This window comes from Denticeps clupeoides, chromosome 4 (genome assembly GCF_900700375.1).
Source record: "Denticeps clupeoides chromosome 4, fDenClu1.1, whole genome shotgun sequence".
Classification (NCBI taxonomy): Eukaryota; Metazoa; Chordata; class Actinopteri; order Clupeiformes; family Denticipitidae; genus Denticeps; species Denticeps clupeoides.
Genome location: NC_041710.1, coordinates 28,985,087 through 29,268,071, shown reverse-complemented (window position 1 = coordinate 29,268,071; position 282,985 = coordinate 28,985,087). Strand labels below are relative to the sequence as shown.

Sequence of the window (282,985 nt, the reverse complement as noted above, 5' to 3'; positions counted from 1 at the left end):
ATATATTGTATTTTTATATTTCATTTTTATTTAACTGCTATAGCTATGCTATGCTAATTCCAACACGTGTTGAGGTTGCTGAAGAAGTTCGGGTAAAGACTGAATTGAACTGAATTGAGTATATCTGGGCGCTCCATGCTTTTATTTCGATCGGGTTCAGGCACCTGTTTTTACCTGTTTCCACCATTGCATACGGCTCACAGCTAAATCCCACTAATAGCGTCTCTAGCTGGTTGCTATGGCGCCGGGCACTTCCTCTGTAATCTGCCTTCCTGGTGAGATGAGTGATAAGCATCAGTTTTGCTGAGACACAGCCGCTCCAGGCTGAGCACATGACCAGCGTGACTTCCTGTTCATTACCTCTCCCCCGGGAAAACAACACGCACCGGCTGGACGCGTTGTACCTGACGCTTACACCGGCCAATCGAGCTGGGCCGCGGCCACGGCACTTCGGCCGCTGCATCGCCGCTCCTCACTCTCTCCAAAGACCGTCCAAAACAAGCCGCACCGGACAGGTTCACGCGCAATAATAACCCTGCGCTCATGATGCGCCATTAGGATGCAGGTCTCACGAGCTGACAGGGAATAAAGATTGCTTTATTGATACATGCTGTTGCCATGACGGGCTCTTTAGCCTTTCCACTCTGTGCAACCTGAACAAACACACGAATCAGACGTTGGCCTGTGGTCTCCACGACACTTCCCTCGAATGTCCATCACCCGCATTTATTATACAGGCTGATGAGAACATTCATGAAGAATGGAACTCGTTTTTAATCCAGCAGTGTTGAGAAACCATTTGTGGGGAAAGTAGTCATGATTTCCAACCAAGGATGTGATGTTTCTAAAGTCAATTTATAAAAATATGAAGCCGGCGTAACATTCTTGAGTCATTTTTAGGTCTGACAAGTGATGGGCATTCCTCGATCACAGAACTCCAGGCCGGGATTTAGATTCAACCGCGCCTTTGAGCTGCGGCTCCATTGCTGAATTCAGCTGGTTGGCTGACTCAAAATCCTGGTCTGGATTCATGGTTCCTGGTCCCTAAATACCCGTCGCTGCTTACTGTTCACTGTTCTTGGACTCAGTTGAACGCGGGTTGTAAGATTTATCAAATTATAACAGCACTATTAACAATGCTTGTATCCTTTGGTTTAAAGAACAACAGTTGTAGTGATTCAGGGGCTGATAAGCAGCACATAAGTACCTTTATCTTCTTCTTCTTCTTCTAATGTCAAGTGATTTAAAGGGTGTTGGTAGCCTAGCGGGTAACACACTGGCCTATGAACCTGAAGACCCGGGTTCAAGTCCCACTTACTACCATTGTGTCCCTGAGCAAGACACTTAACCCTAAAACATTTGCTCCAGTTGTAAGTCACTCTGGATAAGGGCATCTGATAAATGTTGTAAATGTAAAGCAATATCTCTTAAATGAATAGAACAATGAAGTGCGGTATATCGATTTGTTTTATCTTTGAGATATTTGAGTGCTTTTTTTATCCCCACACAACTCCCTGGAAAGTGCAGCAGGGCCCGGCCCAACGCGCCTGGGGACGTACAGTGGCGAAGCTCACTTGTTTGTGGACTTTTTCTTCCCTTCTTCTCGTCACAATGGTGCAGCTGTTCCTCGTTTACTCTGGGGTCATATATTCGAGACGTCCCTCCTTCCTCTCGGCCTTGTTTGCCGAGGGCAGAGCTGGCCTGGGCCGGGAACGGTCCTCCTCGGCGCGGGGGCGGCCCATTCACGAGTGGCCCCCCCCCCGCCCGACTACAAAACTAGAGCCGCGGCGCTGCTCCTCGCGGACTCGAGTCGCGCTCGGTTTTGGGAAGTCAAGCAGGCTGCTATAGATGTTCCTTTAAGCAGAAAAAAAAAACGAGAAGTCTGCCATCTGGCTAATGTTTGCGCTGACATACTGTAAACGAGGCTACTGCAGAAAGTGCGAGCGACTCCGGCGCTTATCAAAATAATGGATCTTGTGTAATTTTGGTGTTGACAGACTCATTTGCACTAAATCAGGGACAGCGCTGGAGCGCATATAATATTTCTGAAAGTGCCATCTGGGAAATGCATTTTAGATACGAAAAAGAAAAAGAGGCGCGTGAGCCCATGGTTCATTAGGGGAAAGAACGTCCCATGATTTTGTAATGAAATGGTTGGGGGGGAAAGTTGATCATGTATAGGGGGGGGGGGTCGTGTATAGGTTTCGCGTTATTTCGCATCGAGTTAGCGCGGCGACCACGAACTAGTGAGCGTCTTTCATTCTAACGAGCGATTGGTTTGGATGCCATCCTCACATGGCTTTTTAAAAAACGTCCTTTGATGGGAGAGCCGCGTTGGAGGTACAACTAACGCGAAGCGGCTGACTTTCCGCTGGCTTCCCATTGAAACGTGCACCTTGTTCCCACCATCTGCTGCCTTTCATTTCCAGGCCCTTATCCCGAGCTTTCCTCGCGAATAAATGTCAGTCTCTTTAAAACCACGGGCCCGTCTTTGTTGTCCGACGCAGGCACTTGTCATGTAGTGCCTAATTGCCCGGTTCCATGGCATACGCGACTTAATCAGCAACATTTCTGCAACCCAGAGACGCACAAAAAGCGCATTAATAAATCTGTCGGTGATGCGTCAGTGTGGGTTAATGAAATTTAAAGGTGAGATTCGATTTGGGGACGGTTATGCCGTCTGAATGCACAACGTGGGACGTCCGTCGGGCTGGCTTCAAAGCATTTTTTTGCAAATCTGTGAACAAGAGCTGAAGGGCAGCTTCTGTTAAAGTCAAAATGTTCAATTATGCTTTTAAACCCTCCAATTCTGGCTCACACTTAAGCTCAAACACAGCTGTTTGTGGACCACACCGAGACAAAAAAAAAAAGCACCAATGTGCCATCAGTACGTGCTGCACCAACTCATCTGCTGCTCGGCGGGCTCTGATTTCATCCAGTGATAAAGAGGAGAGGCCATTTCGCTGATTGTATTCCGCTACAGAGAGGTGTTGTGGTCCACCTGTTGGATGTGCAGGTAAACCGATCTCCCCGGCCGCGAGGGGGGGGGTGGGGGGAGTCGCACAATTGTGTCCAAGCAACTTCGAGTGAAACTCCCCACCCCCGACCCCGCCCTTTAGCTGGCATCAAAATGCCTGACAGGTGCCACTTATTCACTCAGAGGCTGTGTGTAAGAGGACAGGCATCGGGCCCATTAGTCAACTTGAGGCAGAGCGGGCGTGGTGGCTCCTTCACAAAGCACCAGTGTTGTCTGAAGTGTGTTTCTAGAGACTGCTCTACAATGTAAGCAACATCCGATATACCCGTAAGGCCATCTCATGTGCTCATGAACATTCGTAAGATTGTTATGTCGCGATATTAAATCATATCCTTGGTTTTATTACGTACAGAGCATAAATACCGCTTTAAAATGGAACGCCTGTAAAGAATAATGTAATCAAACCCAAATGTTTTGTTCTTTTAGTCCCAAAATATCTGGAATATCAGTTCAATTTTTGGTTTAAAAAAAAAAAAAAAAAACGTGGAGTAATCTGGAGGGAAAATGCTCCTTTATGTGAAAATGATTGCAATATGTTTCATACCGAGTTTAAACCAAACAATTAAGCTATTCTGGATGCGTTTTCCAGGAGCCATCTGTTTGGATGTTACCTCAAACTGAGAGACTAATCAGCCATTCATGTGTAGACTGTCGTTTGGGCAAAGCGAACCAAAAAATGAGATGCCTCGGTTGAGTTGCAATCTCAGATTTGTGCCAGAGTTGCCCGACGCACATATCGGGGCGGACACACACAAAGAGGAAATGTTCGCTGCCTGAGCCAAAAAGGAAGAACACATCCAGATTTTATGATCATTATGTTCAGCTACTTAATGAGTTGATCTCTTGGCATTTTTTTCCACTGCACTACAAATTTTTGCAGATACGGCCGGGCGGAGATGGAAAGCTAATTATATTGAGAAAATAATCTTATTCTCCGACAAAAAAAACCCCACCAATGCTGTGTCGCGTCGGTTTAAATCTTACAGGAGCAAAGGGAACTGAAAACCGTGTGCCGACTGCGGCTGTAAACACATCTGGTTGTGTGTCCGTGTGTGTGTGTGTGTGTGTTTTTGTCCCTATTTGTGTGTCTTCTACATTACCTGTCTCTCTCCTTCCACTACAGCCTAATGATCATTTTGGATTCTGCTTAGTGCCTCCACACTCCACCATGCTGCGGCTCTGATTGCCACTTTTCTCTCTTAACCCAGATGCTGCCTTCTTTCCAGCCGCTTCTCACCCAGCAACACCAGCCGCATTTACATAAACCATTATGTGCTCCAACCTCCACTTGCAGCGCGACGGAGGACTAAACTTTGACAGCCTGCGTTAGGGCCCGGAAGTTTGCATTCCCCAACGCACAGGCCATTAACACGTCACTAGCTGTGGTGCTGTTACCGCGACGGTCAGCTTTGTATCGCATAATGCTCGAAAAGAAACAGCGTCTCTGTCCTCGGCATGGCGCCGTGCTTCGCATTTTTCCATGTGTGTCCATGTATGTAGTTTAGTGAGCATTACTACATTAACGGAGCACGGGCGCGGTGTTTTATGGCGTCCCGAGAGCCGCGGCTGCGCCGAGCTCAACAGTAGCCCCTCTATCGATACACGCTCGCGATAGGCAATTAAAAAGTCCATTCACGAAGCACTGAGGTCATCAGTCAGACCCAAATGCTTTATGACAGCAGCCAGTGAACCATGTTTGCCGGCCAGTGAACAGGAACTCCAACACTAATGCCTTTTGTTACCAGAAAGACCAGAAATCTGCCACAATTAGGCGGCCGCATCAGCAATCGGCGCGCAGCACTCTACCGAATTAAACCAAACGTAAATATTTCTTGTACGCCCAACATGCCGTGTTCTTAAGAGATTAAGTTTCAACCTATTAACTACAACCTGCTCGCTGAAAATGAAACTGACTGCCTCACGGCCCGGGCTGCCATTTTGAGGGCTGGGATCTAGTTTCTTCCTAAAATAAGATTTGATTAGATTATTTCATTATACTTAATGAAATTATACCAATTCCAAATAAATATCTAGGATTGTGCTAAATAGCAGGCTGTTATATAGAATTCATTTACTCTTTAATGGACAAAAATAATGAAAAAAAAGTCCGGGGTCAAATAAAATCTGAATAAACTGAATGAAGACAACAGAAATTTAGACCATTTAAACAGGGCTCACACTGAACTACGGAAATGCACAGGGCCAAAATCATAATGCGAGCCACCTCTTAAAGCACCATGGTATAATAATCTGTGATTTCGGTATAGCATGACCTAGACTCTGTATGGGCAAAGATCGGTGCGAAAGCAAACATCTCACATTTATGACAGTCCACCTATGTGTAGCTCCTAAGTGCAATGTTTGCTTTAGCTATTGACTCAGGGAGAAAAGGGCCAGATATCCTTGTGCGGAAGGTCATCATAAAGGGTACTTTCTGTGAGCAGGTTTATTTTTATGGTTATTTAAAAAGTAGCTGCTTCAGCGCCAAGCGAATAAAAGTCCCAACCTGCACTTGCTGAACGGCTCTATAGCGATTTGACCTTCTAGATGGAACTTCTACTGCCTTCTATCCAGAGACAGGACGGTGTGGTTGAGTAATTTCTTTACTCCCTGTTTAATGCAATTAAAGAGGCAATTTCTCTCAGTAAATCAGGCAAAAAACGTCAATAACGTTTCACTGGCTACTGAATCGGCCAATCAGCTGATTCCTCAGTGTGGTACATGCAACTACTTTCTGCTTTGTGATACACAATTTTTCCTGTGATGCAGACAACAATATGCATGTTTAAATGATAACACGTATATGCACTCTTTAACTTTAAAAAACGTTTTGTGGCGGAGAGTTTAAAGACAAAGGGGGGAATAAAGGTCGATGCTGGTTTAAAAAGCACAGATATACACAAACACACACACAGAGATCAGCATATTATGTCAGGGTTGACATCCTGAGACCTTCTATCCAGGACCACCAAAGACTTCAGTAATTTCCCTTTAATTGAAAATGCCTGAGGCAAGCATACACACACACAAACACACACAGCGCTCTTTATGTTACAGAGTCCATGTCAGGAATACATAACCAACATATCTGATTTCTCATCCGTTTTTAATGCAATCCACTCAGATCCAATAACCATATTTTCAATCTGACATGCTTGTAGGTATCATACAATCGTTGTGCTTTTAGGCCTTTATTACATTTATTATTACCCCCCCCCCCCCCCCCCCCTCCAGCTCACCATCATGGAAACACACGTCACTCCACAGGCAGTGGGAGAAGTGGAGAGGTGGGATAATGAGGCACTAATCGTATGGACAGTGTGTCTAATGATCATTATGAAGTGTGTGGGGTAAAGAGTCTGCTGAGCATTGCATTATCCAGATGTACAACAGGCAATTATAGTAATATTATATTATATTATATTATATTATATTGATTAAGAAATAGATTTTGTGAGGCAGGCAAGACAGCCTATTATAACAGCCTCTCATCTTTTAGCCTCTATGGTCAGTCTCCTGTTGATGGACCTTCTCCAAGACTAACAGTAAAGTTCTCCCTTCAAAAAAGCTTCAGGACTAGGCCTAATACAGCCAACCAGGAAACTGATCCCTGTCGATGGAACTAGTCTACAAACATGCCATTTGTATGTGTACTGAAGATTGCTATCAGATCGCTGCCACTGTGATTGGCTACGACGGCGACGAGTCTTCATTAAGAGCTGCGATGGTGCAACATCTGAAACGCATTAGGCCAAATCGCCGCTCGATGTCCGTTTTAACGGATCTGGGTTCAATCATGTCGTAAATACAACGTCTAAAAATCCACCGTCCCGTGCAGAGTGTCAAAAAGATACACGTCTGTGGAAAACGATGGCGACGTGAATGACATGAGTGAATGAACGACTCCATACAGAAGCTATTGTAGGGGAGATATGAAACAGATACACCATGTTCTGGAGCAGAAATCACACTCTAAAGCCACGTAAACTTTGACAAAAATGCACAAAAAGTATTTTCAGGCCGAAGCGCATTTACAGAGAGCCTGGCTTCGGTTCGGTTTTGTTCAGCACACACGCAGCACCTTGTCAGTGAACGACTGTTCCACGATGGACCCCGAGTGACGGACCCTGGAACCCTCAACCCGACAGGACGACCCCCGGTTGGGCCACATACCACCAATTTCTGTCTGTTTGCTCTGGAGATGCCACACACCACTGACACAATCACACTTGTTTGCTCGGCTACATTTCCCCCCCCCTCCCTCTCTCTCTCTCTCTCCCTCTCTCTCTCTCTCATCCACCCCCTCCTTTTTCAGCTCTGAATTGCTAAGAAGATGAAAAATCTAGAGTGCAGTTGATATACTCTGACTTGCCTCTGCAGTAAAATTACACTGTATAGATTATATCTGACAGCCCCCCTCTCCTTCCCCCAGCCAGCTCTCTCTCTCTCCCTCTCCTTCTCTCTCCCTCTCTTCCACTCACTGTTTTTTGTAAATATTCTGTGTGTGTGTGTGTGTGTGTGTGTGTGTCTGAGGAACAACAGACACCAGCACCTATTGCTCACCGTGCGCCCCACCAGCGTGACGAGTAGTGCGCGAGTAACACAGTAGTAGTTAACGTCGGGGTGTAACGTTGCGATGCTTGCCGCACTCCGGCCCTCAACATTCGGGGGATATCGAGAGGCATTGGGGGGAAAATAATAGCCCCAACCCCCACTCCATCCCCCCACAGTAACCCTACCCCCTCCTCCTTTACTCACACACACACACACACACACACACACACAGAAACAACACCATCATTATGAGAAATAGACAGGCTGATACAGCGCCGCTGCTCCCCGGGGAGAAGGAGAATCTGGCAACCTTACACAAGAGGGAGGCCGTCATAATACGCACAAGGCGCCGATCAATTACCAATTACTCTTAATTACCCATTAATAAGAGAAGTTCTCTCGGAAAACGAATCATGAATTCTTCTTATTACAATTATTATGAACATTTTGAGTAGTTTCTGCTGCTTCCAGCGTGAGGTGCTGACTCTGCGTGACTACACGACCCCGCGGCCGTGAAGTAGATTTAAATGGCCGCGTTCTCCCCGCACTTGTAACTTTTCCGCCGGTAAGTACCCCAACTCGACCCTCCGGGGGTCCGAGGGCGCCTTACCTTGCCGCAGTACGCGGGGTCGGAGTAGTGCAGCTGTCCCAGTCGCGCAGGGTCCGTCGCCGGCTGCGGCCGAGGCGGAGATGGATAAAATCTTACGTCCATTTCAGTCCGATCATCAATGAGCTCGACTCCCGCTGCCGGTGCGAAAAGCTTTGAGATGTTTTATATCTATTAAAAAAAAAGTGCGAACTAAAGGGAGTCGAGGGATGCGCGCTTCTTCCTCACATCCGTCCGCGGTTTTCACCAGCAACAAAAAAAAAGCAGGAAAGAAAACTTTTAGGCAAAGAAAAGCGCAGCTTTCTTTTTAAAAAGCCCCGTGGCGACGAACCGGCGGCGTTTCACTGGCGAGTTATCGGTCGCGGAGCTGCACGGGGAGCAAGTGAGGCGGGCTGCTGAGCTGCTGCTGGTGCCGCTTCTGCCGCCGCCGCCGCCGCTGCTGCTGCACTCCGCCTCACACAAAGACTCGCGGGGGGAACCGCGGCTGCAGCGCCTGCCGCGGCCACAGGGGGCGCTGCGGCGCCCGCCCTCAGAACTTCGCCGGCCCGAGTCCGCCGGACCCCGCGTGAGACGGGAGCTGTTTAGGCCACACGTCGTCGTGTTTACGCCGAAGGTCAGATTTCACAAGTTATTCCCCGAATTCACACACACACACACACACACACACACACACATTCTCACATCATGTTGTCATAACAGGGCTCATCGGATTCTGCTGAAGCTGCAGAGAACGCACACGCTCGAATAAAGGAAAGCCATTTCCGAAAGCCTTTTTTATGGCTCAACAATCCGTAACAACGTGTCTAATGCATTTGCGTGTTTTTTTTTTCCTGACACGTGGTCCCAGCTGTGCGACTGATGCCGAAAAACAACCACAGTTTACCTGGTGGACCTCTGCACCAGTTTGACTTCGTCACTCACCGTGGCCTTTCTTTGTCTGAACAAAAGGCATGGGCGGAATAGACAGCGTTTCCTGTTTTCTGTTTTATTTTTTTCCCTTGCATGCTACTTCACTTTACGCTCTCTGGTTGGAAAAAAATGATAGTGATGTTTTAAAATATTGATCCGTTATCAGTGCATTATGGTGCCCGTATCGTATTATGGAGATGCTGTCGATATCCAGCATTGATCCGAGCTATAACTTGTGTAGAAGCTGAAAAAAAAAGTCTACACGGCTGTTGTTTCCTGGCATTGTTTCCTGAAAGCTATATATACAGTACGTTATATAACAACTGTTGGCAGATTTGGCTGAACTGGCACAGAAACCCGAACTGTAACTGCGTTACTATAAAAAAGACAGCGATTGCTTATGAGAGCCTGAGTCCGTCTGGACGGGGATCTGCAAAGGACTCGGTCTTCTGTTTATACCTGGAAAGGTGAGGGTATAATACAGGTGGCGATGCACTGCACTGCCATGTGTACACAGCTAAGCTGCTGTGAATAAATTAAAATCTCCATGTGTGTGTAGTTTATGTGCAGCGTTTAGCACGGTACTGCATGTTGCATGCACCGTCCACACTGATAAAATCTGTAATGCTACATGTGATGACAGTATCTTCTGAAGCCCTCCTCATTGTAATAAAAGACGTTATTGATTTTGGGTGGATATGATCCTTATTACATGGCCCTTGGAAAAAGAAAATTGCATTTCTATGGCTGCAATGGCCGCAATAGTATTTTCTTTTTTATTTTCCTGGAGCTGTGATATAAGAAATAATGTGAACCTGTCACCTGACCACCTGACCCCGGCGCAGGTGCTTAAACACAACCATTTTGTTTAAACTGGACAAACAAACCAGCGGGGCTCTACTTGGGGCAAATGGAAGTGGAAACGGGAAAAGGAAAGGTTACACTCACTTTCATTCTCTCGCCCGCACACTCCACCTACACGCACCGGACCCCAGAGTCCCACAGACGATTCTGACATGACCAGCCCACCGACCACACTGCAGGGTCCACATTCCTATAGAGGACGCTGGATGCCGGGGTACAGGACTATATATATATTCTAGGACCATAGGACCATATATATATTCTACAGGACCATATATATATTCTAGTTCGCATCATACGGATACTATATAATGTTGTGTGTCCGGAAAAGGCAGCGAAATGCACATTTCAAATGTGTGCAGCACCAACCGTCTGGCCACCTTGAACATGATTGAAAGAGACATCCTTCTACAACCTTTCAAGCTTTAATGCACGCCACCTTGAACCTGCAGTGATTATAAGGACAAAGGCACACCGACCCTACATCCATTAACCAATTATATTCCAAATGGGTCTTTGTGCAGTATCTTCCAACCTGGAATCACGAAGACTAAAGTCGAAGAGGCCAAAAACTGCAAAGATCTCTCACTATTCACTCACTTTTAGCATTCGTCCTTCTCTACTTACACCCTTTTCGCTTCTCGACGTCAACACCCGTCTGAATAAGCACATATGCACATTGCAAATCAATTGTGTTTATGGTACAACCGCGAGGTGAGTGCTTTTGACGAGTGATTTTTCTAACCTTTCCACACACCCAGCAGCAGCTTTAGTGAGCCAGGATCAAGGCGGAGATCTCGATACACGACGCCTTCTCACACTTAGTTCTTTAAAAGAGAAGCAAGTGTAACAAAACGTTGTGCCACCTCTAGATTATGGGTTCATGTTCCAGTTGGCAGTCAGCAGTGTTTGTGTGTGAAACACAATTGGGCTGTTGACTTGGTGTATTAAGGCACACTGAGCGGCCGCAGTATAATTTGTTTTTCGAGTGGGAGATTTCAGTTCAGTTTTTAGTTTGTCGGTAGAAAGTGTTGCTGGATTTCAAGAACACCGGAGGAGTGCTGACAAGCAACATCGGAAAAGAAGGAGCTGACGTTTCAGTGAAAGCCTTGGCCAGCAAATTAGGAGCAACATCAGAGGCTGGTATTAATGTTTTTTCGCTCTAATACGTTCAATTTCCAACATGCTGTGCCTAAAAGCAAAATACTGCCTTTCACAAACCTCTCCAGGTTCAAAATGCTCCTTTTCCATTTTCCTCTGTAATAGACTGATGCCTCGTTCAGATCTGCTCCGACCTCCCTTCCTATTTTTCATTTAAACCGGCTATGGAAATTCAGAGCAGGCTTATGCATTCTGGCATGTTCTGCCGGCACAATTACGAAAGAACACAAGCCGCTCACGTTCACACGAGTCGTCTAAGAGCAGAACGTAAGGAGGTCAGACGCCATTCGGGGTTGTCGTACTTCCTCAGACGCAGGAAAGTCTTCTCTCCTGGAATCGGAGCCTGCTGGCCGCGCTCGGGTATGGTCCCTCTGAATGCTAGTGCACACAACAGCGAGCTTTTACGCGGCCCAAGTCATGTCAGCACTTTTTTTTCACTGGCGGCTAATCTCCGCACAATGTCGGCCTGGCAGGCCTTAGAACAACTGCCGCGGTTCTCAGACGCGTCCCTTTTACATTACAGATGAGCGCCGCTGCTCAGATATTACGGCATAGTTGTAATTACATCCTAAACGACCACGTCCCAAACGAAACCAGAGACATTTCTGTCTGCAGGCTCGCGCATTTGCATCTCGCAACGTACACAGTTGCACAGAAACACACAGGCAAGCGTCACGTGCAGTGAGCAGAATGCGGAGTGGAAGGAGATTCGAAAATCATTTGCAGCCCCGGTGACATTTTGTTAAAGAACAATGCGATGCACACATCGCGCGTGCGGATGCACAGAGAGGTTCTTATTCCATTAACCTTTGAATATCAATTTGCATTCGAGCCTTTGTGTGGCAGACGAACACTACTTGATTCGATGCTACAAGCCAACGTAGGAAAGAGGGGTATTTTAGCCCGACGCGGAGTTAATTAATCATTCGTGTGACAAGATGTGAACAATGCGAAGAGGAAATGCGTTAGCAAAGGAATTCTTCGTGGACCCAGGTGTGTGGAGTGGTACAAGAAAGGCCGCACACAATAGGACGAAATGTATGTAGTCTTTGGCCTCTTGCTTTACCAGATCTGACGTCACAACCCCTGGACGAGGTCTGTTCCAGTACAAACTCAAAAGGTTCCCTCTCACCTCATCCTCAGCCCCCCTTTTCCCCCATATTGATTATATTGGCAGCTGTGCACATGCCATAATAACCAATGGATCCCTTAGCACAGGGACACACACACACCATCCTTTTCTGGCTCATAATCTGCCAAATGTGCACAGAAAAACAGGAATGCACAGAAGCACTTGTGTTGCCCCTCTTACTCCGGTGCGTTCGGCATATGTACACAATTTGGTTTTTCCACAGACACGCTGTGCGAAATTCAATCTGCTTTTGAATGATCAGTAACAACACTGTGGCAGCGTATTAAAAATTCATAGCTACTCCAGTGGAAAAAAAATTCTTGGGAACCGGTGCATTCTCTGCAACCTTTAATGGCACATGATACGTTTCTATAACAAAACACAGGATCATTTCACTCTAAATGGAACTCAGGAAAACATCACAATGCCTGATCACTTCCACGACACGCAGTGCCGCAACGCTTCAGATTAAAATCTGCTTCAGGAAAAAAAATTAATCGAATATTTAAATGATATAAGACGCAAACGGCACAAGACGCATCACAGTGTTTTTTGCCGAAGGTGTCCGGCTGTGTTTAAATTCCACAATCGCTTGTTTGCAAATTTTATTCTCCACCGTGGACTTCATGTTGCAGTGAAAATGTATTCAGTTGTGACTGAATATGCACCCCCACTCAACCCCAAACACCCAACCCCCACCCACACACTCACACACACAGACACACACTCACACACACACACAGAGACACACAGACACACTTAATGACCTGACTGCCTCCCCATAGATGAATGTCAAGTAGTGTACATTGAATGCATTTTCATTCTTTTCTCTCTTTTTTTTTTTTTTGCCAACGGGCCATGTATCATTCAAAACTACTTTCCCTTAGTTCTCATCACAGATCTCATCATTATTTAATGCAGGGCTATTTATTAGTATGAAAAAAGGGGAGACCCATTTGCATCTGATTGATCCGAGGTCATGGTTGTACATGGACGGCAACTTTATGTTCGTCATAAAATGCGTTGTAAAAAATGTCTCATCGTTGACAGTATTTCATTTACACTCTAGATTCTTTCTTATTTATTAATAGTAGCAAAAAAAATGCACATTGGCCTCATAAGAAAAACAACAAACATGTGCACATAATAAAAATGTCATTAAAACTCCATTTGCACAGAAATGCAGTGTTCTGACTGCAAAGCTATTATGCTGAAGGCTGCTGTTACGGTGGTCATGTTGGGAATGCACTGTGTCTCCTGCAGTTGAAAAGTCCAAACTAGTGTTTAAGGGAGAAAGAAATGCATGTTTTTTCCTATTCTGTCCTTCTAGCGTGTGTTCAGTGTGACAGAGAGAAATTGATTCAGCCCGGAATGACAGCCTGTCTGCTTCCCCTGTTGATATCAACACGTTTTGACTCTAGTGCTTCATTTTTTTCCCCCTTTCTCCACATCCGTCACCAAGACAACCGGATTATTTTGAATCTATCAGATCAAATTCAATTTTGCTTTTGATTTTCGATCGGCCGGGACCCTGGCTTGTCGCAGAGGGGCGAGTTAGAGATCCCACACTGGAGCCTAAAGAACCTGACAGGAGGAGACCTCCATGTTCTACACACCAGAAGAAGAAACACCACCGTCCACAGAAACAAGGAATGCATCGTTTTATTTGGTATTTTCCTGTACCGCAGCCTGGGCCCTCCACCCTGTTTTCCGTGTTGCATTACACTCTGTATTAATAGGCGATACCCAGATGCCACTCTAAAGGCACACAAGTCTTATTTTGTCAGTGTGACATTATGTCACTGAAATGCTCTAGCCGGTGGCTCATGTGTATTCAGCTGTCTGGATAAATAACACTGATCCATTGTTTTTGTTTCACTCAGTGTGTGTGTGTATTTAAGTTCATGTGTGTGAGGGGAAGTACATGTAAGGATGCTTCTGATAACCAACGAAAGCTTAAGACGTGATTAATAAAGGGCAAATTGCATGCATTGTGTGTTCTATTCGTATGCAGTGAGCCTGGGAAATGCGATATCTGACTAACTTTGCCATCACTTTAGTAACCCCTCACTGGTTGCGTTGAGTAATGGCTCTATCTGTCAGTGCCAGCCAATTGTTCGCTTAGAAAAGAATGTGTCGCTCTCCTTAAACTGCTTTAGACGCACACTCCAGCTGGTTCCAGCCACAGGAGACTGAGAGATATCCGACAACCTCAAATCTCTCTAATGCTCTGAATGGGTGTAGTCAGACCCAGCTGATGTAGCCAGACCCACTGGACAGCCGCAGAAGAGCAGACAGATTTGTGTGTGTGTGTGTGTGTGTGTGTGTGTGTGTGTGTGTGTGTGTGTGTGTGTGAAGGAGTCTTCATCAGCAGTTTGTTCCACTAGGTCTCATTCTATCTCCTCCATTCTGATCTGACCCCATTTTTACACACAGACACAGAGGACGGAACAGACACACACACAGGCACACAATGCACAACACACACATACACACACTCACAACGCTTGAACGCTCTAACACAATGACACAATGAGATTGATTCAGCCTCTTAAAGCAGGCACATCATCATTAAATTAAATAATGTCACAGGGACTCATGGAAAATAGATTCTCTCTGGCATGCTTTCTTCATCACTCACGGTCTTACAGCCAATGAATTTCATTCCTCACCTTTCTGCTCTCCTTTAGCCAGAAGTAATGAAGTTCACGGCTTGGTCATTGTTTTTCACTTAACCAAAAAAAGGAATTTAAATGCATGTGTGTCTTTGCCAATGATAAAGAAAAATGAAAGTTCTGAAGCAGACTGAATATCAGACCTTTACTTGGCCTTAAAAGTGAAGATGCATACCAAAGCAGAACACTTCACATAAAAAAGAAAATGTCAATGTTGGTGCAGTGTAATATTTTACATGAGGATGTTTTAGAGGTACACTCTTAATATTTGGTGCGCTTGTCCATTCCATGTCTCAATGAATAACCGAGGACAGTCGGTGGACGAGTGGGTGGAAGCCTGTGGAAGGAAAAAGAAAGATGCAGCTAAATAAGAAAAACAAGAGACATACCCACTAGTTCTAAGATACATCTTAAAAAAGCACGACCCTGAGTTGATCATTGGAATCCTGCCATATTTTACACTCTTTATTTATTACATTTTCTATTGGGATGAATACACACTATTTGTCATTCAACTGTTCTTAAGTAATGTCATGCAGGCAGCAGCTGTTAGATATAATAGCTAGATATTCTTCAGAGATGGAGAGAAGTTTCCTCTCTGATAATCAACATTTTTATTGTATCTCCAGAATGTGTCTCTGTTGCGGATTCCAGAATAAAGAATAAAGATATGGAAGGACCCTTCCATCAGTCTGTTTCCATTTTAACCCGCTAAGCCAACAAGGTTCAAAATAACACATGACCTCACACAACTGCTATTCATTAATGTACATTATTGCATTCACTTTGCTAAGACGCACAAGTGTGCAGTCCAGCTCCACCTCCACCACGTCATGACAAGTAAATTCAAACTGTGATTCTGAGGAGAATCATAACCACATTTACAAGACATAGACCATAGTCTAAAAAAATGGTGGGCTATACAGTATCATACATCACCTTACCATACAATACCATAGAACAATAATTATATAAAATATGTTTGTTGTTAATATTAAATAGTATATATTGGGGATTTTGCCATCATGAAAGATCATCACAATAGATTTCATGGTCAATATCATAAAATATACTTCCTTAATCAAGATAACAGAATGCAACAAGCTGTGCATGGAAACAAATGTTTGTTTTACCCAAAGAGTATGTAAACCGAAAATGCAGAATGTTATAACATCCAGAGAACTTGGTTATTTCCCTTGCAGCAGCATCTCATAAACTATTCTGACAGACTAATAAACTATATAAAGCCGCACCAGGAGAGTGGGGGGGGCAGGATTTGGGTCTTACATCCATTCAAAAAGGGCGAATGCAAAAGAAAACATCAATTATGGGGATTATTATTTCAGTTGCCAGGGAAACATCCTTCCAACCTCAATATCTCCATGTCTCTACTGCTTATTATCATCTCTTTTGATTGTACATCATTGAAACTGTAGTGATTACACTCAGCAGAATGGAAAAAAATGCTGCTGTCATGGCAACAAAGTACAGTGTTCTTATTCATTTCACCTCTTCAGTCTGAAATGTAATATACATTTAGCAGTAATGGCTTATGGAAGAGGCTTCAGAAAAATCGTTGCCATCTTTCAGGATTCCAGTTTTATTTATTTATTTGTTCTATGCTGGGGCGTGTGCATATGAGGTATTTCTGGGTTTTATTTTTGCACAAAGGCGTCTCCACAAAGGAGTTCTTTGCTGTTGTTTCCTGGCACGGCAACACAAGGCGTTACTGTGATGTTTACTACTGTGATATTTATAGGTTATTAAAAGCTTTCTGTCTCAGTTGTGTCCATATACAAGACGTGCCATATGCTATATGTTGCAATGCTTCCATATGAAATGCACATGTGCACATCTGTAGCACATTACTTATGTACCCTGTTTTGATGTTTAAATGAATCCTTCTAAAAAACGTGTCATCTATGATTGTGCATGGATTTATTTGGGCATCTTTTTTGATGGGCATCTTTTATCAGGAACAATATCAGTCAGCATGTTATGTTTTTCTGCGGAGGAGAAATGTGTGAATTTCACTGCACAATTTGACACTTGTAACTCAAATATCGAAATTGAGAAACACCTTTTTGATCTATCTGAAAGATACATCTGACAGTTGCTGCATAGATCTACAGCATTTATAGCATTTATCAGAAGCCTTTATCCAGAGCGACAGTCCCTCTGGAGACACTCAGGGTTAAGTGTCTTGCTCAGGGACACAATGGTAGTAAGTGGAGTTTGAACCTGGGTCTTTTTGGCCCACCATATGACATGAAATATTATTATTTGTAAAAAATGCATAGATACAAAACAACCACAGAAATGCTTGCTTACTGAGAGCAAGTGTAACATACTGTATACGAACAATGCAATTTTAAAAAGAGCATCAGCGATGTAATCAATACATGAAATCTGAAATGGCAATCTTCCACATTTTCTTTTCAAACGCAAACCACAAAATTGGATTTCAGATATGCACAAATGGCTGCTTCATTACTTACACAGGATTTATTCTGCCTGTGTTTTTTCTTTCTAACCTTTTGATGTGATTTCTGTCTTTTATGAGGATATTATTTTCAGTAATCATAGCATGGCTCAAAATTATAGCCAGCTCATGGAAACTGTCAAATTATGTATGCATTTTGTCGTCCCTTAAGCCAAGATCTATGTAAACCTATTAAGAAAGCAGCATTGAGAAATAATAATGGTGCTTTCACCTCTAGCCATATATATGCAGAATTACATTATGGTGCATAAAATATAATCCACTGATACTAATGGTAATTTATCAGACTGATCATATTGGAGAGGCATCCAAAACAGTCTCCATACATGCCATTTTTAATGTTCGGTCTGATATCTGTCTGATGGCCTGTGGAGTTGAGCCGAGTAGTAACTGTTTATTTCTTCAGTGCACCATTTACCAATTTGCCATCTTAAGATTTTAGAACATGACATTACAGATTTAAGACAAAAGCAAATATCAGTAAAATAACATGGTTAAATAAAAAAAATGCCTCAGGCATTCCTCCCCAGAATGCATTACTTCAGCAATGCCCAAACTCAAGCCACTGAAATTTGAGACATGTATTTATTTATTTGATTTTTTTTTACACTTCCTGATATTTTGACAGTTATTTGGAATTTTTTACCTCAACAATATTAGGACACCACATTTGTTTACATGCTTTAGTTGGACATATTGGGCTCGGTGAACGAGTGAGTTGCTTTGTTCTATGATCACCAGCACTAACCTCCTCCTCACTGCCTCCAGGTGTGTTGAAATGAGCCAAGCTGGCCCTGATTCTCTGAATAAAGAACAATCCTTTCACAGTCATTCAGTGGACTGCACTCTAGCATTAAAAGAGAATATTCAGTCTTGTATCTAGCACGGGATGCAAGGAATCAAGATGAAAACTTCCAAAATGTGTTGATGTTTTATTAATGTAGCTTCTGTCAGTGTGATGAAACATTCAGATTTTTCTTTTCTGCATTTCTTTCTTTCGAAGGACCAGCGTGGAAAGAATTTGAATTGATAAATTATTGATGAACTTTAAGGGTAATGAGCACGCGTTGTCACTTCTGTGTCTTCTGTAGAGTTCTTCATTTTAAGGGTTAACCCGCCATGTATTCAGTGCACATAGATGAGGCTGTATATAGAACATTTAGATGCAGAGCTGCACAGAGATTTTAATCGTGTTCCATCATCTATGATGTTCCAGTTGATGTGTCATAACTAAATGTGTTTTCCTCTTTTCACAGGCTGCTTAAGTTGAACTGTACTGAGCAATGCACGCTTTTGAGATGCAAGAAACCTAAAAATCCACCCTGGACTTCACTCAATTTAATCTGGAGCCTCATAAACAATCATTTGGTTTTCAGTGGGCATAGCTCAAATATATTCCAGAAATAGTCACAAATTCCTCCCTGAATCCTTCAATTACCAAAGATTAATACATGACTTCATCCCGTCTTATGTTTCTTTGTATGTCTGGGACCAATGCCAAAGCGCAGATCATTCTTTTCATTCAAGACATTCAGAATCTCTCATTACTCTTATTTTAGAAAGGCGACAGGCATTGGAAATAGATTTTTTCGTGTACATTTTCCCTAGAATAATTGGAAAAGTAATCTGCCATTGAAATGGAATTGCATCAGCTACAGAAAGCAATTCAATGTCAGTCAAAATGACCTGTGTAGGCAGGTCAAATTATTCTTGACTTTTAAACAAAATATTAATTAAATAGATACATGCCATAGTTACTGTGGAGATCAACATGGGACTGTAAACTAGCTGCATTTTTTCTCATGTGCAAGTTAAAATCTAACACAGTTGTGCACAGTCCTTTAATTATTGAGATTTACCAGTTTTGCTTTTAGAATCTATTTATTGATTCTATTTCATATGTGGGTTTTTTTTTTCTTTTATTATATTCAGTTTAGGCTGAATATTAATTGCTGTTGATGACCCATGAAGCTGGTCTATAAAATCATTATTTCACTTAGATTTCACTTAGACACAACATTATTTTATATGGCATCAATTTAAACATAATTATTGTGACCCGTTTTGTAAAGAATTGGCAAAGAATTCATATTTTTGAGGATCAAAAACCTTTTGGAGAATACTAATAGTAAATATAATGCTGTATACTCATGTCAGATTCATAAGCCAAGTCATAAATAAACAGTCGTCAGGTTTGAGTAATTCCAAGTAGTTTTCCGTAATTCCCCGAAGTGTGTTTTTTTAATTGTGTTGAAAATTCCTTCCCTGTAACACTCAATTTTTGTCATGTAAAGGATCCAGTCTGATGCATGATGGGGCAAATCCTTAATTCAACTGTTCAACCACAGTCAATAAAACATCAAATGGCTGCATGGTGAGGAAATTGCTTAAAGAAGATACTACCCACAAAGCCCAAAAAGACAAGTTTCTCATCAGATCATGGTGAAAAATGTCTCTTTCTTGTCTGCGTTCATTCCTTCAGCAGCTTACATCCAAAATAAATAGCGTAAGAAGGTCCTTTCATTTGCACAGATGTGACACAGAGCAGTCCTTTGCTGTCATGGAAATATGTAGCAGTCCATTTGAACCAGAGCAAAAAATGTTTGGTCTGCAATTATTTTTTGCAATTATTGCTCTGAAGCAATCACAGAGGAAATAACAGAGCGGAAATGGATTTTAGTTTAAACTATTGCACCAAGATATTACATGAAGTGGATTAACAATATATACATGGAAAATGGAGGCAAATCTGGAAACTGGCATGTTCCAATCAAATGACTTGGACTGAACTAAAGAGATTTGTGCAAAAGACTCAGGTTCTGGTGTGCTGCTTTGATAGAGAACCTATTAAGACTTACTGCTGGAGTCACAGTAGATGGCATTTCATAAAGTATTAGTTAAAGGTTGTGACTCAATGCTAAATATATTCTCCGAGTCAACAGAGTTTTAGGGACTGAACAGCACTGCATCTACTACAGAGCATTTTACAGGACAAGAGCTTCCTTCTGCAAATATGCACTCAGTGGGATAAAAATGTATATTTTATGCTCTTGTCTAATCATGTCTCCCAACCCGAAAAAGGAAGCATGTCAACTTTTCATCTGCTGTCAAAAAGAACATTTTCTTTTTGCATTTAAATTGTGTTACTCAACTGTGCTAGTGCGCGAAAATACAGTAACGCACTGTTGAAAAGTAGCCGTAGAAGCTGATGGTGTAGAGGAACCATGTCGGTTGTAGGGTGTTTATTGGCTTTTCAGTGCTCTGCTGCCTGGGGATAATGACTGTCCCCCCGGTCAGTTTGAGTGCCACACTAAAACCTGCAGTCGCTATGTTGGCAATCTGGATCATGGCTGCATTTTCAAAATGTGCAGCTTAAACGCCACCATCTCTGTATTGTGTGGAAGGCACATAATGCCACTGTGACACCCTTAGGAAATCACAAGAAATAGGAAATAGTGTGCACACCACGCACATAAGGAAATAAAAGATCACTTGAATAAAAAAACTGATGAAGCAAATCTGCATTAAAATTTCATAACTGCATTAAAACGGCATTTTACCACAAAATGATATTTCCTGACAACCCATTACACTAAGGTCATAAAGTGGTAGGTAATCGATAATAAAATCCTTAACCAGTGTTGCTTATATGTCGTTCTAAGCCATACACACACACACACACACACACAAAATCAATGCATCGCTACTGAAAACATCCTGAAAACTTGATATGGGTGAACATGCTTGCAGGCTCCAGGTATAAAAACCAGCCGAGTGCTGTTTCTTTTTCAAATATTTGTCCTCGGTGGTGAAGCAAAAGTACTGTATGTGATTCAAGCTTAACTCCCAATATTCTGGCAATGCCAACATCTGCCATGTTATTGTAAAACTGACTCCAGGATGGTTTATAGGCCGTAGAGTCCTGAATAAGCAAGCTGTGTTTTCCACAGTCATTTTCTGATGTATTGCTGAGCAGAGAGTCTGCGCTCAAGACACAAGCAAGACAGGTTGCCGATCGATGTATTAATGACAGAATAAAAAAGTGTGATGGTATAGAATCATTTAAATTAAGGATGCCAATGGCTGGCAATAGGTTTAACTGCACAGTGTGTGCTGCTTGTCTTGGCATATTCTCTGTAGTGTGGCATGTGGTCTGGAGTACATGGGGAAGACTTTTTTTTTTTTTTTTTATAAAGACCAGCTGTGATTACATTCCCGCTCCTTATAAACCTGAAACGGAATACACGCAAGCAAAATTTACAGCCCTTACACAAGGTGTGAAATACCACAAAAGGTATTTTGCCCTCACCAAGGAAAATGTGAGAGGTTTGCTGACTTTTCGAAATGGTAAAAAAGGGGACACCTTATCCACACATGTTTACTGTGTGTGTGTGTGTGTGTGTGTGTGTGTGTGTGTGTGTTCTACAAACCAAGTGGGTGGTTTTCTCAAAATTGATGCAATCTGTGAAATAAGCTTTAAAACAGATTCTCTGCTTTCTGCATGATTCCTCTGCCACTGCAGAACTAGAATTCCTCGTTTCTGCTGTAGAAGGTATTGACCTCCTCAGGCTTCATTTTAATGGTGCACACACACACAACACTTAGTCTGTTGACTAATATCTAGTCAATCCACTGCATTTATAGTCATGCAGGACACAATATTCTCACCTGAATAAAATGGTCATTGTATGAATTTAAAGAACTTGAATAAAAAAAAAGAGGAGAGCATCAGTAATTGGAAAGACTTTGAGGTTTAACAACCTTTAAAACAAAAAAAATGTTTAGACTGGGATGAAATTCCAAACAGCAGTGGCTCACTGAAGCAAATTCCATCTTTCTTTCTTTCTTTCTCTCTTTCTTTTTTCTGGTTAGAGTCCACCCCTTCTCCCTTTTCAGATTTCATCATCAGCTCTTGTTTGAATAGGACACTGTCCTCCCCTCCCCAAGCCCAGTCTCAATAACTGGCCTTTTTCTGGGTCTCTGCCCTCACACAATCACGTATCAACTCCAATCTGTTCACATAATGCTCTGCTGCTTGCCAGGAATGGCTGCTCAAACTTTTAGGGCTGTTCGTTTTGCATCCAGAGTTTCTGGGGCTGTGGTGACTTAAAACGACCACAAACAGGGCGAGAAGCCGCGATGGCTCAGCAGCTGAAAGAAATCTGGACAGAAAGTCACGTTTAATGGACCCCTTCATTAAAGAAGAGAGCTCATTGGTGTCAGGGTGCATCAGAATAAACACGCATCTTTGAAAGGATCCAAGGCCGGCAGAAGTTCTGCATATCACCCCGGTGCATTCTGATATTTTCATACACTCGCCACCGTGTAACACCTAGGCTGAGCTTTCTAATATTGCTCCATAAAAGACATGTTTCAGATGAAAGTAGAAGGCAGAAGGGGGCAAAAAATCCAATCAAATATTTTCCCATCACTTTCTTCAACAATCATACGATTACAATTCCAACTCGAGGTGAGGGGTGTGCTTCGAATCTCAATCGTCCACTGAGTCTGAGGTAAATGGAGTTTTTGTGAGCTTCTCCTCAGCTGTGCGGATGACTGGTGACCTACAGTTTTACATATAAAATGGTGCATTCAGATGTGTTCACTCCCTCCATCACTTAGCACCAAGCCTTATTTGAAAGCTGTATGCCTTGTGTATGCTGAGCTACTTCCATAGGCTACTTCACTTCCACATTTTCACAGGAAAAGCGGTGTAGTGTGAATTTTTTTTAATTGGATGCAATGATATCATTGGGCACAACATTTTTTTTTTACGTGACAGATTACATGGTGTTGCCTATTGTCCCTCTCCCACGTCAGCCCTCCATCCATATTTCATTTGTATAAAGATTTTGCCAATCAGCACATGAACAGTGGACAATCAATACATTTTCACATTTGTTCTAGGCAGACAGCTCAACTGGCATTTCTGAGACCCCAATATGTTGGATTAGGATAATTATCACATCATTCTTTCAGTTGTCAGAAAAAGAAACTAAACTAACTTCATGTGTATGTTTTAAATTACTTGCAAAAATGGGTCAGAGATGCACCCGAACTGCACATGTTAACTATATTAGCTGCTGTACAGACAAAGAAATTTCAAGCAAACAGTTTCGCAGTGTAATACAAGGACAGTTGCCAGGCATCCCACACTTTTTATTGGGTGAAGATGTCATGGGCCTTTTTCTATAAGATATACGATATAAAATTATACAACATGAAAAAAACTCTCTTGAAAAAATGTGCATTTTCATAGTAGGGTTCAAAGGGGTACATGTGGTCTATTAGAGCACGTGCCTAATTACAAATATCTCTCAAGAGCTTATACTCCACCAAATCAAATCAAAGTCAGACAGATTGTGTAGAAAAGGAGGAAATTCAAGGAGCAGTCCGCCAACAAACATCACTTTGAGTCTGAGAGGCAACAAAGGTAACAAAAGGGGCTTTTTGGAAAACCTCAACTGGAATGACTAGATGAAGAAAAATACTCATCATAGCTGAAAAGGTCGATGCCAAATGGCCATAATCAATATTCTGTCCAGCCCTCTGGTCCCCATTGTGCCTCCCATCTTTCCTGGTTGTAAAGATATCTCTGTTATGCCAACTCGAACCTCACTGGCTGAGAATTGTAGTTATTTTTAGACTTGCTTGATGGAACACTAATAATGGCATTCTCCTGCATGGTAATACTGACAGAACCCAAAGGTCTGTCTGACTGCATAATGATGCATACAGTTAAAGTTATTTTTAATACAACATATGCATATGATCATTCAAACAACTGTGTATAACATCTCACTAAAAGAGGATTTACAGAGGTACTGGCATCCTTATAAAAAAAGCAAGTGAATTAATCATCAATAAATTATGTCTGTTTTTGTATACAGTATGTTAGTGTGAACAGCTCAACCATCCTGCCTGCTTGTCTGCCTGAATATCATGAAAAAGGTAGATTTATATTGTAACCTTCAATTGCACATTAAGTTAAATATTCTTGTTTTACTTTATATGGTTCAGAAATTACCTGTAAGATAAGATAAACCTTTATTAGTCCCACAAGTGGGAAATTGCATGAGTATTTATATTGCACTGTATCGTAGTACCATTTAGTACCATAATTGGCAGAAGTGCATTGCAGGATCATAAAATCCTTAACAATAAAAAAATCACTGTTCAATAGGAAATGTACATTTTACCTTAATCTGTTAAGTCTTTTCTCTTTTGCCTTTTCTCACAATAAAAGGAATGTCTGTGTGTACTTTTACTGGAGACTTAAATTGCAGTGGAATCAAATCTTGACTTGAAGTACCAATGACTTTTATGTCAAAATACTCATAATTACTCATATTCCAACAGCTTCCAAATGGAGTTTCATTCCAGTTGAAGAGAACTGCTCTCGTTATGCTGAACTTCAGTGCAGCACAGCACACAGTGACACTTCCTTAAACACTAGGTCACCACTGCCCCTGTAGTAGAGTACATAGAGCCATAGAACTTTTTTTTCAGACCATAGAACTTGATTACCATTTTCTTGTAATATTTTGCAGGAGTCCAGGTGTTTACATATGTGGAAAACATAATTTAAAATGTTTTATCATTCTCTTGTAAGGCAGGTATCTATTTCTTAAAATCATGACTTAAAAGAGCCAGCTCGCCTCTCCTTCATGTGGGTTGTGTTTTCTCTTATCTTTTCTATAATGATGGATGACTAGGCAAACGTGGCCTCTGCATCACCTCATATTTGTACCGCAGTTTATCAGGAAGTCATAGATTGCAGCCTGAACTAAAATGTTCATTTTAAATAGGAAACATGTTTTAGCTATGTATTTACTTAATAATTATGGCACATGTGCTTTCGTTGAAAATATGCATTCTTTTGAAGGCCTGGTTTTCTCTGAACACATTTGTTTCAGTCAAAAGAGTGAGTTGAAGCTACTTCACCTTAAAGGAGGAATTTCGCGACCCCTTTTTACTAATATTTACAAAGTGGGCCAATAATTGTGGAGGGCACTGAATGTTTGAACATAAAGCACATATTTAAGTTGTTAATGCTATGACAGTAACAGTATCAGGTATTTAAACACACAGCCCAGTCTGTCCATTCAATGTCCACTTTCAGCACCGTAGCAGCCCATTGTATATAAGTCGTACATTGTCAGGGTAATGCATGTGCATGGATGTATATTTCAATTTTTGATTGTAAATAAGAAAGCGGATCATTTTTCAGTTTTGACTTTTCAAATGGAGCAAGTGAATTAAGGATCATTTTTCATGCGGAGTAAAAAGGCCTCATTGTTTTCATTAGGTCTTGTGGGAGTGGCTCATAACTTATAGGCCTGTCATTGGGGAAACCTGATCAGATTGTTCAAATCTCCCTCAGTGCAAGTTACAGATTTATAAGGGTCATAGCCTCAGAAATGCAGCCTACTGACTCAGGAACAGTAGTTTGTAGTTTAACATGTAGTTTATATGTTGCATAAATACAGGCAACGCTAATGCTTGACACAGCTCTGCATTAAACATAATTATTTTGCTTTACTCTTTGGCACTGATCTAGAGATATTGTGCAAAATGGTTGTAGTTTGAACAATTAACTATTAGCATCAATCACACAAACTAAACCATTTGCTAGTCAGAGAAAGGTTATAGAAATAGCCAGCTATAGAATACTACAACTGCAATACATTTTTTTCCCTCTGAAACAAATATCTGGTATTGCAACGTCAAAATCATTTTTCCCTTGCATTTATCAGATGCCCCTTATCCAGAGCGATTTACAGTCAGTAGTTACAGGGACAGTTCCCCCCTGGAGACACTCAGGGTTAAGTATCTTGCTCAGGGACATGATGGTAGAAAGTGGGGTTTGATCCTGTGATCCTGTGGGAACATTACACATGACTAACGTGAAAGTAACCCCTTTCGGACCGGATCATGATAGTACCCCTCCTCCTAGGCACGACACCCGGTGGGCCCACCAAAGCAGTCCACGATGGAGGGAAGGAAGTCCATACACTGAGTCTTTATGAATCAAGTAGGAGATGAGATGAGTCGAGAAGAATCGATTCGAGACGAGATGAGAAGAGATGAACAGCTGAGATGCAAGAAAAATTTATGAAGACTGGTCCGGTATTCACGATGGACGAGCGGCGGTAGTCCAGCTTCAGGCCAGTGTGGTACCGGCACCTCATCCGCTGTCGGCAGGCGCCCGTTGCTCACGGTCAATTTCCGTCTCACCCCAGTGAATGGCCGCTCCTCACCTTCAACACCACCAGACATGGGAATGAGAGCCAGGGGTCGGGAAAATGAAGCCAACGACAAGGAAGCTGGAGGCATCCTCCACGCGAGGTTTATACATTCGACACAGGTGAAAACGATTAGGGAACATTACAGATCAGACAGTGCTCATCTGGTTCAGGTGGACAGTGTGTTACACACTAGGCTATAACCACCCCACATACCTCCTGTGGCGCCTAGTTGCCCACAGCACCGAGTCACAGACCTGAATGGTCAAAACTGGGGGCAGCATAGGGTGTTGTGCATTGTTTGTGTGTTTCTATTTTTTCTTCTGTTAATTAAAACACGTATAGTTAGTTAGTGTTTGTGCTTTGTCTTCCTTTTCACCCGGTGGCATTACACCTTCAATACATACATATAAAAGCCTTTTTCTTGCTGTTTAATATATTCCACCCTTGACAGGTGTGGCTTTGACAAGTCATCAGTGCACTTCACCTGTCAGTGATTTTAATGTTGTGGCTGTTTGAATGAAATATACAGCAGTTTGATAACTGTGAGTTCATAACTGTGTCGCTTTGTCTCCTGATAATCACCTCCATGTGTCTGTCTGGTTCAAACTGGCCTTTGTTTTCACGGGGTGGGGAGGTTCTCTGGTGTCATAATAATGCCCAGCTAATGTTCCAGCCAGATAAGGGAATCGAATAGCAAGTAGTGATCTGTATTCTCCTGTTTATATACACAGTATTGGGGAATCTTCCCATTCGAAGTGGATTTCGGCAAGGTTCAAGGTTCACTCTTTGTGTCTTATATGCACTAGTCTTGGATCTTGAACCTGGACCCAGTTGGCATGCACATGTCTGAGACCATGAACATTCTGTGTAATGAAAACACCACACTATTAAAAACAGTGTTCAGGCAGATATTTAGTAGAGGAAATAAACTGTCCTGACAAAAGAGAATAAGTTACCACCTGGATTTAAGTGGATTTAAAATGCATTGATTGGTAAATTACTGCAGTGAATAATATTTTTGGAATGGCTAAATGTTATTTATTCGTAACTGATTCAGCGAATACTGCCTCATTTCAGAAACAACCATGTCTGAAGGACCACATATCTTTCCTTGCCAGAATTTAATCAAAAAGTTCTATTGTCATTGCACCAAGTAGTACAACAAAATCTGATTGACAAAGTTCTGTGGATGCAGAACTTTTCAAAATAAAAAAAAAACATACACATTTCAAAACATAATACCAGATTAAATATACAGTGTGCAATAGCAGTGTTAGAAAATATAGCAATATATGGCAAAATTTTATGTGGTGATATTGTATCAATACAGGGATGTCAAATATTGATATTTTTGTATAGTGGGGTCAGCATTGATGAGAATCAGCATGCGACTACAACCTCCACTCCTGTAGGTGGCGCTGTACAGCTGGGCACTTTGAATTACTGCCTGGCATTTCAGGCAGAGTGAAATCCCAAAACATGACAGATGTATCACAGCATCTTGTATTTCAGCTCGGTTTTTACATTTTCAGTGAACTGTAGAATACCGCAATATGTACAATATCAAAAGATATTGTTATATAATCGTATAAACCAGGTGTGATACGTATCGTAGCATGAGATCCTTGCCCCTAGTACGAAATATTGAGCATAATGTCCCATTTTTGATTTTACACCTGAACTAAATTGCAAGTCTTCCAGACCTGAGATCTGAATTCAGAGCTCAATTTAATGGTGAAAGCAAAAGAATTTCCCTACATACTATGATTTCTGCTTTCAGGAAGACCAACAAGGTGACCCTACAAACAACAAGGGCCATACTGTCTTGAGCCATTAGAGCAGCAATGCTTGGACATGGGAAGAAAATCCACAGCCACTTCTAGGATGCTCAGAAAATGTGCAGACATCTCACTGCCATCTTCAACATCTCACTGATGACCGCCATCATTCCAATGTGTGTCAAGGCCACCACCATTGTGCCCGTGCCTAAGAAATGTTCAGTGTCGTATTTATCATCCTGTTACACATACACCCATCGTGATGAAGTGCTTTGAGAGGCTGGACATGAAACACCTGCCTCTGCAACTGGATCTTGGACTTCCTGACTAAGAGACCTCAGTCTGTTGTGGAACAGCATCTCCAGCACCACCTCACTGAGCACTGGAGTTCCTCAGGGATGTGTGCTCAGTCCAATGCTGTTCACCCTGCTGACTTATGACTGTCACTTCGAACTGAAACATACACACACACACACTACCTTTGATGAGAATGACTATTGTTGCACTGTTCAATTTTGCACAGCAGTATTTGCACTATTTTTACTTTGTACCTACATCATTAATTTCACTAGTTGAGTGCCGTCTGTCTCATTGTTGTCTACGTGTTTTAGTTAAATGTTACTCTTGCACTGCCTTATGTAGCCCAGTTTGTCTGTGTCACACACGTCCACTTTATGTCAGTTTGTAACGTTGTTTAAATGTTACATGTAGCACCAGGTTCCGGAGAAACGTTGTTTCTTTTCACAATGTACTGTCTAGCATGCATGTAGCTGATATGACAATAAAGCTCAACTTGAAGTTGGACTTGAACCTGAGATGATGCAATGCAGCTATCATGCATGGTCCCTACTGTGCAAGCTTATGCAGGCAGTGCTGCAGTCTTGGGTTGGTTCAGATTGTCATGGCTGAGTCTTGCTGCATTAAAATTAACTTTTCAATGAGTGGATTTTTATTTCCAAGATGACAGGATTGATTAGGCTCCAATTTTGATAGTGGATGTGCTGGAGAAGACTCAGCAGAAGAATTCAGCTGAAATAAATGCTACAATGTTGCATAAGATTATTACAACAATGCCACAATGAGAGCATGCTGTAGTCTAAGCAAAGGTAGCCAAAATGTGTTTGTAAGCCAGTGCATTTACATTGTAGAATTTGCATTGTAGATTTGAATTGTAGAATACATTTTAGCTGTGCATTTGATATTATTTGAAAGATGGAAGTTTATTAAGCTCACTGGATTCTAAGCAGTCATTGACCAGAATGTAGACAATTCCTGCATTCGTCTCCATCTATCATACTGAACTGACTGCGCTAATGCTGCATCACTTTACCAGTGGCTTACGTTTATTAACTGTACGCCTCCTCCACACAACACATAGTCTTTTTCTCCTGTCTGTAGGACATTTTCACAGCTCACTTGTCAGTCTGTTAAATGTGGTGTATGGGCATCTCATTTTCTTCCCTCTGTCATTAAATATCTCTCTTCATATCATTCCTGCATCTCAAAGCACTTTGTGGAAATGGATCAGCCTGGGGCACAGGGAACCTCTGAGATTTATGCCTCCATTGGAAGAATTCCTGTCATTTTTCCTCAAGCACGACTATTCACAAAGAGAAAAAAAACAGCACAACATCAGCAGAAAATTAAAGCTCCCGACAGAAAATTAAAGATGGCTGAGGCGCAGTAAGTTTGTCACCTTCAGACCCAAGAACCTGCCATCTGTTTTGGCAGTGAGCTCCATTGTTGAAGGTAATGGTGGTATAAGGTCACCTGAAACTACATCAGTACGCTTCTGAATATATGCAAAATAATAGGTGAAAATGATACTTTTACATTTTCTCTGTCAAACCCCCTGTATCCTCATAATCTCTTGCTGTGGAAAAAAATCATTTAGAGGTGCACTTATTATCCCCCTATGAATAATGAAAGTCTTTGGTGCACATTATTTGAATGTTACAGGTTTTAATGCAATAGTCATTTATGCAGTAGCCACGGGAGCTTAGGGAGAACACATCCAGGGCAAATGTTCTGCGCTCAGCTCACGCAAATCCAAAAACACTGCGCTGTTTCAGATGTCTTGTTTTGAGCTTTTAAATATTGTGCTCACTCAAGAAAAAAAAGCCCTCCACGTCTCTTCAACAAATGTTAACCCTTTTTGTGGTTAGAAAAAAAGAGCCAAATTAATAGAAATGTCAAATGAGATGGTCCCTTGTCACTGTTATTTTCCACCCAACCATGAAAAGCCATGTCTGATCAGTCAATTAGATGCCCCGTGGCCCGTAACATTAACCCCACCCCGCCCCCAGCGCACAACCCTGAGCGCACGCGCCTTTACATGCTCAGAGCTCCTCCTGCTGCTCAAGTGGTGGAAACGGCGTTTCTGTCCCTGCTGTGCACAAATGATATGGCCGTGTAAGTACTGTAGCTTGAACCTGTATCATATGTGAACATATTTTAACAACCATATTGAAGGCTCTAGAGATACGCTGACAAATTTAGTGTAATATAAACCTGGTTTCAAAAAGATCAATGTTGAATGCCTTAGCTTGCCATACATGGGACTTGTCAATGGCTCAGCATCTGGTTTCTACCACAGGTGGCAAGAACAGCTTCCGTGCTCCCTTGGTCAGGTGGAAAGTGCTTATGGGACAACACACCTCATTGTGTCTCTTGTTAGCTCGATGTTACCTCGGGGCATTTGGCTAAGACAGGTTTGGCTGGCTTCAGGACAATGAGGTGAACGATGAACAGGATCTACTGTTTGGAGCTTCTGTTGATGTTTATCCCTGAATATACATGGATTTACATACACACACACACACACACACACACACACACACTTAAATCATTATGTGGGCCTTTCCCAAAATGGAGAAGTTTGGCAATTATTTTCACACTATATAATGAAAGACCAGTAAAGAGGGCTACAATCACATTTGAGGTGAAAAACATTTATTAAAATGTTATAAAATATATATATAATTTGGAAGCTGTCGGAGTGTATAGGCGTAACCAGGGTCACCATATGAGGTGACAGAAACCAAATTCTATGTTCTATTTTTTTCTTTTTTATAATTTCTCTTTTTTGTGTGTGTGTGGGGGGGGGGGGGGGGGGGGGGGGGGGGGGGGGGGTTGATTAATGTAATCTGCCTTTTCTGTTGCCTTGGGAGAGCTATTAACACATTAACATCTGTAGCTTGTTTATTTGGCATGCTGTAATTTCCCCCTAATCAACACTTATTAACTCTAAAGGATTGAGGAATTAGCTGTCTGACGAGCGCTGTTAGAATCACCGGGCTGATTATTGGAATGAAACACTTCATTTAACATAATACACTGTGTTGACTATACAAATCAGCCAGCGCAAAACTTCTCAGCAAGATAGTTGGAGGAATAAATTCTGTCAATGTTGTCCCCACAGAGGGTAACATGGCCACTAAAAGATTTATATTATGGCATACACAATTGCCATGACCAGTTAAATGCACGAAGTGCGTGGTGGCCGTTAACTCACGGCGCCTGCATTCATTTACTGAATGTTTGGGTAGGTGCGGCTAAGATTACCCAGTCAGTACCCAAAAAGTCCCATGGTGCCTGGGTGCTGAGTAGAACCCTGTTATTTATCACACAGACAGCTGAGGGCACTGTGCGGCCTTTTTGTTCTTTGTAGTTTTTGTGGCTTTAAGAATGAGCAGAAGTATAATAATTACAAACCAATAGAAAATCTGCATTTTTTTTGACTGGCCTTCTCCTTATTCACTTTGAATTCCATTGTACAACAAGGAAGGTCTTCTCAAAGGAAAACAGGAAGAATGGGTTCTGTTTGATGGCTCTAGGCCTTGAAGCAGCTCTGTTGTTGTTGGCTCCAGAGGGGAGATAAGCACTGTCTATAGGCCAAATGGGAGGGTCATCTCCATTACACCGTCAACCCAAAAATTTGAGAAGTTCTCTTTACTCATACAGAGTCGACATAGCAAACACAAACAAATATTTGTCTCTCTATTTTAATTCCATGTTTATTAGATAATGCGTTTATGTTTATTACAGCAAAATGCATACTATGTTAAATGTAAAGTATTTTTCTTTTCCAAAATGTACACCAACGTTACATAAATGCTCAGTTTCAGCTTAACATTGTTGTACTTCAGACAAGCCATGTAAATAATTAAAAAATAAATATATCAGCTATGGACTATGTGCTCTACATTTTCTTTGAACCAGCCTACCTGCTCTGTCACATTTTAACATTAGCACGAGGGTCGGAAACAAACTTGAATAAATAATTAGAAATGCTGTGCTTGAGGTAAGTATGAACAATGTTTTTTCTATAATTCAGTCTTTTTGTTTAATGCAGTATCACAACAAGACCACAGACACATCTACTTACTGCTACTGCTACAGTCACTCGGATATGTTAAATTCTCAGTGCCATTGGTCCACTTGGCTTACGTGACAAATGGATTACTGGACCTCGGTTCATATTTAAATCCATTTGCAGCACGGCGCCAGCTCTACGTTCATCACCGCACACTCTGGGCTCCATTCTTCTCTTCACTAAATCTTTTTTTCCTAGCTTTGTTTTTCTCCTCTGGAAAAAAAGAAGAAGAACGGCATAAAAACAAATACCAAATTCCTGTGTTTAAGTGTTCAAAATCAAGACAAATTGATTTTTCTCATCTCAACATTTTCAGGCCTTCAGAACGCTAGCTCTTGGCACCTCTCTACTGGCCACATGACTATTTAGATATCAATTTCAGAAGAAACAAAGCATCTTTATTCCTGCCTCAGTCCCAAAGGTATTTCTTCCCCCCGGTGTTCAAGGTATTTCTCATGTGTCCGTTTGAACAACAGCGGCTTTGTGTGACACTGAAAATGTTCGATTTGGCAAAGTTGGCTGTGCTTACTGTGTTGACTGTGTTACACTATGTCAGCACCCACTGGTAGCGATGGCTCTGTATCGCTGTGCTCTAAATCGTGTACAGTCAAACTCCCTCACTTCAAAATGAGCAATACGCAGCCAAGCTCAGGTGTTCCCACGAGAGAACCAAAATAGCTATTCTTCTACATAACCGCACAGCTAGTCCTAGATTAGAGAGAACTGGGTTATTCCATTACTCCAGATCTGGCGCTACGCCATTGTTTAGTGGTCTCCATGAGCAGCGGGAGTGCATGGCCTATTTTCATTGCGGCTTCTAGAACGTGCCAGGAAGGCCTCTGACATAATGTTGTAATAACGTGTTCTGTGAGAAAGCTTTGCTCATGGTGGTGGACAAGTGGATCCATAACTCATTAGGTCAAGTTCCCAGCTCTCAGCTACCCCGCTAAAGCTACTGTGAACTTCTTTTCAGTGTAGGACACTTCACCTTGAATCAGAGGTCCACTCTCATCCTACATTACATTCTGAAGGTGCTCTTCCATGTTACAACACCAATGAGGGACAAGAGCTTGCAGCATCTGCACTGCACTGGTATACCAATCAGTCGTTTTTATTCACCCCGGCTGCTTGGTGCTCAGTGGTGCCGCAGTGGGGACTCTACTGGAAGGCAGCTCTGACCACCCTGTCGCTCAGCGGTTGGGTGGGCCTGAAGTTGTCTCCCAGCATCCCGTCATTGCCCTCTGGCAGCTCCGCACCCTTTATGTGTGACCTGAGCCTTCGAAACTCCTCTATCTGTGGGATAGAGAAACACAACTCCCGAATAAATATTTGCTCTCTGGACTCACATGGTAATACATATTGAGGTAACTCCTTCCTCTTCAGCCCATGCCAATTATGAGCTTTTAGACCAATTTATTGCATTGCTGCTATTGTTGTTGATTTTGACTATGATTATTGTTGTTTTTAAAAAACGAATACTCATGAATATATGGTTTATATGGCCAATTGATGGTATAAATGTAACACTGAGCATAACATTCTGTTTAGTTAACAACCAAACCTGGCTTCTTATACTTGTACAAATAATACGAATTTTCAAGACCCAAGAACAATGCACAATAAAGCAAAGTTATTTAGTATAAATGTAACAATAATATACTAAAATGAAATTAATAGAATAAAATCTAAAATAATATATATTTTATGCAATAAAGTGTAACAATATTCAGAGCATTAGTCATGAACTGTGAGATGGAAGAGATTATATGCCAAATTATGCGTGAATAACATGGAGGAAATGGAACGGTTGCTTAGATAGTTCTGTGGACTTTGGTTATATGGTGTTGAATGCAGTGGTGCTCCAGGTGCCAGCTGCTGTAGTCTGATACCAATATTTGCAGATTGCAACAAGTTATTAGAGTTTATATCTAATGTCGAGATTATACCCAATGATAACATAAGTAAATGTTGTGGTGAGACGGCTTCATTTACACATTTGCTTGCACCCATTGTCACCAACATTAATTTTGCCTCAGAAATTGTGGAAAGTAATGTGCACCTGCCACAGCTTTCATTTTGACCTTTGTGTAGTCTTCAAAGCTTTACCACTGCCCTTTAGTTAAAAGCCCGAGAATGATCAAAGCTACCATAAAATGTCTGCTTACTCACACTCTAGGTGTAGTTAGACGTAAATCCTCAGATGACTTTGGAGGTCATATATTGTCCCCATATAGGTTGCAAAAGCTAGATGTCAGTAGCAGAAATTCATGCACACATAGACAAGTACATTTTACACTTAGACTTCATGGTGGACAAGATTTGGAATGGTATTATTTATTGGTTAGTTGCAGAAGCTCAGATTAAACTAACAGTGAGCAGGTTAGTTTAGAGCAGATATAGTGTGTGTCATTCCAAAATTCGGGAATCACCACAATCAGCAAAACACTGTAAAACATGGCTGTAACCAGTTATTGAAAATGTGGACTGCATGGCCTTACCTGAATCTGTGAAATGGTTAGTGGATAGCGAAACAGGATCCAGGTAACGTTCTCGCTGCAGGGAGGTGTGGTCAGGGAACCTTCATATACCCAGTAGTCTCTCAACAAAGGATCTGGAGAAATTACAAAATACCTCAATTATCATTCATTTAATAATCTATGTGAAATTTTAAGGAAAAAACGTTATATTAAACGTTCCACCCAAAAATGTTTGCAAAAGCATTACACTGTTCAAACGTCCGCCCTTGACAAAAGAACAACAGTCACCAATGGCTTAAAAATGCATTTCTTGAACAAAAGATTTTGTGTGATTATGTTCTTTAAGAAGCAATGTTAATACTCTTCAGTGTAAACTGTGTGTAAAGGACAGTGTAAAGGACAAATGCTTTACCTGGAAGCAATGTGTTTGGATTAAAGCAGGGAATTATCTTAGTTTTCCCCTGGGAGACATATAAAAGAATTGATTAAGACATATATAAATACTGTAGGAGTTATCGGTAATTCAGTTCTATCCTGTTTACCTTATACTGCAAGTCCTGAAGAACTTCAGTTATTGCCTTCAGCCCTAGATGCTCCTTCCCTATCTGTGGACAAAAAAGGGCTTTGAAATTATGTTCAAGGAATAATAAACAAGAGGGATAAACATACAAAACGATAAATCTGATAATATCATAATTAAGGAGATTTCCTGTTCTCTCAGCCAATCAAAATGCCAAGTCGACTTGCCTTACCTGCACAAACAGGGAAATGATGAGAATCCCATTTTTCTTTCCCAGTGCATCCTCTACACTGTTGAACAGTGTTGAGTTCCAGTGGATAAGATGAAGCTGAAATTGAAATTAATTAGTGTAAATGAACATCCACGCTTGGTTTTGTGAGTCTTGGTACACTCAGGAGTATAGTCGACTTCAGTGTTCACTATACGTATAGGTATAAGGGGACAGGTGTGTGCTTGAATGGATTTAAATAGATCAGCCTTACTAATGAACTGGCTTTAAGGTTGGTCAACATGGGAGAGATACACTCTCCTCGGTCATGTTACTTTTTATAAAACTGGGTTTGGCTTCTTTGTTCCAGTTTTCTAAAATTATTAACTCTACCGCCTGCTATGACTGAGCTTGAACACAATGTGGAAACAACCACTGCGTATTGAACATTGTATGCTCTGGTTAGTTGTGGTTTAACTTTTGGTTTTTGATTAAACAACAATTATTTCTAGAATCATGGAACAATTGCATGACTGTGACACTTACCTCCATTGGAAAGGCCTTGAAGTTGACAGTGTGCTCAGAGCCACGCTGGTTCTCTTTTCCCCAGTGGAAGCGAACTTCATGCAGCTCATACTCATGGTTGCTGGGGAGCGGGCCTCCAGTCACCACTGAGCCAAGAATGCCAGGGTACAGGAAGAGGAAAGGGCACAGGAAGTCAAGGCTCCTGAAGAAAACATGTTCAGCATGGGCCTGCTCTGCACTTGTGTTGTGTTCACAGTAAGGTACTAGATACATATAGCGTATAAAGCATTCACAACGCTGAACCCAAATTACATATTTAAACACTGGGTACAGTACAGTGCATAGTGAAATGTTAGTGAAATTTCAGCCATATACATGTTACCTAGACAGTACATAGCGAAATGAAACAACGTCGTGTAACATTTAAACAATGAAAAAGTTTAAAGTTACATACTGACATGTGTGTGACCGAGACAAACTGAGCTGTATAAAGTGCAAACTGGGGACACAGGCAATGCAAGAGTGACGTTGAACAAAAAAAATGTCAAGACATTGTTGTGACTTGACTACACAAGGGCAGAACATTATATAGCAATATATCACACTGCTGTAGATTTTTACTGAACGTTTGAATTGAATTCAGCAGTTTGTATCTATTGGTAAATAGAGGAGTGCTGCAGTCCCCTTTCTTCATAGAAGAACCTGCCTAATGAGTGCTGTTAAATAAGCTGTTAATGTAATGGCGAGCAACTGGTGTTTCTTGTTACATAGGTGTGTCATAAAGGATTTAGGAGCCCTGAATATCTGCTCTCGGTTTCATTATTTCAAAAGGCATGTCCTAAAAAAAGAAGTAAACCAGTGGAGTTGGAAAACCACAGCAACTCATTACAGACAAATAGTGAGAGTAGTGAGAGCAGGGAGATCACAGTCCCCTGAAACAGTGGCAGCTGAATAAAACCCGTAATTGTGATAAAGTGATAAAGTGAAGTGATTGTCACATGTGATACACAGCAGCACAGCACACGGTGCACACAGTGAAATTTGTCCTCAGCATTTAACCCATCACCCTGAGTGAGCAGTGGGCAGCCATGGCACCCGGGGAGCAGTGTGTGGGGACGGTGCTTTGCTCAGTGGCACCTCAGTGGCACCTTGGTGGCTCGGGATTCGAACCAGCAACCTTCTGATACAGGGCCGCTTCCTTAACCGCTAGGCCACCACTGCCCCACATTGATTACTGAAACTGCAAACCTATCCAAACTCAAGAATAATTGCTCAAAATCTGCTCAAAAAGACTGATGACTTTTGACCAGAAGTGTATACAAATGTTCTGCTAGCTACGGTTTTCCTAACATTGTTTCTACTGTGTTTATTATTTGGTCACGTTAAGTGAAGGAATACGTGCACAATGAGTGTGAACCTTCATTGGTTTCATGACTCATGTCAGCGATTTGGTTTTCTGCACTTCTCTTCACAAGACTGCCTCAGCCTGGATTGGTTTCTTCCTTTCCTCAGATTTGGGTGGTATTGTGGACAGTGTCACATAAATTCTTGTCTGTGCTGTGCTGTGTGGTTGCTGCACTGCACCTGTACTCAGATCAGGCAGCCACAGTCACCACCAGCACTACTTTCAAACTAGAATTTTATGGCGCCACCAGAAAATCACCCAGCAATTATGTATTGCACTGCATCAATGCAACTTTGTCCACGTCTGCATTGTGATGCACTGAATATGACATTCCTTTCAATACCCTGTGTATACTTGCTTATGTTGAACCATATGAAATAATAGTTTTTGTTATGTCACATTGATTTGAAAAATGTATGGATGCTTCATCATCCTGTATTAATTTTTATAGAGAGACATGAAATAGATTATATAGATAATCGGTTTTCTGTAATTCACTCCATCCACTCCAATCACACTCCATCCTGAATCTACTGCAAACTGCTGACATCTGTACCTGATTTGGACTTGAGCATGATGCGTACAGTGTGCCCATCGTTGATGACCTCACAGTCTCTGCAGACAACGTAGTTGGGGGTCAGGCCCACCTCCAGAAGTCTGGGATCGTAGTGTGCCTCTCTTGAGTTCAGGTTTATGGGGGACTGGTACTCACCGTTGGCTTCAGGGAACTGGAGGCCCCATTCTACGCCTGGAGGCAAATCACGAAAAACAGAGGGCTACTTCATTCATTGTGGAGAATCTAACCCAAAGACACATTCTCCTTATAGACGATCACTACACATAACAGGTCCTCTGATAATAAGCCATGGTGAATTTAGGGCTTCTGGTGCACCAGTATCCCAATGTCATTACGTTTGTAGCCCAAAAGGAATAGCACACGCTGGGGAATATAGGACGTGCTATTTTTCTGTGCTTCCTATTTTCTCTTCTCCAGCACCTCTCTGCTGGAGAAGAGTTTACTGGCTCTCTTATTACTAATTACGTCCAGATCGAGACGTGTTGACTATCTGTCTGGACCGTCAGAAGACTGCAGTGACACCCTGAATTTCTATCGAGATGCAGGATAAAAAACGACTTTGTGGCAGAGAACTGTTTTTTTTCCCAGCATGTTCCCCTGAGATTTATACTTTGTTTTTCAGACCTTATCGCTCTGTGAAGGCCACCCCCAAATGTCTTTACCTTCTCGGGTCGCTTAACAAGTGTGAGGCATAAATTCACTTAACTCAAAGTTAACATCCAGCACAACCTGACAAAGAAACGCTTACGAGTGAGCACAGTTCAGAATGTTAAAACCCTCTGCTTGAATGAAAAACATCATGTTTCATTTAAGGCAAGGCTACAACATTCCAACAATAGCCAGTAAAATGTACCACAAAGTGGTAAGATTTTATTGCGTAGTTTGCACATTTTTGGCATTACATTACTTCTTTTGAAAGTTAAATAGTGATTGAATTCCTGAAAGAAAAAAGAAACTAAATAGTGCAAACTAGACAGGTCTCTTACCTTCCTCATAACCCCAGGCTACCTCATCCTTCCCAGGATAGTAATCTGACTCCTCAATCACATTGTCAGCCATTGCAAAAAAAATTGTTTCAACCTTTTCTCCCAAATTCAATTCTTATTCTTATTGTTGCTTCATCCCAGTTTGTAGTCTTCTTCTGGAGCGACAGCTACTGTAGATATTCTGTATATAAATTATTAGTCTGGATTCTCCTCCAAAAAGGCTTCAAAATAGACTATACATGTTAAAATGTATTATTTTTATCCCTCAAGTGTACTTTGCTACTGCTCCTATCTCCCTTTCCCCCTCACTGAAATGTTTCTCTTGGAGAAGTCTCCAGACCTTTGCCAACCAAAACTCTCTCTCTCTCTCTCCCTCCCTCCCTCCAGCTCCTCTCTCGCTCTCTACGCTGAAACCTGCATTTATGCTCCAGGATTGGCTGCGTAAAGTGGCTGTCAAAGCCTCACTCTGAGATGGGTAAATACTTTGGCCGTGGTTAAGCTGCCAAGAGGGAAAACAGCTGGTGGGAAGGCAAAGAAAAGATGTTCTTGCCACAAAGTAGGAAATAGGCGTGTTCATCAATAAAAAGAAGAAGGCCAGTTGTGAACAACTTTTATTTTAATATATGTGGTAATTTTCACTAGAACATATTTTTTAACCTCCAAAACAAAAATTCAGCTACCTCCCCAATCAGCGAGTTCTCTCTAGGGTGCCACACCATATCAGTACTGTATGAAACAGTCATTTTTACCTTTATCTTGGTTTTTTTTTTTTAGATGAAGAGATTGTCATTGTGAATAATGCATTTAACCATCACCCTTGGTGAGCAGAGGGCAGCCATGTCAGGCGCCCGGGGAACAGTGTGTGGGGACGGTGCTTTGCTCAGTGGCACTTTGGCTTTTCGAACCGACAACCTTCTGATTGCGAGTCTGCTTCCTTACCTGCTAGGCCACCACTGCCTGACTAGGCCAAATACTGCCCCACAACAATAAGGGACGTTTGAGTAAAGAATGATTTGCAATATCTGATTAGTAAGAATGCATGAAGGTTCTTTCATTCCGAAGTAGTACAGGAGTAGTAAATAGTATTCCGTCACATCATCTGGGGAAGAGCGCATGAAGCAGGTTTTCTAATGTGTAGCAGTAGCGCCCTCTGCCGGCCAGAGTGAGGTGGTGCAGATCGCAGAACCTTCTCCGATCTGCTCGACTGTGTCAGCAGTCTTCAGGCAGCAAAAGTTACAGCGAATATAAACGTCCTTTAATCGAGCGCATGGCCCTCTCACAGGACGGTCCTGGCCATTGCAGAAACCTCGGGTCGACAGTGATGGTTTTGTAATGTCAGGTGCGAGCGACCAGTGTTCAACACAGGCAGACACGGCACACAAGATACACGCGTGGCTCTCACCCGCGGGTTCACGCGTAAAACCCGGACAGGACGCGGGATTCCGATTCGTATTCTGCGCTTCCGGTCGGGGCCGGAGGAGCGTTTCTGCGTGCGTGGCGGCCGAAGGCGGGACGTGTGACGTCGGCGGACGAGGCTCGGACGTGTTTATTGTTCCTTGTCGCCGTCGACGGGAGGAAGGGCTGGCTTAGCGGAGGGCAGAAATAAAACGCATCCATCCTCGCACGGCGTCAGGGAGCGCGATCGTGGTTGACGCGGCCGAGACAGGTTGACATCAGACCGGCTGGCCATGGCTTACGCGTATCTCTTCAAGTACATTATAATCGGGGACACGGGTAAGCAGCCGCTGCGTGTGGAGAAAACGGGGGGCTAGCGCGGCTAGCGCGGGCTAGCTCTTATTTCCGCAGTGTTGGAGTCCATGACGTGGTCCGATCCTGGACGGTATGGGTGGGATGACCGGCTGGTTTTTTTTTTTTTTTTTATTAGCCGCCTGCTAACTGGTTAGCATCTGCTAACTAGCCGGCTTGGCCTGACAGCGACGGTTCGTGGGAATTTGGCGCAGTGGCGGGACGCGTGTGGCGCAGGAAAACGTTGGCCGCCTGCGAGACGCGTGGACCGTGTGCGGCGCAAGCCGCGTCGTCTCCGGAGGCGCCGTGTTTTGCGTGGGGGGGCGGAAATATGCTAGCAGAACGGCGGCTAGCGTTAGCATCGCGGCTACTCCGCGGCCGATTACGTACGCGCCGTGACCGGTTCGTCGCCGGCCTGACGGGCTCCGGTGTGGACCGGGTCGCACGGAAGTGTTTAAACAGCCATGCGCCCACTACCCGTCCTAGGGGACTGGGTCGAGGTTGGCTAAACAGCCAGCAGCATCGGGGCACAACACGGAAAGCGAGGCCTGAACCGCGACAACAAATGGCGTTTCTGGCGGAGGGATACGCGTCGTTTACTCCAAGCAGAAGAAACGTGATGTTTATAGATCGTAACGCGTTGTTGTGATATAGACGAACCGTTAGTTAATTTACATGTTCTATTTTGTACTATGTTAGTATACGTCTTCTTTTTTTTCCTCCACACAGTATTTAAGATATCTCTCCGGCTCAGGAACTGCACCTGATTTCGTTGTACCTGTTACAATGATTCTGTTTGACATTCCCAGTTTAATTCCGTCTGACGTCAGCAAAATATGAATAGGCACAAAGTTGTGACATGAAGTATCCTTTACACCAATCCTTAAACACAACCACGGTCACGTTACTTCATCAGATTAACCGCTGTCTGTGGTGTTTTGTCACGTGATTATTATTGTTTTATTTTATTTTTTTAACTTACTTATTAGTGTGATTGGTCATAGTAAAGAATTTGTTAAACACATTTGACTTCATAGTCACAGATGTCTCCAGATTTAGACCACTGACATTAGACTTTCTGAAACGTAAACTACATGGAACTCTCGCAGTGATACGCTAGAACCAGGTTTTCTCTTGCAAGTGAAGCAAAAATAACAAAACTACAGAAAAACAAAAATGAACTGAATAAAGCCCATCCTGTTATTGTTTATTACATGTGGTGTAATGATTTATTAAACTCCACTCTGCTTCTCACAGTTGGTCTGTTTTGCAAATATTAATCAAATGCATATTAAAAAATTATATTGGGTATTGTCATTTTACAATGACATTGATGACTAATTTTGCACATTACAGGTGTCAACTATTTTCCATTTTTATGTATAAAGTGTCAGTTGGTATGAAAGCACGTTGTTATAAAAGTCAATTTGTCAGAAAATTCAGCAGTGTTGAATATTTTTGGCTTTAAGGTGTTTATTGTTTCCCCTGCTCTTTAACATTATTGTCCTGATGATCTATAGGTTTTGTTGGTACGGATGTATATGTTGTCATCTCTGCCCCGTGCCCCTTCGGTTCCGCTCCTGCTTAGCAACAGCTGTTGCTCTTGGAAACGCCTACTCCGCTCTTCCTAGAGCTTCACCTGTTTGTTTTAGAGGCCTTTGTTGGTGGCTCTAACCCGCCTGCGGCTGCATATATTACACCTTTTCACTTCTGCTTTTCGAAGGCTGAAAAAGTGAACAGGCTGTGTCAAATCTCTCTCCAACAGCGCCTTAGAAAAGTAGGGTTTCCTTTTGTGAATAAAGTCAATTCTTACTACTGAGGTGTGCCTCAGAAATCCTTCCAAGATTATTATTTATTTTCTTTAAGTAGGTTATGAGATATAACACATTTTATGTTACATAAAAGATGCGACCGTTTCTGAATTTTCAGAGCTCCAAACAAATCACAACCTAAAACTACCCCATAATAAATGCTACTGATGACCTTGATAAAACTGCTTGTCTTTTGGAGGAGGGGGTTATATTGATGGCTATAGCGATTGCTTGGTTATCAATGGAACCAGTATTGGTAGAAATCATTTTGAAAATTATTATGGTCACGCTTTTTGCTTTTTTTGTGTGTGTGTGTGTGTGTGCGCAATGAGTTTGTCTAGTATACCATGTTGTTTGCTTACGGTGACTTATGTGTCACTTGAAGCCGCCCAGCCATGGTATGTGTGCATATTTCCGACTGCCCCTTTTCTTTTGTAGGTGTGGGGAAATCATGCCTACTTTTACAGTTCACAGATAAACGCTTTCAGCCTGTGCATGACCTCACTATTGGTAAGTCTTACACTAGATTGCCTTTTCAGCTAGAACATGTCAACACTATATTATAGATCATCATCAGTTAATGTATGATTTCACCGTGGTCTTATGTTTTTACCCCCCTTTGGCAGGTGTTGAATTTGGAGCACGAATGATCACTATAGATGGTAAACAGATAAAGCTCCAAATCTGGGATACGGTAAGCTAGTTCCACATGTTCTATGCAGAAATGCATCACAATAGTTTGTGCTTGGGCTGGACATCACCAGCTAGAACACCATATGATGACTTTATGATAAACATTAATTAAAAATAGTAAATGGAAGAAGCTGTAAAAAAAGTTTAGTAGTCACATGAAGCAAAGCAAATAGGTAGCAACCATTGATGTGATACATACACAGTTCTTATTCAGATCATTAGTACTATGTAGTGCTGAGTATTAGCAGTAAAGTATAGGACATATTCCAATACACAACTCTGGTCTGGCATTATTGTAGTAGGAACCGATTTCTACCTGCTAGACAATGTTAGACATTTTTCTGGGTCTTTTAGCTCAGCATGTCTTCATGATTTGGTGTAACCATGTTCTAGATATGTGTTCTATTTAACTGTTCATTTTGAGAATATGTGTGTTTTTAAGTTCTCTTCTCTGTTTTTCTACAGTATTTAAACATTAACCAGTTCTTCAGATTTGTGGGATTTCTTTTGTCTTTAATCCTGTAGTTTAAAGTAACACTGGTTTGAAATATCAATGGGTGTGGGGCACTCATAATCCAGTTGTGTTTAGATCATTTTCACCTTCTCTAATATCACACAGGTCTAGTTGCTCTTCATCCTTTTAATTATGGTAAAAAGGACCAACAATATGACACCATTGTTTTTACGACCGGTCTGGTTCAGGTGGATAACAATGCAAACACCAGGTTACCAGAATATCTTCCACCAGTCATTGATTCCTGTTTTAATGAATGCAGAGGATGTTGTCTTAAAAAAAATCAATCGATCAATCTTTATTTATATGGTGCTTTTTACTATGTACATTGTCACAAAGTGCCCTACAAATAGAACGGTGCTCAAAGCCTCAGGTGAGCAAGCCAGAGGCAACAGTGGCAAGAAAAAAATCTCCTAACAGGAAGAAAACCTTGAGCGATACCTAGACTCAGCAAGGGGAACCCATCCTCCTCTGGTCAGCACTGGGTTACAATGAAATACATTCGTGATGGCATATGAAGGCTATTGCAGTCCACTAGCGTATAATGAATTAGCGTCCAGGTAAGAGTCCCAGCAGGTGACTATGAGATGGGGTCAGCAGAGGACCAAGTTGGACAGTTCATGGAGGTTGGTCACATGAAATATAATCTTGTAGTTTTTAATAAATGTATGTGGTTTTTAAGGGGGAAAGCATTAAATGAATCGCACTGATAAATTTCAAATGTTTATGTGATACCTCCCTTACATTTACCCTTTCTATTAAACTTTAACGTGGTTCACTTGCCTATTTAACATGATGATTAATCCATTACAACATAAAGCCTTCACACATCATCATCTCCATTCGCTATACAGACAGCCTGCACTTGAGTTGAAAGCTTCCTCCAATCTTTCTTCACAGATGAGGAGGTGTTATGCCAGTCTGATAAGAGCAACCCTTTTTGTGCTTATCACCAGCACGTTGGTGCTGAGAAATCGCTTTGTCAGTCTTGTTTTGTGAATTGAACTTTGCAGGTTTATCTGTAACTGCCTAAAAATGTCACATCATTGGCTTTTGGTCATTATTTAATTTAAAATATAAATTCCAAATGTTGCCAGATTACAGGAAAATGTCTTGACCCCGCTTTTGGAGGCTTCCCGTTTCAGGCCGTCATGCTGTTTCATTCTTCATTTCCCTCATTATTACCAATTCTGGCTGCTTTGTGTCGTACGGCCGCATTTGTATTCTCTAGATGTGCACTGTAAATGCGTTTAAAATCAAATACCATCGATCCGGAGCGAATGGCCGCTGCGTATAGAATGCGGATGATGGTTTAAATGATCCAGCAGAGGGAGACAGAACTCTGGTATTAAGGATCCTCCTGTTCCTGGAGGACCCCCTGCCAGAAAGCGTGCATTCCAGCTCGCACCTTAACAAGCACACATTCATTTCAGGCCGCTTAAGAAACACCCGGGTATAATTATGGGCCTGTAGGGTTCGAGTCAAAGCATTCTACAAGAGCAGAGTTAGGAAGCATCGCTCTAAACAGCGACATAATGTTCCGTGCGTTACACGGTACAGATTTTTTTTTTTTTTTTTTTTATATAGGATGACCGTTCTAATCTTGTACAGTGTTCTGTTGAAGGAAATAATGCCCGGGGGCCAGAGTCTAGGATTATATTTTCATGATCCATTGAAGTCCAGCTAGAGGTGGTGAATGGGATGCAACCTGAAAGCCGTTTCAACGGGAGAAATCCACACCTCTGGCCTTCCTGTAACCTTTCGCTCCGGCAGATGGCAGGCATAAAAGTGTCATTCATCATTTATTCACAATGGGCTCCATTAACTCTAATGTTAACAGCTGCCTGGGGGGATGTGTTATTGAATTCAAATGTGTGCTGCTGGGCCGGCTCGCCTGCTGGCCACAGAGCCGAGGGGGAGGCCATTTTCTGCCTCCACCATCATGCTGTTGAATGGGAGATGGGCCAGAGTTGTGTCTGAGGAGGAAGGTGATTGGCCTGCTCCCTGGTATGGAGGAAAGGGAGGGGTCGACAGTGGCTCCTCTGTGTGTGTGTGAGAGAGGGAGTGGGGGATTGGTGGGCATGTCCTGCCCTCATGTGCTCACCAGCTCTGGAGGCGGAGCCTGTTGAAATAGCAGCAGCACTGGTGGCCTTACGAAGGTCAGTTTAGACAAAATGAGGTGCGTACACACTTTAGGAATTGGTGGCCTGGAGATCTTCCTGAAGAAGGATGGACAGCGAGCATTGGGTGGCGTCAGATTTATCTATTTTAGTGCGAGAGAACCTCTTGAGCATTTGTTTTGTCTCACAGTGGGGTGAGAAAGTAGCAGGAAACCCAACTTTTTAAAATATACTTTTTATATTGAATGTTCCTGCTGACCCCGGCTGTTTGTCTGTGTGTTCCAGGCTGGGCAGGAGTCTTTCCGCTCCATCACCAGGTCTTACTACAGAGGAGCAGCGGGTGCTCTGCTAGTGTATGACATCACAAGGTGAGAGAGAGGAGGACTTGAATTGCTTTACTAGCAGATATTTACGTTGGCAGCATTTATCAAACGTCCTTTTCCAGAACGACTTGCTATAAGTAGATACAGGGAAAAGCCCCCTGGAGCAGGGAGACAATGGTTGGATGTGGGGTCTGAACCAGTTCATAGGCGAGTGTGTTACCCACTAAGCTACCACCACCATTTAAACCTGTTATGGAATAGCAGCTGCACTGAACCCAGCTTTCCTCTTTCGCTCAGTGAAATGTATATATAACAGAGTGTTTTATTAGAAGCTGCAACTGCATTTTGGTAAAGTAAGTAATAACTTCGTGTTCTTGCTTTTACAGAAGGGACACCTTTAACCACCTGACAACTTGGTTAGAAGATGCTCGTCAACATTCCAACTCCAATATGGTTATCATGCTAATTGGAAACAAAAGGTAGTGTTCCCTTTATTGTGTTTTATTCCATGCACCACACAACATTCATTATGCTCGGATTCAGCACAACCAAAAACACAATCTCAGTCACATCTGTGGTTTCGCCCCTTTTTGCAATGGCTCTGACCACCAACCACAGTGTTAGACGTGTTGCGCGGTGTAAAGCTGAGTTACTATAATGCTGTGAATTCTGTTGAGTAGGATGAGACTGTGATAAGATTGTTGCTGAATAAATTAGTTGGTCTCAACAACTTATTACTTAATACCATTCAGAATGTTCTATGACATTCTATAACAGTGCATCATAATGCTTTGAGAAAATTAGGTGTTATCATTGCCAAATATTGTCATATTTCCTGGAGGGGGAAATCAAAAATGGTGTTTCTTTTTCATGCAGTGACTTGGAGTCACGAAGAGAGGTCAAGAAGGAGGAAGGAGAAGCCTTTGCCAGAGAGCACGGCTTAATCTTCATGGAAACCTCTGCGAAGACTGCATCAAATGTAGAAGAGGTAATGGCTTGCGCTGTGTGTGAGAGACAGAGAATGTGTGAGCATATTCTCTTCAGTAGGAGCTGTGTTTTAGGGGGGGGGCACATCAAACAGGGAGGGGGCGTTCAATTGTGGAAACCCCTTCCCAATCTCATACTCCCACCAGAAAGCCTTTCTATGATTAATTTGTCTCATTAGTGTCGTGTGAATTCTCTTGACCTGCCCCCATCCCCTCATGACGTTTCAATCTACTCAGAGCTCATGCATATTCCTACACCCCCCTCTATTTGTTCATACGCACACAGAACTCATTCTCTCTCTCTCTCACACACACTCTCACTCTCCCTCTTATGCTCTCTCTCCCTCACTATGTTGTAATTGAGCCACTGAGGAATATTACTCAAGAGAACGAGTAGGAGGCAGAGGATGGCCACGCTGTAACTCCTCTGTTAATTAGGCTCTGGTGTCTTTTGCACGTTTAATCGAGTTTTAGTGAATCTTTGTCCTCTGTCACATTTATTTATTCTGTTGACCAATGGACATTTCTCTCCTAAGACAAATGTGCATGCCAGGTGGGGGCGCCATACTGCAACTTCTGTATTGCATGACCTTTCCGCTGTTTGTAGTTTCTGTTGGATCTTATCTGTCCTGCACAATATTAGATTATCAGATTGCTCAGTTTTTTTTTTTTTTTTTTTTTTTCTATTTTAATAAACTCTGTGTTCTTTATGGGACTGACTGAGTTCCATGACGTGGCACGTTTTATGCAAAGCATCACTTGTAGCTACTGAAACATGCTTCTACTGTTGTTTTACAGGCTTTCATCAATACAGCCAAGGAGATTTACGAGAAGATCCAGGAGGGTGTTTTTGATATAAATAACGAGGTAAAAGTTATTTTTGTTTTTTTAACCCAACAAAACTACACATAGAACATGGTGCATAGAGGCGCCATCCTTGAATATGTTGCTGCACTTCTGATGTTGATGAAAATGTTAAAGGTTCAGGTTAGGGATCAGAGAGGTGAATGTAATATCATCTTTTTATATAGGAATTCTCCCACCGCTATAATTAAAGATGACTGATTAAAAAACAGTGGCCAGAGCTTGAGAAGACTGGAGGTTACCATGTTGTTTTTTTTTAAATCCCCTCCCATCACTGTTTTCGGTACATAAACTAAATAGTGGTACCGTACCACAGCGCGTGGAGAAACTTCTCCCGTCCAACGCTGGCTGCTAGCCACGGCATAAATCCAGTACAGCTACAGCCAGTCGGATGGAGGCGAGCCCACTGCAGTAGTAGGCTACTGCTACCGCTACAAAAGGGAAAGAAAATAAAAGCACACGGTCCAAACCACATCAGCTGATTGGGAACCTGGCCAGAAGTGCTGAGGCCGGCGTGTGGGAGGGGGGGGGAAAAATGCTCCCAAAACACAATAAATCAGATTTAGCGTGAGGCAGAGTTTCTTTAAGAACTTGAGAATGCCACAACTGTGTGACCTCTCAACACAGGGCTGCGTTGGAGCTGGAAGCCACTTAGGGGAGAGTCTGGCGGGATGGATGGCTGTTGTGTGATGAATGGAAGTGCCACTGGCAGCGGCTACCGTGTGTGTGTGTGTGTGTGTGTGTGCGCGTGTGAGTGAGTGAGTGTAAAACCTCTGGCAGAATTCCCTGGCATTGCGTTTTACTGCTGGAATAATGCTCCTTCGGATTTCCGTGCTCACTGTGTTGACAAAATCAGGACATTTATGTGGAGCACTGAGACACCAGTATTCCCTCTGTTTTTTTTTTTTTGTGGTATATTCTTTTCATATCTATGTCATATCTTAACTTTTACTACAGTTACTCACATACAGGTGGTGCTGTGTGCATGTGTGTGTAAACAGGCAAACGGAATCAAGATTGGGCCCCAGCATGCCGCCACCAACTCCACACTCCCCGGCAGCCAGGGAGGGCCGCAGACTGGAGGGGGCTGTTGCTGAACACTACCCCATACGTCCAGCACCTCCCCTACCACCCCACACGTTTCTACTGGACTGGTCGGGCTCACTAACGTTTTCTTAACCTCCCTCAACCCCCCCCCCCCCCCCCCCCCCCCCCCCCCCCCCCAGCCGAACTCAAATGGTATACTAGATGGCTATTAAACATGAACAAGGCAAAAAATAGAGCCTCAGTCCTCAGCAGATCATCCTGTTCAGACTCCTGGAGCCTCTGCCGAGGCTGCAGCAGATATTATATGGTTACGTGTCACACAAAGAGACCGATGCTTTCAAATAATACTCATATATATATATATATGGTGGAAAAAAATATAGACATTTGTATTGTTTATTTTTTCCCCTCAAACCGGTTGTGCTTTTTTTTGTGCCCTTTTGACTTCAAGCTGAATCATATTAAACACTACAAAGTCATCAATAGTATTTTAATTGGTTCGTCAGTGCATTCTCTGAATCTGTGGTAACCTCTGAAGTCAAAATAAAATTGAGGAGACCTGTACACAGTGCGGGTCCTGAGGTGGACGTGGTCAAATGTTTAAAAATGAAGAAACCAAGCAGGACTGTCTTAATACATTCTGTATTTATCATTTATCAGATTCTGTAAATATCGTCACTATTTCTTGCTTTGGTGTACGTTGAACAGGCTAGAATTCTGTATTGAATTTTGCTGAAATCCTATACTGTACGAATAGAGCTTGAAACTGCAACAGTATTGCTACGATTCCACACCTGCTTCAACCAACGTTTTAAGGTAACGTTTTAATTAAGTTGTTTTTAATTATTTGGTCCTGCCTTCTGCCCTTTTCTGTGTTTTTCCCCAGCCCTGTTCTGTGTATAGAAACTTTGGCTCAATAGTCTGCATTTTAATGCCAAATTTGTGTTTACTTGTGTTCTATTATCACAACTCCAGAAGTGGATCACCTCTTCTCCAGAATCAGATCTGTTGTTTGCCTTAAATAAATCAAAGGTTTGCGTTGGTGAAAGCGAACATATTCATGTACACAGAGGATTCACCCAAGTATCTACACACAAAGTTACTCATGAATCTCGCCGACCACGACATACAGAATCAGCCATGTGTACGTAGAAGGACTTTTTACCCCGGTACATTCAGTAATGTACACCGGCACACATGCCTATACTTACATTCTCATAGGAGTCCACGTATATGCATGCGTCTTTGTATGCATATATGTTTTTTTTTTTTTTTTTTTTTTTTGCTGTTAAGTCTGCTGTGTAACGTCAGTGCAGATCGAGATTAATTTAGGTGTCTGAGTGATTGTGTAAAGACTTGCTTTATTTGGCACTATGTCATGTTAATAGGTATATGGTGAACATCCGTCTGTATTGAAAGGGGTGTGATTAAAAGCCAAACCTGGAGTAAATTTGTGACCCTCAACCTTATTTGCTGTGTTCTCAAAATGAAATGCTATCACAATAAAGTAAAAATTCTAAAAAGTATATATATAATAAAACCTTCTAAACTCACCTGCGCATACGCTGGTCTGTGTGCTCGTATGAACTACAGCGACAAGGTTTTCCACTAGTGACCACCGATCCCAGAACAGTTGGACGACCGGACGTCTCGCCGTTTGAGGGGTGGAATTACCGGAAGCTGCACGGTAATGTACGGTGTGTGAGTGCATATGCTGCTTTATAACCCTGTACGTGCAAGTTCAAGATGAGCAAATGATGGTCTTGCGCCGACATCCGGGTAACGCGACTAGTTTTACTGTTCCGCGTTGGCGGCCAACAAGGATCGTGTCCACATTTCAGGCCTTTTTTTGTTTGTTTGTTGTACCTAGACGCGAATGTGGGGGGAAAAAACTTTCTGAACAAAAAAACCAAATCTCAATTAAAGGGAAAGTTTGCGACTGTGTAGTTTTCATAATTAACAATTAACTTGTCGGCAGACAAGTGCTTTGGGCGCGGGTGGCAAGGTGAATTAAAAGATCTACGTTTATCTTTAAGTGCCATCGTCCTTATCGTGCGACGACAGGTCCGGCTGATCGATGATCGATTCTCCACGCAGATACGCGCGGGTAAGGCGGCCCGGCGTCCATCTTACGTGGAAACGGGCAGGACCGTGCGGACGGCCTTCAGCGTGCACGTGCGTCACGGCCCGGCGGGGTCACTCGTCACGCGCGCGCGCGCATGTTTATGTGGCGAGCGCCGTGAACGCGCCCCCTGTCTGTGGACGGCGAGCGGGCGCGCGCGCGGCGGCGGCGGAGGAGGAGAGAGCGAGCGAGCGAGCGCCGGGACCGATCGGATTAAACTCGAATTGAGTGAAATTAACACAAAGGAGAGCGCAGCGCTCGCGCCGGCCAGGACCGCGACCCCGATCGGGAGGAATCCGAGTTTTGAATATATATATATATTAACCCCCCCACCACCATCATCATCGTCGTCCGTCTTAACGCACTAAAAGGGATTTCATTTCCTCTGGAAATACTAACGGGAGTTAAATTTGTCGGAGCCCGCAAAGTGACCCGCGGACCGGGTGAGTACGCGCCTCTTCTCTCCACCGTGGTAACTTGCTCCAGACCGGCACTTGGTTTTACTGGGGCAGCCTTCTCGCGTTTTCCCCTCCCGAGTCGCTTCAAAATGTACACAAAAGTGCGTAAAAAGTGGCGCTGTCCGCCCCCACTCGTGTGAAAAAGCCGCGCAGTTTTCGCGGCGACGTCGCGAAGTTGGTTTTGCCCTGGAAAACAGTCCGCGACTTTCCGCGGACGGAGACGCTCCGTCTTCTCCCTCTTATTCATTTCGCGGCGAACCAGCCGCGTCCACATGCTAACAAGCTAACAGGCTACTTTAGCCCACGCCAGCGCCGCGCCGCCGCATTGTACGGGGCGCGCACTCCCGGCCACTCCGCCGAGGGATCCAGCGCCGGCGCCTTCCGTTTTATTCGCCGGGACGACGTGCGCGGCACCGGGACGTCGCGCAATGAGTGAGCGAGTTTTCTTTTTTTATTATTATCATCATCATTATTTCCGCTCAGTTCGTATGTTTCCCGGGAGTTGAACAGCGCGAACTTTTGCGCTCGGGGCGCCGCTTAGCAGGCTAATTGTGTCGGAACACGCGGTGGCGGCTGGACGCAGAGGTGAGTCACCGGCCGGGCGGGGAGATCCCCGACCTTCCCCGCCGACGCGGGCTCCGGAGTCCACGGGGCACCTCGAGGCGGCTCCGCGGGGTCGGGACGCTTTTATTTTGGGAAGTTCGCCCGGCCGACGGACGACACGCACCGGCGGCGGGGTGGGGGGGTTGCTTGGGGCCAGATGGTAAGTCCGCCCGGCTAGTTTTGGTTTGTTTTGTTGTTTTTTTCCTCGGTTATTATTTCGCAAATAAAGTTGCTGGCGGCTGAATCGAAGCACCGCGCCGACTTCGGTAAGTTGAAAGTAACAGACGGCGGGATGGACCCGGCGGAGAGAAGGTCCCCGCCGACCCGTAATTAGCCCAAAGTGCCCCACCGACGGCCGCGTCGTCCTCATTGTCTACCGACTAGCAGGCCGGCTAGCCGGCCAAGCCACCGGGACAACTCGCTCCCGCAGCGGGCCACCTGGACATAGCCGAGGCGGGCGGCCCCCGTTTTCAATGAAAAGACGTCCCGTTTCCGTATTTTCCGGGCCGAGGGGGGGAGGGCAGGAAAAGTTTATGGCTTTGTTTTTTTTGTCCGGAAAGTGGAGTCAAATCGGACCTTTTTTTATTTATTATGTGGATAGAAACACCTGCCGTCGACCGCCGGCTCTTCATTCGCCGAACTTTCCCCGTCTAGCGCGGGCATCGTGGGGCGGCTAACAAAGTTAGACCCCGAAACACCCCCTCTCTACCGCAGGCGGCCGGGGGTGGGGGGCCCGCGGCCCGAATTCACTCGGCGACGTCGGCGGAGCCGATTCCGCCCTTCTGCCGTGCCCTTTCCTGTGTTAATCTGCGGCTTCGGCGAGCCGCCTTTAACCCAAGATGGCAGCTTCTCCTGCGAGCTGAGCCGATAAGGGCCGGTGTGGCGCGGCAGATGTCCGTCTGCCTGCCTGCCTGTCGGCCCTCCTCCTCCGCGACACTGGATTCCCGGTGTCGCTTCGACTTGGCCCAAGTTTTCCGCGGAAAACGTTTTGATTTTTTTTTTGTTTGTTTTTATAAAAATAAAACTTCTATATGTTAATCTAAAGGCGTTTTCTCCCCGATGGGCCTTTTTTTCCCGAAGGGAATCGTCTCATGGTTCGTATCGAAGTGGTCTTTGGTAACAATAGCGATGAAACACGTTCGTTTTGCTTTTTTCCTCTGTATTGTTTTAAAATACACGCCCCTGTTGAAACGTGTAACTTTTTTTTTTTTTATTTGGTTATACAACAGCTCACAAAATGGGGACGGGGTGGTATGCCATGTTGGTTTATGGAAACAAAAGTTTTTTTTTTTCTCTCCCTCTTTTTTTGGGGGAGGGGGTGACTGCAGAAGTCCTTACCAACAAAAAAGAAAATTCTCAAACCTGCAAAATTGGACCTTATAAACTAGACAAGCGTCAGCTGTAAAATATTTTAAACTCTGGTTGAGGCGAGTTTGGGAGTTGGACGACTTTTTACAGCAGAACCTCGTGTGGATGCCCTTGACTCTGAGCTCCAACCACCTCCATCTTTACACCACAAATAACTCCTAAGTTGGTCAAGAGGTCCAAGTAGAAATGTAATAAGCAGTATGTTTTTTTTTTTTTTTTACACTGATCGTGTTGGACCTGTGCAAGTTTTACTCTCCGTTTTTGGACCTTTTGATACGTTTGGTCCGCCGTGCGTTGGGCGTTGGTGGTTGGAGCTCTAGTTCAGGCCTAGTTCCGTTGTCGGTGGCCATCTCTCTGTCTCTCTCCCTTCTTCCCTCCCCCTCCTTACCTCCCCCATCAGCTCCCCCTCCCAGCTGCAGTGGCCTGTTGTGCTGCAAAACAAGCAGGCCTTTTTTTTTTTTTTTTTTTTTTTCCTTTGCTGACCATCCCCCTTCTCTAATTCCCTCCTAGAGACGAAATTACGGCCAGTGTTTCGTTCAAATTAACTCTTGCACTTCCGTCTGCAGCCATGTGAGTCGTGGTCGTTATTTGGGAATTAATAGCCCCCAGTCTCCCCAATGCCACCTGTGGTTCGGGATAGTGTCACCAGAACCAGCCTCCTCTCAGTAAATTGTCACTGGGGTCGAAAAAGCGTTCTCTGGCCTCTGTCGTGATTAGGTTAGTTTGCTACAGTGAAGGTTTAGTGAAAACACAGATGGTTGCAGGAAGGAGGAACGATCCTGGTGCGTAAACCGTATCTGATGGTGAACGCCTCTTCTCATATGATTTGGTTAGATGTCGGTCAAGCAGCCTTTACTACTTCATTTATCTTTTTAAATAACCCTCTGAACCTTCCTCTAGTGCTTTCTCCTCTCCTCTGGATCTTCACTAGTTTCAGCTAGTTGAAGTTTAGTTTTTTTTTTCCTTCGTCCAGCCAGACCCTCAGAAGGTAAAACCGCTGCACTAAACTGCTCACCTTCAGCGCAAAGATTTAGGAAAAAAAATGATGCAAATGTGGCGCAAGACTCCTCACACCTCCTCCTTGAATGGCAGTCTTCCTATTGAGCCTGACATCCTTGAGGAAGTGGAGCGGTTAACCCCCCTCACAGGCCATATTATTTCAATGTCATGCCCCTCCCTTCCATACGTGACTGGAGGTCCCTGAGGGCCGTGGGCCTTTTGAAATTCAGCGTACACCCCACCCCTTGCTGAAGGATGAGCCCATGCCTCACGTGGCTCTTCGGTCCCGACTGAACATACCTGTGTGGAGACGATTTGGACGTCCGGTTTTCACTCTGCCGGCCCGTTTGGTTAGATTTTTTTCGTCCTCCGCTGCTGATGTACCCGGTGACGTGGTCATGCAGCCTGGGGTTTTGACGTCGGTGTGGCCGTCTTACTGACCACCAAATGGCGCTGGACGGGGGTGGTGTCAAGTCTCGTCCATTAGCAGGTCCTCCATGTAAACAGGGCTGCCACCTCTTCCCACTCCTCACTTCCTGTGTGCAGCACAAAGGCCGCGCGAGCGGCAATGGCGTCTCCGTCGCAGACCCCCACCTCAGCCCAGCCACGCATACAATCTGCGCTCCCTCCCAGCGTGGGCCGTGGATATAAATTATGGCCAGCTGCAGCCACGGCCGCGTTTTGGGGCGTTGGGGGTGAGAACGGGGGGGGGGTGGAATAAAAGGAATGCTGCCACTGGTGCTGCAGGTCTGTGAGCTTTCGGAAACGAGCCCTCGAAGAACGGGGGCCGTGTGCCTCCCGCGCCGGGAGGAGGGGCGGCACGGCGGCGCAACCACAGGTGGCCGCGGTGACGCCCTCTCCTGAAGAGCCGCGCTCGAAATGGGAAAATTGGGGAGGCCGGATTGGTTAATCAGTGACTTGCTGGCGGAGTGCATTAAAGAGCCTGATGGTGTTAATGACGGCAATCGCATGCACTCGGCGGCCCTCTCTGGCTCCATCTGCTCGCGGCCGGCCCCCTCCTCTGTCTTTTCCCTGTCGTGACCCCACCCCCTCCTCCCGTGCTGTCACACTGTGCTGCTCTTTTGGCAACACCACGCTGGTTTGGTTTCGAGGGGGCAAACGCGGGTTGGTGCGCGGGCAGATGGTATTAACTTTACGCCGGGGTGCCCCGTTTGTATGAAGATTAAAGATGTTTTTTCTTTTTAAATCGACGTTTCGGTGGCACGTTGCGTTTTTGAAAGTGATTGGTGCCGCTCCGGTCTCTGACAGAGGTGGAGTAATGGCCGCCCTGCAGCAGTTTGAGCCTAATTACTCGCTACGCACGGCTTATTTATGCTTGGTGGGCGGCCCAGGCATCAAATCCCACTGCGTCCGTTTTTCTTGCGGCCCCGGGTTTGTACAGTAGCTGGCCCGCTCCCCCGTCTTAACCGTACGGAGCCAAGAAATCGGCGCTCGTAAATTCAGCTCGACACTTCTGGTGTGTTTTAAACGCAGACCGAGCAACGCACAAGCGACTGTTTCGTATCACCTTACGTTCCCAATTAATGGAGGTCCCAGAAAAGCAGGCGCCGCGTTAGTGGGGCTACTGTCCAGGACGCTAGTCCAGTGTGTTTATTCGTTCACTAAATGCGTTCAGACAGCACGGGACTCTTAATGTGAACGCAACGTGACAGTCAGATGACCCATAACCTTTAAATGAAAGCTTATATATAACCATTTGCATACATAGCATGTAGCATAGCGCGCGCTAAACAGTTGAGCAAGTTAGCCGGCGAAGAACGTCCGCTACATTTGTTTTATTATAAAAAAAAAAAAAAACAATACGTAGAATTCAGCCGTGGTGCTTAACCAGCCCCAACAGACCACCTCCTTCCGCAAGACGCGGCGTTCTGTCTGCTGTGGGCGGGGCTTGCTTTCTGCAGGTCCTTTCTTTATTGTTTTGAAAAATGAAACCGGAATGTCGAGTTGGAAATTGTGCGGACTCGCTGCTCCCTTCTGCATGCTTGTCGGGGGGAAATGAACGTTTGGGGGGTTTCCTCATGCAAGTTTGCATCTCCTTGGCTTTTTAATTTAGTTTTATTTCATGCCTTGTAGGTCTCTCCTGCTTTTTATTATCTGCGTCGGGCTCATATATGATCTTCTCTTTAATGTGTATGGAAGGGGCTGAAAATGTCTTTTTCTGATGGTGAGAATAAGGTACAATGCAAACTCACCTTTCGGTTTGGAAAAGCTCCAGTGTACTTTGCATAATGCAGTTTCGGTTGGTGTAAACGTGCGGCTCGTGCGGCGGTGCTTCAGAAGGGTTCACTTCCTGAGCGGCTCTGCCGGTTCGAGTTTGGATCAGACGGCGTAACTCCAGTCTGCCCCAGTTCCCCTTCCGCCTCCCATTATGTGTCGCTGCCCTGGGCACCTGTGAGCAGCCTCCCTCGATCGCTTCCCCGGGCCGCCGCCGCCGTGGAGCCCGCCGGCTGGCCTGGCCACGCGCCAGACCCGTCACTCTCCGGAGAGAATTGGGTGAACGGTCAGGCCTCGCCGGCTTACGCGCCAAATCTCATCACAGCGATGCATTAAAAAAGTGGGGTTTTGGCTCCACTGATACTTGCCGTTTTTTTTCCTGTTACGACCCGTTGGAGGGGGGGCGCTGCTTCTGAATTTATGACTGGCCCATGGGGGGGGTGAGACTGGAGGGGAGCTCCTTCCTTCAACTGCTCCCTACCCTCCCTCTTCTCTACGATGCCATGGTTTTTTTTCCCTGCGTGTCCGTTGCGCCTCTGGCTTCTTGACCTTGGCTCGGCTGAAGGGATATGGTGGCGCTTCGGTCGCTGGCCTAATGGCTGTGTATACCGCAGCAACATTGGCGCTCTGAACGGGAGCGGCCATGGCAGTAGGAGCTGCTGTCCTGAATATAAACGGCCTAGTTTGCGAGTGTGTGTATGCGAGGGACTGAGAAACGTCCCGAGTGAGGTGGAAATTGCGTTGGGGGTGGCGTTGGGCACAGAGGTGACCTGCGGAGGAGGTGCGGTGGATTGGTCGTGGGGGGTTAGGGGAGGGTTAAGAAGTTGGAGCAAAACATTCCTCAACCCCACCCCCTAAACAGCGTTGCACACCCGGAGTGTCTCTCACAGGGACATTTACGTGTGTGTCGCACACAAGGCTGAAATTCCCAACCCCCTCCGCGCCTGCTTTATCTCACATCTCCATAATTCCCTCAGCTCATCTGATTACACTACTCAAGGGACAGTCAGGTTAAGGACACACACACACACACACACACACACAGCTATCCTCATAGATAAAGAGTTAAACTCCACCCCCGCTTGTGTGCAACACGGGCAGAACTCGCACACTCCGTCGGTGTGGCGTCTCTTTAGCCCCAACTCGCACACACACACACCCAGGGTCAGTTTCAGAGCCCGGCTTCAGCAGGTGGGCTGCCTGCTTGTGTTCCCACATCTGCCCGCCTGGTCTGGCAGCTGCTGCTGTTTAACTGCTGCTTCCCTCCCGGTGGCTTTGTTCTTCACCAACCAGCAGCCCGATTGTAAAGAATGAATGAATTTGGGCTCGGTGCCTCGGTGTGTTGAGACTCACCCTTTTGTTTGAAAAGAAAATGGGCAGTGTTTGGGTGGGGGGAGGAGGTTGAAGTGACAAAAAAAAGTTGGGAGACTTTGCTAACTTTGTCTCTTACGCTCTCTCTCTCTCTCTCTCTCTCTCTCTCTCTCTCTCCAGGTCCTGTAACTTGACTTTGCCTGACGCTGCGTTCTTTGAGCGAATTAAGGAAATATGGAGTGACATGCTGCAGATTAGTTAGCGGATTATTGGCTTTGAGGACACCCACCCCTGTGTGAGCGTATACGCCCCCCTCCCCTTTCTCCTGTCCCGCTTTTCAAGATCGGCCCAGTGCCACGTCCCGATAAGGGTCATGGCTGACCCGGGCATGATGAGCCTCTTCGGGGAAGATGGGAATATCTTCTCCGATGGGTTGGAGGGCTTGAGCGACTGTGGCTACCCTCCTCAAGGCCAGGGTAACGCTATGGGCCACGAGCACCAGGGCTATGGGCAGCTTTCCTCTGGCCTCCATCTCCCCTCAGCGGGGCAGCCCAAAATTGCTCCTCCTCCCTCCCACCACTATGACCCCTTCGGCCAGTATGACCAGCCCAAGATGCACCCCATCGACCCGCAGCAGGGCAGCCGCATGATTGCGAATGGACCGGTCAACGGTATGTCATCTCCACAGTCACGATACCACCAGGCTCCATCTGGTCACAACGCCAGTGGACCTGCCGGGAGTGGACACCATGTCTATCCTGGCACTCAGGGGGATGCAAGGGCCCAGTCTTTCCCTGATGGAAGTGGTGGCGCCTGGGGTCCTCCTCAGGTGGTGCAGGTTGCTGAACAGACCAGACCTCCTTTCCAGCAACAGCAGCCCCCTCAGCATGGTGGCCCCGGACCGCAGGGTCACGCTTCTCACCAAATGGCTGGATACATGGGTCACGGCGACTACACGATGCAAGGCCACGGCCAAACGCAGACCCCTCCTCGGATGAACCACTTTCCCCAGGGAATGGGCCAGGAGCAGACCCCTTTCATGGGCCACGTCGCCCTCCAGCAGGGCCCCAACATGGGAAGCGCTAGCGGTCCCCCCATGAGACACCCATCTCAGCAGCCTGCGGCACAACGCCAGCAGCAGGCCCCCCAGCAGTTCCTCCAACGGCCCGGCATGGGTCCGCACCACCAGGAGACCCCTTTTCCAGCCAGCCCTTCCCGGCAGCAGCAGCAGCAGCAACCGCAGCAGCCGGTCATGGGCGGAAGAGCTCATCAGAACATGGGCTACAACATGCACAGCCAGCCAGTGGCTCCTAACACTGTAAGCAGCTCAGGGCAGTACCCGCCATACCCTCCATACGGCAACCTTAATCAGGGATTAGCCAACCCTTCAGGGATGAGCCCCGGCATGAGCCTTAGCACCAGCAGCAACAGCAACCCCGGCCCGCAGGTGCAGCGGTACCCCAACCAGGGCGGCCCCCAGCAGCGGTATCCCGCCCCCGGCCCCCAGCAGGCGCCGTTACACCAGCAGCAGAATCCCCTTCACCAAATGAACGCCCAGCCTATGCACCCGGGTCAGCCCCAAGCCGTAGGGCAGCAGCAGCACCTACAGCCTCCACAGGGTTCTTACGGCTCGCCCTCGTCCATGTCACCGATGAGGAGCCTGGGTACCCCTGCCAGCACGCCCCCTCCACCCCAGCATTGCCGCCCCCCTAGTGCAGGCCTGGGTCCTGAAGTGGGCAGCGGGGTCTACACCGGCGTCCCTCACCAGCCCGGAACGGGTGGCATGAGAGCGATGGGGCAGCCGCTGCACCAACAGCACCAGCCCTCGCCCCAGATGTACGCCGCCCTTTCCCCGAACCACAGGGCCCAGACCCGAGCCCTGAACCACGAGCAGCCACAGCAGCAGGGGCTGCCCCTCTCCCAGCAGACCCAGCGACCGGGACCAGGGCAGCCGGCACAGCTGCAGTCACCGTCGATGCCTTTCCAGCAGCAGCAGCCGCCGCCACAGGTGCACAACCAGTCAGCCGCGCAGCACGCACACCTGGTTACGCACCACCAGAGCTCGACGCCCATACAGCAGCCGTGGGCTCCGCCGCACCACTCGCCTCCACCCAGCCAGAAAGTGCCTCACATACAGGTGGGTGGTTGGGCCGCTCCTTCACGCAAACACCGAACCACACCAGCCCTCGTTTCCACGTTCACTCTACACGCGCTCCCGCCGTCGAGCTTGTTCGCGCCGCGTTTTCGGAATCTAGTGTTACTCACACTGGGTGTGTGGGGAAATGAATTTTTACAGCCATTTGTTTCCTCTTCAGCGCATATCCTGGCCCTCCCCAAGATCCAGGCGCCACCGTGCTAATCTCCCAACCCCCATCCCCCCATACCCCTCTCTCTGAAGGGGAAACGCTCCTTTCCTGCTCTTTCTAAGCATCCCTCTCCTCCCCGTCTGCTGCCCTTCCGGCTTCTCTCTCTCTCTCTCTCTCTCTCTCGCACGCCCTCTCTCTCCCCCCCTCCTCCTCTTCCTATTCCCTCCCCGCCCCGCTCTGTTTGCCCTGTCTGTCTCGGAGGGCTCATGCGTGAGTTAATGGTGTACAGCAGGATGCGTCCTGTAGGGAGGTGGTGCTCGTGGAGGAGGGGGAGCCAGTGGGGAAGGGAAGTTGGCGGCTCTCAGTCACTGTGTGTGTGTGTGTGTGTGTGTGTGTGTGTGCGCACGCACACTTATCACGTGCTCCTGGTGCCATTAGCTTGTTTTGCACTGAAAGCCTCTTTCTCTAGTGACCCATTCATACATGGTTGCACAGTTGTCGCCCTTATTCCATCCAGTGTGTGCCTTTTTCTGTTTTTTTTTTTTTTTATATATATATATATATATATATATATATAAATAAATGGTGCCACTTGGTCTCCTCGCTGCTATTGTGCACTCACAAATGTTACCAGCCTCTCCTTTGTTGATTTAATAGGTTTTAGGTGAAACTTTATTTCTCCAAATTGGTTATCACCCATGAATTATCAGTAATCTCTAATTAGGCAAGAACTGTGTTAGCAAAACAGGATTACAGGCTGCTGGGGCGGTGGTTGACCTGGCGGGTAAGGAAATGGACCCGTAATCAGAAGGTTGCTGGTTGGAATCCCAAACAGCCAAGGTGCCACTGAGCAAAGCAACGTCCCCACACACTGCTGCTCACCAAGGGTGATGGTTAAAAGCAGGGGACACATTTCGTTGTGTCACCGTGTGCTGTACTGCAGTGTTTCACAATGACAGTCACTTCACTTTTAAAGATCACTAAAGTAAAATAGGAAAAATTTATTTAAATCTACATGTCTATTTGCCCACGCTTCATTAATGAGTGAGTCGAGTGTGGTGTTTGATCTACAAGTTTCGTATCTTCTGAAACAGCTGGGCCCGGGCGTAATCATCCTGGCTGCTAAGCAGGCAAGATGGTTGGGAAAATATTTGTACAGTTTAAACTTTACAAATGCTTAATTGCATGTTCTATCCCAAATTTTTATTTATTTTTTTTTTAGTAGATTTAAATTGGTATTTAAAGGTGTAACTTAGTCAACGTTTCTAATGTATTTATTAAAATGTCTTGTAGCTAGGATTGCATAATCTATCTCTGAACCACGTGACGACCAGAATACCGATCTGGTAGAATCCACTCCTGTCTCCCAAAATGGGATGCATATAATTATCTAGACGTTCCCAAATGTCTTCCTGGAGGCTAGTACCCCTTCTCATTCCAGCCTTCTGTGCTGTCAACTTATCATACATTATATATACATCATACACATCTTATGAAACGATCATGTGGTGAACAGGTCCAAAGATTTGTATTTTGATCATTCAAATAATGCTCAACCATGAGTCTTCTAGATGAGCTGATTACATCCATTTATAATCAAATAAATCATCTCCTCTTTCAGCCCCTCACGACATCATTATAGAGCCAGCCTTCAGACTTGATGAAGGGTGGCCAGCAGCAGGTCAGTGTTGACCAGTGCAGTGCTGTTCTAAAAGAGGGAGATGCATGAGAGAAGGCCCAGCTGGTTTGAATTCCTTTCACTCCACTTGCATTCCAGGCTAAATCCCCACTGTAGTCCAGCCCGTTCTAGGCTGGGTAGGTTTGGACTCTCAGGAGCCCGTGATCTTTGACACCCTAATACAACTAGTTCTGTAGTCTCAATTTGTAGTTACCATGCCGGGATACGGTCTCAAGGTACTTTTGGAAGAATTAACGGAACTTTTATTCGGGTCCGTAATGTGGCAGAGTTGAGCTCCTCAGCAATGCCTGCGGCGGCTCTCTGCAACTATTGGGATCGCGGCGCTAGCCAATACACGTGCAGCATTTTCCCCACGGCTGTAAGCGCTTACAAGCGCTGAACTGCAGAACATCAGAAGAAATGTATGCCAGTCAATGACGTTTGGATTGTCAAAGGGTGCCCTGCAGCAGGACCACGAGCACGGGTCCTTTTATTTCCTTATTTTTTATCAGATAATGAAGATGTTTGTCTCTAGACTAACGCGCCTTTTTTGCAAGGTGGAGGTAGAAAGCCCCCCACCCCCCCTTTTTTGGGGGGCTATTTAGCTCACAGAGTGAGCACTTTGCCTGTTAGATTAACTGACACGTCAGTTTTGCCTCCTCGGAGGGATGAAACCTTATATTGACCATATCGTATTCTGGACCGCTGCTGTCAAATTAGAAATGCAGAGAGCGTGTGTGCTAGGCCCCATTGTCATTCATGCAATTGATTATTGCAGGGGCTTGGCAAGAGACGAGACATTTATCCGTTAAAGGAGCACCCAACCACCCACCCACCCCCACGCCCCCCCGTAATGCCCCCTCCCAATCCAACTGCTCTAATGCTCTCTCGCTCCCTCTCTCACCCCCCACCTTCCTGACCTTGCTGTTGTTTGGCATGCACACAGCACCCAGTTTGTTTTTGAGTTTGTGTTTACAGGAAATTTGCATTTTTCTGGAACCTTTTCTTTCTTTCTTTCTTTTTTTTCTTCTCCTTTTTGTTCTTTCTTTCTTTTCTTAAATGCCTGGCACAGAAACAGTTTCACATATGTTCACATTTGAGGTTTTGTTTTCATCTCTTTCGGTTTTGTGCAAAATGGTGCATCCTACCTGCCCTTGACATTTTCCCAGTATTTTCATCTTTTCAAGATCTGCATGTCTTCCGAGAGTTGGAACATATTGCTTTAAATTTGCTGATGTCTTAAAAATGCACCGCTCAGCCCTCCCCTTTAAATGTATAGATATAATTTATTAGTGTCATAATGCCTGCGGCCCATCTGCTGCTGGGATTTTGGGCAGCTGGATGCTCACCACATCTGCCAGTGTGTTTCCTGTCAGCCTGTCTCATGGACTGGGCGAGCGGGAGGGGAGGGGAGGAGAGGAAGAGCTCTCTCTGCAAATACCGTATGAGCGGGGTTGAGTCCTGGGCTTTGGCTTTGTGTGCGAGATGCTGATAGAAAGTGGGGGGAGAGCGGAGCAGCAGCCGGGGGTGTGGTGTTCAGCTGAATGCTGTGGAGGAAGTGCAGCTGAGACCACAGAGGTTTATGGGAAGTACCTGCAAGAATTGAGCAGCAGCAAAGAGTGTTTATATTTGCAGCGAAATCAAATGCTGCGTTGGACGTCTCAACGTGAACCTCGCTCTGCTTCTGGCTCAGGCCAGCATCATAATCACCACCACTAGCACTTGGCCATAAAATTCCAGCCAACGGCATTTTTATTTACTTAATTGCACCATCTGTACTATTCCTGTCAAATGCAGGTCTTACATCAAAACATGGAATTAAACCCATTTGTTAATTTTATTTCCCTGACAGCATTCCCCGTCAGATCCTTCAGCTGACATGATGTTCAACAAGACCCCGGGTTCAGGCCTCAGTCCCCAGCCAGCCAACTGTGACCAGCATCCCACTGAGACCGACCAAAAGCCAAAAAAGAAGAAGAAGAAGAAAGTTAAAGCTGGTGAGGAGGACATGCGGGAGGCTGGTGGCCTGGGCCTTGGCCTGGAGGCTGGAGACGTCCAAGAGAACCTGGTCGAGGGAATGTTGAGCCCCAGCCTGGACCAGTCTCCCACGGAGAAAAAGAGCAAAAAGAAACCAAAGGAAAAAGAGCCCAAGGAGCCCAAGACTCCTAAAACTCCGAAAACACCCAAGACCCCCAAAGAGCCCAAAGAGAAAAAGCCTAAGAGCACCACCACCACCCCGAAGACAAAGAGCGCCAAGAAGCCCAGGTATTCAAAACACAACATGCGCACGTGTAATTACATCATCCGCATATAGGAACATCTCCCATTTATTACCATTAACTCAAACCCAGATCCTGGTGTAGCAGACCTGAGTCCAGATTCTCACAAACATTTTTATTCTTTATTGGGTTTTTTTTTTTTTGGTCTGAGTACTGAGGTGAAATGGCCTGTGGTGACTTTTAAATTCTATGGAATCAAAGAGGACACGGGCAGAATTTTTTTAATTTGGGAAACAAAAATGTGCGGCATTAGGTCTCACCATCTTTTTTTTACTCCCCCTTCCTTTTCACCTCCTCCCCCTGTGGATAAAGTAACATGAGCTGGCTTAGGAATGCCCCACCCCCCTCTCCATTTCTTCTCCCCGGCCTGATTTTTCTGGTACACAGGAAGCCGGCTGCAGCAGGACCTCGGCAGTGTGTCACCGAGGGCCAGAGCACTAGGTCACCGGGAGGGGGTGGGGCATGTGTTTGTGTTTGCGTGCTAGGCGTGGGACATCTCTATTTAAAGTGGTAGCTAACAGCACTGGGGCAACAAAGCACCCTCATGAATCATGGCCAGGGCCCTGCATTTCTCTTTCTCTTTACTGACCGACTGAAATGTAAAGGCCTCCTTGAAATAATGCAACTTCCCAGCCTACGTTGACTTCAGACGAGCGCGGCGCGCTGAATGCTGGGTAAATGCTTGCGACTAAAGCCCATCTGACGACCCTGGACAGAATTTCCCCCCACCTGCGCCTGTAATTGCTGCTATCTAGCTTGAAAGCAGTACTATTCGTATTTTTGTCTGTCTTCCTGTCTTCTGACCACACCCAAGGGCAAGTGTTTACACTTCAACCGGCATCAAAGCTGTGCACGGCAGTCCTTCCTCGGCTTGTGTGGTTTGTGCACGCGCTGTGTAAATGACCGTTTTGCATGCCAAATAGTCACCCATGCCTGCACCGTCTCGCCGTCCGTACCCCGACTTCCTGATGAGCCCGTTTACCATTTTTCTTTTTCTTTAATTCCGTTTGAATAAGCCTTTTAAAAAAAAAATGTATTTTTCTCCTCATACAAATGAATCTGCCTACTTTCATCAATTTCTCCTCCAACACCTTCCTGCCAGAGAGCCGTCCCCAAAACAAACTAGGCCCTGTGTACCTAAGGCCACCAGACCTTTCGGTTCCTGTCCCCTTGTGGTCTGCGGACATCAGTTCTCAGGAAGCATTACGTCAGGCCATATCTGTGTCCTTCCTCTCTGTGAGTTTGCGGTTGTGTGAGGCAGCTCGAAACCGGTGGTGTAAACAGGCTTAAAGGCCTCGTCCACGCTTCCTCTCGCGGTGGACCTGTTCTGGACCACCTACTCCGCCTGAGACCCCGTCATGCTGCGGCTGACCTTGCTTTCGCGACAGAGGTGTGGCGCCACGTGCTCACGCACCAAAATGACGGCCTCCTGACGACGCGGGCGGTCCACCCCTGGCCCCTCCGCGGCTGAATCGCTTCCTTCTCCTCCACCGGAGACTGGGAGGGCGGCAGCGGGTGGAGAACCTGCTCCGAGCACCTCCACGCCTCACCTCGGCGTACCCGCTGTGGCATGTGTGTGCTTGTCGGTGTTGCCTCCCCGTACGTTTTCCTTTGTTTGCCCTGCCAGTATGTTTATGTTTGTGTGTGTGTGTGTGTGTGTGTGTGTGTGAGCAGCTGCTGTTGGAGAGCGCGCTGTGGGGGGAGTGGGGGTCCAGCTGAAGATGACTCATCTTGCTGGTGATGGCAGGTGTCCCATTAACCCTGCCCCCCCGCCTCGCCTCCCTCTTCCTCCCTCTCTCTCTCTCCCTCGCTCGCTCGCTCGCTACTCACCGCCCACAAAACCACGCCACAGCACGCCCCGGCGTCGCCCTCTTCCACTCCTTCTGCCTCCTTAATCATGTGGTGAAGCCGGGGAGGGGCGCCGGCTTTTTATTTGCGGCGGTTGCGGAGGAGCTTGGCCTTTGAAGGAGACGGCGCACGCTCTGAAGCGCCTGCCCTCTGCGCTTCAGAAAGGTCAGCCTTGGAAAGCACAACCCTGTCATCTTCCCTCCCCCCTCCGCCCAGCCCACAAGTGCTCTTCCTACCCCTGCCGTCCTCCCGGCCCTTTCCCCCTTTCCCCTCGCCGCCCCTTTGTGCGCCTCTCTCTTCCCTCCCCCTCTTCGGATGAAACGCTGGCTATCTGAAACCCAAAGCCGCAGAAACGGTGCGGCTGCAGGTGCTTTGAGAAGCGCCGGGGAGGGAGGGAGGGAGAGGAAGAGAGCGGGGGACTCTGAGAGACTCGGAGGCAAGCAGATGGCTTTAGCCAGTGGCGTCCAGCCAGAGGAACAGGTGCAGGTCACGTGACCACCGGTTACCAGGGCGATTTGATTGCTCTTGGCGTGCGAATGAAAGGCGAGGGGGGCCCCCAGAGCGGGCGAGTGAGGGAGAGCGAGCGAGCCTCCAGGGCATTGTGTAATCTGTGGCCGGGACGAGAGCGGCGGAGTGGAGTCTCGCTCCCTCGGTGGCATTTAAAAACTGCCTGGAACGGCTCCGTTTCTTCCACTTCCGCTTGACCTGCCGAAGAAGGATAATAAATATATACGCACCCTCATTCCCGCGTTTAATCTTCCTTAATCTGTTTTCAACTTTTCCCTCTGCCGGAAATTAAGACGTGTACAAAAACATGGAGAGAATTTTGGCTTCTCTCCCCCTCCTCCAATCCTTTGTACTGAATGCCATGAATAAGTTGCTCTGTAAATGTTAAGTCTTCATCTGGTCCTCCGTTCGGACTAAAAATCCATACGTCCCGGAATCCAGAGTGGAATTCAATGTTCTGTCTCTGTCGCTCACAGCACTAAGAAATTAGACACTGAGAACAGCAGCAAGAAGGACTTCAAGCGGAAGAGGGAATCTTCTGTAGGCTCTGATGTGGAAAAGACTCCCCCTCCCTCGCCAGAGGAGGATGAGGACGATGGTGTTCAGGTGAATAAAGTGTGTTCTTTAATTCCCTTGTGCAAAGTTAAGACTTTCGAGTCCGACGTACGGGTTCTGTCTGCAGAAGAGGCGCTCCAGTCGGCAGGTTAAGAGAAAACGCTACACAGAAGACCTCGAGTTCCGGATCTCAGAAGAGGATGACGATGGAGACGACTCTCCTGCACCAAAGTCCCCGTCCAATACCTCCGAGCACCAGGTCTGATGTGTGGTCATGGCTGTTTTGTTCTCTGTTAAACTCTGTGCCCCAAGAGAACCTGCTAAGCTTGTCTTGTCTGTGTGATAGGAGGTGCCTGATGCTGAGGGACCAGTGGTGGAGAAGATCATGGGTATGCGTATGACCAAGAAAAAGGTACGTGAGCGTAGCAACAATGACGTGATGTTAATAAAACCCCATCAAACCGCTACACAAGGCCTGCCCAGGCCCGGCCGGGAGAGCAGCAGGCGGTCGAGTAGTATTAATCTGAACATCCGACAACTGGTGAGCGAGGAACCCGGATCACCTTTCCGAGAGCATTCATCTCCGTCCCCGAAGAGTCTGTGAGCCGGGGCAGCGGCAGCGGCGGTGGTGGTATGAAGCACTACGGGGTTTGAGTGAGTGGCGAGGAGAGGAAGGAGAGCTCCTCCAAGGGCACGCGGCCCAAAATAAATCCGTGGCTTGTGCGCGCACACTGCTCCTTCTCTTCTCTCGCTCGCTCGCTGAGCGGCGGAGCCGCGAACGGGCGCCCGCCCAAGTAAATGGTAGGTTTGGCGTCTGCCGTAGCGCTGTGGTTTTGGCAGGAAGCCAGGTGCGGGTCGGCTTGCTGTGAATGGGGCCGTGTGTGGCGCAGGAGCTGATGTGATTCATGACTCAGCCCGGCCCTGCCGAGCAGCTCCCGGCGTAGCAGCGGGACTGACCTTTTGTTTACAGACTGGTTATTATGAAATAATGCTTCATTTAATAATGATTGTGCGTTATAACTTTCGCCTTCCTCCCCCTGTTTCTAATAGTTGGACTCTGGAGAGGAAGTTGACGTTGAAGAGTTTTACGTCAAATTCAAAAGCTTGTAAGTCACCATGTGCTTCTTTTAGAGCAAGAAAAAAATTCGAGCTATTCAAAAACCCTCAGATAATGCTGGTTATGCATGTTATACATGACATTGTGGCTTTTTAAATAACCTCATGTTTACCCAGGCTAGGCGCCAGTAGATTAATCCCAAATCATATCTTCTTTTTTTTTTTTTTTTTTTTTTCCCTCTATAACCTTTTTGAATCACCGTATGCACTTTACCTCCAAGTGTTGACTTGTCTAGACTAGGAGGTGGAGACTCATGGAAGTGTCCTCGCCATGTGCTTATTAAGGAAATATATGTTTTTATTAATTTTTCTGCATCTGTGATTTAAAATGTCACCCTACTTTACTCCTTTCTAGCTCCTATCTGCATTGTCGGTGGTCTGATGTGGAGGATCTGGAAAAGGATAAACGAATTCACCAGAAAATCAAGAGGTTTAAAGCCAAACAGGCACTTAATAACTTCATTACTGAGGTCAGTGTTTATTTGAATTTTAGTTTTTGAAATGGAATCGTGGAATGTGAGGGAATGGCACCTGTGGGGTTTCTCATGGCGTGTGTGTCGTAAATTGTCAATCTTTCATACTGTAATTTCTTGTATAAATATGAGTATGTATTTATCTAAATTCACTTCACTGATTCAAGTAGGATAACACTTCTCTATAATGAAAAATTGTTTTGGGTTTTATATCAGTCTTAGTGGTCTCCTAATACTGACTGCTAATCTGAAGTCTCTTCCCGAAATTCAGCCTTGGTGCAGAATTACAGCCACTTTTTGCCAGTCCCACAATGACTTTTTCCCCAGGATGTGTTTCGGTGTCTGTAGCTTTAAATGATGAGGAGAGCAACCTATAAAAGTGAGCTGGCATTCACGGAAATGACGACATGAACACGTCCTGTTTGGTGCAAACGGGAAGTAGTGAACCTTCTGGTTCTTCAGAGTCGCTCGCGTCTAAACTAGAAAAATCACCGAGCATCATACCGAAGGGGCAGTGGCCCCAGAGGGCTGTCACTCTCTGAACAGTGAAGCAGAATGGCCAAAGCACATGAATCACCATTTCTAGCCACTGCAGGACCACAGACAGACTTGGGGAATTATACGTAACATATAAAGTAACTGGCTTGTTTCCCTTTGGGGTCTGATCCGGGTTCATGATGATATTTCAGATGGATGACGAGCCTTTCAACCCGGACTATGTGGAAGTGGACAGGGTCCTGGATGTGTCTGAGAGCACTGATGAAAATGGAGACGTGAGCATCATTTAATACAGTAGTGTGTGAGCTGCATTTTATAGTCAAACTGCTGCCTCATGGGCTAAAGGAAAAATGTCTTTGCCCTCCTGCAGGCGGTGTTTCTGTATCTTGTGAAGTGGTGTTCCCTGCCTTATGAAGACAGCACATGGGAACTGAAAGCTGATATTGACCAGGCCAAGATAGAGGAGTTTGAGCGTGTGATGGCCCGTGAGCCACAGCTCAAGCGTGTGGTGAGTTCAAGGACCGTTGAACCGAATGCTGTGTAAAAGGTTAAAATTCATAGTTTTTTTTTTTTGGGGGGGGGTTTGCCTCAACATCTGCTTAGAGACATAGGTTTTCCATGCATTGTGGGGTTTTAAAATAGAACATTACTTAAATGTAGAGAATTCGCCTTGAGTTCTCTACAGTCTGACATGCCATTTCTTTTCTTTTTTCATTACAAAAAGAAAAAAACGCCGTGTGGGTTAAGAAGGGGGAGATATGGCCACGTTCCTGTGGTTGCCCAGAAAACCACTAACGGGAATTGTTTTATTTGAAACAGGAGCGACCTCCTGCTAGTGACTGGCAGAAATCCGAGAGTTCCAGGGAATATAAAAACAGCAACACACTCAGGGAATACCAGCTAGAGGGAGTCAACTGGCTGCTCTTCAACTGGTACAACAAGTATGTATGCAATTACCTCACTGCGCAGTAGCTACAAATGCCCCCCCAATGCTTATTCACAGACATCACCGCAAAATATGTAAAATTATAGTTTTTTCTCACTTCTACATAAATTGTTAACATGCCTCCAATGTCCCCTTCCTTCCTCCAGACGAAATTGCATACTAGCAGATGAAATGGGTCTGGGCAAGACCATTCAGTCTATCACATTCCTTTACGAGATCTTCTTAAAGGATATACAAGGGCCATACTTGGTGATCGCACCGCTTTCAACCATTCCAAACTGGGAGCGTGAGTTTCGTACTTGGACTGAGCTGAATGTGGTCGTGTACCATGGCAGCCAGGCCAGCCGACGCACCATTCAAGCTTATGAGATGTACTTCAGGGACACACAGGTAAGAACCACGTCCCCACCCTTACTTTTCCTTCCCCACAGGTTTAAGTACTGATTTGTTATCATTATTAAATAGGTATTGCAGACCAATGCCTTTTTAGAGTGAACAGTATCCTCTGTGTTTTCAAGTTGTGGCAAAATCACTTAACATTTCTTCACAGAACAACATTTACTTATTTTATTGCTAGTGGTCATAGACATCTTAACTGTTCTATGAAATGGTTTGCTAGGTTGGTGTATTTACCTGTAATGTTCATGCTGTTGACCATACTGTTGACCTCCCCTCGGGGAGCACACTTTGAAAGGCATGGCATTCATGTTTGGCTCTGTGGTGACAACCTCTTGCCCTTTGTTCTTTCCCACAGGGTCGTGTAATAAAGGGAGCCTACAAATTCCATGCGGTTATCACCACATTTGAAATGATCTTGACTGACTGCCCAGAGTTGCGCAACGTGCCCTGGCGCTGTGTCATCATCGATGAGGCACACCGTCTGAAGAATCGCAACTGCAAACTACTCGAGGGCCTGAAACTGATGGATATGGTCGGTTCACGCCTTATTCTTATTGTGGCTCGCATGCATTGTTACAGCTGCCTTTTGTTCCTCATTCTTAGTCTTTATTTCTTACAGGAACACAAGGTCCTCCTGACGGGAACACCACTACAGAACACTGTGGAGGAGCTTTTTAGTCTCCTCAATTTCTTAGAACCTGATCGCTTTCCTTCTGAGAACACGTTTATGCAGGAATTTGGAGATCTCAAAACAGAAGAACAGGTGATGTGCAAAGGACTAATGTCTTATACACTAGTTTAAATACTGGAGTACCAGGGAAGTAAGTCTGACTGACTGTCCTCTTATGTCCACGTTCCACTCAACAGGTTCAGAAGCTGCAGGGCATCCTGAAGCCCATGATGCTCAGGCGACTGAAGGAGGATGTGGAGAAGAACTTGGCTCCCAAAGAGGAAACCATCATTGAGGTCGAGCTCACCAATATACAGAAGAAATACTACCGAGCCATTCTGGAGAAGAACTTCGCTTTCTTGTCTAAGAGTGGAGGAGGAGGTGGAGGCGGTGGGGGATCTAATGTACCCAACCTGCTGAATACTATGATGGAGCTGCGGAAATGCTGCAACCATCCCTACCTCATCAATGGTCAGTTCAGACACAGATGTACAAAAAAAAAATGTGTGTGTGTGTGTGTCTCACTTTTTCTACTTTTTTTTTTTTTTTACCTTATAGGAGCTGAGGAGAAGATTTTAGAAGAATTTAGGGAAGCTCACCCCTTAGATCCCCCAGATTTCCACCTCCAGGCCATGGTTCAGGCAGCAGGCAAACTGGTCCTGATAGACAAACTACTACCCAAACTGAAGGCCGGCGGTCATCGTGTACTTATCTTCTCCCAGATGGTGCGCTGCCTGGACATCCTGGAGGACTATCTCATCCAGAGAAGGTATGTAAATTAGCCCCTGAGTACCTGTCATGGTTGGGCATGATGATGATTACACTATATGGAAGCAGGTTGAAAGATTGTTAATCCACCCCAGGTATCCATATGAGCGCATTGATGGTCGGGTGAGGGGGAACCTTCGTCAGGCAGCTATTGATCGCTTTTCCCGCCCCGACTCGGACCGTTTTGTGTTCCTGCTGTGCACTCGGGCTGGTGGCCTGGGTATCAACCTGACTGCTGCAGATACCTGTATTATTTTTGACTCTGATTGGAACCCTCAAAATGACCTCCAGGTAGGATTTTTCTAGATCCCCATTGGTCGTGTTTTATGATCACAGATTTTTTTTTTTCAGATGTTTTATTTTATTCTTATCTCTCCAGGCTCAAGCTCGATGTCATAGAATTGGACAGAGTAAGGCTGTGAAGATCTATCGCCTGATCACCAGGAACTCCTATGAGAGGGAGATGTTTGACAAGGCCAGTCTTAAGCTGGGCCTGGACAAAGCTGTACTGCAGTCCATGAGTGGCAGAGAGAATGCAGCCAATGGGGTACGGCTTCCTGTATTCTGGGTGCTTGCTGGGCGCTTGTGTGAAGGGTCAGGGCTTTTGTGCTCAATTTAATGTACAATTTCAGGTGCAGCAGCTTTCCAAGAAGGAGGTAGAGGACCTATTGCGTAAAGGAGCATACGGTGCGCTCATGGACGAGGAGGATGAGGGCTCCAAATTCTGTGAAGAGGATATTGACCAGATTTTACAGAGACGCACTCAGACCATCACCATAGAGTCAGAGGGCAAAGGCTCCACTTTTGCCAAAGTAAGTTAAAAAACGAGCATGCTTACATGGAATGTGCTGCATGACAAAAACACTGATTTATCCCTCCGTGTATACCTTGCTTTCCCACACTTTAGGCCAGCTTTGTTGCTTCTGGAAATAGAACAGACATTTCACTGGAGGACCCAGATTTCTGGCAGAAGTGGGCAAAGAAGGCTGAGCTGGACTTTGAAGTGATTAATGGAAGGGTGAGTCCCCTGCTTAGGCAGAGATAAAATGGGAAGACTAGCAGTGGGTGAGGTGAAGTCTCATGACTGGTGTTATTTATATGGTGGCTTAATCTACAGCAAGCTGCTTTTCTCATTGGTCCAGGGTGTGTGGTCATGATTGGTTGTTTTTTTGACTGATCATGGTGGGGCGGGTGGGGGTGGATTTAATCCAGGTTGCATAGCAGCCGCTCTACTAGTGTCACTTCTCATAAATATGCTAACAGAGTCTAATTAATGACACTTATTTCCTGGGGCTAATGGTGCATGGAATGTAATCATAATTTGGCTAAAGACAAGAATTGTTTAAACTTGGGTGGTATTAAATAATTACTACTAGAGCCTCATACTCAGGAGTGGAAAACATTTAATCTGCTTAAATGTGCTGAAAAGGAGGAGCTCTTCAGATTTACGCAAACTCTTTTTCTACAAGAAACTCTCAGCTTGGCTCTTTATCTTGTCTTGAAAAGGAGGAATTAGGGCATTCAGACATACCTTCTCTTTTTCTCTTTTCAGAATAACCTGGTGATTGACACGCCTCGTGTACGGAAGCAGACCCGGCACTACAGCTCCATCAAGGAGGAGGAGATGATGGAGTATTCTGAACTGGAGAGCGACTCTGAGGAAAAGCCAGTAGTCAAACCACGCAGGCCCCAGGACCGTGCCCAGGGGTACCCACGTAGCGAGTGCTTTCGTGTGGAAAAGAACCTGCTTGTCTATGGGTGAGGACTGATTTTCCTACGTTTTTGCATTGACCAATTTCGCTTTCATTTAAATTAACACCATAATAATATATGCAATTTTATATTTAGTCCCTTTTATATATTTTTTTGCTTTTGTGGCCGGGACTCTCCTGGCCCTGGTATAGAGCTTCTGTGTGTCAGCCTGGCCTGTCCCAGGGCGGTGGCAGGCATGCCGATAAGTAACGCGCACAGTTAATTAAGCACCAGGCTTCACTGCACACTGCACTAATCATGGCTGGCTACACACACCATGACCTTTTTTCCCCCCTCTCCTTTTTACCGTCAGACGAGTCTAGACCCTAAGGCTGAACAGCAAATTAGATCAATCATGTCTGAGAGGTGCTGTGTCTCATCTGATGCTTTTATGAGAGCAAAAGTCCAGTGTATAAGCGGGGAATCAGATCTGTCCCCCTACCGCTCTCAATGTGCCCTCCAGGGCATTGCTACTTCTATGTCAGGGAGAGAGGAAGTGGACTCTAGCTCCAGTGAAATAACAAGGGCGTCGGTGTCCCTGTCTGGTAACTAGTCCTGTTTTTCTCTTGGCTGTCTTCTTCGTCTTCTGTTCCTAACGGTTAACTCTGATGGTGCAAGTGTGTGCATGTTTGTCTGCTTACTCAGACTTTTCCACGCTGTAGTAGTTACTGCTCACAGACCTGTGAAGGTTGCCACTGCTCTGACAGGAAAGATTACTTGTTATATATGACACATACCACCTACCCTTGTACCCTCAGGCCTGGTTTGTAGGCTAATGATTCTCCTCTGTCTCCCTCTTGGTCCGATTCTGCCCTCCTACTTTTAGCTGGGGCCGCTGGGGCGACATCCTGTCCCACGGGCGTTTCAAGCGGCCGCTGCGGGAGCGAGACGTGGAGACCATCTGTCGTGCTCTGCTGGCGTACTGCCTCCTGCACTACCGCGGCGACGAGAACATCAAGAGCTTCATCTGGGACCTGATCACCCCCACGCAGGATGGCCAGAGCCGCACGCTTTCAAACCACTCCGGTAAGGCACCAGCTCGCTCCGGTCAGCTCTCCGGCTCTCACCCTACGTGAAATCCATTAAGGATTATCATTTTAATTTGCGTTTATCAGATCTTGTTTATCCAGTAGAATGCAGTGCGGTGTGTATTTTTAGCTCCTAGTGGGTGTCCAGCTCATCTTTAGGGAAAACACTGATTTTGGTCTGTTTAGCAGGAATTGGGTGCAGCTAAACTGTCTGAATGGCTGAAATACATTCTACCTGTTTTATGGTCTAATATTGATGTAGTTGCATAGCAACATGTCCCTATGTGGCGCATGCCATAGATCATCATGGACACTGTGTTATGTCATGTGTGTGTTCCCTAGTGTTCTTAAAGGAACAGTTTACCAGCAGATCGATTGATCCAAAGTAATCTTTTAAAATAGTTTGTCTCCTCAGATTAAATGTTCAGTTGGCGTTTTTTATATATTTATTTATTTTTTGTATGCATGTGAGCACAGTCTTGCTTGAATGCCTTAAACGTTTTCCTTTTTAAAATGAATAAATAAATCTAGATCTTCAGTTTAATATTTAGTTCTCCAGCGCAGCAAAACATGACTTCTGCAAATATTGACATCACAGGTACACCGTGTGCCTTTAGAGTTGCACTGAATGCACTTGTGTTTGCAGTTGTAGTTGAGTGTCATGTGTAGCGAGTCTAATACCAACCCTCTACCCGGTCAGGTCTCTCTGCACCAGTTCCTCGGGGTCGAAAGGGCAAGAAGGGAAAACTGCAGACCCAGCAGCCTCATGCCCCACAGGCTGACTGGCTCTCCGACTGCAACCCTGATGTCCTCCTCCAGGAGGACAGCTACAAGAGACACCTCAAACATCACTGCAACAAGTCAGTCTTTTTTTTTCTTCCTTTGGGTTTTACAACTCTGCTTTTGTGTGGTTAAGGTGGGGGTGAAAAAAAAAAAAATAACTTGATTAATTTAGTTTGAGTGCCTGTCACCCCACTGGGGAGCCACATATCCACACACGAGGCGGGAGGAAGAACCCTCCCACTGCCCCTGACTTTCAGAGATCTCTGGTTTCATTTGATAAATAAGTAATTCCTTTGGCCCGGTCAGCATTGTGTCGCAGCGACGGCTGGTTAAGTGAATGGGTGGTGGGGTGAGAGTTGCACCTTTATAAGTCTCGTTTGGAGAAATGTTAGATGAGGCAGTAAATATGAAGCCATCCCTTTTTCTTTTTTTTTTTCACCTCCCCTGACAGTCAACCATCTGTTTTACCCCGTCTATAAAGTTTTACCTGCGTGTGTGTGCACATCATTAATCTCATTCTGATATCAACCTCACTCTCTCCTTCTCCCAATCCTGAGGGGGGTGGATGGATGTGCATTAGGCAGGAAATGAAAATGAAAAAGGCAGTCGCAAGGAGATGGGGGTTTGGGTACAGGGTTGTAGGCGAGGGCTGCAGCGGCGTGCCAGGCCAGGTGCCAGGCAGACCTGTTGGAAACGGGTGAAAGGCAGCACACACCGAGGTGATTATGGGCGCCATCTGTCAGGCACGAGAGAGGGGGAGAGAGAGAGAGAGGAGGAGGAGGAGGGGGTAGATATGGAGAAGGAGGGGAGGGAGGGAGGCGCAGCGTGGCTAATCAGCCCTGGCAGCATGATGGATGAGCCGTGGCACATGCCAAAGAGCTGCTGCTGCCGCGGCCGCCACCGCTGCTGCTGCTACTGCTGCTGGCACAGCTCAACTTACTCTTTTGTTTTGCCCCATTTTTTGTTCCCCCGTCTCCCATTTCTTTTGTTGACCTTTTTTTTTTCCCCCTTATTGTGTTTTAAACATTTTCTCCCTAACTGTTCCAGAGTTCTGCTGCGTGTCCGCATGCTGTACTATCTGCGACAGGAAGTCATCGGAGATCAGGCCGAGCGCATCCTGGAGGGAGCTGATTCCAGGTTGGCATCCCTTTTCCTTCGGTCCACGCTGTCCTCCCTCTCTCTCTCTCTCTCTCACACACACACACACACACACACACACACACACACACACACAGCTTCTGCCAGCTGCCTTATCTGGTCTCTCCTTCCTTCACCTTCTCCTCTCCCTCCCCCCACATCCCTCTGTGCTCTCCTCTGCCCCTCCCTTCCCACCCTCCTTACCCAGATGTGCATGCATGTATAATGTGGAGACGTGCTCTCCATGTTTAAGCGCCTGCGGGACTTGTCTGAAGTTCTGAAATGAGGCTGCTGGCTGCGTGATGAGCAGGCAGCGTACACACACGTCTCCTACCTGTAATAAGATTGGCCTTGCATAAAGTAGCTCCATGGTGCTAATGATGGCACTTCCGTCCCAGATGTCTGCGGATAGACGCTCCGCAGTCACCCTAATCTCGTGAATGTCCCTGTTGTAATTTAAACCGTCTGTCCTTTTATTTTTTGCTTTGTCCTGCTCATTTAGTTTCTTTTCCTTTTGTTACAGTGAGTTGGACATTTGGCTTCCTCATCAGTTCCATGCAGAGGTCCCTACTGATTGGTGGAACATTGAAGCTGACAGATCTCTTCTCATTGGTGTCTTCAAGCATGGTGAGACCACACCCCTGTGTTGAATATTTATGTCCTTTCTGAGCGCTCTGCCCACAAATGGTCTTTTTCCATCGCTGTAAAAAAGCAAATAAATGAACTAATCGGGTCGCCTGGTTCAAAGTCCCCTTACTACCATCGTGTCTTAACCAGGGGGACTGTCCCTGTAACTTGGTGTAATGGTCTTCCTCCTGAAGAGGGATTTTAGACAGGTTTCCCATAGTCCCATGCCCCTCTGTGTGTGCAGTTTTTCATCCTGCCTCTTTAAGCCGCAGGGCGTTTTCATATTTGTGTTTAATCATAATCCCAGTACAGCAGCGAGGTCTTTGGAGAAGGTAACTGATTGTCCATAAACCACCTCATGATTACGGGTTGGCTCAGGCCCTGCCAGCCGTTAGGAACAATGTGTCACCGCATAAATCCTAATTGAAATTTGATGTTCCGGCCAGGGAGGAGGGAAATGGGAGCGTTTGCTCCTTCGCTGACTCTCAGCTGAAGTGCGTCCAGCCTGCCGCTCGGCTTCTTCCCCCCGCGGTGCGCCGCCTGCATCAGCGGCCTTAAATCCTTTCTGCTTGGACTGGTCTCTCGCTCGCTCTTAAGTCCATTTGAGGCTGAAGTTAGCGTCGATGCTGGCCTGTCTTTTATTCTAATTAAGTGGGGACGCTATTGAGACACAGCAGCTTTACCACGTTCCTTTCCTCCATTTTTTTTTTTTGTTGACTTCTCCATTGTTTGTCCTTATTTAAAATTGGAGCCTGAGTGGTAGCTGTTGTTTCCCGTCCCTCTCAGGCTACGAGAAGTACAACTCCATGCGCGCCGACCCCGCCCTGTGTTTCCTGGAGCGGGTGGGCATGCCCGATGCCAAAGCCATCGCCGCCGAGCAGAGGGGAACGGACGTGATGGCAGATGGTGGCGATGGGTAAGTTTGTTCCAGAGAGGGCAAAGCTAAAAAGCCCCAACATCCCCACCCCCCCTCCTGGAGCTAGTTTCTGATTAGGTCTCGGTCTTTTTCCATTGAACAGAGAGGACGAAGATCCAGAGTATAAGCCTTTGCGCATGCCCTTCAAAGATGATATGGACGTAAGTTTACAACGATTTGAACGTTTCTAAAATACTGTGAATTTAAGAAGGTAAAAATAAAAAAATGTCTCTCTTTGTCTTCAGGATTTCACCAACTCTCCTCTAGATGATAAAGAAGAGGCGATGGACATAGACCGTGAAGGTACACCTCTTACTCTGAAATGAATTGTGTTTTTTTTTTTTTTTTTTTTTTTTTTTTTTTTTGTACTTTCTGCTGATTGTGATTGGGAAATATTGTCTATGGTGCCCTGATGTTCTTTCTTTTTTGTAGTTTCAGTAAAAGAGGGAGAGAACGGTAAAAGTGGGAACCTGTACTGGCCCCCAGCCTCTGCCCTCACCGCTCGTCTCCGGCGGCTCATCACCGCCTACCAGCGCACCCACAAGAGAGAGCAGCTCCGGCAGGAGGCCATGAACAAGCCCGACCGCCGCCGGCGACGCTTCCGAGAAGATCTGCTAGCGATGGGCACCGAAGGCGTGGCCTACACGCCCCCAGATGCTGCCGTCTTACTGGCCGAGGCGGGGCCCTTTTTGGGAAAGGGTTCTCCGTTCATCCCTGAGAGCACTGCGCTGATCGCCGATACGAGTGCCTTCTTCAAGGAGAGGCGACAGAGGTGGGTTGCCATGATTTAATGTTGGACAATTCTGTGCATTGAGGATTTTGAAAGATGGCTTCCATTTTCGCCGTCCAGGTGGACTCGTCGCGAGGAAGCTGACTTTTACCGCGTGGTGTCGACGTTTGGGGTCATCTACGATACCCCAAGTCAGCGGTTCGACTGGAGCCAGTTCCGCGCCTTTGCGCGACTCGACAAGAAGACTGATGAGAGCTTGGAAAAGTACTATTACTCCTTTGTGGCCATGTGCAAGCGGGTGTGCCGAATGCAAGTGAAATCCGACACAGGTAATAGCAGAGGTAGGGATTCGAACCCTGACCCTATGACTCCCACTCACCCCCATGTTATTTCATGCTTGGCCTCTCATTGCAATTTTAGTTTGTGAATTTCCACGTACTGTTTCCTGGACGTTTCTTGCCTGACCTTCCAGTAGTTCTTCAGGCACTTGAGGTTTTACAGAAATAAGCAGACACAACGAAGAAAGGACCGCTTGCTAGGTATCATCTGTATTTTGGAAAGTAATAACTAACTACGCTCTTGGGCCTTTTTGTCAGTGGTTCTTTTATTTAACAGTAGTAGCTGTTCTTATAATGATGAGTTTATATCGGGGCGAGTGCCGTAGGGATTATGGCTCCCATGCATCCCCATTTAAACCCCCTTCTGTCAACACTGCCAAACCAAACCTGCATGTATCTTATAAGCAATTTAATAAGTTCCTGCTAAATTTACAATTTGCAGACGCTCCCTGTAATGCCACCAGAATATTCCCATTAGAGTTTTATGTGGTGGTGGGTAGTGTGTTGTACAGTCTGATTTCATGCGTAAGAGTTTTGAGGGTTTTATTTTTTTTCCCCTTTTAACAGCAGGTCGATCTTTGAAATTTAAATCACTGGGCGGTTGTAACTTGTTTGACCCAATTCCTCCCCCCAGTCCTCGTTCCTGCTGTCACCCTTTCCCCGTCTCTGCCTTCCATTTTTTTCCCCTCTCCTCTCACTCCTGCTGTTTTTGTCTCCACTCTTCCTGCTGTTGCACAACCCGCTTTCTCTTCTTTCTTTTCAGGCCCCTCACTCATTCCCTCCCTCCCTCCTCCTTTTGATCTCCCTCATTCCATCATATTCACTCTAGTTCAGTCACTGTGATGCCACTCATGTTTTTTTTTTTTGTTTTTTTTGTTCTTCCCTGATTAGATTTGGCAGACCCCACCCTCATCATAGACCCAATCACAGAGGAGCGGGCTTCTCGCACCCTGTACCGCATCGAGCTGCTCCGCCGAATCAGAGAGCAGGCTCTTGTGCACCCGCAGCTGGAGGAACGGCTGCGCCTGTGCCAGCCCAGCCCCGAGCTGCCTCCCTGGTGGGAGCCTGGTCGCCATGACCACGACCTCCTGCGCGGCGCCGCCAAGCACGGAGTGAGCCGCACCGACTACCACATCCTGAACGACCCCGAGCTCAGCTTCCTGGAGGCGCACCGTCGCTTCGCACAGAGCCAGCAGCCTGGCAACCCCGGCGCCGAGCAGCTTCCCCCGCTCAGCCCCTCTCCGCAGGGCACGCCCTCACACCTCCCCAAGGAGGAGCAGCCAGAGGTGGCGAAGGACGAGGACGATTGTGACTCTTCGCTGGCCGTCAGTCAGACAGACAAGTGCAGTGGGGACCTTGAATCCCTCCCAGAAGAGGAGAAGCCCAGCACTGTCTCTCCTAAAGAGGAGGAAGAGGAAGCGAAGGAGCTGAAAGAAGAAAAAGACGAGGTGGTGGTGAAGGCTGAGGAAGAGGAGAGTGATGAGGAGCCAAAGACCCTGGAGACCTCTGACCACCCTGTGTGTGAGGAGCAGGAGGCCATCAGTGAAAAGGAAGCCAAGGCAGACAAGGCTTCTGAGGAAGATGAGGAGGAAAAGATGTATGATGATGACAAATCTGAGAAATCCTTGCAGGCTGAAGGTTTGTCCAACATGTTGTGAACATTTTGACCTGATGCTCTTTTTTTAATGTTTTTTTTTTTTTTTTTAAGATGAATAATGGGATTTTTTTTTTTTTTTTTTTACCCAGTGGTTATGCTATTCATAATCGTTTTAATGAAACTTTGGTTTTCTCCTCATATTACAAGCTGGTCCTCTGTGGCGGCCTGCCATTTTGAAGGGGTGGTCTGGCCATTTTAGATGCGTGTAACATGCATGTCACTGTTTATGGTGTTTGCTGTAGAGTTGAGCTCTCCCCCTGCTGGATATGTTCAGTGACTGGTCTAAAAATAACAGCAAAATATCACCATTTTATTTATTTATTTTAATATTGTGAACTTTTTATTAATCCAAGGTTGGTGTGGTTTGACTGGTAAAAACTGGTTTTCCCGTTTAGGTGGAGCTGCCTCCGACAGGAAGAATTTTGATGAAGAAAGCAACGCCTCCCTGAGCACAGTGCGGGAAGAGACACGAGATGGCTTCGGTGCAGACGACGGGGAAACGTCCTCTGCCCAGATGTTCAATGATCGGTCCTTCATCTTCTCATTCTGGCCCAAGGTTAGCGTCGCAGTAAATACTCTCATCAGGGTAACTAGAATCCGGCTCAAGGGCACAGATGTGACTTTTTGCCTGTGCGTCAATTCGTTTTTGCTCATTTACATTCTCAGGACCGGGTAATGATCAATCGGATGGACTACGTATGTGAGGCCATCATCAAGGGCAAGTGGCCCACCAACAGGAGGCAGTTCTTTGATTTCCCCGGCCTGCTTCCTGGTTATTCCTCTGTGAACGTGGACAGCCCTCTGCAGAGGCGGAGTCTGGGTGATCTGTCTGTGGCCGGACAGGCCAGCTTCAGTGGCAGCGAGGATCTCACCATGTCCCCGCAGGTCAACAAGGTAAGTTCAGCACTGTCATCCTGCTGCATTTAAAGGTCTCATGACAAGATTTTTCTTGGTGCAGAATTACGGCCACTTTGATCCAGTCCTACAATTCTCCAGGGCGCGCCGTTTCGGTGTTTTTAGCTTTAAATGCTAATGAGGAGGAGAGAGGTGGGACGTGGAGGAGAACAGCCTATGGAAGTGGAAGCGCATTTGCGGAAATAACGTCAACACCACCATTCACAAACCACAATGTTTGCCGCAGACAGGAATTAGTGTTTGGTTAATACAATTAACCCACTGGTTCTTTAGAGGCTCTAAAAATATGTTTGTGCTCATTTTTACAATCGGCGAGCAACTGCAGTGCTATGCGCGTTTACAAGCCATGATTGTTAGTGGAGATGGGAAGTTCTCTGGGCAGGCAAAGCATGAAAAAGGGGAGGTATCGCTCAGACGCTCTAATCTGAAATTTGTCCCCTTATGTCATCATAAGGGGACAAATTTCAGATTAGAGCGTCTGAGCTTCCGGCAAAGCAGAATGGCCAACACACTCTTTATACAGATCACCATTTCTAGCCACTGCAGGACCATAGACAGGCTAGGAGAACTCGTATTCATGTTAAATCTCACAAAGTGAGAATTTCATGTCATGGGACCTTTTTAACGGGTTCTATGTGTTTATAACAGTATGTTTACTGTTGTGGTGCTCTGTCCTACTTCCCAACATGTGATGGGCACTCGAATGAATACAACTATTACATTTTATGGCATTTATCAGACCCTCTTGTCCAAAGTGACTTGCATTCAATCCTAAAGCTGCTCTCTCCATCTCTGTGATGCCAGGATGAGGCCCTGAGCCTCTCGGTGCCACGGCAGCGCCGTCGGCGTCGCAGGAAGGTGGAAATTGAGGCAGAGCGTGCTGCCAAGCGACGTAACCTGATGGAGATGGTGGCTCAGCTGCGCGAGTCCCACGCCGCTGACAGCCAAGCGCACCCCATGGACCTGACTAAAGCACTGCACGGCCTCGCGCCTTCCTCCTCCACCTCCTCCTCTGCTTTCCCCGGGGCCCTGGCCTCCTCCACTGCCCTGAAAGCCCAGATGGAGCTGCTGCAGGCGGGCACTCCATCTCGACTCCGCGCCAACGGCTCACTGCTGGACGCCGAGCTGCCCACGCGTCGCAGGAGAGGGCGCAGGAAAAACGTGGAGGGCCTGGAACTGCTCTTCATGAATAACAAGAGAAGCACGCTCAACGCCGTACGTTATTAGCTTCCGTTTGAAATTTGTCATTCCGTTTCTTTCTTAAACGTTCATGAACCGTACTGAACCCCTGTCATTCTCGTCTTGGTACAGGAGGAATCTGAGGGTGCAAAAACATTTGCAGAAGGAGCATCTCTCCCGGCACGAGCAGACAGACACTTACCATCTGCTGGCCAGAAGGGCCCTGGCGGTGGGGTGGAGGAAGGAGATGGCCCCAGCACCAAGGACTTGAGGGAGTGGTTCAGACAAAACCCCACATTCACCATGGATATGCCTGGATATGTACCAGTGAGTGATCCCACTGATAATACTGGACCGGGTGTCCCCGACCCACGGATGGTCTTCAGGTAGACCACTAGAACGATTAGTCGAAAGTTTATACGTTTCTTTTCTTATTGCTTGCTACAGAAGAGCGAGGATCTCTCGCAGTTCCCCAAACCCAAGCAGAAGAGACACCGCTGTCGCAACCCCAACAAAATTGACATTAACACACTAACTGGTGAAGAACGGGTTCCGGTGGTAAACCGGAGAAACGGGCGAAAGGTGAGGCTTTTTATTTATTTATTTTCCCCCTCTCTCCCTCACTCTCTCTGTTTCTGGAACCTTTTCTTATGCTTTCTTGTTCTTCAGATGGGAGGTGCTATGGCTCCACCTATGAAGGACTTACCCAGATGGCTGGTTGAAAATCCCGAATTTGCGGTTGCTCCTGACTGGACGGACATAGTCAAACAGTCGGTACGTGAAATTTTACCCTCCGCCTATGACATTGATTTGTTGGCCTTTACGTTGCCTAGACTCATTTTTCCTCTCTCTCACTCTCTCCTCTTAAGGGCTTCCTCCCAGAGTCCATGTTCGATCGTCTCTTGACTGGACCTGTGGTTCGCGAGGAGGGCGTCCGTCGCAGGGGGCGACGGCCTAAATCTGAAATCGCCAAGGCAACCGCCGCTGCCCAGGCGGCAGCCGTGGCGGCGGCGGCGGCCTCCACGGCGGGTGTGAGCCCGCTGCTGATGAACGGCCTGTTTGGAGGCATGGACCTCACCAGCCTGCAGGGTCTTCAGAACCTGCAGAATCTCCAGCTGGCTGCAGGGCTGATGGGCCTACCCCCGGCACTAGGGGGCGCTGCTGATGGCAAGCATTCGGCCTCAGCAATGTTGCCGCTCATGTTGCCTGGCATGGGTGGGCTGCCCAACATGTTTAGCCTTGGTGGTCTTTTTGGAGGGAACCTGGCTGCCTCCACTTCAGCTGCGACTACTTCAAATGGCACCACGTCATCGAAAGACCAGGGTGAGGGGGGGGACAAAACCAAACCCAAGAAGGAGGACGAGGCCAAGGACGAAGGGGACCAGCAGCAGGAGGAGGAGGAGTCTGAAGAGAAGGAGAAAGGAGGGGAGAAGAGCAGCGGCCTGGTCGACGAGTCGAGCGAGGGGAGTGGAGACGCCCTGAACGCGGCAGCCGCCGCCGCTGCCGCCACCGCGGCTGGCATGTCTACTAACCCACTGGCCTTTAACCCCTTCCTACTGTCCACCATGGCCCCTGGACTCTTCTACCCCTCCATGTTCCTGCCTCCGGGCCTGGGAGGGCTGGCTCTATCGGGATTCCCTGCGGCCTCGCTTGCCGACCTGCAGGGCGGCGTTGCAGGGGCCTTGGGGGCCGCGGATGCAAGCAAGGAGCCCGAGAAAAGACACAACCGCGACGATGAAAAGCCTGCTGCCGCCGCGTCGTCAGTCAACACCGCAGACAACGCGGGCGACGACAGCGATTCCGACGAGAGGCAGAACAAGACTGCCGGATCCTCCGTACTCGATGAGGACATGGCTGGTCCAGCCGAGGAGCTGGACTCTCTAGAGGGGGGAGAGGATGAGGATGATGACGACGAAGACGATGATGATGACGACGAAGACGACGATGATGTGGACGAGGAGGACGAGGACAAAAGTGACTAAGAAAGCCTGGCTTGGCCTGATCTGGGGCATTTGACCGTTCACTCGTTCTGAAGCTTTTCTCCTGTTGAATGGTTAGACCAGTTGTTTACATGCCAACCCAAATCCAAACCTGTCATTTTCTTTTTTTTTTTTTTTGTTTTGTTGTTGACCAGTATAATTAAATCTGTGGGGAGGGCCTGAAAAACGATAAGCTGTCTCTATAACCATTAGCATAGCCAGGGAAAGGCAAACGAAGTAGAGATGTTCAGATGTGAAAAGGATTCTTTTTTTTTTTTTTTTTTTTCTTCCTACTTTATTTTATTTCATATTGGGCACTGTGGTGCTTTCTAGAAGATGTCCAATTTCCTCCAATATTATAGGAAGTAATCGTTCCAATAGTGCTATGCTGCTTTTTTGTTTTTCCTTCTGTCGATGTAACAATAAGTAGCCGATTGTTTAAAGTTCAGTGGCGTACAATTTAAACGGCATTAAACAAATTTTTGCTGCTGAATTATTATTATTTTTTTTATTTTTTTTTCCTCCTCCATTGTACTTTTGAGCTGTGAGGAGCAGGATAAAGTTCTCACATATCATAGCTTATACTGTTCTGACTGTTCCAAGTCTCTCACACTGACAATCCCAACAGGGGTGAGGAGACCTCTCAATCCTGTGGAGACAGCAATAACGAAGGCAGCTTTTGAATGTTCGATTTTACTCTAAATAAGCAAAGTGTGTGTGTTTTGGGGGGGGGGGGAGATGACGTGAAAAATTACTGCAGTCAATTTCTCATTCTATCCATGTTAATGCACTGGTATTAAGAATAAAAAATGAAATCAGGTACCTTTTATCTATTGAATGGACTTTTGTTACTTTAACCACAAAGCTGAACAGCATTACCTCAATTCTAACTAGCCTTGAAGTTTACAGACCTAAAAGTTGTAAATGTTGTTTTTTTTTTTTTTTTTTTTTTTCCCCTCTTTGTCGCTTGTTCAATGTTTTTTTTTTTTTTCTTTTTTTTCTTTCTTTTTTTTTTTTTTTTTTGAAAACATCATGTATGATGATCTGTAAATGGCTGCCAACTGTAGTAATGATGCTTTTAATAAAAGTGACTCACAATATTCGCCTAGGAAACCAAAACCACGTGTGATTTTTCTCTGTGCGATCGCATATTCGTGCAGTGATGTAGTGTCTGCTAACGGTAAGCCTATTGTTCTGCTGAAAGGACGAACTTCCCCTCGTGGCCGGAACTGCGCGGAATTCCTAGCTGCTGCTTTTTTTTCCCCAATTGTTATTTGGGGGATGCATGGGAATAAATAGTTGTGTGATTATTTGAAAATTAGAATCTACTGGTGGATTTAAACCCATTCTGATGCTTTAGTGCCTCTGGTTCTCTGTTTAGAAGTACAGATAAATAAGACCCTGGAATTAATTTATTTTTCCTTTTCTTTTGTCTTAAACCTCCACATTGTAGGTTTTTTGTTTTTTTTTTCCTCTGGTGTAGCCGTGGCCGAATGAAGAGACCGTCCTGTTTACTGTGGTCGTTCTAAACACCACTCCTGTGGCGAGGCTGACGTGACGAGCTCTGACAGGACGAGAGGACGTGGCAGGGGCTCTGTGTCCGCTCCAGTGACCACCCATTATAAACCTAACGCCTGGAACAAGAGGACCCCCCCCCCCCACACTGTCCCTCCTCTTCCCCTTCCAACAGACTACTCTCATAATTGTGCTTTCTGATGAAGTGGCTTGTGAAAAGTGCGGGTTTCGCATGCTTTTCTTTCCGCTGTAGAGGCCGGAGCGCCGCGTCCCGGGGAGGGGCCGTCGTTGGTCTCCGCAGGGTCCTCGACGCTCAGATACGAGATGCATTTTCATACGGCAACTGAGACTTCTAGACCCCCCCCCATCCGCAGCCGCCCGTCGCCGTGCAGAGTGCCGCGTGGCCAGGATTGCTCTGTTTGGCCCAGCTTGTGAAGGCAAAGTGCACCTTCCACCTAATGACCTCTTAACTGCAAAGCTTTGTTGGTGTGACTCCGAACCAAATTAGTAGGATTTAACAAAACCTAATATTTCCAGTAGCCTTTGGCCGGGTTCGTGCAGCATGTAGCTTCTGATCCGCAATGCATGCGTTTCTCCTCCGAGGTCGTGGGCTTAGGAGGTCCCGGTGAAATTCGGACTCCTGTTCGGGTCAACTTATATTCAGGTCGCTGATCTGCATGTCGGTGACGAAGTGTGTGACCGATCACGATGAACTGTGCTGGTGACTCCGCCACCAAGATGTCGTCCTCGTCCTCTCTGCTGTGGGGATCTGAAGCTGTCACATACTCTCTCTTTCTCACGCGCTGCCTGGCTCCCCCGAGACGGATGTGTCATTCGTGACATTGAGGGTGAGAGGCAGCGCGTCCGTCGCTGACTGGGTGACGAGTGGCGCCCCGTCCGCCCCCCAGCCGCCCCGTTTCTCCACCGCCAGCACTGGGCCAGTCGGTCCTTCTTAGCCCGAAGGAAATCAGGCAGGAAAATGATGCTTCTGCTCATTACTGCTTTTTGGAAGTTTATTCCTCAAAAATTTATCTAATTTTACATTGTTTTCGACTAAGGTGAAATGTATACAGCAGCGTGCAAAGGTTTTAGGCAGTAGCAAATCTAAATTAAAGTCTTTTCATCTTCACAATCACACAGAAAGCATGAATAATAATGATGAAGTGAAGCAAATGTCTACAAATGAAGAACAATAGGATAACAGTCTCTACACACATAGTACGATTGTCTTGTTTAATTTAAATTTAAAAGGTTCATCAATGAATAGGCATGACTGTCCACTTAGAGGACATTCAATCAGGACAAACAGTAGACACCTATCTGTCTAATTTAAAATTTTCCACTCATGGGGCTAATAAAGGATCATCTTGGTCACCACAAATCCAAATTCTCCTTCAACACTGCCCCTCATAGGCTATGAAGAACCACATGAGGATACAATAAAATAAATAGGAGACATTTTCCCGATGCTCTATAAGACAAACACTATCTGTCTGCATCTTGGAGAGGAATAACTAACTACCACCAACAACAACATTTACTTCTTATTTAGCCCCAAATCACAAGAGGTTTGTCTCAATGGGCTTTGACAGGCCCTGCAGTTGACCCCATCCACACTTTGACCCTTTCTACACACGATGAAAAAGTTCTGGAGAAGCCTTGACCCCCTTCCAGGGTAGAGTGAGTGTGCAGTAGGTGTATGAGGGGGTTGGTGTCGGTTTGGAGGAGTGCAACCAACATGTGTAAGAGCAAGCTTGGTATTAAAATATTCCAACATGGTGCATCAGAGAAAGGATCTGTCTGGACAGTGCCGACTGGGTTTCAAATAGTCCAGTGCCATGGACACACGCCACATGTTTTGGCAGTTGTGGCCTAGCAGGTTAGGAAGAGAATGGGTTGCAGGTTCCAATCATGTCCTCTTAAGAGGGCCAGTGGTGGCCTAGAGGTTAAGGTGCCACTGAGGTGCCACTGAACAAAGCACCGTCCCCACACACTGCTCGCCGGGCGCCTGTCATGGCTGCCCACTGCTCACCAAGGGTGATGGTTAGATGTGCTGTGCTTGCTGTGTATCATGACCAAAACAATGAGAAAACAATCACTTTCAGTACATGTCCATTATGATGGACATACAATGGTGCGTAATTATTTCTGCCAGCCAAAATATGAACTTTTAATGAAGTTTTTATCAAATAAAATAATCGCATCTGGGAATGACTGAGCCAGATGACATGGAGTGTCAGCAAGGAAAAACGCCCGCAAACACTGATCCTGAACAGTAGCAACAGACCACACACAACATCAAGTGTTTCTTTCTTTTACACACGTATTGAAATGCATGAAGCTGAGGCGAGAAGATTGTTCATTTACTGTTCCAGGACTTCCCTGTCTTGCATTTACATTTACAGCATTTATCAGACGCCCTTAACCAGAGCGACTTACAATTTACAGGGACAGTCCCCCCCTGGAGACACTCAGGGTTAAGTGTCTTGCTCAGGGACACAATGGTAGTAAGTGGGGTTTGAACCCGGGTCTTCTGGTTCACAGGCGAGTGTGTTACCCGCTAGGCTACTGCCACCCCTTATCTTGCATAGCACTGGGAAACTATAGATGTAGAAATCAGAGTTATTGACTGTGCATAAAATATCTCTTCTATTTTGGTGCTTCACAAACCTTAATACCTGATAAGATCCGAATCCTGAAATTGATCTGGAAACTGTACTTCGGTCAGATGCTGAACGTGATACGTTAATGGCAGCAATCGTTAGAGCCGCTCACAGCCAAGTGCGACGCGCGGCCGTCCGAGATCTGAGCTGGCCTGTAAATACGGCCCTACGGGGCCGTGCCTCATCCCGCTGTCAGCCGCGCTGATGAAGAAAGAGATATTTCATCGCCAGAGGTGACTCATTCGCCACGTGGCCCGAAGGTGCGCACACACACACACACACACCTACCTGCTGAGAAGATGGGGGAGGGAGGAGGCCATATTTCAGAGTGAAACGTCCTGGTGCTGCACAAGCACTCCTATTTTTGGCCAGATTACCCGGGGAGATTTGTTGTCATGAACGATGGATTTAAAGATCCTCTGCCTGCCTTGGCTTTCGTCAGAAATGGCCAGTAATGCCCTCTTGCCGTTTCTTTTGGTAACACTTCACACCAAGAATACCTGGTCATTTTTACGCAAAAAAAAACAGAATAAACCAGAACCGGTTTTAGTGAAGAAGAAGTGAGGATGACTCTTTACTGGGCGCAGTCCTGTCGGTCGCCGCCTGGCGCCTCCATGTGTTTGGCCAGGAAGCCACCAGCGCTGGTCCGGCTCCAGGACGGCCTTCTTATCAGTGACGCACAAACCCGGCGGCCTGCGACTGGAGGCCGGATTAGTCTCCCGTGCCCACAGCGCTCCCTCGCCCGACTCCGCCCGAGTGTGTGTGGTGGTGGTGGCGGTGCGGCCGTTTAGCGGGGAGGGCGCTGTGAAGGGGTTAAGCGGCCCTGAACAGCAGGTGTCTGTTGCTGAGGTCTCACGCGGTGAATTAAAGGTCAGCGCTTGATGGGGCGGGGCGCAGAAATAAAGCAGCACCCAGGCGCCCACACACACTCGCCGAGGTGATGCGCTCGTCTCAGGACATCACACAGGAAACGGTCCCTGAATGTCGGATTCTTCCCCCTTTTTTTTCCTTCACCTGCCCAACACCCGTAATTAGCATTTGCAGCCGCATCACAAAAGGCCGAAGCCCCTAAAAGAGATTTAAAGTTAAAAACGAACCCCGGGCCAGTCACTGCGGCCAGGAGAGGACAATGAAGGCGCCCGAGGGGCCGTAAAGTGTGGCAGTGCATCCTGCTGCTCCCTTTATCTTCCCTCACCGCTGACTAATGACCTTACCGCCCCCCCTCCCCCCCAGCCACCCTCTCTCACGCCATCCCTCGTCCCATCCCCCACGCTTCCAGCCTGGCCCACGCACTGACGAGGAGACATCGATCACAGGTCTTCAGATTAGCCGCATCGCCACCCAGGACAAAAGACCCCCCCCAATACACACACACACACACAGACATCAGCCACCACCCTGCCCCCCGCCCTCTCGGCCTCGCCACCCCCTCCCCTCCATTCTCTCGTAGCGAGTGAGTAATGCTGGTTGGGGGTTGTTGCATGGCGTCATGGAAAAGGAGAAGATGTGCCGGGGAGAGGCCAGAGCGGAGCTGCGTTCTACATCAGGAGGAGCAGGCCAGACTCTTCCCACTGCCCTCTCCGTCATGGTGGAGACCAGAAAAGACCTCACGTTGCGGTGTTCATACGTTATATTCTCATACGTTCCTTTTTTACCGTGCACCAAACTCGGTCTTACTGCACGCGCACAGCGGAAGAAAAGATTTCTTTTTTCTCCTGTTTCTTCAAAATGAGAGTAAGAGCTTTGGTCACCGTGCACCGGTCGTGTTTACAGGTCCGTTTCATTTACACAAGCCCGCAAGAGGCCATCTAGACAAACATCCAACCCGTCTTATCTGTATAAAATAAAAAATCCTAATCTTCTAAACTCCGGCCTTTAACCAATAAAACTTGCCATCCACGCCCTCGAATGTCAGGATGGCGCCGCGGATCCGCCAACTGTGCGACGTGGGCGACCTCTGCTGGTCAGATGCGGAAGTGAAACGTCCATTTTCATCGTGACATTTCCACGACAAGACCCACTGCATGACAGAAACAATAATGATAAACATAGCACTTAGGCCAATTAATCTGCAGAATAAATTTAATCCCGTTTTTGAGTTGACTCAGTTATGGACCTGCTGACCACTTCTTGGCTGAATGAAAATTCAAGCCTGGATTGGTAACCTCATCACTGCAGATCGTTTTTTAGAATATGTTTTTTCATTGGCTATGAAGAACCACATGAGAATATAATAAAATATATATGAGCCACATATGATGCCACCATCAAACTTTTAACACCAATATCCAAACTGCTAGTATGTCTCTGAAAACTAAGTAATTGATTGATAGTTTGCCGGGTCACGGCAGTCTTTTATGGGGCAGTGGTGGCCTAGTGGTTAAGGAAGCGGCCCCGTAATTGGAAGGTTGCCGGTTTGAATCCCAATCCACCAAGGTGCCAATGAGCAAAGCACCGTCCCCACACACTGCTCCCCGGCTGCCTGTCATGGTGATGGTTAAAATGCAGAGGACACATTTCGTTGTATCACAATGATAATTGCTTCACTTTAAGATCTCTGTCATTGTAAAGACACTGCTTATAAAGTACATATGTAAATGCAGCAAATTTTGAGTGCTGTGTACAAATATTGACTTTCACTTTCATTCTCCCTCTCTCAGCCATGTGATCTATCAGGAGGAGCTGATGGAAACTGGCACGACTGGCTGAGATTGTTGAGGAGGAGCTGCAGAGAGCAGCCCGGTGATTCTATTACACACCAATGCACATGCGGAACAGGCCAGGCAACATTCGCGTTTGACGTTAGCTCATGACATTTTTAATCTCCCTTTGTTCTCTATACTTCACACACCATGTCCACCTTTTCATACCTGGCATTTTCATAAGATCGTTCATTTAGAGATTTGCTTGGACAGTTGGCCAGTTTCCCTAGTAGACATTGTCATCTGTCCATCACCCTAAACCAGTTCTCTGTTTCGTTCTTCCCAACCAAGCAAGAGTTTTGTTTGTGGCAAATAGAAAAGAGCAGCAATGCAGGGATTTGCAAGGACTAAAATCAGAATTAGTTTTGGACAGGAAAATTACCCGACACTGAAATGGGACCATCTAACTGAGCAGATAATGCACCAGGAGACCAAAGGGGACACCACAACATCACTGAATACTCGGGTATATCAGCAAGGGCATGGTGGTTAGCCTGCTCTCCCCATGTTGGTGAGGGTTTCCTCAGGGTTCTCCAGGTTTCTTATCTCTCTCAAGGTACATTGCTGACTCTGATCTGTCAGTCGGAATGATTTGTAGGGATCTCGGAGCATGTGGGAAAAGTGCTGTTGCAAGTAATGCATTTTAATAATGTCTGTGCTGTGGTTCTTGTCCTTCAGGAACACATGGCTACTGAATGTTCAGAATGTACATGTAGATAGAATAAGGTTCGAATCAATCATAAAACAGCCATGGAAACAAAAACAAGAACAACAAAAATGGGAGGAGGAGAAAAGGTTTGGAAAAAAAGGAGTGGCAAGACATTTACATTACATTTACATTATATTTACATTTACATTATATTTACATTTACATTACAAGACGTACATGGGCACAAGGGACACACTGGACAAAGCACAAAAACATCAGCCTTGCAGGTAAGGAAGGCATTATGACCGCAGATTTCATATAAACAAAATGGGAAAAAAATCATAGAAATAAGAAGATAATGTTTCTGTTTATGTATATGTGTGTATGTATTTACACAATTACTTGTCATATAGTCAATTTACTGAATAAGTTTGGATTGATTTAAATTTTTACTCATTTACACTTACTTACTGAGAGTAGAAGGGATGAGATGGAAATGACAGACTTCATCGACCTGCTGAGTTTACTAAAGATCAAACTTCCCGACGGAGTGCTCAGTGATGAAGTTGTTGGACTCTCTGACAACTATGTTGAAGATGCCAGGAAAATAGTAAGTGATCTAGAAACATTGAAGTTGCAGTTCATTCCACATCCTCGTCTGGGCTGCCGGGAGGTGAAGCGGGCAATCGCCCTACAGGAGCAAGGAAATGTCAGAGAGGTGACAAAGATGATCTTCTTCAAGAAAAACAGATGCCCAGTCAAACAAACACAGAGAGAGTGGGAACAGAAAACTAGATTTAGACTGAGACAACCGTACAGGCAAATCTACATCCCTGTCCCCGACATCAACAGACGAGTGCAATATAAACACCAGAGCCCAGAAAGGATATTGACAAATGGTAAAGGTGTGGGACTTAAGGAGGAACTACAGAGAGCATATGTGAACGAGAAAACCTTCAATATTAGGAATCCTAGAGAAGAACCTGAATGTCTCAAGTATTTTCTTGAATCCGCAATGGCCAATGTGAACAACATCACCAAGGTGACCAAAGGCAACAAGGTGGAATTTGGCTTCATCACAGGAAATGTGGACTTCTTAATCGAAAGAACAGAAGGAAGACAAGTGATTGAATGTAAATTCACCAGCAAGAACAGGGAGGCCTACATGATAAAACAAAGGGTCAACTTTCAGTTCCAAGTGAAGTCCTACATGTACCTCGTGGGTTCGCAGAACCAGGCTGTTCTGGTGATCAGACAGTATCACAAGGACAGAAATAACCAGCAAGATATCATGTTGGAAATGATCGAAATGGATGCTGAAGACATGAACAACATGGATCAGCTGAGGTTGTGGTGCCAGAGGGAAGTGCTGGCCTGTTTCCTGGCAGTGCTGAAACTGGTTTTTCAAAAACAGCCAAACAGTAGATGCCCTCCAAAAAAAAAGGTGTACTTAAAGTTTTAAAATATTTAAACATAATTATATTTATCTTGAACAATAAAGTTAATCGTTAGTTGAGGAGTTTTAATGGATCCAACTATTTTTACCTGAACATTATGAATTAAGCACAAATTGTTGAATTCTGATGCAGAAATAATGCTTGTATTAACCATTTGAGAGTCAGTCTGTTCTGAAAGTGATATGCATTGTAATATACTTTAATTAATTATATGCACTGTAATGAATGTATTTAGACTTGTTGGCAATCAAATCATGTGAAGAAGACAACTAGTTCAGCCAGTTCTCAATGCAGCTAAATGCACTTTTGTTAATGCTGATTTTATTCTAATACAAGTGTATTTTTATTCTGATTCTGGGGTTTTGGAAATGTTATTATTTATTTTTTAAACACACTGTTTAGCACCCCTAAACAGTGAGGATAAGTGTCTATGGATCATGGGTTTACATTAACTACTACATATCTGGTATTTTTACTCTTAATACCTTATTGTCCGGTACATTATGGGAAGGGGGAGCTGGTTGTGTAAAAGTCCTGTTCAAATGTGAACAATAAAAAGATTATTTGAAGGTGTGCAATGTATTTCCCTTAAAAATGTGCATCTTACCTATGGCTTAAGAATGTAATACCATTGTAAATGTAATACCATGTTACCTCATTGATTTCATGGATAAAAGCAGACAGATATTAGAGAGGAGTATTGGTGACAAGACTTCCAGATATTAACTGTGGAAAAAATGGTAATACATGATCAATGATACAATAATACGATAAATAGTAAAGGTAGTCATTTTTATAGAAGAGAAAATAAGATTGTTTTTTAATTCTGCATATCAATTTCTGTATATTTTCAGAATACATACAATTATAAACAAATTATTGTTTATTTACATTTTACCCAATTTACATTTAAACTCAGCAACACTCTTTCTACAGAGTAGAAACATTGTGAATGAAATGGAAGACTTGGTAAATCTGCTGACCTCACAGAAGATCATAGTGCCCAATGTTGTTGAACTGTGTGACAGTGGTGGCCTCAGGGGCAGTGGTGGCCTAGTGGTTAAGGAAGCGGCCCCGTAATCAGAAGGTTCCCGACCCGCCAAGGTGCCACTGAGCAAAGCACCGTCCCCACCTACTGCTCCTCGGGCGCCTTCATGGCTGCCCACTGCTCACTCAGGGTGATGGTTAAAAGCAGAGGACACATTTCACCAGTACAAAACCTTCATTCAGTTGTTTATTTAGCTGCAGGGAAGTAAAGTGAGCAAATCACCTTAATGGAAAAAGAAAATATCACAGAGGCAATAAATGATCATCTTTAAGAAAAAGAACCACCACCAGAGGCATGGCGCTGTTAATGAACAAACATATGGAAATTTTTTCTCTCCAGGCAAAGGCCTACATGCACATTCTGACGTCTGCTGAGGTTCAGAATGAGGCTGTTCTGGTGGTCAGATAGCATCACAAGGACTGTAATACCAAAAAAAGGACTAATTACATTGAATGATAAAGACTGAAGAAAAGACCTGAGGTTATGGTGCTGAACGAATGAATGCATGAATAAATAAATAATTGGCCACCGTTACACAATGAACCCAATGTCCACCCCCAAAAAGTTGTTAGTGCAGAAGTTACTTTTATGTATACGCATATTTGAAAATAAACATGAGACGTAAATTACAACATTATGGACTTAAGTACCAAGTATAATAAAGAATTTTCATTTCGGATTTTCCTTGTTTAAATCATATGGGGGCACACTGATATACTGCCTGCTGAACATCCTTTTTAGATGTTATATGTTTGCAATCTTGTTTATTAAATTTCATGCTTAGTCTACTGACCGTATTTAGTCTTCTCTTCAATAAAATAAACAGCATAAATAGCAAGTGAATTATTAAAACACAAACCTAGCTACCAACAGTTTAGCGCAACTAAACTGAGTATGTATAGACCATAGGTTTACATTAACAACTAAAAATATGAAATATTCACCAAAAATAATGAGACAAAACATTATATTCCCAAACCTTTATTACAGCACTTCAGCAGAACATTTACAATAGTGTTGTTGATGTTATTTCATAATAACTTATTGTCCGGTACAATGTAGAGTCTGTAAACCTCTTGTAAGGCGGGAGCTAATGGTGTAAAAATCCTGTTCAAATGTGAACTGCAATGAAAAGTCTATTTTCAGGTGTGCAATGTCTCTCTCTTGAAATATGGTGCACCGTAAACACTCACGTCTTACCTATGGCTTAAGAAAATGGAAACCACTTTCTAAAAAAGGTCTAAAAAAAGTTAAACCTCTTAAAGTTAGAATTTTGTAAATGTAATACCATGTTAAAAATTCACATTGACTTCAAAAAATTTAAGCAGAAAAAAAATCTAAGTGTTATAGAAAGAAAGAAAGAAAGAAAGAAAGAAAGAAAGGGAAAAAAATTCATAAAAATGAAACAGCTTGCTGAACACCACAGACCTCTGAAAGAATTACAGCATTTCCTAAAATTGATCACAATGGCATTATTTTAGTAGGCTTCTGCACAACACTATGGGAAAAAGGGGTAGGTAAATGAACACATGCATTTGAATGCTATAAAGTAGTGGATAAGGGTGTTCAAACAGTCAGAACTAATAAAAAAAGGCAGGCCCACAGCCCACATTTGCTTTACACAGACAAGGGTACAAATAAAAGCAAATTTGACCAATAGAACAGCAAATGTCCTTTAAGATGTAACTGTGGTAAAATAAATTCACACTTTAGTTCTAGGGGTGCACATGTACCACGCACATAAGAGTAAATGTGACATGCTTCACGTTAAGAAGCAAATTTTTATATATATATATAAAAAAAAAAAAAAAAAAAATGTTCACACATTTTTTTCCATCTAGTTGTATGAACTTCAAGGGACAACCAAAATTTAGACCCCTCCCCTTCACTGATGCGGGCACATAAAATTTCCCTTTGGAAAAAGAAAAGTACTGGTCATCTCACACTCACACACACACACACACAGACTTTTGAGCCTCATGATCTATGAGGTACAGGAGGAAGAGGCTCAACCATCATTTATCAGAATAGTGGCATAATAAAGAATTTAACAAAGAAAAAAAAATTACTGAGAAGCAAAACCCAACAATGACGCACACAAAGCATGGGTTTGGATAACCCTGAGACGAAGCAACATATCCCTTTCAACAATAAGACATTACAACTGAATTCCTTACTCTTGCTGATCTACTGTAATACAAACCCTACAGTACTGAAGATGCTTGAAGGAGAAACTAGCAGGCAGCAATCAGAATAAAATTAAATTGCGGCTGGAAAGGAATATTCGGTTGTTCCATGATGACACTCTTGTATGTAAAATGTACACAGGCTGGAAATAAAATGTAATGAAACCTGCCTGCCTGCATGAACGTGATACGCTGTACAGCACCTCAGGTCACTGCTGAAGATCAGTGCAGCTTTGCATAGTACCATCATGTACATACTAACAAGCAAAATTCGTTCCCCACCACAGATCAACATTGATACTTCACATGTTCTAAAGAGTTGAAAATTGTGAGCCTTTCCAGCACAGAAATGTCTGAGAACAGAAACGGAACACAGGAAATAAAAACCAAAAGGAACCACGTTACTACATAAAAAACCAAGACCAACCCCCCATCTCCCACCCACAAGTATCTGTACAAGTGGTCCAGAACCCAGCCCTGAGGAACCCAAACCAGTCCATGTGCTCGTTCCGCTCTAGCTCTTAACATTCGGGGCCGCATGATGAACATCTGTGGAGCAGCGATCTGCTGGGAACCAGTTTAAGGACTGACAGAACAGAGTTGTGAGCCACTCATTTAGATAACATGACACACACACAAAAGAAAAGACAGAACAACAGTTTCTTCCTCCTCTGTACACTCCTGGGTGGGAAATGCAGTCGCTCAGAGGAAATCATTCTAGCCTCGTGGCTTCTGAACGGACATCAAATTTTACGTTTCTGGAAAAAACAAAATGTTACATCCCATGTTAAAATATGGAAAATTACATTGTCAAATTTTCACAGTTTATTTACAGCTCAAAAACAAAAACATCATATTTGCACACATTAAATTTCTACCTGTAGGCTCATCTTGGAAATGTTCCTCAGGCTCAATCTCTTCTGTTAAGACTGAATTGAATCGAAACACACCAAATTCAGTAAATTTACATTAAAATCCAAATTAAAACCAAAAGACCAGCAGGGATCATGTTACGAAGAAATGATCCTGATTATGACCAGCAGAACTCATAAGTTTGCTTCAGATGTAATTAAAGCTGCGATGAACCGATTTAGCATTCTAAAAGTAAACTGGTGTAGCAGAACTTTAATAAATGCCTGATATTTACTGGAACGATGACTACAATTTGGTTTAATACTGCAGGCCTGTGACAATTCTGCGTGACATGCATGTAATACCAGGAGATATGGAAATACTCGCTTGTAACCATGCTCACCTGCTGCTTCTTGCTCATCTTCTTCTGCATCCTCTACTAATGGCTCTTCACTTTCAGCATAGTCAGTGTGCACAGACTCCACCTCAGATGGTTCCTCAAGAGCCTCTTTAACTGCTGTTTGCTCCTCATCTGCTGCTTCACCTCTCTCAAGTGGGGGAGTGTCATTTGTGAACAGGTCTTCTTCAGTGGCTTCCTCCACAGGAGCAGCCTCCTCTTCCTCCTCCTCCTCAACGGCCTCTTCAACAGGAGCAGCCTCCTCTTCCTCCTCAATGGCTTCTTCAACAGGAGCAGCCTCCTCTTCCTCCTCCTCCTCAATGGCTTCTTCAACAGGAGCAGCCTCCTCTTCCTCCTCCTCCTCAATGGCTTCTTCAACAGGAGCAGCCTCCTCTTCCTCCTCCTCAACGGCCTCTTCCACAGGAGCAGCCTCCTCTTCCTCCTCCTCAGCGGCCTCTTCCACAGGAGCAGCCTCCTCATCAACGGCCTCTTCTACAGGAGCAGCCTCCTCTTCCTCCTCATCAACGGCCTCTTCTACAGGAGCAGCCTCCTCTTCCTCCTCATCAACGGCCTCTTCTACAGGAGCAGCCTCCTCTTCCTCCTCCTCAACGGCCTCTTCCATAGGAGCAGCCGCCTCTTCCTCCTCCTCAACGGCCTCTTCCACAGGAGCAGCCGCCTCTTCCTCCTCCTCAACGGCCTCTTCTACAGGAGCAGCCGCCTCTTCCTCAACGGCCTCCTCCACAGGAGCAGCATCCTCAACGACCTCCTCAACAGCCTCTTCTACAGGAGCAGCCTCCTCCTCCGCAGGCTCAGCTTCCTCCTCAAAAGCCTCTAAAACTGCTGGGTCCTCTTTATTAAGTTCCTCATGTGTTTCTTCCACAGCATCATTAACAGACTCATTTTCTGATTGAGTTTCATGTTCCTCCTCAAACGCTGGTTCAATAATTTCAGGCTCAGGCTCCTCCTCAACTTCTTCATCTTCAGGTTCAATGGCTTCAACATCTTCTACATCAGGGTCAGACTCTTCAACCTCCTTGGGTTCAGCCTCTTCATCAACAGCTTCAGGCTCAGATTCCTCCTCAACATCAGGCTCTATTGAAGCCAAAAAGAGAATATAATCTGAGGGTGAACAACTGAAAACATGAACAGTTCTTCAAAAAACCCTTTCAAAGATTTATTAATAAAACAAACCAGTACTTACATAAAGTAAATTGAATATAATTATACCCTTAATGTAATTTCAAATCTGAATGACAAACAGTTGACACTGACCGGGCTGCAGACCTGGGTAACATCTTAAACTGTGGTTGGTTCATCTTATAAACACTTAATAAATGAAATGCTTTAAGAAAGTGAAAGTGAAGTGATTGTGAAACACTGCAGCACAGCACACAGTGACACAATGAAATGTGTCCTCTGCTTTTAACTCAGGGTGGTGGTGAGCAGTGGGCAGCCATGACAGGCGCCCGGGGAGCAGTGTGTGGGGACGGTGCTTTGCTCAGTGGCACCTTGGTGGATCGGGATTCGAACCGGCAACCTTCTTATTATGGGAAACCACTGCCACCACCGCCCTTTAAAATGACAATCTACAAAAACCCACCAGATTGAGGAGCAGCAGCATCCTGCTCTGCTTTTGTTGCTTGAATCACTTCTTCCACAGGTTCAGGTTCAACCACTGGTGCTGATGGAGGAAAGTACCACAATTACTGTTATTAGTACTCATCTGACATTATATTAAATTGAAAATATATTAAATTATGCTAACTGAAATTACTTATTTCTGTTCATTTAAATGCTGAGGGCATAAAATGTTGAAAGGAATCCCTACGATTGGAAAATGTACGATTCTGAGTTAAAATAGACCTGTCGCAATAAACAATAAATCAATTAATTGAACGATCATTTAAAATAAGTAAATTTTTCCAGCCGCCATCATTTTAATTTGCATGCTTGCTTGCTTGATTTCCTCATGTCTAACATATGGGAATATGGATCTTCTTCACAAAACCACTCACCAAGAAGAGCCAAACCTTTGGGGTCCTAAACCGATCTTTCTAGCAATAAATAAATAATAATTTTTAAAAAACGTTTCCCATGTAATCTAGCGCATCAAATAGTGGAGCTGCTGAGCGATACCAGGTGGGGCGCGTGTGACCCTCGGGAACATTTTTTGGCTGCAGGGAGTAGTGAATTTTCTGCACATTAAAAGACGACTCAGGATATATAATGTGCACCGAACAAACCACATGTCTTAATATGAAAAGAACAAGCCCACATTCATTTAACTGTGTAGCAAAGCCTATTAAGTAGTAGTAGTAGTAATTATTATTATTATTATTGTTATAATAGTATGGAAATTTCCTATGAGGTCACCACGTTCTGAATTGTGTTTGGGTTTTTATTGAAGTGCATTTTTGTTAAGAGGCTTGAGTCCATTTTATTTATTGATTTTGGTTGTTTTGTTTATTTTGGACATTAAAAATATCAAGCCGATCCTGGACTGGGCTGACCAGCCATCTCCAGATGATCTGGCCATCACCATGGGTGACCGTTCACTCGACATGGACAGAATGGTGGACAGCAGATGGGCCCACATGCCCCCTGTGGAGGCCTCCCTGGCAAAACACCTGGAACCAAAGAGTGATGTGGCCAGAGTGGTAGTAGCCTAGTGGGTAAGACACTCGCCTATGGACAAGAAGACCCAGGTTCAAACCCCACTTACTACCATTGTGTCCCCAAGCAAGACACTTAACCCACCATGCAGAGTTGGAGGACGACGACATGTCTGCAGCCCTGCATAATGGCAGCGCAGTGTACGCAATCTGGACAGAGAGCCACACGTCCACCAAATTCCTGAGACTTTAATTTCAAGCTAGCTCATAAAATGTGTGGAAACAGCGTCATCTCCACTGAGGGACAGGGGAATACGTGTGATGGCGTACAAAGACTATCAGCTGATCTGTGCCAACTCACGATTGCAAGCCGCGGCTCACACAGCGCTGCTTATATCCCACCTTCACAGTCTGGGTTTCTGCCTTTAACCATCACCCTTGGTGAGCAGGCGCCCGGGGAGCAGTGTGTGGGGACGGTGCTTTGCTCAGTGGCACATCGGGATTCGAACCCGATTACGGGGCTGCTTCCTTAACCGCTAGGCCACCACTTAATGCAATGCAGTAACAACTCATGTGACACTGTAGTCACCGCAGAGCAGTCAGCAGCCATTTTTCCTTGCACCTCCAAGGAAATCACGCTCTGATCAGGACCGACAACCCCACAGTGAATGTGAATAGTCAGGGTGGGTTGCGGTCACTCAGGCTGCACCTGCTTTCATTACGTGCTTCTCACATACCGGGCCTGCTGAACTCTGGTGCCGAGGTCCAGAGGTCACCCACATTCCGACACTTCTTAAAATGTAACCAGATCTTTACACCGCATCTGATCTAATGAACTTAATGATCTCATGTAGTGGTTCTCAAGCTCAGAAAATCCTTTTAGCTCATCAGCATACCTATGAGAACAGCATACTTTTGGCTAATGAGCATGCGTCGCGTGATCAGCCGTATTTCGGTCATGTCCATCATACCACCAAATAAAGTAAATAAATAAAGTAAAATAAATATGATACCACAGGTCTATTATCTATATGCATATTTAGCAGGAGATAATTTTATTCCTAATATTATTTATTATTAAGCCTCACCTGCTGTAAATTCTGCAGATGGAACAAACATCAAAAGGGGATGTCAACTATACTACCCAATAACTTCACATTAACACAAAGCCAATACAAAAGTAATAATAACTCAAAAAAAACTCAATAGAAAGAAGTCAAAAAATGTCAAAACCATAGCTTTGCAGTATTTTATAAACTTAAATTACATAAAAGATTAAGGTTTAAAATCAACACTTCTTTTAAATTTAGAGGGTCAGTTCATAAATTATCTATTCCAAATCAAAAAGCCTTTTTTTTTTTTTTTTTTTTAAGTTCTCATTCATATCAGACTAGTCTTAGTTTAAACATTAAAGGACACAGATTACACTTGGTATTTTTCATCTAGGAATATATGAAGCTAGGCATTTGTTTTTAAGGGGTTTTTGGCTATAATTTAAGTTTGTCAATGTACTATATCAGAGTATATGCCATTATCAGGATGAAAGTATCTTAACCAAAATTTGGTATGTAAACACATACCAACACATGATAAAAAATTCCACACAAAACCACCACAAATGAAACCTATAAGAGATATAAGAAACCTTTACCTTCATGCGCAGCGACTGGTGGGGGAGTCTCCTGTGCTGGTTCCACCACGGCCGTGAGTTTATCTTTGAGTCCTAGGTGTTTTACAGGTGACTGTGAGCTTATAAATCAGGCAGAACACATTGGGAACACAGATCTGCTTCAAGATGCTAGAAAGTTCTAAAGGAGGCACAGAGGGTCTCTTACATATGACTGGAATACAGACTTGGTTTACTTTTGCTCGTGTTTGAAGCTTTTTAACCGCTGTGAGTAAGTGATGTGGATTCACAAAGACAAAGATAGTGAAAAAGAAGGGAAAGCAAAGAGGAGGAGAGACATTCATTAGCTGAGATATTTAAAAAAAAAAAAAAAAAAACGGCCTAAAATTGCACGATACAAAAATTTCCACTGAAAGGCAACAGCAGAATACTGAGCAAGTTTATTGACATGTTACATCTTTTAGGTACACCCATCACATTTCTTGAACCAAACCAACATGGGTACCATCTCAGTCTTCCCCTAAATAACTGCATGCGGTGTGACAAAAGGCTCAGAAACCTATGAGATTTCAGCCCAAAGTGCACTTTTTTTGATCGAGTACAGCAGCCAACACACTCCTGCCAGGTATTCTGTCCTGTGGTCCTTGATTATCTGACTTGCTGCGTTGGAAGCTGGGCCAGAACAAACAAAAGGGCAGACGATGTGGCCCCAAGCAGCGTGTTGACATGAGCAAATGAATCACCTTTACGGGCTGAATACTTAACCGTTGCAGAGTATGCTGGACTCTTCTAACAGAGGCATATAGTGACCATTGGTGCATATGGTATGCAAGCATGGGGCTTGCCTCTTGGTCTAAGGCCACAGGGGTCCTCAGTAGATAAAACAAGACAGAAGCAGAAACTTTAACGGAAGTTGCATGTCTGGTGTATTGACATGCATGGGTTTAAAATAATCCAGAATGAGGAAGTAGTGTGCATTTGTATTCTGGGTGACAAACATTTACACGCCCTACAAAAACGGTATCTTAGTTCCTTTCTTCGACATACAGAAAACTACAGAGTGGTGAGGACGCCTTCGGCCCTGCAGTAGAGAACCACCAGGCAGCACCGTGTGCCACGGTGAAAACCGTGCCCACTTCTCTTATAGGCTCCTATTACTTCTAATTTTTCAATTTTCTTTTAAATCTACATCGATACATTTAGAGTATTTTACAGTCTTACTGTAACGCACATTCATATCAGGGTACAGTTTGTAATGCACAATTTAGATTGTGATTTAGATTTAGTCAGATTGTGGGAGATCCAAAAAGTGTGTTTATCTGCTGATCAAATCACTGCTCATTGGCCTTACTCAGCTTCTTGCTGGACTTCGTTTGCTCTTTGTTCGCCGGATCTTTGGAGCTTTTCGCCTCTTTCTTGACGTTCTTCGCTTCTGGATCCACGCTTTTGCCAGGTTTATTTTCTCGCTCAAACTTTTCCTTCGCTTCACTTTTCCCTTCTCCCTTTGCGTTCCTCTCTTCTTCCTTCTCCACCCTCTTCACATCCTCCTGCTTGGCCTTGATCAATTTGTCCATGGCTTTCTCCACTTCCTCCCTCTCGATCTTCTCTTCCTCTTCTTTTAGCCGCGCTGATGCTATAGCCCAGGCCTTCACCTGCACCTCTTCCCTCTTCTGATCCAGAAACTTCTCTTCCTCTTCTTTGGCCAGGATGTTCCTCACCTCTGCCAGCGCCATCTTGGCTATTTTTCTGGCCTCCACTCGCTCATGAATAAGGGTCAGCTGCATTTTCAGCGCCTCCCTCAATGTTGCGCCCACATCTTTAGCCAGAGGCTTTTCTACGGGGTGTAAGAACTAGGATTGGAATTTATCTGGCAAATTTTAAGACTCAAGACAGTGAGTTAACAAACCAAATGCCCCATTAGAATGTGTCAGGTATGCCAAAGCATGGCTGGAAGCAAACTTGTTTAGATCCTTTTAGGTTTTATTCAAACTTGATAAAGGACCAGGCCTCATGGTTACAAGATGCTGTAGTTTTGCAGGGCAGCACTACGGACTATGACGAGTGCAGCAGCACCACCACGTGCTTCATTAGTCATTATTACATAACCAAATCCCGATAAATCACCTCATCATTGCAGAAGGGCTTAAATGTAACATGGTCCATGCCCATTGCAAAGACACAGCCGATCAGAATGATAATATTGCATTAGTCTGTAGTATCACACAATGACCATGTTAATAAGGAGTAGTAGTACAATAAGCATGTTCCAAAAAAAAAAAAAAAAAAAAGAAAACTGGATACCTCTTTTGCCCTGTTTCTTGCAAATATCCTTCGGCTCATCTGATGTTAAAAGAGCACAAAAATATTACCACCAAAATGGTAGCAGTCATCTACGTAACGATGGAGCTCGACAATCGGAAACATCCTGCCATATTCTCAATTCAACAGAATTGCATATCAAAATGTCTTCAACTTACCATGCTTTAACCAGGTTAAACAAGCTGTTGCAGACTAATCATACTGTCTGAGTTACATGTAATGTTATGTAGATGGCTTGTAGATGGTAATTTACTGTGGATTGCTGGCCATTATCGATTAAAATGGTGCTGAGGTGGCAACAGTGTTGGCATGCATAAAAATACTGCCACCAGCAGGTGTTGTAGAACAGTTATTTTTACCTAAAATAGAGCAAAACACAACTACAGGTGTTCTGCCACAAACCTTTGCTTTAAGGAACAATATAATACAATTGTATAAATAAATGTTAAATATATAAATTACAAGTTGTACATATGCACACCCCCCCATCTCATCCGATTGAGAAGCATTTCCTAACGCTCATCTATCAAGTGTTCCATCTGAATCCAGTAAAATCACAACTTTTACAACTTTCAACAAGCCAGGAGAGCCCCAATAGTTAATCTAAAAGATTACCAAATCTGAACAGGAAAGAAAAAAAAAAAAAAAAAAAAAAAAACTATGGAACATTTTTGTAGTAGAAATTAATACTGCCTATGACACTAATTCATAAATCCACAAAAAAAAGTCCTTTCAGAGAAAAGCAACAGAGCAAGTTTTATCGCTTTTTGGAAGTAAAATAAAAATATATATCCACAAAGGAATAAAGTTTTGGTTAACATTTGACAAAGAATATGTACATAAGTAAATAAGCCCGGACCACATAGTGCAACCAAACCAGTTCTGTAACAGCAACGAGTTATCTGGCCCATTTGGAGTTGAAGTGATGAACCAGCGGACTTTAAGTCCAGTCTGAACTTCTGCAGTCTTTTGTCTACAGTTTCACGAGCAGCTTAATTAAAACATATGCAGTCAGTAAAAAAAGAAGCACAGACAGACATGGTTTTTTTGGATCGGTGGATATCTAAAACTGCCTTGGTCAAGTTTCTGTCCATGCTCTCAACAAAACCAGAAGATCTACAGGGCCACCTCCCATCAGCTGTGCCATCCTGCAGGCAGGAGGGGAAACGGGAGAACGTGGCTACTGGTTTTGAAGGCCTAAAATGACGCACGTCTTTTGACCCTGAACCCCGTCAGTCTGTGACGTGCCAGCAACGTCCTCCACCGTCGCCTCAGCTTCTTCATCCTCTAGCGCCTCAAAGGGACTCATTAAGTCATAAAGAAACGTGAAGAAGCCTTGAAACCAATCAGAGCCCTCTTCCACTAAAATATCGAGGACCTCCTCAAGGGAGTCCGAGTTTTCTTTGCTGCCATCTTTGGTCAGCCCTATACACACACAAAGAGGAAAGGGGGGCGGGGGGGTGGGGGGTGGAAGAGGAACAGGGGGAGAGAGAAAAAGAGAAAAGGTGCAAAAAAAAAAAAAAAAAAAGAAAGAAACAGGAAAGAGGAAAAACGGAAAGGGAGAAGGTGGAAAGTTGTAAGCAAGGTTAGGGAGACAAGGAAACTAGTGCTTCCTAATAAGGACACATTAATCTATCACGCAGCAAATGCTGCAAAGTGGAGACGGGAGAAGCAGCATGCCAAGCTAGCGCTGTTGATGCATTCTTCTGGTAACTTAACATACCACCACACTCCACCGCCATGCAACATGTTTAATACACTGGGACACGTGGAGTCATAACTGCGCTCGCTAGTATTCCTCAGATCATGCAGAATTAACAGTTATTTCACTTAAAACGTACTCGATGGGAACAAAAAGTAAACCAAAGTCAGTCATGCAAAAACAAAACCCTGTTGTAAATTGGTCATACCAATATTAATAATAAAAATTATAATTAGACTTGCCTAACAAAACTTTCGCATCCTCCACATCGAAGTCACCATCACCGTCTGCGTCATAGGACGAAAGTTTACCTAGAAGTTCATAAAAGAAAAAAAAAAAAAAAAAAAGGAAGATTAATATCCTGAAATGAAACACATTTTCTAAATTTTGTTAAGTCATTTTATTGTTTCTCATTATGCATATAGATACAGAGTTATTTTAACATGAAAATCATTATTCAATGACTTGAAATATTTACATTCTCTCTGTACTTCTGTTTTGTTGGAGGTAGCATACAGTTTATTTTTTTCTAAAAACTTTAATACGGTTCTTGATCCATGTATTCATAGATCAAGGGTTCTCACAAACACAATAATAACAATGTCCCTGTCCACTGACATTGATGAGCTTTAAAACTACACTGTGGCTTAATCTACTAGAACAAGACAGAAAGATGGAAAATGTTGTCAACTATCGTGACATCATACCTTGCAAAACCTCGGAAAGATTAAAGCGCAAGTCCTGTGCCTTTGCTGCATGCATGATTAAGACCAGAAATACATAAAAATTACATGGTTTTAAATGCACAATTTCATGGTTGATTTGAAATTCTGGGGGAAACATGCATACATAAAACCGCCCTTTTCCACTGTGGCACAGTATGGTACAGATTAATGGGACTAGAGGACTAGGCAATTTCCAACATTTAATTTTTGCATTATAATCATTAGTGGATCCTTCTGTTTCCTGATTTATAAGCTAGAGCCACGCCAGAAGCAGGAACCAAGAAATATTCGGAGAAATAATTTGCAACCATGATGAGAGGCTTAAAAAAAAGTCCCATTCAGTACCAGGCAGTGGAGAGGGGCTGAACATATTCATTACTGATGACCTGCGTGCGAAGCAAACAGAGCAAAGGCCACGGAGACTTACCGATGACACCTTGATAGTCAACTACTTCAAAGTACACGACAGCTACTGAGGTCCAGACCCCGAGAAGGGCCAACACCATGAACCAGGTGAAGAAGGACGTGCCTCCAGCGACCTCCGGCTTCTTCCCATTCTTGTTGGCCAGCTGCTGCTTGTGATCTGCACGGTGAATTGAGAAGAGGGAGAGGTGGGTGGGACAATGTCTCTAGGACGCTACATCGCCCACGTACCAGGTACTTTGCATGCGATTATTGAAATTGCGGATCAAACAGGCGCACGCACATTTGAGAACACGTCAGACAGGTTATGACTATTCCAAAGAAAAAAAAAAAATCTAATAGGTGGAGCTAAAGAAGTGCTCACTGCTACTAGTGTCCACACTGGAGCAGCAGTGAATGTTCAAATGTTCAACTCAAAATAAAAAGCAGGTCAACGAGGTCAAGTTAACCCGCCAGGCTACATTTTAAACGATGCTTTACCAGAGTGAGAGTGAAGTGAGTGTCGTTGTGAAGCACAGCCCTCCGTGTCCTCTGCTTTTAACCATCACCCTTGGTGAGCAGTGGGCAGCCATGACAGGCGGCCGGGGAGCAGCGTGTGGGGACGGTGCTTTGCTCAGTGGCACCTTGCGGATCGGGGTTCAAACCGGCAACCTTCCGGTTACGGGTCCGCTTCCTTGACCTCTAGGCCACCACTGCTAGAGGTCAAATCTCTGATGCCACAAACGTCCCGCCACAGTCCAGCCTCGTGCTGCTGCATCCCAGCTCACTGAAAGGTGGGTGAGGCGCATTACTCTTTGCTCCCTGAACAGCAGCGCGTGAAAGTCGCATTTAAATGTCCAAATAGTGACAAAGCGAGCTCAGACGTGCAGGGACGGAGGGCTCAGGACCGCAGCTATTCCTGGTGCTCAAGCTCCATGATGGAATATTTTTACACACAGAGAGGCAGGAAGAATGAACAGGTGTAGAAGTCCATGTTTGACCAAGACAGAAAAAAAAAAAAAAAAAAAAAGATTATATGAATATTTAAATTTACTCAACTGACTCAAGCCCACCAAGGTTATTAAATCATCTCACTTTTAAACGTCTACACACGTTTTCCTCCCTCCCACTGACTAGAGGTTTTAAATCTTCAGCATGAACGTGAACGAGAGCCACGAGCAGCAGGAAAGACCACCGGGTTGGCGGACCGTCAAGGTCGACCCCTAAAAGCTCTTCCCATTGTTACCCGACTCGTCTACCTGCGTCGTCCACCAGGTCCGCGGCTTCGACCTTCGGCTCGTCCATGCTCCCATGCAGACGGCGAGCACGGGAAACAGGAAAAGCGAGTCTCTTTTGTTCCCGCACCCGGACCCCGGCACCCAAACCCCTGCACAACAGCTGCCTCCTCTTTTTTGTTCACAAAGAAGTCGAGCGGAACCCGATACGGGGATTATTTTTAGTGCCGCCTGTTCGACGGGCCAGAAAACATTCAGGCACTCATATGGAGAGGGCAGCACGCCGCACCTGATAGGATGGCAGCGGAGAGAGAGATTTACTCCCGGCCCGTCCCACCCACTTTCCGCTCCAGGAATAATAATGCGGTTAAATGAGGGGAGCACGAGCCACAGGAGGGACGAAGCGGACCAGGACGCCACACGAAACCCGGCTCATCACAAACTTTTTTTTTTTTAAAAGACGGCGCAGACGCCGGGATGCTGCAAACGGCGTCGGCCCCATTAGCAGCCGACCGCGTCACCACTGCCACATGCGCCCCCCTCGCCGCCGGGACATCCGGCTCCATACCTACAATACCGCCTCGGCCTAATCGCATGCATTCCACCCATCCACTGCCTCGGCAGGGTTGCGGCATCTCAGGACTTTGGCCGCAGGGCAGGGCCTCGCCCGGGGCGGGGCGCCAGCCCACCGCATGGCGCACACATGCACGCCCTAACTGACTTCGTGAGTATGCGTTTGGCCAACAGGAGGGAACCCAGGAAAACTCGGCACACATGAAGCTGGAGCCGGGATTTAAAAACTCACCACCTTGGTGGTGTGAGGTCAAGGCCCTACAATCCATACACTTTTTTTTTTTTGCACTTTCTCTCATGTGTCTATGAATAAGAAACTGTATATTATTTTGCATTGCATGTTCTTCCATTGTGTGTTATGAGAGACACTTACAAGAAAATTACAAGATTATGTGCATCTTGGGGATCTAACTAGCCACACAGAAGACTAACAATAATGAAGTTATAAAGAAAATGGGCGGAGCCAACGCAGATGACTGACAGGTGTCATGCCCCCTACTCCATCATCCTGCACTATACAAGGTGTAAGCTACAGTCACCATCTCCATATAATCGTTACATTACTGAAACACACAATCTCATTCAGAGCCTCAAAAAGGATCAGATTTAGTGTGAAGATCGCAGGTTTATAAGATGCCTGATGCAGAACATTGCGTTTTTAATTCATAAATTATGGAACTTCTTGATAAATATTGCCCAACTGTGATGTGACGACACAGCACCCTTCCGCTTGTCCTCATTTCGATCACACCTCCATAACAAGAACAGGCTCGTCTACTGATGTTCACCACTTGACAGGCAATGACCTGTGATCTGGATTATCACGAGGGTGAGAGCAGAGCTGTCTGAGCATCCGATAACCTCAAAACAATAACCTTCACCTGAAAAATTGGCATTTACGCAGAGGAGGCTCATAATAGAACACGCAATTAACACACACACACACACACACACACACAAAGTACAATCTTCTGACGGACTCATAGAGCAGCACTCAATAACATGCAACCCCTTACACACACACACACTCCATGCAGTTTGGGGGCAATAACTCATTTGGAGGAAAAATAATAACACACTCAAACAAGCCTTGAAAACAGCCTTGCCTTTACTGGCCCTGCGGCCTTCAGCAAGTTCACTTACGTTGATGAAATGATGTGGCCTGAAAAGAGTAATTAATTACATTTAAATTCAAAACAATCCTAGTCAACGAACAGAAACTTGATTCATAAATTGATTCAAGAAAAAGATGGATTATTCCAACAAAAACAAAGTCATTGTTCTTTTTGTCACAGTGAAACACTGCAGCACAGCACACGGTGACACAGTGAAATGTGTTCTCTGTTTTTAACCCAGTGTGTGGGGACAGTGCCTTGATTTCGGGATTTCAACCCGCAACCTTTTGGTTACGAGTCCAGTTCTTCTTTACTCGCTAGTACGCAATGCCCACACGTACACGGAGGGTCTTCCAGGCCCCTGAGCTGAAAGGGACCCACGAGATTATCTGCACAATTTTAACTGGAAAAAGGTTGGGTCAGGGGCCATCCTCAATCTACCACACGAGGTAAAAAACGAAAAAAAGCGGAAGCATCGCCTTTATCCCAAGGCAAATAATTCTAACAAACCTTTTGGAGCACGTTTTCAGGCTGTGTGCCGAACCTACAAAACAAACACGAGTGAACATCCTCCGACGGAACACGCCCTGCTGGCGGGCCTGGTTGGGTCCAATGCCAGGCCCTCCAGCCCCACCGACGCGCGGCCGTGACGCAGACCTGCTCTCGCCGGCTTATTGAACGCGCGTCGCCGGTTGGATTACGCAACGACCGCGCAGATGCTGCCGTTTTGTTGCAGCCCTGGATAAACTCTCCTCTCCGCGGACCGGAAGACGAAAAGAATAAAAAAAAATATGGGGGGGGGGGGAATCAAGAAGAAGCCACGCGCCTTTCGCCACGTATGACCCCTCCCACCTCCACTTTACTACTGACACGTGAACATGCAGGAGACGCGTACCGCGTAAAACCGCAGTTTAAACCTCACGCCCGCGGTCATCGGGATGGACGTGCCCAGCTTCCACGCACACAAACACGGGCCGTGAAAACTATAACGCTGCGGGGAAATAATCTCGCACGACGAACGCAACTACGACTAAAGCGGAGAACTCGGCTGCAGCGGAGTTCATCACGAGCCTGCGCCGTCGCGGGGAACTCTCCCACTTCGCGTCCCCTAACACGATACGTGGGGGTTTAATGTGCAGTTGTTGTTGTTGTTGTTCTAAATAAAATCAGATCTTCCAGCCATTACCGCGCGATTAACTTGGCCAGGCCTCCTGCACCACCACGGGCGTCACGATCACATCACGGCCGATGACATTTAAACGACTTACCTTTCTTGCTTTTCGCGGTTTTCTTCTGGGCCATTTCAACTCGAGTGGAATGGAAGTGTTCTGTTTAAAAGTCGGGGGGGAAAAGCTACTCGAGATCGGTTAGAATAAACCCTTATTCTAATCAAATCTCTCTCTGCCTGCACAGCCCGAAGCCCGTAGAAACGCCGTCCACTTTTGAGTGACTCGGCGCTCAGCCAATGCTGACACCCAGGTGGGCGGGACGAGCGGGTTCTGACCAATGGACGCGCAGAGGCGGTCGTCTTATTCAATCCTGTGGATGCCCGCAGGTTACTGCCGCCCGCCCCCTTTTCCTGCCAGTACTGGAACGTGGCAAGATGGAAGATATCGCGAGAGTTCCGCGTGTTTGTACACGATAATTGCCCGCCGACCGTTCAACGGCGACACTGCAAACATGTACCTTTAAACACGGACACGGTGCTTACTCTGCCGAGCTCCATGAATCTTGAGAATGTCGCTGTTTTACATCTAAACAAAGTCTGCATGGCAGCAAAGCGGGCGTCTGAGGACGATGCAAACTCTTCTCAAAGGGAAAGCAACATAATGTGCAGTTCAGAAGCATTCTTTACTATTTACATAATCTTTACATAAATCTGGGCGAGATCATGCAGTTAAAACACTACAAAAAATCTTAGATGAGCAGCAGGCCTGATTTGTCTTATTTTTTCTTATGTGCACATCTGTAATAATCCTCCTCTTTTTAAATGTACAGTCTGAAGAACTTTTTTTTCACCTTATCTACTTGTCTACATTACGTTTTTAAAACCTTTAAAAAACCAAATTGTTGTATTTTACACGATTTTGAGTCTTGCAACTTCATGCATGAAGTTCTGACAAATCCCATTTTTTGTGCCTACAAAAAGGTAACCTACACTTTTTTGCTCCTGAGACTATTTTTTCACCTGACAACTGGTATTTATTTCCAGTTGGTTTAAAAAGAAAATCTCAGAACAAAAGTACTGGGTGGTGGTGAGTTTTTTTTTTTTGTGTGTGTTTCGTTGTAATTACACTGAGGTGTTTAATGTTACCAAGGACTCAAACACACACACACACACACACACACACACACTACCACAGCAATACAAATGATTAAATCAAGTCATTTGAATAAAGAAATCCACTTTCCCTGCAAACAAAGCCACAGTCTGCAAATAATTCAATCAGTTAAGCTCTGTGGTGTATAAAAAAAATCCAGAATCTTCAGAAACGACCTGTTTTGCAAATGTTTCATCGTTCTTGATTAAAAGTAATTGAATCCCACTTTTTCATTAGAATATTATGTTAAACTCTCTTTTTAGGTCAACTGAAGGACTAGTTAAGGTTAGGTGTAGGCCTAACCTCAAGTGCGAGTGCCCTTTCAAGTGATCTGATAGCAAAAGAAAATAAATAAGTTCCTCCACAACTATTTAAAAGTATTAACACCATGGGGATCGCGCCTGAAGCATTGTACTGCATTATGCTTCTCTGCAAACACAGAAACGGTCCTTGTTTCCACTTGCTGCGTGTGTGTATAATTTCAATATAAACCCTCGAAACTTAACCCTAGCCCTAACCCTATTATCTAAGGCTTTCACAAGTGTCAAAGTGCATAATGTAGAGAACTGTATGCATAGATACATACATAGATGTTGCTTTGAATGAATTAGGGCTAAAGTGGCATGCTGAATTAAAGGACCATAACCAACAAATTTGTATATATGACTGAGCTGCAAATAAATTGACAGAGAAGTGTTTATTTTTTTATGATCAAATTGTATGTATAAAATAGTTGTTTTTTATTTGAAATTAACTACACTACACTCACAACAACAATGGCCAGCAATGGTAGCTGAAAGACACTGGCAATCTTCATAATAAGACCTGCAGCATTACCACTCAAAGTTTTTGCTTTAGGATAGGGTGGTAGAAGCCTAGTGGGTAACACACTTGCCTGTGAACCCGAAGACCCAGGTTCAAATCCCACTTACTACCGACTGATAAAAGTAAGTGTAAGTGTCTTGCTCAGGGACACAATGGTAGTAAGTGGGATTTGAACCTGGGTCTTCTGGTTCCAAAATTTCAATGTTATGTTCCCTAATCACTTTGGCCTTATGGCTCGGTGCTCCATTATGCTGGAAATGGCATCGTTCTTCACCAAACTGTTCTTGGATGGTTGGTGAGAAGTTGCTGAGTCCACTCCCTTGAATGAGAAGCAGCCCCACACATGAATCTCAGGATGCATGAGACAGGACTGATGGTAGCGGTCACCTTGTCTTCTCCGGACAATCATTTTCCCAAACAATCAGAAAGGGGCTTCATCAGAGAAAATGACCTCAGCAGTCCAATCCCTGAACTTTTTGCAGAATATCAGTCTGTCCTTGATGTTTTCTTGGAGAGGAGTGGATTGTTTCTTGACACCAGGCCATCTCGTTCTTGACAACAGGCCATCCTCCGAAAGTCTTCACCTCACTGTGAGTGTAGATCCCCTCACACCTGCCTGCTGCCATTCCTGAGCAAGCTCTGCACTGGTGGCACCCCAATCCTGCAGCTGAATCATCTTTAGGAGACGGTCCTGGGGCTTGCTGGACTTTCTGGGCGCCCTGAAGCCTTCTTCACAACACTTGAACGAACTTGCCACGAACTGAGAACCGGGTGACACATTTCATATTTAATCAGCACGTTGAGTGGCGGCCAGCAGTGGCCCCTGGTGTGGGTTGCGTGTCAGGCTGGGTTTGTACCAGGTCTGTGAGACTGGAGACGGCAGAACCCAACTGTAGCAGCGCCTGGTGCTGTTACTGTCGCCACTGGACTGCTTGCTGTTGTAGCTGCAGAGACGCCAGCAACTGATTCAGCGTCTCTGAGCTCACTGGAGGAGCCAGATGGAGAAGAACTCATCCTTTCAGGAGTGGAATGCTTGGGGACGCACTTGCGGCTGGAATGGGGAGGGAGACCTGCAGACTTGGTGGGTCAGAAAACTGGAGTGGAGCTAAGAAGCAGAGGGGCCCGGGCGTCTCTCCACGGTGGGAAGATTGCAGCCAGAGGAGGAAGAAGCAGCATGACTAACCGTAGGGTCGGAACCAGAGGCAGAGACATAATCTTGGTCAGGAACAGAGCAGTGAGTTGGCAACATCGAGATCAGAACAGGAACATGTAAAGATTGGTCAGAGTCAAAAACTGTCAAACGTCTTACAGCAAACGTGACACTAAGGATGACAAATTCGCATCGTATTCACTGCGCATTGCCATTTTGCGGCAGCTGTTGACATGAGATAGGAACACTTCTGGGTTAGTGGCACCAGGTTCGGCCGCACGCCCTCCATTGGCCCGGCGACAGCCATGACACAGCCGTTCTTGATGCAAAAGTCCATCATCTTTGCTCGCACCACCAGAGAATCATGGTTGAATGAGTATTTAACCTTGTCCAAATGTGGCGGCAGTATTGACGTATGCCGAGAGGCTGAATGCGACATCTAGTGTTATATATCTATGGGATTTGACCCAAAGATGAAAGCACTATATTAATGCAAGCGCCCAAATTGCATTTCCATGATTAAATTTCCGGAATTCAGACATTTCATGACTTGTCACACCACAGCAGGTAGAGAAGGGAGGGGTGCAAACACTCAACATTTTTTAATAAACGGTGATGTTTATTAAGTGTAAAGAAAAAGGCACGATGGGCAGAGTTCCTCAAAAGGAAAAACGTGAAAACTGTATTATTGACTCTACTGTGAAACTCTGTAGAAGATCACATATGATTTTTTCCCCCGGAATTAGCTTGAAGTCATTCATGAAGTTGGGTGTTTGGTCACGCTAGCATCCCTGGGCTCCTTCAGTGTCTGCTGAGAGTCTTTGGAGATAATCTTCAGACCGCATGATGAAGTCTGTCCATTCCTGGCATAAATCCTTGATGGGGGGTCCTGTGCCACCATACTCCGGTGGCAAGATGGCAGCAGGGAAGACTTCACGCAGACTCTGCATGTAGGAGCTGCCGTGCATGTAAACCTGTGAACAGAGGAAGCAGATAAATCTCCGATTAGTTCCTCTGATCATTACTGTGGTTATGGCTCGATGCAAGGAATCTTAAAGAACAAGAACATATACCCTTTGTTTGATCTTGTCTGGGAGGAATGGACGGATCATTGCAAAAACTGGTCTGAACAGGAGAGGTTCATTTATCAGGTGGATGCCTCGGACCTTCAGAGGGAAAGAGTCCTGTGAAGGCACATTATTGGATATTAATATTACTTTCAAAATATTATTTTTCCATAAAAAAAGATCACATATGTACAGTACAGTGTGGACACCTTCTCACTCAATGCGTTTTCTTTATTTTCATGACCATTTACGTTGGTAGATTCTCACTGAAAGAATCCAAACTATGAATGAACACATGTGGAGTTATGTACTTAACAAAAAGTGGAGACCTGGCCTCCACAGTCCAGTGGAGGCCGGACCTGAACCCAATCCAGATGGTTTGGGGTGAGCTGGACCGCAGAGTGAAGGCAAAGGGGCCAACAAGTGCTAAACACCTCTGGGAACTCCTTCAAGACTGTTGGAGAACCATTTCAGGTGACGACACCTGAGTGAGAATCTTCAGTGAGAATCTACCAATGTAAATGGTCATGAAAATAAAGGAAGCACATTGAATGAGAAGGTGTGTCCAAACCTTTGGCCTGTACTGTATGTGCAGTACTTTTTTTCCAGGCAATGAGTTATTATATGGAATTATTCTGTATTGTAATAGTAATAGTCACTGGGAATGACCAGTGGATCTGAATGCACTGCCTGTCAGTCCAACATAATTACAATGCCAAGGGCTGTAGTACAAATTATATTTAACATAAGCTGGCCACGTCTAGAAGTGCAAATCAAGAAAACAATACGACCAGCAAAAAATGTAAATATATGAAAATGGCATGTGGCCAGATGCAGTCATTAAAACGGAATAAGCAGCAAGGTGACTAAACTGGGGAGAAAGGCAGCTCTCTAAAGCTAATGACCAAGAGATTCCAACAGAGGGCACCAGGGAGCAAACTTATCTACAGTACAAATATTTTTGTCAAGTCGTTCTAAAGTGCAACCAATAGTTTCTCAATGGTACAACTAAAACAGATTTTACGACCAGGCGTATGGGGGCAAATTCTCCATAAACTCTCTATATGGTTTGAGCAACAGACACATATCAAGTCCATTTCTATTCTAAGTCAATCAGAAATCATGAAGGACGGAGCTCTCCCCTGATTGGCCGTGGTCCAAATATTCCTGTACACTTGAAAATGTGCATACTGCAGTCAGACAGAGAGAAGTGATTAGCCTGGAATAGTCAATGAAATTTATGATGAGATCAACAAACATTTTTTGATGTGATTAAGATGAGACGAGATGTAAATGTGACAATAAACATAATGTAATAAATAATGTAATATTACTGAAATAAAAACAGGCTACATATGGTTACAAGATAAAACCTATACTAAAATGTCTCTTCTTTACAATGAAACAGAATGTGTTGTCTATACACATGAAACAAATCAGTGTCTTCCATGTCTGGAATGGATGCAGTGTATTCTTGAGTCTCTAAGTAACAATAATATAATAATAAAAGTTAAAGTGAAGTGATTGTCACATGTGATACACAGCAGCACAGCACACGGTGCACACAGTGAAATTGGTCCTCTGCATTTAATCAATCACCCTGAGTGAGCAGTGGGCAGCCATGACAAGCGCCCGGGGAGCAGTGTGTGGGGACGGTGCTTTGCTCAGTGGAACCTCAGTGGCACATTGGCGGCTCGGGATTTGAACCGGCAACATTCTGATTACGGGGCCGCTTCCTTAACTGCTAGGCCACCACTGCCCAACAATAAGATTACCTTGTTTCATTATGAAATGTGTTTGACTAAAAAAGCAGCTACTATGTACTCGTACTATATTGACTTAAATATTATTGCATTGCTAAAAAAATAAAATAAATCAAAATAAAATTACAAATATTTATGGATAATTCTGACAAAATAATAAGACTAAAATGCTCATAATTTTACTCGACTGACACTTCACTAAACTAAAGAGTCTGGATGTGACTAAGACTAATTATTACAGCTTGATGCAAAGACTAGAACTAAAACGAAGATTAGGACCGGCTGCCAAAAACAACTACAGTCTCGACCAGTCAGATCGAGTGGATGTAGCCAGGGACTAGAGCTTTAATCAGGCTTTAAAAAAGTTAGACCTGAGCCCAACAAGTAGAGCTTTTTAAAAGCCTGGATGCTCGGGCCAACATGACTGTACTAACATGCTTAGCACGCATTACGAGTCATTTACACATGGTTATGGTTAACCCCCCCACACACACACAGAAACCTCAGACTTTGCTTCCATTGCCAGTGCAACCAGAATGTAAGTCAGAAGTGATCCGTTTCACCGCCTCCGCATCCATTTTTGCATTAAATGTAGCCCCATTCCATTTAGCCCAAAGCTCGGGACTCCGCCTTCAGGAAGGGTGACAAGGTGGCCCTAAAATCAGCGAGGACCAAACTGTCTTGAGCCATTAGAGCAGCAAAGTGTGCACACGGGCAGAAAATCCACAGGCACTTCCATGACATGTGGCAGAATATCCAGGTAGTCACAAACTACAGGACTAAAATCTCGACCTGCCACCACCATTGTGTCCGTGTCGAAGAATATTCAGTGTCGTGTCTCAATGACTACAGTCCTGTTACACTTACACCCATCATGATGACGTGCTTCATGAAACATATGAAGACCCTGCTGCCCTCAATTCTGGACCCACTGCAATTCGCCTATCGTCCAACCCGCTCCATAAACGATGCCATCGCGACCACCCTGCATCTGACCCTCAACCACCTGGACAATAAGGACACATACACACGAATGCTTTTCCTACACTTCAGTTCAGCATTCATCACCCTGCTTCTTCTGACTGAGAGACCTCAGTCTGTCCGGATCATGAACAGCATCTCCAGCACCACCACACTGAGCACTGGAGCTCCTCAGGGCTGTGTGCTCGGTCCAATGCTGTTCACCCTGCTGACCCACGACTTCAATCACATCAGCAAGTTCGCCAATGACAACCATGGTGGGTCTCATCAGCAAGAACGCTGAGTCAGCATACAGACTGGGGTAAGGACAACAATCGGTTTCTGAACATGGACAAAATGAAAGAGATGACTATTGACTTCAGATGAGAATGGAGGGACCACTCTCCTCTGAACTTCATGTGTGATCATCAAGAACCAAGTTCCTTGGTGTTCATCTAGAGGAGAACCTCTCCTGGAATCTCAACACCAGCTCAACAGCCAAGAAAAACCAGCGGCATCATTACTTCATGCATAGGCTGAGGAAAGCCAGTCTCCCACAAACCCATCCTCACCACCTTCTATAGAGGGAAAATTGAGAGCATTCTGACCAGCTGCATCACTGTCTAGTTTGGGAACTTCACCATATCGGACCGCAAGACCCTATAGCAGATAGTGAGGACAGCTGAGAAGATCGGAGTATCTCTTCCCTCCATAACAGACATTTACTACACTCGCTGCATCAGGAAAGCCACCGGCATTGTGAAGGACTCCACACACCCCTCACATGCGCTCTTCACCCTCCTACCATCTGGAAAAAAGGTACCGAAGCATTCGGGCCCTCGCTGCAGCCTCTCAGCTTCATCCCACAGGCCATCAGACACCTGAACACTCAGGGACCTTCCACTCTGGACTGATAGACTCTTTACCTCTTATGTTCTAAACATCTCTCACATACATTTCTATTACATCAGTACTTACACATTGTTCCTCTGAACCTTCATGACTTGTTTCACTTGTTTTTTAGCGCTGTCTGTGTCCCACGTTTATGTAGCTGGTTTGTTGCACATGTGCACTTTATGTCAGTGTGTAACGCTGTTTAAATGTTACATGTATCACCAGGTTCCAGAGAAACGTTGTTACGTTCCACTATGTACCGTCTAGCAGGGATGCAGCTGAAATGACAATAAAGCTCGGCTTGATCTTGAACTTTGATAGTAATTGAGTAGCCAGTAAAGTGTTGGCCTCTTGTGCTGTTAGTAGAGTCAGAAATAGAACTAGAAGCAGTGCCTTACTGTGAGCACAGACGAAATCTTTTTGGCCAGTGAAGGGTTAATCTGAAGAGCATGGGAAAAGCACCAGCCCTGAAGATCAAAAATGGCCTTCAGCCCATGTCTCTGCGTCTCCGTCTCCTGGACGATCAGCTCGGAGGTAATGAGGCTGACCCGGAACACCTCATACGCCGTGAATTCTTTAGGGTTCCACTGGCCTGCAACCACAGTGAAACCTGCTCAGCGTACTAATATCGAGGTTTTAAAAGCGGCTGTCATTACAGAGGAAGAAGAAGAAGAAGGGTCTATCACACACACACACACACACTGACCTATCCGATAAAACAAGACTCTGCTCCCGGCCTGGTCCCGGGACCTCAGCACCCCGTGGTAGTGGTTTTGCAGGAGACCCAGGACGCTGGACGGGTGGAGGTTGGCACTGATCTCGGGACACTCGCTTCTCCATCTGTGGTAGTTGACCATTAACTGCGAAGAGGGACAGAGGACAGAAAGTGCTTCGGAGGCCTTCTTCACCCAGAACCGAAGAGTTCGGAACTTAAAAAACGGGAGGAGCCCCGCTGGTTTAATGATTAACGATCAACAATTCATGGCGAGTTAAAACTTCGTATTCCAGCCTCCACAGTCGCGCTGCGCGTTCTGCGTGCGCAACTCGGCGCTTTTTGGAGTTGCAAGCGTGCAAAAAGCCACCCGGAATGATGTCGCCGCACCGACCTTCAGCGACAGTTCCACGTCGAAGTCCCTCGCCCTCAGGAACTTGATCAGGGCGCCGTCCGATAAGTCGCGGACGTGGCGGAGACGCGCGTCCCGCGCCACCGTCTCCCGCAGCCTGGGGACGCAGGACAGGTCGCCCGGCTCTTCCACGCACCCGGCGCGCTGCCTTCCGGACTTCATGGCGAGTTGTGGAGCTCGGGGCTGCGAGTGGACATCCAGACGCACTTGCGCAACGCCAACTGCGCGCAAACATTCCTCCCCTTTATCACAGTCTCCGCGGAACGGGCCAAAGGTCAAGTGTTTCGGGCATAAATCCGCTAAATGTTGTCTGCGACGTGATAAGGACTCGGCGTGGACTGCGCGTCGTGTGCCAAGCCAGCATTTTCATCGTTTTGTGCACATATTCCAACTGGTGACGATAATTGGATTTAAGCATCTCAGGTGAGGGAGGGCGTGGCCTAACGAGATCACGTGGTGCACAGTTGGAAAATGGCGAGATCTGTTGAACAGTGTTGGACCATTAAAGGGTTGCTTGCAGGTATTCGAATGAACCGCAGCCACCAGAAACCCATAGTTATCCGGGGGGGCAGTCGTATTCCAGAACTGCCACCTGCCCGAGTGCCCAGAAGGACGGGTTGTTCCGCATTCACAATCCCACCCACCGCTGAACAGGACGTGTACGTTCAAATGCCCAGACGGGGTTTGGTTTGACGCACCGGTGAGATGAGAGTGACTCTCGATGGACCAGATGGGCTTGTCTACAGACGTCGCAACCCAGACTTCGCGGGGTTCATTGTGGTTTTGTACCAGTTTTATGTGTTTGGTCAACAGTCAACCCAAATAAAGGAGATTGACGAGATTTCTCATTGGCCTGCATTGCCCTTTTGTTCTTGTTATCCTTTTAAACGCTGATTATTCATCATTTCTTTTTAGCCCAATAGCTCCTTGACTGATAAACCTATCCTTTTGTCTGCGTATTTTACAAATGCGAAACATGCTAAAATGTAGGTTAAAACATGTAGGTTAAAATGCGTAATCTAGGATATACAGATACAGCATGAAAGCATGTTAAGCTCTGAAAATGAGGAAAATCCGGTTGTGACACCCAGGGGATTTCTAAAGAAAATGTCAGCCACCTATATGAGTCCTTTACCATCGCATTTGAAGCAACTGATGCAGTTTATTATACTGTACATTCTGCTAACACTGTTGTAACATCCTGGTGCCGCCGGTCAACCAAATCCTTGTTTGTCTCCTTTTTGTAGACTTTTACTTGTCTTTATTTTGATTTTATTTCAAGTTTATTTATCCATTTACATTCACAGCATTTAGCAGACGGCCTTATCCAGAGCGACTTACAATCAGTAGTTACAGGGACAGTCCCCCCTGTCTTGCTCAGGGACACAATGGTAGTAAGTGGGGTTTGAACCTGGGTCTTCTGGTTCATAGGTGAGTGTGTTACCCACTAGGCTACTACCACCCTACCTACCTCCATTTATCCATTCCTTGACACTTGTCTGTGTTGGATGTCCCTACATGTGATGACTGCTCTGTTCCCTTGCAGTTCAGACTCTCCTGGAAGGATATTTTCAGTTGTGTTTTTGTCCAACATGTCTGTTTCTGTTTTGTGTACTTGATTATTATGTTACCACTGTGCCATGGACTTGTGCCTCGTGCCATCACTCTAGCCATGCCTTTATATTCTGCCCGTTTAAAGAACTAAATGCTACTATGGCCCGAATCAAAGACAGACTGACTGGACGCTTGTAATTACATTGTGCATACGTTCATTCTACTCAGTTGCTTGCACCACTGAACATGAGCACTGTTTTCAACCTTGTACTTTTCTCCATGCACGTCCAAAATGTGCAATAGTGTAAAGTGAATTACTTTATTAACTTTATTCTATATAAAAAAAACCTTTGCAATTACAGTAAAATAAGTGGTTTTTGAAAACAATGCCCATTCAGACCTACAAAAAACATATATTTAGGAGACCTATAGATCCATTAGACTGTGGATGACAGTCTAATAAAACTAATATTATTGTAGATAATTTGCAGGTAAGTGGAGGCAGAAGAACTAAGAAGAAATGTTTCCAGCTGATTGTGCATGTTCCATGGACCCCCAGGAAAACTAGTGATGAAGGAGCCCTCCTCCTCCTCCTCCTCCTCCCCCCCTCCGCGCGCGAACATCTGTCTGCATGATGACGTCACCGCGCCTCCTTGTAATTTTCTCGCTCGGTGCAGTTTCCATATTGATTTCGCCAGGTTATCATTAATATGCCGAGCTAAACACACCCGTCGAGGACGCGGCCGCTTCATGTCGCCGGTGATGCGACACGACGCCTGTCGCGCCGTGATGTGCGTCGCCTTTTTTATTCGAGGTGGGATTTGCTCCGTTTGTCCTGGCGTGGGATTTTTTTTTTAAATCATTTTGTTTCTTGTGAATTGTTCAGCTCGATGCCCTCTGTCTGATGATAAGAGCCTATTGTTGGGTTGATGGGCGGCTGCTGTGCGTAGAACGCGCGGATTTTTTTGATGCAGATGAGGATTTTTGTGCAGGTTATGTTGTTTTTTTATTGTAGGTTTATCCTCGTCTCTACTGAAGTGCATCAGGACGGACATCAGCAGCCCTCCTCACACGACGCTTTTATAAAAGCAGCCCGTGTGTCGTGGGGGGACGGACGCTTCAGCCGCCACCAGCGGAATGCCAAAATGTCGGATGATCACCATCTTCATCATCATCATCATCATCCTCCTCATCATCCTCATCGCCCGAGTGTGTGTGTGTGTGTGTGTGTGTGTGTCGCTCGGACTGGCGCTCTGCGTGTTCACAGCGGACCTTGATTTAATGTCATTCAATTAAGGCACGCGGTGAATGCCAAGAGCGGAGTCCCCCTCCATCCGGGTCCGACAAGGAAGACGCGTCCCCCGCGAGGATGCTGCCCGACTCCCGCGGCCCGCCCGCCACCGGACACCGGACACCGGCCCTCTGCGCTTCCGATGCTGCCATTTTTTAATAGACTTGCGTGATGTCTGGTGTATTTCCCATTCTCACTGGTCATGGAAATAAAGTGCATAATCTGTGTTAAAGCCCAGTGGTGTCCCTGTGCTTGCTTTCAGAACCAACGATTAATAGAAACCATTTATTTCAAACAATTATTTATTTGAACGCAATGGCGTTCACCTGTAATAAGCCGACAAACTAATTTAACACGTCGTGTATGTGTGATTATCAAAGAGAACATGTCACCCTGCTATTTGATTTGTGCTTAAATGTTCGTAATTAAACAAAGGCAAGTCTTTCATTGTATTACTTCTGTACATGAGGGTGGTTTGAAGTGGAGCTATTTGTTACAAAAAGTAAGTGGAATGTGCACATTAACTAGTATAAGTCCGTGTTTATTTAATCTCGAGTGGTTTTTGTGTGTGTGTGTTTATTATTTGGGCCTTCGTTCTCCTCCAGGACGGTAGGTGGCGGTGTGGAGCTTTTTACTGTGACCCCGGCCGGCGTCTCCGGCTTGGGTCCGGAAGAAGAAACCCGCTCCATGAGGGTTGTTTTTTTTCTCTTCTCCCGTCCCCGCTCTTCTCCTCCTCTGTGTTGTATGTAACCAGGCAGCAAGATGGCGGACAGAAGGCCAGGCAGCGGACAGAAGGCCAGCAGCAAGGTAGCCGCGCGTCGCGGCCGGGCGACCCGCCGCTTCCGCCCGCCACGCCGCACGATATTCGGCTAGAATTGGCCCGGGCGTCAGCACGCGTTCTCTTCGGCTTCACCTCCAGCGCCTCCGGTTTCGTTGACGTGTGCGCGCGTATTTGTATTTCCGTCCTTCCTTCGTTAGCATTAGCTGTCGTGTAGTCTGCGAGTTGCGCGGTCGCCCGTGTTGGTCACGTCGTTTTCTCTCTGCCTACTCGCCGCTGTAGGCGAGCAGTTGTCATTCCTGCGTCCCCGTGTCAGTGTCTGGTAGAAACGCGCTGGTCCTGATCACAGCATACGTGACAACACTGGACACGTCCCTGGCTTCTAGAAGCCGCCTGTTATATAAAGTTTACCCTGTTCTGATGTGCATGAATTGAACAGCCCAAGAAATTCGAGTTGCAAACATTTGCAACAGATTTATCAATAAAACGAGTTTCTGTCTACAAAGTTGATTCATGATGGGTTGTCATGTGAACTGTGTCCACCACAGTCTTCATTCTTCTGGGTTGTTTCAAATGAGCTCAAATAATGTGGGTTCATATGTTCGCTAAAGAATGCAAAATAATTGGTGTTAGTAGCCAAGTGGTTAACACACTTGCCTGTGAACCTGAAGACCCAGGTACAAACCCCACTTACTACCATTTTGTCCCCGAGCAAGACTCTTAACCCTGAGTGTCTCCAGGGTGGTGTCCCTGTATCTACTGATTGTAAGTCCCTCTGGATAACGGCATCTGATAAATGCTGTAAATGTAAAAAACATACTCTGCTGCAGGCCACGTTGGAGAGCAAGCTGAAGTCCTTCAGTATCGGCAAAATGGCGGTCGCCAAGAGGACGCTAAGCAAGAAGGAACAAGATGAGATCAAAAAGAAGGTGAGTGTGGTTTTATCCAAAGCCGCTGCGCTCCTCCCGCTCCGGTCGTCTCCGTGACCGCTCCGCTTCTCTGTAGGAGGATGAGAAGGCCGCCGCCGCCATTTACGAGGAGTTCCTTGCTGCGTTTGAGGGAGGTGAAGGGAAACTGAAGACCTTTGTTCGTGGAGGCCTCGCAAATGCGTCCAAAGGTAATGAAAGCGTGCCTGCGGTTCTGCGAGCGTACGTTGAAAATTGTGTTCCGATACAGAGGAGGCTGCCACTGATGAAAAGAGGGGCAAACTGTACAAACCAAAGTCAAGATTTTTGGACAACCAGCCGCAGAAAAGTTTTTTACCTTTGGAGACCCCGACTCAGTTTTTATCCCCCGACAAGCGAAATGTGAGTGCTTTTTCGTTTTCGTTTCTCTCTCTTCCTTCCTTGTCCCACTCCTTCATTCGTGTCCCCGTGCCAGGTTTCCAAGAAGGGAGAAAAAGAGAAGAAGAGGAGCAACCTGGAGCTCTTTAAAGAAGAGCTGAAACTGTAAGGCTGTTGACCGAGCGGTGTGTGTTAATGAGGCGGCGGCGGTGTGCTTGCCCTGTTGTTGACCCCGGTGCCGCTGTTCTTCAGGATCCAGGAGGAGCGCGATGAGCGCCACAGGTCCAAGGGGCGAGTCAGCAGGTTTGAGCCCCTCTCTGCTTCGGAGGGGAGACGTTCCTGTGAGTGTCCTCGCGCTTTTGTTCAGCGTTGTTTCGCCCAACCTTCCTTCCATCCCAAGAGTTTCTAACAATGCAAATATCCGTATACGTTGTCTCGTGGCCTCTGTGGCATAATGCACATAGTAGAAGTAGCTATTTACACTGCTCTCTGCTTATTTTAGCGGATGGTTCTTCGCGAAGAAACCGTCCGCACAGTGGTAATTTTGCTTTGTATACTGCGTATCTGTCACGTGAAATGACACTAACTCGTCTCGGGCTGATCTCCAGGCCTTCGTTTCACCTCTTTCTTTCATGACGTTTCAGTTTTGGACGACTCTGCACCAGGCTCGCATGATGTTGGGGACCCCTCCACAACTAATCTTTACTTGGGAAACATTAATCCACAGGTAAGGCTCGTACTCGTTTAAGATGTTAAAGTGTTTTTATTTTTTTGCCTTCTTTAAGACTAAATGAACAAGTATGGGCTTTTGAGTTAAATCATGCACAGCATTTATCTCCCTGTTTTTCTATAAAATCAGTTTCTTTAGTAGAACTGGGCGATCTACTTTCCCAAATTATTAGTTTTTTTTTAGTTTTTTTTTATTGCATTTATTACAATTTTTTTCTGATATTGCCAGACTGAAACAGTTTATTAACATAAAACCGTGGCTATTGCTGCCCTCCCTGGCTCCGTTTTCAGCCTCTTTGCTCTGTGCTAGTTTTACACAATGAACCATGTCATGTGGAGCACAAATCACTCAAATACTTGCTGGCCAATGACTGGAAACCTCACCCACTTGAGCAGAGGCAGTGAAAGTGATGCGATTGTGATTGTGAGACACTGCAGCAGAGCACACGGTGACACAGCGAAATGTGTCCTCTGCTTTTAACAATCACCCTTGGGCAGCCATGAGAGGTGCCCGGGGAGCAGTGTGTGGGGACTGTGCTTTTGCTCAGTGTCACCTTGGCCACCACTGACCATGTAAAAGAGCAGGCTGTAATAAAAAGAACAAATGATTACATAAATACATATCTATAGTAGTTTTACTTTTCATACTGCTTTTTTCTTCTTTTTGCGTTTTATTTTTGCTAAATATTAGAAATGTTTTGGCACAAATCTGATTCCAAATTTGTCTTTTTTTTTTTTTTTTAAATTTTTATTGTGATCGTGAAAAATGCCGAAGCTGATCACCAAGATGTTATTGTGATCGGCAATCCGGATCGTATTCTTCAGTGTCATTGTTCTATGTTCCACAGATGAATGAGGAGATGCTGTGTCAGGAGTTTGGCCGATATGGTCCCCTGGCAAGTGTGAAAATTATGTGGCCCAGGACTGATGAGGAGCGTGCCAGAGACAGGAACTGTGGCTTTGTGGCCTTCATGACACGACGAGACGCTGAACGGGCGCTGAAGCATTTAAATGGTAAAATGCTGGCACAGTAGTCATATTTTCTTAAGAGACATGGGACGAGTTGCGTCTTTTTGTGTCTTTCAGGCAAGATGATTATGAACTTTGAGATGAAATTGGGTTGGGGGAAGGGCGTGCCCATCCCACCACATCCTATATATATTCCACCATCTATGATGGAGCACACACTGCCGCCCCCGCCCTCCGGCCTGCCGTTCAACGCTCAGCCGCGTGAGCGACTGAAGAACCCCAATGCGCCCATGGTACCTCCTCCCAAAAACAAAGAGGAGTTTGAGAAGGTAATTCATTAACCCAAAGTAGATGGTTTAACTTTCTCAGGTAATTTTGAATTAGCTGTTAATTATCCTGTAAAAGGTTTTTGCAGTCAAGATAATTGTTTTTAGTTTAGTCAATGGTAAGTGATTATTAAATTAGTGTCGAACATAATGTTGAATTGTGTAATGATGGAAGCCCAGTTTTTAAGCAGAATGTAGAGAGACATGTCTTGACGTTGTAAAGAAAATATTGTAGCCACATTGAGTGAAGTTTTAAAACTGACAGCCGTAGAGCACATTTGCTGTTTTATTTAGTACTTTGCTTGTTTTCTTGTTAACAATACTCACATATTCTATGTTTATTATCTGATGTGACTTCATATCCAGACTCTGTCGCAAGCCATAGTCAAAGTGGTTATCCCAACAGAAAGGTACATGTTTTTCTTTCTTCCAAATTAAGATTGATCCTGTAGAATCAATTACATAGATGAATTGGGTGGTGATAAGCTATGGAAGGCTATGGTTGGGGTGAGCAACAGTTGATGGGTGTGGAAGGGTTGTTTTTTTTTTTTGGTCAATGTTCATTTATGCTAGTTATTGTTTCTTAGGCTCTTTTTCCTATACACACACAACCTATTTTTATATAGTTATTCATTTGTTTATTTTTGTGGTCAGTGTTCCATAAGAGTGTGTACGTAGCTGGTATTGTGTTTTATTATGGCCATATTTAATTGATCTAGACAATTAATTTCTCGAAGCTGCAAGTGCTCATGACAAGTCATTAACTAATTAGTCAACAACAAAGAGTACCAGGCTTCTGAGTCAGTTTGTGTTCAATAATTATTTGGCTGCGGGTCTGTTCTAGCTTGCGCAGGGATGTGGTCAGCAGTGTTGCCAGACACTTATTTTTGAGGTATCATACCAGCATCTTAAAATTATTGTATTTTGATCATTTCCATTCTGAATCTTCTTCAATAACACATTATCATAGACTGTGTATATATTATAGGTTATTATCCGACTTTTACCTACACCGAACAGCCCAGAATATCATGTACGTATTGCAACAGCCGCAAGAAGCTTTACTGTTAATTCTAGCTACAGGCTTTAACCACCCAGTAAAACTGGCCCGTTCATATCTGTAAATCTGATGGTGATGTTACGTATGCTCACTCATCATTGTTTCTGTTGTGCGTTATGACGTGTTACATCGTGCATTGATTGCCTGTAAAGGCAAGTGAGACGACTGCATAAAGTGCCAGATGAAAACAGAGATCTGTGCTTTGTTGTGCAAATTAAATGACTTTTACAAGCAATAGGTGGGCTGACAAGTGACTAGTTAAAAGCAGGGATGGATTACGCCTACCCCGGCCCAGGCTCTCCAGAGGTCTGGTGTTCTGCACAAAGGTGCTTCTGAAAATATAGGCTTACACTGGGTTTGGGTTTACCCTGGGTTCTCATGTCTGAATGTTGCCCTTTTATTTCCACAAATTTCACCAGAATTTCTCATTTACGGGTCTTTAAAAAAAAGAAAAAACACAGGGTCACACCCATGGACCCTGCTTGAGAGTAATGTTGATCAGTGTAATTGTATATCAGGCTGTTTATATATCCGAGCCCAAGGGTCAACAAGTTATGTGTTAAAAGTGTGTTGCTGCTCACCTCCCGAGCATGGAAAAAAAGGTCAGGCTCAGCACTGTTTTGTTGGTTGTTTTTATAACTACCGACCCTGAAAAAATGTTAGTGCCCATGATGCCACCGGGATTGAATATATCAAATAATAATATGTTAATATATTATTTTTTAATATATAAACCTGCAGAAATCCTGATTTTTTTGAGTGGATTGCATAACCTTTTCTCAATAACAGAGTAGACAAGATCAAGGTTTCACCCTCTGGCTATTGCTCACTCCAACTGCCCCAGTAGCATGAGCCAAAACCAATACCCAGTCCTGTAGTTTCTGTGACCTTTGACATTGGCCTTGGTGAGCAGCACAAGTTGAACTGTCTGCGGCAGCGAGGGACCTGAAAAGCGTCACTGGATGGATTGGGAAAGTATACTGAATGTTTGCCTGACATTGGTATGATCGGCTCCAGTATGTCATTGTGTGCCACCACAACAGAATCAGTAGTACTGTTTGTCTGGATAGGCTTGTTTTATGTCTTTGGTTTACACACTGTGGGGGGAAAAAAGTTAAAGTAATCTGCAAACACATCTAGACATTGCTAGACACTTCAGTTAACCATTTGGCTTTTAGCGTCAGTCAGTTTTAAATCTTATTGGGGGAAATACACAGCCCGTGTGTGGAGGGGTAAAAAAAACAAAACGTTATCATTATTCTGGATAATTTCTTGACAACTTCAAGCCATTTAAAGAGTCTGAATGAATTTGGACTGAGGTATATGTTCAGTGGAAGTATGCAACAATGTGTTCAATGAGGGACGCTGTCAAAATAAAGGGCCAGAAGGAATAGAGGCCGCTCGATTTGCCCAATTTGACGACAACAAGAGGAAGAGTTGAATTCTAAATCTGATTGGGGCTGTGTTATATATGGTGAAAAATGTAAATCAACCCTTTATTCTGACAGCTGCCATTATCTGTTTGCCCACTTTTTCATCAGTATACATTGATTACCGGTTTGTGTTCTGAATGTTTTGCTTTAACTGTGTTTTTCTCGTAGGAATTTGCTCTGTCTTATCCATCGAATGATCGAATTTGTGGTGCGTGAAGGTCCCATGTTTGAAGCCATGATCATGAATAAGGAAATCAGCAATCCTATGTACAGGTGAGAAGTCAGTGGCCTTGGGGTGTGTCAGCGTGGTCTTGATCCTGCATTGCGATTAAAAATTAATGTTGAAATTTTTACTTGCTTCCTAGATCTAACAGCAGAAAGTTTTTTTTTTTTTTTTTTGTGTGTCTCAAATTAGTTGTGAAATTCTGTCTAATCACTTCTCATGGTTTCTTTCTCTCTGTATCACTCCTTCCCAAGGTTTCTTCCTTTCTTTTTCTCTCTCTCCTAGAGTTTATTTTTTTGTGTGGAGTTTTTTTTCCTTGTGTGCAGAAGGGTCAAGTGTGGGGGTGTCAACTGTAGGGCCTGTCAAAGCCCATTGAGACATACTGTATGTGATTTTGGGCTATATAATGAATGTTGTTGTTTTTCAAACAGGTTTCTCTTTGAGAATCAGAGCCCAGCACATGTGTATTATCGATGGAAGCTTTACTCAATACTGCAGGTATGTTTGCATTCAGTGATTTTATTTGTGTATAAATTTTAGTCTGCTGAATATGGAAAAAAAAAATCTTCAGGGTGAAACCCCTACGAAATGGAGAACCGACGACTTCAGGGTGTTCAAGAATGGATCTATGTGGCGCCCACCTCCTTTGAATCCCTACCTGCATGGCGTTCGTGATGAGGATGAGGAGGAGGAGGAGGAGGAAGATGGCAGCAAGAAAGGATCTCTGAAAGACGAGTGCGTTTCTGCTTTTGTCTGTGTGTTGAATATTACATTCCAGTAAGGAGCATCTCCTCCAGACTTGTGTGTGTGAATGTTTACAGCGAGCGGGACAAGCTGGAGGAGATGCTGCGTAGCCTGGCCCCACGTAAGGGCGATATTGCCGCAGCCATGCTGTTCTGCCTTGACCATGCTGATGCTGCAGAGGAGATTGTAGAATGCATCACAGAATCGTTGTCAATCCTCAAAACACCGCTGCCAAAGAAGGTATGGCTCCTCCTCTACATTAGTCCAGGAGACCAGAATACAGTACGTACTCCCAGCATCATTCATCTTCCACAGATCGCGAGGTTATATTTGGTGTCTGACGTCCTGTACAATTCATCAGCTAAAGTTGCCAATGCATCTTACTACAGAAAATTGTAAGTTCCTCAATGTGCCTCCTTCATATCTTTTTTTTTTTTTTTTTTTTTTTTTTTTTAATTAATTTATTCAGTTAATGTATTCACAATTTTTTCTCCCTCATTTACAGCTTCGAAACAAAGCTTTCCCAGATATTTGCGGATCTTAATTCCACCTACAAAACGATACAGGGCCATCTGCAGTCTGAACATTTCAAGGTATTTTGGGTACTGTGGTACTTTTTTTTTTCTTTTTTGTCCACCAGTAACTGAATTTTCAAGGTGGAAAAAGCATTAGGAATGTGAGAAACTTTCCCCCCTAAGGCGACAAAATTCAGATCAGACAGTTGAGCTGCCGCTCTCTGAACAGGCTAGGGGAACTTGTGTAATGTTAATACTATCTCACAAAGTGAAATTTCAGGGGACCTTTAATAATTATCTACATTTTTAGGTCTGACCAGACAAAACATTTTAATTTAATGCATCCCCTAGCAACGAGTGATGACATGCTTTCGGGCATGGGAGGACTGGACGGTGTACCCTGACCCCTTCCTGATCAAGCTACAGAACATCTTCCTGGGCCTGGTGAGCCATGGCAGTGCAGCACCAGAAGTTCCAGAGGCTGTGTCTGAGGTAATCAAAAAACTGAAAGATTAAAAAATGAAGTGAAAGTGAAGTGATTGTCATTGTGGGTAGTAGCCTAGAGTGTAACACACTTCCCTATGATCCAGAAGAACACAGTCACAGGTTCAAACCCCATTTACTACCACTGTGTCCGTGAGCTTATCCCTGAGTGTCCCTTAACCTGGACTGTCCCTGTAACTACTGATTATAAGATACTCTGGATAAGGGTGTCTGATAAGTGCCGTAATAGTGTTTTAAAGAGATTAAAAGGGTCTGGTAGAATTAAGGGGTCCTTACTTCTCCTTTTGCATAATTTCATACTTCTAATCTTTCTTGTCTATGAGACATTATTACGTTCTTTTATAATGTTCTAACTGGGTCTCGATAAGGCCTTAGTACACTGGAACACAGTGGCTGTAATCCCTGCTTTCAGATGTGTTCAAGGATTTTAAAACCACAAATGTGACTATTAAATGCCCCTATCCTCATTTCACCAATGAAGCATAAGTCATTGGAACAATTGAGGTTGTGGGTCTTAAGAAGAGTAACTCAATTTTGTAGTTATTCATTAATGTAAATTAATGTCCATATGCTGTTTTTTTAAGCATGCAGACCCTCCAGAGAGTATGGATGGTGTCCCAATAGTTGAGGAGGATGTGGATGGTGCACCTTTAGATGATGTGGATGGTGCTACTATCGATGGGATGCCCATTGATGGAGGCCCACTTGATGACCTGGATGGAGTGCCAATAAAGGGGGTCGAGGATGACCTTGATGGCGTACCCCGTAAGTATCAGCTGTGAAGTTGCAGATCTACATGTGTTGAAAGCAACTGCACTGTATGGTTCAGGATGCTTTTTAATATCGCGATCATGTGACCAGCAGCCATGACACAAAACTAATGACTTTAAAAAAAATATCGATGAGTGATTTTTTTCGACTGATTTATGTATTCTGTTTCCAGCGCCTTTCATGGCTGCTGTGCTGTGAATCACTTTCACATTTTGGTCAGATGCACAGAGAAGCAGCCCCATTCGTTGTAGCCCACAGTCTGAAGTTATATTAATGTGTAGAAGTGAAAGTGATTCACACGGTGTACACAAAGAAATGTGTCGTTGGCATTTAACCATGAAAAATGACTGGGCAGTCATGAAAGGCACCAGGGTAGCGGGGGCGTACTTTGCTCAAGGTGACTTCAGTGGCACCATGGCAGGATTTGAACCTGCTACCCTTCAATTGCGAGTCCAGATCCTTACCCACTAAACCACCACTGCCCTCTGAAACAGCAGTGCAGTTATGTGTGGAATCGTATTATTTCTTTTGAAACTGAAGTCAGTGTAATTTGTAGTAGATCGGAAGGCGGGCTTTAAAATGGCGCCATCAAAATGGGAAGCAGTGGATGGTGCAGCTCTCGAAGCTCAAGGTAGGCATCTTGGTCACTTTTCTCTGGACTGCCATTTAAGTGCTGGTTTTGCCTGAGCTGCACTTATTGTTTTTTTTCCTAGCCATAACCACATCAAAATGGGAAATCTTTGAGCTCCCAGAAGAAACAGAGAAAAATAAAACCAGGTGTGTAAAATGTCTGCCGTGCTGCTTCAGCCCAGTTCATGAACTGAATACATTTTCATTCATTAAATGGTAACTAATCTGTTTTTTTAACTTGAAAACAGCAACAAATACGCTTCAAACAGTTCACAGTCCATAGAACTCCAGACGGACTCCAATCCCATCAAGGAACATTCCTCTGACTCCAAGTCCACAAAGCTCTCAGAGATGAGCGAGGAGAAGCGGGCCAAGCTACGAGAAATTGAGGTGTGTCTTCCTCCGCCTGCAAAAGTAAATCCTCTTGTTGAGGGAGTCTTTTGCTAATTGGACCTTTTTTGTGTTTTTACAGCTGAAGGTGATGAAGTACCAGGATGAACTGGAGTCAGTAAAGCGACCCAAGAGGTCTGGACCGAGCATCCAGGAACAAGTGGAGCTGTACCGGGACAAGCTGCTGCAGCGGGTCAGTCCTGCTGTTTGATTTGTTGGCTTGATCAGAGGTGACATTGCTGTTATGTTAACATGGATATCTTTACAAAAGGAAAAAGAGAAAGAAACTGACAAAGACAGTGAGAAAGAGAAGAAAGACAAGGAAGAAAAGAAGGCAGATGTTCCTGTGAAAGAGAAGGGAAAGGAGGATGCAACACCCAGAAAAGAAAAGTAAGATGTGTAAATAAAATGAAGACATTATAAAACACATTTCGGGGACTATTTTCAAACCGGTGTCGCTTGCTGGTGTAAAGTCCGTATTTACAGGATAAGGACAGTGGTCACCTTGTGGCATGGGTGAAAATAATTGGGCTCATCCCATTTAAACTGTTAAAAAAAAAAAAAAACATAATTGAAGATCGTGTTCTGGGTGACAAATAATTAAACACCAACCAAAATGGTGGCTGCTGCTTCTGATGGATACATATAATAGCTAAGTATTCGTCCATTTAAGTAAATCTTGAGGATCTAGCAGAAAAAAAAATAGTGTGACCGTTAGTGTCGTAGTGTGTAGCACTGCAATTAATGCTAGTTTAAAAAATAATGCACATCCATTTAAGAAATCACATTACATACCTGGGCTCCATTTTGTAAATGAATTGTATTTGTGAAACCAAATGGCTGAGCCGGTTCATATACTAGAGCATTTTCAAACATGCACGTTTGCCCGTTGTCAGGAAGAGGAAACACAGTCCTTCCCCCAGCCCCACCCGCAGCAGCAGCAGTCGACGAGGTCGTTCATCATCGCCGCGCTCCGAGCGATCCGATAGGTCCTACCACAAGGACTGCTCTCGTTCGTCCTACAAGGACTCACCCCGGGACAGCAGCAGCAGGAAGTCGTCGAAAAGGTAATGGAATTAAGCTTGGTTAAACACAGTAAAGGTGAATTAAAGGTTCGATTCATGTTTGAATATTGAATCTTGTCGACGGGACGTGTGGTCACTGGTCAGAAATAAATCAGGCACCTTCCAGTGCTTTACTGGAATAGCTTTGTAATTCAGACATAACTTATTAATGTTTTTCCACCTGAAAACCATTTTTGAACATTCCTCAATGTTTTTTTTTTCTTTTTTTAAAGGTCTCCTTCTCCACCTAAAACTCCAAAACGGTCTCATCAGTCAAGATCAAGAACACCATCTAAAAAGTCATCAAAGAAGTCCCGATCACAGTCGCGATCACCCCACCGGTCTCACAAAAAGTCCAAAAAGAGTAAACATTGAAGCAGTGGAAGATTCTTCAGTTCTTCAGAGTGGTTGTTTTATAATGTAAATTAATGTGTTTCCTGGTGGTGATGACATTAGGAAAGTCACTCTTCTCTGTCCCCTTGTTTTAATTATTTTTTTTTGACGGGGCTACGTGAAAACAAATGAGAAATAAAAATGTGCGTTTATTTTTCTCCAGAATGTTTTGTGCGCGTCCTATTCCTTATCAGTCCTTTTTGAAAATTCCAGAACAGTAATGGTTAAGTAAATTTCAATTTGATTAATGTGACCTAGTATGTTACATATGTACAAAAAATACAATATGCTCTGTGTGTGTCTAAGATGCAGTACAACCAGCTTTTTCATTAAACCTACAGTTTTGTGTACCAGTTTCTCCTCGCACGTTCATTACAAGGACGAAGGGGGAAAAAACACTCTTCAAACTGCTTTCTGGTATGTTTCATAGGTCTGGTGGCCATTATAGACACCTCTGATGGAACGGTGGGTTTGAGAGATCAGACCCAATGGACACTTATAAGGAAGGGGGTGGTGAACCCTGTTTTACTGGCCAAAGACTCGTGTAGGTTTTAAAATAATTTCCTCTGCAATATATTGTGAGACGGAGACAAAAAAAAATATATTCAATATTGCACACGCTCATTTATTCATCTCATTCTAGACATGCTTACCTATGTGTGTATGTATACAACTGTACTGCATACATACATAGTGTATGTATACACCTAGGCACACACATAATTAAACATGTATAATTGTACATATATATTTATATAATCCTATAAATTTACATGTACATACATTTATAAAGGAGCACACAGTGCACTCTCACAGTCACGCCACACACACAATGTGTCTGAGCCAATGTTGGTTTTATGTACACACTTATATGCCTACAGTCATCTCAAACACACGCGCGCATTTCCCAAACATACTCCAGACGTAAAACAAAACGTTTCCTACCAGAACAACACCAGGTTGCAATGTTGGACACTTCTATTCATTTCCAATAGTTCTTTAAAGCTGAGAATCGAATGTAAAAAGGAAGGGGGAGGGGGAGGGGGGGGGCAAAAACAAAAGGCATAGTGCTGCATTATCTGGTCCTCAATGCAGGTAAGTGGTAAATTTGCATAATGTGTACAGGTTTCAGGACTCCACAACCCCCACTCCCTTTTACTTTACTCGCTTTTTTTTATGGAACATTTCCTCATCTTTTTTTAAAATTTTTTTTTATATATAAACAAAAGAACCTAAAACTACAGACAAATTTCCCATCCGCAGCTTCTACTGCCAATGGAGTTTTGACATCAAGCTGTACAGCGCAGTCAAAAAACATACTTACATCTGAGCTCATTTTACAGGTACAGCCATAATCAAGGCACAAAGATCTACAAGTAGATTTTTTTTAATCTTTCAATAAAGATGTACAAAATAATATTACATTTTACTTACAGTCTGTACAGGATAGATCAACCTTGCACAGTCTGTACAAGTTAGGAAACCAAACAGTAATAGGACATTAAACATATTAACATGTTTTTACTTTTTAAAACTTAAAAAAAAAACAAAAAAAAAAACAGAATAGAACAGAACAGAAGGTTGTTTTTGTGGATGATCCGGTGAGTGTGGAGTTATTTCATCCTCTCAGACACCAAGAGCTGAAAGCTATGGCTGCTTTAAGGCCGGGATAATCGCTCTGGAGTCTGATTCCAGGTCACTTATCACCCCGTTCCATCAGGTTTTGGGTGGCGGACAAAAAGCAAAGTCGCCAACGTTTCAATCAAAAAGTAAAAAGTAAATAAATGTCATGCTACATTGTGTGTGGATTTAAAAAAAAAAAAAAAAAAAAAAAGTTTCCTGTTCTCTTCCTTTAAAACCTGATGCAAAAAGTGCATTGTTTCTTCCTTCTCCATAACTTTTTCCCCTCCTCCTGTCCGATATTTCCCCTCTTCTCTCGAACGAGTTGAGCGAAGAAAAGAGAGCAGCTGTAAACCTTGGAAGGTTGTCGAAGGTGAAGATACTGCTGATTGGACAGACAGGGGGCCGCTTCACGGCCCACATGGTCCTCCTTCTGACAAACCAGACCACTCAGCCATTGGTAGCTCAAGTCTGTCCAAGTTCGATGACATCACAAATGAGAAGTAGTACTACGGAAATGAATAATTATAACAATAGTAATAGTAATAATAGTAATAATAATAATCATAATGAGGAGGAGGAGGTAGCCAGAGGCTTAATGGAATGGCAGAAAAACAAAGGCATTCAAAGCAGGACCAAAAAAAAGAAAAAAGGAGGATTTGACACTCTTCAGTAGTACTTATCCTTGATTCACCAATGAAGGACACAGTTTGGGGGTTTATTTTCCTTTGGCTTCCACTTTTCGGAAAAAGCAGAAAAGTATGCAGGGCGTCAGCGTCCTCATCACAAAAGTTCATACTGCCGCAGGTGCATTCTCTGAATAATGTCCCGACAGTCATTAAAGACCCGGCGGATGTTCTCAGTGTCCACAGCACAGGTGAAATGGGGGTAGCAGTAGTGCCTGCTATCAACGCTTGCTGTACTGATCCTCTGTAGCCAAACACACACACCAGATAAAGACAGTGGTCATGCTAACGTATAAATATTACACACACACACACACACACACAAACAAAAGCCACATCATAGGGATGGATGCCTCATTAGCAACCTTTCCTACTACTGACATACGTCCTACACAGAAGCAGGTAAACGTGTATGGTGCGATGACAGGAAATGGGGGATATTTTACCAGAAACTCATCTCGGATGAAGAACTTTGCTCTCGTCACTCTCGGGTCTTCTCCAGGCTCAGGGGTTGCTGTAAGCAGAAAATGAAAAAGGGGTGCTGTATTATATACACATCAATGTGGCAATAGAAAAAATATAAATACATAATTTCTGCACAGAATGCACAGTATTAAAATGATACAAACCTCCATTTGGTAAGGTGTAGCGTGCATATTCAGGGAAGTAATCTTCAATTTTGGATTTCCCAGCTAAGACTTTCTCAGCCAACATGTCCTGCTTGTTTAAAAATAATATGACTGATATAGTCCTCAACCACCTAGAAGGAAAGAGAAGGAAGTCGGTGAACCCTCCCCTCTGGACCCCAAAATGAGACACTCACCAACCCACTTGAAAATTTGGGAATAACCTCATCCACACACCTGTTATTCCAGATACTCCGGAAGAGATCCAGGGCTTCTCGTAGTCTGTTGGTGTTGTTGTCTTCCCTTATTACCATGTTGTAGCTGCTGCTTGCAACAACAAAGATGATGGCAGTGACATCTGCAGGGGAGTAGAAGACGCGTTTAACATTGCAATAACTCACGTGAGCTTATGAATACATTTGAACCTCAGTTAAGTCACCGCATTGAGGACTACTGTTCATGGTTCTTACCATTAAAGCACTGGATCCATTTTCTCCTTTCATCTCTCTGGCCACCAACGTCAAACATACTGCAGGAGAAGGGACACAAAAAAAAAAAAAAAAAAAAAGCCAGATCATTGCTTAAACATCAGGAAGGACAATTTACAGTGTGCTGGTATAATAGGAGTCAGTTTTTATAAAATGTCATGCAATATTGTTACACTGCTAGAGAAAGAGACATTGGGAAGTCTGCAGGGAAAAAACAGATGAACTTACTGAAAATTAACTTTGTCTACTTGGAACCGTGTTTCAAAAATCCCTGAAGTCAATACTCTGCAACGTAGCAAATCCTGGGGAAAACAGAAGTGAAGGAACATGAAAGTAGCTACTTGAGTCAAGAACTAGTTAAAACAAATTAAAGAGATTGCAACTTACCTGATCTGTTGGGGTGTAGTCACTTTGTCTAACGGCATCGATTCGGTCCAAAAAACTACAGAGGAAGAGGAAATTAAAAAGCTCAGTAAATCTTAGCCATCAATCACCATCACTGATCCTGAATTAGGCCATACAGGCAAACATTACAGGACGCAGCCACCAGATGGCGACGTATAAATTCCCAGTTCCTTGAGGTCTGTATCGTTTTAGAAAGACTACCAGTGAATTTGATGCAATTTCCACATCATGGAATCACACACACAATTCACAGAGAACAGATTTTTCATTGACATTTACAATCCTTCATATTGCATAAAATGCAGATTTAACAATTTATGATAAGTAGTTTGATTAAATTTAGTATGTACACCCCTTTTCTTACATTCACAAGAAGTCAATAATCATTATGAACAGGACAGTCGTGCATGCCTCTGCATCCCGACACACCAGCCGATATGAAACTTCAGTGTCAAGATTTGTGACCCAAATCCCCTTAACATTTACAAATCATTCCACACACACTTTAAAATGTACAATACTAAAAAAATGTGTGAAGAAACAGGTGGTTCCTGACCTCAAGACCAGTGATGTTAGTGGTGGTGCAGGCACCAACATCAGGGCAGTGAACAGTGAATGTATAAAAACTGAATTAAAATGAGGATTAATGGGCTCAGAACAGGTACAGTGGGAATAAAGAGTTGAATTTGCATTGAATTGCTACTTCTGTTTTTAAACCATTCAGTCATAAAAAATGCTATTCCATTCAAGTGAAATTGTCAAATTTATATTTATTTTCATATTGACTTTATAAAACATGAATCGGCAGAAAGACTGTAGATTAGAGCAAGAATCACTTTTAGCCATTTTTAATTTGACAGCTAATTGATTTCTTAGAATTACTTTAAGCTGTCGAATATAAGAGAACATTTAGCATTTAAGATATACAGTTAAACTGGACCATAAAACAATGTTAGACTATACATAAGCAGCCCCTGTTCTATAAGTACCATTCCTCTACAAAAATAGCCGTTTCCCTGACCAAACGGTTATATTTACCAGGCTCTTTGTGACCACCATGTGACAAGGGCTATTGATGGAACTCTGGAGCCAAAAATACCCCGGCATGCACAGCAGTGTGCAGTCAACGGGTTGGACAAAGCAGAGCTGTGCTTTCTTCAAGACATTTTATGTTAAATTTACAGGATTTTTAAATACACTTTAATTAATTCCCTCACAATACAGTCAAAGTTATATTTATAAAGGATTATGTTCATATGTATATGGATTACATTCTTGTTAGGAGCATGTAAAATGACGCTCCTATAGACAGGCCAGTGCTTTACTGGGACGTTTGGTTACGTTTCTGCGTGCTGCATGCGAGTGAAACTGGTACCACAGATCAGCTGAGGCTCAAAGGGCCAGCAGGAACAGGCCGACACTCTCGTCATGTGGCCACACGTGGCCCAAATCACATGTGACCTCCATTACAGAGCGCTAAGTGCACAAAGACACCTCGGGGAGATTTGGGGGCGATGGGGGAAGAGAGAGGGGGGAGAGAAGTAAATAAAACGTTGGGAACAAGAGTCACCGTCATCTGGAACGGGGCGTCTGGCAGGATCCGGCAGTGGCATGAAAGTCCCTGTCTGGTACATTATCCATCTCAAGTTGGGTAACAATTGATCAACTGAATAACTGATTTGACTTGACACGATGGAAATACAAGTATTCAAGTATAATGAATGAAAAGTCAATCTGTGTGGAATAAAATGAATCAGGACAATGCAGAAAATTATTTCATCGTTTCCTTGTTCTTCTCAGCGAGAAATAAATAAATATAGACACCAGACAACCTTCATGTCATTGACCGCCTGCCAGGCCTCATGTGCTCATTTGATAATTGGGTTGACTTTTTACAAATAGTAGTTTCTCTTTAATTAGCTATGGCCTTGACCAGATCAATAGTTTCCATATTTTGAGCAGCTTGCTGCAACATAATGGCCCAGAGAGTCACTCAGATCCGAACCCTCTAACTCAGTCAGCCGCTCTTCCTCAAAATCATATTTCAGGTGAACGTTTGCAGCACTAACACTGTAGATCAGTGGTTCTAAACCACTTTTTTCCCCTGAAGCCCCCCCACCTGTGCCCAAGACCAGTCAGGACCCCACCAAGCCCAATTCCCTACAGGACTATTTGGGAGTTTGGGTGAGTTATTGGGATTTCATACAGTTAATGTTTACTAATATGATTTTGGTAACGTGCCATTTCTTTGGGGTGCGGCACAGCCTCCATGTGCTCACCAGAGGTAGCCTGACTGCCATTAGGTACTGAGATGAGATCCTCAGACCCCTTGTGAGACCATATGTTGGGGCTGTTGGCCCTGGGTTCCAGCTAATGCAAGACAATTCTAGACCTCATGTGGCTGGAGTGTCAGCAGTTCGCTCCATCCACCAACGCCATGTTGCACCACAGACTGTCCAGGAGTTGGTGGATGCTTTAGTCCAGGTCTGGAAGGAGATCCCTTGCAGGGAGGTCATACAGGCATGTGGAGGTCACACACACTACTGAGCCTCATTTTGACTTGTTTTAAGGACATTACATCAAAGTTGGATCAGCCTGTAGTGTGATTTATCACTTTAAATTTGAGTGTGTATCTGTATATACAGATACATATTTATCTTATGTTTTTGCTGCTATTACCTTCTGCTTCTGTCCACTTTCTGCCGTGACAAGTGCAATTTCCCACTTGTGGGACTAATAAAGGTTTATCTTATCTTATCTTAAATCCAGACCTCCATGGGTTAATAAATTTCATTTCCATCGATAAGTTTTGAGTCATCACATTCAAGTATGTAAAGAACAAAGTATTTAATAAGAATATTCATTCATACCCACCTTTATTTTTTTGAGCAGTGTATATTAGGGGTGTTGTAAAGAATCATGACCAATGCATCGCGATGCAGACGTAGATGATTATGAATTGATGCAGTGCAGAACGTAACAGATTATATCTTAATGAGGTTGTTTTGTGATTTCCTGGCGGTGTTATAAAAATTCTAGTTAAAAAGTTGTGCTGGTACTGACCGTGGCGGCCTGATCTGAGTACAGCACCACTCTGGGTAGGAGTTTGGCCACGCCCACATGGAAATGAACGCCCTCTGAATGCCATACATGTTTTTGCTACACTTTGTAGCGGCATTCAATTGTGGTTTCACTTGCTAGTTCACTTGCCGCTGTTTAATGTTTTGCAATGCATGCAGCATTTATTTACCGGCGAACGAACGCTGAGCTGAACGCTTGCGTGGGTGCTGTGATTTGCTCCATTTACATTTACAGCATTTATCAGACGCCCTTATCCAGAGCGACTTACAATCAGTAGTTACAGGGACAGTCCCCCCTGGAGACACTCAGGGTTAAGTGTCTTGCTCAGGGACACAATGCTAGTAAGTGGGGTTTTGGTTCTTTGGGTCTTCTGGTTCTTCTGGTACGCTACTACCACCCGTGAACTGCTCCAATGAGCAGTAAAATGGTCTGTGTTCAGTCCATGCTCACAAACGACAGACAAACGTTTGGTTCATACTAGGGCTGTCCCAAATTATTCTCTTTTAAACGTTTAATCTAGCGATTATTTTTTACAATGAATCAATGCATCTAACAATTCATTTTTCATAATTATTTCAATTTGATTCAATTCTCGATTACTTCCACATTAATTGACTAATATCGCTATTTACACATTCTAATTTAGAGATCAGAATGAAAAAAAAAATTCCAATGCATGTTTATTCTCTTAAACTAAAAATTATTCAATTCAATTAAAAAGATGATTTTGGTGTAATGAAAAGATGAAAAGATCATTTTGGTGACACCCCCAATATCAGTCTCCAACATCAAGTAAAAATTACTCAATAACTTCTTCTCAATAATTAAGTACGGCCACATCTTTGATGAACACATGCTTTTATTGCACTGAAACTTGTCAGTCGCACTCACAAGCGCCGCCATCTTTGTTTTTGGATCCAACACCTCAATGCGATGCATGATGTTGAACACAGGGACGGCTCTGGTTCAGATGCTGTGTGAACGAGGCCTTAACGCTCATCTCACTGACTATGTTAAGTAATGCACAAACACTGATGGAATGAATCACGATGCATCGATAATTGAGGTATTGACAATCGTAATTTAATTGTTAGACCAGTGAAGGTTCAGACATCTAATACACAAATATATATATATATATATATATATATACACACACACACACACACACACACACACACTACAGCAGCATGTAGCCAGGTCTCATAAATCCGGTAAATGAAATATATACTACATTTAATTATAATTCTGTTTAAACTGAAGGCAAACATGCATTTCATTTGATCATGGCCTCTACTGCAGAGCAAAAGCTCTCATTTACACAAATTTAAATAACCTCGCTTTTGAATTCTAGTGCGCTCACTTCAATTTAAGTGAGCAAATTGCAAAGAGCCTCAGATTGGTTCATTACAGCCGTGATGGTCCATCTTCACTGGTGCAGTGAAAACCTTCTGGTTTCTAACAAGCACGCATCCCCTGGTTGTGGTAAATATGTCACTGCGTCTCAGAAGGATCATCAAGGATGAGTTTAATAAGGCTGGATGGACTGTCTAACATATTACTTCACTTCGAGAAGCACAATCTCAGCGGGAAAATCTGTAAGGAGAAGATCATTCTAGAGAAGCCTGTTGGGGCAGTTTTATGATCTGGGGTTGCTTCAGTTGGTCAGGTCTGGAAGTCAGCTGAGCACGATTCCCAGTCAATGGCATTTTCTTTCCAAAATGACAATGCCAGGATTCATGGGGACCTCGAAGTCAAAGCTTGAGCTGAATTTTATCTCGAAAACCCACCAGCCCGAGACCAGACATCAGCGGTGGGACGACACCCTCAACACAGGATGTGTTGCTTTTCTGGGACTGTACAGTCTTTCTCAAGGTGTTATGATGACAGAATGCAGATCAGACAAGGCAAAAGTGGTTGCCATCCTTCCATATTGGAGTTGGATAATCATTAACAAAATTTAGTTTGGTGCAACACGCATCATGTTGCAGTGCCATTCTGTACAAACAGCAGAAATTAAGCAGAATTCCAGCCTAAGAGAAGTTCTGTTTTCAATAATCTTTTAATCCATCCTTATCAAATCTTATGTAGGAGCCATCTTACATGTTTTAAAAAAGGATGAAACACCGGTCGTTGAAGGTAGCACCTGCTCCGCCATCCTCCTCCTGATGGAACAGGTCTACTCATTGAAAGTGACTGTTCTAGTCATTGTGAAACACTGCAGCACAGCACACGGTGACACAACGACATGTGTCCTATGCTTTTAACCATTGGCCTCGGTGAGCAGTGGGCGGGGATAAGGATAAGGACAAGGAAGGTGCTATTCTTTGGTTATGAGTCTGCTTCCGTATCCGCTAGGCCATATCAGGTAAAAGCACAAGAAACTTTATGCAAAGTTCATAAAAGATCCCAGGCTAGGATCTTCGAGAGCCCACGTGTCCATGTGCAAGTTGGGTGCAGTATGTGGTCACCACTCAAATGACAAACTTTAAAAGGGAAAGGGAACCACTGATGTACGATTAACCCTGAAGGACTCAGAAAGTGGATTTCGGCTACAACAACGGCAACAACTTTGGTACTTTTGCAGTACATTTCTTAAGCACTGAAAAACGTACTCTCTCTTTCAGTGCCCACTTCAGATGTCACTTCCACAATGAAACACAACTGATCTGATTCGTCTGAATCAAAACGTAATGATGTTGTGCCACGCAGGGCTTTCTTTGTAATGGAGAGAAAAACGTACGCTATACACTACACATAGTGATAAAACTCAGTCTAGTGGCTGACCTAAGAACCAGAAGTCCCGGGTTCAAATCCCACTTACTACCATTGTGTCCCTGAGCAAGACACATAACCCTGAGTGTCTCCAGGGCGGGACTGTCCCTGTAACTACTGATTGTAAGTCACTCTGGATAAGGGCGTCTGATAAACGCCATAAAATCTAAAATATCAATGTACTCAGTATACGGTGTGACCGCTTCGTCATTTATCTGAATATGTAATGAATATGCAATGAGGGACGGGTGGAAATTCTTTAAAATGGAGTAGAAAGTGATGTAAATATTACTTCTCCCAAGTCACACTAAAAATAAGCCTCCCCACACACACACACACACACACACACACGCGCCTTTTGTGCTTTGTGGCTCACCTTCTTGCATTGACCTTCCTCTGTTTACAGCGGACTGCCGGGATACTCAGTTTGATTGGACGGGCGCACACGTGATTCAGCACCAGTTCCTGCTCTGCAGTGCTGCTTCTAAAAATAGCCGCAGCTTGCCCTGGCTCCACTGCTAGTTTACATAAGCCTTAAAGGGGGAGGGCAGGAGGAGGCTGGGGGGGGCACAGACAACGGCGGCAGCAGAATCTCCACACTGACCGGCCACCACCACAACTGCGTTCGGCCATTCGAGGCCCGCATGTCATGCGCCGCGCGGAGGAGGCGAACAAGCGTGCGGCGTCCCCAGTCAGCCACAACATTAAAACCACGGACAGTCTGGTTATGGCAGCATTTTGCAAAAGAGGAGGGCATATTAGACAGCCAGTTTTGTTCAGCAGAAAGTATGGCGCGACTACACAAACTGTGATGTAATACTGGGTCAAGGAGGACCCAAAATGGCAGTACCCTGGACTGCAGGTTAACCGGAGCCAGAATCAGAATCATGTATGTTGCAAGGGGGTAACGGGGGTAAACGAACCAAGATATTGTCTCAAGATATTTACTCGAAAATATAATTTTTGTTATTGTAAATATGAAAACCGGCATGTCCTGATCGATTTGATGCGTTACTTCTTAAATTCATGTCATTTTACCTACATTACCACGGTGTTACATGTGTGTGAATTTGGTTCCACATTACGTTATTCAATACACATGCCACTACCCCCCTTACTCATCAGCAAAGTATGTAAACGCGACAACGTATCAACGTATGTACATAAAGTGCAAAAGTGGGGCGTATGACATCAGACCAAGCATTTTAGTGATATGGAGCAGCGCATCGAACAGTCTGAATGGTGGTCCTGATGAAGAGGTGATAGAACGTGTACTGCAGCCACAGCGGCCAGAATCCCCATGCTGACCTCTGCACTCCACAGAAAGCTCCAGACTGGCATCAGAACTGGACCATGGAGCAAATGGAGGAAAGTGGCCTCGTCTGTAGGTCACGTGGACCGTCTTTAGGATCCCACGGACAGCCTGGTAACATCTTGGTGTCAGATACCACAGAACACCTTGAGGGATCTAGTGCAGCCCATGGCTAAGGAGGTCAGAACATTGGTGTATAATGTGAACCTGCTTGCAAAGGTTTGATTCTAAAATGTACTGGATTTTATTCACTCTCATTAAAATGGCCACTTATAGGAATAGAGACAATGACTATTTTTGGAAACATCACTTTAAATCACATAATTGTTTCCAATTTGGAATGTTAAATGAAAAAGCACCCAGCATCTTCTTGACAACTTTTCAGAGACCCAGCGGTGTCGTTTACGGTCACTCTTTTTAAGTCACATTAGCGGCTCACATTACTGTTATTTTTCAGTTGTTTGCTCAAAGTGTCTCACGGCCTCCCTGAGTGGGATTTACCCATGTTGACGGTTTAACCGCGGTTCCATTATGGGGGGTACTTGGGTTGATCATACCACGGCAGATCTTAACTGAGACAACATCCAGTTGTTCCAAAATGAACTTTATGGCTGTGAAGAAAACCGGGCATACTAGGGGTGTAGACCAACAATGTTTTCTTTTCAGATGCGAGTACAGAGCTTTTTAAAAACTAGACATTTTAGGACATAATCATAACCAGAACTCTTGATAAATCCGATTATGAGACAATTAACTTTTTCACTTTTAAGTTGTACTGACTGTACAGATCAATAAATATGAAATGTCTTCAGAGGAACAGACAAAAAAAATGAGGTTAATGAGGTCTAGCTCAAGACATCTAGAACAGCATGTGCCGATGAAATACCATGTAGATAACATTTCTTGTTCAAAGAAGTTACAATATATATATGATTGTGAGGGATTTTAAGGGCCTTTGCCAGCCTAAGTCAATGACAATGGCAGCCATTATGTGTTCAATAAAACAGTGAAGGACGGTCAGTAGCCCCTTTCTATTTTTCAGCCCAGAAGCAAGGGTCCTGTGACCTGGACGCCATGTACTCCAACAGAGCTGCTTCAGTAGCACCTCTTTCTAAAAACTACACCTAGTTACTTCTTTGCCTTTTTAGACCAATTCATTTAATTCTTATGGATGAACTTCCCAGGATTTGGGGGGAAAAAAATAATACATTCGGCCTCCTTCACAGTCCAAAAAATAAATAACCCCCTCTTCCCTCAATCACTTCAGGATTCGACCTTTGGCATGTGGTACAATACAGGTATTAAATCAAAGATCTACTTGTGAATGGTGTGATTGATGCCTTTTTTATTAAATTCTCTTCTATCTTCATGATTTACCTCAGTCATATTTATTTTGTTACTTCTAAATCTGTAGTTTTGTTTCTGAAACATTTCAGGGTTTTCCTCTCCTTCCTCAAAAACCTAATAGTACAAGGAGTAATCTCAACAGTTTACAACTTTATTTTATCCTTGAACTAACTAAAGTTAAATTACTATGGGGATGTGCATTATGTTTGCAATTCACTCTGGAAATATGGGATCAGTTCATGTGCGTGGTCATTGGACTGATCCAATTAAAAGCTGTACATACGACTCACCTATCAAAAATGACCACTCTGCTCTGTATAGCCGGATGTGGCTGATGAGTGTGAGAAGTGTCACAGATCTCCCTGCAATCTGACCCACGTTTTTTCCTCTGCCTAAATTTGTTTTCTTTTTGGCATCATGTCCAAGATTTACGGGTTGACCATGCATCCCTCTCCATTGACCGCAATTTTTGGCATCACAGATGTTTCTCTCCCTCTCCAAAGACAAACTTCTGTGTCTTTGATGGCCAGACGTACTGTATTGCATCACTAATGCTCCCACTACTTCACATGTTCTTTATGGAGAACCTTGAGAGGCTCAACCATTTGATCATAAATGTCAACCTCTCATTTCCTTTGTTAATGTGTATATTTGTATGAATATGGTCTTGTGAGGTCTGACTATCACTTCTCACTCAATTTTGGTTTATTCCATGGTGCTTTGATTGGATGGAGCCGGGGTGGTGTGGGTTATGGGTTTTATTTTACACTTTATAACTAATATTTAATATGTTTTTGTGTTTTTCTTGTTTTGCATTAAACTATTCCAATCAAACAATAAATAACAAACTACACCAAAAACAAAACATTGCATAAGAAAGCATTGCAAGACATTGTATTTTAAGCAAAAGATCAAAGAGGTATTACTTTTAAAACTGCTCACTCAGACAGCCGGTGTAAAATATTTTCAAATCATTCTGTAATCAATACTAGCCCTTAAAAAAAAAAAACATATTTTACACCTTCCGAACATAGTCATAGAGTTATCCATATCCTATCCTATGACAAGTCATACACGTCACCCGACTGCATACCATCTGCAATCACATCTCACAAATGAATTAAATTAGCGATTCTTTTGTTTTAATAAAATATTGTTCTGTGAAGCACACTAATCACCTGTAACTGAATAACACTAATATCAAATCAACACATACTATATGTATGCCTAAAACAAAAGTGTGATTCTCAGGCCGTAGTGATTGGCGAGTGGCTTAGCGCGGTCAATAGGGACATGCACTTTGGCGCAGACACAACTCTCAATCGGCTCATGCTAATTTTCATTTGCTCGACTCATGAGTCATCTATTATTAGAACAAACCAACTACACAATTAGCCTATGAAATATTAATAGTAAGGGCCGCATCAATTGAAAATAATGCTCAAGCTAGGCAACAGCAAGCTGGAACAACAGTCATTCCTTTAATCACGCGTTACGTATCAAGTCACAAGCAACCAAAGGCACAAGCGCTGGCAGGCATCGAATGAGGCTGAGTGGAAACATCTTTGTCCCTGTTCTGATAAACAAACTGAACTCTTGGGGAGGGAAAAGTACATAAGTAGTAAAAGGAAAAGATCAAGAACAAGCTTGTTTCCGCAGTCAAAAGACACCCATGGAAATCACAGGTCAGATTTGAAAGAGCATTAAATTAACATTACAGAGACTGGCCAGTGTGGTTTTTGTCAAATTTGAGCTTGGCTTTGAGGCTTAGTTGCTGGTGAAAATTCACTCTCTCAGTTCCTATATTCCCGCTAGTATTAGTTTGGATTAACGAATCCCGATTCATGGTGCTAGTAGCTATTGCCTGTCACTGGGACACATGTCTCATAGATTCTTCCTGTGTATGTCCCTGTATGTACAGTAAAAGGCCAAACGTTTGGACGTATCTTCTCATTCTATGTGTTTTCTTCATTTTCATGACCATTTACATTGGTAGATAGTACATAAGTACATAACTGCACATGTGTTCATTCATAGATTCTCACTGAAGGCATCAAAACTATGTAAATGGTCATGAAAACGCATTGAATGAACTAAAAAAAAAAAAAAAAAAAAAAAGCCACATATATGAAAGGTTCCTGAAAAAATGCTTGTCTCCCCCACCCCTTCATTATTGGTCCAGTGGTGGAGCAAGATGGGAGAAGATATGCTGGTGATCACAAAACCCTTATAGTCTTATAAGCCTCAGAGCACTATTTTATAAGAAAAATATTAAGGAAACAACCCGTTTGCATTTCTCAATGCTTCTTTCTCTCTCCGTATAACATGACAGTTTGATGTAGATGCCATTTACCTGTTTTTTTTTTTTCTACAAATGTCTCAAATAAACTGTGACAATGACGATCACCTTCAGTCAGTCACCCCGATTATCTAGAACATGCCGTAGAGTCACTTTTCTACTTGTCTCCCACCTCCAGTCACATATGCTACAGCAGAACACAGTGGTAAAGATGCAACCAAAAACATTTGTTTAATTTCATACGTTATACATTTCTCCAGAATTTCTGACTTTAAAAGACATTTGAAGTTTTTTCAAACTGGACCATCAACAGAACAAACAGGAAGGCCGAGCACCACCCTGTTTCATGTTGCCAGGTTACCGTGGCTGTATACAGTCCATCCACACCTGCTCCCTTCACGTGAATAGACACCATTTCACAATCTACTGTTATTAACGATTCATCACAGGAGCACCGTCCCATGTCTGTTAAAGGAAATAAAAGTTCCCGACAATTCTCCCCCAGAGAATGTCTTTAAAACTTGGCTCTGCAATAAAGAGCATCCCAAGAGTAACCCAAGATTATAGGTACGATATGAGAGAAGAAAATGCTGTCAGCGCAGCGCTGCTAACTTCGTTTTGAAGATAGTGCCAAGTAAACAAAGCTCACATGATGGACCATGTTCTTGCCCACAGGGCACTTTTTCAAGGTAAGACGAGAAAAGTTTTTGGAATTTGACTTCTTAGGTAAACAGCCCCATTACAATGAAACTAAAGGATGAATGTTGTTCACTTAGAACCATGGTAGACCGAGACAACAGGGTATAAGAGAAGCAAAAAGTATATACAGTGAGAGAGTGTGTGTGTGTGTGTGTGTGTGTGTGTGTGTGTGTATATAACTCAGACCCTCAGCTTCTACCGAGGAAAGAATCATTTCAAACTTACTAATGGGCGCAGTCGATGAGCTGATACTCGTTGGACCTCTCGTAACACGCCTTCACTCCTTCATCTTCCCAAAGTCGCTTTGCATGGTCAAAGAACTCCTGCAAACAAACCCATTAAAGAGCGTTTGAAGCAGCATTTACTAGTTTAAATTGCATCAGCGTATGGACAGTTAAGTGGACGGTAACCTGTGGCGAACATATGCAGCTACGTTAGCCTGATGCTAGCTCATCAGAAATAAATACTGATGTTTGTTTCGTATTCAGGCACCAGAACATCGCTCCGGCTCCAGAAAATGGGAGATGATGAAATGCGCAGCTTCCGGTGGGACAGGAAAGAGGGACAACTCTGTAACTCTGAGGGAATCCACATCCACTTGCTTCTGTCGCAGCGGCCGAGCGGCTAAAACCTTCTCCAACTGGCACCGCTCTGGCGCTACTCAGAGCCGGAGAAACAAAAGAGCGTCTAATCCCGCTTTTACCGACGCGCGCTCCATCAATGGCGATGTAAGAAGAAGAAGAGAAAGGCTGGCTGTTCCAGGCTCGCCGTCCCCAACCAAGGCTCGTGGTGCCAGGACTCCGAACAACAGCCCTGCGCGTGCACGGCCGTCATCTACACGGATTACGTTCTTTTAATAAAACGTTGGCGATACACCGAGCTGATTAACTATACCAAATGACGGTAAACACTCCCTTACAACGTTGGAGTTTGTGGCCTCAAAAACCGTGGCTGATGATAACATTTTTTATTTTTGAGTGAGCGCTTCACTCATTATTTACAGTCAAATTACGCTGCGATATAAAAGTTTGCCTTTGTAAAATTTAACACAGGAACTTCTCCTTTTATTTCCATTTTAGGGCTGTTGTTCACCTAAAAATATCCATTTAATGGTAGGGTGGTAGTAGCCTAGTGGGTAACACACTCGTCTATGAACCAGAAGACCCAGGTTCAAACCCCACTTACTACCATTGTGTCCCTGAGCAAGACACTTAACCCTAAGTTGCTCCAGGTGGGGACTGTCCCTGTAACTACTGATTTCAAGTCGCTCTGGATAAGGGCGTCTGATAAATGCTGTAAATGTAAATTTACAATCAACAACAAAAGAGCACAGAAACACCACTGCTGTAATATTCAGAAAGTCATTCCAATGAATAACAGAATCAATTAAAAAATAAATTACAGTATTTAAGCTTGAACGCTTCTTGAATTCTCACAAAGTGAAAGTGAAGTGATTGTCACTTGTGAAACACTGCAGCACAGCACACGGTGCCGCAACGAAACATGTCCTCTGCTTTTAACCATCACCCTTGGTGAGCAGTGGGCAGCCATGACAGGTGCCCGGGCAGCAGCGTGTGGGGACGGTGCTTTGCTCAGTGGCACCTCAGTGGATCGGGACTCGAACTGGCAACCTTCTGATTACGGGGCCGCTTCCTTAACCGCTAGGCCACCGCTGCCCCACAAAGTAGTGAAGGCCACACAAAAACATATCAGCCGGGCGTAAACTGCACTGTACATGCCATCGATTTCTCCTTTTACAGTGGACATCTACAAAAGCCTGCAGAACCCGACACTGAGGACTCTAGATATGCGAATTCAGGACGGACAGGGGAATTCAGCCAGACCTTAATAAACAAATTAGACGCTAACTGATACACGAGACCACAAAACTCAGGACGCAGAAACACAAAGACGACAAAGCGCACCACAGAAGCCCAGCCTCGCCACTACTCCCCAGAGTCGGGTCTCACACATTCCAACGCCAGCTAAACAGGTTCCAATAAAAACAGACAGACCCACTCACCTGCGAGTAGTCGAAATCCGACAGGGATGCGATGCTCTTTATATAGTCGATCCTGAACTGGTCCTCCGGGTTAGCGAGTGGAACCGGCGGTATTAAAGTGCTCATCGCAGAGACTATTGTCTAGAGGAGGAAAGGAAAGGCAAGCGGGACGAACACACGTTTATTCATGCTGGACAGATCATGTAGGAAGCAGCATCGTGTGAAGTGCAACGTACCACTATCGCATCCTTCACATTTTTTCGGATGTCTTGGATTTTCTGCTTCTTTTCTCTGAGTGTAAACACAAAGTCATACGGATGAACAGAAACGCGTCTCCCGTTGGCCGTAGTTAGACGCAGCCATGTAACAACGATAAGTAGTCGGAATAACGTAATGTGTCCATGTTACGTTTCACATAAAACAAACTCACTTTTCAAAATACAAGAAAACATTTTAATTATATACACCGATTATACATTGCACTCATACGCAGATCCTTTCCTTCGCGATAAAAGTTTGTTTTCGACCATCACATTAAACTGGACAAAACCCACATGAATGAAGCGAGTGCTTAAAACAACACGCTTCTTGTCCTAATGTGCTGACGGCCAGTCACGTTAATAGGCCGCCGTGAGAGATGCCTGAGGAATTTAAAACATGAAATGTTATTTTAAAATGTATGTAAATGTAAAATGCATGACTTAATTCTGCATCTCAGATTAAGTTACTTATTTCATCCAGGGGCCAGACACTGCGCCCCGACCTGCTGCAGCGGTACCCCACGGAGTGCATGATGAGGCCAGGCCTTAAAACCCGCTCCCACATCCTTCTTTCTCCTTATAAATAATACGGACACCGGCAGGAAACGCAATCCGGGTGGTTTTCTGCCGGTGTAACCGGACACGGCGCAGGTTTTTCTTGCTGTTTTGGGGACGTGGAATGGTTTTAAAGGGCAGCGTGGGTGTGTGGGTGTGCGTGGAGCTGCCCGGGGACGGATGGTCGCCCCGGGCCCGGGTCGGTCGGTCGGTCGAGCCGCCGATACTCACTCGGCGTTGAAGCCGTTGACGTGGAGGATCTTCATCTGCTTGACGATCGTGCTCTTCCCCGACTCCCCGGCCCCTTCAAAGGCAAAAAAAAAAAAACCACCACAACCACCGTGGCGATTAGCGGCAGCGCGGAGAGACGCAGACACGCCAGCAACACGACACGAAATGGCACCAAATCGTTTTAAAACCCGCAGCCCGGCCGGCCGTACCCAGCAGCAGCAGGCGGTGTGTGGCCCGGTACGCCTGTCTCTCCTTCTGCAGCTGCTTCTCGATTTTTTTATTCGCCTCTCGCTGGGCTTTCTCGTCGATGCGCTGGTCCTCCGTCTTGCTGTTTCCCAAACACCCCATCTTCCGCCCGCCGAGCCCCGACGTCGCCGCGCGTTCTCACCGCACACGGAAACGTGTCTTTTTTTTATTATTGTGTTTAAAAGAAAAAAAAGATCCGAAACATTAAAAAAAAAAAAAAAGAGCCCAGCGCGACGGTGTCGGGAGCAGCCGCGGCGCCCTAATGCAGCGCCGCCTCGGCCGCGAGCAGCCGGAGCCTCGGCATCGGAACCGGCTGGCGCCTCGACCCACTGCCGAAAACGAGCCGAGACAGACGCGGCCCCCGAAAAGGCATCGGAAGGCCGGCGCCGAAATAAAAAAAACGACACGGCCGCCCGGGAGGAATAAATAAAAAGGCGGCAGCTCAGCAACTCCGCAACTCAGCACTGCCTCTCTCTGTGGCACCAGGAAGTAGCGCCGCGGCGGCGGCGGCGGTGGCGGCGGCGGGAGACGCGCTCGGAGGCCGGCCAGGTGAGCGGCGGCGCCCCGCTCCCCACCCCCGTCCGACGAGTTCACGGCCGAGGAGACGAATTCGGGAAAAAAAAAAAAAAAAAAAAAAAAAACCAGAGACGTGACGCGAAACAACGCGCAGTTCTGGCCGGGAGGACAAATGGCTGCGTGCGAACTGCGGAACAGGAGCTGCTCTTTAGCCGCCGAGCCCGGTTATCAGCACGTACACGGGCGGCCTGCGCGGCTGGCGGTTCGCGATGAGCTGTGGATAAAATCAGCTTCATCGGCCCACAATGCCGAGTACATGGACATCGCGCTAACAACTTTGAAGTTGTGGAAAAGTGTGGAATTCACGCCAAGTGTACTAATGTCGAACACAATCTGATTTTTTTTAAAAGCCTCCCGTAAGTGATTCATTCTTAAACGCAAGGTCAAAAATAGTGATCAGGCATTTGCGCCATCTTGTGGCTCAGATCAATAACACGACAGAAGAGGGCTGCTGAGCAGAGAGTTTTCACTCATGTCCCACTCGGCACTCCCCGAAACCCACGCCCAGGCCCCACCAATCACCCCCCAAAAGCCGTGCCCAGGTCCCACACAGAACTCCCGGAAAAACACGGCCAGGTCCCACCAATCACTCCCTGAAACCAACACCCAGGCCCCACCAAGCACCCCCCCAAAAGCCATGCCCAGGTCCTACTCATCACTCCCCGAAGCCCAGGTCCCACCAATCACTCCCTGAAGCCCACGCCCAGGCCCCCACCAATCACCCCCCAAAAGCCGTGCCCAGGTCCTACTCATCACTCCCCGAAGCCCAGGTCCCACCAATCACTCCCTGAAGCCCACGCCCAGGCCCCACCAATCACCCCCCAAAAGCCGTGCCCAGGTCCCACAAAGAACTCCCGGAAAAACATGGCCAGGTCCCACCAATCACTCACGAAACCCACGCCCAGGTCCCACCAATCACCCCCAAAAGCTGTGCCCAGGTCCTACTCATCACTCCCTGAAACCACGCCCAGGTCCCACTAATCACTCCCCAAAACCCACGCCCCACCAATCACCCCCAAAAGCCGTGCCCAGGTCCTCCTCATCACTCCCCGAAACCCACGCCCAGGCCCCACCAATCACCCCCATAAGCCGTGCCCAGGTCCTACTCATCACTCCCCGAAACCCACACCCAGGCCCCACCAATCACTCCCAAAAAGGTCCCACCCAGTGCTCCCCCCAAAAAAATAAAACACACCCATATCGCACCCATCACTCCCTAAAAACCATGCCCAGGTCACACTCATCACTCCCTAAAAGCCGTGCCCAGGTCCCTCACAGAACTCCCAGAAAAACACGCCCAGGTCGCACCTGGCATGTCCTCAAAACAATCTTTGATGTCCTTCCACTTACACAAAATTTGAAAGTACATTCACACCATTGATCAGACGCCCTTATCCAGAGCGGCAGGGGGGTGTGAACCTGATCATTATGTTCATAGTGAAGTGATTGTGAAACACTGCAGCACAGCACACGGTGACACAATGAAATGTGTCCTCTGCTTTTAACCATCACCCTTGGTGAGCAGTGTGCAGCCATGACAGGCGCCCGGGGAGCAGTGTGTGGGGACGGTGACTTGCTCAGTGGCACCTTGGCAGATCGGGATTCGAACCGGCAACTTTCTGATTACAGGGCCGCTTCCTTAACTGGTAGGCCGGCCACCACCGCCCGAATAGGTGACTCAATCCAGTCCCAACACAAAACCTACTCTCGCATATTCCCATCCTGTTCCAAAAAATGCAAGGCTTGTCCCAATCCTGATCAGCAGCTCCCATCCCAACCCATATGGTGGTAGAAGATTAAAGGACTTTATTTTCTCTCATGTTGTATGCTGCACACAGATGTGTCTTTATTTTCCCTCTTGTTAAATAGACGTCTGGCTCCACGTACTCCACATTTACCAATTTTTCACTTCGTCTTACATTATATATTTATTAGGGGTGAAATTAGCACAACTTTCTTTTATTCTTCTGCACTTAAAAGTGATACTATAGTCTAATACTATAGATGCCTTTTTAGAAAACCTTCCATGAACCACAGGCAGGTGGTCACGTCGCATCTCAGGAACTCCATGGAAATAATCCTCAGACTCCTTGCTAGGTCCACAACGTAATGCACTCGCTCCACCGAGGCCCTCTCTCTCATTCGCTTTCCATAAATCCACTTAGTCCCCCTCAGGGTCACGGCTGCCGGAGCCCGTCCAGGGACGCTCGCCCAGGGCGGGGCGCCGGCCCACCGCAGGGCAAACACGCGCGCGAAACCCTTCCCTCCCGCCTACGGACACTTCGGGGTCGAGTGGACATGCCTTCGGGCTGCGGGAGGAGAGCACGCGAGCTCCGAGTCGGGAGTCGAACCCGGTAAAACGTCAAAAATGAATAAAGACAAGTCAGTACGCAAGGCGTGGCCTGCTCATCTCCTCACTATAAACAGCATGTGAGCCCCATCCTGTTCTGAAAAGACAGCGAGGTGTCGGATGGTTTGGAATCATTAGAAATAACAGCTCGGCAGACCTCGGACATTCTTAAAGTGAAGTGATTGTCACATGTGATACACAGCAGCACAGCACACGGTGCACACAGTGAAATTTGTCCTCTGCATTTAACCCATCACCCTGAGTGAGCAGTGGGCAGCCATGACAGGCGCCCGGGGAGCAGTGTGTGGGGATGGTGCTTTGCTCAGTGACACCTCGGTGCACCTTGGCAGATCGGGATTCGAACCGGCAACCTTCTGATTACGGGGCCGCTTCCTTAACCGCTAGGCCACCACTGCCCCTTCGAGATTTCTAATCATCTGCATCTGCATCTAAACATCTGCAGATATTCCAGTTACGATCAGCCACGGGACAGCGGTGGCCGAGCGGGTCATCAGGAGATTGCGGGTTCGAATCCTGAGCCGCCAAGGTGCCACCGTCCCCACACACTGCTCCCCGGGCGCCTGTCATGGCTGCCCACTGCTCACCAAGGGAGATGGTTAAAATGCAGAGGACACATTTCACTGTGTCACCGTGTGCTGTGCTGCAGTGTCTCACAACGACAATCGCTTCATCACTCACACGGTGTAATGTCTGGCAGCGTTTCCGATTCGGCGGGGTCCAGTGGGGTTCTGGGGAGTGGGTACCCCAAACCTGGACAGGCTTGCAGCAGGTGAGGAGAAACAGGGAGACCGGGGCAAATATAACACAGCGACACACCTGCTGGGATCTGGTGGTTTTACGCAATACTTCATATGAAAGGTTAATAATAATAAAAACACAGGGTCACCACCACCAACGAGTGATGATGATGGTGGTGGTGGTGGTGGGGAGACACGACCATCATCCTCATCCTCCCGGTAGCAGACCGCTTCATCTATAGAATCGTACAACGCGGAATTTATCGTATTTCTAACGAGGAAAAAAAAAAAAAAATGGAGGCCCGGGGAGCAAAATGTCCGAAGCCGCCGCTGGCGGGGCTCCGCACCTACCGAGCAGCAGCAGGCGGTGGGTCTGCTTGTACTCGCGCTTCAGCTCCTTCAGGGCCCGGTCGATGTTCTTGCTGACTTTCCTCGCCTCCTTCTCGGCCTCCTTCTCCTCCGCCAGCAGCTTGTCCCAGTTCTTCTGCTTCTGCAGCAGCTGCAGCCGCCGGCCTTGGCGCTCCCGGCCCGGGCCCTTCCCGCCCCCGTTCTGGATCAGCGCGCCGTCCCCGCGGTGCGGCTCCCCGGCCGGGCTCTTGCCGGCGTCCCAGGGGCGCGTCTGGCCTGCGCGCAGCGGGGACGTCTCGGCCGCGCCGCCGTCCTCCGGACGCGGCGGCCCGGCGCGGGACAGGGCGCTCGGGTCGGGCGGCGGGTCCGAGTCCGAGGTGGCGTTCGAGATGGAGCCGCTCAGGTCCCCGAACAGCCGGGGGCGCAGACTGTAGCACAGCCCCATGTCGCGGCGAGACGTCGCCCCGAAGCCCGCTCAGAACCGCGCCGCGCTCCTTCACAACGAATCGGCGTGTGTGTTCGCGCTGCCCCCGCGGACGCGTCAGTGCGCCATCGTCGCGGCCCCCGCGGCGGCGTGGCGGCTCAGATCGACGCCGGCTGCTGGAACGGCGAGTCGAGTGTGCGCAGACATTCGCTAGATGTCATCTTGCATTTTCACGACTCTGCCTACGCGCCGTGGCTGGCGGGTCAGCTGACCGCCTTGCGGACACTGCGGGTCCCACCTTCTACCGTAAAGGAAGCAAGAGCGCGGCCCCGGGAACCCGCGGCTCCTCCAGCGAGGACCCGCACTGGCTCAAACTCGGTCAAATACTTTTTACAGACAGGCTGGATATTTTCAGAATCGGCCAATATTCAAATATTTCAAGTAAATTGTGTGTGTGTATATATATTATATGCAACGTATGTGCGAAATACACGATATAGGAGGTCAGAAATGAGAGAATTATACGTAACACAAATAAAAATCCACCAGAGGGCAGCATCGCAAAACTCGCCCAGGTCGATAAATTCATCTTAACACAAAGTTAACCAACCAGCTGCTGGTGAAATAACATTTATTATAGAAACTATAAACACGGTCAATATTTTTACAAATGCGGTAGATTGAGGAAAAAAAAAAAAAAAAAATTCACAGATATGGTCCCCAGCCGAGGTACATCTGGCACAAGAGGTTTTCGTCTGTGGCTTCTTGGATGAGGTAGTGCACGTGTCCTTCAATGGACAGGGGTAAGCCCATCACTTTATTCCGGTTCTTGATCACTCCCTGAAGTCGCTGCTCAATGTCCAGAACGTGTGTTTTTGCCTGTAAAGCGCAAAAAAAAAAAAAATGAAAAAGGTACGGCTATGGAACTGCCGTTCACATTCGGAATTCCTGTATTTAATTTCTACCTTTTCATTAACAATCTCTCCAGACTCATTGGCTTGGGTCTTCATAGGGCCTTTCACAGGCTTACTCCATTCCACCAAGGGATCATGGAGGAACGTCTTCAGGACACTAGGACAGAAGACAAAACTTTCATTTGCCCACAGATTTAAAAGTCGATTTGATCCTCTCTCTCACGTTAAACTTTAATTATTAGTTAGTGGCCAACAGCACATCCTGCATGCCCTCGCATAGTCATGTGACTGCGTGTACCTGGTTCTGGGGACAAGTTATGTTTAACTGCGGACGCACAGTCCTGAATGGCACACCAAGTGCAGCGGTACAGCCCCAGATCCACTGAGAACACTCTTGTAACAGTACAGTTCTTGCGCATAACAAAAGACTGAAGGTGGCGCTTTAAACCAAAAATGGTAAAACCTAGTTAGGTGTGTTCTTTTGCTGATGGTCTATCTGATTTCTTTTTCATTGGAAAGTGCGAACTATTCTTTTGCGTGCTAATATATTTTACCTCATGAGGGGTTCTCGCTGATCCCTCATCAAGCGCAGTGTGACCTCACAGGCACGCCTGAAAAGCCCCTCGGTGCCCATGGGCCCCATTGCATGCACCATGTTCTGAGTCAGTCGGAATGGGACCACCTCCGGAACATCAAACGTCTCACCCTAAACCAGGACACACTGCAGCTTACAAAACCATACGACAAAGTACATCAAACTTCAATTCCATTAAACCTGAACTTTATTAGTCTTTTGGCATATGTTGTCAATGGCACTGGCTATCAGTCTAACCTTGTTGAAAAGGCAGTTGAAATCCACATGGACACACTCGCCAGTCAGGGAATCAACCAAGATGTTTTCTCCGTGTCGATCACCCAGTCCTAAGACGTAGCCGACCATAGACATCACTGCGGTGGAGCGGCTGAACGCGGATCTGCTGTTGTACCTGGAGAAAAGCGCAGCGTGGTGGAGAACCTTACAAGACACACTCTAGCGCAGCTTCATTTTAAGAGCGCAAATAAATTTACCAGGAAGTGGGATCGGGGAAGGTCCTCAGAAACCATTCATTAAAGACGGGAGGGTGGCGAGCACAGAGCACCTCTTTAAACATCTTATACTTTTCCTGAAAGGGCGTTGTCTTGGGGAGGATGAACTTCCGCAGTTCCTTGCCAGTCAGATGTAGTCCTGTCAAACATATAAGACTCTAATACTACATATTACACGCGTAACAGGTAAAAGCGGCTGGAAATAATGAGGCCTTCGCAGAGTTCACCTTTCTCCTTGTACAGCTTGGTGAGGATGTGGCGCAGTCCGGCCGTGTTATTGACCCACTCGATGATTCCACACTCCTCGTTCAGTGGGATCACAGCGTAAGTCTTGATGTGAAGCTCCCTTCGCCGGGACTCAGCATCTTTCCGCAGGCACTAATAACAGAAGAGGAAGTTATGCTTCAATAAAGAGGCAGAGTGCAGCTGTTAACCGATCAAACATTTAAAAATATTTAGGAATTAGGAATATTAAGGAATGTTCTAACATTAAGTAAAAGAAAGTATGAATGCTGATGAACAGAAAAAAAAAAGTCAAATATACAGTTGTTTCTTACGCAACAATTTCTAAGCATTTGTGATAACTTGCGATCACAGCAAGTCTTCCGGGTCTCGAAGCAGCAAAAACAGCCCCAGACCATTACACCACCACCACATTTTGTATGTGTTTGTATGAAGCTCTTTTTCTGAAAAGCAGTTCTACTCTTATGCCGAGTGTAATGGGACACATGGGGGGGGATTTCTTTCTAATGGTGGAGCCATGAATGCTGATCTTAACTTTTTGTCGGCAGGCCACTCCTGGGGAGGTTCGCCACTGTTCCAAGTTTTTGTGGATAATGGTTCACACTGTGGCTCGCTGAAGTCGCAAAGCTTTAGGAAACATTTCAATTACTCCCTTTCTATTTTGTTCCCGAATCTCTCTGGATCGCGACATGATGTCTAGCTTTTGAGGGTCTTTTGTTCTGTGTCAGGCAGGTCTTCCTTAAGTGATTTCTTAATTGAGGACAGATTTCAGTAATCAGGTCTGGGTGTGGCTAGTGATAAATAATAGTTTTTCATCAAACCTAAATTTATTAAGTTTTAACCGGGAGTGCAATAAGTTGGTCACACAGGGCCATAACATTTTTTTTACTCCCTTAATGAAAAAATCTTTCACTTAAAAAACACATTTGGTGTTTGCTTGTGTTGTCTTGTAACATGGACAGAAGTAAGAAATTGCACTACTGTAGAAGAAAATGATTATGAAATAAAAAGCACCAAATACTTTTAATGTTATTTTTTTTTAATTATTATTTCCACTATTGTAATTAGATTTCCTGATGATTTTACCTTGTTAATGAGACAGTTGAACTCCATAAGCCTACAGTCTTTCCTCAAGTCATCTTTCGGTTTGCACATCATGGTGTAACATTTGCCATCTGAGCCCTTCATTGAGATCTTCTTAGGTTTTTGTAAAGAAGCCAAGATCTCCACCTGGATAATAAATAAATAAATAAACAAACAAACAAAACAGCCTGAGTGTTGTCACCCCAGTTCCTGGATTTCTACTAGAGATCTTCCCAAGAACAGTGGCGGCTGACCGTGTCATCGAAGCCAGCAAGATAGACCCAGTGTCCAGGGAACGCATCATGGTTGGGGTTGGCCCCTTCAGTGGAGGGCAAGGTGGGGATGAGCACAGCCTGCAGTGGGATCAAGATCTGGCTAAAGGTGGGCTCCTCTACCAGACGCTTTAGCATCTTGAAGTGCACACTCATGCTCAGGGTGGCACCATTCCCATCCACCTGGAAATGACACGTATAAGGTTTACCTTTATTTATGAGGTTTCGGTTTACGTTCAGTTCCAACCAATGAGAAGAAAAAAAAAAACCATACTGGCTTGTTGCAGAGCTCAAGTAACTTGTCAGTTAACCGGTTGGCATCTCCTATGAACTTCGCCAGAGAACTTTTGAGGGTGGTGGCCTTCCTCAAGATTTCCTTACATCTGTTCATGCGAGTTGGATAGGATGACTGTAAGCAAGCACACAATACGAAGAAAACTTTGACCGTAACGTGATGCTACTGGCAGCAACGATCAAAGTGGCCATTTTGAGGCGAAGCACATTTGCATGCACCGTGATGTTTTCTGACCTTAGACACAGCGGTCATCATCCACATGGATTGCTGCGGATAGGCCAGGAACACCTTGGCCACGATCTCTTGCAGCACGGCAAACACGTCATCACAGGAGTGGCATATGCGAGAGATGAGCTGCGAGAAGGCAGTGAGGAACTGATAGGGCGACAGGTTGCTGGCATGCTCGCTGATGGTGGTGTTGATTTTCGCCAGTTCCCCACGCATCTGAACACGGTCTGAGCGCCCAGCTTCCTCCCACAAAAGCAAGCCATGTAATTTACAACAAGTGTCGGAATATTATCATTCATAGTACTGTACTTTTGTTTGATACTGAATCGTCCATTACTGACCTTTTTCAACCTCGTACACTTTTGCGCCGAAATCAAGCCACAGGGAGAGCATCCGTGGCATGGCCTGGTAGATATACTGATTCCCAAACTGCAAAGCCCTAAAACACAGGAGAATAACATTTAGCCACAAAGCAAATGCAGAATCAAATGTTAGTCATTAGCAAGATGAAAATGCACAGTCATACTTTCCAAAGTACATGATGATGTAGCGAATCAGGTTGCCCTGTTTTTCCAATTTGTTGTCTGTGACCATTGGCATCACTTTGTCATAGTATTTGGCCAGATAAAAGTTGCCATCCTCCCACTCTGGCAGAAGATTGGTGACCTCCTACATTTAAAAAACAAAAGTTCTCATAGATTTCCAATGCATTTTGGACATTTTAACTAAACACTACACAAACCACAAAATTCATTCATTCATTGTATTTCTATTGCAAGTCATACTTTGTATGCCTTCATTATGGCATTGCTCTCAAAGTTGGCAGTCTCCTCCATGAGCCTCCCCACCAGCAGCATGGCTTTGCCCTTGATCTGGATCCTCTTGGGATCGGTGAGCAGCTGCTCATCAGAGAAGCACTGATGCACCCCCTTCTGCAGGACAATCAGAGCTTGATGCACATCCCCCTGTCACGAGACACAAACAGTGAGGCGTTATCCAAAATAGTTACATAAAGGATCAGCATGGGAAACAAGTGGTGTAGAAATTAATGGTATAACCGATGCATCTTGATGCAGATGTGGCCATTTCAATGCAGTACAGAACATAATCGATTACATCATAATGACATCGCTTTGTGATTTTCTGGCGGCGGCATAGAAATTCTCGTTAAAACGTAGTGCCGGTACATTTACATTTACAGCATTTATCAGACGCCAATCAGTAGGTACAGGGACAGTCTCCCCCCTGGAGACACTTAGGGTTAAGTGTCTTGTTCAGGTACACAATGGTAGTAAGTGGGATTTGAACCTGGGTCTTCTTCATAGGCGAGTGTGTTACCCGCTAGGCTACTACCAGCCGTAGAAAAAATCCGGTAGTTCCTGTGTCTGCCTGATCTGAGTACAGTGCCGATCCAGGTAGGAGTTTCACGCTGCCTGGTGCTGCACCCACGGTCAACATTGAAATGTGCTGAACTTTGACCGCTGCGCACCGTGATGTATTTTTGTGCGACTAATACAATCAAAGCGGGAATGGAGGAAAAGCTGATCGTAACCATATCTGACTATCCACAGATCTAAACCAGCGGTTTAGAACAACACGCATATTTTTCGGGCTGATTTTCTCCAATGAGCAGCCTGTCTGTGTTCAGTCCGTGTTCACCTGACGCCACGGACGTCTGAGCCAGGCGTTTTTTTCTGCCGTTTGTGGCTTCAGGTTGTAATGGGTTTGATTCGTGTAGCGGAGGAAACTCTGGTGAACCATGCAGAGAAAGGTGTGCATTTAAAAGGAGAACTACCAGTATGTACGACTGTTACAAGGTGAGCGCAGACTAAACGCTGACAGTCCACACGGGTGAACGAGACCTCTTGTATTTGAAAATTATTCAATCGAATAATGAGACCAGTGAAGGTTCACACCTCGAGTTCATACCTTCGACCACAGCCACTTGGCTTTTTCTACAAAGAGTTCAGAGAGGTGGGCGTTCTCCCCGTTGAGGAGGGCGTTGAAAGCGGTTTGGTGATGGCCTGCTTTCCTCGCCACCCGGGCACCCTGCAGCCAGCACTCGCCCACCAGTTCCTCACAGTTGGGCCTAACCAGATGTCATTGTGGATTATCTTAAAAATACACTGAACACGCAACACAGAAAAGCTTCACAACCCTTCTAGCATTGCCAAACATAAATCATATCTTACATGTTGCTCAGACTGAGGAGAGCACGCCGAATAGCCAAGATTGGTTCTTTAGCCCTGAACGAGTTTTGGGTCATGAGCAAGCGGGCGTCCCAGTTGAGCATGGGCTCCGGGTCCTTGGGATCACCTCCCCCCTCTCCTTTAGTCTCCATGTTCCATGACTGAAGCAACTCGGTGAAGGAGTGTTCCAGCTCACAAAGCATGTGCAGCCTGAGAAAGAACCCAGAGGTGCAAAACAAAAAAGTAAAAAAGAAAGCTCAAGGTAAGGTAGATCATTCAGAAAGCAGACATATAATTTCTGATCATAATAGTGGTCACCAAAAGCTCATTTTGATAATGCTAAAAGAAATATAAATAACAGAAATTAATAGAAGTGATTAGAAACCAAAGTGACTGATGTCAAATAGCTAAAATGAACTCGCTTATGGGCAGAATGTGCAGTTACAAAGCTATTATTATTCATTCTAGGGCTGTGTGATACGGCATAAAATTCTTATTGTGATATAAATTTAACATTAGACTGTCGGCAGTATTTGTTGCAGTATATAATTTGTTAAGTATAAAAGAAACATTTTTGAAAGGGTAATAGGTGTCCATAGCAAAGGCAATGTAATAGGAAGTTGCATAATAAACCTTTTACAGATACATTAACATATAGCATAACTACACACCAGATAAAACAAAATCTGGGCAATTCTACTGAAAGTGGGCTTTCTATCACACCCATAATGGTGCGAGTTATTATGTAAATATAAATATTATTTTATATATCATAATTATAGATTTTATCATACAATCACCCTTGGTCATTTCCATGTGTGCTGTCAGTACCCAATTGGTACCTGCGGTGGTCCAGACTGAGCATCTCTACTGTTGGACAAATTTAAATATCACATATCATTTATACCGCGCAGCCTTAATTCATACCTCACTATGTACTCGTATCCTCTCTGGTAGGTCCCACACTCAAAACTGGCAGCAGATAATGGAACGACCTGCTCTTTCCTCACAATTTTCAGCTTCTCGTAAAACCTTTCTGCATCACGTCTTTTAGCAGCAACTAGCATTTGACCAAGCCTTACTCCCCATGTGCTGGACTTGGAATCTAGTGGTTAAAATATAATGGAGAAAAAAAGTTGTGAAAGAAATTTCTTCCAAAAATGCATACAACCATAAAGAATCACTATGGTAACTATTAAACTCACCCGAGGCAAGGTAATCTTCTACTTGGTCCCACTTTGATAGCTTCCATGCTGCTTCAACTCGATAGGTGTTCAAATCTGATTTCCAATGAGGCCTACAGGGCAAAATGGAACCTTGTTTAAAATGGACATTTACAAAAGTAACATTCTTTAAGAGATTAATGGAATGTAATTCTATGCAAAAAATACATGGCTGGATACATGCAAACCATTTCAAGTTTACCTGTTTGCCAGTACTCCATTGACTTGAGTAATAACTGTTGACAGTTGCCCAAGGCCCAGCATGGAATTCATTACTCCATGGTAATGTACAATCTAAACAACAACAACAACAACAGTAAAAAACATACGTGTGTGTGTGTGTGTGTGTGTGTGTGTGTATATATATATATATATATATATATTTTTTTTTGTTAGGGTTACATATACATAAAGCAGGACATACCTGGTCAGACTCAAGCTGGATGGCACGGTCATAGCAGGCAGTAGACTCACGTAGCAGGCCAATGCTCTCATGCTCTAGGATCTGCTCTCGGAGAGAAGGCTCATCTTTACGCAAAGCGTTCACCCCCTGCACACCGTCGGGCTCATGCATGGCCGCATACAATGTCTGACATCATAAACAACATAAACAGTCAATGTTAAAATACATGTATGGGTCGGGACTTTGGACTGATCACAGAACTACAGGCCCACCTGAAGGAAGGAAAGGTGATCTTGGATGTTTTGCTTTTTCTCCATGATGAAGGACTCAAAGTGCATGACTGCACGTGTGTAGGCTTTGGAGCGAAAGGAGGCTTTGGCAAGCAAGTCCTGAGGGATGCCATTGAGGAAGGATACAACACTCTGGTATTCACTGTTTTCTGAGGCTAGAACATACACACATAGAACACCACAGTGAGACACAGTAACACTGTACTTTCCTAGCTTATATGACTGGAAATATTGTTGGTATCAGCTATCATAATTAGTGCTCTTTTACTATTATGTATGAAAAAGCTTCAACACCATGAATTAAGGTTAATGGGTGGTAGCAGCCTAGTGGGTAATACACTCGCCTATGAACCAGAGGACCCAGGTTCAAATCCCACTTACTACCATTGTGTTCCTGAGCAAGTCACTTAACCCTGAGTGTCTCCATGGGGACTGTCCTGTACTGACTGTAAGCAGCTGTAGATAAGGCCGTCTGATAAATGCCCTAAATGTGATAACATTATTAATCCTATCGTAATAATGTGGAATGTGTTGTAATATGACTGTAGTGGCACAGACCACTGCGAGAGGTTTGCAGCTGCTCACATGCGCTGCGGCTGGAGGACTTTGTTCCACTCAGGCTCTGCAGCTTGTGTCGACTCCACTGTGTTAGATGGTCCAGCATTGAGAAGACAGTCTGTGTGCTGAGCTGGCTCAGGCTGGATGCTGCCTCCTGCAGCTGGGAGACGCGCTGGTCATCCTCCTTTAGGACTGCCATTATCTCATCAGTTACCTACCCAAATCATGTATCAGTCGAAAGCAGGAGCCAAAACAAGTGTCATAAATATATGGAGACATTAAAAAGTTAGATAGTTACAATATTTAAGCTGCATGATATTATACCTCTTGTTTCTCCTGCTCTCTACAGCCCAGAAGCATGTACACCAGAATATGAGGCAGAAGATAGATGGTCACTTTATAGTCATACTTTATAATAAAACTACAGCAGCTGAACACCTTGCTCGCCAACTCATGCCTCACCTGTAAAAAGGTATGAAATTCAGATCATGCAGAAACTGGTATACACAGCTAAATAAATCCAAATGGAAAAAAAACTCACTTTACTGATGAGGTAGCCAGCCCATGTTGCAGACCAGTCTGAAAACTTGCTCCCCCGAATGCTGAGATATATTGGCTTCTTTAGTTTGGACCAGTTCACAACCTTTTGTGAACTCTTATACCTGAAACACAAGTTTTACATGAATAAGTAGCTTTAAAACATATTGTGCAATTACATTAAAGTATGGTTTTCAGATGGGTTCCAATGTTATCAATAAATTGCTATACACAAATGGACAGTTTTGCATTTTTTTTTGTTCTTATTTTTTGTCAGTCATGTCCTGTGTGTTATATATCACATCAAGCCTCTACTGACTGCATATGTTAATGAACCTGCTGTTCAGATGTGGTTCAAGGATTTCCTGAACCTGCTCAGGAAACCGTCTCCACAGCCTCCGACCAGGCGAGTCGGTCCTGCCTTCTCGACACTCATATGTGGCCAAAAGCTCCTATAAAAGATCATAGTGGTGAGAAACCAAATATGTTCATTAACATGAGTTCCGATATTGAACACTTCACTGTACCTGCATAGCATAAGCTGCTGCATCCTGGGCTCTGACATCATCAGCATAGGCTAGAAACGTTCTTGTTAGCTCAGTCAAGAGCTCGTAGGCAAAATTGGGGTCATCCATTCCACTCTGCGAAAAAAGCAGGCTACATTTTTATTCACATTTTTTTTTTCAATTATTTTTATTTTAATATTACCATTATTATGGTAATAATAATATTTCTCTTAATCATTTAGGTCACAAACTAGGTATTTCCACATTATGTTCCTCAACATAAACAGATACGAAGGGAAGGCCGCACTTACCACAAAAGTGGAACCCTTTCCCTCAATGTCAGCAGTGGACAAGTCCAGCCGGCCCGGGTCAATGGCCCCAAGCTCACCCAGGCACTCTCCACACAACAGTCTTGCCTCAGGGTTGACATCCTGGCAGCCTTTCAACAGCACCATTACCAGCTGTGAGATGACTGGCTCCACCATCTCGCTGTCCAACACACGCTTCAGCAGCTTGTCCTGACAGGGAGCGCGAAGATGAACTGCTTAGCATGTGGCTGGATCAAAAAGACACGTGGAGCCCTGGTTCCCCGGTTTCTTACTTGGTTCTTGTAGAGCATGTCTTTCAGGCTGGTGAGGGCGTGGATGCGTACATCCATGTTCTCATGCTGGATGGCTCGCATGGAGAGCTGCAGCGCAGCTTGCAGGTCTGTGCTCTTGGAGGTTTCCTGTGGATGAGAATCAAACTGTCACGCTGGATCAAGTGAGATCAGATTAGATTGGAATGGATTTTATTTTGTAGTTTACATTACAACCTTCCTGTAGTCTTGAAGGACTTTCTGAATGTTTGAAAGTTCAGGATGGTCAGGAAGAAAGTAGATTTCATGGAGAAAGTCTTGCACTTCTTCCCTGGAGCAATCAGACCATAGATTAAACTAAACAGTACAACTATGTGATTATTGAATCTTCAATAATGAGCTGTTTTCAGCACAACACAAGTTAATATGAACATAATACCTATTTTCCACAATGAGGAAGTGCATGATGGCTGCCGTCTCTTTGGACTGGATGGGGATGAGAGGCAGAAGAGCCACTATCACATGACTAAGAAGCGGCCCCAGGTAAACAGGATCCACACAGCGAACGAAACAATCCCACGTTCTGTTAAGATCAAGATTAATTTTGCGTTAAGGTCGATATGAGTGGCTCAGTTGCTAAATCAAATATATGTTTTATAAAAAGCACATATAATAAAGTATGGGAGAGACTCACTGGCAGCAGAGCTCAGGGAAGTCATCCTTGTACCTCAGGCCCGTCCTGAGTGTGGTCATCATCTTCACCCTGACTGAGCTGATGTGCTTCGGCCCCATCAGTTTCATCAAAGCAATCAAGCTGTTCAGAGCCTGTAAAGGCAGGTAAACATTTGTGGCAACATATACAACAGAAATGGTTCAGATGACTATTGAAAATTTGAGAACAGACAAGTACCATTTTCTTCCTCTCCTTCTCCCCAGCGCTGGAGCTCAGTAGGTGCATATTGAAAAAGGCCAAGATTCCAAGCAACTTTGGCTGCAGATAGTCTGCCTATAGCCCAGGACCAAAATACAGTTAGAAGGATAACACTGTTTCTACGGAGACCAGATAAAAAAAAAAAAAATTTAATAAAGTCAGCACAGATTTACAGAAAAGGGTTGCAGCTTGAGAAAGAGTTCTGGAGGAAAAACAAGTGCCACACTAACTCACCATGCACACCGAAGTGGTGATTTCCTGAGGGGCTGGACAGGGGTCATCGCTGGAAGCAAAGGAGGCCAGAATGGCCAGGCCATTAAAGACCTGCTGGTAGTGCTCACCCAGCCTCAGAAGCAGCTCATTATGAAGTCCCTGAAAGTCCTGACGCAGCAGACTGCCAAGCTCCAGCTCAGTCTCATTCTTCTCGGGGAAGGAAGCCAACGTGTCATTTCCAACTTTTGTTTCTGTTCAGTTAACATGCTAACTTTGTTTTTTTTTGGTTTTTTTTTACACTCCTGACGTTGTCTCACCTTGAGGTAGTGAAAAGCCCTTTCCAACTCATCCTTGGTGCAAGAGCACACCAGGTGGGAGAAAATGTACTTGAAGTTGTTGATGAGGATCTCCCGGCGATTGCCGTTGAGCTGCTTGGCAATGGTGCGGATGAGCACCGAGGCTGTAGGGCTGGCCTTGGCTGCCAGGTAAGGCAGGAGGACTTGAAGAGTGCGCTGTGGACAGAAACCGAAAAAAAAAAGAGGAGACAGGTCTGTACATGGCCTGCGTTGGACACATCGTCGCATCTGAAACCAACTGATACCACACAGTTAGAAAAGACACTGGTGGTTTTTTAACTCAAGGACACTGCAAGAAGCAAAAGTAGGATAAAATATTACATTCAGGAAGCGGTTGAGGTCAGGAAACTCAAACACGTGGGCAACTTGGGAGAGAATGTCTAGGGCCACCTCTCTGTGGTGGGCAACCTGCTCACGGAGGGCCTCGCTGCTGTGATCAGGTGTTGAACGCAAGGCAGTCACATGATGCGAATGCAGAGACTCGACCAGAAACTTTTAAGCAAAAGAAAGATCATTTAAAATTGCAAATCACATTTTGCAATACCTAAAATTTATCATCATGAACATATGCTCTATTTTAAGATGCACTAATATACTTAATTATGGAGTTATTCAAGTTTTCAAGTCCTTCAATATGTTGAACATACAATTAATTTCAGCAAATCAACTGAGCTTAGATGAAACAAACAAAAGTACCTGGCAGACAGGATTCCTGTACTGGTTGAAAAAGCCTTGCAGTGTCAGACCCCTGGAGGTAGCAAGGGCCTGGATCTCAGTGTAGGCCAGAACAGACACCTGAGTGGATTTGGAGAGCAGACAGTGCAGAAGACGCAGCAGAGCAAAGGACACCAGGCTCCCCTTAGCAGCTCTGCCAAAGTAAAACAAAAATCTATTTACAGATAACAATAACATTGTTATTACAGTTTAATTGTGGCTCAGTGCTTATATTATTTGAACGCACCTACTCTTTAATGGTTATGGAGACTAAGATGGAGCCATTTTGAAGAATCCAATACAAGAAAAATATGTAGTATTTTTATGTATCACGAGAAAGTGAAGTTTGATTAATAGTCGTCCCCCCCAAGTCACCTCTTTTTACCCTCTTTGCTGCTTTGTTCACCATTATAATCATCAAAAGCCGCTTGATTAGATGCACATTAACATGAGTAGATGATAAGAAAGTGTTCAGCATAAACCTTCAAGACTGTTGGAAACAGTCCCTGTTGTTCAACTTAAGGTGGTAAAGAAAAGCAAAGAGTGGCTCTTTATGCCTTAGATGCAATTTTTTTGTTTATTACATAACCTCACGTGTGTTATTTTATAGTCTTGCATCTTCAGTTTTGTTCTAAAATTAAAGACCCATGAATGAGTAGGTGCGTCCACACTATTGACTGGTATTTCAGGTTTTCATTTTGAAAGTAGTGCAAGCCTTAAATTACCTCCCAATCTCCCCCGTGGTGAATATCAGCGTGCTTCTCAGGCTGTTGTTTCTTTCTACTTTTGCATTGGTATAGGCTTCTTTCAGACTAGTAACAAGAAGCTATGACAGAGGTAAATAAACCACATTCAGGGTTTCAGAAAGGACATTACTCAAACCAAAAGGGCTGGTTGGGTAGTTTCTCCAGCCCGGGGTACAGATAATCTTTATTTCTTTACACCCAGAAGGCAAAGGTTCCTTACATGCACAGTTTAAGGAGCATGTGAGCTTACATCTTTTAGAAAGTCATCACCATTCCAGGACTCCAGAAGATTCTTGAGTTTCTTGCTGAAGAGCATGCGGATTTCCTGATCTGGGTCCTCAATGAGGTTGATAAAGGCACAGACCAGAGCTTTGGCATCTGGATCACTGTTCACCATGTCCACATGCTTACACAGGTGGTCAATGTTTGCAATGAAGGCTGGAAAACACATTGAGGGGACAAAAGGAGCTGTTAATACAGAGAGTTAGCGCAGAGGAGCACGTTCACAAGTGCCATACCAGTCTCACCTTGTTTAACCTCACTGGGCTCATGTGGTTTGAGAAGTGCGAGAAAGGGAGTCAGGATGGAAGCACCAATGGTGGTGGTCCTGCCTGAGTGGCTGTCTCCCACTCCAAGCTGAGCGCAGAGGAACTGGGGAGGTGAGACCGTTTCTTCCAGCATCTGATGCTGTTGAAGCTGAGAGTTTTCAGACAGGCAGCAGGCCAACTGCCCCGAGATTCCAGCTAACTCAACCCTCACTTGTGGAGAAACATCTTGCAGTCGGCTCCTACAAAAGGCAAGGGTTAGGTTACAGGGCACTAAGAGAGCTGCATGCACACAGTGTAGAGTTCAGTTCGATACGACTTACATCAGGCTTTCGTGTATGAGGCTGCTGGCCTTGAATCCCAGGTTGTGCAGGAGGATCGGCAAGCCTCTCACAGCATCGGCCCTGATGACCTCACTCTTACTCTGCAGAGCCCAGCGGTACACAGCTGTACGCCAGTCAGGACACACTTCCTTGGGCAGCAGGGACAGCAGGAACACACAATGTGCCTGCATTTTGGGGCCTTGCAAACACGTGAACGTTTGCATGATGTGAAAAGGCAAATTATATTAAAAAAATATATATATAAAAGGGGGCAGTGCTTACAAACACAGTCAGCCAACTTCTGGGAGAGTCCAGTGAGATGTGAGGGGAAACCGGCAGTCTGGTAGACTGAGTGAGAAGAGTGCTCGCTAACCCAGGGAACTGACAGTAAGGTACAGAGGATCTTGCACAGCCTCGGGTCACTCCGCCTGTTAACTTCATGGTTACAAGTGGTTATTTTCAGCTGAACACAAACTTGTAACTTGTCATGCACTGTGCACTGGAATCACAGTGAAATCTGTGACCTCCAAACCATAATGACAACAACATCCTTACTATTCATGTAGAGTATGGCATCCAGGATTCTGAGGACCCTGTCCATACATGGCTTTAGGTCTTCTCCAGCAGCACTGTTGGACAGCACCGAATGGCACTTCTCCACCACCTCAACAAGTGTCCTCTGCTGGAACCACACAAGCTGCACCGCAGTGATGTTGCTGCTGTTTTCTGCCGGCTTATCAGCATGGCTTGAGCACTCTCCCCTGCTCCTTTCAAGTTGAAACATGAGTTGGGTCACACTATTAAATTGAGTTACATCAAAGTTCCCCATAAAGGCCCCCCATCATGAAAGTTAGATTTTGTTAGACTATTTTGGGTAGTGGTGGCCTAGCGGTTAAGGAAGTGGTCACGTAATAAAAAGGTGACCAAGGTGTCACTGAGCAAAGCACCGTCCCCACACTGCTCCCCGGGCACCTGTCATGGCTGCCCACTGCTCACCAAGGCTGATGGGTTAAATGCAGAGGACACATTTCACTGTGTGCACTGTGTGCTGTCCTGCTGTGTATCACAATGACAATCACTTCACTATAAAAAAAAATATATATATATATATTTAACATTAATTCGTGTTCCCCTAGCCTGTCTATGGTCCGGCAGTGGCTAGAAATGGCAATAGGTGTAAAGAGTGTTTTCGTCTTTCTGCTTCACCGTTCAGAGAGCAGCAGCTCAGACAGTTGGATCTGAAATAAGTCATAAGGGGAAAGGTTACATCCTGTTTCTCATGCTTTGTCTGCCCAGAGATTTAGCAACCTTTCACAAAAGCATTATTTCCACTGACCGTCATTTACATTTTTACAGCATTTATCAGACGCCCTTATCCAGAGTGACTTACAATCAGTAGTTACAGGGACAGTCCCCCTGGAGCAACTCAGGGTTATGTGTCTTGCTCAGTGACACAATGGTAGTAAGTGGGATTTGAAGAACCAGTGAGATAATTGTATTTTTTCTGTAAAAGCACCGACACGACTTCCTGTCTGCGCCAAACATTGTGATTGGTGAATGGTGTTGATGACGTAATTTCCACGAATGCCCTCTCAACTTCAATAAGCCGCTCTCCTCCTCGTCCCGCCTCTTTCCTCCTCATTTGCATTTTAAGCTACAGGCGCCGAAACGACGCGATCTCATTGTGGGACTGGATCAAAGTAGCTGTAATTCTGCACCAAGGGTGAATTTAAATACAGTATTAGGGGACCACCAAGACCGGTAAAGAAAAAAAAATTAATTATCTGTTTCAGAGGCTGAATGGTGCCCTGTTTTAAACATGTTTTACATCCTAATTTGTTTTAAACAAGTTTTACATCCTAATTTGAAGCTATTTTGAAAATGGACACCATTGTACATTACAGCCACACAGTAGGGGGGTTTGGGTGCTATAAGCACTGCTGCAGGCACAAAGATGGGGTTAAGAGCAACACAGAGAATTCAATAAACAATTGATTTGGATACATGCCATTCTATGGATTTAAAAGAATATGAAAGTCATTTTAAATTGTGCTTGCTGTCTTGTTACAAGTAATGATAAACTATAATAAAAGTTGACTTAAAAAATAAATCACAAAATAAAGTTGACTTAAGTTATTAATTTATTATTAATGCATAAATTCATGAGTACCAAGCGGGCTGGAAAATACCTGAAAATAATAGGAATACTGAAACGTGACCTACAGTGTAAACAGTTTCATTTATACAATCTGAGACAGTGTACCTTTTCAGCTCTGAAAGGTCGGGCCTGGAGCAAAGCGCAGCTAAATGCAGGATAGCTGCTATGCCCTCCAGGACGCACACCGTCTGGGAACCCGTCAGGGTTGTCAAGCCAGTCATCAGCGCTACCAGCTTATGATCCACAGCAGTCCAAACTTGGCTTCTAGTCTTCATTTCCACCTGACTAGCAGAAAGAACAAGTGATACAGACAACTAAAGAAATGCAAGGTGAAAACCACAAGGTCAAATAAAGGTCTTACACTGGCTGAGATTTGACCTCAGTGTTTGAATGGGTTGGGAGAGACAAGTGAGCCCTTTTAGCAGGAGTTTCACCCACATCCAGGCAGGTTTCGCAGGAGTCTGAAGAAAGGCCAGTCACCTCTTGGAGAATGGCCCTACTTTCAGTCCTCAAAGCAGCATACAGATACACATCCATACCCTAAAGTAAAGAATAGAAAAATAAATTCTCAAAAATTAAACACACTGAATGCAATGAACGGATCATTCGCCTGATCTCATCTCAGCTCCTCTCACCTCCTGATGTGCCTGAGAGCCAGCGGTACTTATGAGAGCTCTGCAGATGGCAGTGACCCGCTCCATCCTTATTGGCACTGCTGTCTCATAACCCAGGGGCACAAAGTCCACGATGAACCTGAAGATGTGACTTAGCGTGGCCTTCAGCTTCTTCAGCGCAAGCTCCTTTAGGGTCCCAGACACCACCAGCCTGTGAACTCGCTCCATCAGCATGTTCAGGTGGAGCCGCTGAAAAAGGAGGTACGTATCCCTCTTTGGCACAAAGACAGTTTGTGAAAGACTGTAAAATTCCTCTTCGTAAATCCTCAGCGTGGTCTGATCAGTGCCGATGATGGAATCAAGGACTTGCAAGACCGCAGAGAAGAAAATCTGTGAGTGGCATTCAGGGAACGTCCCTAAAGACACAATCCGGGTCAACAGTGTCATTGCAGCTGCCTTTAGCTTTGGGCTACCGCAAGCCATGGTGGAACAGGCCATTTCCCACAAAACGCCTATTTCCCTGGGGAAGTAAACCCCTTGGAGGACGTCAGTCAGAATAGTGATTGCTGAAATCTGCAGTGTCTCCACGGAAGCCACTGACAAAAGCTGGAATGTAGTGGGTGTTAGGTAGGAAGCGGCAGGGCTGGATGTCACAGTGAAGTGAGTTACCACAACGGGCCACGTAAAGGAGTCTCTGCAGGCCCGTCTTCTGATAACATTTTTCATCTCCTGAGTCAAGCTCACCATCTCTTTAGACAGCAAACTGAATATGAAGGGGTCTTTAGCCCTGAACAGATGCAGCAAAGAGCAAACGACAGTGCTGATCTTCTCATGGAGGTTCAAACATTCAGGAGAAGCAACTATCCGAAGCAGGCAGACAATGATCCATTTGCTGAAATCTGCGAGAACAGATTATGAAGGTGTGAAAGAAAACAGAACAAATCCAACTACAAATAGGCACTGTAAAATCCTCTTACCAGCACAACCCTGTGCAACATCCCGAAACTGCTCAAAGTGGCAGGATGGGTTAGTGAACATCAACGGCGACGACATTATAATGTGCTGAACGAAATCCAGGAGCATCACAGAAGCTGGCTGAGAGCTCGTCTTCTTGCATAATTCCAGCGCAACTAAAGGCAGAAGCACGAACAGAGTCAATCATTAATGGTTTCTAGTCATTACAGCAATAATATATTTTAATATTAACCTTTAAAAAAAAAAAAAAAAACTGGCATCCCAAAACTCTTTTGATGCTCGATGTGGTTGCTGGCATGTGGTTGGCGGATAATTGCAGAATGTAGGCATTTCAGGGCAATTAGGCAAGAGTTATGAGAACAATCTTAGCGGCAGTACAAGAGCATAGGATTCCTTTATTAATTTATTCATTCATCAATCGAAATGTGAAGACTCGGGAACAGGAATTATGAACTATAATTATGAATTATGACTTGTCAATAAGCCGACACATTCCAAACTCACCCACATCCACATCCTTCAGGATCCTCTCTATGAACTGGCACAGTATTTGTCGTGGCTTTTGCACCACGTGGTTGTACTCCGCCGAAGTAGAACTGAAATGTGTACAAATATGACGTCAACAGCGCCACTGTCGCAGCAGACGCGAGAAATGCAAAATGCGAAAGCCAGTCCCCTCACCTCGCGAGTTCCTTCAGGGCGGGAATCATAGCGGACATCTCTAAGCCGTGCTCCATGACTGGCGACGAGCTTTCAGTCGAACCTTTTACTAACATTCACGTCTCGAGTGCATGCTAACTAGTTCCCGTTTCAAACGACTTCGCTCCTGTGCGGCAACAAACTTTCTACGGCAACCGGTCAGGGACAAACCACAAACATAGGAAACGCGAAATTCGAAGACGGATTTACAAGGAGCATAGAGTAAACATCCTACATGTAATCCGTTAATTAATTTAATTATAGAGTAGCTATAGTTATTTAAAGTCCTACATCATTATAGTGGGTTTTGCAGTCTGCAAATATCAGCATAAAAGAAAAGGCCGTATTATGAGCAGAATATTGTTATACCCTTATATTCTTATAATATATTGTTAAAATTTCACACTGCCTTCAGCGACGTGACGAATGTTTAATCGCCTCCAAAAAGCAGACAACCAGGTCACAAGTTCAGCGGCAGACTGGCGACGCCTGGTGGCAGGTAATGCTAATGCTAATGCTGACCTGTGACTGCAGGAAAATGCAGAGCTAATAATTTACATATATTTTTAATATATGTATACAAATATTTAATAACATATTTGTAAAGATGTATGTAAATATTTGTAAAGTCCAGCAGAGAGAATGTGCTAGTTTTATTGTTGCTATTGTTATTATTACATAAATTATTATTATCATGGTGGTTTTCTTTGGTTGATAGCAGGTGTATATCACTGACACTTACACTTACAAGTAAATATGTGGTTGCTTTTAAACTGTAATTGAAGCTGTAGTTGTAGTGCTGGAAAATGGGTCTGTGAGACTTTTCCCGAGGATTTTTGGTTGAATTCATGTTATCAGATCAAGGAAACAGTGAAAACATACTCTTCATATACCAGAGGATCATCCATTGACATGGCAGCTTAGACAGAAAAAGCAGTGCTGAGCTGACGCAACTCTAAATCTGCCTTGAGGGCAGAGGCCACTGTAGTTCCTAAATCCAGAAATACCTATTCATTTATTAATTGCTCCCATTTGGTCCAGTGATTAATTTGCTACTCATCCACAGCATGTCTCAGCCTCAGTAAACACCATAATGTTGTCCTATGCCATGGATATAACTGTAGCACATCAAAGGGAATGTATGAGGCGCCGTTTAGGAAATATTTCAGACTTTTTTTACACAGACACATGTGAAACAAATACACATTCACATATGAAATTGACAAACATGCATTTATACTACTGAAACTCACACACACACATATGAAATGCATAATTAAATGCTTAATTATTTTTCCCTCCCATTTGGCTTGTTGTCCTAGAGGTGTTTTTTGTGCTGCTGAAAAAGCACAGCCAGGTCACATTTCTTCATGTCTTCCACCATTCTTTCATGCCCTGGATCTGGTGGTGGGACATCACGCTGACACCTGGTAAGAGTTTTCATCATATAAACGTCATGAATACCATAATGGTGACCAGGATGGCTTAAGGAAGCGGCCCTGTAATCAGAAGTTTGCCGGTTCGAATCCTGATCCGCCAAGGTGCCACTGAGGTGCCACTGTCATGGCTGCCCACTGCTCACTCAGGGTGATGGGTTAATTGCAGAGGGCAAATTTCACTGTGTGCATCGTGACAATCACTTCACTTCACTTCATTCTGTTCTCCAACTTCTGGATTCAGGCCTACATAAAGGGCAAGCGGCTGCCCGTGTTGAAGAAGGAAAATGTTAACGGAAGTACCAGCGTTGAAGAGCTTTTGCCAATAGCCAATGTCAAGCTGTGCTCATCAAGGAAAGGTCAAGGAGGTCTAAGTGACAAGAAAAATCCAGGCTTTAACATTCAAAGAGAAGTTGCTTGGTTTTGTGTCAATTTTATTTGTTTTGCAATGGCAGAGCAAAGTGGAGAGTTGATCCTTTTGCTTGAGTCTGTACTTAATGAAAGGGGGAACAAAGTTTGATGGAGCCTGATGCTTTCACCAGAAGTGTCACAGTTGCCCCTCAAGCCCAGGGTCATATCTGCCTGTACATTTTGTACAGTTTCTATAAGAAAAAAAAAACAAAAAAACTCACATTTGTAAATAAAATTGTGTAAAAACTGATTTTGTAGTTATAAACATGTGAACTGAGAACTGCTGAATTTAAAGACATTTGTCCACTACATTCAGTGCAATTGACCTGATTACACACTGATCTAAATTGAGATGATAAATGTTGGAATATTGATCCTTTCATTGAGAAACATCTTCAGTGTCAGCATCAGTATAGCAGTGGTTTCCAAACCCAATCAAAAAGACACATGTATGAAAGGACCAAGATACCACATTGTTTTGGCCTCACTCTTGGTATTATATAGGCTTCAGGCTTGGTGACTAGTGAACCAAAAGCCTACAATGTGACAGGGCATCATGAGATGATTGACCCTGATGGGTGACCCCCCCAGCCACCTCTGGGAAACACCACTGGCTAACTAACAGCCCAGGCAATCACAAACACAATGTGCCCAATATGTCAAATTGGAGTGTTATACCAGGGGAATGGAATGTGGTCGAGGGCTGGTGAATCATTATTAAATGGACTCTTTGTACCAAATTTGAATGGGTTTGAAAGGAATAGTCATTGTGAAACACTGCACACAACGATTGTTAGATAAAGTATTAGACCCCTTTAATCAGAGGAAGGTCTGATTAAGAATAAATGTTGCAGTATTTTATACTTGCCATTTCGCTCATTGGATAAATTCTAGCTAGTGAAATAAAAACACACAAAGCAGTAGACAACTGCTCAGGTATGTTTATTTAATAAAAAAAAAAGTGACAAATGCTTTTACAATATAAAGCAAGAAGCTTGATTGAACGAGGGGGGGGGGGATAGAATAGATGAACGCAAATATGAATTATCTGATTAGCTGACTGATTATGCTAGGGGTAGATTTTGGTTTCTTGACTGGGTCTTTCGCGAAACTGTTCCACAGCCTGACAGTCTCATCAGCCGCCACAGAGGCTATAGTGGCGCCATCTGGACTGAGGGCCATGTTGAGCACTCGTCCTTCATGACCTGCAAGATTGAGGGGGAAGGAGAAGAAAAAGCAGTTTACAGAACAAGTCTGTGGGACAACTAGTGAGGTTAAAGTTTTCACTCAACTTACCAAAGAGATCTGCCACCTTTGTGAGTGAAGGATATTTCCAGATTGTTAGGTTGTCAAAAGAAAAGCCATGAGAGGAAACCAGCTCCTTATAATTGGGTGCAAACAACAGAGAGGAGATCTGAAGAGTAAAAATGAGAGAACATTCAATTAGACTGTTCAACCATGAATGGCAAAAACACAGTAACTGGAGGTTAAAAAGATGCACATTTAGGGCTAATACACAAATAGCCATTTAAAAAGTCATGTCCAGTTTCACGATTACACTAATTAATATAAAAATAAATTATGGAATTTTTTTTTATAAAAAGTTATAGAAGGATAGTCTACCTGAGACTGGGTGTCCAACGAGGTTAAACAGGACCCACTGTTGACATTCCAGATGCGGATGTGACGATCACTCGTACCCCCTCCTGATGCAAGAATGTTTGGCTGCCATGGGCACCATGCCAAGGCCTAGGTTTAAGAAAGAGGGAAACGATTGAAACTACTGCATAATTTGAGGAATATGCATGGTAGGGAGCCATAAGTCACCTTAACAGCACCCTGGTGGTCATTGAAGCTGTGGAGTGCCGTTTGAGCACTTCCTTCCTGTATACCAGACCAGACGTACACCATGTTGTCGTTGCCTCCACTGGCCAAGTACTTCCCATCTGGGGACCACTTCAGCCCACAGACCTCCTGCGTGTGACCCCTCAGGGTGGATATGTGATGCTCTGCTACACGGACATCATGATGATTAATGTGGCCTGACCTAGCACCACTGGAAAAAGATTGCAAGGTGGAGCCTATTAACGCACAGTCTCAATGAAAAGCATTCACTACTAAGACATAAGCACTTGCATGGGACCCTTTACCTAGACAAGACATGGTCATTCCAACTGAGGCTGCTTACTCGAGCAGTATGGCTGGTCATGCTGCGGAGCCGTTTCTGGTGTTCTACATCCCACAGCTGAAAGGATGCCATTTAAAATTAACACACATAATAAATTAATTAATTCACGCTTTAAGACAACGTACAACTGAAACACGCGCATTACCTGCACTTTACAGTCACTGGTCCCTATTGCCAGAAAGTTGCCATCTTTGCTCCAAGAGACAGAACTAATGTAGTCCTCCTCCTGCTCCATCTTCATCAGCTGGAGAATATCACCTTGGGAGGCATCCCAAATGTACACCGTGTGGTTGAGGGCAACAGCCAAGAGATTCTGTTTTCCCCAATCAATCAGGTCAAGGTCTATGAAATGAGCAAAGCTGGTCAATGATTGAGACTATATTCCAAAAAATAAAATCCATCAGTCAAGAGACATGGAGCACAGAACAAGGAAATAATAAAAAAAATAAAAAATAATAATAAATAAATAAATAAAAGTGCCACACTTACAGAAATCATCTCTGAGTTCAGGTGCATCGAGCACACGGTCCGGGACAGAGGAGATGTAGCGACTCTTCTTAGAAGAGGCAGGAGTAGGGACTTGATTATACAGCACTTTCAGGTTGTTCTGATACCCTGAAAAGATTTAAAAAGACCACTGGGATGATTGCAAACTTTAGGCAAGTCTTTGTGCCGTCCCCACGCCCCGGTAAATGGGGATTGTGCTCAGGAACCGTTACCAGGTCACCAGTGTGGACAACCAGACCGGCTGATCCCCTGAGGCAAGGCCTGACTGGAGAAGACGAAGGAAGGACATAAGACGAAGACATCATGAGATATTTACCTTCAGGGGCAATGAGTGGCTTCCCTCCAAAATGTAAAACCTTTGCTTCTTCAACGTCAAAACCATTTAGCGCCATGGACCACGCTTTCCTGTTCATCTAAGGGCACAGACATTGTTAGTGGAGAAGGTGGAAAAGTGAGGGGTTCTAAAGCCTGGAAACCAGCTTACCCTGGACTGATTCGTCTGAGGAGACTCGTTCTCTTTTGACAGCAAGAAACTTGCCACTTCCATCTGCTTGCTGTTTCGAGCTGGGATGTAGCGGTCACCTCCCACCTTGTTGGGCGTGCACCGAGTCTTTTTCCCTAAGGAAACAAAGCCTAAATTAAAAATTATAATTCCATGTATAATAAACCAGTTCCCTAGTAAAAGCCATGTACTAACCAGAACCTAAATGTGATGGTAAATTCGTTAAAACAGAAATAAAGGGACCGGCTACCTGGGGTTTTATTTGGAGTTTTTGATGTGCTCCGGGACAGGTTGCCAGATTTCCCAGGAGAAAGTGAACCGGTGCTGGTGGCCGCCGAGGTGGACGTGCTCGTCTTCCTTTGCCAGCGTGCCACGGGAGCGTTGGTGACTGGTATGTCCAGCTTCAGAATGTTGTGGACGTCTTTCTCGAATCCGAACAGAGCCATCTTGCTGCGAGGCCACGGAGAACAGCACAAGAAAACCTCTGTTGACCAGAAACGACGCCAAATATCGGGGAAGGAGAAGAGACGCGGAGCAGTAAAAAACACAGTCGCAGCTGAGAATAAAAAAAGGAAGACGTTGTCAGGATAAATCGCATGAAGCAACTACATTAAATCGACTTATGCAGTGTTTGCAGAAAAAAACGTTCATACCGTAATCCTCGATCCGTCAACTCAACTTCTCACGTGACTCTGGAGACGCTACTATCGAACTGCTCTTTAAAGACCAGATTAAATGACAGAGACGCGCGGATCTGGTTGGTGAATTCAAACAACATTTTCCCGGTCAGCGTGACGCTCTGATTGGTGCGTTACACAAGCACTTCCGGGTGGCCGATCACCAATGCCTTCTGGGACTAGTAGGCCGTCGTGAAGCCGCACAGTGCTTAAAAAGTTCTACGTTGTTTTACATAACATTATTTGTACCTAAAATTAGTCAGATTCATCAGTGAAATTAATTAAATGGTCGAATTATGTTAGCTTAAAATAATAATAATTTTATTAGGTTGCAGACTGAACCTATGATGAAATCAACTGGAATATCGCCGTTCTTTGGGAAGAGCACAGCCAAACAAAATTGAGGAACAGAACTGAAGAGACTGAAATCCAGCGAATCTTTGATCATTTTTTATATTTTATTTGTTTCCTCTACGAGCGTTTTATTATATTGTTCTACTTAATAATAAAAGTCACACAAAAAATACACATACTTCCTGTTACCACACGTCGTGTGGCAGCAACGGGGTGTGTTAAAGTGCACAGACCTCGTGATTTACCTCGTTTACATTCTGAGGCGCGACGGGGTAGCAGAACTAAAGGATTCGAACTATCATAAAACGTGTAAATGCCGCATAAAACTACACTGTCATAAAACCTTTAATCATTGGTACGATCACTGACGATTGTCTTAGGCTGCTATCCCAGGCTAATTTCATTTTGTCCTAATGGAATTAGGAAAGCTGCTGCACACCTAATGTAACACGATGATCTAACGACGGCGAGAGTCACTGCAGAAGGTAGGAAATCGCGCGAAACGTCCCGCCATGTAAACAAACGCGGTGCGGTAACCGGGTTACATATGGAAAGTCAGTGAGTTCGCTTGTTAAGTACGTGTTTTATGTTGATACCGAGAGATATGGAGAGGTTTGTCCGGACGCTGGTTTCTGTTTTTTCGAAAATGAAACCCACCAAATTGCAAACATAGCCTGCTAACGCATTAGCTAATTAAAGCTAAAGTCTGTGAACTGTCTGTAGCTACTTTAATAGTGGCATGAAAATGCAGCAACACGTTCCTGGCGATTTAATACAAAAAAAGCAAGTTGCCAGGCCATTTGTGACTTGTCAAATTTCAGGTAGCTGTGGTATTTTGCTAAGGAAGCTGGAGCTGTGACAAGCCTGTGTTGCCAGGTTGTGTGAGATACTCCAGCTAGTACGGCTCGGTGACTACAAAAACCGAACTGAAGCTAGCCGATGTGTGGTTTTGATGACACGATGATGCCGGGTTCCTGATTTGATCGCACGTTCCTATTAAAACTGCTTTATTAAGAGAACAAGCCCCCTGCCGTCTTGTTTATTGCAGAATACGGCATGGAGCATCACCATCTGGCATCCCCCAATGTTGCCAGGTTAAATAACTGCAGGCGAAAGGGGCTGTAGCTTGATTTTTTACTTTCCTGCACCGTGTATTTCATACTTTCGCTGTTAAAGTTGCTATCGTAAACACAAGACTAGCCGCTTTAATAAAAGTCACTTTAGTTCAGTTGTCTGACTTGAATTTTAATATGACTGTGGGATTTTCATCCAGAGTAGCTTCACTGAGCACAGTTGTCATCAGAGATCATCAGAGATCTGGAAATGTTTGGGAAGAAACAGAAGCGGACACATGTGACAAAAGGCCAAGGTGCCGCCGCAGCTAAACAGGTAAATGTGCAGTGAAATCTTTAATTATAGGTAATGTTGTTGAGCATGAGCCTAATCATCTGTATGGTTTCAGATGGGACTGTATCTTGACTTCAATCCAAATGAAATGATGGACATGGATCTAAATTTTGATGACAGCGAGTTACAGGCAGAATTTGCTGCCATTACTGGCAATAAAGCTGCTGCTGCTGGGAAACCAAAGAAGTCATCCAAGGGTGAATACCTCTGTGACATTATTAGTACAGTTCACTTAAAGGGCCATGGTCCATTTCTTTCACTTTCACCTGCCATTGGTTCGTAACATGCATGGATTTTGGCAATTACTGTGCAATACAGAACACATCCGGCATGTTCCAAAATACATTCTAACAAATTAATTATTTTAAAATACCCACACATTAATAATAAAGTGTAGATTGAGTCCCAGGGATCAAATGTAGAAGTGGAGTAGCACTCATAACATGAGTTGAATTCCCCGTATCTTAAGTACACTGCATATATATATATATATGATACAGCCCCATTACCAATGGAAGACATTGAGAAAATGGCTGCAGCCTGCATGAAAGACTCTGATGATGAAGAAGAGGATGACAATCTAGAAGATGATGAAGATTTAATGGTACGTGTGAGACAGACTGTAAGAGAGTGAGAGGAAAAGCATGCAGTGTGTTGGAATTCTTTCTTTTGCGCTCTCAATTACTAGGCAGAGCTACAGGAAGTGGTGGGTGAAGAGGAAACTGATGATTCTGGGGCGGACACCTCAACAACCTCCATTCCCATAGAAGCACATACAGCAGAGACTGTGATGTTACCACAGCAGGTTTTACTCATCTTAGTATATGCTTCTTTGCTCTTTTAGTACAAATGGTTGATCGTGTAATACATTACTCTCCAGCACTATAAATATGTAGTGACTGCATTCTTTCCTTCAGACAGATCAAGCAAGCAGTATGGATTAGGTCCAAAAAAAAAACATGTTCGTTCAGAATTTTTTAAATTGTTAAAATGCTTGAACACATTCATACATGCGTGTCGAACATGCGTGTGAACTTCCCTGCAACTTAGACAGACATCAGAATAGTAATGAGAATGAGCACTTTAAAAATATATCTCTCAATAGGTACCCTCAGTGCCAGGAAGTCTTGAGCATACTTTGGAAGAAAGGATTGCCATGTACAAGAAGGCCGTAGCCAATGCCAAAGCTTCTGGGGAGTCATCAAAATGCAGAAGATATGACAGAGGCCTTAAAGTGAGTTATTTTTTTTTTATCCTATATGCATCCATCTTTGGAACATAGGCACCTGTAACTTGTATATGTATACAATCTGTATACTTATACAAAATACTTATATTGCCTTCAGAAAGTATGGTTTGCATGCATTCCACACGTTTTTTTTGAAAAGTATTGTATAAATGTCATCAGGTGTGTGACAGTAAGGTCCATAAACAGTAAAATATTAAGTGTAAGCATGTTTCCATGTTCACAGACACTTCTGGGCATGCAGGCAGCAGCACGGAAGGGGAAGCAAATTGAAGCATCAGAAATCCCGCCTCCAGTGGCCTGCAGCACAAACAGCACCGCCGCAGGGACTAACCCAGCTACAGAGCAGGCCGAATCAGATAGTGCAGTAGAGACCTTGCCTCTGTCACTGGAGACTAGCCCACTGAGGGAAGAGGAGCCAGCATCTTCCTCAACAGGTAGCAGTGAGCCCCTACGCAACGAAGAGCTTATTATTGGAATAAGGAGGTCCTTTTGCAGGGGATATCTGCTTGTTGTGAAGAGATATTGGTCTGAAGACCAATATCTGAAGAAACGTTTTTATTATAGTTTCCAAAAAAACACAATTAAATCTGTGATCAAAATGAAAAAAAAGAAAAACCAATTCTTTGAGCAAATCGTTACAGCCTGAGCCTCTTTCTGACAGTCTTCGTAACAGTTTTAATGTTTAAAGAATTAATCATGATTAATTGGAATTCATTAATTAGTTCATTAAAATGTGTGATAAAGCCCAGATGTACAGCAATATATTCAGATTATTGTATTATTTTTAACATAAGATGGAAAGAAAGTTGGTAAACTTTTCAGTTTGGCAACTGTATTAACACACGGCTGTAAATTAACGGTTCATTAGGTCAGTGTAGTTATTTTTGGAATATATATATTTTCTCCTTATCAGACCATGTATGTCCCAATCATGAATTAGGTTTTAGATTTTATTTAATCACTTTAAAGACATCTTTTGTTGTTTGTAATGCAGAATCGGGGGCTTCAAAAAATCTGCCTATGGAGGAGACGCTTGTGAAGCTACAGAGAGACTACAAGGCAGCTGCTGTGAAGGCAAAACAAGCAGGAAACATTGATCTAGCAAAGACATGTATGAAGACTATGAAAGTAGGTTCCATTTTCTGGGGATTTTTTGTTTATTATATAGAAAATTACATGGTGGCTCGGGACTCATGCATTTTTTGCATTTCAAAGAAAAATATAATTATTGACAAAATAGATAATTGAATAATGTTATCAATCTTTTTTAATGATATACTGTTTTAGGTAAATTGAAGCAGCATGATAGCCACCTTATAATGGAAATTCAGCTGCTGAATCAGCAGCATGATCATGAGTTTGGCTGACCCGTTTTCATGAAATGACCCAAACCATGTCAAGCATGCAAGATTAATGGGAGGAAAACAGAAACCTTATTCTTTGTGTAAGTGTTTTTCCTTCTGACTGCAGAGAATGGATGCAATGATAGACGCTATGCAGAAAGGAGAGCCTGTCGATACGAGCAGCTTACCGCCTTGTCCTTTCAGAGGTAGAGTATTCTCATTGAGAATATTGAAGTAACTGCTTGTGCCAGACCAATGGTGGGTGGACTGTTCATGCCTACTGAATGTCTGTTGTAGGTTCAGAGTTATGCGTTGCAGAAGAAGCAGTAAGCTCTGGACCTAGACCTGCAGTCCCAGCTAGTCAAGGTGATCTAATTATCTGACTTAGTTGTCTATTTAAATATGCAGAATGAAATTTTATATAATTTACTTAGTCGCCCCTTTTTTCTTTTTTTTTTTTTATAGCATTTATGGAATCTGTGCCACAGGCGGGACCACCTCAGCCCAAGAATGTTCTGCATGCTTTGGAGCAACGGTTGGCAAAGTACCAGGAAACCTATTCTCAGGCAAAGGCCAGTGACGACAGCCGCAAGGCCCGCATGTATGAAAGGATTACCAAGGTAATTAAGAAGATGATTCACAGGGATCAGCTTAACATTGTCAAGTGTCTTGTTCAGGTTATTAGTAACTCAGAGCTTTCATTGTGTCTCTTAACAGCAATATCAGAGCGCCATCCGAGCCCATAAGGCAGGACGAGCTGTCAACTACCAGGAGTTGCCTGTCCCACCAGGTGGGTTACTCTCTGGTAAAATACAGGACATGTAATAATGATATATAATATATAATCTATATTACTGTTTGGAAGGTTTTCCACCAATACCTGGCCAAGAGGCAGCTGCAAATGAACAGGGGTTTGCTGCTGTGCTGGATGCCGCCAATAAGCTTGCATCTGAAGAAGCTGGTGGGGCAGAAGATGAGGAGGAGGAGGAGGAAGAAAAGAAAGAAGCAGTAAAGGTTGGTTGTGTTTTTACTGAGAATTGACATCCTCTGTAGTAATGTTTTTTTTATTAATTGCTTTGCCTTTTACAGGTCAAACCTTCAAATGGTCAGAAGAAGCCCATCCAGGCTGTGCCTATGATACATATAGACGAGGCAGCCCCATCATCTCCAGTACAATCTCCTAAAAAGGAGAGCATCCATGATAAAGGTCGGCATTCAGAAAACCTCTGAAGCTATATACAGAAAAGGAAAAAATATCTATAGCCAAAGTAAGACAAGCTTATGTTCAGTCCATAATTAAAATGTTAAGACTCTGTTTTGACATTGGCAGTAGTAGTAATTAGTCTGGAATGCAAATGTAGTAAAGAGAATCTTTCCAGTCATATGCTGTTGTTCAATGTCCTTTAGCATGCTGGTCATTGTTTTGGTTCCTGGACAATGTTTCACTTGTCAACGTTCCAAACCCTCTGGTTTGAAGGGTGAAACGTTGTCAAGGAACCAAAACTTTACTTTACTTTACTTTATTTAGCAGACGCTTTTATCCAAAGCGACTTACAAGAGGAAGACACCAGCAATTCTCGTTCGATTTCTATAGAATATTGAGTTTACAAACTAAGAGCCCTGGTAAGGATCAAACTTGTCAGTGAAGAGCATGCTCAGAGATTGTTAGGTGCTAGATGAAGAAAAATTATAATTAGATTTTCAGTACAGTACTGCATAGATGCAGCTGCAATAATGAGGAAATTCTCTCCATTACAGCCGTGCAGCAGCTGGAAGACCGTAAAAAGCAGTACTTAAAGGCAGCTGTTCAGGCCAAACAGAAGAAGGACCTGGAGCAGGCCAAGCAGTACCTTTGCACTGCTAAGGGCTTTGATGCAATGATACAAGCAGCGCGAAATGGCAATGATGTAGACATAAGCAAAGTAAGCCCTTCATTTCATTCCATGAAATCTTCCTGTTCTGATCAGATTTTTTGGGTTTTATTTCAAGCAAGGGTGTTCATTTTCGAAGATCATTTACTTTTCTTTTTTTCTTTAGCTACCACCACCGCTTGGAGAGGAAGAGGAAGACTTTATTATGGTGCAGCACAATGATTCTCAAGTTGCAGAGAAAGCAGAGGAGATCTATGCACAATTGACAAAAAACCTTAATGAGCAGTATGAGGTATTCTTTTATTACATTCCAAAAAAGACAGCAGTCGTTTGAGTTATATATGAGTTTGTTTTTTTTTTTTTTTTGTTTTTTTTTTTTATATATATATAAATAAAATAAAAAGTTTGGACACATCTCATTCAATGTGTTTTCTTTATTTTCATGACCATTTACGTTGGTAGATTCTCACTGAAGGCATCAAAACTATGAATGAACACACATGGAGTTATGAACTTAACAAAAAAGGTGAAATAACTGAAAACATGTTTTATATTCTAGTTTCTTTGCTCTGATTACTGCTTTGAACACTCTTGGCATTCTCTCGATGAGCTTCAAGAGGTCGTCACTTGAAATGGTTCTCCAACAGTCTTGAAGGAGTTCCCAGAGGTGTTTAGCACTTGTTGGCCCCTTTACCTTCACTCTGCGGTCCAGCTCACCCCAAACCATCTCAATTGGTTCAGGTCCGGAGACTGTGGAGGCCAGGTCTCCACTTTTTGTTAAGTACATAACTCCACATGTGTTCATTCATAGTTTTGATGCCTTCAGTGAGAACCTACCAACGTAAATGGTCATGAAAAGGAAGAAAACACATTGAATGAGAAGGTGTGTCCAAACCTTTGGCCTGTACTGTATATAATTATAATATCTGACTATTGATCTTTTCAACCTGCTACTCAGAAATGTACGACCTACAGCAAGCAGTTCACTCACCTGGGAAACATCACAGAAACCACCAAGTAAGCTCTGCATTACATCGTAGCAAACTATACACAAAGACACTATATACTATATACAGTATGTACTTCTGTTTTGTTGTTTTACTAAATTTTACTAAAATCAAATAGGTTTGAAAAGATGGCTGAGAGTTGCAAGAAGAGTTTGGAAATGGTCAAACAGTACCAAGCTAGAGGACTAGACCCTCCAAAGCACCATTTTGAGAGCAGGACATATAACACGGTCAGGTAAGCTACCTTCCATGTTCTTAGACCCTACATTGCACAGATGGGATTTCACAAATTTCCCCCCCATTAGATGTCTGCATGCTTTGTTTTTATAGATGAACTCTGTGTGGACACTGGTCTGTGTAACGTTTTTTTCAATGTCAGAAAATAAATTCTTACTTAAGATCTAACAGCATTCTGTACAAATTGCACCAATCAATTGACATGTTTAATTTTGACATTTATTTACCTTGTGATGTCTCAATCTGTGCAAGTCAACAAACACATTAGCTAACTCAAGACCTTTCTGTGTTCACAAACCTATGCTAACAGTGCAAAAAGGTAAATTGCAGTTGTATTTGCTGAATCAGTGTGTTGCTTTGCATGCATGTTAATGATTAGTGATCTCAGTGGAAAATTATTTCACTCCATTAAATGTTTTTGACATCATTTGACTAAGTGGTGTATTTTTTTCATATTTCATTCCATTGTAATTTGACTTAGATCAGAGACATACATTTTTGAACAGGTACAATGCTGTGCCAGCATAACAGGAGCTATAGTGGCCTTGAACATGGCATGTTGCATGATGTGCAAATAAAGACAAAAGCGATTTAATTCTTCCATATAGCTCATACCATGTAAGAAGTGTTTATCGTATCCCCTACATCACAACACAGTATTTTCTTGATATTTCTTGTACAATATTCAAAACAGTAGTATTGTCTAAGCTATTGTCTATGTGGGAATGAATGCGATGGATGTTTGGCTCTTTCTGCCATCAGAAGATCCATGGCCAATCAAAGGAACACTGTATTTATATTTTTATGTACTGTATTGAAAACCTTCCCAGGATCTTCCCAGAGCTCAGCAGTACAGATATGGTTGTGACGATCGTTCGAGGGATTAATCTTCCTGCTACTCAAGGTAAAGGGAGTCACTTCTCAAATATTTGTCAAAACCAGGGGGTCGTACTGCATTTAATGAGCCATGCTCTTTTTCCAGGAATAGCAGCGAAGGATTTGAGTGCTTTTGTTAAGTTTGAATTTCCATACCCCAGCTCAGTGAGTAGAACACATTGAACAGTTATTAGCATTAATAAAATGTTGGTATACCAAAATGCTGCCTGTATTGTATAATTCAGCAACTGACTGTATTAAGCTGCCATGAGGATATAATGATTGCATTGTACTTAAAAATGGTCACTTACTTATTTATTGTATATATTTAAGATGAACCTGTGTGTGTGTCCGTGTTCAATTTAGGATCAACCACAGAAACACAAAACTACAGTTATTAAAAGCACCAACAATCCAGGTATATTTTAAGCTACAGGCCATCTAAGTGGCAGCTAATTTTGTGAAGTGTCATAGACTAAATGCGAATATTTGCTTGTGTGTATTTAGACTATAACCAGAGTTTCACACTGAACATCAATCGTAATCACCGTGGATTCAAGCGGGTGATGCAGTCCAAAGGACTCAAATTAGAAGTCTTTCAAAAAGGGTGAGTTCATCATTTCCTCTGTGTGTCTGTGTTTATGCATATATAATTCTGAATAAATTCAGGTTTATTGAGAATTTGTGAAATTTATATCTCTGTGTGCATGCTGACAGGGGATTTCTAAGGAGTGATAAACCATTGGGAACTGCTCATCTAAAGCTGGAGAAACTGGAGGGGCAGAGTGAAGTGCGGGAAATTGTGGAGGTGAGTTTATGATGTTAATATTTCATTATTTTTCCACAGTTAATGGGGTTGTGGGCTGCATTTAGGTAATGGATGGTCGAAAGTTGACGGGAGGTCGTCTAGAGGTGAAAGTACGCCTCAGAGAGCCACTGACTGGACAGGACCTCCAGTCTACCACAGAGAACTGGCTGGTGTTAGAGTCCACACAGGTCAGACTCTAGCAGTTGCAAAAAGTCATTAATTCTTTGCTTCTAAATGAGAAAAATGTTAACGGTGGTAACTTGCTCTGTCTCTCTCCCCCCCAGCTTCTCCTGTGAACCCATCATTAGTTGACATTAGCTGCTCTGCTGTCCCACTATACCTGAAATATTCTATAAAATAGGATTGTCGCTTTCAGTCTGATTTTACTGTCACAGTTTTGTTGTTCATGCATGTTTAGACACCTGACAGTAGTGCCTGTTCTGGGACTGTCCCGGCACTTCTCTTAAGATGCACTTGGAGGTTGGCAATGGTTGTTCTGTCTAGATCTACTGCTGTACTATTGTATTCTTATTGCTGACATCAAGGAAAAGGAAAGCTGTTAAAGTTAAAGGACTTTAGCTGAATATGGTACATTTTTATGCATAACTGCACTAAGAGGCACCTGTGCACTAAAACCAAAGGTCGTACTGTCAATGCAATCTATTTGAGTTGCCACGTTGGAAAGTTGGAAAGGAGACTTATTGGTCTATATAATTACAAAAAGTGCGTGTATGCACATATTTTGTAGAAAATGTTGCACTTAGCACTTAATTGACACATTTGTAAGAAAGGAATTTTTTGCCAAAATTAAGAAAGCAGAGTCTTTTGTAATACAGATTTTCCCATTCCCTTCCAAGGCATACCATAAGCTGTTAAGTTAAACATGGGAATTAGGACAAAGTAATTCACATTGTCCTGACATGCAATTGAGTTAAGTTATGTTTTGCACCTTTTTTTGAAGCTTTACAACAAATTTCAGGGTTATATGCAGTGGATGGGAGACTTAATGATGCCATAATATGTCTATAATTACGTCTATATGTAGAGTTCACTCTGTTTTTGCACATACAGATCTTGTTTTTATGGTGCAAGGGCCACATTGTTAAAAGTTTACATTTAACAATGGTTTTATTGTTCAGATTTTGGAAACGCCTTACTTATAGGATGCTACATTAGCATATGTAGCATCATACAGAATGCCTTTAGTAACTGCTTCAGGAAAATAATACATATATATATACATACATACATACACATATACACACACAAATGAATAACTATGTAGTGTATTAATGGTACAGAAGGTAAGTGAAATGTTTACAGTATATACAGATTTTGTAAGCCATGCTATAATAAACCTGAGCCATTAAAAAAAAAATCATTTCCAGACACTGAATACATTCTGGAAATCACGTTCAACCATTTCATTAGTTTGGACTTCCAATGTTGTGCTTCTGTTTTTTTTTTTCTAATTTTATTATTATTATTATTGTAGCCTGCTGAATTTTTTCTTGTTTGTATTATCCCCTTAACACTGCATTGTAATTAAATGTTTTAATTGCCCATGGAGTCAGCTTCTTCTGTGTGTGTGTGTGTGTGTGTGTGTACACATTCTTTATTTATATTGTGTATAATTAGGATGCCTTTTATAATACCATCTTTTACCATGATGTGAAATTTCTAAGTATAATTCCGGGGCAGTGGATGGTCTAGTGCCACACCTTTTTCCTCAGAATGAATTTCAGAATTACTGTATGTGTGTACAGGCACTTGACTTGGATTGTGGATGTTTGATTTAGAACATCAACTACAGTCACAGTATAAAACACTGGTAGGTCTTTGCATGCTTAGGCATTACTGCCTTATGCAGTGCTCACCATTTCGGGACGTCTCCGTGTCGGCTGCTGCAGCGAGCATCTATTTGGCCACAGCCAAAATCTATTCCCCTCTGCCAGGTCACAAACTCTCTCAGGAGGGAGGACGGCAAATGTCCTCACTAAACCACAGCAGCCAACCTCTACTGGGTAAAGCATGGTTGTCCATCCCACCTCCCTGTACTGTGCCCATGATGGTTCGCTTGATGAGGAAAACTGTCTTGGTGCTGCACCACCACAGCACAATGTCAATATAAAAAAAATGTTGACTTATTTCACCAAAATTAATATACAACTTTTGAAAAAGGAAGTTTATTGGCATTTGTTATGTACAATAAAGATGTACTTTTTGGCATTTCATATATTTCAATATTTTGAATATTTAACAGTTATTTCAATAATAAACATATTAACAAAAGCGATCTGCGGTCATACATTTTGATCTGTTCTTGCAATTCCTGTAATTCCTCCCCATGTTTAGTTCAAAGTGCTGCGAAAAATTCAGTCTTCTGCCTCAACCCATAATGTTAAGTTTGTACATCAGCGTGCAAGAATGAGCGTTTTTAGAGGTAAAAAAAATAAAAATCTTTCATGTGACAATGATTTATCAGGGTATGACAGAGCAACCTGTTCTTCTGAAGTTCTCCATGGATTCCTTCAACAAAAACTACAAACAATGTGGTGTGTAATCATGTACCAGGTACCTGATATTGCACAAGGATACCTGAGCATTTAAATTCAACTCCGAGTTTCATGAAACGGAGGGGACGACACCTTGATTGTCCTTGTTCACCGAAGCCCACTTGCACTACTGTTGAACCACAATCACAAAGCCCATACACTTGTATGGATTTTCATGAAGAGGATTTCATGATTTTTCTTTCAGGCCTTTTGAAAGACCAATTTTTGCAAAAAAACACAACTGCAGAGAAATTAAAAAACTGAGAACAGTTGACCCTTCACCGTGTTCTGCTCTAAAATAGCTACTGACCAACATAAGCGACTGTAACTGTGTAAGCCTGTCAAGCTTCAGTCATGAGTTTATTTTTCTTTGAATCTCTGAAAATTGTACTCTCACAACAGAAGACATGGATAATAAATTCCAGTCCAAGTAAAGGCCACAAGAGGAACAGAGATGTAGACTTAGCATAGGGTCAACTGAAACCCAAAAGAACACTGACTAACAGAACAAGTATTACATTTATATGAGGTGGACATACACAAGACAAATGTATTTGTAGCAAGTGCAGCAGCAACATCCTGAATCGGCCACAAGATGTGCAACAAATGACTGTTTGTTTCATTAACTTTAACTTTTCATGTGGAATCAGTCTTTCAAGTAGGTCCTGTTGACAGACATCAGAACATACTGAATAACTGAAATCCTTCTTGTTAGACATGGGGCTTTCTTTGCTCTTCAATTGTGTTTCCCTTTCATTACTAATCAAAATAACAGTTTTATTTCTACATTTGGGAACATCAAGTGGTATGTGTCACAGCATGTTAATTACTATAGTAAGAGTGTGAGGAGACTGTTAAGAGGTGGGTCTCTGGGGGGGGGATTGCATGGTCTAAAAGAATCTAAATATGTCTACAATATATATAGACTTTGGTCAAATTTTTCAGTTTGAGTGAGACCTCATCTGAAGAAAAGCTTAGCTGAATAATGTTATACACAGTATGTAACAATTAGCTCCTCACCACCACCTCTACTGCAATACCGCAACATTGTGGAAAACTACACAATGCCCAGCTCTGGTAAAACCAAAAAAACAAAAAAAAAGTAAAAAAAAAAAAAAAAAAAACACATGACAAGTAAAGCATCAGGCGGTACTCTGTAAAGCTTGAAGAGTGAGTGAAGCCCGCTGGAGCCACAGCACCTCGTCTTCTGGCTCGAGGGATGAAGGTCCATTCTCTAAATCTGCTCAAGTCAGCATGGAGACAAGCACCTGATCTCACTCGCAACCATCCAGCGTGTTCTGCAAGAGTACAAAACGTTGACCATCTGCTGCCAAGGTGCTACAAACAAGGCCTTAGAGTATGCAGTCTTAGAAAGACCCATCAGGGAGCCCTGGGTTGACACAGTGGATTAAAATAAGGTGAAAAGCACCGGATCCTAGTTCCTGCGAATTCTGGCAGAAAAACAAAAAAAACAGGATCAAGGCCATCTGAAAGTTTGCAGTCAGGGCAGCAGGAGCTGATGATTTAACAATCATCTCAACAGTTTTTCAGGCTCTTTAGGAGATGTCAGAAAGCTGGGAATGGGGTGACAAGGTTGTAGCTAAAGGGCAAGAGAGATCTAGATCAAAGCTTCATTGCCTTTCCACTGTTCTGTTTCTGTTCTAGGAGATTATTTCCAATATGTAAAAAATGAGCTCCATGACTACTGGGCCTTCACTTAGTTGGCAAGCACCGCCATGGATAACCGGGATCAGAGCAGAGTCCAGGTCACTCAGGTATTGTGGCAACAGTGGTTGCCCATTACTGCCTGCCAAGTACCCCACCTGGAAAGGGTAAAAGTGAAAAACGTCAGAGAATCACCAGCAAATGACAGCAGAGGTGAGGTTAAAATACCCTCCTGCTCCAAAGCCACTCACCTGGTCTGAGTCTAGCATCACTCGGAGGCCCAGTTTGGCCATGCCATCCTCCTTGAGCAATTTGAGGTGTGGGCACAGTGCCACGCAGAATGCTCGTGCCACATTTTCAGTAAGACGGCTGTGGTCAGCAGGATCGCTTAGGACATTGGTCTGGTCCTCGGTTTGCAGAAAGAACACCTTTGAAAAACACAAAACAAATTACTTGCACTTTTTGCAGTCTATTAATAGTTTATTGATGTTAATTATATGAAGTCAATGAGAAACCTCTGTCCAGCGGATGACTTTCCCATTGGCCTTGTACTCTGAGCCATGGAAGATCTTGATGCTGGTGATAGACTCCATTGACTTTCCATCAATGGGACTGATGACTCTGAACACATGAAATGAGGACGTTTGTCAAAATGGAAACAGGGTAGATGGTAAACCCACTGTAAACCTTAATACAAAATATTTAAAGAGTCAAATGATGATGCTATCAGTAAATCAGGGGTACTACAACCAAATAGAGGTCACATTTCAGTCATTTTGTAAATATTAGACACTATAGGGTTATAATTATTGATTTTTTTTTATTTGTTCACATTTTTAAATATACAATGCCTTTTAAAAATCCAAACAACTGCTCAAATGAATCAAGATTTTGTGTTTGAGTGCTAATAATATTCATGCTTATTTATTTACCCCTTGTTGAAGTTGTGGTCATCCTCTGTCCACTTAATGAGAACATGCTCCTGGTTCTCCTCTTGGTCAGCTTTGCCACAGGTAATACTGAAATCCTTCATCTCCCTCAGGGCCTGTCGCAAGGCCTCCATCGTCTCTGGCATTATCTGCACCATCACCCCATCTGTTAAACCAATCTTGTTAAAACGTACCCCCAATACACACTCTTTTAGAATAGGGTTGAAAAACATCTTCAGATATACCTTCGACAATACTCGTCTTAGCCAAATAACCTGATGAGGACTTCAGAGCACCACTAAAAACAAAGAAACAAGCTCCGGTCACTGTAAGAAAAAAAAAAAAGAGAACAAGTTTCATTTATTATAAAAAAAAAGATCATTAGAATCTTCTGCCCAACAACAATGAAGAATATAGAGTAACTTCATGAACAAAACATACCTTTACGTGGCTGATGATGAATACTGATGGCCTGGGTCTGGTAATTACCATCGTCATTCTGAACACACACAAGATGAGAGTCGGCCTGTTCATTGAAACACGCTCCCATGGCCAGTACATGCTCATTAGATTTATTCATGGCCTTAATCAGCTGTTTGGGACAAAAAAAAAAAAAAGTACAGACATAGATTTTAATTTGTACATGGTGTTATTTTGAAGGTCCAGTTGATGCCCTGTGGATGAAATTTGAATTGGTTCAATGACCAAAATAAGAACATCATATGTCTGGTTAACACACACCTCATTATAGCGGTTGCTTGATATTTTGATGCACGTCTTGTGAACCTCCATGTCAATTACAAGGCCAGGAACAACAGGTAAAGTGTACTGATAGTTACGGAAGTCCTACAAATGGGGGAAATTTTAATAATCAGCAATTCTACAGGTGACAAATACATTACTCAGGATTGAGAAAAAATATAAATGAATAAGACCGGTCTAAAATTCCACAGCAAATTTTACATGCTTACCGCTAATAAATTCATAATGGTGTGGCCAGTCTCTCCAAAAAGGGGTTTTCTGAATCTCACACTGAATAATGGACAGGGATAAACTGCAACACAGGAAAGCAGGTGTTTGACACACAACGGCCATTACGAAGCAAAAAAATCCCCTCATGGGGGAATTCCCCCATGGATCGTCCTCAGGAAAAAAAACGTTCAGCCATTTCAATTAGGGGTACAGATAATTCAATTAAATAAAAAATAAGACACAGGCCAAAACTCACATCTATACTCCGCTCCTAGACGCAGCAAGAGGCGTATGGGAAAGACCTTAGCCCAAGGAGTCTCCCATTTCTGGATGAGAATACCAAACAGGTATGGTGGGTTGGGCAGCATCAAGTCCTGCAACGACTGGAAAGTTGGGCTGATGTAAAGGAAGCCTCCATGCTCTTTACTGCCCAGGAAGCTCTGTGTGAAGAAGGAGTGTCCCAGGTGACTCAGCACATTGCCTGTGGACGGTGAAAGATTAAAATCTCAGTTAATCGAATTGTGAGTTCTTTAGAGTGGAGTGTTGTTAAGGAGTGCTACCACATTAAGTCAAGTACATGCTCAAGTACATGTTTGCACCTTGAAGAGCCTCCTGGTACAGCTGCACAAAGTGGGTGAAAAGGTCTTTGGGAATGATCTTTTCATCTGGCAGGCACTGCAGCAGCACCACCACCTCTGCCTGGCCGACTGCGTGCAAACCTTTCGTTGCGACATACCAGCACTTCCTGTTTACATCTTAAGAGGAGAAAAGGAGCAAACGTATCATTTGCAGGGAGGGGCGATTTTTTCAGCCCCAATCCCAATACATATACCCATCCCAATACAAGTGAACTTTCTGGATTGTTTTTGTAGCTATGGAAACAGGTGTCTATTAAAGATTTCTCTGTTTACAGATTATTTTTCTTCCCTAGGGGGTCACCTCAGGAGATCAACCATCTGGTTATCTTGGATAATCTTTTTAACCTTTATTATAATCAACACAGTATGGCTTTCAGAAAGCACAAAATACAATACTGACTGAATGTTAAAAAAACATACATAAATAAATAAAATGGCCAGTGGCGCATCCTCTGTATTGCACTCATATTTCATACAAAAACGCTATCTGACCTGAGGCAGTGTGTTTATTCTCCACCCCTGCAGTGGTCGGCAGAGTTTGTGCTACATCACGTCAGCTGCAGACAGATCTAAGACCATCTTGAATGCACCCACTGCTATAACCAACCTCGGTCCCATCCTGGTTTTAGACCTGGCTTCAATGCTTCGTTTCAATTGGTTGTGCGACAATAAGTCACAGCTAGCAGAGGTCAAAGTTCAGCTAAATTCACTGTGGTGTGAGCAGAACCACCGCACTGCACTCTGAACCTTTTGTGCCTGATGCTTGACATTGCTTGTAATTTAAAATTGCTCTTCAGACACGCATGCCACACAAAGCAGTGGGTTTGTGCAGTGCGGTGCTTGCCGTGTTCAGTCTGAAACACTCATATCACAGACTGAAAAAAATGAGTCTCTGAAAAAGTGCACACTCACAGTTTACGAGCTTGACCATTGCCAGCAAATTAGCATTAAGGACAAACACCAGTGGGTCAGGACCAGCCTCCTCCAGCTGCTGCATAAGGACTATCTCTGAAGGCCTCTCCTCCACAGCGTAATCTGGAAAATAAAAAATGGCAAAGAATTAGCCAACTTAATTTCATGTCCCTGTCTAGATGTTGCAGAAGGAGCTCAGGAAGGCTGATGAAACATCAAGAAAGGCAAAATGACATTCCTTGTGTCACGCAACTACAGAGAGCTAAGAGAACCACATCACTGCAGCTCAGAAAGTCCTCTGTCTCCTTACTGAGATTATGTCCCCAATGCACACTTAACAGGCATGGCTGGTGAACACAAACACATGAAACAAGCACAGAAACACACAGGACAGGAGGAGAGAAGGCAGCTAAATGGTGAGGATGGACAAGCACCTGCAATGTGGCCTCCCGTACCTCCTTTGATGCCAGTGGAGATAAGGATGGGAGGAAGCCCGTCCTCTGGAATTAGGCTGAAAGAGCTGCCCACCGGGTTCCCCGGTGGTGCTCTGTGACAACTAGTTGCCTAAAATGTAAAAATAATAATAATAAATGTATAAAAAAAAAAAGGGGTTAGGCATGGGAGAAAAAGATAATCTGATTCAATAGACAATCATGATTTCTTCATCACGAGTTAACAAATAGATTCAATGCTCAGCTACGCTTTACATAACTTTCAATTGTCTTTGGCTACAATTTAAGAAGAACTTTTTGGCATAAGGCATTCAGTCTATGTGTACAGCCCTGCAGTCTCTGGCTTTTTCTAAAGCAAAATGAATTTATAAAAACAAGGGAAATTTTTATGATGACAAAAATCTCCATTCTAAAGAGTTAAAACTTTCACCTCTGATGAGTTTACTGCAGGACTTTTGCTAGAGAAGACCTGGGAGGAACCAGGGCTTGTAGCAGGCTCTCTGGGTGCATCAGCTGCCTCTCCATTGGGCAGGATTCCATCTGCAAACCACACCCTCCTCTGCTCACGGGACAGGGAACCTATCACAGTACCACAGGCAACACTTTAACAATAGAGAATCTCTTTATAAAAAAGTATCCCATGGTGTCAGACAGAGAACGGGGGATTAAAACCCCAGTAACAACACTACCTTCTGTACTGGGCTGCTTTAGGACACCGACAGGCACCATGACTGTGGGAGGCGGCGAGCTGAGAGACCCCGATGCCTGAGCCTGCTGAAGAGGTGGGATGGTCGAGCAGTACTCTGCTGGGTTGTTGGGATTTGGACTCTGGTTGCTGCCATTGGCTGCATTTTCCAAGGATTGCACTAATGTAACAACATACTGCATCAATTACCAAGCATCCTGTTCACCTTCAGAAGCAAGAATCAAAAGTCCTACTCACCATTCATGAGAGCAGAATGGCAAGTGACACACACTCGTGCCTCCTTCCTGTCCATATACTCCAGTTTGCTTTTCAGACTGCAGCAAGTGGCACAAAAAACCTAAAAAGAAAAAACAAGAAACAGTGTCATAAAAACCAGTGGTGTAATGAATTGACAGACCAAAGGTAATGTGTTAACATATTTAACATTAAACACCACATGACGTTTCCACATGTGCATACAGATACTTATTGAACACGGCTGACCCGGTTCAAGCAAGGAAACACACTTGTCATGAGGGCTGACAAATGAAAATGTACTATTTTTAGGGTCACCTTGCCACAGGCTCGACAGTGGTGCCTCCTCTTGGTAAATGTGAACTTGACTTCGCACTTCATGCAGACAGGTGCCTGTGAATCTGGGACCCATACAGGCGCCACCTCTCCAAGGGACCCAGTGGGCTTCTTAGCTAGTGCTACCTGTTGGCCTGCAAGTCTGTCGTTGTTGGGACTCTCAGTGGTTGCCACAGTGTCTTGGGAGGACTCACAGTTCTCACCATTTAATCGGACTGCTCTTGGGTCCATCCTTCCACCCCCAGAGGACAACCCTTCTTCTACCCCACCAGCTCCCCAGCATCGGGCATCCTGATTTTTGTTCTTCCCTGAAGGCCCCAGTTCATTGTGGAGCTGGGCTGGGTGGACATGGGGGATCTGCAGCTTCAAGCCGACATGCTGCTTGGGTCTAGCACCCCCATAAGGCACACTGATAGCTTGCTTTCGGCCATTGTTGAACTTCCCTCCTGCTGCGGTATCTTCCTGCTTGCTCTCCTCCATCTCCTTCTCCTCAGTCACAGAATCTTCCTTAGAGGAGGGCAGATGCTGCAGAGATGCCATCTGACCATTCTCTAGTCTACTTGAAAAGGGTTTTGTACAATCCTGCACTTCTGCACTGCCATTTTTAAGGTCTTTATTCACCCATTCAGGGAAAGTGTGCTGATCTTCTTTCCTGCTGCTTTCAAGCCCTCCACCATTCTGAACAGTTTCAGGTATACTTTCATGGTCAAGACCCAATTCTTGAATTCTTCCACTGGTTTCTTCAGCCTCATCAGAGCATCCACATCCATTTTCATTCCTACCAGACTCACCACTTGCCATATCTGTAGGTGAATCTCCACCCTTCATGTCTAATCCACCATTTTCTGACCCTTCCTCAAAGGAAAAGTGACAATCGCTTAAATTGCTTCCAGTCCCATTGCTCAGACAATTCTCCTTAAGACATGATGCTGGCTGAAATATCTGGTGAGAGCAGGAACCTGGGTCATTACTTGGCACCTCTTGCAAGAGCCCACTGACCTGCAGGGTGGTCTGACAGTCACCAGAAAGTGCCGGTTCCTGACTGTTGGCACTCACTAACTTGCCAATGTTGGGCTGTGGCAACGGAGGGCTGTGGACATCGGCCATCCGCTCATCACGCCAGGCCTCTGTTTGTAACAGCAATGGGGTCTGCTTTCCATCTGGGCCACTGGGGTTCACTTCAGCCCACGCAAAACTGCCAGAGGTCAGCGAAGAGGAGGGGTCAACCGCCAGAGGTTTGAAGTTCACAGGGCTGTCACGAGGACTAAGGTCTCCATGAGACAGAGCTGGGTTTAAGGACATGAGGTGGGTCGGTGGAGCCAAGATCTGAGTCCACTTGGCATCAGAAAGGGTGGGAGTTTCAGTCTCATCTATAAGAAAAGAGGCAGCCATGGCAGTAAAGACAAATATTAAAACCTAACTAGTCAGGGAAAACTAAGAATTTAAAAACCTTAATTAACATTCGATGGTCTTTTTTCAAGCAGCATCTGGTGAAGCCTCACCTTCATTCTGTTCAAACTCGTCCAGCACCTTGTCCAGGTTGAAGGCCTCAGCCTGGAAGTAATTCTCCATGAGTCAGCTCCACCTGCTGAATGCTCTGGGAACCTAGGTGCAGTGACGAGAGAACAATTACTGGGTCTTCAGTCAATAAATAGTGTTAAACCGAGCAACAAGAACAGAGGTGGGGGGTATGCTTGATTTGGGGCGAAAAGAACAAATTACTGACCTGCAAAGAGGTCCTCTACAGAAATCCCAGAGAAATGCACACAGAGGCAGTTCGCCCGACTGTCTTCTCACCCAGTCTCACATACGCCAAGCTCCCATACCTGAGGCACGAAACATGACTGGACAAAACATAGATTGTTCGAGTTCTCCCCGCCCCATATGAATATGTATGCTATGTATTTGTGCAAAGAAAACAGTTGCAGGGGTGGGTTTTCGTGACGATTGCACGTCTGGATGGGTTGGGAAATCTAAAAACTCGGCTGGAGATCTGGTCACTAATATAGCGGTGCTATGCTAACTCTACACAACTTACTTATAAACTAAAAGACAATGTATGCAAATCATTATATATGCATAAACAGCATTTGTGATGCATGTTTTGAGTGAAAAAAAAAATGAAACAATGCATTTTAATCATACATTATTGCAATCATCTTCAAATATCTGACTACAACTTAAGGTCAGGTTGCCGACCCCTGGACTAGAAAAAGATAGCTGTTTTCGGCATGTTCTGCTTTAGAGACACCGTGACAACCTATTCACCCAAGCAGAGGCTTTATTTAAATATGTAAAATAAAAGGCAGAGTCAACTGTAATTCCGGTTGGTTAAAGATGCAAGTGTTTCCTCAGTCAGCCAAAACTTGACAGGACAGAGAATTTAACTAATGAGTGAAAGCTTAAAGCACTTCAGAAAAAAAAAAAAAAAAGTCTCACACAAGCTATGCTTATAGTAAGAGAGAAGAAACACAGAGAAATTAAATGGCTTCATTGCATAATGGCTTCTAGACATTGCATGTTCCCTGTAGCTGGTTCCCACAAGAAGCTGTCTGAATTCCAGGTCAGCACCTCAATTAACCAGTTCTAAAAATAATCCTTATCAGTACTTTTTATTTCACAGCGACGTCTCTGTGGACCTTTTCCCACATACAGATATGGTTACTTCTTGTTACATCCTAATTTCAGGTTCGGTTCCTAACAGAACAGTAAAAATACAAATTGGTCGCTCGTAAGCCCTTTATTGCTGTATTAAAGACGCCCAATCTTCCTACACGCCTACCACTGCAAGGTAGGAAAAGTGGAATCCGTGTTTGTGCTTCCTGTTATTGTTCCCTTTCCTCGGCCTCCGTCTGTTCTAGGTAGGAAGCTCTCAGTCAGCAGCTTCTGCGTTTAATGTGGTGGAAAAACTCTCTCCGGGCGGCCTTCGGGGTCACGCGTGCATCTTCAATACTGCAAGCCTATAATCTACCGGCAAAGTGACGTTCCGAAAAATCAACTTTCATAACGCCGCTGCAGACCATGCCAGTTCTTCAAAGTCAAACCGTGGCTAAACTGTTGATTGTTATGTGCTAAAACGCCATTTGCACAGACCTTTAAGTGTCATGATAACATGTATTATCTACATCTATTATGGCAATATCGCCTAAGATGCACCCCAGAACGTTCCCATTATCCCACACGTTTCTATATAACACTTAGTTTGTTGCATTAAAAGCCACATGCAGCTGGGGAAATTATGAGTCGAAAAATCAAAGGCTGCTGTTCTTTAATTCAGTTCGTAAGGGCGGGGGTGTCAATGGAATTCTGCCGGCTTTGCCAAACGCATTAAAACACTTGTTTTGTTCACTACGTGCTGGAAACGTCGTACTTACAAATCTGCATGTTGCAGATCGTTCTGAAATCAAATACGTCCCACATGCAGAAACGCTCCTGCAAGAAGGCGCAGGCCTGCGAAAGTTTTAAGAACGCAGCAGGCAGACAGACAGACAGACACCGTGATCTCCTGGCAACTTGGAAAACGCACGGCTCGCTGGAAGCGGCGGCTAGCCAGCTAGCTTCCCCACGCCGGGAGCAGCGGAGACTCCGTCCGCTGCTGGAAACCGGACGCGCGTCGGTTTTAACCGGAGGCTAACCGGCCGCACGCTGCAGACCCCGTCACACGGCAAGCGCTCGTCGGCCACTCACCGGCGGAATGCCCATCCTCGCGAACTCGGGCGCCATGGAACTCCCGAGGACTTACTTTGCTGCGCGGAAAACGCGGCCCTGCGTCTGCACCGCCAGAAGGCGTTAAGTCCCGCGGAACTCGCGGCGAGCAGCCTTCCGAGATTCCCTCCCCCAATGTTTACCGCGGCGAAGGTTACTGCGAGCCGCAGCGACGCGCGACATCTTGGCTCAACCTGTGCGGCCGAACGCGACAGACGAGCTCGTCCGGAGGGGAGCCAAAATGGCGGCAATTTCATAACCTCGCGAGCCCGGGAGGCGCGCAGCGCAGCGCCCCCCTAATCCGGGGAAAGCGATGGTCTGTGGCTGGAGAGGACCGTCCCGCACACAGGGAGCAGCTCCTGGAGTTCCGCGTTCCAGCACTAGAGGGCGGAATATTGTTCCCATCCTGAAGAGAGACCCCCTCTTTAGTGCATGGTCGATCAAAACCCCAATAATATTATTCCACTGACATGTATTTAATTCAGCTGATGCAATTACATACGTTTGCTATATTATAATGTGTCACTGTATTAGTGACCTTCAGAGGGCTTCTGGAGCAAATCAGGGTTAGGTGTTATTGCTCATGGATACAGTGGTAGTAGATGGGGTGTGTCCCTTAAACAATTCCCGACAAAAATGTCAGCCTGGAAAGTTGCATTCATTTACTAGAAAGGACCACTACCATCATGGAATACAGATCTGCAACGGTCTTAAGGGAAATAGTGACGTAACAACGTCCATACAACATTGTTTGGGGGCAGTGGTGGCCGAGCGGGTAAGGACGTTTGCCGGTTCGAATCCTGGTCTGCCGAGGTGCCACTGAGCAAAGCACCCTCCCCACACACTGCTCCCCGGGTGCCTGTCATGGCTGCCCACTGCTCACCAAGGGTGATGGTTAAAAGCAGAGGACACATTTCACTGTGTGCTGCAGTGTATCACAATCACTTCACTTTCATAATATTATTGCACTGCACCATTTTGCACAGAACAATTTTTACTTGGAACCTTACCTTACATTGCCCACGTTTCATTGGTTTAGCTCTGTCTGTCTTCTTTGTTGTCTACATGTTTTGTTTGTGCTGAATGTTATTCTTCCACTGTCTCTGTCCCACGTTTGCACATGATCACAAACGTGCACTTTATGTCATCTGAATAAGATAAATAAGAATTTTGTACATCTGGTATTGACTGGTATTACTGTCCATAGTAGGGTTCAGAGTGTCATGTATTATTCACAATCAGGACACAGCAGGCCTGCTTTGTATACAGCGCCACCTCCTGACAGATCTTAGCTAGGTAGTTTATGCATATAATACATTGGGGCAGTGGTGGTCTAGCGGGTAAGGAAATGGACTCATAACCCAATGGTTGCAGGTTCAAATGGCACCGTCAAGGTGCCACCAAGGTCCCCTTGCTTGTACACACCCACTGGTTGCCCGATCCTCACTAAGGGTGATGGTTAAATGCAGAAGACACATTCTGTTGTGTGCATTGTGTGTTGTGCTAAGATCACCTTCAAAAAAATCTCCTTCACTTCCACCTATTGCTCTTTATGTGTAAAGTCTGACCCCAAGAATGTAATAATGTATTCAGAGCTTTTGTTTTGAAGTTTTGATGTTTCCTTGGAGTGAGATTTTTTTTTACAAGCATAACAAGGTTTATCTTATCTTAAGGTTTATCTTATCTCATCTTATCTTAAGCATTTGAAGTCTAGCCCAGTAGTTCCTTTTTTAGAATCTCATTTTTAGCAAACAAGTCCAGGCATGTTTGGCCCCTGAATTAACTCCAGAAAGCAGTTCCACTCAAGGCATAAGCAGAGGCCAAAACTGCACTGCTTCCAAGGAGATCTTCTCCAGCACACAGTGCACTTTTCTTTATATTTTTGGCAGCATTCTTATTTGTATTTTCACACAATATTTGTAAGGAGGTGGTCATCAAAAAACCTGGAGAGAAAATTCACCAGGAGATGGTGCATCTGTGACAGGAGGTTGAACACCAGGTCTGTTCCCAAAGCCACTGAACAACATGTTGATCGGCTACGAGTGGCAGACTTGAGAGGCCTGATGTATTGTATACTGTATATGAAAATTCTCTACCAGTGTTCACATGATCTAAAAGAACCATGATTCATCAAACCAGCCCAGTTCTGACACACAGCTGCATGCTCTGCTATCCTCCAAATTTGATGTCAGACACATAACTGTGCCAATTGTTAATGAATAAAGAAATCAAGTTTGGTCGAGGCGTGATGTCCAGGATAAGAGACGAGCAACCGCAGACAACCAGGATACCACATGACGCTCCAGAACACGGAAGTTGCGTCACGGAAGGGTGACGTCACGTGATATTTGTTGTTGACACTGTGGTCGAAGAAAGACAAAACCGTGGAAGTCATCGGGTGCGGGCCAGTGCGTTTCGCGGGGTGAAGCGACATGCTGTGTTGCGTCGTCTGAACGGCTGTAAACAGGACAGCGCCAGACCAGAGTCGCGGCCTGATCTCCGCCAGCTTAGCTAGCTGTTAGCCGTCGCTGGTGCATGTTAGTCGGGGTAGCTGCTGCTGGCTATCCGAAATGTCAGGTGAGTCGCAAACCCTCATCAACACGGTGCTGAAGATGGGTGCACTTTCTTTATGGCACGAGAGGGAAAAGTTATTAGCCAAAGACTAATATTAAACAGAATTTCATACCACAACACTTAATCTAAACCTATTGATTCTCGCTCGAACTGCGTTTATTTTCCCTACTTGAATTGATAGCGGACGCCAAAGTGGTCTCTCATTGTTCTCGTCCTTTAAAAGACAACGGTGACGTCAACTACAAACACGTGGTTTCTGAGTCCCTTAACGTCTGAGTTGCGTGGTGAAGAAATGATGATGATGATAAGTGCTCCATTGTTTTTGACCACGTCGGTGCTGTTGGCGTGTTTTACTCCCTACTCGTTTATACTCGCGTTTCGTATACTCTTGCAGGCGTTTCCAGACAGTGGCAGGGATAATGTGAAGCACCATGGCCAACTTTGAAGCCTACCAGGAGTATCAGAGGATCGAAGACTATGAAGAAGACTCCCCACCTGGCGAGGAAGATTTACTTGTGCACGTCCCAGAGGGCCTAAAGGGTAAAGAAGCACGCTTTTACTCATGCACATAGCTTTTTTTTTCTTTTGCTGTAGTGAAATAAGTAACATGTGTTTTTAACCATGCTTTCTTTTTCATTTTACAGACTCATGGCATCACATCAAGAATTTGGACAATTTCTTCACTAGAATATCCTTTCTGTGACCTCATTATTTAAAAAAAGAAAGAAAGAAAGTGAAGTCATTGTCACATGTGATACATAGCAGCACATCACACGGTGCACACAGTGAAATTTGTCCTCTGCATTTAACCCATCACCCCGAGTGAGCAGTGGGCAGCCATGACAGGCGCCCGGGGAGCAGTGTGTGGGGACGGTGCTTTGCTCAATGGCACCTCAGTGGGATTTTGCGGATCGTGATTCGAACCTGCAACCTTCTGATTACGCTGCTTCCTTAACCGCTAGGCCACCACTGCCCCGATAAACTGCTTATTGACATTCAGCAAAGGTCCCACCGAGATTTCACCTACCATTATTTTCATAGTACATGTACTATTACTGTTATTGTGCTATGTATTATAATTTTCTGTACGTTCAATATAGCTCTCATTCACAACTGTACATTCCGTCCTTAACACCGTGCTCCACATTTATCATTTCCACCAGAAAAATGGATTTGCCTGTATGATGCTTTCAGAGTTTTTTGAACTTGTGTAAGTTTCCCCACACACGTTTTCATTTTCATTCTTGTTTTCCTGCGTAATGTGTTGAGGCTTGTACGATTTGCCTTTGCTGCTCCCTTGCAATGCAGGCAATTCCTGTTTGTTGTGACGTTTACAACCTTCCTCTTCAACTGTGTGGAATATGACATCCTTTTTGCCGACCGAGCAGTAAACCACACCAATCCCAGTGTCAGCCCCCTGGACCGAAACAAGATCACCCTGCCGGATGCCATCTTGCCCAGCCAGCAATGTTTGGACAGGTAAGTTTTTAAGGTCTTTGTAAGACACCCACCACACGTCCGAGACGTCTGCTTGGTATGTCACTTTCACTTTCTTGTAGCGGTTTCTACAATCAAATGTGGCCTGTAGCTTTAAATGAGTCAAGGCGAGTCATCGAACGAATTCATGTCGCCTTCCAGTGGCCTGTTTTGTGATGAGCTACTGAGGCATACTGCGTAATCCCTGCCACGTCAAAATATCCGACTGGTAAACTATACTGCAGTTGCACCATCCCTGAGGCGTCAGTTTTGCTGAGCAGGTTATGTGTGTGTTTGTGTGCTGTGTTGTAGCCAGTGGGGCAAAATGCTGTGGCCAAATCTCGGAAATGTTGTGCAAGTATCAAATACATTTGGATCAGACGGAGCAGTGTGGAGTGGTTGTCTGGGATTTCTTTTTTTAATCTGTTCCAGGAGGGTCTTATGATATGCTTGTGCTGGGAGTGGCTTGTGGCCATACAGTATTTCTCCTGCTTCTTGCCACACTCTTCCTAGACACTGCACATCGATGGCCTCCTTTTTTAACCCTCTAACACTACCCACACTGTCGATCTTCTTGATAAACAGGATACCAAAGGCTCATACCTGAAACAAAGAAGAATATAAATTCTTCACTTGGCTGCTCCTGGCAACCAGACTCGGTGGTTTTCTAATGATTAAATTTGGACATGCTAAAGTGGAAGCTGCGTTCAGGGTATTGGATCAATATCCTATACCTAGTCTATAACTAGCAAGGGCCAGTGAAGCTGGATTATAGATTATAGAAACTGTGCATATGAAAACATCCAAAAAATGCTGCCCTCCAACCTAAGGCTTCATCATGCAGCTGTCTTTGTGTCCACTGGCCACAAGAGGGCAGTACATTAATCACTGAGCACAATACGTGCTCCCTAGCTGGCCAGAACTCTATTCTGAGACGTAAGCAGAGACATCGCTTCCATCGCGTCATTCTGGCTGATTTCTATAATTAGCTTTAACTGGCCGAGCACTACTTGCCCTGAGGGCTTCTCAGACCGACCTGCTACGAAAACTAAAAGTAGCACAGTTTCCCGGCTTGATGGTGGTTTGCAATGGTTTGATGTGCTGTGGGAGCAAACCAACTTTAAATTAGAACCCCAGAGCTAGAATCGAGCTGGTTGACAACCATCATACGGTATTGCAGAAGTTTTACAGTATTGCATACACTTTGCAGAGGTTTTATGAATTCAAACAAAAGTCAACAGATGTAGAACAATATTGTATTGCTGCTCAGAGAAAACTAGGAGAACAGAACAGAATATAATGTTTAATAAAAAAAGGACATTCTGCAATAACTCTTTTACTTAAATTAATATGTGATCTATGTTTGCAACTTCAGTAAACGGTGGTTTTGCGTTCACTGGCTTGTATTGGTGCCTACACAGGCACAGTACTGTATATCAGACGGTTCGCTTAGAATATCATTGCTGTCCCTTAACCTTAAACTTCGGTTTTTATTTTATCTTTTTCATTATAAAGTAGTTTTTTAACAGTAGAATACTAGGGGGAAATGCACAGTCCGTGTATGATGTGAGCTGTGTAAAGAAAAACATCATAAGAACATTGAGAACATTGTGGACATTGTGTACAAACCGAGTACTTAGAGAAGGGGTTGTCACGCTCTGTATTTTTTTGGAATGCATTTTAAAATGCCAAGTATGTGGTGTGTACTTTTTGAAGACACATTTCATTGTGTTTTGAATGCATGTGAGCTTCAAAGTTCCTCCAAAGAAAGGCCTGCTCTCGTAGAAGCGGCCTAATATGGGAATATACACATACATGTTAGATTCTAGTATTGTAACATGAAGTGAAAGTGAAGTGATTGTCATTGTGAAACACTGCAGTACAGCACACGGGGACACAACGAAGTATGTCCTCTGCTTTTATCCATCACCCTTAGTGAGCAGCCATGACAATCTTCCGATTATGGGTTCACTTCCCTACCCACTAAGCCAGCCACTGCACCAACCTTTTAAGATGTGTCTGTTACTTTTCATTTTTACTTTTTTTGGTGAAAGGGAACAAAATATCATCATGCAAATGTTATTGCTGTTAATGTTATTGCTGTACAGACATAGTATGTCATGTCTGACAATCCATTCAGTGATTCACTTCCCCCCCATAGGATTCAGGACAACAGCTGGATCGTTTTCCTTCTCATCATGGCTGCCATCTTCTGGATCTATCGACTCATTAAAGTCATCTTCAATGTTCTTAGCTACTGGGAGATACGGCAGTTTTACATTAAAGCACTGAAGATAAAAATGGTAAGACAGTTTAGAATTTTTCAATTATGTTTTTTCACGTCGAGTTTGAATTTGAATTTAAAAGCAATCATTCAGGGATATCTTGGAATGTACTGTAGGAAGACATTAGAAGAGTGATCTTATTTTAAACAGCCGTTGCATGGTTGCATCTGTTTTCCGTCTTGCAGGACGAACTATGTAACGTCACCTGGCAGGAAGTGCAGAGTCGGCTCATCAGCTTGCAGCGAGAGCAGCAGATGTGCATCCATAAGAAGGAGCTGACAGAGCTGGACATCTACCATCGGATTCTTCGCTTCAAGAACTACACGGTGGCCATGGTCAACAAGTCCCTGTTACCGGTGCACCTGCGGCTCCCTCTGCTGGGCGATGTGGTCTTCCTCACGCAGGGTCTGAAATACAACTTTGAACTCATCCTCTTCTGGGGTCCCTGCTCTCTGTTTCAAAACAAGTGGAACCTCCACCCCAAGTACAAGCGCGCGAGCAATCGCCTGGAGCTAGCGCGGCAGCTGAGCCGGGTCATCCTTCTCGCCGGAGTGGCCAACCTGCTCCTCTGCCCGCTGGTGCTGGTGTGGCAGGTTCTGTATGCCTTTTTCAGCTACGCCGAGGTCATCAAGCGAGAGCCGGGCAGCCTCGGAGCGCGGCGCTGGTCGCTGTACGGCCGCCTCTACCTGCGCCACTTCAACGAACTGGATCACGAGCTTCAGAGCAGGCTAAGCTACGGCTATAAGCCGGCTGCCAAATACATGAATGCCTTTGCCTCGCCACTCCTGGCCGTTATAGCTCGCAATGTGGCTTTCTTCTCCGGCTCAGTGCTGGCTGTGGTCATTTCCCTCACAGTCTATGACGAGGATGTCCTGACAGTCCAGCATGTGCTTACTGCCATCACTGTGCTTGGAGTGGTCATCACCATTGCAAGGTGAGGAGGATTTACAGAAGGGACAGTGGTTCAAATCAAAATCAAACCAATCTTTTATATAGAGCATGTTTTTTTTACAACCTAGGTTGACCAAAGTACTAAAATAATTAAACAGTTAAATAGAAACCTGGATAGATTAAATGAATAAAACTGGTACAATGCCTTTAAGTTCCAAATGCCATTTGAAATAGGTAGTTCTTAAGAACAGAGACTGATCAGTGAGGTTTTGACGCTCCAGGGACGGCGCCTTCCAGAGTTTTGGACCAGCACCTGCAAAAGAGCGATCCCCCAATGTCCATAGCTGTCAAGCCTAACGCGGGGCCCTGCTTGGTTGATGAAACCAGGTCCCCTGACAAATAAATTTTTATTTTATTTTTTTGCTTTTATATAGCTTTAGTGGCCTTATTGGCCCCATAATACTGTATCTGAAGTCTCTTTCCGAGATTCAACCTTGGTGCAGAATTATAGCCACTTTGATCCAGTCACAGATTTCCCCAGGACGCGCCGTTTCGGCGTCTGTAGCTGTAAATGCTAAAGAGGAGGAGAGACGCGAGACGAGGCGCAGAACGGCCTATAGGAGTGAGCGGGCATTCACGTAGATGGCGTTGCAGCACCATTCACCAATTACAATGTTTGGCACAGACAGGAAGTCATGTCGGTGTTTTTACAAAAATAAAATTGAATCCTTTATGACCCCAAGTTCCAGAGACAGCCGTTTGAGCTGCCATTCCCTGAACGGCGAGCACTCTGGTCTTCACCAGGACCGTAGGCAGGCTAGGGTAACTCGCAAAGTGACATTTTCATGTCAGGGTTCAGGGGACATGCTAAATGATTTTAATATGAACATTAATATGACTGCATGCACCTGAATCCACTGAAATCCTTCTAAGAAAAACGAATCCGTGAACAAAAACTAGCCTTACCCTTGAGGTCTCATCATGTGGTTGGTCTTGAGGGTGTCTTGACTGTCCACAGTCTAATGTCGTTTTGTGCACGGTCACACAGAAGATGAATAATCAGTGTCCTAAACAACATGTAATTGATTGGTCACTCTCCTGGCAGATCTTTCATCCCAGACGAGCACATGGTGTGGTGCCCAGAGCAGCTGCTGAAGTGTGTGCTGGCACACATCCACTACATGCCTGATCACTGGAAAGGAAATGCCAACAAGAGTGAGACGCGTGACGAGATGGCTCAACTCTTCCAGTACAAAGCTGTGAGTTTTTTGCATGGTTAAAGCTACATGGTTCCACTGATTATCTTCATTGTTTGGCACCCCTGTACAGTTCAGTACATTGTTGTTTATACTGGCATATTGAACACAAATTGCATTGTAATGTTCTTGGCTGGAAGTGTATTGCTTAGTCATCTGAATGATTTTTGTGTTCCTTGGCAGGTATTTATCCTGGAGGAACTGCTAAGCCCCATCATCACACCCTTCGTCCTTATTTTTCTATTTCGAAATAAATCCCTGGAGATCATTGACTTCTTTCGTAACTTCACCGTGGAGGTTGTGGGTGTGGGGGACATATGCTCCTTTGCCCAAATGGACATTCGTCGACACGGAAACCCACAGGTAAATGCAGTTTGTCTTCACCTTCATTAAAGTGTCTCTTAACAGGCCAAATACATTCTTATAAAAGAAACATGTGAAGTGACTGTCATTGTGATACACAGCAGCACAGCACACGGTGACACCACAAAACGTGTCCTCTGCTGGTAGTAGCCTAGTGGGTAACACACTCGCCTATGAACTAGAAGACCTGGGTTCGAATCCCACTTACTACCATTGTGTCCCTGAGCAAGACACTTAACCCTAAATTGCTCCAGGGAGACTGTCCCTGTAACTACTGATTGTAAGTCGCTCTGGATAAGGGCGTCTGATAAATGCTGTAAATGTTTTAACCATCACCCTTGGTATGCAGTGGGCATCTAATCTTTGTGGCTCTTTGTTGAGGCATGTTGGCTGCTCATATGGTCCTGTGAAGTTTACAGCCTATATTATGGATTTGATTAGGCAAAGTGACTCTAATGCTGATTTTCTCCTTTTTCACAGTGGATGTCTGAGGGTCAGACAGAGGCCTCCATCTACCAACAGGCAGAGAATGGCAAGACTGAGCTCTCGCTCATGCACTTCACAATCAAGAACCCTTGCTGGCAGCCTCCTTTGGAAAGCTCTGTGTTCATCAGCCATCTTAAGGAGAAGGTGCAGCAGGATGCCCAGATGGGGCCATCCACCCAGCTACTGCTGTCTGAGGCTCCGCTGTGCAGCTCTCTGCTCTCCAATGACTCTGCCACAGGCGTGAGTGTCGCATAACAGCACCTACAAAATAATTACATTTTTACAAAGAACATCATTTATGTCTTTATATATTTTTGAATTTAAAATATTTCTGGTAAAAAAAACACTTTTTGAACTGTAACACCGCAGCCAGACAACCTGTTGGCAAGTGTACTGGCTCACCCAGTTCTAACAGCGCCAGGGCTGCCCAGAAGAGACCGCCGCATCCTGCCCACCAGCACAACTGCCTCCGCTGCTGCCTCGGTCCTGGCCTCGCTGTCCGCTTCTCAGCAACCACATATTGGTCAGCCCTTCTCTGCCCAAAGCCTCATGCCATCCAGCGGCCAGCGTCCACATGAAAGTCATATGTACTTCAGTGATCGCACCATGGTGGACAGGTGAGCATTTTGGTTGTGAATTTACTATTAAAAGAAAATCTGTGGCCATGTCAAACGGTATGACTCACTTTTATGCAATAAGCTGTGCCGTTTAAATGAATTAATGCAGCATTTTTCTGGTCTTTCACAGCGACTCAAAAATTCACAGTTCAGCTCTCATGTCTGAGCTGGCCTCTGCTGAGATGAGCCTACATGCCATTTACATGCATGAGGTAATGTATTTCATTGGCTTTGGGATGTCATACGGTGAGCAATTTTGTTGCGTAATAAAGCGAAAGTAGACATTTACACACTGTATTCTCTGATATCTGTATACTGTTTTAAAGGTCCACCAGCAGAACTCTCAATCTCAAGCATCTGGAGGACCCTTTCAGGCTCCACTCCCATTAAGAGATCCAAGTGACATGGGTACAAATATTTCATTCTAATACATTATAACCTGTGTAAATCTTTTAATGCTCTGTTTAATGCTCTGTGACTAGTATTTTTATTTGATAGTCTTATTTATCCCTGTTTGTTAAGAAGTGGACTTTTATGTTGAGATTGATTTCATTTGACTTCTTTGTTAGCTTCTGGAACCCAGACAGTGCACGCCCATCCAGGAAACCGGTCTGTACCAGGCCAGCTGCGTCTAGGTGGCTGGGCAGAGGTGGAGGAGGAGGAGGAACAGGAAGTGGACCCAAGTAATATCTCTCCATCAAAGCAAGCAAGCAGAAGTAGTCTATGAAGTGCCTTAAACTTGTACAGTAAGTCGGACTCTTGGCACTGTGTTATACAATATAGATATGTAACTCTTATCAAGACCTCATAATATATACAGAAATTAAGTTTGTTGGATTAAGGTTTTTATTAAAACATTTGTCCACATGTCCAGATTGGATGCTTTGAAATATCAGTCTGGAGAAACACGTTTTGGAATTCTGATCACCAGAAAAAAAGGAAAGAGAAGCAAAAGGCTGAAATTGCTGGCCACAAATGTACAGTCAGGATTTTAATGATAAAACACAGAAAAAAACATAGCACATCATAGGGCATTAGTGTTTTTGCACAACAAAGCATCAGGGATCAATGGTATGGAAAGCAACAGAAGAGAATGGATATCAGAACTGCACATTAGCACATACTGGCTTTTCACCTTTTTAATCAGCATCCAAAAAATAGTGGCACAATCATTATAATAAGATATGGTTATTTGAATAATTTTTTGTTAAATTATTTTCCTTCTTGAATACTAAGCATCAAAGTGGTCAAATTAATTAACAGTTCTAATCATCACTTCACATCATTGACATCATTTGTGTTATTTCAGCCCAAACAACTGCTATTCTCTCTCTTGTTGGCAGTTTCTGAATTCATTTGCTGGGTGGAAACTGTGGCCTTAGGTAACCTGTTCCAAGCTCCTACATTGAATGTGTTGGACGTCTTACACTGGCCATGGAAGAGGGCTTGAGAAGTTGGACACTGTCTGCAAAGTCCTACAGGTTGGGTGAACTCTTGAGGGGAAACTACAGAATGTCTTCCATCCCTCTCGTGTTAAAAGCAACGATAGATCTCATCCACATAGCTCTGCAGTTTTTATATATATATATATGTGTGTGTGTGTGTGCGTCTGTGTGTGTGTAAGCATTCATAAATGCTTATAGTGGTGAGTCAAAGGACTTGTTCCACTGCAGGATTATTTTGTCACAGAATAATTGTGTGTTGCTTGATTATGGTTTTTTTTTTTTGTTGTTTTTTTTGACAGAATGCAGGTGCTTAAAAATATGTCATTCTTTGGGGCCTTCTTTTCTGGCCCATTTAGTTTTTTTTTTTTTTTTTGTCATGATAGCAACGCTGGCTACATAAAAAAAAATATTAATTTTATTTAAACCAATAGCTGCCTTCTCTGTCCAGTCTGAGTTCGAAATCAATATTTTTGGAAATTTGAGGATTCAGGAATAGTGGGTCCTAGAGGGCAAATGTCATTCACTTCAGACACTACTGACAACGCTCTGTTACCTCTCATAAATTCTTAGCAAAGCCAGTGTCATGACCCAGTATTTCTGTACATTTGATGTGATTGCTGGGACATCTTCGTTTACTTGCTCCTCTACTTGAAGCACATTTTAAAAACCCACAGTTGAGTCCCTCATGCGGACAACCAAGTGAACTGACTTCCTCATACTGCTCCTTAAACGTCCAGCCATCATATCTCTGACAGCTGTGTAATTACTGCAAAGCAATGTATAGAGTAATTCCTATTTGATCAAAATTCATTCATTCATTCATTCATTAAGTCTATTCAGTTCTTTTCGTGTCTCAGAAATGTGTTTTGGCCAACTTCAGATTTTGAAGATTACATGTCTGACCATACATGTTTTGGCAAATGTATAAATACTTTTATTTATTTAATTTTTGTGCTGTGGTGCTTTACAAAAGTGTTCAGACCCTTTCAGATTAGGATCTTTGATGTTGATCGTAGGTTCTCTCAGTGTTCCTCTGTGACCTTTCAGTGCATGCTGGGGTCACTGTTCTGTTAAAAACCCTGCCTGCATGCAGAGAACCAACTAAAAGCTTCAGAAATTGTGTGGTATGAGGACGACCATTTGGAAATTTGAACAAATCGCCGTTTCTGAATTGATGGCATGGCATGTCCATTTTCATGTACACGGAAAAAGCAGACATGCGAAATCCATGGAAATAAACAATTTGTCAGAATGACAGTGGTGTCCATTTTTGTTTGAGTTCCATATGATCATGTTTTGGCCCGACTCATCCTTTGTGGAGTGGTTTTGGACTACTTGCGTATGTAAACATTTCAATTTTTACATGTATTTACAGATTTGGAAAAAACAGGCTGCTTTCACTGAAGCAGTTTGGATATTATTTTTTTGATCAATTTGTGCTCTCGTATGTTTCAGTAAGGGTCTGAGGAGTTTTTTTTGTAAGGCACTATGTTATCTCATTCAAGTGTACAAAAATGCAGCAATATTTGTACAGTCGAAACAACAATTTTAGAAGTATTTTTTAAAATGGCATGAATATATCACACTCAGTCAACATGTAATCAAAGCACTGTACCACAAAGCATACTTGGAATGATCATTTTGACTGTAATACTTAATCATTTTATTCAATGTGTGTTGCTAAACATTTTTTTTTTTATCCTTATGCAGGAAAATGTCATACTGAATATTTTGGTGGAGGAAAATGCACAATATTGACCATTTTTTGAGAGGTTGTGCTGTGACAATTTATTCCATGAACAAGGAATTATGTAATTGGTGGCGGTGTGTCCTCACTGGGCAGACTCCAATTCTTATTTTGTTTCTCAGGTCACTGAAAGGTGAAACAATTAAGGAATTATTTAGCTGGGTCAAAGCTTCATCTATGCCTGAAGTAGTAATGTATATTGTAGATAACGTTTACCTTCTGCAGAGTACATACTTTTTGAAAGAAAAAGCTGTAAGGGACAGCTTCGTCTGAAGTCGTGACGTGTCTGACTACTCAGACTAGTGTAGAAATAGCATCACCACAGATATCGTGTAGTTCTGTCTTATTAGGACGTAACTACCATCAACCATTTAAGTGTGTTTTAGTTGCACATATGTACAGTATTTATTTTGACAGGTAGATTTGGTGGTGCCGATATAATATGGCAAGTTGGTGTGGTAGCTTTCTGTCTCGCTGTGTACTCATTATGAAGCGGTGGCAGGGATGCTAGTGTAAATCCGGCTCTATTCACCTGTCCACTGTGCTAATGGATCAGTCTATGGTGCTAATTTGTGTGTGAGTGAGGGTGTGAACGTCTTTAATTTAACGAATGCTATTCGAAAATAAGTCATGCCAAAAGAACACCGTTTATTTGTTGCACCACAGCTTTACAGTACCATGTATATCCTGGAAGCAAGATGAGTTTCAGTGTGTGTATATTAATCAGCCAACTGAGATGAAAGATATAATTGATTTCAAATAAAATCTATTATTCATTTTACCACCTTTCATGTTTACTGTTTTTAATGTTAATATGATCGCAGTGTTTTTGTACATTTTTGCAAAAGTACATTCATTTTCACTGGTTTAATTTGGATTTGGGTAGTAATAATTCCCTGGTGGGTAGTAATAGTTCCCTGGTGACAGGGAAAACAAGGTCGTCCAACATATTTTTAATTTCCATGTGAACCAGAAAACCACAAAGTCCCAGGTTCAAGTGCCATTTAGGCTCTGTGTCCCTGTAACTACTGACTGTAAATCCCTCTGGTTGATCAGTACACGTCTCAAAATAAAACCTGCATACAAATAAAGTCTGCACTGGACATGCTGAGACCATTAAAAATGTCTGAATAAAGTTGCAATCGCTGCTGAAATACCCACGTTGTTTTCTTTTTAAATAAATTACTAGAGTTATTTTAAAATGTGATTTGTCTTCTTACTGCGCCACCTTGTGGTAGATTTAAAAATGTCTTCTTGCTGCTGCTGCACTGGCATGGATACATACACAAATGCAATGATATTTATTAAATACACTTAACAATTCAGAAGTTAAAAATATTAATACTTTACAGCCATTTTATAAATTGATTTGCCAACCGATCCACATTGGAGGGCCCATAGGTCAACCCAGGACACACTGGAGAAATGATATCTCCAATCTGGTCTGGGAACGCCTTGGGGTCCTCTAGGAGGAGCTGGTGGAGGTGGCTGGGGAGAGGGCTGTCTGGGATTCCCTACTTGGGATGTTGCCCCCGCGACCTGGACTCGGATAAGCGGAGGAAGACGACGATGATTCGATAAAATAAAGTTTGAATATGAGACACAAGGTCCTGTGGATATGGTTCACCGTCCGCTACCATCTGGGCAGCAGAGAAAGCCTTTTAACAGGCCGTGTGGGCCGTGAGGGTACATCGCCAACTTAAAACTCCCCGTGTGCTTTTAAATCCTCTCTCTAAACTATTTCAGTAGGTTGTCTGCTCAAACACGAATTAAAAAATACAACAGTCCTCCACCACACTGAAAAAAGTGAACTGCTTAAACTTAAAAAAATTGAAGTAATCTTTCACGCCTAATTATTTTAACAGCGACGTAATGTAAATAAACAGGTTATGGCAGGTTTAATTGGTTTATTTACATTACGTCAGTACTAAAATATTAGTTTTAGAGTATCCAGAGTATTTCTCTTTTAAACTAAGCTGTCTAATTTATGCTTATGATATATATATTTTTTTCTTTACTATAATAGTAAATAGTTAGTGGGTAACACACTCGCCTATGAACCAGAAGACCCAGATCCAAATCCCACGCAATACCATTGTGTCCCTGAACAAATGTCTCCAGGGGGACTGTCCCTGTAACTACTGATTGTAAGTCGCTCTGGATAAGGGCGTCTGGTAAATGCCGTAAATGTAAATGTAAATGTAAAATATTAGATGTGACAGATTACTTCAATCTTTTTAAGTTTTATTAACTTTTTACAGCGTATGGATGCGCTGATGTTTATTTAATGTGTTTTTTTCTCATTACAGTAGTTAAAAAAATATTATTTTGCTCTTTTAACCTTTTTAGTAATTATAATTTAGCCAGTGTTACCTTTTTTTTTTTTTTTTTTTTACCTGAGGACAGCTGAAGCCTGTACTCGAACATGAAGTGACCGTCGCGTTAACAGTGGGCGACATTGTCGCGTCGCCTAGCGGTGATGGCCGCCTCTCGCCGGGCTATTTTGGAAAAGGAGGCCGCACCGAAAAAGGCACGTCAGCTATCTGGCGTCATGAGGAACCGAAGAAGTAAATGAAAATAGTGCCGCCGACCCGCCGCGGGAGATTGGGGGGATTTTTACCACACCTACAGTTTTCTCCACGTTCCGAGTCGACTCGCTTAGTAGCATCATCATCATCATCATCTCCATCTCCATCTCCATCGTCGTTATTGTTATTTTTCCGCAGTTTGACCCCGCGTTCGGAATGAGAGGAGCCTTCGCATGACCTTTAGTACCTCAGAGAGTACCGAGTGAGGCTTATCACAGCACAAACAGCAAAGGTAAGCGCCTTAGACACTAGTTAGAAGCCAATTATAGTGTGTTTACGTTTTTACCTTTTTAATTACAGTAATATAAATTATTTTTTTAAAGTGGCTTTTTGTTAAACTATTCCTGTGGAGGTGAACGGCGTGACTCCCAACCATTTAGCGTCGCTCGGCACAATGGACGTGGTTTGTGGGTTTGTGTGTTGAGCTGTAAATTACAACATCGTGTAAAGTTGGGTGGAACACAGCTGATGGCGGCCGCGCTTCTACAAATGGCCGTGCGCTGAGATGAGCCGGGACAGCTGCGGTTATTTTTGGTCTCAGGCTGGAGGCTCCAGGCAGTGTGGTGACAGAGATGGCAAATGTCACCCTTTTCTTATATATATATATATATATATACGTAGAGAGAGAGAACCAATTTCCCCACATTCGCTGTTCTCACCAACACGTTTTGTCGATCCATTTTACATTTTACATTTTACAGCATTTACCAGGCGCCCTTATCCAGAGCGACTTACAACCAGTAGTTACAGGGACAGTCCCCCCCTGGAGCAACTTAGTGTTAAGTGTCTTGCTCAGGGACACGATGGTAGTAAGTGGGGTTTGAACCCGGGTCTTCTGGTTCATAGGCGAGTGTGTTACCCATCCTTCGGGGAAATTTGCGTACTACATGACCCATTACTAATGCATACAGTAGGTAGGTAATAAACTGCTCCGTCAGAGGACAGCCGATGGCAATCACGTGTGAAGGTTTGTTTGGACTGACCAAGTCCCAGGCCTCATTCCCAGCACAGATTTGTTTTGAACGATCGCCTGACATTGACATGTCGAACATAACCAGCTATCATCACAGCAGCATGTAGAGCTATTAAAGGCGCGGTCAACTTTTTTTTTTTTTTTACACACGTGGTGCTCTTTGTATTTCAGATGGACCAGGACCCGTTTGGTGGCGCCCCGCGGTTCCTAACACGGCCGAAGGCGTTTTCTGTCTGTGTGGGCAGAGATGCGACACTGAGCTGCACTATTGTGGGTAACCCTGTGCCCCTTGTCACCTGGGAGAAGGAAAAGCTGCAGCTGTCAACGGGTGGCCGCTTCAAAACCGTGGAGGATGGTGACATCTACCGCCTGACCATCTATGATCTGACCTTGGAGGACAGCGGGCAGTACATGTGTCGCGCCAAAAACCACGTCGGCGAGGCTTACGCTGCCGTAACCCTCAAGGTGGGCCTGCCTATGCAGATGGTGGAGAGAGCTCCAGTTTTCATGGTCAAGCCCATGTCGGCACGCGTCGCTTTGGGCGGTGATGTCACCTTCTACTGCCGAGTGGCTGCCCATCCTGAGCCTAACTTCGAGTGGGAGAAGGATGGCCGCTACCTTGGTGAGACGAACCGTATCAAAATTAAATCGAGTGGTGACGGCAGCTCTTTGCGGATCCATAGCGTGCGCAGCCTGGACAGCGGCACCTTCACCTGCCGAGCCCAGAATTCCGTTGGTCGGTCCCATGCTGCCGCTGCCCTGGTGGTGGACACGCAACAGATGGCGAAACCCGACAAAGGCAGCTCTCTGCTCTCGCACCTTCAAAAACGGAAGGAGGAGATGCAGAAAGACATCTCATTTTACCACATGGTAGAAAGCAGCTCATCCTCCGGCGCTAAGATCACAGAAGAGCTTAGCACCCTTGGCCTGGCTATAGATAATGACCAACGGTCATCTGACCTGGTTAGCAAGCTGCCCAAAGGCGTCTTCACTCGCACCTGCATGGTGACCGAAGGGAAGCATGCAAAGCTCAGTTGCTTTGTTACTGGTCATCCAAAACCACACATTGTCTGGAGGAAAGATGGGGCGAACATCAGTGAAGGCAGACGCCATGTCATGTATGAAGACCATGCCGAGAACTTCATCCTCAAGATCCTTTATTGTAAACAGAGTGACAATGGCCTCTACACCTGCAATGCCTCCAATATGGCGGGCCAAACCTACAGCGCTGTACTGGTCATTGTCAAAGGTAAGGCTTTTTATATTTAAATTGAGCATTTAGGGCCAACTGTAAATGTAAAGTACTGCTTCTTGTAACAGCCAAGACCTTCATTTGGACAATTTTCTACGCTTCTTCTACAGTTTCTATACATTTTGATAACACAAGTTACGTTATTTCCATAACTAGCGGTCAGAACTATGAACAAGTGTGACATGTATGTAGTACTAGCCGTGCTTTACTACTGGGTACTTCAGTATAAAGTTATGACAAAAGCCATACAAGCAGTTTGAAAACTTGCCATGTGATGCACGGGACACAGAAAACTAGTCTCACTTGTGGTGTAAAATGTGGTGCAGCCTGAATCCCTATTCAATATAACATATGTAAACTGAACTTTGAATGTCTGGGTTTATGATAATAATTTCCTTTGAATTTCATTGAAATTAGTTAAAATTTTACCTTGCTAGAGGTAAGAGTGTTTCAGATGTCTGCAAAACCTTCAGTTGTTTAAATACATTGAAACTAAATGATGTTCCACATTATCTGATTACCCATACCCATAATTATTAGGACAAGTAAAAGTGCAGAAATTGTTTTAGCATTTTTGTCTCATTTGAATTGTACTCTGATTTCGTAGGTTTCTGGGTAGTTAGCCAGGTAACAGCAAATACTTAATACTGTAAAGCTTAATATAGCTAAATAAACAAAATTCAAAATATATTGATCACCTACAACATTAATCCACTGACGTTGTATATATTATATACATAATTGTATTATATTAAATAGATTAAGGCAGTCAGTTCTTGAAGGTCAAGTTTTAGATTGGAAGCCGCAAAAATGGCCTCTTCCAAAAGAAGCCGTTGTTTGTTCAAAGCATGCAGTATTCCTTAGGTATCAAAAGAGGTCCAAGGAAGGACCTGGGTTTAAGGCTCATTGATTCAATATAGTGTGATGGTTAGCCCGCCTGGTCTTGTCAGGCAGTATGTCTCAAATTATGAGAACTAGCTCATGACACAATGGAAGAACATGGTCTAGTGTGATGACTTTCCTGATTCTGCATTATGAGAAGGGACAAACTTTGGGTAAAATAATGATATATGAATGCAGAATACTTAGCCATAAATGTATTCAGTAATGTATTCTGTTGAAGTAATGTCTTCAGAATACTTTCTTAAATGCATGCGTAAAACAGCTGTATCATGAATTAAATATCAACATTATTATTGTGTTGTACTGATGTGTGAAGAAGAAACATGTCCTCAAAACCACAACTTAAATGAAGACATTTAAGCAACAGGTAAAATTTATTTAGGCCTTTTTGGACTGAATTCTGAATACGTAGTTTTCTGTGTGTGTTCTGTGTGTGTATTCTGTTGCCTCGAAACCCTGGGAGGGACACTGTGATTGGTCCTGGCATTCCTACCTAAAGATTGTTGCGGACCAACAACATCACCTAATGGCAGTGGCGTAAAAATGTCATCCCGTGGCAAAACTCTTTAGGAAAGGCTTAAACATTGAGCAAAGTTAGAGGCAGTAAGCAGACAACCATTTCACCCAGAGCTAGAGTAACCAAGCTGCAGCACATAATAAGGTGATGTAGCATCATGTTTCATCTATTTTTTGCTGGTGCTGAATAGCTCACAGTTGTTGTGATGGGCCGCAGCTAGCTGTCTGTTGGCGCTGGTGTTTAGGTGATTTTCCATTTGAACATTTGAGAGCCGGACAGAGCAGCCAGTCCCTTGTGGACCCTGGCTTCACCTTTGTCAAATGCCAGCCGTAAAAGGGTGAAGCTCATTTGATATTGACCTTAAGATAGACTTGCTGCTGTTCTTGAATAAATGTAAATGTAATGTAAATAGTCCTTTAGGGCCAAGGCCCCCGTTCTTAGTATCCTGTTTCTAACCTTATCATTAGTTACTCTTTCTACTCAATAAACACCTCAGGAAAAGACCATGTTGAAATCCACACGTCTGTCATTACTCCAACTGCTTGCTGGAGTAAAAGTGGCAGCATGAAGTGGAAGAGTGTCAAGCGAAGAGCTCTCAGCTCTTTTGGGCTGTCATTTGCCATGCAGAGCTAGAGGTTACAGATTGTACCTATGTACATATGGTGGTTATTGGTAGGGGTGTTGAAATTAATCTCATAATTGATGCATCGCGATGCAGACTTGGACAGAACACAATCAGTTATATCTTAATGACGTTGCTTGGTGATTTTCTAGTTAAAAAGTAGTGCCTATAGTGATTGTGGCTGATTGCCACAATCACTAGGTAGGAGCAAGGCCTTAACTCTCATCTCATCTTATGTCTGAAAACATAATGTGAAGTAATGTAGAAAAAGTGATGGGATGTGTCGTGATGCATTGATATTCGATTAGTAATCGAATCCAATGGTGAGTCCACTGAAGATGTGAAAATGTAAAAATCTGCTACTTCAGTGTAAAACATCAGCAGTGTGGTCTGGAGCCAGTGTTGTCCATTCTTGGCTACTGTGTAAGTGTGAAAACATGGCAGACTTATTATAACTAAATGTAGCTTAATACTCCTGAAATCCCGCACACTGAGCCGGGATTTAAATTCACAACCTTGGAGATGCTAATGTTTTGCAGCACTGTTCATTTTTGTAACACATACATACATTCTGATAATAATACTGATATATTTTACTTGTGGCAGAGCCCAAAGTGCCATTTAAGAGGAAGCTGCAGGATGTGGAGGTGAAGGAAAAGGACACGGCCATGCTGTTGTGTGAGGTGCCTGTTGCTGCTACTCAAGCAGCCTGGTTCATGGAGGAGACGCGCCTGGAGCAAAATGCCAAGTACCGCATGGAGGAACAAGGCACAGTGCGCCGCCTCACCATCAGCCATGTCACCACAAATGATGATGCCGTCTACATCTGTGAGATGAAGGAGGGAAGCCGCACTGTTGCTGAACTCACGGTCCTTGGTAATGTTAATAGACCTGTCGTGTGTGTTTGCATGAGATTGAGAACTGGGGAAGGTGCAAATCTTGTTTTGTGAATGCAGATGTTTTCAAAATACAATTTATGCAGTCATATAACTTTTTATTATCAGAAATCTTTTTTGAAATGGCAGGACTCGTCACATTTGGTTGGGGTGTCTCGGTTCCAGCCGACCTTTCCAAATTAGAAAACTTATCAGATTTAGAAACATTATCAGATTCAAAGAACAAAATACTATGTTGCTGAACTAAAATGTATCCCACTGTTTGTCCTGTATATATATATATATATATATATATATAGATCTTATACATTTATGGCATTATCTTCCCTCACCTCTGTGCTTTATGTGTAGGTAACATTACAAAGAAGCTTCCGCGCAGGACTGTAGTCCCTGTCAGTGACACAGTGATCTTCTGTGTGGAGCTTGAGCAACCCTGCGGAACTGCCTATTGGACAAGGAATGGTGAGAAGCTGTCTGAGGACGCCCGCATCTCCATTGCTTGCACACAGCGGCAGTACACCCTGTCTATTCGTGACTGCAAAAGTGAAGACTCCGGCGAGATAGCCTTCATAGCTGGAGACTGCAAGACGTCCACGCGCTTTTCGGTTACAGGTATTAATAATAGCATGCACACACAAAGCCTTTGGTCAAATGTGACCATGGTTTACGGGGCTTTCATTGTTGTAGCCCCAAGAAAGCACCCCCCAGATCCCCCAGTTGACCCTGTGGTGCGGAACAAGACTGACGCCGCCATCACCTTGTGCTGGTCACCTCCGGAGAGTGACCGTCCTGTGCCTATCACCGGATACATGGTGGAGAGGAGAAAGGTGGGGGCCCAGACCTGGGTGAAATGCAACCAGATGGGCTCTGTGCCTTACACCCATTACACGATAAGCAGCATCCCTGAGGAGGCCAGCTACCAGTTCCGCATCTCAGCTGTGAACGACTTTGGGCAGAGCGCCTTTCTCGAAGTCCCTGGAACTTTCTACCTTGGTGAGACAGAAACCTTCTTATCATACTCTTATCATAATAATAAGAATATAATTCTCTTTATAATACATGAATAATCATTTAAGGACATTTGTGTGGTGGAATGGGAAATTGTAGGTAATCCTCGTTTTCAATTTTAATAGCCAGTAAATAAATGTTTTTTTTTTATTGTTTATATATATGTGTGTGTGTGTGTGTGTGTGTGTGTGTATCACCAAATGACTTTTCCATTCTGTGTTGCCTGCTGCAGAGCCCACAGCGGAGCTGAAAACAGGGCTGATAAACTGCAGCGCCATTGCGGGTGAGGAGGCATCTCTCACGGTTGAGCTCACTGCCATCTGCTCAGGCTCGTGGACGCTGAATGGGACTCTCCTGCGCAGTGGAGCTAATTACCTCATCACTCGCTCCAAGACCACACACACGCTGCTCATTCGCGAGTGCCCCCTTGAGCTGGATGGAGCCCAAGTTAAGTTTGTTGGCGGGGGCTCAGAGAGCGCGTGCACCCTCAAAGTGAAAGGTAAGAGTTTCTCATGGGGCCCATTCCCCTTAAGCGGGAGGGACATTAATGTTGTGGCTCACTGATACCTTGCTGAATACGTCAAGTAGACCTTATTTATTGCATCTTCTGCGACTTGTGCAATCCAATCCAGTCCAACATAGCTGCTATTGATCAAAGATAAGCATGGGTTGCTGTGTTACTCGAATTGTGTTAAATGTATGGTTGATTGCATACTTTAACCTGTTGTGAAGAGTGTAACCTTAAGCCTAATGTTAAGGGTTATAATGGTCAAAGGTCAAGTAATGGCCCCTTACTGGCTGGAATGTTGCAGGTGCTCAAGTTTCTCCCCATAGTTCAGTGCCTCAGAGCTATACAACTGCTTTACTGAATCGTGTTCCAAGATAGATTTCGTTTCATTTTGGCTCTCAGACCAAGTGCAACAAAGTGTCAGACACAGTGATGGGCATTGACATGTGTCACCTTTCCTGAGAAGAGAACTTGAAAGTGAAGTGATTATCATTGTGAAACACTGCAGCACAGCACATGGTGCACAACAAAATGCGTCCTCTGCTTTTAACCACAGTGGGCAGCCATGACAGGCGCCCAGGGAGCAGTGTGTGGGGAGGGTGCTTTGTTCAGTGGCACTTTGGCGGATCGTGTCCGTTTCCTTACCCACTAGGCCACCACTGCCCACCACTTGGCATGTCTTCCCCAACGTGTGGGGATCAAAACAGTCAAAATGGTAATGGTCAAAACAGATGATTGAGTTTTACTCCTGGATAGAATGAGCATGTAAGTGTCAGTGCAGGGTTGGTATAAAATAATTCCTTATCCTAGGATATTAGCCATTTAGGGGATATTAGTCCTTTTTTCACCATCATTTACCAGTATTCTACCTTCAGTTTTGTCTTCTAAGGGAGGGCATGCAAAATACTTAATCACTTTGACTTCTTTGACTTTGGCGGTTCTTTAGTTCCTTCAGACTGAAATGAAAAGTTTCACTTTGACCATATATATCACCTGTTGACCTGGAGCTTGAATATTAATCCCAAGTTATCTGCTAAGCTACTAAATGTAGTGTTTTGCCCCCTGTAGCTCCTCAGGCACATTTTATAAACAAGTCTGGAGACACAGAAGTATACAGATTCATTGCCTACACCACTGCTCAGCTGGAAGCTGAGGTGTCTGAATCAAACGCCCAGGTATGAAAAGGCTGGGAAGTGTGCATGTAATATCTTGAAATATTAAATAAATTACACACACACACACACACACACACACACACACACACACATATATATATATTTTTTTTTTTCTAGTTACATATTATACACATCACGCACAGAATGAATGCTGACATGTTCTTTGCCCTTAGGTGGTCTGGATGAAGGATGGTAAAGAGCTGAAAATGGGTAGGAAATATGAGTCGGTGAACACAGATAGACAGCGAGTGCTGAGAATCCTCAAAGTGACTCATGAAGACACAGGCATATACGAATGTGTCTGCAATGGTGATCGAATGTTCATGCAGGTTGCCCTCAAAGGTACACATTTATACATTCCATTTTAATAGGGTTACATAGTCTTTTTGTTATTATCGTTTACAATGCAAATTATTTTAGCAAGAACTGCAACTGCGAACCTATCAGAACACAGCTTGCCCAGTGGCATCTGTCACTGAACCACATATCCACCTCTATTAACTAATGACAGGTGGTGTCGAGCTATCGAGACAGATCTGTTTAATCATGTGTTTACTGTCTGTGCCGACGCTCCTCTTCTCTGGAGCAAGCATTTAAACATGGGCTCTCAACATGCCTGGATACTTAGACAGAACAGGGCATTCTGCCTTTTAATGCTTTAATGCTTTTTTCTATTATCTTTCAGATGAACCAGGCAAGTTTGTTAAGACTAAAGCTCAGGGAGGAGCAACAGTGCGCCTCAGCGGAGATGTGGAGCTTACGTGTGAAGTGTCCACCCATGACACCCAGGTGGTGTGGAAGAAAGAACAACAGGAGCTTAAGGAGGACCAGAGAACCTCATTTGTCTCAGAAGGAGTGCTGCGGAAACTGATCATCAGAAGTGCTAATCAGAGTGATGAGGGTCACTACTTGTGTGAGACAAGTGAAGATAAGATGACATTCCATGTCAAAATTAAAGGTAGGAGACTGAAAGAGGAAAATGCATTTAGAGCTTCAGTGAACTTCTTTGAGGGTTATTTGAAGTTCATTGATGGATCTTGGCCAGTGTGCTGTAGATGCGTGAATGCACAAATTATGAATAAACTCCACCCACTAATTACCTAGTGGTGTGGAACTGATTAGTGAGTGGAGTTACGACTGGTTGGACTTGAGTCTGGCTGCATTGTTTCTGATTGTTCTTTGCATTGTTTGGTGGTTATGAATGAATGATGCATTACTTTACCATAGTATCTCCTGCCTCAAAGCTATTGTTTTTATTATATTTAAGGGACCTTCTAACCACTGCATGAATGCATGACTGTCCCGTCCCCCCCAGAAATGTTTGCCAACAGGGGTTCAGTTCAGACAGAGGTGAAAGTTGGTGCAGCACAGAAGGCCATTCTGAGCTGTGAGGTTTCTGACTCCAAGACAGAAGTGAAATGGTACAGGAATGGCAAACTGCTGAGCAGCAGTGAAACCTTGCATATTCAAACAAGTGGAACAATGCGCAAGCTAGTCCTGGATCTCGTGAAGAAGCAAGATGCTGGAGAGTATATCTGTGAGGCTGGAGGAGACAGACTGGTATTTAAAATTCATGTGTCAGGTAGGGGTATCTGGACAATTGGAAGAATATAGAAGTGGTGTTCATATTGTATAAAGTGTATACTTTCTTTACCTTATGTCTGTAGTTCAGTCCTACAGAGTGTGGGGTTTTAAACTATTGGCACTCCTGGACTGGACACGGCTCTATCATAAGCTGATGTCTATGGCATGATGTTTGTGGTTTACTATCGCTACTGCTTATAAGCAGTATTACACACTAAATAAACAGAGAAAATCATTCAAATTGCTGACCTGTTCTTATTTGCCGACTCTGTTTATTTGACACTGCTTATTTTTTAATGCATGTTTTCCTTCTCACTCATCAGTTTTTGGTTTTCAATATTTTTTTGTGATTTTAATTTTAATGATAATTGGACCATTATTATTCCCACAGAAACTTCAGCCTTTGCCAACAAGGACTCCATTCAGAAGGAGGTGAAAGTTGGTGTCTCCCAGAAAGCCACTCTAAGCTGTGAAGTCTCTGACTCCAAGACAGAAGTTAACTGGTACAAAGATGGTAAAATACTGAGCTCTAGCAAAACCATCCACGTTGATACAAAGGACAAGACTCGCCAACTGGTTATAGACAGTGTGGAGAAGATGGATGCTGGAGAGTACACCTGTGAAGTTGGTAAAGAGAAACTGGTGTTCAAGATTCTGGTGACAGGTATGAAATTGAATTTTAACCCTGAACTTTATTTGCCATTTTGTTTAAATGTTCAGTGTTTAAATGTTCTCAATAGATTTTATAATGTGGCGGTAAATATAATCTGATTTTAATATCAAACTGACTAATATAAAAATTGTCCTGCTTGACAACTGCTTGGCTGTCCCTTTTTTGCCAGTTTTACAATCACAAAGGTCATATCAATCACAAAGGTCAGGTCAATCGTATTTGTACTGACAACATTCTGAATATAATTAATAGACAGAGTGGTTCTGTGCACTTTCTGAAATATAAATATCATAACTATCATTGGGCTTATCAAAGCTAATTGGCAAATTGTTTGATAGAAGCTGATCAGTTCTTGATTGTACTCTTAGATGCTCCAGCATCTGTCTTCACAAATAAAGAGTCTGTTCAGAAGGAAGTGAAGGCCACCCTTTCCCAGAAGACCACACTAAGTTGTGAAGTGTCCGACTCCAAGACAGAAGTGAGATGGTACAAAGATGGCAAACAGCTGAGTTCCAGCAGTTCTGTCCACATGGAGACAAAGGACAAGACTCGGCAGCTGGTGTTGGACAGAGTAGAGAAGAATGATATTGGAGAGTATACATGTGAATCTGGGAAAGAGAAGCTGGTGTTCAAGGTTATGGTGTCAGGTATGAAAGTGATGTAAACAATGGTTTGTCTTTTTTGATAAAATGTCCCCTGACATGAAAATTTCACTTTGTGGGATTATTTAACATTAATACAAGTTCCCCTAGCCTGTCTATGGTCCTGCAGTGGCTAGAAATGGCGATAGGTGTAAAGAGCAGCTCATCAGTTTTTCCACATTTTGGCATGTGTCACGCATGTATCCAGTCAGGCTTGAGACATACACACACCACAGACATGTAGGGTAAGACTCCAGATGTTGTGTTGAAGAATTGCTCTGTAGACTCTGGATCACACGGGTCTTTTATGCGGAGGCACTTGTTAGTAGTGAGTAGTAGTGAAGTGATTGTCACGTGTGATACACAGCAGCACAGCACACGGTGCACACAGTGAAATGTGCATTTAACCCATCACCCTGAGTGAGCAGTGGGCAGCCATGACAGGTGCCCGGGGAGCAGTGTGTGGGGACAGTGCTTTGCTCAGTGGCACCTCAGTGGGACCTTGGCGGACCGGGATTCGAACCGGCAACCTTCTGATTACGGGTCCTTAACCGCTAGGCCACCACTGCCCCTGTGGAGGGAACGTGTTAAGGAACCCATGACCCGGAACTGTCATAGAAGACCCGCCCAGTGCACACTAGGGCAGGTCAGTGGTGGCCTAGCAGTTGAGGAAGTGGTTAAGGTAGCGGCCCCATAATCAGAAGATTGCCGGTTCGAATCACGATCCGCCAAGGTGCCACTGAGGTGCCACTAAGCAAAGCACCGTCCCCACACACTGCTCCCCGGGCGCCTGTCATGGCTGCTCACTCAGGGTGATGGATTAAATGCAGAGGACACATTTCTTAAAAAAACTATTTATTAAAAATAAAAAAACTGAGAAATTACATGTTCACAAGTATTCACAGCCTTTGCTCAATACACCTTTGGCAGCAGTTACAGTCTCAAGTATTTTTGAATATGATGCCACAAGTTTGGAACACCTATCCATGGCTCATTCCTTTTTAAGACATTTTAAGATCTGGCTGGGCCACTCAAGGACATTCACAGAGTTGTCCTGAAGCCACTCCTTTGATATCTTGGCTGTGTTTAGGGTTGTTGTTCTGCTGAAAGTTCAAGTGCGCTCTGGAGTAGGTTTTCATCCAGGATGTCTATGAACATTCCTGCAGTCATCTTTCCCTCTATCCTGACTAGTCTCCCAATTCTAGTCTCCCAATTCCTGCAGCTGAAAAACATCCCCGCAGCATGATGCTGCCATCACCATGCTTCACAGTAGTGATGGCATTGGCCTGGTGTTGAGCGGTGCTTGGTTTTCTTCAACCACCTGGCATTCACACCAAAGGCTGCCATGTGCCTTTTACTAAGAAGGGGCTTCCGTCTGGCCACTCTTCCATACAGACCTGACTGGTGGATTGCTGCAGAGATGGTTGTCCTTCTAGAAGGTTCTACATTTACATTTACGGCATTTATCAGAAGCCCTTATCCAGAGCGACTTACAATCAGTAGTAACTGGGACAGTCCCCTGGAGCAACTTAGGCTTAAGTGTCTTGCTCAGGGACACAATGGTAGTAAGCGGGATTTGAACCTGGGTCTTCTGGTTCATAGGCGAGTGTTTTACCCACTAGGCTACTACCACCTCGGTTCTCCTCTTTCCACCTAGGACCTCTGGAGTGCTGACAGAGTGACCACCGGGTTCTTGGTCACCTCCCTGACTAAGAACCTTCTCCCGTGATTGCTCAGATTAGGTGGTCGGCCAGCTCTATTAAGTGTCCTGGTGGTTTTGAACTTCTTCCACCTACAGATGATGGAGGCCACTGTACTCATTGGGACCTTGAAAGCAGCAGAAGATTTTCTGTAACATTCCCCAGATTTGTGCCTTGAGACAATCCTGTCTCGGAGGTCTACAGACAATTTCTTTGACTTCTTGCTTGTTTTACGCTCGGACATGAACTGTCAACTGTGGGCGTGTGTCTTTCCAAATCAAGTCCAATCAACTGTTTTATCCATATATTGACTCCAATTAAGCTGCAGAAACATCTCAAGGATGATCAGGGGAAACAGGAGGCACCTGAGCTCAATTTTGAGCTTCATGGCAAAGGCTGTGAATACATGTACATGTGCTTTCTCTGTTTTTTTTTTTTATTTTAATGCATTTGCCAAAACCTCATGTAAACATTTTTAACTTTGTCACTATGGGGTATAGTGTGTAAAATTCTGAGGAAAAAAATAATTTAATACATTTTGAAATGAGGCAGTAACATAACAAAATGTGGAAAATGGATGTGAAGACTTTCTGGATGCCCTGTAAAATACCTAATTGCAGATATCTGAACATAAAATTTGTGTTTTTGGTACAAAGGAGACAAAATAGCATGACATTAAGGTCAGCGTAAGGCTTTTATAAAACCTGATCAATCTGTGGTCTTGTCCTCAGAAACCTCAGCTCCAGCTTTTGCCAGTAAAGACACTGTCCAAAAGGAAGTGAAAGTTGGTGTCTCCCAGAAGGCCACTATGAGCTGTGAAGTGTCTGACTCCAAGACAGAAGTGAGATGGTACAAAGATGGCAAACAGCTGAGTTCCAGCAGAACTGTCCACATGGAGACAAAGGACAAGACACGCCAGCTTGTGTTGGACAGTGTGGAGAAGAAGGATGCAGGGGAGTATAGCTGTGAGGCAGGGAAAGAGAAATTGGTGTTCAAGGTTCTGGTGACAGGTATGAAAATATTTAGCCATAGTGTACAATGTTCTCTTTTATCATATGTGCTGTATTTACCTTACGTTTAGTTCATGACAGGTTTTCACACACATCTGATATATTACAGGATTGTTTTTTAATGTCAGTTTTCATCCCTGCATTTGCAGTCCTGTTCCATGTAATGATGTTCATGAGTCAGACCTGTTTTTCTGTGATGTTCTCACTCAGATGTTCCAGCGTCAGTCTTCACCAATAAAGAGTCTGTTCAGAAGGAGGTGAAAGCCACCATCTCCCAGAAGACAATGTTAAGTTGTGAAGTGTCTGACTCCAAGACAGAAGTGAGATGGTACAAAGATGGCAAACAGCTGAGTTCCAGCAGAACTGTCCACATGGAGACAAAGGACAAGACTCGCCAGCTGGTGTTGGACAGTGTGGAGAAGAAGGATGCTGGAGAGTATAGCTGTGAAGCTGGGAAAGAGAAGCTGGTGTTCAAGGTGCTGGTGGCAGGTATGACAATTTTGAGCCAATAACCTATTTTTTTTTCAGAAGTTTCCTTAATTATGCGGCTTACCTTATGGCAAGGTTTTTAAGCATTCCTGTTATATGGTAGGAACTTCTTCTGACTTTATTGTCATTTCAGCTATATACGTATTAGACAGTACATAGAGAAACGAAACAACGTTTCTCCGAGACCTGGTGCTACATGTAACATTTGAACAACTAGTGAAATGAGTAATAAATGTGCAAAGTAAATTTTTTTGTGATGTTTTCATTCAGAAATTCCAGCATCAACCTTCACCAATAAAGATTCTGTTCAGAAGGAGGTGAAAGCCACGCTGTCTCAGAAGGCCACTCTGAGTTGTGAAGTGTCCGATTCCAAGACAGAAGTGAGATGGTACAAAGATGGCAAACAGCTGAGTTCCAGTAAAACTGTCCACATGGAGACAAAGGACAAGACGCGCCAGCTTGTGTTGGACAGTGTGGAGAAGAAGGATGCAGGAGAGTATAGCTGTGAGGCTGGGAAAGAGAAGCTGGTGTTCAAGGTGCTGGTGGCAGGTATAAAAATGTTTTGATGGTTGCTATATTTACATTTTTTACTTCATGACAGGTTTTCACACCTATCCATCATATTGCTGGATTGTCTTTTAATATCAGTTTTCATCCTTACCTTTGCAGTCCTGTTCTTTGTAATGATCATCATGACTCAGACCTGTTCTGTGATGTTTTCACTCAGATGTTCCAGCATCAGTCTTCACCAATAAAGATTCTGTTCAGAAGGAAGTGAAAGCCACCATCTCCCAGAAGACCATACTAAGTTGTGAAGTGTCTGACTCCAAGACAGAAGTGAAATGGTACAAGGAGGGCAAACTAATGAGCTCTGGTAGAACTGTCCACATGGAATCAAAGGACAAAATTCGACAACTGGTGATAGAGAGTGTGGAGAAGAAAGATGCAGGAGAGTATACCTGTGAAGCTGGGAAAGAGAAGCTGGTGTTCAAGGTGTTGCCAGAAGGTATGAGAGTGGTCCAAAGGTTGGGATGTTTGTTGTCAGTTTTAGGAATTGGAACCTTACCGAGGGTCAACAGAAGATATTCAGCCTTTTGTTAGATGTTATTGAGAAACTGTATTTAAGCAGATAGGGGTGTTAATATTCAGTATGATCAGTGTGATTCATTCTTTGCCGTTGTCTTTGTGTTGTTATTTCAAACCTGTCTTTGAGCAATTAGCTTGCTTTGGACACTTTATATTAAGCAATATTTAAATATATTCTAAAACAACTGGTTCCATTGTTACTGGCTGATTCTTTTCAGTTTTTTAATATATTGGAATGGGAGAATGGGGAAAGCAGATGCCCCAGAATCTAGGACTCAAGAGATGAGACCACCTTGCCTGTAGATTTTCACTGGTAGATTCCTGATGCAGGAATGCAGTGTCAGTGGTGGTCATTCACTCCCAGGCCATTTGTTGACCATCTGGCCATTTAATCAATCTTTTGTTTTGAGAGGGTGAGGCAAAAATCTAGAATTTTTTTTTAGGACCTGATCATGGATCAGGACCTTTTCACCTTACAAAAAACTTTGCAGTGCACATAGTCAAAAGCATTGTCTGAGTATTGTTTCTGTGGGTGCCTGCTGAAAATTCTGTGCTCTGGGGTATTTACCAACAGAAAAGTCACCTGCCTTCACCCAGAAAGACTCCATTCAGAAGGAGGTGAAAGTCACCCTCTCCCAGAAGGCCACTTTGAGCTGTGAAGTGTCTGATTCAAAGACAGAAGTGAAATGGTACAAGGATGGCAAGCTGCTGACCTCCAGTAGAACTGTGCACATGGAGACAAAGGACAAGACTCGCCAACTGGTGATAGACAGTGTGGAGAAGAAGGATGCAGGAGAGTATACCTGTGAAGTTGGGAAAGAGAAGCTGGTGTTCAAGATTCTCATAGCAGGTGGGATAGATTGGAAACGCCTAAATACACTACCTGTAAATTCTTGAAAGGTTGTTAGAGAATTTGTTTTGTTCTTGATGGGACAGTCCACAGAAAGCCACAACAGTTTTATCCTTGTTGTGCAATCCTATCAATGATCTCTTATCTATTAAATGTTCATGACATTACTTTGCTGTTCACCCCAGAACCTTCAGGTCCAACCTTTTCCAACAAAGATTCTATTCAGAAGGAGGTGAAAGTTGGTGTCTCCCAGAAGGCCACACTGAGCTGTGAAGTGTCTGACTCCAAGACTGAAGTGAAATGGTACAAGGAGGGCAAATTGCTGACCTCCAGCAAGACTGTCCACATGGAGAAAAAGGACAAGACCCGCCAGCTGGTGATAGACAGCGTGGAGAAAAAGGATGCAGGAGAGTACACCTGTGAAGTTGGGAAGGAAAAGCTTGTGTTCAAGATTCATATCACAGGTGCAGAGCCAAAAGATACCCTGTTAAAACTAAATTTGGGGTGGGAAGAAATACAGAATCATGCATGTGTTCTTTCTCTGATTTGCAGAAGTGACAGCTAAGTTCCAAAGGAAGGCTGTGATTACGGATACTGTTGTACAAGTGCCAGAGCAAATAGTTTTGAGTGCAGAGCTGACATCAGAAACAGTTACTGCTAAATGGTTAAGAGACGGGTTAGAGCTTAAAGCTGGGGCCAAGTATGAGATGAAGAAGGAGGGTCTGTCTCATACCCTAATTGTGAAGTCGTCTGAAATAAAAGACAGTGGCACATACACTTGCCAAATTACTGATGACAAGTTGGATTTCAAAGTTCAAGTGAAGGGTTTGTTGAACACACAAATTATGTGATGTTAATTTTATTGGACCTATTAAGACTTAGTAGCAATTTAAAGCACTTCAGCCTCAATATTGTATCGGGTTTATGTTCACAGAATCATCACTGAAATTTGTTGTGCCTTTGGAGCCTACTGTGGCAGTTCTTGAGGACACCTTGGTTCTGATGTGCCAGCTCAATAGAGCCACGGGAGATGTGGTGTGGCGGCACAATGGCAAAGAGATCAAGGCCAGTGGAAAAGCCCACTCCAGTGTGGATGGAGTCAAGCGCATTCTGACTGTGACAGGGGTGGCTAAAGAGGATGAGGGGGAGTATACCTGTGAATGTAAAGATGATAAAACCTCAGCCAGGATCACCACCAGAGGTGCTATTTTCTTATTTCAAAGAATAGTAGAATGTTTTTGGAAACCGTTCCTTGTACAGGTCACATAGATGGCTGCATTTTTAAAAGATGTACATACTTTTTGAGCTCATGAGATATAATGGAGAGCTGTGGCTAATCTGTACAGTGTTTTCTTTAAACTACAGCCATCTGCATTGTTATAGTACATGGAACTTCAATTGATCAAGAAAACAGTTCATTGAATCTTTCAAAAAGCATATTTGATTAAGAATGATTTGAATTGAATAAACATTTATATTCTATTGTTTCAGCCCCCCGTTTGGTGAGATACACATCCAAGCTAAACAACATTGTTGCTGTTGAAGGCAAGGACGCCATCTTCAAGTGTTCAGTCACTCCAGCAGATGTTAGAGTGAAATGGCTGTATAATGAAGTACCAATTTCTGCGGGGACCAAGTACAAGATTGAACATGGAGGCACAAGTCACTCATTAACCATTACTAATGTTAGTATGCAGGATGCTGGAGAGATTAGTATTGATGCAGAAGGCAAGGTTTCCAAAGCAACTCTCCAAGTGCAGCGTAAGTTTTTTGGATAGACAACAGTCACATCTTAAAGCGTGAAAGGTTATTTGAAGAACGAACAAAACATTACTGGATATAATGAACTATAAATGGCAGGATAACGTAATAAAATAGGAATTTTCTCTTACAGAGGTGCCAGTCACCTTCAAGAAAAAAATGGAGAACCTGACAGTGCAGGAACAGGATGAGGTTCGTCTTGAGGTGGTGCTGAGCAGGCCTTCCACTGATGTCAAATGGATGAAGAATGGTGTGGTTCTGCAGCCTGAAGGCAGCCTGGAGATTTGTGTTGATGGGGCCAAGCAGACTTTGTTATTTAAACATGTGACCAGTGCTGATCGGGGCTACTACTCATGTGAGACACTGGATGACAAGACCCAGGCCAAGCTCACTGTAGAACGTAAGCATTCCTGTAAGATTATCATTATTTTGATACCGAACAAGAGTTCAGAATGTTATTATTGAAATGGCTCTCTGTTTTTGTATTCTTTTCTACAGTAAAGAAGGTCGATGTTGTGAAAGGACTTACTGATCTGAATGTGCATGAAAATGAGACAGCGGTATTGGAAGTTGAGCTTAGCCAGACAGATGTACAAGGCTTCTGGACAAAGGATGGAAAGAAATTAACAGCAGCCCCCAACTGCCTTATCGCTTCTTCGGGCAAGAAACATTCCCTGACCTTGTCCAAACTGAAGATGGAAGATGCAGGGACAATTACATTCCAAGCAGAAAGTGTTTATACATCTGGAAGGCTGACCATCACAGGTAAACTCATTGATCACAGCATATCCATGTCAAGGGTAGATCCATGAATTTAGTTTCCCTTTCATGAAAAAATGTGCCATTGAGGGAACAAATGGGAATAAGACTCAAAGTGAAAGAACATTTTCAATGTTCTGCCTATCAGGTTCATTGTTGTAGCTTTCCTTTAATTTTTTGGATTCTGATATCATCATAGCCAGGAGATCTAACATTTTCATTTATTCTGTGCTCCACAGAGCCTGCTGCAAAAATTTCTCAACCACTTAAGGACATCAGTATTGCTGAAAAGGAAACTGTGACCTTTGAATGTGAAGTATCTAGAGCTAATGCAGATGTCAAGTGGTTCAAGGTATGATAATAATTTGGTGTGTTATTTGGCTCAGAATCTTTTAAATTCTGAAATCTGTTGACTTGAATTGGATTTATTTTAGCATGATGTAGAGCTTAAACCTGGAAAGAAGATTGGCATCCACTCCCAGGGACGAAAGCGCTCCCTCTCAATCAACAAATGTGAATTGGAGGACCAGGGAGAGTATATATGCCGCACTGCAGATGACAACACAGCGGCCAAGCTCACAGTTCATGGTACACTCATTTAAAATTTTAAATGTGGTGAATATTTAATATATGTTAAGTATATTAAATCATGGATTGTGTATTGAATGGCAAAATTATCTTAATGGCAATGCATTAATCTTTGAAGGGGCAAATTAAATGAAACAGACACTGACATCCTAAATTCGAGAAACTAAAGTGTTAGGAATAATGAAAAAAAAAATTATATATATTTTAATAAAATGTCTACAGCCCGAGACATCAAGATTGTACGACAACTGGAGGATGTGGAAGTAACAGAAAAGGAGAGTGCTAAATTTTCTTGTGAAGTTTCCCATGACGACGTGCTGGGCCAATGGTACAAAGGCAACATCTCTGTCAAAGCTGGTGACAATATCAAGATAAGACAAGAAGGTAAGAGGTACCTAAGTTGAACTAAGAGAGCATGGATGTGCTGAAATGTGCTAAATGCTGAAAATAGTGCCAATTCTTCATACCAGTGTAATTTTCTTTCATAACAGGAAAAGTGTTTGTTCTGATGTTCAAATCTGTGATGGCAGAGGATGCGGGTGAGATCAAATTCTCTGCTGAGAAGGCCTGCTCCATGGCTAAACTCAAAGTGCGAGGTACCACACCTGCAAACAATTGTATTCAGTCTTACACAATATAAATGCAGGTATAGAAAACACATGGTGTAAGAAATTATATCCCTATATATCACGTTTAACCCAGTAATTACATAATGAGATCTTACAGATAAAATCACAGATAATTGGTATCTCTGTAAACTTTACACATTTCTCAAACAATTTGAAATTGAAGGACTGCAGAGTCTGAATGAAAATTTGTATATATGACTTGTTTTGCACTAATCAGATGTCCATATAGGGTGGTAGTGGTACACACTCGCCAATGAATCAGATGACCCAGGTTCAAATCCCACTTACTACCATTGTGTCCCTGAGCAAGACACTTAATCCTAAATTGCTCCAGGGGAACTGTCCCTGTCACTACTGATTGTAAGTCGCTCTGGGTAAGGGCATCTGATAAATGCTCTAAATGTAAATGTAAAAGTAACTTACCAAAATGCATTATTTATTCATCAATGTAAATATTTAAGAATCATCACAGAGCATACTAGATAACATGTCTGGCACTGCATTCTTATCATGCTGTGAACATAAACTTATAAACCACTCTTGACTCTACTGGGCATATACTGTTTCTAGGACAAATTGATAGCAGATGGTTTTAAATTGTACATATGCATGGCATGTTACTTGGCATGTTTGTGGATATAGTGTGCTGTTAACTTGCTGAGTGATTTAAGGATAACCACTTGGCTTTGCAGTAGTGTCCCACCCTCCTCCACTTTCCACGATAGTCTCTGTTTTCAAAGGTCTAATATCATATCTCGAAGAAAGGTGGTGGTGCAGAGGTGGTGTTTTTGGTAAATGGGGTCCTTAGTCATGGCAGAGCTCTGATCATCCTGCTTTAAAATGCGGCAAGGGCATATTAGATCTTACCATGCTGTGGCATAACTGTCATTGCAGAACTTCCTGTCAAGTTTGTGAAGAAACTCAGGGACAAAATAGCCATGTATAAGCATTCAGGACACCTAGAGTGCCAGGTGTCTCGAGCTAATGCCAAGGTTACCTGGTACAAGAAGAAAAAGGCACTGGAGCCCAGTAAGAAGTACAGCATCTCCAGTGACAGTATCTACAGGAAGCTTACCATCCATGACATAGACTCGGGGGATGAAGACACCTACACGTGTGATGCTGTCGATGACCAGACTTCCTGTCAACTGTTGGTGGAGGGTAAAAGATGAAGTGATTCTTTGAGTTCTGTCACTTGTCTTGTATATACAACGAAATCACCTCAGATCTTAAGTGTTAAATCAGCAGGAAGATGTAGATTAATTAAATCTGTTTATTCTGTCATTCGCAGAAAAAAACGCATGATACTTAATATTAAATGCATGATGAGGGAATGAGTACAAATTTAATCAAGGTGTCAATTAACTTGCATTCCCCACCTTGATAAAAAATAAGTATTATGCTATTTTCTGCATACATTTGTACAAATTGTTCAAATCAAAATTGTTCATTTAGATTTAATGAATCCATATAATGTTTCCCAATGGATTTCAGAGCAAGCCATCAGAATTGTGAAGGAACTCACTTCTATAGAGGTAATGGAGCCATTTGCCGCCACCTTTGAGGTGGAAATCAGCGTGGAGTCTGTAAAACCGCCTAAATGGATGCTCAGCGGGACAGCATTACAAGAGAGCGCTGATACTGAGATGGAGACTGAGGGGACCATGCACCGTCTAACCTTCAAAAAGACCAAGGCATCAATGTCAGGCCCTGTACAGTTCACTGTGGGCAAGAGCAAGTCTGTCGCTCAACTGACTGTTAAAGGTCAGCAGTTCTGAAGACTTTAATCCTGAGGACCATAACTGAGGACTTCACATAACTGTGCCAACTCTGAATTTAGTTCTTTTACATGTACATGCAGTTAAATTGTGTTTAATCTAATACAGTTTATATCACATTGTTATAAGTTATTACCGTCCTGGTATATGATTGTAGTATTCTTTGAAATGTAGGAAGGTAGCCTAGAACAGTAGGACTACCATGTCAATGGTCCTTTTAATTAGGAATCCTGTTGTTTTTTAACTTTTTAACAATTAATAATTAGTTGTAGTTGGCTTGGTTACACGATGCTCAAGCTGATCCAGTTTGAGCAGTCATGTGAATTAATAGAAACATCCCAATATAACCATGAATTAATTCTCTGTCTAATTCTTGTAAATGTTACTACTTATAATGAAATGGAATTTAACACAACATGGGATGAAAATGTATCTGATGTATCTGAGTCATTTGATCCATGATCGAATTTTCAATTCTCTGTGTCCTCCATGTAGAGCGTCCCATTGAAGTACTAGAGCCTCTGAAAGATGTGACAGCCAAAGAAAAGGACTCAGTCACCCTTAGCTGCAAATTTTCCGCTGCACCTAAGGAGATCTGCTGGTTCAAAGCCACGACACCCCTGGTGTCCTCCGTGAAATACAACATGAGACAGGACTCTGCACATGCGGTTCTTACTATCAAGAGCCTGACAGGAGATGACTCAGGAGAGTACCGCTGCCATGCTGGTGCTTGTGAGAGCAAGGCCACTGTAACGGTGGAAGGTGCGCAAACAATGAGTTCTTATATCAGATATTAGGGATATATTGATATATAGGTTGTACATCATTATTGGCCAATTTTAACCTCTTAGATATTAGAGAGCCAAATATGTCTGATATTTGCTTCACTCAAGCACCCGCGCCACTAGCATTCATAATCACAAACCACATTTATGTTTGCACTCATGAATATTTCATAAATTATTTATATTTTACATTGTTGGAAGGTAATTTCTTACATTTGAAATCATTCATACAGCATCTTAGAAAGTGTGAACAGCTGAAGGATAAAATTTATTTGCTTCCACAAACACATAAAATTTTTTTTAAATCTATTGAATTAGTTATCTCTCAAGAATTCAGAATTAGAATAAATATTTTTGAATCTATAAAGTAAGCAGAGCTTTTACTTTAAACTAATTTAGTATTGAAAGTAATATAGGCAATTTAGAGTTAGAATTTTCATTTTGCATGATATGTGTGGCTTGTTAATCTTTTTTATAAGCAATGGTTTATTTTTTTTGAAGTTCGCAAAGTTCAGTTCATCAAGCATTTGGCTAACACAGAAGTGGACGAGGACAGTGATGCTGTGTTCTCCTGTGAGATTAATTATGCCGATGAGGACTTGCAGTGGCTGTTAAATGACAAGCCCCTGTTTTCAAATGAAGTAAACAGCATCCAGCATGCAGACAAGGTCCACACCCTCACCTTGAGAAACCTTTCACCTGACGATGGTGGCATTATAACAGTTAAAGTCAGAGACTTGAAGGAGTCGGCTTCCCTGCGAGTGAAAGGTAATGTTCAAACCTCTCTCACTTTCCAACCTATGTTAATAAGTATAACTAGATGTGGGAGGACTGTCAAACTTTTAAAACAAAGACAAATGCAGAAGTGGAACAAATTGTCCATTAGCAGATATGATTTAGAGCCTACTGTGGTAAGCCTAAAGAAAGGGGAATTCTTATTTGTCCTGCACATTGTGATGCCAGTCGCTTAGTGAGCAAGGCAAAAACCACACATTTCTCATGTTCACATAATCACTTGCAAAACCAAAAAGTGAAACAGGCATGGGAGGGAACAGACATATCAGACAAGTGACAATAGGAAGGAGGAAGACAAGGGTATAAATAATGGTCCTAACTAACATGTCATGGCACGAACAAAGAATGAGGTATCTGCATCCATGTGCAGATATGGTGAAGGTTTAGTTAATTGGGCCTGATAGGACCTGATAGTCAACTAAGGACAAACATGTAGGATAAGTACTTGGGGGAAAAGGAACCTTGGGGAAGGCAGACACAATAATGGGGACCATTATCTGACAGGGAAGAACAACGACCTGGGGAGAAAAACACAGAATGGGTTAACACAAAACAGGCATAACACAGATTAGAACAAGTGTCTTCTGTTTCAGAGGAAAGCACTGGTTGCCTGATGGAATATTAAAGGGCCTTTTTAACATAGATGTGTTTTGAAGTTTGTCTTACAAACTTTTCTGTATTCATGATTTTTTTTACATGCAGAGAAAAAGGCTGTATTCCTGAAGTCCCTTGATGACATCGTTGGTGAAGTTAATGGTTCCGTAACACTTAAGTGTGAAGTCTCCAAACCCAGAGTTTCTCCCATCTGGAAGAAAGATGGCAACATTCTGGCTGCTGGACCTAAATATGAGCTTATGCATAGTGGAAAAAACTTGGGTCTGACTATTAAGGACATCACTAAGGATGATGCTGGGGAGTACAGTTGTGATCTTGGCACAGACCTTGCCAAGTCGCAGGTTAATGTTAGAGGTATGATGAAATTAATTGGTTGTGTGTATGATGTAATTATAAGATTAGCCCATAGATTACTGTTTATCTTATACTTAAGAAATACTTTTCTTCTGAATTTAAGACATTAGCATTGGCATCACCAAGCGCTTGAAATCACTAGAGGCCCAAGCTGGAGAAACCTGCAGCTTTGAATGCATACTGTCCCGGGAATGCAGTGACAAATGTTCTTGGAGTCTTAATGGCAAGCCTGTCAGTGATGATGGACGCTTCCAAATCAGCAGCAAAGGCCGAAAGTATACACTGACCATCAAGGGGGTGACTGCGGCAGATTCTGGTGATGTGGCCTTTACTATTGGTGACCTCAGTTCCAAGACAACCTTGTCTGTTGAAGGTGAGGGAAGCACCTCCTCTGCTTCATAACATCACATGTGTGCTCACTTTATTTTTTCATTTTTTCTATCTGAACTATTTGCTTTTTTGTTGAAGGTATAAGCGTTACAGTATCAAAAGAGCTGCAGGCTGTCACTTCTGTCTCTGGAAGTGATGCTTTGTTCATCTGTGAAGTGTCAGAGGCTAGCACCAATGTCAGGTGGTCCAAGGATGGGAAAACCATTCGTAAGAGCCAGAAGTATGATGTCGTTCAGGAGGAAAAGACCATGAAACTCCTGATTCGAAATGTTAACAGCAAGGACTCTGGGGAATACTGCTGTGAAGTCGTCGGTGGGTGTTCCACAAAAGCCAAGCTGGAAGTCCAAGGTATTTCCTGTTTATTTTTTACCTTGCTACACTACAAATTACATTTCTTTGCTGTGGTTTTAACAAAAAGATCTGGGTAATAAATAATTTCCTCCAATTTGGTTTAACATTTGCTTTCTGCAGAGGAGCCCAACAGGTTTACCAGAGAGCTACAGGAGGCACGGGCACAAGAGAATGGCACAGTGACCCTGGAATGTGAGACTGCCAAGCCTGTGAATGCTGTCACCTGGATGAAAGGAGCAAAGGAGCTCAAGGCAGGAGCAAAGTATGAGATGACCCAGCGAGGAGCAGTCCTCCTCTTAACCATTAAAGACTTGGAGAAAAGTGACAGTGATACTTACATTTGCAATGCGGGAACAGTCAGAAGCACAGCTCAGGTGACAGTAGAAGGTAATATATTTATAATATTCTATAATTCCATTGTGCACTGTCATCATACAACCCCAAATCAGAAAAAGTTGGGACAGGGTGGAAAATGTGAATAAAAAAATAATTCACATTTCCACCCTGTCCTTACTTTTTCTGATTTGGGGTTGTAAAATGTGACAAGGTCATAATGAGGTCATTAGTGAAGATTCTATTTTCCTTGTGTTCATTATGCTTCCTATGGCATGTTGTCATCATTCCTTTATTCATCTTCATTTAATTTCTTCAGAATTGCTTGCATGACAAGTGATGGGTCTGGAATGTTGAATATTTTTTTTTACTCTAGCAGAGGTTGTTGTGAAGGTAAGTACAGTATGTAATACTGAAATGCAAATAATGCCTGCTTTCATTTTGATAGATTTACATCAAACCATGATTATCTTCACCAAGATAAATCACAGCACAGGGTGATCCTCTTGAAAGTGCAGATATTTGAAACACTGTTACTTCTCGTGATGTAAAATTTTTTACAAATTTCAAAGCAAATTATTAGCATAACCCAGACATTCAAAGTTCAGTTTATATATGTTATATTGAATAGTGAATCAGGCTTAATTAAAATATTCAGACATGCACCACATTTGAACCCTTAGTACTCTTAGTAGGCTATGTTAAACTTAACAGCATTCATGTAGCATTTAGACCAGTGACATTGTTGTCCTGTGCATCACACCATCTTGGTCATTTTAGTTGCATATGTTGGCATTGCATAATATTATTTTTTTGAAGTGTTGCACAGTTTTACACATATTATATTTTGAAATATTTGGTGCAATTTAGTTTGAATGCTCTCAGAATTGTATTGTGGAAGTTTGTTTTAACAAGTGAGACTTGTTTTCTGTGTCCTGTGCATCACATGGCAAGTTTTCAAACTGCCTGTATGGCTTTTGTCATAACGTTATATTGAACTACTCAGTAGTAAGGCACGACAAGTACACACTTGTTCTGACCACTGGTTATGGAGAAAGTAACTTGTGTTTTCAAAATGTCCCATGCATCCAGTGGAGAATTGTCCCACAATTACATTATTTTGTGAAAAAAGTATCTTGGAAACTCTTATTCTTAGAGGCTATGGCAGTTATGGACCAGAGCTGCTAACACATCCTGCTCATACAGCTTCTTTATGTTATGTTTCTTTATGTTTATTCTTTACCACTTCTTTACTTTACTTTACTTTACTTTATTTGGCAGACGCTTTTATCCAAAGCGACTTACAATGGGACTTCCATTGAACAACTGATCTGGGCCATTTATGTTTAAGTTTAAAAGTTTAAAAAGCTTATTGTCAGTACAATTCAGTTTCTGAATAATTACATCAATTAAAAAATGTATCCACCTAATGTGCCTTCTTATTGGAGACTTGGGTGTCCTCATCCGGCTCTTGATGCGGTGGCTTTCATTTTCATTTCATTTACATGTCACTTCAGAATTTGGTGATGAATTTACAGCAAATACACATTTTTTGTAGAGATGCCTGCCAAGTTCACTCAGAGTCTGAAGAATCAGGAGGCCAGGGAAGGTGAGAGACTTACTCTTTGTTGTAAGCTCTCCAAACTAGCCAGCAACGTGGAATGGAAGAAGGGATCCGACATACTGATATCCGGAGGGAAGTATGAACTGTGCCAGAAAGACACACTGTGTCAGCTCTTAATCAATAATCTGTCAACTGAAGACAGTGGCGATTACTGCTGTGAATGTGGAGACCAGAAGACCACTGCTACTATAGTTATTAATGGTATGAAGCTTTATTCCTGATATAGTGTTTGTTTTGTTGATGTGTTGATAACAACAATGCTATAACATCAAAATCAAAATATGACTTCAGTGTCGAATGCACTTGAATTATGTGTAGAACCTGTTTTGTCTTGTGTGTATGAACACATTTCATGTGCGTAGTTGTATGTCAAATCTTTGTTAAAATGTTGCAATTTTGATGATCTTGGAAAATAGCTGAACTATTTATGCTTTTGGAATTGTATTTGAATCAATCGTTTTACCCAGCATTACCGGTGACTTTCATACGTCAACTGGAGAACCATGAGACGGAAGAGGGGAACAGTGTTACTCTGCACTGTGAGCTCTCTAAACCTGGAGTCCCAGTGGAATGGAAGAAGGGGTCGCTGGTTCTTCAGTCTGGGCAGAGGTGCCAGATGAAGCAAACTGGACGTGAAGTGGAGCTAAAGATCTCAGACCTGAAGCCTGAAGACTCTGGGACCTATGTTTGTGATTGCAAAAGCAGCCAAACCACTGCTAGCATCAAAGTAAAGGGTAGGGTTCCTACATTCCTACTCTTGTATGGATGTAGGTTTTTGTAAGATTTTTGTCTGCTTTTATTGTCTATAACTGTACGCGCCTGCACAGCCAGTGTAGTGAAGTGAAATGATTATCGCTGTGAAACACTGCAGCCAGGCAAACGGTGACACAGCGAAATGAGTTCTCTGCTTTTAACCATCACCCTTGGTGAGCAGTGGGCAGCCATGACAGGCGCCCGGGGAGCAGTGTGTGGGGACGGTGCTTTGCTCAGTGGCACCTTGGCGAATCTGTATTTAAACGACAACCATCTGATTCCTTAACCGCTAGGCCACCACTCCCCCAAACATGTGTAGACACGCATATGTATGGCTCTATTGACTGTATTTTTTGTTGTGTTATGGTCACTGGTTGAGGAAACCTTTTCTTTTTGGTCTGATCTCAGAGTTAGTTAAGAAATGAATGCTGGCCTGGTCAGAAAAGTGCAAGAACAGACAGTGCATCACATCTCGCTGCACCTGTATGCTTTGGAACTAAAAATGCCTGCAGTTGGCACCGGAGGGTCACCATTTCCTGTGTTCATTGTGTGAATGCAGCAGTATCATGATAATAGACCCTGGGCTTGGACTAATTCTTGGATCTCAATCCTGTCAAGCATCTGGAGGATGTCTAGTGTATTGAATCTCCACCTCACATGAGCTCTTGGTTGATCCTTGGAGTCCTTAATTCATAGATTAGTCAGAACTGGTTTTAAAGGTTTTAATGTTGTAGACAATTGGTTTCAATGTTGTGGATCACTGGTGTGTCATATAAATGTTAATGTGTGTTCACTTTCTGTTTTTGATTGTGCTGTTAAAATTTTGTGTGTGTGTGTGTTGTGTACTTGTCTTTCTAATGGATACTCAGCATTACCTGTGACCTTCATTCGTCAACTGGAGAGCCCAGAGACAGAAGAGGGGAGCAGTGTTACTCTCCGCTGTGAACTCTCCAAGCCTGGAGTCCCAGTTAAATGGAGAAGGGGATCACAGGTTCTCCAGTCTGGACAGAAGTACCAGATGAAGCACAAAGATGCTGTAGCTGAACTTGTCATCAGCAAAGTGGTACCTGATGACAGTGGAGAATACTGCTGTATGTGTGGAGACCAGGAGACAGTGGCAAACCTGAGGGTCAATGGTATGGCCATTTTTTTTAAAAATCATCAAATGATCAAAACATTTGGAAAAGTTTCTTCTCAAAGTTGCTTCCTAAACTTCTATTCATCTATCTGATGCATTAATGTATTCTAATGAACAATATTTGCTTCCCTAAGCATTTTTTCTTTATATATGTGCAACATTTTGTGAAGCAACTATGTCAATGCCTGCAGAACATCTCTTGGATGCATAGACCCACAACAAATGATTCATTAAATTGAAGCCATCCTTTTTGAGGCAGGATTGACAGTTGGCAATGTTGGAAGTCTTAAACCAGTGCACTGTTATGCCCAGTATGTCACCTAATTCAGGATTGTCATTGGTGCACTACACTGTTGCACTGATTTTTATAACAATTTTCTTGCTGACAGCCCCAAAACCTCTTGGTGTACCAGCATCCAGTCAAGAGCAGCCATGTAAACAGGGAGCTGATGGTATGGAGGAAAAAATGATGTCTGTTGTCCAAAGCTATTACTGTGTCCGCTCTAAAGGCACTGCTTGCATCAAGCATTGAACTTCATTTGCTTAATTGGTTTGTTGGTGGTTTTGGCTTAATCAATTTCTTGTTTTTTTTTTTTGTTATTTGGGTAATATGTCGTCCCTGGCTTTGCTCAATCAGTGACTTCCGTTGGTCTGTGTGTCTGCATAAATGTTTTCTCACTGCAGTACAATTTGGAAAGATCAGGCAGGCTGTGAATTATTCTACCATGATTTTCACCTTATTTCAGACCAGTCAATGCTCATAACCATTAATTTGAACCATTAATTATAATAATTTGTACCATTGTGTGCTTTTAAGATCAACCATTTTATGAATATTTTTGGTATTTGTGGCAGTATATCATACATTTTATTTAGGCTAGGATACAGTGACATACATTCCCCATTCTTCATATTCAATTCATTCATCCTCTTAAGAGCCAGGAGGCTGAAGATGTGTCTTTTGATTCAGTGGGATATTTTCTAACCATATGCCATGTTCTGTTGGCTGAAGCGCCATGTGATGTCTCTGTCTTTAAGCCTTTCTGACTCTTCCTCAGCATTACTGGTGACCTTCATTCATCAACTCGAAAGCCAGGAGGCTGAAGAGGGTAGTAGTGTTACTCTGCACTGTGAGCTCTCTAAAACAGGAGTCCCAGTGGAATGGCGGAAGGGGTCACAGGTTCTCCAGTCTGGACAGAAGTATACAATGAAGCAGGATGGGTCTGTTGTGAAGCTGACCATTGATGTAGTAAATGATGAAGATACAGGGTACTATAGTTGTTCAACAGGGGACAGCCAAAGCACAGCCTTCGTTAAAGTTAATGGTAGGAACATAAACCTATTGCCCTGTTAACCGATATATTCAAGAATAAAACAAAAATCTTCTTTAAATTGCCAGCTCTGCCAGCCATTTTTACCCATGAACTGGAGAACCAAAAGGCCACTGAAGGGGATAGTGTCACCTTTTGCTGTGAACTGTCTAAGCCTGATATCCTTTTAGAATGGAGGAAAGATCATGTGACGCTTTGCTCCTGTGCCAAGTATAAAATAGCTCAAGTTGGTTGTCGTGCCCAGTTAGTCATCTGTGATTTGGACCCTGAAGACTCTGGTTACTATACTTGCAGCACTGAGGAGAAACAAAGCACAGCACACTTGTCGGTGTATGGTAGGTGAAGATTGTCTATAAGGTGCCTTTCCCAGCTGGAGGACCTCCAATAACTTCTACCGGTGAACCTGAATTCTTACTTTTTACAGCTCTGCCAGTATTATTCAAGACCTCCTTGAAAAGCTTGGAGACAGAGTCAGGACATCCTGTCAGGTTTCAGTGTGAGGTCACCAAACCCGGCGCACAAATTGTATGGAGAAAAGGAGAGAAGGTTCTTGAGGCAAACAACAAATACCAGATAAAGCAAGAAGGAACATCAGTGGAACTTGTTATCTATGAGGTTCAGGAAACGGATGCTGGAGAGTACACATGTGACTCTGGAGATGCAAAGTGTTCTGCTACGCTTGTGGTGCAGGGTAGGATGTTTTGTCTATATCTGAAACAGAACTAAGGTGTCACTTGTCGTCTTTTCTCCATTGTCTACTCTTAAGAGTGTGGGAGCATATTCACCTTTGACATTCAAATCTTCATCTTTTCTGAGACATTGTATTATGCCTTGTGTCATTTTCTGTGCTTTTGTCATTTCACTGTTGAGTTTCCAATCCTAACATTTTGTGCTTTTTTATTTATCATGATTTGTATTACTAACATCACACATAGATCATGCAGTTTTCTCAGCATGTCCAGTTTTTCAGCATTCTGTTTTCAGATAAAATGCTTTTTCTTTTTTTTTTCCACCAAATCGTTCCTTGTTGTTTACTGAAACACAGTTAAACCTTTTTGAGGTAAATGTAACTATTTTGTGCTTGGTGGGTCTTCACTGAACAGAACCTGACGTCACCATAGTGACAGGATTGAAGAGTTGCATTGTGGATGAAGGCGAAGATGTGCATTTTGATGTCATAGTGTCTCATGACACCGTTCCTGGTGCCCAGTGGTCACTCCAGGACGTTCCTCTGCAGAAGAACGAGATGAACCAAATTGTGACTGAAGGCAGGACTCACACACTGACACTGAAGAAAGTATCACAACGCGACTCAGGCACAGTGACATTCAGCACAGGCACCCACACCTCCTTTGCCTGTCTTACTGTCAGAGGTAACACAACTCAGCAGGGTCCCTGTGATCATGGTTTCTGAATGTTCGTTCTCTCCTTAACCATTTGTTTTTTCACTTATAACCCTGACTACTTCTGCATCAGCAACCGTTAAAGAAAAGATGACTGAAAACTTTTTATTTATTCATCATATGGCTCCATTTTGATGTGTAAAAGTTTTGGTGCCGTATTTCCTTCAATATACTGGTTGAATTTAACTGAGTTGCATTGTATGAAAAGCTAATCTCAACTTTATATGGATAGTATAACACTAATGACTGATGTTTTTTTTTTTTTTTTTTACACATGATCCTTCTGTTGGCCATTTTGGCTCCATTTGATGTGTTGATGTGTTGCCTAAAGATTAGATAAACCATTGTCTTTTAACTGTGTTACTTGTTACTTTCATCTTAATTGTGCTGTAATGCTTCTTCTGGTTGTATTGTGTCTCAGCAGCCGCACCCATAGTGACTTTCACAAAAGAACTTCAGGGTCAAGAAGTCAAGGAAGGCAAGGACGCCACCCTCTGCTGTGAGATTTCTATTCCTGAGGCCAATGTCACATGGAGGAGAGGAGCAAAGGTGCTGGCAGAGGGCAAGAAATACTCTATGCATAAGGAGGGCAGCGTACGAACACTGGTGGTGCACAGTGTGAAAATGGAGGATGGTGGGGAGTACATCTGTGACTCAGGGGACAAACAGAGCAAGGCTACGATGACTGTCAAAGGTATTTTGGATTTTGGATTCCATTTTGGGTTTTGATGCTCCTCATTTTAAAGGAAGAATGTAGAGGCTATTCACCTAATATTGAAATTAACATCACTTAATATACCCTCAAAATTATTAAACATCTTATGAAGAAACTTTATTGTACATACTATCAAAATGAAGAATTGTGTTCCAGGAATGAAAATGTTTCTCAGTCCATACATTTGACCCAGTCCTGTCCATCTCTAGAATGTGTGCATATCACGCAAGAAATTCGGGACACCACTGTGACAGTGGGTGAAGATGCCTGCTTCAAGTGCGAAGTGTCTCAGCCAGGGGTTTCTAGCGTGGAGTGGTGGCTGGGCTCCAACCTTCTTCAGAACAATGACTTAAATCAGATCAGATGCCAGGGGAAGGAGCACAGCTTGGTTTTAAAAATGGTCACTCCAGATGACTCGGGTGATGTGGCGTTTTTATTGGGCGAGGAGAAAAGTGTGGCCTACTTGCTTGTGAAAGAAAAACCGAAAGGTATTTGAAGACAAAAGGGTGGTCAGTGGCATTTGGCTGTGTGTTCATTCCATGCTCCTCATGTAGATTTGAGACTCTCTCTTAATTGTTGCTCATTTTGTGCCGTTTTGAGCTACGCTCCATCAGGCTTGATGATGATTCCATCCAGCTGCTTAAATCTTTGCTTTTCCTAATGACTTGCATTCATGTGAGATCAAAACTAAAAGCTTAAATAAAGTAATCAGACCATTGTGACTAGTAATGTAATTCCAAGAGGGATGCACCAATACTACTTGTTGAGATCTATACCAAAATGAAATAGGAAATACAATATACAGTAGGGCAAAAAAGTATTTGGCAGCCACCGATTATGTAAGTTGTCCCATTTAAAAACATGAGAGATGTCTGTAATCATAGGTTCACTTCAACTGCGAGAGACAGAATGTAAAAAAATCCAAGATATCTCAGGAGGATTGGGAGAATGTCATGTGGTGAGATGAGACCAAAAGAATGTGGAGTTGCATCCCCAGAACACCATAGCCACTGTGAAGCATTGGGGTGGAAACCCAGCTTTGGGAGAGCAGGCGACTGATCCTTATTAGGGAAATGTGAGGGCAAGGCAACCTGATTTGTTCCTCCATTTTGCCATGTGGCATGACAATATGCAGGAACGACCAGAGAACGACCGGGGAAGAACCCCAGTCTCAGTGTGGGTGCACTCAGTGTCAGTGCTGCTGTGGGAGTGGGTCGCACAGCATCAGAGCGAGCCATGATGAGTTGGCGACCCCCCACGACTTCAGCACGACCTGGGAATGGTTCTTCCCATGGGTGCAATACTGGGAGGACAGGCCCTATGGACACGACAGTGAAGATGAGGTGGACTGTTGAGTGGAAGGCACCACGGAGGCACCGCCCCCGGAGCCCAAACTGTCCAATCCGGAGTTGTGCACCATCTTCCTGGAAGGCAGGAAGAGGCTGGCGGAGAGCCGGAGGCAACCAGCGAAGACAGGGAGACCAGTGAGAATGAGGTATATCGACGGAATCTGGATGCAAAAATGTCCCGCCTGCCAGTTCCCGTGCTGACGAACCCGCTGGAGATGCCTGCTGCTCTACACCCAGCTTCGGGCACGCAGCCCCACCGCCCAAGCGCATGAACGCTCCGCACTCCAGGGTGCCCACCAGTATTGGCCCTGAAGTGCCATGCCCTGCACGCATTTGGTTCTCTGAGTTCAGGCCATTGTGACGGTGTTTTTGTTTTTCTGTCTATTAAAATTCACATCTTTGCACATGTCTAGCATTGGCGCCTCCATTTCACCATGTGGCATGACCGAAAAGATGAATAGGGCCGTGTGTTGTGAGATTTTGGTCAAAAACATTGAAGAGCATTGAAGAGGAAATGTGGCTGGATCTTCCAGCATGACTATGATGCCAAACACACCACCCGGACAACGAAGGAACGGCTACGTAAAAAGTATTACAAGGTTCTGGAGTGGCCTAGCCAGTCTGAAGACCTCAATCCAATAGAGATTCTGTGCCTAGCGACACATCCCAGCTCTTGAGAAGATCTGCATGGAAGAATGGGCCAGCTACAGTGTGCGCACCCGGTGAAGACCTACAGGAAACCTTTGTCCTCTGTCATTGGCAACCAAGGTTGAGGTGAAGCTTTGCTAGTGATCGAATACTTATTTTCTGCACCATTACACAAATATATATTTTTTCCTAAAGATTTCCTTGCTTTTCTCATCTTTTTAAGTGGGACAACTCGCACAATTAGTGGCTACCAATTTTTTTTTTGCCCCACTGTATATCACCACTACTCCTCTAGCATTCTTTGTTCTGAAGAAAGGAAAAGTAAATTAAATTCATTTTCATTAGTTAAGTAAAAAGCCAAATATGGTGAACTTTGAGCAACACTTCTTACAATGCACATACGTAGAATCTGTTTTTTGGACAGTCATAATGTGGTATAGTTTGTTATTTATTCCAAAAAGTGGTACTGGTGCCTCCATCATTTCTCACTGACTGAATGCTAACAATTTACAACCCTTTCAGACTAAGTAGCTTATTCACCCCATAACATTTCCCACAATATGAAATAAAGTTTGGTCAACTAGGTCATCAACTAGGTAAACCTATACGTCCAGTGGTTTACGTTTTGTCATTCTTGTGAATTGCCTTATTGCTGTTAGTGAATACTGAAAATTGTTTAGATGTGATATGGAAAAGTGTGAATATTTTAATAAAATATCTAACCTGTAATATGATTAATATTTTGAACTGGTCATTAATACACAGTTCTGGGTCTCTTGTGTCTATAGTCTGGTTCATAGAAAGGCCTTGTGATACATCAGCCAAAGAGGGTGAGACAGTAACCCTGAACTGCACCACCTCTGACAGCAAAGCCTCCGTAAGCTGGAGCAGAGGTCAGGTGGTTATTAAAGCAGGAGACAAGTATAAACTTGGCAAGGATGGTGCCACCTACCAACTTCACATCCTCAACGTGGGCATGTCAGATGCAGGGCTTTATACCTGCAGCACAGGAGATGAGCAAAGCAGTATCACGCTGTCCGTCAAAGGTAAACAGGAAAATGGGAGTCAGGATCCGGTGACAGTATAAAGATGTTGGAGCAAAGAGAAGAATGCGACCTGAGTGTTTTACACAGTTACACGATGCCCTCAGTCATTCATTACTCACATTCTTCTGTGATTCCTTCTACAGTTACCATTGTCATGTTATTGATTAGTTGTTCATGTTTTGTGCTGTGTCATCAGAGGCTCCAGCCTTTTTCCAGAAAGAGCTAGAAAACCGGGAGGCGACTGAAGGAGACAACATTGTGCTGCACTGTGAGCTGTCAAAACCAGGTGTCAGGGTGGAATGGAGGAAGGGTGGAGTGGTCCTACAACAGGGGAAGAAATACAAAATGAAGCAGGAAGGCAACATTCAGGAGCTTCACATTTATGACCTGGAACCTGAGGACAATGGTTACTACACATGTGATGCTGGTGCCCAGTTGACCACTGCCTCTCTAGCAGTACAAGGTAACACACATTATCCATTGCATCTGGTTGTCCATTATTTGAAGTCTTAGATCTGAATATTTTGGTCTTGATGTCCAGATGCTAAGACTTCCAAGGTCTTGACTGAATTCAAAAGTTATTGCCATTGTTTAGGTGTCGTGTTCACTTTCTCAATAATTTTGTAATGAGAGTCAAAACATTGCAGTTTGATGCACTGGATACATAAAACAGTTGACATAACCGCCATTCTGAACAGGGCTAGAGTGCTGTTCAGAAGTGTCGTTCTCTGGTTTGCCTTTCCAGCAGGCGAATTGTGCATAGTGTCGGGTTTACAGAACACTGACGTCTTTGTGGGCGAGCAAGCTGGGTTCTCCTGCCGGCTGTCTGGTCGAGCAAGGGGCAGGGCCCAGTGGTGGCTGGATGGGACGAGGCTGGAGAACAGTCCCTTCAGTGAGCTGCGGACTGCTGAGGGTAACATACACACCCTCACCCTTAAGAACCTCGCTCCCAATGACTCCGGAACGGTCACGTTCAAAATGGGCAGCTTGGTGTCCTCTGCAAAGCTCTTGGTCAAAGGTACTGGTTCTAGATCAAAAGACCAAATACTGAGAGGAGGAGAGCAATGCTTTTATTGAGGCCCTTTTATTTCAGCTTCAGTACCGTTGTTTCTGCCTCCACCCTAAGGCTGGGCAGTCAGTAGAACCAACGGGTATGAAAGTATAAAGGCCACTTGAGGCCTATGTTTAAACTTTTACATACAAAGCTTTTAAGCAACTGATTTTGTCTGATAAAGAGACCTCAAGTAGGTATCCTTTGGTCGGTGTCCTCAGGAAAGGTTTTTAGCTCACCTCCAATCAATAGCTGTGACTGAGTGGCATTTCTGTTGACCAGTGACCATTCCTGCGCCTCATCTTGCATGAGCATATCTTTTAGGTCTGTTGGTTTTTGAAAGATACGCCATGCTCTGCATGGCTCCAATCATTTGGACAGGAAGTGTGCACTGGAACAATGTTGCTGCTTCTGGCCTTATTATCAGCTTGTGCTTGATGGTAAAGACTTTAACATTACAATTATTTCAAGTTTTGAAATATCTTTTTGAAAGGTTATATTTGTCAAAAGGTAATCCTTGCAAATATATTACATTGTCGTAAAATATAATGAACCAAAGTAAATAATACCATTGTCAATTTCATATTAATCCAAAAGTCAACATTTTTAGAGTGAAACAGAAATTCTAGAATCTGACTGTCTGTACCATCAATTCACAGAATTGCTCTTGTTAGTCTCATTGGCAAAGCACAGTAACAGCCAACATCAATACTTCAATTCATGATCTCCCTCCCTCACTCCCATACAACCCAGCCCTCTCTGCCCGTGCTAAACTCTAACCCAGTCATCCTTGCTCATCTTGCACTCATTCATGTTTCACCAGTCTGTGAAACATCCCTATGTGCCAGAATACTTTGATTTGGTCTGGCCTTTCCTTCATCCTCCTCATTGTGGAGCCCTCAAAAGCTTTTTAAGGATGTAAAAAGCTGTTAAGATGTTAATTAACTGAGAATCAGAATATCCTTAAACCTCTAAAAGTCATTCGACTTTAAATGAAAAGGGGTGTGATGAAGCCTGAATGTGGTCTACATGCAGCACAGGCATGGCTTGATCTGACCCGGCTTCACTTCCCCATTCGCTTAGATCCCACTGTGGAAGTTGTCAGTGCCATGAAGGACCTGTCTGTGGTGGAGGACCAGCCGGCAGAGTTTATCTGTCAGTACTCTCGGCCAGTCAAGGCCGTCTGGAAGAGAGACGGGAATCCACTTCAGCCTGATGGCCACAGGGTGGTAGTGGAACAGGACTGGACTGTGTCTCGTTTGTACATTAGGCATGTGACCCTTGGAGACATGGGCACGTACTCCTGTGAGGCCGAGGGCACCTCTGTGGTGTCTCGCCTGGAGGTGCAAGGTGAGCTTAACTCCCTGTGGAAATTTGAAATGAGTAGGTGAATATAGCTTTACCGCTTTGTTGTTACAAGTCTGTGCAATTGTAAGGCGGCTCATTTATTGGCATAGAAGCTTGGTGTAGAGAGATATCTATATAAGATGGACAATATTTGTTTCTATATTTGTCAAAGGTTTTTGTTGTCAATTTTTGTTGAACCTTTGACATGTTTTTGCCCATATTACTTTATACTATATAAATAAGCCTGTATAATATTAAATATTGTAAAATAGTACTAAAATAAGTTATTCTGTAATACAGTAGCCCTGTACAGTATATGTTTAGAATATTACAATATTTTGATTATATTTTTGTGTTTTTACACATGTAGGATCACATGTAAAAGATGCTGCGGTGAGCTGAAACGTAAATGACAGATACTGATTTGTTTTGTCTCACTCTTCCTACAGCAAAACCCATTGAAATTGTTCAGGGTTTGGAGAATGTGGAGTCCATTGATGGTGGGGAGGCACTGTTTGAATGTTCGCTGTCCCGTCCTGAAACAAAAGACTGTCACTGGATGATAAACGGCAAACGTGTAGAGCACTCTGCAAAGGTGGAGGTTGTGTGTTTTGAGAGTGGTCGGCGTCACCTACTCCTCCTGAAGGAACTTCGCGCTGGAGATAGCAGCACCATTACCTTCCAAGTTGGCTCAGCCTCAACCACTGGTGTTCTGACAGTAAAAGGTCAGTCTCCACAGAGTCAAGTACAAAGTCATTGCAAAAAGCATTGATCACTATCGCCAACGTCCACTTGTGCACTCGAGCTGACGTGCAGCAGCTTCATTTTCTTCTTCGACAGCTGGACTGACCGCTTTAAACTTGAAAGTCGCACCATATGTTTTTCTTTGTGTCTTTTCCATGATGAGGGTCTGTGCACGAAGCGTAAAAATACTGATCTGAAGAATTAAGTGTGAGTGAGTTTGCTGAAACAGTTTCATTGGTCCATTGTGACTTGTCTGGTAATTTTAATGGTCTGATATGACGAGGTTAAATGTGTTGGCGCAGGACGCTAGTTAGCCTAAAAATCCATAAATTAGCCGCATTGTTGTAAAAGTCGCATAGTAGTGGCTTATATGCCGGTAATTATTTGATCACCAACATGTTAACTCCTTTAAACAAAAGATCTGACTGACAGTTCACTTTTACAGGTTGGCAGCTGCAAGTGGTTAAGCCTCTAGAAGACAGGGAAGCTAAGGTGGGAGACCAGGTGGAGTTTAAGTGTGTTCTGAATGAGCCTGTTTCAGAGAGCGAGGTCGCCTGGTACGCTAATGGTGCAGAGCTTCGCTCTGATCACCACTGGGCCATGAAGAGCGAAGAGTGCACACACACCCTAATCCTGAAGAAAGCTCACGCTCAACCACCACAAGAAATCACATTTGCTGCAAGGGATGCCCTTTCCATAGCCAAACTTACGGTCATTGGTGAGCCCTGTTTATTTGAACCAGTTTTTGGTTTTGTGAATGTATAATTTGATGTAGGGCTGCATGGTATAAACGGTATAAATGGTATCCGATATAAATTCGGCCAACCGGAGAGATTTTGATTATATCGACCTACCGCAGAAATATCGCATCACCTGCGTGAAACCACGCCTAATTGCACCACGAGGCATTAGTTTTGGGCGAGAGCACAAATCCTTAAATCTAGAGTTTAAAGGTCTTTAAAATTGCAGACCCAATCAGTAAAATAAACCAAGCCTTCAATCTGCACATTGTGCACTTCCGGGTTTACTATGTCAGTGCCTAATCTGTACCACTCACCTTATCACTTATTTTGTATTTGGTGGGACTGCATGATAAAACAACAAGCATTGTGTTATTTAAATATTTTCTAACAATATTTTTAAGGTTAAATTCTAAAATGTTATATATAATCACTCGCTTCATTCAAATACCTGGTATTTCACTGGCCTTATGAGTGTGACAGAAAGTCCGCTTTTACTAGAGTTGCCCAGAAATTGTTTTATCTGTTTTCTTTCTCTGTAGGTGTACCTGACTCACCCGAAGACCCAGAGCTTGTAAGTAAGACCAAAAACTCTGTGACACTGTCTTGGTTCACTCCTCTCAGTGATGGTGGCAGCCCCATAATTGGCTACAGAGTGGAAATGAGACTAGCAGACAGTGCCCTCTGGCTGCCCTGCCACTCTGAACCTGTGTGCAATACAGAGTTTCGGGCAGAGAACCTGATTCTAGGTATGGGTTACCGGTTCCGTGTAGCAGCCATCAATCAGGCAGGCATTGGGGAGCCTGTCCAGCTGCCACAGACTGTTAAACTTGGTAAGTTGCCTTTTTTTTTCTTTTCAGTGAATTGTAGTCCATGGCACAGAATTACAACCCTCTGCTATTGATGTGAAAAGGTGCCTTTCACTTGTTCATTCTACAGAGCCACAGGTGTCAGTGGTCAAACAGCTCACCTGCTCTGCTGTTCATGTGGGTAAAGTGGCTCGCCTAGTGTGCCAGCTCTCAATAGAGTCTGCCCCTGTCACTTGGCTCAAGGATGGCAAGGAAATCGAAATGGGAGTCAAGTTTCAAATGCAGACAGATGGCAGCAGTCAAGTGCTGCTTATCAAGGATTTCCAGTCTCCGGACCAAGGGGTCTATACCTGTGTTGCGTCAGAGGAGGCAGAGACCTTCATTAACCTCTGCTTGGAAGGTATCTAATTTCTGTTGTGCTTGATTGTTGCACCTCTCTTTCACATTATTTATGTTTTAATTAATTCCAAAATAAAATTTGCAATGAATCAGTTGTCAGTGGAATGCATGCTACAATTCATCGTTGTTTGATTGCTTGTAGACTGTTGAGTAATGATTGCACTTTTTTGTTGGATGTATCACAGAGGTTACTGCAGTGGAGACAGAAGGCGTTCAGCCTAGTCTGCCTCCAGAGGCTGCATCTGAAGGTGATTTGCATGCTCTCTGGGAAGCATTGGCCAAGAAACGGAGAATGAGCCGTGAGCCCACTCTGGACTCTATCCCTGAGGAAGATGGTAAGGAGAAAGGGCCACAGAAGGAGGTTGTTAAAGACGAGAAGTCCATACTGCAGCCAGAAGTAAATAGTCATAGTAGTCCTGAAAATGAGCCTGTAAGTGGGATACCATCCTTGACATCCTACCTCAAGAGCAGCAGCAGTTCTGAAAGCCACACTGAGACTACAGCCACTGAAAAGTTCTTCCAGCATTTCTCGATGGCAGCAGAGGTACAACAGACCCCACTCAAAGCTCCAGAAATGGAGATCGGCAATGAAGACGATCCAGAGCTACGTGAAGCTGCCATCAAAATTCAGGCTGCCTTCAAGGGCTACAAAGCCCGCAAAGACATGCGGCCACTCTTCAAAGATGTATTCAAAGATCAGACAAAGGAGCCCAATGGTACCATTCACCTGGAGTGTGTCATGGAAGGCAGGCCTGACAAGGTTTGTTGGCTGAAGGATGGTGAGCCTCTAAAAGACGGCAAGCACCATCACATAGACATCTACAATGATGGCACCTGCTCCCTTGTTATCACTGCAGCTACCATCAAAGATACTGGCATTTATACCTGTGAGGCCACCAACAAGTTTGGCATGGCCACTCATAGTGCAAAAGTGACAGTGGGCTCTCCTAGGCAGTCATCAGGTCGGCGACCTTTGACATTAGCTCATGGCTACAGCGCTGACAGTGAGGCAGAAAGCACCTCAGGCAGTGAAATGGACGAGTCTCTACGGCAGGCCAAGAGGCGCTTGCATAGACTTTTGCGCACACGTCTGGCATCGGACACGGAGGAAGAATCCTTTGTTAGTGCAGATGAAGGCGAGCTTCAGCCACCTGATCCACAGTCTTACCGCGAGGACGATGACTACATCTACATCCGCTTCGACAGTCGCGCTGAGGCAGAGCAGGCTTCCCAACGCTTCCAGGAGATGTTCACGGCTCAGGGTGTTCCTGTGGAAACTACCATCTTGGAGGCAAGGCCACCACACAAGGTGGAGCTCCGTATTAGGAAGAAGGGCTACACACAAGATGGCTCGCGGACCCCGACCCAGGGCCAGCAGTTACCTGCTTTCATGACAGGGTCACCAGGTATGATGGCTCTTGTGTCACCGTATCATTACTTTAATTTACTGTTATCATTACTTTTTAGTTTAATATCCTTCACATTGTCTCTCACATATAGCTGCCCCAGTATTCCTCACTGAGCTTCACAACCAGGATGTGCCTGATGGTTACCCAGTGAGCTTTGACTGCGTAGTGATTGGTAAGCCATCCCCCACTGTACGCTGGTTCAAAGATGGAAAGGTGCTGGAGGAGAATGACCACTACATGATCAATGAAGACCAAGAAGGCTGCCACCAACTCATCATCACTGCTGCCCAGCCAAAGGACATTGGCGTCTATCGGTGCATGGCTGAGAATGACAGTGGCATGGCTTCCACCAAGGCAGAACTCAGGGTAGACAGTAAGTCTTTTTTTTTTACATACAGGAAAATCTGGCCCAGATAATTTTGTATAAAGTCTAAAATTTAGGATCATCAAGGGGTCACTTGTTTTGCTTTTCAGTGTCCTACAGCTCAGACTATGATACAGCAGCCGATGCTACAGAGACATCCTCTTATGTCAGTGCTAAGGGTGATGTTTCCAGGTAAGGATCAAAACCGGAACTTTAAATATTTTGCATTGGTATGCTTCACACATGATGCTGTGCATTTCTTTATTAACAAGACAGCATAGATTTCTCACCCCCGCAATAAAGGTTCTGAAAAGTTTAATTATAGTATACACTGACAGATACTGTTAAGAGTGACAATATTTCATATTTAATGCTTGCACTCATTTAATCCACAGAGAAACCGAAGCATTTGAATCTGTTGTAGAGGAGGACCAGCTTCCACAAGTTGTGGAAGAGTTACACAATGTCCATGTTTGCCCTGGTGCACCCATGGCCAAAATGCAGTTCAAAGTCAAAGGTTAGATTTGAAGTGACATTACCCACAACATTTGATTAAGCACTTCACATGACTTTCAATGTCATTTTCGGATTGTGTGGCTGAATCTTGCAGGATACCCTCGTCCCAGAGTATACTGGTTCAAGGATGGGCATCCACTTCGTCCCTCGAATAGGATTCTTGTGTCAGTGGAGAAAGATCTGCATATCCTGGAGATCTTGGAAGTGACTCGTGCTGACACTGGCGAATACTCTGCTTACATCACTAACTCGGCAGGCTCTGCCTACTCCTCAGCAAAGATGACTGTTCTGGGTATGCTGATTTAATGCACAATTAATTATCTTATTTAATGTGTTTAATGAGACTCACATATTTCTTTTTACTAAATATTTTACATTTCACAGCACCTGGAGAACGTATGAAAGAAGAAAAACGACCCAAGGGTAAGGGGTGGGGGTGTCTCACTTTTTTTCTCCTATTTTTTTTCTCATATTCGAACTGAAATTGTTATTGAAATTCTGCTGTTCTAACCATAAAGATTCCAAGGAGCGTTTGGTGCCTCCTCGGTTCCTGGAGAGATTCAGTAGCAGAAAGGTGAAACAAGGAGCAAGTATTACATTATCTGTTAAAGTGGAAGGTAGGAAAATGTCTGTTATATTCAGTCATTATTTTAATTTTCCTGTTTCTTGTGCTTTTTTAAATCTCTATTTCTGATACGCTAGGGTCACCACCACCCATGGTAACATGGCTGAAGGAGGAATCTGTAGAGGATGTGTTATGGATCAAGCCAGATACTAAGGGCTACAAGCTGGCCAGTTCTGGCCCCCAGCACAATCTGATTCTCATGGATGTGGGCAAAGAGTACACTGCCACGTACACCTGCATTGCAACCAACAGAGCTGGGCAGTCAATTTGCTCTGGTAACCTGGAGGTGGTAGAAGGTTAGCTATTTTGAACATAATCCAGAAAAGTATCAGTTTTCAGATTTGTTTTATAATCTGCATTCAACATATGAAAATGCCTACTTATATCAAACAGGTATTGTGGAAAGTAAGAGCAAAGTAACTCCTGAGTAAGTAAATGGATTTTTGGTATAAAATATAAACTTGTCCCAATGTCAGAGCATAATTAAATGGAAAACTAATCATTTGCATTTTAAGGCTCCTTGGCATCACTGTAAGTCCCCCAGATGAAGAGGCAGGCAGAGGTAAGATAATTGTTTATTAATTAATTTGAGGCAATTTTTTTATTTTCATTTCATAATGAAAGAGAATTCATACATTTACTGCTGCTGTAGAGTAAAAATCTGTTATTTATATTTATAGTTCACAGACCCTGTTTAATGTATCAATAAAATGTTTTTGTTTTAGTGCTGTGTGTGTTCATTTTTTAAATACCTTTTTAGCCCTGGAAAGTAAACTTGCAAGTCTTGGTGGAGTGGGCACTGAAGAATTCCTTCAGAAGCTCACCTCCCACATCACTGAGATGGTATCAGCCAAAATCACTCAGGGTAAGGAAAAGCAAAGTGGATCTTGGTTTATTGATAACTTTTTTATTTGTGAGAATAACGCATAATATTGTTTATTACACTTAACATCATTTTTTAATTTGCAATTGTCTCTTTATATTAAATGTAAATGTTAAATGCATTCAAGCTTAAAATTATTTTAAATGCTTTTGTGTTCCATGGTTGACAGCAAATTGAGTAGAACACTTTATAACAAGAACATATATTTAAAGCATGATAAGTTGCCTGATAATGCATGTTTGCACATTTTTGTTGAAGGGCATGTGTTTTATTGCATGAGAAGCTTTATAAAAATTATTATGCACTTAAAAGCTGCTAATGCCCCCGGACCCTCTAGGGCATTCACTAATGCACTCTACAGATCATGACAATTTCAGGGACCATATAATTTAATCCGGTTTACTTGCTCTAGTCACCATTTGATGACCTCTCTCACCTAGTTAAATACTGATGTCTCTATCCATTCATCCATCCATCCATCCATCAATCTACTTATATTTTCATTCGTCCATTAATCTGTTATTCAGACAGCTTACAGAACCACCAAGTGCTCCAGTGGATGAAATCATGGCCCAAAGCAACCAGTATGTATCTACAGAATTTCAAAGCCTTATTTCCACAATTATGTATCAGAGATAACCAGAATGGATTGGGAAAGTTTGGGAAAGTATCAGAAAAAATCTGTATATTATGTAAAAGTAAGTGGAAAGTTAAGTGTGAATGCGTTTCAAGACATATAAGATAAAGATTTCCTTTATTCCTGTCCAACATAACAACAAAATGTTTTTCACTTACCAATCAGTTGGACATTAAAATACAAGGTTCATTGTGCATGTAATGTCCTTCTGGGTTAGAGAGAAGTGGCTGGAATGGACAGACTTGCAGGGGAGCAATATTCATGTAGGCAGATCTAATTCACCAGTGAAGCAACTTCCAGGAATAAGAAATGTGGAGCAACAGTGTATTGCACAATATCAAACAGGTTTTCCAAGACCAGGAAAAGTAAAAATTCACAGAATACCAGACTATTCAGATAACTGGATTACATGATGTCATGAACAAGAAAAATAACATGGCATGGACACAGATAAAATAACATGGCATGGTAACACAGAACAGAACAGCACCATTCTGAATGGTTAAAGACTGTCAGTGTAATGAGGGAGGACTGGGCTAAATATATATGCACACTAATCAACACACGTTAATACGCAGCACCAGGCAATTCAGTGATCTGGTGCCACATCACATTTCACCATTCTTCACCACAACTCACTATCACATCTGAGCCATAAAACTTGTAGAAAAAGTAAAAATCTTTACTCCTTTAAAGAAAAAACAGGCATTATGGGTGATCCTCAATAAAACAATAGCACTGTGTTTTCGTATTAACATTTAAAAAAAATAATGTAGGAATAATTATATAATGAAGCAAGTTTTAAGAATAATGCAACAGACCTTTTATTAATGTAATAAGATTGTATTTAAGCTGTATTTCTGTATTACAGTGTAATGATAATCATTAACTAATATTGCTAAACATCATCAAGTCCAAAGCATCAACAACTGAAACAATAACTTACCTTGAAAACTGAATGCTGATTGGTTGTTTAACTTCGTGTTCTTGGTTGGGACATTCCTACCATCTTCCGTAATTGGAGAAAGGAATCAGCTTTTCTGAGGGGTTTGTAGTGATCTGATTGACTGGAATGAATCAAGTAGCAAGTCCCCAAGTGACCATCCACTTCAGTTTGTGGCGCTCAGCCACTTTACAGTCAGTGAATCTGTTTTATCACTCCCAGTTGTGTCTGTTTCATTATTAAATATAAATTTCAATTGTAATTTAGCAGCTAACACAGATGGTGTTAGGTCCCCTATAATGAAAGTTTCACTTAATTCCCCTTGCCTGTCTAAGGTCCTGCAGTGCCTAGAAATGGCTTTGCCTATAAAGACTCCTGCAGTGCCTATAAAGAGTGCTTTGGCCATTCTTCTTCACAGTTCAGAGTGTGGCAGCTCAGACAGAGGGGGATCTGTCATCATAAGGGGAAAGGTTACCTCCCTTTTCTCATGCTTTTTCCACCCAGAGAATTTCCCACTTCTCATATAAAACATTATCTCAACCGACCATCATGAGCACAAATGTGGGTTCATTTTATTTTTTTGGGAAAAAAAATGGAGTTGATGACATCATTTCCATATATCCCCCCTGAACTTATAGGCCACTCTCCTCCTCATTAGCATTTTTTTTTACATACACAGAAATGGCCCGTCCTGGAGAAATCTCATTGTGTGACTAGTTATAAGTGGCTGTAAAATGTAAAACCAAAAAAAAATTATGTCAGGGGAAATTTAAACTAGTTTATATTTTATGTTGTGCATGATATTAGAGCACTAACCTGTGTTATGCAGTTGAAAGCATCACTAATGTGTTGCTTTGTTATGTATGTATTATGATAATAAACTATACTGTGTGATGATAAACCCAAGAAACTTGAAAAGTACATATGTTACTTTGAAATCCCATTTGACAAACCCCTACGCTTGAAAAGATTAGGCACAGATCTAGCAATAATGTTATCCTGAAGCATGTTTTGTTAATAGTAAGATATATCAAAACATCCATTGATAATGAAGTATTTAGGAAAGAGACAAGAAAATTGTGCATATATTTGGTTTTCATGGTCAATGCGAATTTTTTCTTTTTATATGTTTGTTGGAAACCTATTTAACATATAATCTCCAGAATATAATATGCTTACTCTAATCATTTTGTTCTACATTTCTTGTGTGTAGCTTCACTACGCGTCCCAGGCATTGACAGTGATGATGAAACAAAAACACCGTCCCCTTCACCTCACCATGGTCGATCACGGCCAGCTTCAATTATTGCAGACTCTTCTTCTGAATCAGACGAGGGTGATGCACGAGGGGAGGTAAGATTTTTACTCCACATTTTGTTCAAGTTTGAATAATGCTGAGTGAATAGTTTTTTCTCTAACCTGTTTGAATTGTAACATGCTTTTAATGAACCCAAAGAAGCTCATTTAAACTTTTTTTTTTATTTAGTCTTAGCAATTAATCCTTTTCTCTCACAGATGTTTGACATCTATGTAGCCACAGCTGACTACAATCCTACATCTGCCAACAAAGAGTCAATAGCACTGAAAGAGGGTCAGTATGTTGAAGTTCTGGATTCGGCCCACCCACTCAAGTGGCTGGTGCGCACCAAACCCACAAAAAGCAACCCATCCCGCCAAGGCTGGGTTTCTCCTGCCTACCTAGACAAGAAACTAAAGGTGAGTAATAAATACCTAGCGGTTAAGGAAGCGGCCCCGTAAACAGAAGGTTGCCACTGAGGTGCAAGTGAGCAACGCACAGTCCTCATACACTGCTCCCCTGTCACCTGTCATGGCTGCCTACTGCTCACTAAGGGTGATGGGTTAAAAGCAGAGGACACATTTTGTTGTGTGCACCGTTTGCTGCAGTGTTTCACAATGACAATCACTTCGCTTTCACTTAAAAAAAAAATAAAACATTTCCTAATTAATGTACACACTGCACCCCTTATTGACAGAAAAAACGAATTTTTGACATTTTGCAGATTTATTAACAAAGAAAAACTGAAATATCACATGGTCCTAAGTATTCAGACCCTTTGCTGTGACACTTACATATTTAACTGAGGTGCTGTCCATTTCTTCTGATCGTCCTTGAGACACACCTTCATTTGAGTCCAGCTGTGACTATGATTGTACTGATTGGACTTGATTAGGAAAGCCACTCCCCTGTCTATATAAGACCAGCTCACAATGCAGGTCAGAGCAAATGAGAATCATGAGGTCAGGAACTGGATGAAGAGCTCAGAGACAGAACTATGGCAAGGCACAGTGGCCTCCATAATCCTTAAATGGAAGACGATTGGGATGACCTTCCTAGAGCTGTCAAACTGAGCAGGGGCCTTTGTGAGAGAGGTAAAGAAGAACCGAAAGATCACTGAGGCTAAGCTCGAACGGAAGCTTCTCCTCAGTTCAAAACACATGAAAGCTTTCAAGATGGTGAGAAATAAGATTCTTTGGTCTGATGAGACCAAGGTATAACTTTTTGACCTTAATTCTAAGCGGTATGTGTGGAAAAAAACAGGCACTGCTCATCACCTGTCCAACACAGTCCCAAAAGTGAACATTGAAGCATGGGACTGACTGCATCTGAAGAGACCTACAAATGGCTGTCCACCAATGTTTACTCCTGCGAGAACTGGAGAGGATCTGCATGGAGGAATGAGGAATGACAGAGGATCCCCAAATCGTAGTGTGTAGTGTGTATTTGCTCAGTATTTAGTATTTCTACTAAATACTGAGCAAAGGGTCTGAATATTTAGGACCATGTGATATTTCAGTTTTTGGTAATTGATCTGTTTTTTCCTGTCAATATGGTATGCTGTGTGTAAATTAATGAGGAAAAAAAATGAATACTTACCCTACCTACTGTATCTATCATCTTGTCATGATGTGTTTTTATGTCCTGCTATGTACTTCAGCTTTCTCCTGATGCTGGAGACCTTCCAGAGGTCCCTGGAGAGGAGATGAATGATGGCGAGTATAAGAGGAAATTGTGGTGAGTTCATGGTTATTATTTACCCCACTGAGACATATTGTATGTGATATATAAGAAATAGATGTTTTTGTTGTTCAGAATTTAGTATCGCAGATTACAGTTTGTTCATTTGTACAATGTTCATTTTCTAGATATTAATCCTTGTTTACTACTACTACTTACAGTTGACCCATCAGAACACATTTAGATCATATTTGTTGAATTGTGTTGACTCTGGATAACATTTTCATTGCCTGAACAGGGGTTTTTAATAGTTACAAAAAAAGGAAAATGTATACAGGTCAGCAAATAACATTTAACAGGTCCTAACTACCGTGACATATGTGGGTGATTAGGACCTGCCTGCGAGTTGGTGCCACCAGGTGGAGTAGGGGAAACATGGCATTACAAAAATCATGAACATTAAGTCAAATTTAGTTCATCATACAGACATGTGGCAGAACTACTTATAATCTTTTGTAAAGTGAACCAAAATGTAAAATATTTTTCCTGTGGTCTTTCATCCCTTAGTCAACTAATCCAGGAGTTGATAACAACTGAGAGCGAGTTTGTGAAAGATGTGGACTTTGTCACCACACATCATCTGAAGAAAACAGAACATGAAGATACCCCTCCTGATATTGCCACTCAAAAAGATTCCATATTCCGTAACATCAGTGACATTACAGCTTTTCACAGCAGGTATCAAAACAGATGTCATTTATTTAGCCTGTTCTCAGTATTTGTCAATTTTGTGAAAAAATGATAACAACCCAATTATATTATGCCCATTTTCATATAAAACAAAATAAAAGTTTACACAATAAGTGTTTTTGTCCATTATTAGTTATTTTTGCCCCAAATCATTAATGGCATTTAGATCAATATGATATGTTCTTGAGCCAATCTGGCTTTCCAAAACTATAAAATCGCAATTTAAAGAAATCTTGTTTTTTTTGCTGACAAAGTCAGAATCAAATGTTTCTCCTCACTGTATTTTTAGCTCTTTCCTGCCTCGCCTGAATGAGTGTGACACAGATGATGATGTGGCCATGTGCTTCCTGAGAAACTCTGAAGGCTTTGAAAAGTATCTCCAGTACATTATTGGACAGTCCCAGGCTGAAGCTGCAATTAGTGATAAGTCAACTCACCAGTACTTTAAGGTACATTTGGCGTTAGCTTTATCTTCTTCTGTCATAATTTATTACTTTCTAGGTATTGTATAAACTGTCATGTGGGTTTTTTATTGCATTGCACATTATATTTGCTTTTAATTACATTTACCATCATTTTCAGCAATATACTGACACTGAATTAGCCAGCACTGAAGGCCCAGTTCTCAGTATTAATGGATATTTACAGAAGCCTCTAGAAAGACTCCAGAAATACAAGGCCTTGCTCAAGGTGAAACAAGCTGCAGTATTGAGCTCTACAGCAATACAATAAACAGTAGATCCAAGAGAAGAGCTGTGTTGGACTGAGTGATTGCTGTTTTGTGTTTAGGAGCTCATCAAGAACAAGTCAAGGAATGGACAGAACTGCTGCTTACTGGAAGAAGCCTATGCTATGATGTCCTCTTTGCCTCAACGTTCAGAAAACAGTCACCACGCCTCTCTCATAGAGAACTACCCGGCCACCTTGGAGGTCCTTGGAGAGCCCATCCGCCAGGTAACAGTATATGCCTGTAGCTGTCCTACTTGTCATTAACAATAGAAAAATTTGTTTAAAACTATTTGTTCTGATAGTTTGAAAAGGTGGAATTGAGATAGAATATAATGGACTGAATGTTTTGATAGGGGCCTTTCACCATATGGGAAGGTGCTCCGGGAGTCAGAACCTCATCAAGAGGCCACCACCGCCACGCCTTCCTCTTCAAAAACTATGTCATCATATGCAAGCAGAAACATAACACAAATACAGAGACTCCAGCATACATTTTCAAGAACATGATGAAGGTCTACAATCTTTTTTCAGATATAAATACTGAAAAATAAGGAACATTCAGGAAGACAATATATACACACACACATACACACATATATTTAATCTGTTTTCCATTCTCTACAGCTTAACAACATTGATGTGAATGAAATAGTGGAGGGTGATGAAAGAGCATTTGAGATCTGGCACGAGCGTGAAGACTCGGTGAGGAAATACACTCTCCAAGCCCGCACTGTCATCATCAAGAACTCGTGGCTGCGGGAGCTCCGAGAACTACAAAAGCGCTACAGCATGCCAGACTGGTGTAAGTCTCTCAATTTCAGATCTTTTCATGTATATGGGGGAAAAGACATTTACTCCTTACTTACTTTTTTCACAAGTTTCTATATTGTTTTTTATAGATGCTGACCTTATGTTGTAGTTTGTTTTCATACCATAATGACTTTTAGTATAAAGTGTGCACTTTTGATACATTTCTCTTTCAGTGATTAGCTTTCAAAATGTGTATTACCAGGTCCACCTGACTTCGATGAGATTTTGGCAGACTGTACAGCACATCTTGGGCAGACAGTAAAACTTGCCTGTAAAGTGAAGGGATCACCTAAACCTACAGTGACATGGTACAAGGGTAAGCAGATTGATAATGTTAAGGGACAGCATGTCATATCATATTGTTACAATCCCAGACATTTCCTGGTGCTCCGGTTCCATGCCATGTGGTGAGTTGTGCAAATACATCGGTCTTTCCCCACCATACATTCCTGACACAACATATTGTTTTCAGGTGGGCGAGCTGTAGAGGCTGACCCTCACCATATCATTATTGAGGATCCAGATGGGTCATGTACCCTAATATTGGATAACATGACAGCAGAGGACTCTGGCCAGTACATGTGTTTCGCCAGAAGCTCTGCAGGCAACGCATCCACTCTGGGCAAGATCACTGTGCAGGGTGAGTTACAGTCCTTTAGGCAACTAATTGCAAGCTCACCATCTACAGACATGTCCAGCTTGTTACCTTATTTTAATGCTGGAGATTCTGACTGACCTCTGACTTTCTTTCTCTTTAAGTTCCACCCCGTTTTGTGAACAAGATTCGCAATTCCAGTCTCATACCTGGTGAAGATGCTCAGTTCACCTGTACTATTCAAAGTGCTCCAAGCCCCAAAATCAGGTACAGAGACCAAAATCTATAGGTATAGATACCAATATCACCAATAATGTCTTTATTATTGAAATAATATGTTTGGAACACTAAAGAAATCGTAAATTCACCATCTGCTTTGGTTAGATGGTTCAGAGAGGGCAGGCTGCTGACTGACCATGAGAAGTACCAGACATACAGTGAAGCGCGAAGTGGTGTTCTTGTTTTAATCATTAAAAGCCCAACAGAAAGAGACATGGGACTCTATGAGTGTGAGGTACTGCAGTGTTTCTGTTTGTCTTTTTACTTGCCAGGTGACCATATTTTTCTGAAAGTGATCGTTTTATACTAAACTAATCTTATTTATATGTACATCAGTGGATATTATAAATCAAATTATGACTTGAAATATTCTGATTTTTTTTTCAGCTGTCTAACCATCTTGGCAATGCTAAGTGTGGTGCTGAACTGTGCCAGCCTGCTGTGGCCATGGCTGGTGAACGCAGAGGAGAAAAGGCAATTACCATTGAAGGTATTGCTGCCTTAGATTGTCACAGAGCCATAATTTCATCCTTTCCTGAATGGGGTGGAATCCAAACTGGTCTCACTTGTGATCTAATTTTTTTCCCTTTTCTAGTTACTGAACAGGAGACCAAAGTACCAAAGAAAACCATAATCATGTAAGTCACTGTAAAGTATCCATCAGAAATGTGATGGGCATTTTATCATATAAAATAGTAAAATACTTGGCTTTGGAATATGCTTGTGTTGCTTACCTTTTCATCCTGTCTGATTTGTTAATGTTTAGTGAAGAGACCATTACCACTGTGGTGAAGAACACGCGAATGAAGCGCCATATGTCCCCACGTACCTCAGCTATGGGAGTGCCTCGCTCCGAGGCCTCCACTCCAGAGCATCCCAGGCAGAGACGCATGGCTCCGAGGAAAGCTGTGCCTACCCTCTATGTCACTGAACCAGAGGGTGCCACAGCAAGTAACCCTAAGTGGGTGGAGGTTGAGGAGATCATTGAGTACAAGGTGAACAAATCCCCAAGGTTGCCCAGAAGGAGGGGTGCCTCCCCAGCCCGGTCAGAGCAGGAGCAGACCCTGCCATCTAGGCCAAAGAGGTCCCCACAGAACCCAAATGCAAATAACAGCAACAACAAATTGGTAGAAGGGGCCCAGGCAACATGTACAGGTCAAGATTTGCCAAATTTGAGCTTCCAGTCTCTGACCTGGAGCAATGAAGAAACCATGACCCAGGCAGAAGACCAACACACTCTGCGCACGGTCAGCAGTTTAGAAGAGACAGAAAATCAAGTTGTTACAGAAAGATCAGAATGGCCTGAACAAGAAGATCTGAATAAATGTACCACCCAAGACTCCAAGGTTTCAACTCAGGGTACTCATATGCTCAGCCTTGAGGACTTGGAGGACTATGTTCCACAAGAAGGAGAGACATATGGCTGCTTGGAAGCTTCTTGCTCTTCTGCTGATAGACCCAGTGAGATATCAATCCTCCAGAGGGAAATCAGCGAGCCTGTGGTAGGCCAGCCAATTCTGCTCAACCTTGCACAGCCTTTGGCAATGCCCAAACCTCACACAGGGCTCTTCAGTCGCTTCAAAGACCACCTGTCTAGTGTTCTGTATGCCACTGGCCCATTCACTTCCAGCAATAGACATAAGGAGACTCCACTCCACTCAAATGAATCCAGTGCTTCTTTCAGACCATCTGGGCACCTGGTCAAAGTGAGATCTGAGAGCCAGACAAGGTTGGGGCCCAAACCTCTTTATTGCTCAGAGTTACAGAGAGGAGTGGAGAGTGGGCAGAAGATTTTCAAAACCCAAGTCTCTGCTCGTATGCCTGGGTATGGAGCCGTTGGTGAGCCTGTCACTCTTCAAATCAGCAAAAAGAACCCATGAGACAAGAAGGGACTTTTGCAGTGCTTCAGAGATCGAAAAGTGCATGATCAGATATAATTAAAAGTAGTCCTATTGTCTTAATTCTGGACATTTCTGTACTAGATGTTTTGAACATGTTGTATTTGCTGCACAAAGCTAAGATCATTCCATTTTGTTGCAACAAATCTAATGGGAATCTAAGTGTCTACCCCATTCGTGAAAATCCCCAAGCATGTCCGATAAGCCTAATGGTTGGCATTTGGAGAATGGGTTGGACAATATTGTGATGACAAATACCATTTCTTCAAGACTGCATGTTTTATGCAATACTCAATACAGAGCTAAGACCTTCTGTGTGGCAGTGGTCATCGTTGCTTACAACATAGTGGAATGGAAAGAGAATAATTCTAAAAAGAACAGAATAATGGTTGTGTTGACATGGAAAAATGTGTACGGCATTCAACCATTTTATAGGGTTACACAATTGAAAGAACATCACATTGCTTTATTGCATTGCTTTATCATTACATTGAAAAGTATATTTTGGATCTTTTAATTAATGATTTTGTTTGGTGGAATAAACTCCCATTCCTAATTTAATTATAGACTTGGGTTTTGGCACATTGCTTATTGTAAAATATCCAATTATCCAGCAATGGCTTACACTGATGTTTATCCTAAAAGAAAAGGCCTGTTGACTTCTTATCTTTTTAAGAGTTGTTCCCTAAAACGAATGTACCAAAATTAACTGGAATATATGTTTTTATTCATTTATTTTAATTCCAGTTTCATTTGTGTTGCAGATTATTACTATACACGTATTGTATCAGCAATACTTAATTTTTGGTTGTTCTTTGTGTATGGGATTTGACTCAAAAATATGATTATGAACATTAGTTTGTGGGTTAAAGTGATTGAATGTATTGTCACTATTTCACTATTGTTGTATAGCAACATAAAGTATGCAACCTTGTGGTCTCAAAACCAACAAGCACTCTATTATTTAGAAAAAAACGCATGCTACTTTTGAGGGTAAGACAGTTTGGTTTTAACTGGTGAACAGTGTGACTGCTAAATTAACATGACTCCTAAATTGATTGAATTATTTTTTAGATTCTGCACAAAGACTAAAAAGGTAAACGAGTAGCCAGCTAGTAGTCAGTGGTGATCTTCTGCTGAGAGAATGCAGGCACGCTGACCAGCTTCTGATGTTCTACTCGACTCCAACTCAACTCGTGTCTACTTTGCGTTTGTGTTTGTTGAGCTCACGAAATAAACTACCTGCAGATGGAATGAATGAACAATAGATGAATGTTTCATTTTCATAATTTGTTAGTAGAACTAACTTTTTTTTGTAGTTTGTGTTTTTGAAAGTTCAAGGCATATCCAAAAAACATCCAAGTATATGAGACATATGGGCATTGTAACATGGGGATTTCTGTGTGGACACTGACTACATTTTTTTTTTTTTTTAAATCCCTTGGAATTTTACAATAAAATATATTTAAGTCCATGATTCATTTTTTTAATGAACCATCAAATACCTGGACCTTCTCTAAAGATTCCAAGGTTTTGTGTAAGAATGTTTCCCAGATCAGCTGTCCCCGTTTACTTTAATCCTTGAACCATATACCGGGTTAACGGATATGGATACTTGTCTGTTGCCTTGAATGTGTGTTTATGTATAGAATGAAATTATTTTTAATGAAATTATTTTATTTTTATTTAAATGGTTTTATTCACATAACACTTGTCAGGAAGCCTAATGGTGGATGGATATGTTCAGTTTGGCCATGAAATTGTATTGTAATAAAAGAAAAGATGTGTGACGTTTTGGGTTGTTTCTTTAAATAAATTATTTAACAAAAAACACTTGCCTATTGTGTATAAAAATTGTGACATTAGTGTTTACATGATAAGTTAGATTGTGTTTTATCATTAATGTTTTATCATTTTTTCAAAACATTAAAATTATTTACAGTGGAACTATTTGTTGTGACAAATAAAAAATAGGTTGAATCTTACTGTAGAAATTGTTAATTCAACTGAAAAAAAAAATGTTATTTGTACTTTCCAAGTTATTTTGCACACAGACAGGATTCACTGACTCGGCCTATGTGCTTCAGGAGCGCTACCCGCTCTCTGAGCGATTCAGAACTTATGACTCAAAGGATTCAGTTCGATGGAGACCTCAAATTCGTGCCTCATGAGTTATTTACTCACCCAGGTGAGTCATGAAATCACACAGTTCTACTGGTTTGTCCTGCATTTCCTGGGTTGTGCTGTTATTAAGGATTCCTCTGCTGAGCTCGAGCTTCTCATGCTGGTGTGTACCACAGTGGCTCAACACCCATACAAGCACCTCTGGCTTCAAAAACATAGCCTGAGCCCTTGACCTTGTGACCTCTGCCGCTGGACACTTATCAGCTGACCCAGTGAGGCAGACATGAGCAAAGCAGTAGCAGCCCCAGATACTCCAACTTAGTATTTCTTTCATTATTTTGTACAATTTACTTTTTTTTTTTTTACGAATATTAGATCTTTTTAACATTGCCTGCCTTCCACTTCCTATTTGTGTCCATGTATTATTGGAATGAGGCTGTATATTTATCTAACAACGCAGACCATGACTTCAGTAAATTAAGTACTGTATGATTCAGTTGAAACCATGAGTTTGTTTTGAAAAAAAGTCATTTGAAGTGGAGACTGAGATTAAGATCATGGACTGGATTTCCAAAACCGCAGACACCTTATTGTAAAATGTCATTTCTATTTTGAAAATCTATTACTCTTAGTGTGTTTTTATAGCTCTGTCACCCACTGGCAGTGACAGGGTAACTCTATTTTGTGCTCTCTTCCGCTTTAAAAAGTTGTGAGGCACAACCTGGCACACAGAACACTGAACTTTTGTCTTAATAGTGCTGATTTGTACAGCAGAACTCTTCAAGAAGACACTTTACAACAGTAGGACATTGTAGACAAAACAAGTATAGTTAGTGGCAAATTAATACGTTGAAACCTCCCTTTGCTTGTGTCAGGACATCTGAGACATCACAAACCTGACTTTGTGGGGTGCTCCAGGTCAGTGTTTGTTAGTCGTGCATTTGCGTCCTTCCTTTCCTGCCCTGCACCAATCCCCGACAGAATGACCGCACGATCTCATGGACGAAACCAACTTCGCTCCGGCCCGCATGCTGACGCACATTGCCAGCCCCATTTCCTGTCAGATCTCCACTGCTGATTATGCCTGTGATGAGTGATGAGCTGGATGGTGGGCCTTTTACTGCCATGCATCAAATGTTCCTGTTTACAGAATTCGCTTTCAGGCTTCAGGTCAGTGTCATGGCAGAGGCAGGTCAGATTTACATTTGAAATGTATTTCATGGAGCCAGGAATGTTTCACAATCCTTTTAGGGAAAACCAACAATGGCCTTTTCTTGTAGTTCACCACTAGGATCCTTTTTATGCCTCTCTCAATAAAGAATGGTCACTTTTCCACTTATGTTTGTTAGGGTTCCAAAATAGATATTTTCAGGTGAGTTGGGGTGTTTTTGTTGAAAATATTTATTTCGTTTTTGGTCTAACATTTTCTCTGGTTGTACAGATGGTGACCAGCTTGTTTAAGTTGAAAAATAAATTTCTTTTATATGACTTCCATTATAATGAGGGGTGCGGCATCTTGGTCTGGAGCAACCCAGTTTATTAAACATAAAGCAGCTGGCAGATGATCAGCCACAGATTTAGACTCAAAGCTCCTCTCTCTGTTTTTATAAGAAATGGAGCTGACTAGCTGAATGCATTTTATTGCTTTCCCCATTTACTTTTCCAAAGTATTGGTTAACAACTTGATTAATCTTATATTTGTGACGAAATTTAAATTAATCATGACTATCTGTCATGACCCAAACACTCGTTGGCACGAACATTACAAGGAAGAGAATTCATCTTGATGGAGTTCCGCCTTGAACCTCCCCAAAAATCTCTTCCACCGTTTACATGTCCCACTGTGCCACATGGATATGGAGGTGACATCAAGTCCTAGTGAAACAACATAATCCTGTAAAGAGCTCAGCAGCAGCAGGAGACACACAGCCTCTTCTGGTCAGGACATGTCTGTCCACGACTCTGACTACATGCCAGGCATTGCTGAGGATGAATTTGAAGATGATGATGTCATCTTCATAAGCTCAATTGGACCTTAACAAGAAGTTGAAGATGCATTGACCCTTGGGAAGAAGATCCTGAGGAAGGGAGGACCACAGCAGTCACTATGACTTTAGTGGTGCCTCTTCGTGTGTATCATCACATCACTGAGACCAAGCAGGTCTATCTGTGGATCCCATTTGGAAACCAAGAATGTGAAGACACCTCAAATCTTCCTTAACATCAACATATGCTGAGAGAAAGAGAAATTCAGTGTTGTCCAACAAGAAGTTTGAATCTTGCACAAGGCTCTGAAGTTGAAGATAATGATGTCAGCAAGAAGTGGAATAATCAGTGACCCAGCAAGAGAGGAGGACAGCAGTCACTGACTTTAGAGATGAAGATGCTTCTTCATGTCTGTCATAACCTCACTGAGATCCAGCATCTGTGAGTCCTAACTGGACCTGAACATGAAATGATGATTCCTGTCATGTCACGTCTTCCTTATTTTCATGAACATTTACATTGGTAGGGTCTCACTGAAGCCATCAAAACTATGAATGAACACATGTGGAGTTATGTACCAGGTGTCAGCGTGATGTCCCACCACCAGGTCCAGGGCATGAAAGAATGGTGGAATGGTGGAATGGTGTTTTTCTGTACTGACGTTTGAGTAGCAAATATTCCAGCTCACCTCACAGACAATGTAGGCACTGAAGGCCACCGTGCTGAAGTTATACACAACCATGGTTGTTGAGTCGAAATGGTTTGCGATTGGCCATGTAGCGCGGGAAGACATAAACTAGCAGAATGAGGGGCATCTGAATGGGGCTTTGCGTCAGGGGGTGGTCTCGCACCCGTCAATCTGTAGGCAGCGGAGAAATGTTCATGATCTGGACTGCACAGATACAGATACGGCCTCACAGATCTGAAATAGAGGGGTATGCGCAGACTGGGGCCCTTACCAGTTCTCCTTGAAAGGTAGTCATGAAACTTTAAGATGTTTGTGATCAGTTCTTCTACCATCTTTCTTCTTAACTGAGGAGTCACGTGAGAAGCTGAGTTGACGGATCGAGGATTACGGTATGATTGCGTCCGTTTAATTAAGTCGATTTAATGTAGTTGCTTCATGCGATTTATCCTGACAACGTCCTCCTATTTTATTAAGAGCTGCGACTGTGTATTTTACTGCTCAGCGTGTCTTCTCCTTCCCCGATATTTGCCGTCGTTTCTGGTCAACGGAGGTTTTCTTGTGTTGTTCCCCGTGGCCTTGCAGCAAGATGGCTCTGTTCGGATTCCAGAACGACATTCACAACGTTCTAGACCGATGATGCACTGTTCTCTGATCTCTGATGTGCAGCACTTTGTGGCCGAGCATTGCTGCATGTCCCCCGGTCACCGCTGTCAGTCTCGTGCCCGTCTTTTCCCATCCAGGCGGATTCTCCTGGTCCGGACCAGCGTGATTGTGGACCCAGTGTCCACCAGGGCCCTGCATGGCGTGTTCTCGATCACACAATCCAAATATAATCCGCTAGCGTGGGTGTTCTGGTGGAGGGATCAACGTGTCCCTCACAACAGCTCTGTGGCGGCTCTGTAACGTGCAATGTGCCACTTCTCACCGCGGCGACAGCAAGGGTCCAGCTGTGGTCATCATCTCATCTCATCTCACCGTCTCCGTCCTCCCAGCAGGCGCCAGGGTCACTTCCGCCCGCGTCGAGCGTCTGCCGCGCCGGGGAGAGAGACCTCCGGAACGCCTGCAGGGCCAACTGCGCGTCCGCTGTCCGCCTAGGACGTCCCCGCCGTGCGTGGTGGAGGAGGTCGCTGGGCCAGATTCTCCCTCATGGCGGCCCCGTTTTCCCGCTGCGCCCGCTCCGGTAGGTCCCCTGTGCCGGGATGTCTCCACCCGCTCTGCCCCGCCGCCAGCCCGACTTGGGCGAGGTGGGGTTCCGGGGTTCTCCGCTTCTCCCCTCGAACTCACACATCCCAAAGCCCAGCAGAACACATGTACACATGACACGGCCAACTATCTACCGTCAGCCGCAAGGCATGCTGGTCCGCGCCGCCACAGTATCGATCATTAAATCCAGGTTTTATGACAGTGTTGTTTTATGCGGCATTTACACGTTTTATGATAGTTCGAATCCTTTAGTTCTGCTACCCCGTCGCGCCTCAGAATGTAAACGAGGTAAATCACGAGGTCTGTGCACTTTGAGCAGTAAAATCCTCACGCCGTCCTTCTGTGAGCAGGTGGTTGTAGTAGATAAGTTGGGCCTGTAGAGGTCGCCCTGCGTCTACTGCCAATCTGGTGGCAGTTCAAACCCCACTTACTACCATTGTGTCCCTGAGCAAGACACTTAACCCTGAGTGTCTCCAGGGGGACTGTCCCTGTAACTACTGATTGTAAGTCGCTCTGGATAAGGGCGTCTGATAAATGCCGTAAATGTAAATGTTTACCACAGAGAGCCGGGTGGGGAACTATGTCCATGTCCCTGCCTGCTGTAGGATGCTTTTCAATCCGTAACATAAAAATGTTACATTTATTCACCAAATTTTACGTTTACGCAGTAAAATCCTCACCTGCTTCTGTGAGCAGGTGGTTGTGGTAGATAAATTGTGCCTTTATTAAAACTTTGCTTGATCTGCAATTTTACAAAATTATCCTTTAATATTAAATGTAATTGTAATGGAAAATGTTCTAGTTGCTGGCCGGATGTTTGTTTGTGGTATGCATTAACAATTCGTGGCTCCCTGTAAAGTGCTCCAATCCAGCTAGTGTCATCTGTCTCTCCACTTTTATTATGAGTCGGCGCGAAGAGGAATCTGGGATCTCGCAGCGGTTCCTCGGCCACAGGAACAGTTCCAGTTCCGAACTTCATTAAGGCAGGGCACCACGAACGACCCCGAGTAGAGCTTCGCAGCATCCGACTGACGTCTGCTAAACCGAGGTCACCCGCAGTTCTGGGCCACTTACCTGGATCAGCAAATCTGCAGCTGGTGTGTTATTCCGGAAAGCTGCTGTGGGTTTGTGTGTGTGTGTGTGTGTGTGTGTGTGTGTGTGTGTGTGTGTGTTTTTAAGCACAACTATTAGGGTCTTAGAGAAGGAGATGTGTTGGAGGAGCTACTGCACCACCACAAGGTCACAGAAGAGAGACAGATGCTGGTTTGTCCCTCATTAGAGCCATTAGCGTCATCGATCGCTCGGCCTCATGGGAGCTGAAGGTTCTGCTGGATGCATTCCTGTTTCTCTAAGCTTACCAACAGCCGGATATTCAAAATGAAGCCGCCAGGATTGTGGAATATAGGAGATACTTATCTTTTTTATTCAGCATGAATTTTAAAGATTTTTAAAAATATGAATCTTTATGAATTTATAAGTGTTTAGACAATAAAGCATTAAACAGCATCATTAGGTGATAAAATGAAGGCGGATCTTCAATCTGGAGTCCCTGTCAGGGCATGGAAGTGTTTACATCCAGGAGCTTCTGTAATCCTCGCTGAGAGAACTGGC

General features: G+C 43.8%; 14 protein-coding genes and 1 long non-coding RNA gene across 52 annotated transcripts in view; 7 read left to right on the top strand and 8 right to left on the bottom strand.

The window, feature by feature from the left end:
- Positions 1-11,532, bottom strand: part of LOC114789349 (thymocyte selection-associated high mobility group box) — a 39,146-nt gene extending 27,614 nt beyond the window's left edge. The window contains exon 1 of one of the 3 annotated variants that reach the window (XM_028978690.1): positions 11,435-11,532. Coding sequence is in view for 1 of the 3 variants with exons in the window: in XM_028978688.1 (XP_028834521.1) it covers positions 8,202-8,303 (102 nt within the window). In the remaining 2 variants the exon portion in view is untranslated. Of the gene's footprint in view, positions 1-8,201; positions 8,648-11,371 lie in introns of those variants that run through there. The other 2 variants (XM_028978689.1, XM_028978688.1) reach the window with 2 other exon arrangements.
- A 20,926-nt stretch (positions 11,533-32,458) lies between these two features.
- Positions 32,459-39,880, bottom strand: ca8 (carbonic anhydrase VIII). 2 transcript variants are annotated; one of them, XM_028977204.1, is made up of 9 exons: positions 39,542-39,880; positions 38,535-38,726; positions 36,595-36,719; positions 36,073-36,168; positions 35,863-35,925; positions 35,733-35,781; positions 35,342-35,454; positions 33,963-34,136; positions 32,459-33,056 (listed from the first exon to the last, which is right to left on the bottom strand). In XM_028977204.1, exons 1-8 carry the CDS (start codon positions 39,612-39,614, stop codon positions 34,002-34,004), a joined length of 846 nt encoding a protein of 281 aa, XP_028833037.1. In that variant the 5' UTR covers positions 39,615-39,880; the 3' UTR covers positions 32,459-33,056; positions 33,963-34,001. The 2 variants fall into 2 exon arrangements, with proteins under 2 accessions (XP_028833037.1, XP_028833038.1); XM_028977205.1 differs by lacking the exon at positions 32,459-33,056 and adding an exon at positions 35,013-35,047 and having other exon boundaries at positions 34,095-34,136.
- Positions 39,881-40,990: 1,110 nt separating this feature from the next.
- On the top strand, positions 40,991-50,584 carry rab2a (RAB2A, member RAS oncogene family). Its single transcript, XM_028977719.1, has 8 exons — positions 40,991-41,275; positions 43,537-43,608; positions 43,725-43,792; positions 46,711-46,793; positions 47,135-47,227; positions 47,625-47,736; positions 48,533-48,601; positions 49,600-50,584. Exons 1-8 carry the CDS (start codon positions 41,230-41,232, stop codon positions 49,693-49,695), a joined length of 639 nt encoding a protein of 212 aa, XP_028833552.1. The 5' UTR covers positions 40,991-41,229; the 3' UTR covers positions 49,696-50,584.
- A 1,330-nt stretch (positions 50,585-51,914) lies between these two features.
- On the top strand, positions 51,915-86,764 carry chd7 (chromodomain helicase DNA binding protein 7). Of its 2 annotated transcripts, none has more exons than XM_028976252.1 (38): positions 51,915-52,210; positions 58,922-60,878; positions 64,578-64,990; positions 67,836-67,965; positions 68,042-68,173; positions 68,261-68,326; positions 68,965-69,020; positions 69,386-69,500; positions 70,193-70,276; positions 70,372-70,509; positions 70,821-70,942; positions 71,094-71,337; positions 71,702-71,878; positions 71,966-72,109; positions 72,214-72,487; positions 72,575-72,785; positions 72,880-73,075; positions 73,164-73,331; positions 73,417-73,596; positions 73,692-73,802; positions 74,337-74,542; positions 75,363-75,562; positions 76,265-76,424; positions 77,395-77,484; positions 78,008-78,111; positions 78,898-79,027; positions 79,131-79,188; positions 79,273-79,330; positions 79,460-79,799; positions 79,878-80,086; positions 80,987-81,733; positions 82,148-82,308; positions 82,419-82,646; positions 83,472-83,882; positions 83,979-84,173; positions 84,294-84,428; positions 84,516-84,620; positions 84,716-86,764. In XM_028976252.1, exons 2-38 carry the CDS (start codon positions 59,115-59,117, stop codon positions 85,826-85,828), a joined length of 9,375 nt encoding a protein of 3,124 aa, XP_028832085.1. In that variant the 5' UTR covers positions 51,915-52,210; positions 58,922-59,114; the 3' UTR covers positions 85,829-86,764. The 2 variants fall into 2 exon arrangements, with proteins under 2 accessions (XP_028832085.1, XP_028832084.1); XM_028976251.1 differs by having other exon boundaries at positions 79,878-80,098.
- Positions 86,765-90,268: 3,504 nt separating this feature from the next.
- On the bottom strand, positions 90,269-113,052 carry asph (aspartate beta-hydroxylase). 5 transcript variants are annotated; one of them, XR_003749553.1, is made up of 10 exons: positions 109,941-110,121; positions 108,707-108,862; positions 108,262-108,306; positions 107,797-107,865; positions 103,558-103,629; positions 100,895-100,975; positions 99,301-100,386; positions 98,924-98,974; positions 97,804-98,803; positions 90,269-90,287 (listed from the first exon to the last, which is right to left on the bottom strand). XR_003749553.1 is itself a non-coding variant. In XM_028977261.1 (9 exons), the coding sequence occupies exons 1-9, from the start codon at positions 112,904-112,906 to the stop codon at positions 98,796-98,798; spliced, it is 1,602 nt and encodes a 533-aa protein (XP_028833094.1). In that variant the 5' UTR covers positions 112,907-113,052; the 3' UTR covers positions 96,825-98,795. The 5 variants fall into 5 exon arrangements, 4 of the variants coding, with proteins under 4 accessions (XP_028833094.1, XP_028833093.1, XP_028833096.1 ...); XM_028977261.1 differs by lacking the exons at positions 90,269-90,287; positions 109,941-110,121 and adding an exon at positions 112,873-113,052 and having other exon boundaries at positions 96,825-98,803; XM_028977260.1 differs by lacking the exon at positions 90,269-90,287 and having other exon boundaries at positions 96,825-98,803.
- A 3,528-nt stretch (positions 113,053-116,580) lies between these two features.
- On the bottom strand, positions 116,581-121,912 carry ttpa (tocopherol (alpha) transfer protein). The gene is made up of 5 exons (XM_028977940.1): positions 121,691-121,912; positions 121,291-121,444; positions 120,983-121,176; positions 116,974-117,084; positions 116,581-116,874 (listed from the first exon to the last, which is right to left on the bottom strand). Exons 1-5 carry the CDS (start codon positions 121,868-121,870, stop codon positions 116,683-116,685), a joined length of 831 nt encoding a protein of 276 aa, XP_028833773.1. The 5' UTR covers positions 121,871-121,912; the 3' UTR covers positions 116,581-116,682.
- A 2,034-nt stretch (positions 121,913-123,946) lies between these two features.
- Positions 123,947-124,790, top strand: LOC114788951 (uncharacterized). Its single transcript, XR_003749596.1, has 2 exons — positions 123,947-124,076; positions 124,278-124,790. It is a non-coding gene; the product is annotated as an uncharacterized LOC114788951 (long non-coding RNA).
- A 397-nt stretch (positions 124,791-125,187) lies between these two features.
- Positions 125,188-136,715, top strand: u2surp (U2 snRNP-associated SURP domain containing). 3 transcript variants are annotated; one of them, XM_028977932.1, is made up of 26 exons: positions 125,188-125,360; positions 126,162-126,260; positions 126,337-126,448; positions 126,508-126,638; positions 126,712-126,779; positions 126,867-126,955; positions 127,117-127,152; positions 127,259-127,341; positions 128,192-128,357; positions 128,430-128,641; positions 129,005-129,048; positions 131,300-131,404; positions 131,786-131,852; positions 131,926-132,089; positions 132,176-132,338; positions 132,414-132,493; positions 132,604-132,691; positions 132,965-133,105; positions 133,702-133,882; positions 134,445-134,519; positions 134,602-134,665; positions 134,767-134,908; positions 134,991-135,101; positions 135,180-135,298; positions 135,805-135,975; positions 136,206-136,715. In XM_028977932.1, the coding sequence occupies exons 1-26, from the start codon at positions 125,316-125,318 to the stop codon at positions 136,345-136,347; spliced, it is 2,898 nt and encodes a 965-aa protein (XP_028833765.1). In that variant the 5' UTR covers positions 125,188-125,315; the 3' UTR covers positions 136,348-136,715. The 3 variants fall into 3 exon arrangements, with proteins under 3 accessions (XP_028833765.1, XP_028833766.1, XP_028833767.1); XM_028977933.1 differs by lacking the exon at positions 127,117-127,152; XM_028977934.1 differs by lacking the exons at positions 125,188-125,360; positions 126,162-126,260; positions 126,337-126,448; ... (5 more) ...; positions 128,192-128,357; positions 129,005-129,048 and having other exon boundaries at positions 128,448-128,641.
- A 651-nt stretch (positions 136,716-137,366) lies between these two features.
- LOC114788682 (guanine nucleotide-binding protein G(olf) subunit alpha) lies at positions 137,367-159,727 on the bottom strand. 2 transcript variants are annotated; one of them, XM_028977489.1, is made up of 12 exons: positions 159,033-159,727; positions 154,752-154,824; positions 153,942-153,996; positions 153,727-153,846; positions 151,929-152,026; positions 140,173-140,227; positions 140,014-140,087; positions 139,768-139,826; positions 139,535-139,655; positions 139,301-139,431; positions 139,118-139,185; positions 137,367-138,915 (listed from the first exon to the last, which is right to left on the bottom strand). In XM_028977489.1, the coding sequence occupies exons 1-12, from the start codon at positions 159,472-159,474 to the stop codon at positions 138,769-138,771; spliced, it is 1,443 nt and encodes a 480-aa protein (XP_028833322.1). In that variant the 5' UTR covers positions 159,475-159,727; the 3' UTR covers positions 137,367-138,768. The 2 variants fall into 2 exon arrangements, with proteins under 2 accessions (XP_028833322.1, XP_028833323.1); XM_028977490.1 differs by lacking the exon at positions 159,033-159,727 and adding an exon at positions 154,961-155,358.
- Positions 159,728-160,067: 340 nt separating this feature from the next.
- atr (ATR checkpoint kinase) lies at positions 160,068-178,315 on the bottom strand. 5 transcript variants are annotated; one of them, XM_028977857.1, is made up of 47 exons: positions 178,114-178,315; positions 177,937-178,028; positions 177,435-177,587; positions 176,479-177,356; positions 176,205-176,383; positions 175,949-176,128; positions 174,241-174,452; positions 173,968-174,120; positions 173,686-173,884; positions 173,345-173,604; positions 173,068-173,255; positions 172,797-172,897; positions 172,054-172,225; positions 171,679-171,849; positions 171,319-171,513; positions 171,023-171,208; positions 170,768-170,863; positions 170,552-170,682; positions 170,297-170,440; positions 170,095-170,188; positions 169,882-170,007; positions 169,592-169,798; positions 169,302-169,415; positions 169,111-169,226; positions 168,779-168,899; positions 168,562-168,699; positions 168,265-168,451; positions 167,662-167,834; positions 167,411-167,575; positions 167,189-167,280; positions 166,969-167,060; positions 166,691-166,868; positions 165,767-165,973; positions 165,504-165,663; positions 164,360-164,539; positions 164,101-164,243; positions 163,916-164,013; positions 163,581-163,813; positions 163,326-163,460; positions 163,034-163,234; positions 162,783-162,926; positions 161,681-161,831; positions 161,436-161,592; positions 161,200-161,353; positions 160,922-161,073; positions 160,419-160,524; positions 160,068-160,332 (listed from the first exon to the last, which is right to left on the bottom strand). In XM_028977857.1, the coding sequence occupies exons 1-47, from the start codon at positions 178,206-178,208 to the stop codon at positions 160,159-160,161; spliced, it is 7,983 nt and encodes a 2,660-aa protein (XP_028833690.1). In that variant the 5' UTR covers positions 178,209-178,315; the 3' UTR covers positions 160,068-160,158. The 5 variants fall into 5 exon arrangements, 4 of the variants coding, with proteins under 4 accessions (XP_028833690.1, XP_028833691.1, XP_028833693.1 ...); XM_028977858.1 differs by having other exon boundaries at positions 174,241-174,446; XR_003749590.1 differs by lacking the exons at positions 160,068-160,332; positions 160,419-160,524; positions 160,922-161,073 and having other exon boundaries at positions 161,219-161,353; positions 161,436-161,611.
- Positions 178,316-180,993: 2,678 nt separating this feature from the next.
- LOC114788925 (cell division cycle protein 20 homolog) lies at positions 180,994-183,938 on the bottom strand. Its single transcript, XM_028977876.1, has 11 exons — positions 183,829-183,938; positions 183,426-183,731; positions 183,158-183,291; positions 182,990-183,086; positions 182,656-182,781; positions 182,312-182,508; positions 182,129-182,223; positions 181,806-182,034; positions 181,602-181,727; positions 181,275-181,392; positions 180,994-181,183 (listed from the first exon to the last, which is right to left on the bottom strand). Exons 2-11 carry the CDS (start codon positions 183,619-183,621, stop codon positions 181,023-181,025), a joined length of 1,479 nt encoding a protein of 492 aa, XP_028833709.1. The 5' UTR covers positions 183,622-183,731; positions 183,829-183,938; the 3' UTR covers positions 180,994-181,022.
- Positions 183,939-184,403: 465 nt separating this feature from the next.
- cc2d1b (coiled-coil and C2 domain containing 1B) lies at positions 184,404-194,459 on the top strand. 5 transcript variants are annotated; one of them, XM_028976473.1, is made up of 27 exons: positions 184,413-184,515; positions 184,630-184,691; positions 185,485-185,595; positions 185,669-185,810; positions 186,114-186,217; positions 186,302-186,418; positions 186,719-186,847; positions 187,086-187,296; positions 187,857-187,990; positions 188,333-188,411; positions 188,503-188,571; positions 188,671-188,825; positions 188,923-188,995; positions 189,071-189,219; positions 189,295-189,412; positions 189,964-190,127; positions 190,243-190,368; positions 191,035-191,093; positions 191,202-191,318; positions 191,631-191,639; positions 192,151-192,224; positions 192,303-192,361; positions 192,563-192,614; positions 192,704-192,803; positions 192,914-193,004; positions 193,070-193,192; positions 193,289-194,459. In XM_028976473.1, the coding sequence occupies exons 3-27, from the start codon at positions 185,530-185,532 to the stop codon at positions 193,298-193,300; spliced, it is 2,532 nt and encodes an 843-aa protein (XP_028832306.1). In that variant the 5' UTR covers positions 184,413-184,515; positions 184,630-184,691; positions 185,485-185,529; the 3' UTR covers positions 193,301-194,459. The 5 variants fall into 5 exon arrangements, 4 of the variants coding, with proteins under 4 accessions (XP_028832305.1, XP_028832307.1, XP_028832306.1 ...); XM_028976471.1 differs by having other exon boundaries at positions 185,480-185,595; positions 193,289-194,458; XR_003749521.1 differs by having other exon boundaries at positions 184,404-184,691; positions 185,480-185,595; positions 193,044-193,192; positions 193,289-193,314.
- A 703-nt stretch (positions 194,460-195,162) lies between these two features.
- Positions 195,163-206,474, bottom strand: zfyve9a (zinc finger, FYVE domain containing 9a). Of its 5 annotated transcripts, none has more exons than XM_028978042.1 (19): positions 205,186-206,474; positions 204,130-204,229; positions 203,906-204,008; positions 202,386-203,773; positions 202,071-202,170; positions 201,817-201,993; positions 201,558-201,706; positions 201,110-201,239; positions 200,676-200,798; positions 199,725-199,880; positions 199,382-199,606; positions 199,125-199,207; positions 198,895-198,999; positions 198,595-198,745; positions 198,399-198,479; positions 198,157-198,319; positions 197,740-197,845; positions 197,476-197,652; positions 195,163-197,382 (listed from the first exon to the last, which is right to left on the bottom strand). In XM_028978042.1, the coding sequence occupies exons 3-19, from the start codon at positions 203,973-203,975 to the stop codon at positions 197,221-197,223; spliced, it is 3,546 nt and encodes a 1,181-aa protein (XP_028833875.1). In that variant the 5' UTR covers positions 203,976-204,008; positions 204,130-204,229; positions 205,186-206,474; the 3' UTR covers positions 195,163-197,220. The 5 variants fall into 5 exon arrangements, with proteins under 5 accessions (XP_028833875.1, XP_028833876.1, XP_028833877.1 ...); XM_028978043.1 differs by having other exon boundaries at positions 206,091-206,474; XM_028978044.1 differs by having other exon boundaries at positions 206,146-206,474.
- A 1,964-nt stretch (positions 206,475-208,438) lies between these two features.
- On the top strand, positions 208,439-217,794 carry atg9b (autophagy related 9B). The gene is made up of 15 exons (XM_028976759.1): positions 208,439-208,685; positions 209,077-209,222; positions 209,327-209,370; positions 209,828-209,892; positions 209,991-210,161; positions 212,320-212,461; positions 212,629-213,377; positions 214,440-214,593; positions 214,774-214,953; positions 215,434-215,679; positions 215,809-216,056; positions 216,187-216,268; positions 216,383-216,464; positions 216,626-216,802; positions 217,400-217,794. The coding sequence occupies exons 2-14, from the start codon at positions 209,114-209,116 to the stop codon at positions 216,781-216,783; spliced, it is 2,430 nt and encodes an 809-aa protein (XP_028832592.1). The 5' UTR covers positions 208,439-208,685; positions 209,077-209,113; the 3' UTR covers positions 216,784-216,802; positions 217,400-217,794.
- A 4,026-nt stretch (positions 217,795-221,820) lies between these two features.
- Positions 221,821-277,163, top strand: obscnb (obscurin, cytoskeletal calmodulin and titin-interacting RhoGEF b). 15 transcript variants are annotated; one of them, XM_028975658.1, is made up of 78 exons: positions 221,821-222,068; positions 222,981-224,058; positions 226,710-226,979; positions 227,351-227,611; positions 227,687-227,992; positions 228,240-228,506; positions 229,584-229,690; positions 229,864-230,032; positions 230,376-230,648; positions 231,666-231,938; positions 232,316-232,594; positions 235,020-235,298; positions 235,509-235,787; positions 236,058-236,336; positions 236,515-236,793; positions 237,448-237,723; positions 237,909-238,187; positions 238,276-238,548; positions 238,658-238,924; positions 239,215-239,484; positions 239,618-239,884; positions 239,983-240,249; positions 240,483-240,595; positions 240,678-240,831; positions 241,054-241,215; positions 241,323-241,427; positions 242,355-242,621; positions 242,955-243,224; positions 243,734-244,000; positions 244,525-244,791; positions 245,521-245,787; positions 245,891-246,160; positions 246,256-246,525; positions 246,649-246,915; positions 248,420-248,686; positions 248,953-249,219; positions 250,108-250,374; positions 251,435-251,701; positions 251,776-252,042; positions 252,132-252,398; positions 252,811-253,080; positions 253,535-253,804; positions 254,035-254,313; positions 256,611-256,868; positions 257,065-257,331; positions 257,614-257,886; positions 259,003-259,269; positions 259,716-259,991; positions 260,456-260,728; positions 261,293-261,583; positions 261,690-261,959; positions 262,144-263,364; positions 263,459-263,740; positions 263,842-263,923; positions 264,127-264,248; positions 264,342-264,539; positions 264,632-264,670; positions 264,766-264,864; positions 264,950-265,168; positions 265,266-265,299; positions 265,388-265,434; positions 265,633-265,737; positions 268,549-268,688; positions 268,851-269,051; positions 270,293-270,369; positions 270,880-271,050; positions 271,352-271,511; positions 271,645-271,752; positions 271,852-272,016; positions 272,145-272,303; positions 272,416-272,593; positions 272,804-272,917; positions 273,074-273,241; positions 273,361-273,463; positions 273,581-273,710; positions 273,863-273,965; positions 274,071-274,113; positions 274,242-277,163. In XM_028975658.1, the coding sequence occupies exons 2-78, from the start codon at positions 222,981-222,983 to the stop codon at positions 275,353-275,355; spliced, it is 19,155 nt and encodes a 6,384-aa protein (XP_028831491.1). In that variant the 5' UTR covers positions 221,821-222,068; the 3' UTR covers positions 275,356-277,163. The 15 variants fall into 15 exon arrangements, with proteins under 15 accessions (XP_028831491.1, XP_028831490.1, XP_028831495.1 ...); XM_028975657.1 differs by having other exon boundaries at positions 253,532-253,804; XM_028975662.1 differs by lacking the exon at positions 242,355-242,621 and having other exon boundaries at positions 253,532-253,804.
- The last annotated feature ends 5,822 nt before the right edge of the window (positions 277,164-282,985 follow it).

Coding starts and splice junctions, on each gene's coding strand:
- ca8 (XM_028977204.1), bottom strand. CDS start 39,614: ATGGCTGACAATGTGATTGAGGAGTCAGATTACTATCCTGGGAAGGAT. Junction 35,782..35,862: donor TTCAGGACTTGCAGTATAAG/GTAAACAGGATA, acceptor TATGTCTCCCAG/GGGAAAACTAAGATAATTCC. Junction 34,137..35,341: donor TAACCATTTCACAGATTCAG/GTAAGGCCATGC, acceptor TCTATCCCACAG/ATAGAGGAGTTTCGAAGGCT.
- rab2a (XM_028977719.1), top strand. CDS start 41,230: ATGGCTTACGCGTATCTCTTCAAGTACATTATAATCGGGGACACGG. Junction 47,228..47,624: donor ATGCTAATTGGAAACAAAAG/GTAGTGTTCCCT, acceptor TTTTTCATGCAG/TGACTTGGAGTCACGAAGAG. Junction 47,737..48,532: donor CTGCATCAAATGTAGAAGAG/GTAATGGCTTGC, acceptor GTTGTTTTACAG/GCTTTCATCAATACAGCCAA.
- chd7 (XM_028976251.1), top strand. CDS start 59,115: ATGGCTGACCCGGGCATGATGAGCCTCTTCGGGGAAGATGGGAATATC. Junction 69,021..69,385: donor TACGTCAAATTCAAAAGCTT/GTAAGTCACCAT, acceptor ACTCCTTTCTAG/CTCCTATCTGCATTGTCGGT. Junction 73,803..74,336: donor TTGAAGTGATTAATGGAAGG/GTGAGTCCCCTG, acceptor TTCTCTTTTCAG/AATAACCTGGTGATTGACAC.
- asph (XM_028977260.1), bottom strand. CDS start 109,986: ATGGACGAGCCGAAGGTCGAAGCCGCGGACCTGGTGGACGACGCAG. Junction 107,866..108,261: donor TCTTTCCGAGGTTTTGCAAG/GTATGATGTCAC, acceptor ATGAACTTCTAG/GTAAACTTTCGTCCTATGAC. Junction 100,387..100,894: donor TGCTGCTGCTCCTCAATCTG/GTGGGTTTTTGT, acceptor TGGCTTCAATAG/AGCCTGATGTTGAGGAGGAA.
- ttpa (XM_028977940.1), bottom strand. CDS start 121,870: ATGAAGTCCGGAAGGCAGCGCGCCGGGTGCGTGGAAGAGCCGGGCGAC. Junction 117,085..120,982: donor AGATTTCGTCTGTGCTCACA/GTAAGGCACTGC, acceptor GTGCCTTCACAG/GACTCTTTCCCTCTGAAGGT. Junction 116,875..116,973: donor CAGACAAGATCAAACAAAGG/GTATATGTTCTT, acceptor CTCTGTTCACAG/GTTTACATGCACGGCAGCTC.
- u2surp (XM_028977932.1), top strand. CDS start 125,316: ATGGCGGACAGAAGGCCAGGCAGCGGACAGAAGGCCAGCAGCAAG. Junction 125,361..126,161: donor GACAGAAGGCCAGCAGCAAG/GTAGCCGCGCGT, acceptor ACTCTGCTGCAG/GCCACGTTGGAGAGCAAGCT. Junction 132,339..132,413: donor AAACACCGCTGCCAAAGAAG/GTATGGCTCCTC, acceptor CATCTTCCACAG/ATCGCGAGGTTATATTTGGT.
- LOC114788682 (XM_028977489.1), bottom strand. CDS start 159,474: ATGGGGCTGTGCTACAGTCTGCGCCCCCGGCTGTTCGGGGACCTGAGC. Junction 153,997..154,751: donor GTCAACGGCTTCAACGCCGA/GTGAGTATCGGC, acceptor GTTTACACTCAG/AGAAAAGAAGCAGAAAATCC. Junction 152,027..153,726: donor CGGATTTCGACTACTCGCAG/GTGAGTGGGTCT, acceptor GTTTGTTTGCAG/GAGTTCTTTGACCATGCAAA.
- atr (XM_028977857.1), bottom strand. CDS start 178,208: ATGTTAGTAAAAGGTTCGACTGAAAGCTCGTCGCCAGTCATGGAGCAC. Junction 174,121..174,240: donor TGCCATACTCTACATGAATA/GTAAGGATGTTG, acceptor GTAACCATGAAG/TTAACAGGCGGAGTGACCCG. Junction 170,189..170,296: donor TTCCTCATTGTGGAAAATAG/GTATTATGTTCA, acceptor TGATTGCTCCAG/GGAAGAAGTGCAAGACTTTC.
- LOC114788925 (XM_028977876.1), bottom strand. CDS start 183,621: ATGGCTCTGTTCGGATTCGAGAAAGACGTCCACAACATTCTGAAGCTG. Junction 183,087..183,157: donor CTCAGACGAATCAGTCCAGG/GTAAGCTGGTTT, acceptor CTGTGCCCTTAG/ATGAACAGGAAAGCGTGGTC. Junction 182,509..182,655: donor TGAACTCAGAGATGATTTCT/GTAAGTGTGGCA, acceptor CTCATTTCATAG/ACCTTGACCTGATTGATTGG.
- cc2d1b (XM_028976472.1), top strand. CDS start 185,530: ATGTTTGGGAAGAAACAGAAGCGGACACATGTGACAAAAGGCCAAGGT. Junction 187,991..188,332: donor CATGTATGAAGACTATGAAA/GTAGGTTCCATT, acceptor TTCTGACTGCAG/AGAATGGATGCAATGATAGA. Junction 190,128..190,242: donor ATGATGTAGACATAAGCAAA/GTAAGCCCTTCA, acceptor TTTTTTCTTTAG/CTACCACCACCGCTTGGAGA.
- zfyve9a (XM_028978041.1), bottom strand. CDS start 203,975: ATGGAGAATTACTTCCAGGCTGAGGCCTTCAACCTGGACAAGGTGCTG. Junction 201,994..202,070: donor CCATTCTGCTCTCATGAATG/GTGAGTAGGACT, acceptor TTGTTACATTAG/TGCAATCCTTGGAAAATGCA. Junction 197,383..197,475: donor TGATGCTAGACTCAGACCAG/GTGAGTGGCTTT, acceptor TACCCTTTCCAG/GTGGGGTACTTGGCAGGCAG.
- atg9b (XM_028976759.1), top strand. CDS start 209,114: ATGGCCAACTTTGAAGCCTACCAGGAGTATCAGAGGATCGAAGACTAT. Junction 210,162..212,319: donor AGCCAGCAATGTTTGGACAG/GTAAGTTTTTAA, acceptor TCCCCCCCATAG/GATTCAGGACAACAGCTGGA. Junction 214,954..215,433: donor GTCGACACGGAAACCCACAG/GTAAATGCAGTT, acceptor CCTTTTTCACAG/TGGATGTCTGAGGGTCAGAC.
- obscnb (XM_028975657.1), top strand. CDS start 222,981: ATGGACCAGGACCCGTTTGGTGGCGCCCCGCGGTTCCTAACACGGCCG. Junction 230,649..231,665: donor ATTCCATGTCAAAATTAAAG/GTAGGAGACTGA, acceptor TTATTCCCACAG/AAACTTCAGCCTTTGCCAAC. Junction 253,081..253,531: donor TGCCTGTCTTACTGTCAGAG/GTAACACAACTC, acceptor ATTGTGTCTCAG/CAGCCGCACCCATAGTGACT.